The sequence below is a fragment of the Grus americana genome, chromosome 16 (genome assembly GCF_028858705.1).
Source record: "Grus americana isolate bGruAme1 chromosome 16, bGruAme1.mat, whole genome shotgun sequence".
NCBI lineage: Eukaryota > Metazoa > Chordata > Aves > Gruiformes > Gruidae > Grus > Grus americana.
The window spans coordinates 10,302,263-10,590,620 of NC_072867.1; the positions used below are offsets into that span (position 1 = coordinate 10,302,263).

At 41.2% G+C, this 288,358-nt stretch overlaps 1 protein-coding gene across 1 annotated transcript; it reads left to right on the forward strand.

The window, feature by feature from the left end:
* The first annotated feature begins 56,580 nt into the window (after positions 1 to 56,580).
* Positions 56,581 to 214,783, forward strand: GALNT9 (polypeptide N-acetylgalactosaminyltransferase 9). Its single transcript, XM_054844821.1, has 11 exons — positions 56,581 to 57,186; positions 87,264 to 87,444; positions 111,183 to 111,349; positions 113,497 to 113,671; positions 125,529 to 125,726; positions 135,344 to 135,461; positions 190,730 to 190,915; positions 194,372 to 194,509; positions 197,183 to 197,278; positions 205,349 to 205,516; positions 206,274 to 214,783. Exons 1-11 carry the CDS (start codon positions 56,946 to 56,948, stop codon positions 206,418 to 206,420), a joined length of 1,815 nt encoding a protein of 604 aa, XP_054700796.1. The 5' UTR covers positions 56,581 to 56,945; the 3' UTR covers positions 206,421 to 214,783.
* The last annotated feature ends 73,575 nt before the right edge of the window (positions 214,784 to 288,358 follow it).

Sequence of the window (288,358 nt, forward strand, 5' to 3'; positions counted from 1 at the left end):
ATGAAGTGGCTAATACGTGCTTGCAAACCAGAAATGCTAATTATTAGAAATGTGATTATCATTTGTTTTAGAAAATTAATTAGAAACATAAATTAGTGCTTTTATATCATGATTCATTTAAAAGAAATGTTTATTCTGAGTGTAGTTTTGTCTAATTTTACTCAATGCAGTTCCAAAATCAGTTAGAAGCTTTGTTTGCAAGCTCAGTGTTGTAAGAGTGAGACTGAAATTCTTGTGTGAATGACATACTTCTCTCTCCCTTTTTGGGTTTAAAACTCCCTACGTACACATTTAACAAAATGAAGGCTTAATAACTTTCTTTTCTCTCTTTAAGTGTACTAGTTAAGTCACATTAGTCTGTTCTCCACCTGCAACACTGCAGGTGCATGCTTAATCACAAAACTGTTAAATCCAATATTATTTGCAGTGTGTGCTTTTATAAACAGGTACTTTTCCCTTTCAAAGTAAAAAGATGCTTGATTATTCAGAAAGTGGAGGTCTCTCTTCTGGACATTGCGTAGTGCAGCTGCTCCAGGTTAAAGAAACCTGAGATTTGCAGATTAGCTTCCCTGTGGAGGAGACAACAGAGAATCAGTACATTAAATGCATTTCTCTTTATTTACATACCTATGCCAGTGCTGGAACAGAGGCCATCACAAAGTGAGTACTCTGATAATTCTACCTTCCAGAAATGCTACCCTGAAAGCTAATGACACCTTCCTGGGAAGCTTCCCTAGCCTAAAAATTGCTTACAGATTTAGAGACGATAGGAAAAAATCTCCAGAAAGCAAACTCTGCTAACCACCACTGATTTTCTTCATGGGTGACTGCTGAACAAAACTTAAAATTAACAGCTCTCTTCAAAGATTTAAGCCTAACTCTTGTGTTAGGAAAGCAGTTTGAAACGTTATGTGTAATTAATAATAAAACAATTTGTTGACTTCTGTCTTAACACTACATTAACGTTAACAAAACTTGCTCAGCTTTAGACCTAGTAAGAATTGCAACTCTTTTGTGTTTGACAGGAACATAACTGATTGCAACACAGTGTTTGGCATGATATTCTTGGGTGTTTATGGCTGCACCTACGCTACTGTTTTAAGTTGGATCAGGAACATACTTTTGAAGTAAATCTCCCTATCATTCCCACATACTGTACTTTAATTCACACAGAAGTGAATTGGAAGACACGCTCCAACCGCTAATGAGTGTTCAGTCTGTGGGGATCAGTGTAGAGCTTAACCTGAAGTAATCAGTGGTGAAGTGTAGACAGCAAAGCCAGGCAGCCTTCAGCCTTTATTAGTTCAGACGCACCTCTGTCCCACAACCTTAGAAACATGGCTTGTCCACCAAAAGGCTGCTTCTCCTGAGGATAAGAGACAGCCGGGTTCTCAGTGGTGGTGTAGAGAATCCCCTTCAACCACTAGTAATTCCTTTATGTTGGTAGATGGTAGTAAACTGACCCTGAGTGATGTGAGATCTAGGTTAGGAAAAGACTTCTCTTAGCAGTAGTTATCCCTTGTGCCATATCTCAATCCCTCTTGCTTCCTTCCTTTGAAAATGTCTGGGACTGCCTTTCTTCTTCTACTTGTATATTTCTAATACCTGCTAAAATCAATGCCTCTAAGGAAGGATTCATTTTCTTCAATGCAGTAGGGTACAGCTCTGCCATCCAAAACTCTGGGTTGGCAAAACAAAACCAAAGCTGAAATATTCCCTCCTACTGCTCCTCTAAATCCCTGTTGATCTGTAGGGGACTGGGGAAGAGAATTGCTCCCTTCAAAGACAGGAACATTCAGATGAAGAAATTTTAAAACTGCACGTTTGTTTCAAATGGATCCTATTTAGCTTGACAGTAAAAGAGCCACAGGGCTGAATTTTATTACACATTTGTGCAACAGGCATTAAATGTTTCATGTTAAGAATATATTAAATTGTTTTAAAAAAAGAAACACACAGCCACATTCAGAAAGAACAGATACAGAAAATAAGTAGCATTCCTCTGAGATTTTTGTGCATTTAAAACCTGAAGATCGGAAAAAGAAAGTACTGAAGATAATACAGAGGATTTCATCACCTCTCCTGTCCTAGCTACCTCTGTGTGGGTTTTTTAATGGTTGGGTTTGTTTTTTTTTTTTTTTCTTGGGTGTTTTTGTGGGGGGGGGTTTTGGGTGTTTTTGCCAGTTCTGAAAAGCACTTGGCTAACTTCAGAGGTGTCAATAATCCCATCATTACTTCAGCTTTTGGTCATGGACTTGCTGGACCAAGGCCTTCATGAAAAGTCAGGCCCAAGCTAATGCTTTCAGACTGGTGTGAAAATCAATTTGGGGCCTCTGTCCTGAAGAACCAAATCTTCCCTTCTTTCTTTTTGTGGCCTCTTTGATTTGGATATCCTCACGCATTCTTGCTCAGTAAAGGTGAGAATTCTGCCTGTTGATCTCCATGGGGCTGTTTGCAGAGAGAGCAGCTACTGGGCACAAGTGAAATGATGGAAATGGACCTAACTGAGCAAAGATCTTGAAAAAATGTGCAGTGTTATAGCTCCTTGATTTCAGTTTGAATTAAAGGAATTTTTTCACTGCAGGTGAATGTAGCATTCGTGCACCCTTAATTTTGAAAGCAAAAATATTTCTACTGAATGTAGGGGCAGTTTTCTTGCTGTAGTCTTCACTGTAGTAACATCAACACTGTATTGGGGTCCTCTTGTGTTTGCCACTGATATGTGGTTTCAAGGTTGGATTGTTTGGAGCTTTTTGCTTCATATCCTCTTGTAATAGCAAAGAAATACTTTCTTCAACACTGAAGTAATATGAGTGTGTTCTGACCTGGGGAGTCGTAGTAAGGCAGATACACAGATTGCTAATTGCGCTGCCTATAATCATCTCCATTTCATAGGAACTTATACCCTGCATTCTTCTGCTCCATCTGGCATTATGCGCGCATTCTTTCATTTCTGCTTCTGCCTTTTAGCCACACAGCATTAACTGTGTTATAGATGCCAGGGTGGAAAAATGCTATCCTTGGAAACACGTGGGGGGGATTAGCAAAGAGTAAATGACTGGTATTAATCATGCTACAATTAGATTTCCTTGGTGAGACTTGGTATGTCTTTGGGTGACCAGGCTAACAAACTGCCAACTTCTTGTCATCGACAAGCTCTGTGCTGATTAGTATCCACTTTTCTCAATAAGAGTTTCCTTTTTCAGCATGTTAGAGGAGTAATCCAGGTAAAGGGATACTATCTTGTGTGCTTTATATTGGTGTGATCTAACCCTCGTGGACTAATGGCTCCTTTACTGGCAAAGACAGCGGAACTGGAGCAATGCAAAGAGAGTATTGCAATCCCCTAGGACGATGTACACATCTGAGAGCATTGAACTGGGCCCCATGTGTTCAGTGGGCAAAATAAAGTGTAGGTTCATCTGTTTAATTATGTAATATATCCTAAGGCAGCATTACGACTGAGGTTGACTGCACAAAGCAAAGACCAAGGGTTTCACAAGGTCCAGCAGGAAGTGATGGCTTCCCATTCTCCAGAAGCTTTTAGCTGCAGCCAGATGCCTTTCTGAAATATAAACTTTGGGCAAATAGAAGTTCTTAGTGCAGCGTGGGAACAGTTCGGTACAACAGAAGACCCTTGCCTGTGCACAGTAGATATTTTAATCTAGTCTAAACTCTATGTACTAATAACACCAAAAGAGAAGAAAATACCTTCTAGGCCTGTAGACACAGAGTTTCCTTTGAATATCATTCCTGAAGCCCCAGCAGCACCACGTCTGAAGGGTGATTTATAATCTTAGCAGATTCTGAATCACCCAGGATGCTTTCTGCAAGTGGGAAGCCAACGTGACTCATGTTTTAGCACTGGAGGTTTCTCAGAGCAATGCTGTTTTGACAGCAGCAGTGTGGCTTTTGTGTTATCCTTCGGTTTATCAGTGGACTTATATCTTAGGTTTGTTATTAAGACTTATTTCACTGTCTGGGAAGCCCTGTCAGGTTATGACCATTTGCTCATATGAATGGCTTAAGGCCGTTGACAAATGCTGTTATCTAGAGTGGATTATTTTCAGAGGCCTTGTACATGTTCTGTCAAAGATGTGGAACTTGGCGTGGGCCATAACCAGGTATAGAGAGGTCTAAATATATTACTCCAAGCTTTATCCAGAGTAAAGATTTACCAATATAAAGATCTATATGAGCATGAAAGCTATTATAGATTTAAGGTAATGGCCTTAAAATATCTGAATAGTGTTCTTTTGTCTGATGTCCCCTCGTGGTCATTTTATATTTCCTCTTGTGCAGTAGCAAACACAGACTTCCATTCATGTTGTGGGAGCCACAGGGTCATTTAATAGCATGGTCACTGTCTTGATAAGCTTAGTCCTGATAAATGAGATAAAGTACGGGTGAAACGAGCATTACCTATGCATGATTGAGGAAGCAGGATGCAGGGAGAAGGCTAGCTAACATAATTATCACATGCAGAAGCTGCTAATTGACTTGTGATATCCAGGATTTTCATTTAGGATGTTCTGTACAAGACCTTTTTCTTTGCTATGAGAGTGCTCTTTTGAGTCGTTCTTGCTGGCTTTTTAGTGATGATGGGCACACCAAGTCTAGAAATAGCATGAGAAACATGCTTTCCACAGTTTTGCTTTGTGGCTGGACCTGGTTGTAGAATAAAAGCCATGGAAATGATTGTACCATCTTTCTGAATCTAGCAGGTAGCTAAACATCAAGTTTTAAAGCATCCCATAGGCCTTTTTTAATTTATTTTCCTTGGAACCCTGATCTACAGGATTTTTCTCTATCAGTTATAGTAATCGCTTCATGTCTTAATCATGTTTCTCCAATTCATTGTTCATGAAAACCTGCACCTGAACTTCTACATATGCACATTCTGGCTGTGTAATCCAGTGCCAGTCTAAAGCTTGAGTGCTTTATCTGAATGGGCAGAATGTTTCAGCATGCTACTTTCATTTACCTGTCCAATTCTGATGCAGAGCAAAACTGAAGAAATGCAGGTTGACAAGTAAATATGCTGCTCCTCTTCCTGAAGAGCCGTCGGCTGTGCACAGATGGCCTTAGGAGTGAGTAGGCACTTCAGGCTTCTTAATGAAAAATAAAGGAACATGCTGGTTACTGTGTGATTCATCCGTTCAGCTACACTTGTCTTTTACATGCATTTCTTATGCTTCTTAATATTATGTGGTACTTAAGAATAAGCATCTATTGCCTATTCATCCTCTTAGTCATGGCAGAATGAAAAGCAAATCTGAACTTCCTCCCTCCTCTATCACCAAGTTCATTTTGTCTTGGAATTCAGTAGAACTTGAAGGAAAGAGCTGAGTGACTTGGTCATACTGGAGCAGTAACAAATCGTACGGCATCTCCATAAGCGATAGACCGGGAGGTTTTGAAGCTGTGCATCTACTTTTAAGAATCAAGCTTAAAAATGAATTGACAGTCATGTCAGGTGGGCAGCACAGAGCTACTCGAGCAGGTGATAAAGCAGTTACAATGCAGAAGGTTCTTTTGAATTTCCCAGTATACAATTTGTGGGCAGACAGCTGAATCTGAATGTGAACTGGAAGATGCAAAGTAGTGGTGTCTGGCCAGGCTGCCATTCTCTGAGATACGCCCTAGAATTAAAGTCAGAAATTTCTTTAGCTCTTGCAGAGATGCTTGGAATATACCTTCTCAGGAATTAAACGACCAGTTGTACTTCACAGTATCACGATAATGTTTTGTCAGCAGAACTCAGCTTGAAACTGGACGCTTCTCCATCTCTGACCAAGGGATTTTGCATACTTTACAAATAAAGCCATTGGGACAAACGAAGCCAATAGGACTATGTAGCGTGTCCTGCTCCAGAAACAATAATGCAGTTCTGAAGAGCCCCTGTGGAAGCCAGCAAAGGCCGTCCTGCTGCAGCAGTTGTGGCAGTGCTCCTTCTTGCTAATCAGAAAACATGAAGAGTGCAGAAATAATTACCAGTTTCTGCTGCCTGTGAGGATGGATTTGTTTGGTGCCATGTCTCACTCTACCACTGCTTACTCACTCAGCTGCAAAAGACTCATCTTTTGTTCCCCCCGCCCTGGGATGGAAAATACTTGAATAGGACTTTTGTTTTTGCTGAAGGCCTACATGTCTTTGTCCAAACTCACAAATGTGCATTAGAAGATGAGACACAGGAGCCTGTATTTTGAGACAGATTTCAAAATTCAGGAAAATGTGCTTTACTTTACTGGAGGAATTTGTTAAGAAAGCCTAATTGTTTGCTCTGTAGCATCATTACCTTCCTCTATTTTATTGCATAAATAGTTAACAGGGGACTTTTTGTGAAGAAAATACAAGAGAAAAATATTATCGTACATTATAAAGAGTTAATCATGTATTTGCCACAGAACTGTTAATAATCTATGTTTATATGTTACTTCTTTTGGAAAGGTTTACAAAATACACGAATGCTGTGAGTTCAGCATTCCTTCCACTGCCATCTAGCATCAGTCTTGGTTCAGTGGGAAGACGACCAAATTTGAACAGAAAGGCAGCTGTACTGCACGTCACTGCTTGTTATTCGTTACTATGTGTGTTCTTACCTTACTACAGAGGCCTGCTACATGTGAAATGCTGTGAAAAGCAAGCAAAGCACATGCAAATATATTTTCTAGATGAAGTATGACATGCCACGGTAACTTCTTGAGCACTGAAGCAGAAGAATACAATAAAACACAGAAGAGAATAATTTGTTTGCTGATCCTTTGCATTGCAGTGACACACGCAGGAGTCCTGGGCCAGGAAGAGTACTGTGCAAAGTGCAGCTCAGGTACGGAATGAAAAGTCTCTTCCCTTCAAAACCCTTGCAGTCCAGCTGTCTGTGTCAGCAAGCTGGCAATGGATTGATCCTTGGTTGTATGTGGAAAGAGGTTTCGAAGTTTTCCTGGTGTTTGATTCCATCTCCCTCCATAGTACCAAGGGGTTAGTTTGCTTTATACTCTCTTGGTTGCCATTTGTTACAGACAGACTCAACATCTTCCTATCTTAATTATAGGCTTAATTAGAAGGAAAGATCAATATTTAGTATAATAAAAGCACACAGATAATTAGAATAATAAAACTCCAAAGATAATGAAAACAATTAAACTACTTTTCTGGGTGACATGAGGATATGGAATAATCTTTGGTAGATCTGGCATTTTGATTGTAGCGAAATTGTCTCTGACCTCAGAATCTGGAGTCAAATAAGAACAACAACAAAAAAAAGTAATACTAAAAATGGCAGGAACCAAGCATTTCTCTTATTCTTCTGGACTGTAAATATCTGTTCACCTGAAAAAATACTTAATTCATTGTCTTCAGGATCAGATGGTGATCATCTGCTTTTCCTTTTTGTAATGCAGACAACATAGTGTCACCCACAACCCCTTTTTGAAGACCTGTAATTTCTGGTGAGAGATCCATCTGCTACCACAAGTTAAATTTCAAAAGGCAACAGAGATCTTTTGAGTTCCTCTCTGTAGGGACCAGATACTGAATAAGTTTAATTTCTGAAGCGATTGGCAAGAAAATTGAAATGTGTCCTTTTTTTTTTTTTTGTCAAAATTTTCTTCTGTATAATAAAATAGAGCGGTTGGATTCATCTCCTACCTCCCTCTTCTCCTGTTTATACTGTGTTGCAATGATAGACTCAAGACACTGTCCTCCCTGGGCTTCTTCAGCCCTTTTCCCATTGAACCAGAGCACCATTCTGGTGCAAATCCGTGGGACCCTATGGTGATGTGGAGCATCTTAGCGTGGTTTCCATCATTAGGGCTTGGTGGCCCAGTTGTGCTTGGTTTTTCTTCCCATTGTTTCAGGCTTTTGGTTCTTGGAGTTCTCCAAATGTTTCCACTGGGTTGTGGTGGTCTTCTCACAACGTTATGCAACTCCACTCCCAGCCTAACTCTTGTTGGTTTTTAGCAGGTTGGTATTGGTTTTGGGGGGGGGGGGGTGTTTGTGTTTGAGTTGTTTTGGTATTTTTTAGAATTCATCCAGTTTTGTGAAAATAACATCAGTGTGGACATGCCGAGATGTGCTGGTAGAAAAGAAACAGTGTTATTGTTCAAACAGTGAAGGAGAAAAGCAAAGTAGTTGTTCCCTGTAAAAGCTTTTTCTGGCAAGGTCTCCTGCTGGGTTTTAGTTGGTTTTGCTGTTGTTTTTTCCTGCCCCCTCCCCCCACTGCCATTAAAGCTGATACTATCTCTTATTTATGAAAAGCTAAACTGAGGTATTTTAGTTGATGATGACAAACCATCCCTGGAACTCTGACTAGCCACTGCTGCATGTGGCTGGATGTTGGGACCTGCAAAAATAAGAGGATGATTAACTCAGATGGAGTCATAACACTGTTACCTTCATTTTGAAGTCAAGAAAGAGGAGTACTGTACAGAAATAAAAGTAAGTCAAGGAAGGCCTATAGTGCAGTCCCAGTGAAAAGGTGCTGTGTGAGCAAGGAAAGCAGAATACATTCAATAGCACAACTGTAAGAAAAGTAAAATTGATGTCTGAGTCCTACTTGGGGATGAAATGTTAACCAGGGAAAGTTGAAGCAAGAGATGTTTGTATGATTTTGTGAGAGAGCTCTTGGTCTGGGGGCAAAAGCAAAGTTTCTGTGTGGCTGCTGGTGCTGCAGAAAGATTTTTATTTATTTATTTATTTTCCCCCCATCCTCTTCTGGTTAAAAGAAACCTTCCTTTTCCCTTACAAAAAGAAGCGCTTCTTTTCAGAGAATTACTTGTGGATTTGTGACTGTGGAACAATGGATCGATACTTGTTTGCGAAAAGCTTCAGTTAAAGTGGGACAAGTGGAGATTAGCTGGATGATCTGCCGGTTGTCCATCACTATAGATTTCTCCTTGTTAGCTGGAGAGGTTTATCTTGCCCTCCCTGTTCAGAGCAGAGAAGTGATCTGAGACGAGCTGTGTGGCCCACAGGAATTAAAAATAAAAGCTGTAGGTGCCACAGAAGCAATTGGAAAGAAGGGCTTCTCTGGGGGAGCGATGTGGGCACCTTTGAACTTGTGTTTGCTCTGGACAAACTGCCCCTGCTTAAATCTCCTTTTGCATCAAAGGATGCCTGAGCAGACGCAGGGGTCATGGGGTTGGGGTGAGGTTAATCAACCTCCACTTTTCTAATTGCTGTGTAGAGGTGGCCCAAAAATATTGAAGAATGCTCCGGTCTTGTAAGGGCACTTTTTTTTTTGTTGCTGGACCCTTGGGCCCAAAACAGAGCTGGGTCTTACCTCAGCCAGTTTTGCCAAGATGCCAGCTGCCAGCTCTAGGGATTTGACAAATTGACACTTGCTGCAAATTACTGAAAGATCAACTAAAATCAGGATGGTTCCAGGTGCACACAGAGGTTTAACCTCGTGACTCAGACTGTGGGAGATAAGGTAGTATGTGATTTCCTTGGAGATTCAGAAATTCAGGTTGGAGTGAACCACATAATATTTTTAATCTGAGTTTTTAAATTCCATACAGTTAAATCATTTTTATACCAGTTGGATTTGTTCCAGTGTTTGTTTGTATTTCAATAGGGGATGGCAGGACTTTATGTGCTTTTTTCAGTGACATAGACATATTAACCAGAAGTGTCTAATTATCTTTATTGATTAACCTTATCTTATAAAGAAGTAGTCACTCACTAGAACAGTCCATATTCTGTACACTGCAGAAAGAGAAAATGATTAATTTACTCCCTGGATTGTACTGCTCTGTATGCTATGAGAGTAAGTGATGGATAAGGGACAGCCTGCGCTGTCTTGGGTCAGAACAGTAGGTCAGAGTCATTATTTACCTTTTGAATGTAGAGTGAGAATTTCCTCTTTTTTATAATCATGACCCCAATTCACTTGTTTACAGGGAGAGGTAGAACTGGACACACAGTTTTGTTCTGCCTTACATATGTACATATAGAGAGCCGCTGTTAGCGCAAGTCTGAAGTGTATGTGGAGGAAAGTAGGACCTGTGATTTCTGAGATGAATTAGAAAAGCTTGCTGTTAAAACTCCATAGAGCTTTACTGTTAGTTTCTTTCAAATCATAACTTTTAAACTGTCCTTTGCTGTGATGCCAAGAAAAATTGACCAAAGCCAGAGTGCATATTTCCTTAAATTACATTTTTTGTCAGCCAGTAATATCAATTCGTTCATCTTCTGCTACGTTTGGAGCGCTTGCTTTGGTTTGTTTTTGTAAGTCTCTAGTGCAGTAAGATCCTGATGTGTCATGAAGGATCCAAAATTCAGTTTAATGACACAATCTAACCCTTTATCCAAGTTGGTGTATGGGGGGGGTGTGTGGGTATGGTATGTGTGTAGATATGGTCTCTGTCTGTATCTGGAGATGCCTGTGTCTTACAGAAGTCAGACAGGAATGCTCATTGTGCATTGAAATTATTAGTAAATTGTTATATTTATTGCAATGGAAACGAAATGATACAAGCAATAATGCAAAAAAAATCCCAGAAGCAAAAGGAGGGTTAACCTGTGAATGCTCTTTGTCAGTGCCATGTGGGTCAAGAGAGCTATAGGCTTTACTGCATTCTTTAGTGTATTTTTTCAGCCTCCCCTTTGGTTCTGGATCTTCCTATCCAGTACGTCTAAGGGGCAGTTTCTTTTTCTGCACAACCAGGATTCTCCTCTAGGCGCTCCCTATTCTCATGTTTCATTCTGCCTTTTGTGTTCTTGGTTTTTGTCCTAGAGACAGTCTTATTCATGTTTGAGTCTTGAATGGAATTATCTTCTTATTTTGTTATTCTGACTGCTTTACACATTAAGAAGGGCTTCCTCTTCTCTAGTCCACCAAACCAAGCCCCTCCACTGCAATAATCATATCCTTCTCCTGCTGTCATCTCTCTCCTATTTCTGAATCACTATTCCCTTCCACTGTAGCAGTAAGGGAGCTGATGTACTGCAACCACTGTTACTATAAATACTACATTCACCTTCACTGGGTTTGTGCTCTCCCTGTCTCTGTCTGTAATCACTCATGTACTTCCAAAGGAAGTCTAGTGTCCCTTGCTGCCTGGCAAAATTGGTCCCCATTGCTCTCCGGGTGTTCCCATAGCATCCCAAATCATCCTGAGAGATACAGAATATGTTCACACCCATCTTTCTGGAGAGGCTGGATGAAACCATCTTGCGATCAGTCAGATATTTCTTGCTATTGGTAAGACAAATGTAATGGAGTCAATTTTGCCTTTGAATTGTTTCACTTTTATTATACCACACACAATACACTGACATGTTGACCCATGTCATACTTCTTTTTAAAAATCCAGAGATTTCGTGTGACATGTTGTCGTGGCTTAGGCCCAGCCGGTAGCTGGGTGCCACGCGGCCGCTCACTCACCCCTCCCCCAGCGGGATGGGAGAGGAGAAGTGTAACAAAAGGCTTGGGTCGAGATAAGGACAGGGAGAGATCACTCACTAATTACCGTCACGAGCAAAACAGACTGAATGTAGAGAGGAGACTCATCTAATTTATTACTAGGCAAAAGAGAGTAGAGCAATGAGAAAATACAATCAAGTCTTAAAACAACTCCCCCCACCCCTCCCATCTTCCCGGGCTCAACTTCGCTCCCGGCTTCAGCCTCCGCCCCCCTCAGCGGCACAAGGGGGCGGGGAATGGGGGTTGCGGTCAGTTCAGCACACGTTGTCTCTGCCGCTTCTTCCTCCTCAGGGGGAGGACTCCTCTCAACATTCCCCTGCTCCAACATGGAGTCTCTCCCACGGGCTACAGTCCTTCACGAACCGCTCCAGCGCAGTCTCTCCCACAGGGTGCAGACCTTCAGGAGCAGACTGCTCCAGCGTGGGGTCCCTCCCACAGGGTGCAGACCTTCAGGAGCACACTGCTCCAGCGTGGGGTCTCTCCCACAGGGTCACAAGTCCTGCCAGCAAACCTGCCCTGGCGTGGGCTCCCCTCTTCACGGGTCCACAGGTCCTGCCCGGACTTGCTCCAGCGTGGGCTTCCCATGGGCCACAGCCTCCTTCAGGCGTCCCCACCTGCTCCGGCGTGGGGTCCTCCACGGGCTGCAGGTGGAATCTCTACACCCCCTCATCCTTCCTCCATGGGCTGCAGGGGACAGCCTGCCTCACCATGGCCTTCACCACGGGCTGCAGGGGGATCTTTGCTCTGGTGTCTGGAGCACCTCCTGCCCCTCCTTCCTCACTGACCTTGGTGTGTGCAGAGTTTCTTACATCTTCTCACTCCTCTCTCCGCTTGCGAAAGCTTTTTTTTTTTTTTTTAACTCTTTTGTTTTCCTTCTTAAATATGTTATCACAGAGGCGCTGATTGGCTTGGCCTTGGCCAGGGGCGGATCCATCTTGGAGCCAGCTGGCATTGGCTCTATCAGACACAGTGGAAGCTTCTAGCAGCTTCTCACAGAAGCCACCCCTGTAGCCCCTCCTGCTACCAAAACCTTGCTACGCAAAACCCAACACACATGTCCTTCTCAAAATCACTTGTTTTTTCACTGGTCCAAACAGCGTGATTAAATGTTCCAGGTTATGTGTTATAGCCTGAATGGTGCCTTTCCCACCTATTTCATCAGATATACTGAACAACACTGGTTGGCTTTGCAATATACCATTTACTCCTGGGGGTGAAATCTCTAAGTAATGCTCCCACGTGTGTTTATATTATAGCCCAACTGACATAAGAGTATGCCATGAGTGTGATACATGCTGTGCTGTTTGTGCTGGCTGCAGTTTGTACATGATCACCACTACAAATGGGTGCTCTCAGCTATTGCATGGAACCTGAGCAAGCTGAGCAGGCAAAACCTACAATGTCTAGTAAAACATGATGTAACAAGCTGTTGGTTTTTTGAGGATGCTGCTCAGTAGTGATTTTCCATATTTTGGACATGATCAGGGAGTCGCATGTCCTCATAGCACACATGATGTCTGCTTAGCAACTTTTGTCTGTTGTCCAGAGTACCCTTTTTGTCTCTAAAGGACGTGAACTCAGTGCTTAAAAAATAAATCTCCTCCTCCTTGATGTATTCCTGACTTTTATGATTTCTGACATGGAGTCCAATTCATGCATTTCTTATTTCATTTTTGCATTACATTTATTTCAATAGAATTACAGAAGATCATGAGATTGAATGATAAAGTGATAAACAGGCATTTGTATTTATCACAGATCCTGCATGTAACAATTTTTCTGTAAGTCAAATCTTGTTTGCACTACTAACGTGAGTAGTAGCACTCGTGACCAAAGAATAGTAGGAATTTCCCATCTATGGAGAGAAATGCTAACCTGACCAGCATGACTAATAGCGTATTCTGTTGATTTTGAGTCTTTTGATTATAAAGGGCAGCTGGGGTTTTTTCTCCAGTCATTGAGAGAGTGAGTTTTTTAGGTTTCACCTTCTGTTTTCCAAATTTAACCCACAACATTTATTCTACTTGATTGTATCACACAGTATAAAGTAAACTTGTGCTAGATTAAAAGCCATTTTATAGAGTTTACACTTTGCTAGTTTTATAGACTAGCATAAAACATAAAGGTATCTTGGGATTTTTTGTTCCTCTGCAAGAAATTGAAGATGTTTTTCTAGCTGCTTGAAAATAGAATGCCAGAATGTGCATTAGTAGAAGATAACCATTTTGATCATGTTAATGCTACTCTGTGGGGCAAATTCTGCCTCATGAGGGCAACCTTAAATTTTTGTACTATTGGAATAATTATGTTCAATTACAATTTGTAATCCAGGGCTTAATTTAATCCATGGATAAAACATGTGCTTTGTCTTCATCTTCACTACCCAGCTGTTAAATGGAACAGAAGGGAAACATTTATCGCTGAGAAAATTTGTTTTTGAAAAGTTCGTGTTACAGCTTTGCTTTCATCAAGTTCTGTAAATCAAGGATATATGTTTCATTTGTGGACCTTTTCACGAGTTTGGTTAATCAACACGCACAGAAAGCTTTACTGTCTCTCTATTATTCCGAAGGCTGGTGCTCTCAAAGGCTTTCAGGATGGGGAGGTGCCTTGTGCAGGCTTTCTACTTTATCCTCAGTCTCTCGGGCTCAGGCTGACCTAAGTTTCCGTCGCAGCTGATGCTGTTTCCTGAGGCAGTTGGCCTTAGGAAAGGTACAGTGCGGAAATGTCATGCTGAAAGCTACTCATGTGGAGAGATACAATTAGAAAAGTACTTATCTTTGGAGGAGATGTGAGACCTGGAAGGGTGCGAGTTTTGTGACTATGTTTCAGGGTAGCCCGTGAGTAGCATTTACTAGGTGGAAATTGCTAAGTTGTCTCTAAAATAACTAAGTGTGGTTCCAGAGCTACGAGGGCGTGTTTGGGAAAAGGCACCACCATGTAGTGTCCTTATTGTGTCCCTAATAAAGATTAAGTCTTGGGTGTGGGGCTAGACTGTGACAAACAGCGGTTTGAGTTCCTCCTGTGGCCAGGTATGACCTGCTGTCCTTTGTGAATTCTGCAGTCAAGCTTGATAACCTTCTGCAGTTTTTCTATTACACGGGACAAAGCATCACTATTGAGTTTTACAGCTTGATGAATTTTATTTGTTTTTTCACAAAATCAGCAGAAGGGGAAAAAAATCACAAATCATTGCACGGAACTATGCAAAATTTTCAAACAATGAGAGTTTTGCACTTATCTCTGAAATTTTAAAAAGCATGTGTGTTGGACCATCCTATTGCTAATATTTTTTTCTCTGGAAACATCATTGTTGAAAACAAATGATTGCTAGTTTGACCAATTGCTATGTGGAAAATCAAACTGTCATGAGCTTTTGCCTGTGCTTTTCATTTGATGAGGGAAACATTAACACATAGCAGTTGCTCTGGCTGAACGGGCTGAAGTAGACATTATTGAATACAGCCACGCTGTATGGTGTTTTCGTCCAGTGATCCTGCAGAGATCATCCTGAAGTCAAAGCAGTCAACTCTGCTCGTGAAATCAAGTCAGCATGAGCTTTGTTTCTCAGAAATCTCAAAACCATTTCAATTAGGAGAGGCTTTGCGCTGCTAACAATCACATGGACCAGCCTGACATTTTATTGCCTGGGAAAGCATGGGTAAGGCTGATTTTAGCTAGCACTTCACTGGGTAAGGAGAAACCTTTTCTCTACTTCACACTGAGCTGACATATAAATATATCAGGTATTCTTCCGGAGTGAACGGCTACAGCAAAAAGAATTTTCTGCATCCTTCTAGACTGTAGACCCACTTTTGATGTGGATTGAAAGACAAATAAAAGAGGAAAAACCTTTCCAAACTATAAATTAATGGATCAAATATTTCTAAATGAAATTGGAACGGCATCTGTGGTTTTATTATCTTTTGCCATACAGGGCTGTCTTTGAAAGGGGAAAAAGCTTAGTGAAAAGTAATTTCAGAGCCTCGACTGCTTTTTGATTACAATTTGGGATTACTGTTTTAATCACCGCTTATCAAGTAATACCACAAACCTCAGAGCATGACCATCTTTCTCAGGGGAAGCCAGATTTAAAAGCCAATTTTCAGCAATCTCTCCTCTTTCTCTCAAACTCATCTTAACAAATATGGAGGGATAATAATCTGTGATATTACAAGAGACCTTAAGCAATGCCTGAAACTCTGTGCTCTCAGATTTCTTCTGAGTTTTCTTTATTGTTGCAGAAGTATTATTGTTCAGCAGAAACACCAGCATATGTCTAAGCAAGCTCTTGTTTCAAGGTAGCTTCCATTTGAGTGCACGATTTTGAGCGTGCTCCCCCTTTCCCAGGCAGATAACAGATTTTACACATGCAAACTTGTCTAGATACAACTGCGTGCACGTGTTCAGGGGAGGTCTGAAATGTATATCTTGTGTTTGAATGCAAATGGCTGCTGCAAAATGGCTTCATGCACAAGCTAAAGCTCTTGCACACATGTGCATAAGCTAGCAGATATAGCCTTGGCAGATACTGGAGTTAAAAGATGGATTTTAACTCAAAGTTACTGATATTGCATTTTTTTTTCCACTGTGGGAGCTGGGGACCAGCCCTGTGTCTGAAGAAGGGTGAGAGAAGAGGGAGCCCTTGGTTTCTGCAGTGCATCGGAGAGCATGACCAGTTGTTTGCAAGGGGAAAGACCCCTGTTAAACAAATTTTAAAGTGTGGTGCTCCATAAGGAGATAAAGTGGCCAAGATCAACCCTGGACGTTTTCCTTGGCTTTGCTTTGGTGCTGCTGCTGTAGGATACCTGGTGCATGTTAGTTCCTTCAGATAAATATTGCTGCTCTTTAAAAGTGAAGACAAAGCCTTCCTCTTTCCTCCAAAGAGCTTGCATCTAATGAAAGTAATCGGTCTGATTCTGACCACAATTAACTTTTGTTTGAATTATTCAAATCCTGCTCAATAATGCTAGGGATGGAGGAGGCCTATTAGATCATTACATTTCTTCTCTGTAAAAAGCAGGATGTAACCTGATGGGAGATGATATATCTTTTATCAAAGTGATACTCTGAGTGATCTTAGCCAAAAGGCTTAAAAGATGCCATTGCCTGCTAAGGGGACCCCAGAGCTAGCTCTATTCAAGAGCTAATTTACATGTGGTACGTGAGCCTGTAGACAGTGCTTCAAGTGCATATACTACAGCAGTGTTCCTGTGAAAGCTTGTGCAGGAACATTGATAAACAAAACAATACTCTTTTTTTTCTTTTTTTTTTTTTTCTTTTTTTTCTGATTGTATGAAGAGAGTTTTGAATGAGGCATTAAGTAGTGCTAATGAACTGATAAATGTCTGAAAGAGGAGCAGGTGAACTGGTGTATATCCAGCTTCCTGGAGAAACAGAGAGCTCCTCACTACTATTGCAAGTGCCCATATTTTACCTACAAGTGACAAGCATGCAAAGAACTGCATTAGATAGATTTTCACTGAAGTAAATCTCAATGAAGACCAAGCGCATGAGACAGATTTACAAAGATCAGTCCTATCTCTTAACTTTCCAGTTAGCACCCATCATTAACACTGTTGATACTTGCTAAGATGCTGCCTGGTGGAAACATGATATGACAAGATCATCACCGATGAGAGAGGTTCATCCTCTGAGCAGCTTTTCTTTCTGTTCAAATTTGTGTTTGGAAGTTCTCTACTAGCTAGGTGGGCAGAGGATGATAAATCCAAAAGACTGCTGCTGGAGTAGAACCTCATCTGTCTACATTGTAAACTGCTTTCCATCTCTCTGGAGTAGGCAAAACCCCTTAAAAAACCCAAATCAAAGCTATTTTTTAGGTAGCCTGGTAAGGGAGATACAGTAGCACAGAAGACAGATGGCAGATGACTTGGTTTGGTGTTGCGTGGTGTAGAATCACTGGATGAGGTGAATGCTTTAGAAAAAGAGATGTGTTTGAGCAACTAAAATTTGGATGCCTGCTGACCTTGGCTGCTGAAAAAGCTAGGTGATGCAGCCTCACAATCCATAATGCAGGAGTGTTAATGTTTCCCTCTGAGAATTCAGAATGCTGGTGCTCTGGCCTGGTGAGGAGTTTGGAGGGACTGGGTTGAATTCATAGCCTTCTGCATTGTCTAAACCCTAGAGGAGAAGACCGTTTTAGGGGACACCATTTAAGTGATACACATGCACACATGGCATGGTTTGCCTTCCGTCTGCTGAAATGCATGTCGTCCATCTGTTATCCCTCTGTTCTTAGAGCAGTTGGGCTGCTGATCAAGGGATCGTGCCTAGCTGGTCAAAATCGCAGTAATTGCAGTTCACTCCCTGATCTGCTCTTCATATAGATGGCTATAAAGAGGGTGGGGAACTGGCACTGTTAGATGGGCCATGTTGTTGATTGTGTAAATAAGTTTCACAGTAGAGTTTGGTTTGAAAATTGCCGAATGATTCTGGTTTCTTACACACATGTAGGGCTAAAAACAGTTGCACCTGTGTAAGTAATGGTTTAACTTGTATCAAAATTTTTCCTGAATTGGTTTCTTTGGTGATTGCCTTAATTTCAGACATGGATGAGAGGAAGATGTTTGTACTGATTTGATTAAGCCTGGCAGCTGTCTCTCTCACTGGAAGGGATGCTCACAGAATATTTCTCATCCTCCTTGTCTGAGATACCACAGTGTCATTACAGAGAGCTTTCTCATTTTTTCCTTAAGGACATTAAGCTGTGTGATGTTGTGGGGTTCAGTTTTCAACAGCAAGTTGAAAGCACGACAAGAAAGACTGTGGGAATGCTTGTGAATGCAACCAGGGTAGAATGCTCTTCCTGCATGTGATCTCAAAATCTAATTGTTCCATGAGTCAGAGTAAAAACAGTTTAAAGAAAAAACCAAAACAAATGAAGCACAAAATACACTTTCAAAAGGCAGTGAAACCTTTTACCTATGGATCCTCAGACACAACACAGTCATAGTAAGGCTGGCTCAGCATTACAGTCTGGAAGTCCTGAGTTTGTCTGTGTGGTAGCCTACTGTGATGTCTCAGATATGGGGAGCCAAGCATTTCTGTCCCTGCTCATTTCTGCTTGCAGAATTAACAACATCTTCATCTGCTCGTTCTGCCAGCCTGAATTAATGTGCCAGTCTGCTCTTAAAAAAAAAAAAGAAAAGAAAAAAGGAAAAAACCATCCACCTCGCTAACAAAATACATCAATGCCAGCAGCCCCTACACATGAATGAACCTCAATAAGCAAACCACTGTGCATGGGTGGCAGAGGAGGAGAAAAACAAGAAATTGATAAAGAAATGTATTTCACTTTCAGGCTTCTAAGATGTTGGCTTAAAAACAACAGGGAGAGAAAATAAACCCAGTCATTTTTTTAAAATCATGAAAAATACACTGACAATGGCTGCCAAGCTTAAGTAGTTTGTTGGGTTTTTTTGCCCACAGCTGTAGACAGAGGGCCTAAGGCTGGGAGCCATTTTCAGTTATGCTCTGGAGCTCCATTCCTGTTCCTTAAACATGAATTGATCTTAATCTGTCTCAAAGCACGATTCCAGAACCTCTTACTACTTGTAGCGTTCTGCTAAGGTATTGGGTAGGTTGGGTTAAACTCCTTCATTTAAGTCAGCTGCAGGAAAAGGTCATGCACATGTGGTCGTCTAAAATTCCAAAGCAAAAATGCTTGGAAATTCAGACGCTCTGCTAGTAATTATGGACTCTTAAGAGGACAAGCTGAGTGGAGGCTCATTTTCAGTTAGAAAAGCTTGAGTACAACAACTTTTTCCAATGGTTATCTGTCCCAGAAGGATCTCAAGAGCTCCAGACCCAAACCCCTCTCGGCCAACAGACAGGTTGGATGAGTCAAGGTAGAGGAGTTCCCTCTGGAGGAACAGCAGAGTCGATGTGCACTCAAGTGAAGACAGTCAAGAGACAGTCTTGATACTGACCTGAAGCTTCCTAACAACAATGTAGTGCCTTAGGACAGAGACAATTCAGGTGGCAGATTAACTCAAAGTGCTGGGACATGAGATGTATTTTAGCGTGCACTTCATGGGGACAGAACACGTTCACTATCAGAAAAAAAAAATTGGAGGTAGAGGGTTTAGATTATGTTAATACCAATTCTGGCAGAAGCAACCTTAAAAAGATTGGTTAATCTTGCTGCAGACTATTTTGTGTTCAACATGAACACAGCATTTTATGAAACAGGAGCACTGCCAGCTTGACTTAAAAAGGGGATTATTATCAAGTCTAGGTTTTCACCAGAAGAGTGGGGGAAAAAAAAATCTCAATACCTTTGGTTACAACGATTCTGGAAGTCGAAATGTGCCATAAGACACAAGCCTGTTCTGTGTCCTGGTCAGGAAAGTGGGCCCAGGAAAACATATCTTCATGTACGCTTGTCTCTGCAAGTACTGGTGCACATATGGATTTCCCTGTAGTATCTGCGCACTTCCCTACTCTTTCACACTGTCCCTCAGAGGTCAGATATTCACGTTTTTCTATAATGCAGGTGATACACTGAGACAGAAAGTCCAAGGGCCAAATACTTAAAACTGTTAACTTGTCTCCAGATCCTAGTCTGTTAGTTGGCTGATTTTGGAAGTGCCAAACTCCCAATTGCAGGTGTCCATTTGCATCTTCAGAGGTCTGAATACTGCTTTGGACCTACTCCTAGGTGATTTGTCCAGATCACAGCATTAGTTTATTGCCTGTGGGAGTCTCAAATGTGAGACTGGAAATGCCAGCATTATAGATGTCCAGGGATAAGGTAGTGCCATGGGGAGGTGGCAAGGGAGGGAGGAACAGTATGTCAGAGGACTCATTCACATCTTTCTTCCATTTCTTGATGAAGAATGATGTCTATCATATGCTACTGCCTTGCCCTGTACAGACAGAGGCTTTCTGGACCTCCCTCAGTTGTGGTCATCCCTTGTAGTATCAGAAAATTAGAACAAGGGGGTTTTGCCATGGCTATCTAGTGTATTGCTCACCAACACCATGTTTGATTTATTATGCAGTGTAGGTTTTTCCCCATGCATCTGTAGAAAGCATGGAATAAATGACAGACTGAGTGAAATCATATCTCCCAAGCCTCTTCTGAAAACTTAATTAAACCCACAGGGTCTTGTTTGGGGGTAGAAAAACAGCAGGATGTGAAGTTGTGAAGACCAGTAGATAAATTATTGGTGCTCCTTGCTATTTCACTGTGCTAGTAGTGATGTGGAAAAAAAAAATCCAAATCTATTCTTTCTGCCTGACCATTTTATTATTAGCAGCTTCTCTGTGTTTTATCCATGACTTCCTGTTGAAGGAAACTGCGCTGGGGAAAAGAGAGTTTTTAAAGGTTGGGCTTAAGCTCATAAATATACAGGGAGCTTCTCCACTGAGCCTGAAATTTGTTGCTCCTATTTTTCATCCGGTATATCTCATCACACAAGCTGAACTAGAGACTTGTGGATGTGGCTTGGAACATAACGCAACTATATGCAAGCTGCCTGGTGGTTGCAGGGGCTATAGGAGGACTGTGCAAGTACAAGGACAGAATCTAGTGGCCTCTGTAGTAAAGCAGAACATGCACAAACAATTAGCTGGAAAATGTAAGGCCTTCCTTAATCATTATCCCAGTGTTTGGTAACTTTCTGTTCCAGTGAATTGTATTTTATCCTTCCAGTGCTCTATTGAAGTAGGAGCTCGTGAATGTTTCCCAGGTGAAGTGATGTGGTTAAGGTCACACGGGAAGTCTGTGTCAGGGCAGGGATCTGAACTGTTTTTCCATTGGGTTGGCAATAATGGATGGGGCTGAATGAGAAGTATGTGCTCTTGCCAGATCCAGACAGCAAGCAGAATGCAGGAACAGCACGTATATAATGAGTAAGAGAGTTGCCCGAGCTCCTGACAGCCACAGGAAAGGCTGAAATTTATATCCTGTGCCTGCCCTTCCTGTTTCTTCAGTGGTGGCAAAGTCTGGAAATTAATGGTACCTGAAGCTGACTCAGTGATATTGGTAGTCTTCGCCTCTTCTGTGAGACGAGTGATATGCATTAGCCTTAAAAAACAGTGAAAAAGGGGAAATGCCAATACAGAAGTCCTTCACACCAGCATCCATGCCTGGAGGCCGTGGCTATGCAGGGCTGGCTAAAGTCACTTGTGGGGCAAGGGAGTAGCTTCAGAAGCACATAGGTTGGCACAGGAGGGATTACAGATGGAGACAGGATTCCCGGGCGCTTTGCGGCTGGGCACAGAGCCCTCTGGCTGGTTACCTTTAATCTGCCAGTATGAAGCAGAGGAGTGCCTAGGAGGAAGGGGCACAACTTCTGCTTCTGTGTAGGAGCAGCCAGATGGATTTAGAAGACATCGAACTCTTTCCTTTAGAGTCTTGTTGATCCACCTTGCTTAATCCTGCCCTCATATAGGCAGATGTTAATGGAAGGACACTGTGGCTTGGCCTTTTTGGAGACTGGTTACTAAATAAGATGGTTAGATTCAGTCTAAGTAATTGCTGAGTTTTCTTCTGCTTAATGAAACTGAAGAAGAGGAAACTTCATAGCTTCTGTTTTATGTGTAAAAAAAATTCTCCCCACATTTCTCTTTAGGGCCTTTCCTTTTAATGTTGTAAGTACAAGTGGGGAACATGCAGTTCTTACTGCTGCCACATGGAAATGAATAATGGTTTTGGGCAAAAACCAAACTCCGTTTCCAGAAGGCTGCTCTTTTCTGCCCATTCATCTATGCGATGTGTAAAATGAACCCAAAGTACACTGGCAGGAAAAAAGGGCTGTTTAGTACTCAGAGCATCAAAGACATTTAACAACATTGTCTTCACCTAGGAACCAAATTATTTCTTCAAGAACTGTACAGAGAACACTTTGCTTTCAGTTTACAGCATGGTTTGTTGGAACATACTGCAGTGGTGAGTGTCCTGTGGCAGGATCGCTGAATCTATACCAATAAAGGCTCTGAATATCTTCTTGCAAATTTGCCTTGTCAGTTGGTGTGTTGGAGATTTAAATCAGGAGATGTACTTCCTGATGCTTTTCCTCCAGTGTTGTTAGTGTTTCTGGAGGATTAATGTTCTACAAGACAGGAGATTAAGAGCTAGGAGTCCTGCTGTTTAAGCAGTAGATGTCCTTCAGACTATGGTGTGACCTTCATTGAGTAAACTAGTTAATTCATGTCTCAGTTTCCACTTTTTAAATTGGGGTAACCCCCTCTCTTTCTTAGACCTTTTCTCCAGCCTGAATAGGCTGCAAATTCTCAGTTCCACAAACAGGAATTACAGGGCTTTAGTGTCTTTGAGTGAAGCCAGGACTTACAAGGGCTGATCTGTAATAGCCACAAGTGCACTTCATACAAATATGAGGACAAAACTTTGTGTTTTACCAGGATTGAAAAAGTAGTGGAGTGTCCCCTGAAGTTCTGTGCCTTCCTTTGGAGAGTAGAACATTTGATTGTCTCATTTCTAATTTCATCTATTTAATCTTTGGCCTTTTGCTGATATTGCTAATGATAACAGAACTGAATTCACCAACTCATTCCAAATTTGCCAGCAGACTAATGACAACCAAGCTGTTGTCAAAGGTCTGTTCCTTGGTTGTTCTTTTTGACTCTTTCTGGTTTGCTTCGGCTCAGGTCTTATGGAGGGGAAAAACTTTGCACCGTGCTCTACTGTTCCCATTAGTGAGAACTGGAATTCTCCATTACATAGTTTCTTAAGCCACCTGGCCTCAACGTTTCATGTTGTGTGTGATTCATGCTTTCATCTGTACTGCAGAGCAGCAAGCAAACATCTCTGTCTAGTAGCTCATTACACGAGGGAGACACGTTCTTCTGTGACAGGGTTAGGAGTTGGAATGACAGTTCAGGAACCAGCTAGAGCTCGGATGGGAAATGAGAAGAAAGCCCCAAATGTTCACGGGAATGTCTGCTGCTTCTCTTATGCTGGTGAACCAATAGGATAACGCTGGGTACTGTTTCTTTAATGCCACTGGCTTCACTCATTCCTGGAGATAGGAGGTATGTGTTCATTTCAATTGATAAAAGAAAAATCATACCCAAAGGCTAGTTTCATCACGACGTTTAGAAGCAGAAAATAGGTCTAGTAAGTTAGTCTCTTAAAAGAAAAAGAAAAGGGAATCATGCCAAATCTAATTAAATGTGTGTGGGGGGGTTGTTTTGTTGTGGAATTTTTTGTTTGTTTTGTGGGGCGGTTTGTTTTTTGGTTTTTGTTTTTTTAAATTCATCCCCTCATTAAATTTTGGAGCAATTTTGTTAATGGCACAATAGCCGGCATGTGCTCATGCTGCCTCTCATCTGATAGAGCGAGGTGTGCAGCATGAGCATATGCAAAGAGAACATGCACAATCCACTGGGGACACAGAGGTTTCCACAGCAATTTTGTAGAAATCCCTAACAAATACATTGTTAGGTTGGTTTATTCCTTCTCTTTCCTGCTGTGTAAAGTATTTGATATTCAAATTAAAATGGTGCTTGTTTAGGACAATTCAGTTATAGAATAAGCCTGGTAATTGGTGCCCGTGGGACTGTTTACACTCTGCTTGGTGTAATCCACTTATGGAAAATTAATGAAAGGCGATTTCCTCCTCCATTGTAGCTATTTTAATATGTACACTATGTTGTTTCCTCTTCCAGCTGAAGCTTCACATGGTTATTTGGGAACAAAAGCTCCAACAAACTAACATGCTCCCTGCAGAGGTCCTTAGGGTTATGGGTGGCTTTGGCGATGCAGAGGTTGCGTGTGAGCCCCGCAGCGCTGTGACTCAGAAACACCCTCTGAACTACGAGCCATTCTTGCTCCGGGGAGGACCAGGAGGAGTAGTTTGCTACCAATTTATATCCCTCCACAACACTTCCCAGCGGCAGCTGAGCTGACCTGGGGGTTTGTCCGGCAGACAGATGTGAGCTGCCCGCCTGTCCTCTCCAGAGCACAGCACCAGTCTGCACCTGAATGTTCAAGTGCTTCCTCCCTGCCCCAGCTCTGGGGAACCAGCTGAGGGAGGAGAGACTGCCTTTTCTCGATAAGCACGTGGTCTGAGTCTGAATCTCGACTGCGCTAACTACAGTTTATTTTTCAGCTTCCTCAACTAGCTGCATGAGTCCCTTTAGTAATATTTGAGGAGAAGGTAGGGGGTGAAAAGAAAGGGGTCGTTATGCACCTGCACAGTCCATGACATATACAGCATTTAGTGTGATGGGATGCCAGTACCACTTTTTACGTACTTGTAAAGACATTACTTGTCCTGCAGATTGAAGGCAGGAAACCACTCAAATGCCTGAATCAAGCTTGAGCTAAGGCATTGCTGTCACTGGGCATGGATTTCCTATGTTCTGTTTTGTCAGGTGAGGGGAGAAAAGAAAAAGCCAGTATTGTTCCTTTCCTCAGGAACATTTTCTAGTTGTTTCACAGGGAGCTGACTGTAAGTGCAGGCTGTGCGTGAAAAACGAAGCATTTCAGTAAGTAACTGTTCAATTTTGCAAACGCTGCTAATGCACAGTTTTGGGCTGTGGGAGCCCTGAGTCAATACGGCCAAAGCAAAGAGCTCCAGTTCCAGAGCAAATAGCAGCAGCAGAATTGGGAATACTGAGAGTAGAAGTAGCATCATTTTGTTATTCACAGTGGCTACAGAAAAATTCACTGAGGAAATGTCAAATGCAGAGAGCTGGAGGTCAAAGAAGAGAACAAAATCAAGGTGATCCTAGAGAAATTACCAAACTGCTTTGCCTGAAAGAAAGTGAAATGAAATCATTGTCTCTTACCTCAGTAATAAAGCATCAGGGGTAACATAGAGGAAATATGCTCAGTTTGACCTAGTCCTATTACCTAGATACCATCTCTTCCCTGTCTTACCCCAGATTCCCTTCCCTCCTTCAGGCAGTGGACAGGCTATATTTTCTTTATCACTTCTAAGAAATACCTTTTCTCTTTCTGTGCTCAGTCATGCTTCCTATCTAGACTGTCACTCCTTTGAATCAAAAATACTGTAGCCTTCTCTCCCTCTGTCCTTAAAATCTGCATAATTCTCCCTGACCCAGACACAATTACAAATGCTGAAATCATCTTTCTGATTCTCACTTTGCCTGTTCTCCTGTCCCCTTCAAGTGGGGACCTACCATTTCTCAAGTCTCTGCTGCTTGACATCACCTTTGGAAATCCAAATATTTCTGCTTCTTTTTTCTTTGTGTGTGGAGCACATCTCTAGACTGAGGCACCTGCTTTTTCAGCCCATCTTGAGATCTTTCTTTTCCATGCTTCTGCTAAGAAATGTCTTAGGTAAGGTCAGGTTGACCAACAGAGGTAGGGGGGGAGGGGGAGCATTGTCCTTTTTCTGTCTCCCTTCATCATCTCCCAGGTTTATTTGCATCCATGAATAAATAGCAGGGGGCAAACTCTCCCTAGATATTGATGTTGAAAACATGGCAAAATGTGTTATTGATCAGGCATCATTCTCTGTATGGTCTACTAACATGGTAACACTTATTTCGGAAATGCATTGTTTGCTGGATAGGGTCATTGTCAGTGTGGCCACAGCTGCTGTGTTTTTTGCAAGTTCAGAGCCCAGGGTACCGGCAGCAAATGCTTTGCTCAGCTGTTGTTTTACCCAGCTCAGCAACATCTCACACCTGTTCTGCAAACCATGCAATAAACCTCACCTGCACAGTGCTGTGTCTTGACTATTAAAAGCTTGATGTATTGCACACAAGGTCCAACTCATAACGGCCTGCGTTCCACAGCTCATTTAGTATTGTTCTGAGGAGCATCTGTCTTAGCTACTGGCAGCGCGATCTTTGAAAACAAGCTTCATTTTGCATCTCTGTCCTTTGGAAGATTTACAATCTACAAATAATGATGATAGGTGAACTTGTGTCCTAGGGAATGGTATGGAGGCAATGAGCTTGAGAGATGGACAACTCTGGGGTCATTTGGGCATCCTCACTGGCATTATCAAATAGAGATGGATCAGATTCACTCTGCCTCACCACTCACTTCCTGGCAAGAGCTGAACCTCTCTGTTAACGCAGCATTTTCCAAACGCTGGGCCATCTACAAGATGCCCTCAGAGATGAGCTGGAGGAGAAAGAAGAAAGCTTTTGAAGGCTTTTATTCAGTTACAGTTGAAGGGAGTTGGGAGGAAAAGGTGGATGTTTCGGGAAAAATTTCCTCAACAGTTGCTTGAATGTCATTGAGAGGGACTGGCGGTTATCTCCAGGTGATTGGCATCTCCCACTCTGGGTTGAAGGAGACTATCTGTTCATATTAACATATCTCTTATCCTTTTGTCACTTTTGAAGTCCCTGTGGACTTATTTTGCTTTAGGCATGATGAACTTTATTATAATTTCATTTGAAGAAAACGATGAAAGGGGCTTGCTTGAGAAGTGTCATGTTTTCTCAGGACTCCTGAGTTCAATGACCAAGACCTCCAGTTGTCTTTTAACAAGCCCATCTTGTTTTTTTAATGTATTAAATTCTCTTTGTGGATACTAGATGTAAATGGTAAATATTCATTAGCTGGGGGAGATGTGTTGCTTTTCTTGCCTTGTAGCAACCTGGTTGTAGAAGGCAGAGTCCAGTCTGTGGTCTACTGCATGACCTGAGCAATGTTTTGTAAATGGGGAATTGTCTAAACAGGGTGTGAAGCTCCAATCCATCCTTGGTGAAGTTGGTGGAAGCCTGCCATTGAATGTGGTGGGAGATGGGCAGTAACTTGCTATATATTGGGTCTTATGATATGAATGCAAGGGCAGGAGCACAGAATGGTTTTGTTAGAATGGATTTGGTTAGCTCTGATTCTGGGAACTACTCAGATGAGTAGTCGTGGTGAAATAGTATTCTGTGCAAGGAGCTCTCCTTAAAATTAAATGGAATCAGTATATGAGGAAGGTGAGGATATTTGGCTCTATGCCACAGTTCTTCTAAGCAAGTAAAATGAAAGGAAGCAAAAAACTTCTCATAGTGAGTAGTGCATCTCTGTTCCCTGAATGTTATCTGCAAGTTATTGGGAATAAAAGAGAGCAAAAAACCAAGAGTACCTGAAAATCACTCCTCTGTCTGTAAAACTTATGACAGATACTTTTCATTTAATTCATTCAGGAAATCAATATGTCTTACAGAATCATTTGACTGTGGTTGGCAGTGAAATGATAAATATACATGAAAACAGAATTGGATTAATAATTTTTGACAGCTAATATAATGCAGCTGTTGCTGAATGATATTAACAAGAGAAGGCATGTTAAGTCCCAATGTCAGAGTAAGGCTAGGTGGTTATAATGTCTGAATAAATTTCATGCTGTGACTGAAGACTCTCGATGGCAGATGGAGATCGACAATATAAAGTTCCATTAAAAAGTCCTTTGCTTTGCTAATTCTTGACTCTTTTTACCAGTCAGTAGTCTGCTCATCGATCTTGGCTGACTGAAATAGAATTTCCCCATTCTGTCTGCCTGAGCCAATAGATTTCATTTGCAATATACTGACTTGTGAAATAGTGGGAAACTTCACCCTCCTGAGATCAGCATCCCAAAGAAGGCTGTCGTCACCTGGGCAGGGCAGCATCTGTCTTCTAGCTTGCTTCTTTCCCAAGTGAGACTGAGATTTTTTAGATTTCTTTCTTCAAGGTTTACAAAATGATTGTAAATGCATATAAAAGACAAAATGTCCTTTGTGAAGGACATCAGATCAGGCTTTTTGCAGTTCTCTTCCAGTTCTTCTGGTTTCTTCTTCTGTCATTTTCTTTTTTTGTGCTACCCCCACAGCACAGTTTTCTCTCAGTTCTCACTTGCGTGGGGAATTTTTCTCCCCACGTAATGCAAAGCAGCCAGAACCCACTTAAACTGCCAGCGGATTCCACCTGAAAAAGGGTATTACATGTGCCGTTTCTTGCAAAAGACAGAGGCTGAGATAATCTCATGTTCTTGTTATTCATTGGAGGCTGAGATCAGAAAATACCTGTATATGGCTTCCACGGGGCCATGACTTCTTTCTTGGTTTGGCTGTTTGCCCCTATCTCTCCTATTGTGATATTTTAAGTACTAGCAACAACTCGATCCTTGAAGATGCTGAATATACCAACATCATTTCAGCAAAGCATTTAAACAGGCGTTACCTTAGAGTATGGGAATAGTTCCCATGGGGACTGTACTTCTAACCACGTGCTGACTTGCCTTTGGCTGAAGTGCTAATTGTTCGGTGGCTGAACAGATCTGGCAGAAGTCACCCCTTGCTCTTACTCGTACCAGAAACTTCCCCCTTGTCGCACCTGGATGGTGTTTGCATGCAAGTTTAGTGAATGGTGTTAAGTTAAGCAGTAGGTTTTGTGGGTGGCAGATTTCATTTAGGGTATCTTTTACTTCTCTACTTGCAATGAACATTCTTTATATACTAGTGAACTAAAAGATGTAATTTTAAAGGGAAATTAAGGAGGAATAGCAGTTTTTAGTAGGATTGTAGAAGTGCAGAGATAGTAGGTCTCACACCTGGGAAAAACAAAATCAACTATTTCAATCACTGAAGGGAAAATAGGAATTAAGACCATATGGGCCAAGTATTTCTCCTTTACAGCAATGTAAATCTGGAGGCACTGACGGTGATTAATTTGATGTCTGTGACTTCAATGCATGTTGAGCCCTGTCCAGGTAGATGTTAAATAGAAATAAGGCTATTTTATAGATGATGGAGGTAGCTGAAGCTCCAAGGTCTACTTCTTCTGCCAGGGTAGAAATCAGGACATCTTGTATAAATTCTTATCCGACCTTTGCAAAGGGTTGCAGTGTAAGAGCTGTTCTGCAGAGGAAGAGGAAGCCAAAAAAAGTCTTGCCTTCTCAAAGCCATGTGGTAAAACATTTTAAACACTGATTTGATCTAGTGAATTAAACAATGCTTGAGTAAGCGTTGAAAGACTAAGACACAAGGAAATAGCCAGACTTTTTGCTACATAGCTGCTCTGCAGCTCTGTGCGTCACCAAGGCTTAGGCACATTCCCTGTAGCAGAGAAAGCTGTGTCTCAACTTGAGTGGTGCTCTGTATAGGTTTCTGCTTCCATCTCAGTAGAGGTAGGTCATGTGGGATTTTTTACTTGAGGAGTTTCTTAAGGAAAAAAATCCTCCCCAACTTTCTCCAAGCCATCATACTCCAGCCCACAGACTCTCTCATGAGTGTCTGGTAGTGAAAGTACTGTAAATGGAAATCAAATTTCCAGCCATTTTGCAGCACTTTGGGACATAAGGAGGCGGATGAGCATATGACATGATTATTGTCCTTCCTTGAACATGGAATCTCATCTTTAAAAGGAAAATATATTACTTTAATAGCATATTTTTAGTTTTCCTTGGAATCCCTCCAGACAAATTTAAGTCTCACCAGTTGTTCAGAGGGACTGAACAACTTGGAGACCAGCTGCCGTGCATTTCAATACGTATTGGCATTTGCTCTGTTAGCTGTTAACTTAATCATGAAATCACTTATTTTCGCTAGCAGAAGCTTTTTGTCTGAAGGCTCCATATCTCAGCCAGCATCTGCTTCCCCCTGCAAGACGACGATATTGTTAAGTGAGAAAATGGACAATACGTACAGTGACGAGGGGAAAATGCACTGACAGAAAGTGGCCCCAAAACTGGTGTGAGTTAATGTGATTTACCAGAGTTTTAGCACCTCTCTAATGGGAGGCCTGGAGGAACCAATGGGCATTCTTCTGTAGAAGGTCCTGTCTACCTCCAGCAGAAAGACAGTATCTCAGTGAAGAACCTCCTCTAAAACTGCCATCTCATGAGTGTTTTTGTTAGCTATAGTTGTCTTCTAAAGGCTGAGAATTGCTGTAAACGATGAAGTTACTGGGACTTAGAAAAGGATCTGGTTCAATACTTTTTATAACAGCAAGAAATGGTTAACATGGGGAGAGACTGGAATTAACTGAATTGTTCAGCCATAGCTCATCTACTGTTCTGTCATGAAACCATCAGGGCTGCCATTTTATTACTCAGCCAGGACTAGGAAAAATATTGTAGTGAGACAGAGTAGATAAAGTGGCAAGGAAAATAAAAGGTAGTACTGGAATTATACAACTCTTATTATAGCTTGTTTCAAAGATTATTTTAATTTAATTGATCAATTAGATAAAATTATATACTAGTGTGCTGCTGGCACAGGCCCAAATGGGTGCTACCAGCATTTGTAATGTCCATCGTATCAGCCACAGATATCTTTAAAGTGATTTACTTGATGGAAAAAATGTTTTTAATTAGAGCGTTACATGTTATCTTTACAAGTTTATTAAACTAGCAGTTGGAATGGTGGCTTGATAATGTCCCTTTAAGAAATATTCTGCCAAGTGTGCAACCCATAGATCTTGAGATAGACAAATTTTGACTAGCTTTACAGCTTCACATATCAACTTTTACAGTGATTAGAAATAAAACTGTATCAGGAGATTAACCTCCATACCCAGGTTTAATTTCCATCAGTTAGAAATTGTTTTGGTTCTAATATGTTGTTGTTTTCCCCTTCTTCTTGTTATATTCATCTTTATTCTTTCAACACTTATCAGCAATTTCAGCATAATTTGGTCATGCTAGGCTTTAAATAACATAGTATTTAAAAATAAATAAAGCTTTTGTTCACAGTTCTCTAATCTGAACAGATCCTCAGCTTCTTTTAATAAGTTAGTAGCCTCTTCCTTTCACTGCTTCCCACTTCTGAGTGATCTTGGTACTCTGCACTACTAAAATATGGAATATTTTGTGATACTGCTCTTGTACAGAAATGGCATCTTTCAGTGTGATTTCAAAACTTTTCTGAATAAAACTTCAGCAGTCCTTTGTATTGAGCAGACATCATCACCATAAAAACTAGTTAAATTAAATGAAATGTTTTCAGAAAGTATCTGGTTTTGTCTGGGGATATTTTATCTTTTATTCACAGGAAACAGCCCAAACTCTCTTTTTACCCAGCTTTTATTGTCACCTTCTTTGGCTTTTGTGTCTAATAAATGCTAGTGTTTTGTAAATGTACGTTTGACAAGAAAGGAAAAGGCTTTGTTCAACTTCCCCACAAGAAAGAAAAAAAAATGTGTCAAATCCTAGTTCCGACAGTTGTGCTGAAGCACAGAAGTAAGGCACTTGGCTTAAGTAGCACAAAATGTGTGATAAACACAGATAAACATGGACCTCTCTGCTCTGTTTGACGTCAGCCAAAGCCTAGCCAGACTTTGCTTCCTGAACGAGTAGTCAGAAGAGGAGGTTATGTGCTAAGCGCTGGATGGCTGAAATACTTCTGGAACCTGATGTCTTCCTTGGCCTTTAACTCTACGTGCTGCATCGGCATGTTCCCAGGAATACAGAAGATGAATATTTTCTGGTAACTATTTGGAAGCATTCAGCTGAGTAATAGGGTAGATATTCTATGCAGGAACTCATTTAGTCTGCTTCTGTGTTTCTAGTGTATACTATAATAAGATGAGTTCCTAGCCAGACACTCAGGACAAATGATGTTTGATTTCCCCCTCCACCACGTACTTCTGGTGGTTGTTTGCACCTGTGTAGAGTGGATGCAAATTGCTGTAGAGGGATTCTGCCACTTGCATTTGTTTTATATACGTTGCTATGAATATGGTGGGGAGAATTGCTGAAGTGGAGCAAGGTGAGTGCTTGCTTTTTCCAGTCTTACGCACGTTGTGTGCTGCAAGCAGATCTGTAATATGCAACCATGGGCCTTCTTGGTTTGTAACAAACACTCAGGGAACCTGTGCAAATGTTACAACCCACCCTCCATCACAGGGCAGTCCAAACTCCATCCTAAGACATCAGGGTTGCAAATCCCTGAGCCCGTCCATCTTGATTTTGAGTGTTTTTACACCCAGCTTGTGCAGGGTAAAGGAAGGGACTGCAAAAGACAGATGGGGGCTCATCAAGCAGTGAGCTGATGGTCTTGTTCTTTCAGCAGGAGATTGAAAGATGAGATGTATGCACACTACTAGTTTCTTTAGGGCACAAATGTAGATTTGTTCCTAGCCTGTGCAGTTTTCATTGTTCTTCAGGGGGAATGAGACGGATTGAGGACAAGAACCTGAGGATGAAGAAGTTGTTTCTAGCAGTTGCGTGTTGTTCTACATTTGCTGTGTGGTATTGTAAAATAGACTAGGGAAGGCATTTGCAAATAGGAAACTGAGATGGGGAGAAAACTAAATGAGATGTCTATGTTTGTTCTGCAAGTCCATAGCAGATGCAGAAATCAGTTTTTATGGATCATGTAGTTTAACCAGCTTTCTCTGTTTTAATGCTAATGAATAGCCAGGCTGTGACCAGGTTCTGCAGAACAGCCTGCAGTAAGGCCTGTTGTACTCTTTTTATTGGTGCGTTACTGCTCCATCTCTGTCTCGTGCTTCCCCCGAGCAGGAATATAACCTGGGAGGTGCAGAAGTTGACTCCACGTGAGCAGACTGTACCTAGCTAAGAGCCGCAGTGGAGTGGTGAGGCAGGAGCTGCATCTGAGTCAGCTTCCTTCCTCAGGCACCTCAGTTAGTGCCAGTCCTACGCAGGGCACTGAGCAAAGGCTCAGGCCAGGTCACGATTAACCACGAGGTGAGTGTCCCTTTTCATTAAATTTGATGCTTGCTAAAGACTCCAGGCAAAGCATGAAATATGCTGAGACCATGGAAAAAGAAAACACACAAACCCCCCCTCATGTCCATCTCTAAAATGATATGAGTAGTATATCTGATTTATGAAAAATGTATAAATGTGATTTGGGAACAGCTTGCGCTTTCACACTAAATAAAAGGAGAAGACAGAAGAGGGAACTCAAATGTCTGTGAGCATACTCATGTATACAAATGACTGTCATAAATCTTTTTGCATGATTGCTTTGCTTTGTGGCATCTCTTTGGGGAGTTCTGCAGGGGAAAAAGTCCTACGGTTTGGGAAACTGGAAAAAAAATTGCAAAAGAAAATGGATTTGCTGATATAATTATGCAATTCATGTAGAACATATTTGGTCTGCTAATCAGAACGGAAGGGAAAAGCCTAGACAGTGCTGTTGGTTTAAGAGAATTGAATTAAAAGACCAAACATCCTGGGTGAGACTGCTGCAGCCCTCAGGAGGCAGGCCTAGCTCTGAAGGGTGCTGGAGAGAGTCCTGCAAACCCTGCTAGTGTCTCATGACTGAGGAAGGAAAATGCTTTATTCTTGCAAGATGGGCTGAGGAGAAAACAAATTCCTCAGCTGGTATAAATCTGCCTTGACATTGGTGTTCATTCACATTACCTGCAGATTTGGTCCACAGCATCCTCAGTCTGGGTTTAAAGTCACTCCTGATTGTGGTCTAGCTCTGTCAGCCGGGAGCTCAGGGTAGGATGCAGAGGTCCCCAGATGAACCCTGGGGAGTTCATCTCCCACGGGGATTATTGTTGTCATGGCCAGACTGGATCCTGTACCCAAGCAAACGCTCCTCTGTGACTGTGTAACAGCTCTGCCTTGCTCAAAGCATTGTTCCCCTTTGTCTTTTTAGGTTGGGTGGTGGGTGATTCTTGGTTATCCTTTTGATGTGCAAAGTGGGAGTGAATGAATCAGATCATTCAGAAAGATGGCCGAGAGGGGAAACCAGTGGAAAGACAATGGAAAAGGAACAGCTGAGCTGTTTGAGCCCCTGTAATGTGGTCTGTAGTGTTGTGCTTTTCCAGGAAAGCTGCATCCTCTGCAGGGGGGGAAGTCTTGCACTCCAGACCCACGCTAAGGAAGTGTGACTGGCAGCTCTGTGGCTTGTTCCTGCCTCTCTTTTCGTGTGGTCCTGATGTTGGTCTGAGCTGCACGTCCCACTGTTGCTCACAAATAATCTTGCTGGAGCCCAGGGCATACCTAAGAAGTACTTCTGGAATTAATAGTTGGCAGAGGAATTCTTGTTAATTAGCTAGGCTTTTGCAGCATGCTTGTGGAATAGTTAAATAATATATAAAAATAATATTAATAGTTATAAATAATATTAATAGTTAAATAACGATTAAGGCTGCAATAAAGTATCTCCGGAAAGGATATTTGGATAGTAAGGAAAGATTTACTTTGATGGTATTGAGGACTTTTTGCAGACCATGGTGAAAGTGATTTTGTTTTCTGAGCAAAGGTATGCACATACGCTAGAACAGCTCAGAGCAACGCTCGTGATGGTGCCCTCGTGCCTGTCCTGAAATGACCATAAATGATGCCAGCGAGTTCAATCAAGCTGATCTTTCCTGCTCTTCCTAACATCAGCCATCTGGCTCCGCAGCCTTTGTGTTGTGCATGACCAGCCAGCTGGCCATCTGCACATCTCAGCTTCCAGACCCCTAAGCCTCCCTTGGACAACAGCCGCCTTTGGGGCTTGAAGAGCTGCTCAGACTTCCATGAAGGTGTAACTCCAGAGAAACTCTTTCCATCATATTCAGTGAAAAGAGCAGTAACCACATGGAAAGGCCATCACCTTTTCTTTCTGTCGTTGAAGCGTGATGCAAAAAGGAATAAAAGCAAAGATTATAGTAAAGTTGCTGTTAGTATGGGGGAGCAAAGTCCTCAGCTGCTATATGCTGCTGTGATTTTTTTTTTTTAAGGAGCTAAGCTTGCCTTACTTACGCTAAAAGCAAAATAATTGTCTTTGATAGAAATTTCTTCCATTCAGTTGAAAGCCTCTGAATTTTGAAAGTCACTAGAGACTCCCTTTCACCCTCCTTCCCAGAATTTTTGAAGAAACCAGAGATTCATGCTAAAATAGGAACCACCGAAGCCTATTCTAGGGTCTACTCATCCTGTGCTCAGTTCCTCCATTCAAAGCATTTGTTTAGTCAGACAGCTCCCAGCAGAGGCAAGCTTTGTCTGACATCCGTTAGCACGGGCGAAAAGTGCCGCCTTGGCTCACCTACCAAGGCATTTGCCTGAAACTTTAAATTCTCTTGTAAGTCCCAACTACAACTAGGAAGGCTGTCTCCTCTTCACCTCTCTGGCAAGGGAGCACAATCTCAGCCTGAAGGACATGACTAAGGTCAAGGTAGTGGCAGGCTACCTGTAAGCAGCCATTGCTTCTGGGGAGCATTATTTTGGCCCAGGGGCTTGTGCTAAAGGGAGAGTACTGTGTCCCAGTGCTTGGTGGAACCAAGTAACAGAGAAAGGAGGGGATGTATCTTGCTGTAAAAGCCTTTCTGCACGCTTTTGAAATAATCTTTGATAACTCAGAGAAAGGTGCAGCTGCGCCTTTCATTGAACAGCAATGAGGATGGTAAAAACTGCTTACCCCTACTTACGCAGGCTTTTCTTTTACATTAATAGCCATCCCTCTCCCTGGCTGGGCTGCCAGGGACTCGCTTAATTCGTGTGCTCAGCAGACTAGCAGGATGGAAACCGTGCCACTAGCAGTTCTTGCTGCTGTCATCCAATTTTCCATGGGGTGTGTAACATTAGTAACTGGATGCAGCAGGATTTGGTGGGTTATTTCCCTCTGCTGGAAATATGTCTAATCTGCCTTTTTCTCAGGCCTCCATTTTTATCGGAAGACAGCTCTGCTGGAGTTTCCCAGTCCCAGGTTAATAGGATAGATTAGCATTTTATTACTATGATTACCTTATTGTTCTTTGTGCAACGCTGACCATGAATGTGAAGTGCTGCGTAAACATAAAGAAGACACAAGCCTATTCGTAAAAACAATCTTTATATTATAACGAGTCTGATCCTGCAGGCACTCGGGAGGCAGCGTGCTTGTTCCCACTCGCCTTCGCAGACTGTTCTGGGGAGCACGGGTGTTTGTACTAACTTTCTATGACAAAATGCCTGCTATGTGGCTCTTCAAAGGTAGATGCAGCATAATTAGGAAGGGAATTTAAAAGGTTTCAGCAGGAATTTTTCTAAAGCTTCTGAGTCATTAAGGAGTAAGTACCAAAGCAGCTCAGTGACTTTTGTGCTCTTGAGGCCAATGCATGCTTCTGAAATCCCAGTCATTTCTGCTTGGGGTCTGATCCAGTCACTGTTGCTACACTGCTTGCAGAGCGCACTGGTCTCTGCCCTGGGTGTTCTGTTTTAACCTTGCTAGCCTGCATGGGCTCTGGAGGACGGCTTCGCTGTCCTGCGCTCCTTGGGATGAACCACAGTGTACCTTTAAGTCTTATTTCTTGCAAGACAGGTTTGGAATTCCTTGTCCTAGTGCTGTGACTTATGCTGTGAGAGGTGACACCTTGCAGCACAAAAGGTATTATTTGAAAGAGCAACAAAAAAATCTGCCCCGAGTTGTTCACCTGGTCACTGGCAAAGAAAGCAAATGCCCTTGCACGTTCAGGGAGCTCACAGTCGGAACTGTCATCAAGTCGCACCTCCAGAGCCCTTGAATGAAAGCCCAAAGGTGTCAGTTCAGCTGCCAAGCCCACTAAAATGTCTGAGGTATGTATCTAGGGAGTAGGAAATACTAATTGCCTCCTGCTACAGGGAAGCTTGTATTTGAATAATAATGTTAATATATTCCATCAACTGAAAACAGGAGTCTCGTGCACGAGAGCTGTCCATTTCCCCATTCATCCCTTGACAGGGATGAGAAACAGCCACAAGCAGGTTTTGCTGCTGTCATCCAACTTTTCATGCAGTATGTAACATTACTAACTGGATACATCAGGATGTTCTTCTAGTGGGCAGGGTTGGGAAGCATTGCGGACTTGATGCATCTTCAGCCTTAGGCTTTGTCTGTGAGCATCTGACTACATGAGGCATCATACGTAAGAGCCATCGTGAGTCACAGCTCTTTGTCCAGCTGGGAGCCTAAAGATGGTGCTTTTTTTGTTTTAAACCTTGAGTACAAAATTGGTTTTTTGGGTTTTTTTTGTTGTTGTTGTTGTTTGAAAGAAGGTTGCCTAAAGCTGATTTCCTTTGTCTATGTATATGCTCACTACCATGGCCTATGGCTTCCCCTTCTGGGGTTTCTGTTATCTCTTCCTAAAATTACTGGCCAAGGCAATAGCTCAACGGCAGATACTACTTTCTCAGCAGTTTGAAGCACTGACTTAAGAGTCTTAACTATGGAGTTAAGAGCCTGGTTATATCAGGCATGACTATGCTTTGGTTTCTTAGCATAATATAAATCAAATTTTACCTAGTAAGCTATGAGGCATTAAGATCTCATTAAGGATGAACTCTTTACCCTGCTGAAGCCCATAATGGCATTTGTGTTGTTTCTCAGCTTGTGAATCATCCTGTGATGATACTGCTGGCTCTGCTGTAGACTGGATAGAGGCAGCTCCAAACAGTAACTGGATGCTTGAAACTTTCATCTCCTGACCTTGCTGCCCTCTGCTCTTCTCAGAGGGGAGCTGAAGGAGCCAACCAGCACCAAAAAAAAAAAAAATTAAAAAAAAAAATATCATCTTACTGTTATTTTAAAAACAACCATCCTTTATTAGCATGCAGACTGTGTGTCACAGACCATTTCCATCTCAAGCAATGATTTTCAGACCTCTTTAGAGCTAAGAGTGTGAGTCGGGAAACGTACCAAACGTAGAGCCATTGGACCTATTGCCCATTGGATTTACTTCCATCTGTGCACAGAAAGTGCAGAATCCACCCAGGAAAAATAGCAGAGTTTTGCACAGGTTTAAACGACTGCAGAGTGCCAGGGTGAAGAGAATATGGCCCCATATTTCTCTATGGAAGACAAGTAGTTCAGAAAATAGGAATATGATGTGGTCCGTGTTTTTACTTTGCTAAGCCCAGGGGCCTTGTGATGTTGGTTTGGGAGATTGATACTTTCTTTACAGTTCTCTTCCTCCAGGAATATTGTGGGTTGGGAAGAAAAAACCTGCCAGAGAAAAGACTATGCAGCAGATAATACTGCAGCTGTTGATCACTGATATAAGTGTGTTTGATTTATTTTTTTTTTTACTAGGTAAAATAATGGTTCTTTTCCTCTAACCAAAGAGATTTGTCTTTTCACTCAACTTCCAGCCTCCCAATCAGAGTCTTTTCCCTCTGGTTTTTCTTCTTTTTTTTTTTTCTTCTTCTTCCCTCTTCTCCTTTATGTGCAATCAACAACAACAAACCAGGTCTACAGCAGTTTGATGTTTATAAAGTGGTCCAATCATAGCTTCACTTCTGGGCAGGAGTAAATAAATTTATCAAGCAATTGATGCTTTTGCGCTGCTGTTATGATAAATGTTGCCATCAATTATACCAGTGTGCTCAGACTGCAAGGAGCAGAACTAACTGAACATTGCTGCCTGATAGGAATGACAACAAGACAATATGTGTTGCCTCTCTTTATGCTTTGTATTTGTAAACACAGCTCTCCAATTATACTAATTTGTTTGTTTGGATTAGGCAATAGATTAAGAAATTTTTTTAGTTAACACTGGAGCATAACATGCATTAATATTTTGGCAAACCTGACATAATTCTCTGTGTTGGGCCGGAATCAGCCGCGCGGCGAGTGTAGGCTTATTAACTTTGAAGTTGCACCAGCTCCGTGCCGGTGGAGCATGCTGAAAGAGCAACCACTCATCTGGCTGGGACCTCAACTTAGTGCAGCACGGAAGGTGATCCACACATCACCTACTGAGTGCAGGACAAGGATGGTGTATGTAGCATTTGAGAATCACCTGCTTCCCCAACTGATTGTGGATTCCTCTGGGGAAAAATGGTACCAGTCCCAATACTGAAAGTGTTTGCTCATCGTTGTGTTTTGAGGAGGTTGTAGAGGTGGTAGTTTTTAGGAGATTTTCTCTTGTTTCAGCTAAGGACTGGCAATAATAAGGTAGCAACTGCCTTTTGTTTGATTTCTACATTGGACTCAGTGCCCTCACTCTTTTGTTCCTGCGTGGTGTTTATCACAGTCCTTGCGTGATGTGATTACAAAAGATTCGTTAGAGAAGTGGAAACCAAACTAGCAGATAGCACACTGTAAAACCTGAAGCATATTTAACGTTATTTAAGACATCCTTTCTTTGATCACAAACTGTGAAGAAGGAGAAGCATTGCATGAATTGAAGGAAATTAATTAATTCAACAGAGAGAGTTCCATTTCTTCCTTCAAAATTAATAAACAGCTAGCAGCTTTTCAGAATTGGACATTGTCACTAAAATACCTGGAAACGAGTGCACCTTACAGCTCAAAGTAGAAGTAAACGTACAACATCCGCTTCTCTTGGTCAAGAGTTCACATGATAGCACGTTTGCTTTACACTTGGAATTTTAAAATTCAAGAAGCATGTATGGACCCCATATAAATGGCTGATGAAGAATTCATCTGGTGTTGAATTTGTATTCTAGATTTCTAGATTACTTGCATGCAGCAATCAAAGCCAGAACAGAGTTCTGTCTATGCTGTGCCATCACAAGAGCTTTACTTGCCATGTCTGCTGTCTTCCTTACCTCATTTATTTGCTGTTCTGATGCTACGGTGGGGTAGCATTTGCTCTTTTTGTTTACGTGGGAAGAGAGAGGAGCCATGCCCAGTCCTCCTTTAGTGGATGCTACTGGCATGAATTTCAGACCTGTCTGCAGGTAGGATTTGGGTCAACAAATAGGTGATTCTTAGCATAGGACCAAAATCAAACTTCCCTTTCTGTCTGCCCCTCTGTCTCTGAGAGGAGACTGAACATAAATGACAATCTGGTCTATGTAAGTAGCTGATGTTGTTTGTGCTATTCTTGGGGGGGGAGGGGAAGGAACAAAAAAATTGCAAATTTTTAAGTTACACTAGTAAGTGTGAGGCCAGGGGTCGACCCGGCCGTGCAACTATGTCAGGACAGCTTTGAGTAGGGCCAGAAATCCCCATGTGTACGAGACTGTTGCAGACATGAGGAGTTCGTGCAGCTGGTTCTCTGTGGGATCAGCCCGCTGTTCTGATCCAGCCAGAATCAGTGGTGACTTGCAGAAAGCTCTACGAGAAAATGAGTGCAAGTTTTCAAACTGAGAGTGTGATCCTCTGCATTTCACATATCACACGTTCCCCAGTTTACTGGAATTGGTAGAGGGTCTGGTTCATTATAGTGCAGCATGGGTCATAGTCACTGAAGCATAAACTGGAAAAACACAATATGCAACATCCTTATTAAACACAGAGCATGGTCTGCAATCTGAAAGAAGGAAGGCTGGACCCTATAATCTACTCTGCGGAGAACAATTGTGCAAGGATTTATAAATGACATTTACAAATGATCGGGGGAATGCTGTGCTAATAGCATCCAGACAAAAAACTCACTGGAAGATAAGAAATGGGTTTTAGTCCTCATAGCAGTTCATTGTCTACGGCAAAAGGATTTTGTCTTTTTAGCGTTTCTTCCAAGTACTCATCTGCCTCCTTATCAAGAACTCAGGCTTTAATCTAGTGGAGTTCTGAGTTTCCAAAGAAGGTGCTTTTTGTGTTTGCAAGTTGAATGCTGGTTGTGGGCATCATTTGCTCTGTTGTCCTGCTGGCTACTTCTTTATCTGCTGTAACACATGTAATGAATGCAATTATGTCAGGATAAAGTAAGTGTCTGATTTACAGCCTCTGCTAAAGAAGCCGTACAAGCGTCCTCGTGCTGCCCCAGGCTGAAGGTCTGCCCTCTGGATGGGGTAGGCACGGTGCTTTCCCTAGGTGGGACTGATGGGCAGCAAGCCAGTGAAGGTCTTGACTGGTTTTTCAGATTAGAAAAGCCCACCTTATACTTTCATGGGCTTCTGTGTGAATAGAAAGTGCTGGGATTTTGTAATCAGAGCCAATATGGAGAAGGATTTTCTGATTTCTGGCCATCCCAGATGTTGCAATGATGGATTTTGGGGTTCAGAAATGAAACAAGAAGTGCAAGAATTTTGCATCCTCCTTACTCTCCACCTTCTCCAAATATGATTAAGGGAAAAGCTTTGATAAGCATTGAATGTTGAAATTAAGTTCAAAATTGCTTTGTCTATTCTGTATAAAAGTCAGTTTTGCTATCTCTAGAAGTGCTGAAGTACTTTTTCAATTTTTATTTTTTTTTAATTGAAAAGACCTTGCACTGTCCCCTGTTCTGGGCTCCTACATATTTAGCTGCTTTGGGGAACAAGGATTGTATTCATGAGTCACTTGCACCTTCTAATATTCCACTTCTTATTTTGTGCAGTGTTTGTAGAATGCTGTGAACTAACTAGTCTGCTATTCATCTAATTGTAATTAGCCACAGTGGTGACACGTGAAAAATACAGACATCAGTCAATCTGATTTTGAAGAGAATTCTATTTTCTTGAGTGAATTATCTGTTGAGCCAGTGAGCGACACTGATTGCTGGTGCTACACTGGCGCTACAGCAAATTGCCCTGCCATGGACTTACAGAGAGATGTTGCTTCCCAGACCGGTGCCTCAAATGACACCCCCCCCCCCCCCCCAGCCTCCCTTTTTTTTCCCCCCCTAACTAACAGCTTCAGAAATTCTCAAAATAGAGCTGCATATCAATGCTATTCAACTGGAGAGGAAAACTTTGCTATAAATACAAGCACAAATAACAGAGGCACAGAGTACCTTGAAGAAGGACCCTGTAAAGCGTTCTTGGCTGAGACACCAGGAATATCGCAGGGCCTTTGCGTTTCCAGGGAAGCTATTTTAAGTTATTCTGGAAGAAGCCAGTGTGATTTCGTACTTCCTTTTCCATCTTGCGTGACTTCTTGTAAACAGGCACATCTTAAATACAGATAATTGGGTGAAGAGGGAAGAAAATAGTGTCTCTCTATATACAAGTAATTGCTGTCACCTCTAGGTACTTCTGAGACAGGTAACAAGCTTTGTTCTGAAATTGCTCTGCAGCTGTGCTTTGTGCTTGCCCGGAGGAGTGGTGTTTTACATTTCCCTTCCACAGCTTTCAGGAGCAATACCAAGTAGGCTGCTGAGTTGAATCTCCGGGCTTGACCTCTGTATTTGGACGCCTCAGTTTTCAGCTGCTTGTTGCAGGCAGGATGCCCTTGGTGTACGTGTGCCACCCCTAATATTAGTAGCTTTGGTGAATGGGGGCTGATTTGCCTCATCCTCACCTGAGGTTGCGGGTGTGTTAGAGGTGTATTTTTCTTTTCGATGTGTAATGTAGCTTTAAGCCTACTGTCCAGTGAATTATGGCAGTACCTGGTACATCAACTAAACAGATTTATTCTTCACCCAGCTTTCTGCTCTGGCCGTTGCTGGCAGTGCATTTAGACAGCTTGACAGCGAGGAACCAAACAAAGGAAACAACCTTTTAAGCACAGGGAAACAAGGTCCCATACTGTGGCTAGTTGTGAGCTGTTCTGCAAGGGGAGCCACGCAGGTAAAGAAAAAGCTGTTTTGAATTTCAGACTGATTATAAATGACAAGTTATCAGGGAGCATACAGAAGGACCTACTGTACATTTCATAACACCAATACCCTTTGTTAGACTACAGACAAAAGTAGGCTTTGACTTGAGACTACAGGAGAATACAAGATGAGAGTCTATAAGATGGAACATATTGATCTTCCCTTTATCTTTTCAAAGCATTACTCTATTGTCAAGGGTTCCTATTTTTGTATAGTGCGATGTCCCTATCTTCTCATACTTTGTGCATTTCAGTGCACCTTTTTTAGGGAAATACTACATTAATGTTTTATGTAATTACTTTTTTAAAACTAAATATTTTTGAGTAATGAAACAAATATATTTGCAAACAAACAAGTTATCTCTGAAATGAGATAGTGAAAATGGATTGGGTCGGTTCCTAGCCTGGAAGCACACAGCTTCATCTTCTTCACTGAAGATATATTGATTTATATGAACTAAACATCTTTTTCTCTAAGCCCCAAATCAGAGTGGGTTATTTTGAAGTATGCTCTCTCCTATAAACCCTAAAAAGGGAAGATTTTAGTAGGGAGTCTGGACATAAACAAATAACTGATTTTGTTGTTGTTGTTTATTTGTTGACGAAATCAAAACACTGGTGAAGAATGGAAAGATGTGAAAATTTTGGAACAATAACCCTCTTAAAGTTTATTTGAAAAAATCCTATTAACAGTTGCAATAAATGCTTTTGTTCCATTTTTGGGTGTCTAAATGGTGTTTTCAATGAATGAAATCATCTCCCAGGTTAGCCAAGCCCCGTATCCCCATGCGTCTTGAGCACAGAGTGCTGTTGAGTCATTGCCACGTTCTGACAACAGATGAATGTACCACTAGTGAATTTCCAGGAAATAAGGGCTGACTAATGCTTTCTAATAAAATATAGTGCTGTAATATGGTAAAACACACACAACCATTATTCAAGGTGCAAACCTTAAGAAAAAACTCTTTGTTTTCAGTGAGGAAACAATTGAATCTGTCCCAAAGCAGGTTCTTAATCCACAGCTGCTATAAATCAAAGAAGAAAAGAATTAAGTTTCAATTGACTTTCCTGACTTCAAGCATCAAACAAGAACCACTTGAAAGATGGAGGGAATTTTGCAATCTAAAATTCAAATGCATCGCACTCACTAACCTCACCAGATTGCTTTTGAGGGTGCTGTAGGTCTCCAGCGCTCTGAGAGCCCGTTTGCAGAGGCAGGTAGCCCAGCTGGGAGATTACAGCTGTGTTAGCTGGGCTAGACTGAGCAGAAATGAACAAAAAAAAAAAAAAAAAAGGACTTGCAAGCACACAAATGTTGAATGATTCCTTGTTCTTTACAAGTTTTGCTTCCCAAAATGAGAAGTTATCAGGATTGAAACTATTCAGACTGTCACAGATGTGACAATGGGACACATTTATTCATCTGAAGACTAAGGGAATATATTAGAAGTGCAAGACCACAGTTTTGGAGGGTTTTCTTTTCTGATGTTAACCTTTTCTTTGAACTCACTACAGAACGTTTATATTTCTTTTCTAATCGTGTAAGTTGCTTCATGAAAGTAAGAATAAATGGAGTGCCACAAGCTTTTTGTCTGAAAATTTTTCACAGGTTTTAAAGCAACCTAATAAATAACTATATTTCTTTCTTCTCTTCAACAAGGAAGAGTTCGGGCTTTGCATCTCTAAACCCCTTCTTCTTTTGAAGAGCAGTAGAGAATTCAAAGGTCCACAGGCCTGTCTGAAGTTGTGTAATTTGATTTTGCTCTATTTTTCACTTTGATGGAAATGGGAATTTGCTGTCAAATCTGGCAAAACTGAGATGAGTGTTTTGTAAAGTCTGTGTAGGTTTTTACAGCCGGTTCTACTGTTTGTTTTCTGGAATTTCAGTGCTGCTTTAAAATATCACCTGTTACAGTCTTTGTTATTTTGATGGACCATTCTAGATGGTAGTAGAGTTAACATACTGGTATTTCTGTTACGTTCCAATTCCATTTCCAACCTGTGCTATCAGAGGAACACATAGCAAGAGAAAAATTCCCATTCTGTCTTGCCTCCAGTACAATCCTTCTTTCAACTTTTCTATAAATCTATGTGAAAGTGATATAGATTCATTTGGGTGTCCTTGCTTGAAAGGCTGGAGCACATTTTCGTTTTGGTATGATGATATGGAAAGTTTACTGTGTTCAGAAATTGCCTTTCTCCCACTGAAGTCAGCGGACAAATGCTTGGGGCTGTATCCTGAGCTGTTGGAAACTGGTGCAGCTCCATTTACAGCTGTAGGATCAGGCCATGGTGTGAAAACAAATGCTAGAGGCATTTCAAAAAGACATGAGCCTTGGGATTTATTTGTGAATATCAATATTAATATTAAATTAAGTAAAAATGAAAAAGAGAAGAAATTATATGAAAGAGCAAAAGAACTGCAATAAACAAACAAAACATTACTTTTTAATTGGGTTGTGCTTTTTCTAATTCCCTTTTCTAATCCAGTGTAAGCAGCTGGCTTGTGACAATATATTCCCAAAAGAATAAGCAATTTTCCTCTAACATGCCAAATTGTGTCCATTCATGGCAGTGTTTAGTGTCTTGTTGGCTATCAGATATAGATTTTTATTCATTGAAATTCCCTGCACCCCAAATCTCCCAAATTCCCATTAGGATAAGAACTTTTATAGAGCTGAATTATCTATTGTAGGATTTACTATGATTTAGAGAAGTGGATAGAAAGGCATTACAGTACTTCTCTTGCTATTTAAAGACAATATCAGATTTGCTACTATGTACCACAACTTGGAGAGAGAGATTTCAGAGCAGAAAAAGTGGATAAAACGTTTACTCTTGCCAGTTGTAACTTGCTGCAAGTTCTTAAGGCTTTCTTATCCTGTGGCTACGGGACTTTAATACATTCTTTGGTAAGGAGATTTCCCAAGGTGGAGCCCTGCCTTTTGGTGTTATTCAATAGCATCGCTAGATTTCAGGCTGGGATTTAATACTGATATTGCACTGCACCCCAAGCATTGTTTCAATGGTGCGTGGGTCTCCAGTGGGTTAGGATACACTGATAGCAGCAGATCTTTTATTAACAACATCTGCCTTTTCTTCTGACCTGAAGGTGATATTCCAAAAGTTACAAAGCAGTAAGGACTTACAGTTGTAGCTAAGGCTCTTTACAATTTTTTTGAGGTGGTGAATGCTGGAGTCTACCAAGACTACTTCTCTCAAACAAATTGCCTGTGATAAGTGAGTAAATGAGATGATTTCTCATGGTAAAAATAAAAAAAAGAAGTAATTAGGGGAAAAAAAATCACCCCAAATCTTGTTTCTGAGGCTTTGCAGTAATAAAATCCACAAACAATGTCACAACTCAAATGTTATTCAGAGGGGGGTTTTTTTGGTCTACTGTGCATGCCTCTCTTTGCTAAGCTTACAAATATGTGAAACTGTTGTGGATCACATCTGTAGAACCCAGCTTTCATCTTCAATGGCCAGAGGCTATGTGTGTAGCCCTGGATATTGCTTAGTCTGTTGGCCGGGAGACCAGGCATTTCTGAATTGACAGCTCCTTACACGACAGTCCAGTTGTGCCCAGAGAAATGTGAGTCTGTTACTGCTCCAAGTTAAGTAGTTTTATCCTGCCATAATCCCTGGAAGTCCCTGGTTCAGTTACTCACATCAGCCCAGAAAACCCTCGTGCGAGCAAGCTTTGCACGGGTTCTCTCTTGTCAGCTGCACTGAAAGAACAATTTTTCTTTCTGGTTGCCCCCTATGCTGCAAGTTCAGGCAATTGTGCAACTGAGGAACAAAGTGATGGAAGATGTGGCTTAGAACTGTTGTGTGTGCCACAGAAATTGCACTTTATTTGAGATGAGTTTGGAGTATGGTTATCTTAGTATTGTCCTTGTAGTTGTCTGCAGTGTGCTTTGGAAAGCTAGGAGGGTGTAAAAGAGCATGTATTCACTCATTCTCATGCAGATTTTCCTTAAAATGAAGATTTTACCTGACAAAGGTCAGACTCGGTACTGCTTGTTCAGTTTCATGTTTGAATTTACGCTGATGCTATGCACAATTAGTGGCAATTACATGAATTTACATTTTCAAGGCAGAGGATTTTCTCAGCACTAAATCTGGTCTTTATATCCAGCTCTTCCAATTACATTAGTATTATAGCGTTACGTGGCAGTATTCACTTACCTAATTTTAGAGTAGGCTATTTTAAGAGCAATCTGATGTATTCATTTATGTCATCGATAGAGTGGATGTTATAAAGATGCGCTATTCTTATCGCTGCTGCACATTATTATTTGTCTTGTCTCTGTATTATGTGTAAGATGGAAGCATCTCACTGTCCCAGTCACGATCAGGGTCCCGTTGTAGATAAATGCTGCACTGAAGCATTGAGAACAAAAAGTTTGGGAAAGTGCCATGTGAGAAAAGGGGGACTGTAAGATACAGACTGGAGGATTCATCAACAGAATTAATTTGATAGTAATCAGTAGTTGTGTCTGTGACCATTTAAAGCTAATGGTAAGATCTGTTTTGTGAATATTACTTGTGGCTCTACTACCAGATTAAATTACAAGTTTTTACTTTAAGCCTTTTTTTACCCTCTGTTCCAAAACTGACCTGTGCGGCCATGTGTTTGAAATGACAGCTCTGGAAAAGGTATGCCCATTCTGAAGGCTTCCTAAATATTATTTCTTCAAACCAAACCTGCAGAACATTTGCCTGCACAGGCACTTAACTTCACGTACCTCCAGTTAGCCAGGTAAATTGGCATTATTGTCTGTATTGAGCTCTGGATCTTTAAGATGATGTATTACTTGTGGGTCTGTTTTTATAGTGTAGGGAATGTTGTCACTCCTAGAAATACATTATTCGTCCTGTGCCATTCTGTCTTTTTTTTGGCTCACATGGGAAAGCATCCCATGCCAAATCCTCTGAGGTCCTTCTTTGCGATACCACAGAAGTTCCCTATCCATATACTGACCACAAAAGCTTCAGTTATTTTACAGATGCATCAGATGAATTTGAGATTTATATTAACTTTCTTTTATTCTTAATTTTCTGTCCAGTCTGCCCTAGACTCTATTGATAAGTCCATTAGATTCTGCTGTTTTAACCTGCCTGCCTCTAGTTTCCTCTTGCCCTAATCCAATTCATGCTATGGTTTCCTCTTTCCTGTGTTCAAGAAGTCGCAGTATTCCGTGTGACAGACAATTACTGTTTCAAGAGAATTCCCCTAACCTTTTGTCAAAAGTTGAATAACCTCAGTCTATCACCTGAGCTATCCTTTAGTATTTGCTCTGACAGAGTACGGTACTAATTGTGTTGAACAAAGCATGCTAACAAGCAGTAGTGCTTGCTCAATGTGACGCTGTCTCTGTTCAACGGGAACCGAAATCCCTGTGTTTTAAGGCAGTGTAGGTCCATGGTAACCTCTGTCCAGGCGTATCCTCCCAGGGGCCGTGTGCCTGAGGGATGGAAGGGAATAACCAGCACTAACAAAAGCTTTGCTCAGCACCAGGCAGCCTATTCACTGCTTGTTGCTGATCTTCTGTTTATGTAAATCAAAAGCAGCTCAATAGATATTAAAGGATTTAATGTCAGGAAGTTTTTGTGAACTGATACAATTGGACACGTGTTGGATATAATATATAGTAATAAATAATGTAAAGAAAACGGCAGACCTGATCCTTTCCATTTCATGTTTCCTTTGTATAGGTGGAATATAATCTGTCCTTCATGGCTGGTATTAATGTCTGTACTTGGGAAAATCAAGCCACTGACATAAAATATCTCCCTGTATTTAGTATCAAAAGCAGTAAGTGTTCTGTATCTGCAGTTATGTATCGTGATGAGGTGGCTACAGGCTTATGCAGTCTGAAATGCTTGCGAGCTTGGCCAGAGGCTTTCATGCTGCAGTCTCACTGTAGAGAGTTTTGGTGAGAAATACTTTTCCCTCAAAATAAGTAAATATATAAATAAATGAAGCTCTTCAACTTCATAGCCCACAGCAAGATTAATTAAGAGGGAAAAATGCTTAATCTATCTGCTCACCATAGAATTAATGAATAACAGACAATGTCTTCCCAGCATCTACAGCTAAAAAGGGTTACGAGTATCTGTGCACGTCATACATGTCTGTCTACCTGCAGCTCCCCTCACCATGTTGCTCTTTTAGTGCCTTGTCACACATCTGTTGGTTTTCCATGTTTTTCTTGTTTTGGATTTTTATTTGGTTTAAGTTGCATATGGTCTCTAAATTGATTGAGATGAAAATTAATAAAAGCAAATTCTGCCACTTCCCTTATGGCAAGCTGTCCCAAATTTTCAGATGGAGAAAGTGAAAACGAGGAAGGTTGTGTGGTCTGGAACAGGAAACAGAATAATGGTTCTTTAAACATTTGCATAGTCCAATATAGTCTGAAGTGTTCTTTTCCTACAGACTGGCTCATTTTCAAGTGTGTTTTAAGGGGCTGGGGCGGCGGGGGGCGGGGAGGAAGACTCCAAAGCTGTTAAATGGGACTTTGTCCTTTACTGGGAATATTTGGGAAATCAACTCAACTAGATGAGTTTGGTTTTCTCATCCTACTTCCATCTGTTAAGGCTTCTCACTGGCATAGTTTTTAGGATGGAATTTTACCATACATCAGCTTTTATCTTATTTTTTTAAGATTGTATTTTAAAAATACATCGAAGAATTTAATGCTAGAAATGATTTAGTTTCTATTTAAATATTCTGAACATCTCTGTTAAAGGCAGATACAAACTGTACTAAATGTTCTTTATTACTCACACATGCGCTGGCCCTGTGAAAAACATATATCAGAGGCAGCAGTGATTCTTCAGATTTGCCCAGTGACAAGCCACCGTATAGCTAGTCTTTGCTAAAAATGTCAATGTCAACTTTATTTGCCAAAACATGTTTTCTTCTTTCAAGCTGCCAGTTGTTGTTTCAAAATAAATGGAATCTAAAAATCTCATTATTTTTATTGTTTAAAGCCAGCATTGGGTGCAGCTCTGGGGGTCAGAAGGTAACAATACTAATTTACCCCTGTGCTGCGGCACTTAGAATATTTAATCTCTTATGACTTTGACATGATGACTGGCTGTGTTTCTTAATTTTGTTGTGAAGATTTTGCTAGAGGGCCATACATCTCTTAATAATGTGCATCAAGACAGAGACAAGTAAGTAATGAATATTGTATGAGGCTCTTTTCCTACAAGTGGATCAACCTGGGCAAATACTTACAGAAGTCCACAAGCCTGTACCTCATGGCAGAATTGGGACTGTTACTATGATGGCAAAAGATTATTGTACCCTACTGAATTAAGTGCAATTCCAGTAGCAAAATATTTTTAGCTATTCTAAGCCAGTGATAATGTTCGGCTTTTTCTTAGGCTTTCAGCTGTATTGGACAGGGAGCAACATCCTTCCAGCTTTTCAGTGCCAGTGAAAGTGTTACGTTCAACAGCTACGTGAGAAAGCCCACTGCTTTTTGCCAGTCCTTTCAGTAAACAGACTTCTACCTAAAAGCACAGCTGTATTAAAAACATGCCTTAGTATAAAACTTGATCTCTACAGTGTTTTCTGCCTAAGAAAATATTTGATTAAAGCCTAATAAAAGAGCTGACTGCAAATTCTGTTACCATAAGGTTGGCTCTTTAAAAGTAAAGGTGGAAATGAGACAAATGGATTCCAAGGAGGAACTTAGGGTCATAGTCCATAGACGTCAACTGACAGAGCCAAAGATTGATTTGTTCCTGGGATTAGGAATACCATTCATGAACCATTTTTTAAAAAAAACCAGTACATCAAACAGCAGTGTCTGCTTTAAAGGCTATACAGAGTATGAGAGCAGAGGCAGTGACTGCAGCAGAAGAGGGAACACAGGGAACCAGAAGACGATATTGGTCAGTATGAAAAGCAGAAGCCTCAGCACGCAAACAGCCTAGCCATTGTTTAGGTTTTGTAAGTTTTCTTGCAGTAGGAACAAGTAAAGATGGATATAACGAGGTAATTTCTGAATCTGTAATAGCTAGATATTAAATTACATTTATACATCTCTTGCATATTTATTTTCTCTACTAGAACTCTCATAAAGATAGAAGCTGTCCTTGAAAACTTTCCAGAATTTATTTCCACTGTGTGAGTCTCTCTCTATCTTATCACAGTACCTCTAAAATTCCTTACAGCAAGTTATGATGTTATCAAAAACATCAGTCTGCAGCCTGGGATCCCAGTGCAGCAGCTGTCAGGCAGGTTCCAACCACCTTCCCTTTCTGAGGCGCAGATGGACTGAGCCTTCCATCTGTGGGACATGGGGTCCTCAAGTATTTTTTTTCTGTTGTTGCATGGAGTAAATCTGAGACCATGCAAATAAACTTTGATCATGGTGAATGATGATGATCTTCTCTTAGCAAACAAGCGCCTATTCTGAAATTAGTAGAAGATAATAATAGAAAATGGATAGAGGACTATGCAGTTGGATTTTAAAAAAGTAGGAGCTCAACTCATTCTTATTAAAATTGGTGAGAGCTGTAGTATTTATAAATTAGAACTTTGTAAAATGTAAGCATGTGGATTGAATATTTTAGTCTTGGCAGTTATTTATATTCTATTTTTACAATGACAGGTTTATTGGATTTTTTAATGCGTGTTTGGATAATTGTTGGGTTTTATCTGGAGGCTGTTTACTGCAGTGTGGTCATCAGCACAATATCACAAGCATGAAAGCAGCAGGTCTGCCTGCAGTTGTGCTGTGTGTTATAAATCCTCTCTGCAGAGTCAACCTGTAGTTTTAATACAATACGAGGAATATCCCATATATTGGTGCATCTTTGTATCGCAGCAATAGGTGCAGTCCATACATTTGAAGAACTGTCACATGTGCAAGTAAGAGTTGCTGCAATTTTAGAAGGAAGCGTCCCAAAATTCCATTTAGGAAACTTCTGTGTAACCTTAATGAGTGACTAATACTGCCAAAATTAAAAGGATATATGTATCTATCTATGTATTTTCTGAAATATGTTCAGATTTATAGGCATCTCATTTGATTTAGAAACATCCTTAAGATGAAGTTAAAGTTCAGCACTTCCAGGCTAATCTCGTGAATATTTAATCCCTGTGTTGTGCCTACCGCTTTGAGTAGGTCTGCTGGTTATGAATGAGTGTCTCTTGCACACTGTAATTGTGACCCTACTAATAAAAACTTATGGCATCAGGTCTGTAATAAGTATAGCAGAGAGGTCATCTTATTAAAGTAAACACATTCATCTTGGTTGAAGCCACAGCACACTGTGGTGTCATTCTGCTCTAGGTAGACATTGATTACGTTCAGGGCTATCCAGTCACCATATACCTTTACAGTCTGAACCACCACTAAATGTTCCCAGCATAGAATCACTGCATGGAAGTCCCCCACAGCTTTCGGGTTTCTGGCCTTTATAATGCAGTGAGGTGAATACAAAGTTGGGGATTCCTCTCGCTGCCTTACCTGGCCACAGTACTTCTATGCTAGTAATAACGGGCATTTGGTCAACTGTGAACATGCTCCAAAGCCTCTACATCAACATGAGCAGACTGGCAGTTTTTGAAGCCTTTGGGACCTGGCAGCATCTTGTTGCAAGAGGAATTATTTGGCTATTGGCCTTCTTGTGTCTCTATAATACTAGCTTGCCATCTTCTCCAAAGCTGCAGCAGAAAAGATAAGAGGCTGGTTGGAAACATCTCAAGTATGAGACAGTTGAGGCTTCCTTATTTATTTCTCTCCTAACTTGCTAGCTGATTGTGCAAAAAAACTTCATGCAAACATCGTGTTTGTTCAAATCTGTTCTTGCAGAGATGGTAGGAAGGGGTCTGCACAAATACTAAATTGCAGTTATTTGATGACTGCAATACCTCTTTGCAACAGGATGAGGGCCTCAGTTCTGTATGTCTGGGTAATTTAACAGTGATCTAAGACTTTGCTGTCTGGTTTTGTTGCTGTTTTCTTCTAAATAAGTACTACTTAAAGTAGAAAAATATTAGACTATATTAAAAATCTAAGTGATGGTCTAGTAAATGCAGTTGGGATTTCATTAGGAAAATGGTAGGTGATGTTAGTTTTCATGAATAACTACAGCTGGCATCTACAATTGCACATCATCACTGGCATAATATTTTGTCTGTGGTTTGGTTTTTTCTTTAAAGCTAGTGTTCAAATACTTTAAACATCAAAGTCATCTCTTCCACACATTATTCATTCTTGCAAATGTCTCATATCGTGCAGTAGAACGATCAGAAAGGTATGTCTCTTTAGATATGATAAATCAATCTTGTGTCCTTTTGGAAAAGTGGCTAGGAATGATTTTATGGTTATTAACTTGAATTTAATTTTTTTTTTCCAACCTAAGCTTTTTCAAATTCAAAAAAACCTTCAAGCAACTTTTCAGTCACCCTTTCCTCTTCTCACGTCTCCCCAAAAGTAAAATCCTATTTTGTTTCATCAGCAGGTCAGTTATTGATTATCTGATTACCCACCATACCTGGGACTGTACAACAGAAGGCATGGTGATTCCAAGGGTTCTGCTATACAGATGGTACTTTGTAGGTCTGACATGGTCTTTTTTTAATAACTTTTTCTGACTGCTTTTAGGGAGAACTTGAACTTGGGAAGTGTCCAGATGATGATGAGTATCTTGATCATATTCAGTTGCTGCACAACCTACAGTTTTCACTAGCTAGTGTAAAAAAAAAAAAAAAAAATCTAGTTCCTCAGTATTGGTTGAGCTCCACATGAACTGGGGTTGGGCTGACTTGGAGTCTGTTGCCTTGACTAGTTGCATGATGGGCTCTGTGAATAATGGCTATAAGACATTTACTAAAGGTTCTTTTCAAAATCTTTTAGTTCAGTGTTGTTTGAAGTGAAATTTACTGTTTCTGACCTCAGTAGCTAAGCAGAACAGGACTGTAAATGCAGAAACAGCTGAAGTTTTCTTCTATATCAACATCTTTGTGCCAAGATGGAGTGTTCTGCAGTCACCAAGAGTCAACAGAAGCAGATAACTGTTGCAAGATCAACATTGTACAAGACCAAGCACAGTTTCAGGGAGAGCCACAGACAATAGCAAGGTTTGGGGTTTTATGCCATCATCATTGCAGCCTTAGCTATTTGACAGTCCAGTAGTAGCTCAGAAGTGCCCCAAGGCAATAAACCATCTTTACTACATTAGGGGAGATGCCCCTGACAGATGGCTATTTTAGAGTGCTGACTGTTTTCTGAGTCTTTACCTCTGGCTACTTAACATCATCTTCATCTTCAGCCAGCTGTCCTTCATCCAGGTACTTATTCTGGCTGAGCACAGTGATAGCAGAGAGATGTAAAGGGTGTGATCAGCTATAGGCTGTAATTTGAATACACAGTATCTTGGTGTTTCTTTCTAGCAGCTTCCTAACCCATCTTGGAAGATATGAGTGAAAACATGAGCCCTATGGAGATGAGTAGGAGTAAAAATCAATAAGTGAGAGAGTAATATCAATGAGAGATAGTAATAGTACGAGACAGAGAGAAAAACTGAATTTGTGATTTGGAATGGGATCCCGGCATTGCCTTTGGCTTGTTCCGTTGATTTGGAACAAGTTACCAATGTCTTCCCATGTTCCCCACTTGTAAGATGGGTCAGCAATCAGAGCTGACTGGTTTCAACAAAAGCATTTTCACTGAAGTCCAGATGTTGCATATATTGATTTTGATCTAGTTTTCTTTTGGCAATATAAACCTTTCTGAAGGAAGAAAATTTGGAGCCTGATCCTTTTGGGCAGGAAACAGTGGCTTCAGCTCAATGCTGTTTGCGTGATAATATTTCAAAGCTTTTTGGTTTTGTTCCAATGCAAAAAGAAAACACATTTTCTGACCTTGAAATTTTTCCAAAAATGCTACTGCCATCCTTCAGTCAGCTCTAATAGTATATCTTTTGTAACTTGCTTTGAGATTTCTGAATGAACAGTGATCTATAAGAGCTAGCTATTATTTGGATTGTGTTAGGTAAGGTTTCAGCCATATAAGCATGTTCTCATATTCCTCTCTACACATTGTAGACTATTTTAAGCTGACCATTTAAGAACATTTACTTAGCAAAAGGAAACAACTCTTTGACCCAGATCAATCATGGATGAAATCACGTCTTTGAAAGAGCCCATTTAAAACTGCAGTTATGCAAAAAAACCAACCAACCAACCAACCAAAAAACCCAAAAAACCAACCATCAAAATTTGGTAAACTCGCTGAGACAGTCAAAGGTGTTTTACAACTCTTGGGACAAGCTATACTCTCGTGTCAGAATCCAAACTGAATTCTTGTGGCCAGCTTGTGAACTTGAAGTTTATAATGATCTAACAGATTCTTAACCATATCGAGACCAGCAGGTGTTGCTATAATATATTAAATGCTGTGGAGACATTTAATAAGCTACACTTAAGCATTAGTTCAATATGTTTTTTTAAACCAAATTGGTATTTTCTAGGAAAACATAATGCTATGACAGACTTGCAATAAAAATACTACTAAAATAATCAAAACACTGGAAAATTGCAGGTTCTGAGCTTCTGTTGAGCTGAGAGTTTTACTACTACTTCAGTGAAAGAACATCTGACCCTGCATTTAGGCATTATTTGTGTTTAAGAAGGAAGTGTGCTGTAGGAAGTAACCCAATCCTATACATATTTCTATAGAGACATTGCCTATTTGCAAGATATGAGACTGCAGAAACCTGTGGCATCTTTTGCCAGAGATAAGATTAGATTATGGTGAAACTCTAGTCTAGGCTTGTTCTGCACTGCTGATCCATCCAACGCAGATTTCATTAGTGATCCCCAAAAGACAAGGGGAGAATCGCTCTAAGACAGAAGCGCATGTCTTCTCAAAGAAACTGCACCCTCCAGGGCCTTGCAGAAGGGGAGCAACAGGAAGGTCAGAAGTAAGACAGCAGTGGAGGGTTTATACCTCGGGAAACCCTGAGCAGGCCTTGCCAAGTTATCACAAGTTCAGGGAGGTTATAACTTTTGCTGGATTTTGAGCTTGGCAGCTCCTGAAATCAAGAAGGAAGGATGAAAGTAAAAAAATTCCCACAACCAGGTTTATATTACCACATGCAACCCTCTGAGCAAGATGGTATACAGAGAGGGGCCACTGTGAGCATGAATGGAGAAGCTGCTAGCTGAAAGGGATTATCTAATGTCCATAGGTATCAAGCTTAGAGATGTTCGTAATTCTTTAGCAGTCACTGGATGTGTGCTTGAAGTGTAAGGGCCTAGGCTGCTTTTTCCACCAGCATATGCTTGGCAAGAACTTCTCTTGCATGTGCACGTGGTCCCAGCCATATCCCTTCCACATAGGATCACTAGCCACTGTTGTACTTCAGCTGCTGGGAAACCCGCGGAGCAAAGTGCGTTAGCAGCTCGCTCTCTTGCTGAGAGCATGTGAACTTGTTTCAGCTTCTTTGCAGCGGTGAGGCGGGTGGGGCATCATCTCACCTTCAGGGACTGCACCCGTAGGCAAGGACAATCTTCATCCTGTCCATTCTCGGGAACTGCCTCTAGCGATGCTTGGGCAGGATAAGGGCCCTCTAGGTGGGCAATGAAGAGAAAATGGCCATTGGTGTCTTCCGTGGGAGAGAGGCACGCAACTCCCACGGCTCGTTCACCCATCCGTCGCGCTAAAATCCAGCGGCGAGTGCCGGGGCTGCACCGCGGGGCCCGGGGGCGGGCGGCGGACCCCGGCAGGGCCGGGATGCGGGGCGGGGAGCCGCGGGCGGGGCGGCGCGGCACGGCACGGCGGCTCCACCGTGTGCATGTAGATGAGATTCCCCCGGAGCACGTCACTCCGCACCGGCGCTCTGCGTTTGGGGCGGCGGAGAGCGAGGGCGGGCGAGCGGGAGCCGCCGAAGGGAGGAGAGGCGGCGGCGGCTCCTCCGCAGCCAGCAGCGGCTCGGCTCCGCGCCCCGCGCTCCCTGCGCGGCCCCTCCCGCTCCATGCAGCCCAGCCCGCCGCGGCGCGGCCCCCGCAGGGCGAAGGCGGGCGCCGGGCGGGGAGCGGCGCGGCGGTGCTGAAGGACAGCTCCGCTCCGCTCCGCGCCCCTCCGCTCCGCTCCGCGCCCCTCCGCTCCGCTCCGCGCCCCGGGCGCGCCGGGTGGCCGCGAGGCCGCCGCGCCTTGATGTGCCCCCCGCCACCGCGCCGGCGGCTCCCATGGCGGTGGCACGGAAAATCAAAACTTTGTTGACGGTGAACATCTTGGTCTTCGTGGGCATCATCCTCTTCTCCGTCTACTGCAGGATCCAGGACCGCTCCCAGGAGCTGGTGCAGATCGTCCGGAGCGCGGACCGCCGGGCCAGGAGCCGCGGCGCCAAGGTGGGCAGCCTGGCTGACAGGGAGTCCATCCTGCAGCGCCTGGACCACCTGGAGGAAGTGGTCTACAACCAGCTAAATGGTACGGAGGGCTGGGAGGGGATGCAGCGCCGGTCCCCTGGTGCCCTGTGTCCTGGGAGGGTGGTGCAGATTGGGGAAGAGCACCCCAGTGTCCTCCCGCTGGGGAGGGAAGCTGGGGCACCATATGCACCGACCCCGCTGCTGAAGTGCTGAAAATGAAGGGACAGAGGTGGCTGCAGGGTTTTGCTGTAGGGATTTGTTGAGCCCCTCCTTCATCCCCACCAGCTCTCGGTCCAAAGTCAGAACCCCCTCAATAGATACAAAGTTAAGGAGGCTGCAGAGTTCATGGGTTTAAGGACTGATGGAAGTCCCTACAAACTGTACCAGGTTTTATAGTTTGCCTGGATATATTAGCTCTGCATGGGTAGGTGTTTGTATAGCAAATACACTGCTAGGATATAGCTGGAAGTCATGCACTTCATCTCAGAACTAGTTTAAAAACATTCTACTGAGTTCTTACACTGTGTACTTTTAATGGTCTATTTAAACACAGCACCCATATGTTTCCTTAATGACTTTGCCATTTAAATTTGACATTATCTTTGGTGAGGGGGGGAAGCATCCACCGCTTCTTTTTATGATATTCCATTCTAATTCATCAGCCTTGAAAAATCTTGGTAGGTAAGCAAAGAACACTTCCAAGGTAGTTAGAACAGGCTAAGCCATAAAAGTTGTTATAGGACAACTAACGTTTCATATAGCAACTAATTCTTCAAAACAAGTGCATTTGTATTTGTATAGATTTATAAAGTTTTAAATGTGGAACATCAAAGAAATAAGTGTGTGATTAAATATATCGGTGCTTTGGACAAGAAGAGGCTGAAGGAGTGAACTTTTACATGAAATTATAGTATAAATGTAACAGTGTCTAGCACCAAATAAAACTTTCAGTGTAAATATGTTTAAGTATACCAAATGTGCTTCTAGGCTGCTTGTGAAAATCTTACTCGTAACGTTGATTTAACAAAGGCAACAGTAGTCTCAAAATGCAGACAAATAGGAGGGTTAGGATAAAGTATATTTCCTATTACTACTTTCTGAATGACCGTATAAATCTAGGTAGGTTAGACTCTTATGGTAATACGCGGTCTATGCCAGCAAGTGTTACAGAACAGGCATCCCTTTACGCACTCGTCTGTATAAATGGGGAAGAGAGAAGGGGAATGTGGAGTGTGGGTGTTAGTCACAAAAACACACATTCATGAATTAGAGGGAAAGTGTCAACAGCTGTGTTTCCTAACCGCATTTTGGAGCAGTTTTGAAGAATGTAGGATTTAAGAGGGAAATCCCCCTCACAAATTCAACAAAGCCATAGAGTTTCCAAACTAAATTAGATTAGTCTCTGGGCTATATCATAGCTATATTGTACCTCAATTGAATGGGGTTTTTTTGGCCCAAATTGATTTGTTCTTGGTGTTGTTCATAGGTGATACTTTGGGTAGGCTTTTACCCGCTCTGGGTTCATCTCAGCTTAGCATCCCTTGGAGAATCAGCAGGAGTCCTTAACGTACTAGGCAGGCACCATTGCGTGTAATGACTGTGGCTTCACAGTAAACAGGAAGTAATCTGTGAAGTATTTGGGGGACTTTCTTCTTCTTCTTCTTCTTTAATAGTTTGTCGGATATGGAAATTCAGTGAAATTACTTGAATTGAAATGTTGTGTTGCTTCTTCAGGTCATGATAAACACTGTAGGCAGTTTCTTCTTGAAAGTTCTTACACGGGAAGATACAGAAGGTTTTCCAAGCCCAGCTGTTCAAGTTTCCTATTCATTTCCCTTTCATTTCCCTTTTCTCTGACATGGTTTGGTTTGTTATTACACAGCGGTACTTTAACATGGATTAATTATTTCATCATCATTGTGAAAAGATACTTTGTCACTTTCTTCTTCTCCCCGCCCCCCCCCCCCCCCCCCCCCCGGTCTCGTGGCAACAAAACCAAAAAGTCCTAAAAAAATTAGGACGTGCCCCACTGAAATCATCAGAGTTGCATCACTGTAAGTGAAATCAGAATCAAGCATCTGTGTTTGGGTTTAGCTCACTGGTATTCTGTTTTTAATATCATGACTCATTACTTATGCCATTAATGGGCATGATGCTGCTCTGGCAGCATTGAGATTCCAGGGAGCCTGTCTGTGACAATGCTCTACCGTGTCTCACGGAAGGACTGGCATTACACGAGCACTCTGTCTGCTCTGGAGCTGTGCAGTTTCATCCTATTGCCAGGCAAGGTTTCCCAGACATTATCCTGTATACGGCTTTACCACAAGGTTAGAGAGCCATCTGAGGCCTCCTTAGATGTTACTTTTTAATGAGGTGGGTCAAAGTCACTTTTATAGGGAGAGACAGACATGGGTACAGATTTTATTCATACGGAATGTGAATTCCTTGCATACCCAGAACTCCTGCAAGCACCAGGAGTTTGAGTCCAGCTCGACATTGTTGTTACAGTAGGTCTGTCCAGATCAGTACTTCAGTTTTCTACTCTTGGTTCTTTCTATTTTGAGATCAGCAAATTTAGAGCCACCTATTAAGTATCTTATATTTTTGGTAATAAAGTCTCAGTGTTCTTTTATTTCATTTTTCTCTTCTATTTGGATTAGTCCTAAACCGGTAAGACTTTACCTGGATTTTGTAGGGACTCTGTTGAAGATCCAGTATAATAGAAAGACACTTCTGTGAGAGACCAGCCCTGCAGCTGCAGCCATACAGAATTTTGTTTCTGTCAGGCTTATTTGTTTTCATGTAATCAGAGAAATGTTATTTGAAAGTGTACCTTCTGCAAGGAAAAATAAACACAAGCAGTAACGTTACAAGTGTATCAAGAGGCAACCTAAAACTGATCACTAGAGAGCTCATTAACTTTTCAGTCTGAATAAAACCTGTGCATACAATGCCTGTGGAGGTGTGTGTACAACTCGGAGGACCATGCATGAAAGTCAGTAGAAAGCTGGTCCTTGCAGTTGTCTTTGGCAGAACAAGAATTTTTAGAATAGAATGAATGAGAATTGCCATGATTCCCTGCAGAGTCGTGCAGACATACACCCAAACAATAGTTTTGAGTTGGCTCGTGCTTTGGATTTCTATCAACTTAGAAAAATGGTATTTCTGAAAGCTTTCTTTACACTCAGCTGCTGCTGCCTTTTGGTGGAAGTAAATGAACGGAGCGTGCAAAGGGAAAGGAGAGCAATGAAACATGTCTGTGGAATTTCCTTGGTGAAACTTTATATTATGTCTTAATATTTGACTTTGGGTATAACTTTTATTTTGAAAAACTGAGTTAGTCTAGATCTAGTTCATCAATCTATTTTTTTTTTTCATTTTTTACTATGCTGTTTCTATTGATGAATATGATTTATTGTCAGTCAACACAGAACTAATGCCAGATAGACTTAGTAGCAATTCATGAAATGGCATGATGATAACACCTTGGTATTTTCTTCCTTTGCCTCTATTTTTTGTAAAGAGGAAAAAATAAAAAAAGATGTAATTGACTGAATTTTTCTCCTAATCAGTTTTGCATCTGAGTCTGTTGCTAATGATTTACCATAGAGGATAAAGAATTTTTGATGCCCCGACTACAGCATAACCTTTCATGCCAAAAGCAATTGAAGGGTCAGACTACAATTTCACTGTAATTGCCTTTTTCCCTTTCCACTGTCTCTTTCCAGTAATACACAACAATCAATACAGCATGTAATTAGATTTCATTCAATCTGCAAAGATTAAGAGAGTTTTCATCTTCTCATTATGTATGCGCACATCATGTCTTCCTACCCGTGTCTTCTACATTAGACCTCTTTGACCTGTTCTATTGCGGACGTGGAGGGCTAAGTTTGTAGTATTCCCTTGGATTTGGCAGATCATCATTCTTTACACATCATAATTTGATTTTGCTCTCTTTGGGAAGATTAAATACAATAGCACTTTCCAGTATGATAAATGGGTTTTATATTGCATATGCATTTCATGGAGGAGGCTGGGGGAAAAAAGTGGACAATTCATGTAATTGCAGCACACAGGCTTAAAATGATGGAAATAGCAGGTCCTAGGTGCATAGGACTGATTCATCCAGACTGTGACTCCTGATTTTTAGAGTGTACTGGAAGCAAAGTGATTGCATTTAAAATTCAGCCTGGCAATCTGCATACTTAAAAGGTACAGCAGTATTTTTAAAAGGACAGTTTATTCTTCATAGGCTTGGGGCTGGTTGAAAATAGTTCCAAATTTCCATATCAAAAGTAAGGGTCGGGAACAGGCTGCAAATGAATCGTGTGAATGTCCACATCAGATTTGTCAAAAATAAGCTTTTACAGCTGGCAACATTCAGTTCCTTTGTAGAAAAGAGAGGTAAAACCACGTGTGCATGGGGTAAGATTAAATGTGACTGCCAGCCTTGAGTTAATGACACTGCACCTTCTCATACCCACACACAGATTCTTATGTTATAATATTTCTGTTTAATTTGGTTATGGTCCGATACTAGCATTCATCTGACAAAATTAGCACATAATTATCTCAAAAGTATCAATGTATTTGTGGGGACTGCTCTCAGCCATGTGCTTTCCTTGTACTGGTGAGAGGCGTCTTCGTGTCATCTTGTGTTGAGGATTTTTTTAAGAAACGCTAGGTTGGGCTTAGTGAAGGCAGGAGTGAAAAACACCAACTACGTTTCCTTTTTCTTTTATTTTTAAGTTAGGCTGCAGTTTATCTGTTTACCACATAGCATGTAACAAGTATGTTCAGTTGTTCTGGATCAGTTACTCAAGCTTAGGTAAGAAAACTGTTAGAGGCCTGACCTGCTGTATTGCCAAGTGATGGTCAAGTCCAAAAGACTGGTTTCCACTTCCCATTGGCCTTAGCTACGTTAGTCTTGGTTTGTGTAGCTGAGAAAATTAATAATCGGTGATTTCAGGAAGGCCAAGGCTTTATTTCCCAAAATCAGGGAAGAAAACATCATGAGCCAATATTTCAATAGCCCCTGTAAAAATAGAATATTCAAAATAGTATTACCCTGTTCAGGCACTTTAAGAAGAAAAGGCCTAAATGTTTGGTAGAAAAAAGAGGGTAAATCTCTTTAGTGAAATGGGCAAAATTGCATTCAACTTTTCAAAATATTGGCAAATACAAAAAATATATCTCCATTCCAGCAGCAGATCAGTGTTTTTAAAGTCTCTCCCTGTACTCTCTGTTTCATATACTAGTAACTATTTTTTTATGTAATGTTTCTGCTTTTTGCATTTGTAGCTGGGAAGAAAGCTTATTTTGACAGAAAAATCATGTGGTAATTTTATCATTGACTCATTTATTTCTGTAGAACTTGAATCATTTGTACTATAAGGGATTGAAAGCAATGTTTGCAGAGGTGGAAAGAAAATCTTTGACTGATGTAGGGTTTGTTGCCTTTTGGAAGTATTACAGTTCAGTTTCTTTCCATTTCTTTGTAGATGTGGCTGGAGTTGGAAAAGCAAATATGGGTTTGTCATCTTTCTAGTGAGGAGCTGCAGTGTGGTTGTTGCACATCTATAACCACCATACAGGTTTAGAGGATTAGCAGACCCGGCTTTAGCTTAATATTCTTGATAGTGGGAGGTAGGGTTGTTTTTTGAGTTTAGGGTTTTTTTCGTTTATTTGATTTTTTTAAGTAAGTAAAGGCAGGTAGTAGTTAAACCAAGAGCATCATATAAGAATGCAGTTACAGCCCCTGAGTGCATGGCTGTTCTCCAAGGAAATAATAAGATTTATGAAAGGAAGGAAAAGAAATGAGTCATGTTTAACAAATCTTGTTTTTATTAATGCCCCTCTCTAACCTTACTAATGGGTACTCAATCTGTCTTTCTCAGTATACTTGGCATACTTTTTTATTATTATTATTTGTGGGGTTTCACTTGGTAGTCATTTCCATCACTTATTTTAAACTAACAAACTGAAAGGGGGAAAAAAAAAAAAAGAAAAGAAAAAGAGCCTGTGATGTTCTGGAGAACAGGAAGGAAGAAAGCCAATGACAGCAGAGCGGCTTCCAACCTTGTTGTAGTCCTATTGATCAAAACTGTCCTCTGAAATAAGAGAACTTTTGCTTCTGAGAATGAAAACCAGATAGAGATCCTCCCACTGACCCAAAGTCATCTTCTCCTGAGAGCACAGAGCTAAAGCAGCCAAGTGCTAATTGGATGTGTGTATGACTTGTATGTGCTTTTCCTAAAGCCCATAGCTATGGTGCCATGGAAATGGATGTGGATATTCGAAAGCCTTGTAGGTGGAGGCAAAACCCATTTCAAGGACAGCACGGCTGATGCAAACAGATTAAAAAATGTCTTTCTACCCTATGGTTTTTATCCTTTCAGGTGTTCTGGAATATCCAGGTTTCCCATGCAGTTTTGGAGACAAGCTACAGTGCGACTGACGCTTGCTGGTTACTCGGCAAGTCCTGTAGGACATAAAAAGAGCATAAAAATTACCTGTAGCAAGGCTATCTCCTGAGTCAAGTTTTGCTTGACTTATGAAACAGAAGGGAGTAATCAGGGAGCAGCATGATGCAACTTGGTCTCAGGTCTTCTCATTTAGCTGGGGTTACTTTGAGTTTAAAAGCATGGTAGTACTGCTGAGGATGAAGGTGACAATCCTGGTTCTATAATTTGTTTCTCAGTCCAATCTGCTAGGTTTTCAAGTTATTATTAGCAAACTCTCCAGTACACTGAAGCGTATGGAATTTCACCTGTGAAGATAGCTTCAAAGCTTGGTAGGCTTTGTCTTTTCAGTGTTGGCTTACTTCTAATTTCTGTTCTGTCTTCTTTCGTTGTCCACAGTACCCACACTGGTAGCGTACAAGAGTGTGGTATGGATAATCTGTACAACTTCTCTGGCCTTGTTTTTTTGAACTCTGAAGCAGTAGGAAAGGGCCTTCATTTGCATCAACAAGAGGTCCTTTAAAACAGAGAGAATTGAGGGTGGGATTCCTATTTGTGGTGAAATGGTCCTTTCTTCAAATTGAGCTTCACTAGCTGGCTTGCTGAAGTGATGTCACACCTGTGATCTGGTGTAGATCTAAATGGCACGAGCTGTGTGTGTTTATGCAAGTCTGTAGATGTCCAGAGAAGTGGTATTTTGGAGCTGAGTTCTGCTTTCTTATCCCTCTCTTTGACATTCTCCTCCCATGGTGAGGGAAGTGGACTTGTACTTCTGTGGTTCTTTGCACTAGCTTTTTATTCCACATGGTTTAGCTAAATTGGACTTATTGCTATGTGTTGAAAGACAGTGCAGTAGCACTTTCTCTGGGAAATCCAGTGGATCATCCAGAGGAGCTCTCACACCAGTTTCCCACCCCCCTTACTGCATTTCTCAGGCCATTCAATTTCTGAATAATTGTGTATGTTTGTTTGTTTATGCCTCTCATGTCATCTTTCTGAAATGTGCGTTGAGAGGGCTCACTTCAATGACTATAGACAAGTCTGTTGGTCTTGTAGTAAGAGGAAGAAATGGGTGTCCTCGGGATAAAGGGAACTGCTTGCTGTTTGCCATCAGGCTAAGCTGCTCTGTGTGTGTTCTGCCCAGTCTTGCAAAGCTGTCTTGCGAAGCAAATGTGGCTACCACCCTCTCCCGTTATTTTACTTGGATGACTTGTTCAGAGGGATCTGCTCTCAAGCCAAGGATGAGCCTAGGACTATGAATTGTTTTGTGTCCTCAGTGAGGGGAGACCTTAGTGAAATGATGCAGTAGAAGAGGGCCAGTTCTGGGAATCTCTGACAAATGGCAAAAGGTCTAATATAGATTTATTTATTTTTTTTCCAAGTATGTCCTTGATTACTGGCTTTGGAGGAGAGTCCAAGGGCAGTTGCAGAGTAGATAGCTGAGGAGACAATAGACTGATTCTGCTTTGTCATCATGACCAATGTGGATGCCTAGTTTTCTCAGGGGCTAAAGAGTTGTCTAAGTAAATGAGCAAAACATTTTTTGAAAAGGTGAGACTATAGATTTCTGAATATTTTAAGCCTTGCGCCACCTCCTAAGGAGCCGTTCTCTAGAAGCCCTGCCACCACAGTCTGATTTATACTTTTAATACTTGAGCTGTAATTTGCATGTCATCCTGGGAGAATGGGCAATGATTAAGAAAACTAAACCAAGGAAAAGATTTTTGAAACAGCTTCTCTAAGCACTGCTACTTAAAAACAGTTCTGTCGGGCAAAGATATTTGGTGTCAGAATACTACAGGAGAGGGTTACCTATTTCACAGCATCATTTGGAAATCCCATCTAAATAACCCAACCTCAGTGGATCAAATATGCCTAAAATATAAAGGAACATGTTGGGCCTTTGGGTTCTTTAGTGCATCTGCTTCAGTCTTAACCTCCTGGGTTAAATGTTACAGCAAATGCCCGAGAGGCTGCTGTAATGCCAGTATCTCCTTTGGGTTGAATAGCTGCTGTGAAATAGTTACAGCACTGGCAAAAGCCATGCTATCCCCCAACAGATCCCTGATGCCTCCTTCCTCTCTGCAAGGCCAAGACATGTCTGTGGAAAGAACCTGCTGATGTAAAGGCTTTTGTTATGTGTGTGCCACCGGACTCTGCTCCAGGAGGACAATTCCTTGGCTGTAGAAACCACTGCTTTCCCCTCTTCAGGCAATTAGCTGCAGCAGGAAGGAGAGGAGAAAACGTGACCCTGTGTAGGCAAAAGGCAGCCACGGAACTTAATTATCTACCTTCTACTTACATTTCAGAGCTACTTATACAGGCAATCCAGTTGCCTTTACTGGAGTACTCAGGAGAATAAGTGTTCACTAGTGCGAGGGTCTCTCACGCTTCATAAGGCATGACTCAAGCCAGGTTTGCTAGTGTTACATTTGAATCATGGCTTGGTACAAGCAGCATAAAAGGTCTCCCAACTAGTCTTTAATGTCTGATAAACTGATCAGGGAAGAAAATGGATCCCGCGAGGTCTGTCTCTTCTGTGAAGCTCTTTAAATATTCAGATACTGTGAAACACAAATACTACCTACAGAGTAGTAGGGTTGTGTTAGACTATGCAGAGACACCTGTGAGGGGTATCCTCTGTCACAGACTTCATAGACTCAGGAAGCACAGAGCTGGTCCCTGTGGGATCACCAGTGTGTTACTAGTTTTTGTTCCTGGGGACAACTGTTAAAAACCATGTCTGTGATATAGTTAGCAATCCTGTTCAGGTAAAAATTTGACACTGCTTTCAAAGCAAACCACAGATCCTGCCAACCCCTGTTCTGCTGTCAGCGGTGCATCATGTGGACAGCGACAGATATTGCTGGTTGGATGGGGTAACTTGCTCAAATAGGTTTTTATGCCTGCAGCAGTGATCCAAATTCTCCTCAGCTCACCCATGCACTTAGTTCTGCTGAAGTCAGTTGCCTAAATTCATCCGTGTTATTGATCCAGAAGCATCAGCACAGCCAGTAGTTATCAGCATAGTAACTCCAGTAGTAAATTTGGCCAAACGAAGGTACTTCTGCCACAGGTTGAACAGTATATTGGCTAGATATGATGATGTATATGTAGTACAAATGACAAATTCATGCTGTGTCCCTGTACTACTTTATTGTGGTTGAGAACAGGATCCTTCCTCCTTGAAGGATTTGAAGTGATTCCCCTTTCTAGTATAGATCTTGAGAATTTTGTGTTTCTACCTCTTACCCCGGAAAGGAGTCTTTGATTGGTTCTGTGTTTGTGCTGTTTGGGTCCAGTTTGCATTTTGCAAAAAGAAGTACACAGACCAGGAGGTCAGATTAGCAGCCTTATCGTGGCTGTATTCCTCCTGGTATCTGAGCAAGCTTTGTTCAGAGATTGATTTATCTGTTTCCACAACACTGCACAGTACTATCTACCTACCACAGAGAAAAACCGAGTCCTCTTCTCGCACCCTGTCCATTACGTATGCTGCTGGACACAACCCCCCGTGCCTCAGCTGCTGCCTGTGCTGCTTCATCCTTCAGCCAGTGCCTGCATGGTAGAAGCTCTTCACTTTAGACTTCTCCTCAAGATTGAATAAGTATTTTTAGCGTGCATATGCAATTAAATGTGTATGGGTTATCTGCATCCGAGCTGAATGCTTTAACCACTAGTATGTTGTTTAAAAAATAAAAACAAAAGGAGGATCATATAACTTTCCCTTTCCTTCAGGTGAAGAATAAGACTTGTGCTGCATTCTTTAGACCTGTGGGTCTTATGTGGGCAAATGTTTTCAGACTTTAAAGCAAAGATAAGACTTTTCATTCCCACCTTTTCAGCATCCTCTGCTGACTAGCCCTATCCCAAACCTCAGCCAGAGGTTTGATCTAGCCCTGGAGGGAGACCAGTTCCTTGCTGCAAGCACTCAGCTTGAACCCCAGATACTAGCACCTAGGAGTTATCCTCAGTGCATTAGAGCACTTTGGAATGCATCAAAAACTGGAACTTGTGCAAAGTCTCCAATTCCTGTTTTCCTCAGCCCAGACTAGCATCCTAGTCAAGGTACTGCCGTACCATTCCCAAAGCAAAAGGGGCTTTGTTGCACAGGAGCTCATTTTTCTTGGAAGGTATCCACCATGACAGCTGGAAAGCCCTCTCCTGCAATGCTGGAGAAGTTTGCTTCTCATTTTGTCTCTGTGGCGTTTTTGGTGGGGTGATAGGGTTAATTGGTTGTTTTTCATCTGGATTCTTTATGCTGGTTTTGTATTTTATTTGGCAATGGGGCCTCACTGCCCTTTTAGAAATTGAATTTATTTTTTCTACAGCTCTCATATGCCTCTAGGATGTGAAGCTTTTGTAAATAAAAATGTATTTTTTGTTACATTAACTCATTTTCAAGCAAGCCTGTGTTGTAGAAAAGATTGGCGGCATTCTTTCCTGTGCATACTGAACTGAAGGCAGTGATAAGTCTAAAAATATCCCCAATTGAAATAGCATTGTATAACCCAAAGGTTAGTCTTCCTCGGGAATAAAATTTGCAGTTGCTTTATAGGTTCCTTGTAAGGCAGATTTCTAGTTATCCAGCCCTGTGTAAAGTGAGGCTACTGGTAGCTGCACAGTTTTGCACCTGCAAAACTCAATCCCATTGGTGACTTCCCACAAGCACAAACTTGCTGGTGAAAGACGCTGATACCCGTTGTGCTGGTATCAGCTGCCCAACGAGGCTTACGTATCCCTGTGGTGTTCGTGTTGCAAGCACTGGACTGGCGGTGCTGAGCAGGGACTAGGTACTGTTCACACCTCTAATAGGAAAAACAGATTTTGCTGCACAAAGCTGTTAATCCTCAAACATGATGATAGGTTGCAGGTGGCTCCATGTAGCAGATGGGAGTGGAGTATGAGGTAAGAGCGAGCTGACCATGTTCAAGTTATTAAACAACCTAATGCTAAGCTGCCTAACTGCTGAAATAGTTGGCACTTACAACTTACGCAAGCAATGAGTGGGTTTGGTTTGGAAAACTGGGTGAGCGGTTTAGGTGTTAGCCTGTGTTAACCTTGGGATGGGAAACCGCATTTTGGTAGTTCTGTTACATAATTTCTGTGTCACATGGAGAACCCCCTGAATCCAGGTCTGTGGATTTAGGCTTCTGACATCCAGCACTGTCTCAGGGGTGTGGGCAGCCAATGCTCCACTGGAGCCTGCTTGTGTATTTCTTCCTGGTGACCAGTCTTTTCTTCCACTTTTTAGTGACCTTTTGCATCTGCTAGAGGTTGCAGCTCTCTCAACGCTTGAAGAATGCCTTTTGTTTATTCATTGCTATTATTGTAGGGAGCAGTGAAAAGATTTGCAGGTGTTAATTAGAAATTTCCTGCCTGTCTTCAATTTAATATTTGGCCAACTCACTTGATACATCCTTCCTGGGATACTGCTTTAGGTGTAGACCTGAACGTGTCAGCACCTGCACTGAACACTTTGCTCTCAGCTACTCCAGCTTTGAATACACAAAACCAATAACCTTTGATTTTTAGACCTGTGCCAGCCTGATCCTCCTCCTGAAACAGATCCATCTGGCTCAATGCATTTTCATTCAACAGAAAATTAATTCTGGAACGGAAGTGGCTTTTATAATGCTAGTATCCAGTGGGGTTATATGTAAAATCTTCTGTTTTCGGAAAGAGTCAGCTTGGGATGGTTCCCATATTCACAGCCATGTTCCCATTTCAGATGTACAAAACCCTAAGCCAGGCTGCAGAGAGCCCTCTTAGATGAGGTCAGGGAATTAAAAATTTCTTCTGTGATTCATTCTGAACCTGATCTGCCTAATAACTGGATTCTTTGTCTCCCTCTTACTGTCACACATTAAAAAGTTCACAAAGTGAAGATTTTTTAAGTCTTCCTTGCACAGTAAGAAGAGTGAGCAGAAAATATGCGGAAATGAAGGAGAAATATTCATGAGAGAACAAAGACATGGCCTAACTTTGAAGCTGGGATGGTGCAGCCTGGCATGCCAATGGACACAGGCTGAGCGATGCAGCCCTCGGAGCAGGCGTTGATCATTGCAGAGGGCATTTTTGCATACGTTACAGGACTACTTGTTTAGGCATCTCTCAGCCTTTGATCATACTGACAAAAGCTGGGGAACAAATACCGCTGTCTTACAGACACAGTGGAGGCTGTGGAAGAATGAGACCACTGAAATACTTTGTAAAATTCTTATTAGAGTTGCTTAGAGTCAATGAAGTTAGCATGGGATTAGTGGACTGGAATAAGGGTAAAGCCCGTAACATGGTTTGACAATTCATGTTAATGTAGATTGTTGATAACTATTCTGGACCAGAATTTCAAGTGATGAGAGCCGTCTCTTACATAGCCTACTTATGGCACTGTAGTAGCAAGACCAGAATTGGGCCCAAAGGACAGAACAGCTAATGCAAGATCAACGCCAATTAGACATGACTAGGCGATGCTTTGTGTGATGGTAGGCTGAGATAGCCTCTGCACTATCAGAAAACAAAACTAGATATTCCTGGATAGAAATTTATTTTAGGAAAAGTCGTCAGTGTGTGATCTTTTGTTTTTGTCCCTGAACTGGAGGAAGATGCCTGTAATCTGTTTGATGGGTGATATAGCATGCCCATGGCGTCTCTATGCTAGATGCGAGTGTCTCAGCATACAGTTGTGAAACTAGAGGTTGATTATTTTTAAAAGTATTTTGACAGATACTGAACGGACAAATTCCCTGGGTTGTTGTTGTGGTTTTTTGGGGGGGTTGTTTGTTTGTTTGTTTTTAAAAGGTTTTATTTGATACTCTGCTGATGAGGCTGTGTGGATTTGGGATCATACCTTGCTTTATATTCCTTTCAAAGGTGGGGAGGGAAAAGCACCCCTACTATAAACAAAATTAATTCCTTAACAAATGCCAGGGGAAACAGGCAGAGTTGCATGGAGTCGTGTGTCCTGCTGTCATGGTGCCTCACCTCTCAGTCTGTGTCTCTCCCTTCCTAAGGGAAGAAGTGCTAATTTAGTGAGGCAGGCATTTCCATGTGAATTTTCCTTAACATGGTATCTTTACAGGGAAACTGGTTTTAAATGGGGTCACAGACATACCTCATTATTTCATTAGGAATCTCCTAACCTGTGACCAAAACCACGACGTTTTAGCACTTAACCTGGTTCTCAAGATTGCCGCTAAGACTTGACAAGAAGCGTGTGTAAGCTCACGGAAACAGGAGCAGCTTCAGTGTTAGCTTTTGAGAAAATATTTAGAGTTGCCGAAATATGAGACGCAGGCTTAGGAGACCTGGGCTTCATTTCCAGGCGTGCCTTTCCTTTGCTCTGTAGCTGGGGTGCCAGCTCATCTCTCTGCTCTTTTCCTCCCCCCCCCCCCCCCCCCCTTATCTGTGTCCTCTATTTAAGTGAGGAGATCTGAGTCCAGACTAGTCTGTGCAGTGTCTTACCTCGTGATATTGTTAATCAATGGTATAAATAACAGCCAGACATCCAACAGACCTAGACATCCAGTAATTACCACAATTAATCCTAAAAATAAGTATTTAGTTCCTTCAGCAGCAAAAGCAAGAAAGCTCACTTTCTTGTGGGTTGGTATCCTAAAGGTGAATTCTTGGGTAGTCTCTAATAGCTCCGAGAGGTCTCCTATATTTGATCTTTCACTGAACCTGTTCTCTCAGTAGGAACATTTTAATGCCACTTTCTTCCCAGATGTCGACTTTTGTGACACTTGCAGAAATGTAATTTTTGGAGACCTCTGACTGTCTGCCAAGCTTTGGCTGAAATTAGACACAGTCCTCAAAATTTAACGAGCAGGGGTGAGGGGAGGGTATGAGAGAGGGAAGCAGACTGGTCAACAAATTCAGACAGCATGACCCTGCAAACTGATTTTTCTTAGCAAACCAAGCTAAAAATCGTATCGGTGACAAATGGGATTTTTACTCATTTAAACACAAACATGAAAATCAAGTTCTTAGCTTTTAAAGGAACCCGACTCAGATTTCACATTGAATTCCTCTGCTTGCTCTGTTAATTGCTGATGTTAACACAAGCATTTTTTCTTGCTTTCCTGCTTACTTCAGTTAATAACTACGGCAGCATGAAATTTCCCTGACACTACACCAGTACTGCAGGAGAGCCTCCTTTATTTTCAGCTTCCTAAAATAGCAGGTTTGGGTCCCACTAGTTTGTCTCATTACCTTTCAGTAGTGACTGACTGATTAAACTATATGAGGAGCAGAAAATGATCCCTGCTGCTCATCTCGTCAGCTACCCCTCATGGCCCAGGAGGCTCAGCAGTGGCTTTCTCTGGGACCATTTGGTGCTGGAAAGCTGTTTCTGTTTATGGGAAATGTGGGTCTGACCTGGAGTTTAAACGCGACCGGATAGCATGGCTGCTTTGTGTCCTTGAGGAGTGATGAGTCCAAGACATAAGCTCAGACCTCATTTTTCTGACATTCAAATTCTGGTTCTTACCCGTCTCTTCACTGAAGGATCTTCTTCTCCTGTATAAAGGCACCTTCTGTCACTGTCTTCGCTTCTCTCTTTACTGTGTAATTTAACACCTCATAATGTAGTCATAAGTACAAACCTGAGACACATCAGGGGACAAGAACATTCATTCTTTTATGGAATTTCTACGGAAAGGAAAGCTTGAAGAAAAATTGAGTCTCTGAAAACTTGAATTTCTTTTTACATTGCCTTGGTGGAAAGCAGATAAGCACTATTGCAGTCAGTGGTCTTAGGAAGGTAAATTGGAGAAGTCTGAGCTGCAATTTCGAAAACTCAGCCAATGTCTTTATGTATGATCAGAATTCTTTATGTGTGATAGAGTTAAACATGCTCTGTAGGTGGGTCAAAATAGCATGTCGTTCCAAAATGCACCCCGCCTTTGTCAAACAAAGCTTGCTTTGTCTTGCGGTGAGTTTGTCAGGGTCTAAACTAGCCGTAGGTCACAATCAATTCGTAAAAATACCAACATGCGATGAAGCCAATCTTGTAATTATGAATTCAGGTGTTATAGCAGTGCTGGTTTTTAAAGTGCCTGTAACAGTGGATCGTAGCTTTCCTGCTCCTGGAAGTCTAAGTCAATTTATCTTTATATCAGCAATAAACCAGAAAGGGCAGAAATCAAAGTAAGCAATGTTTTTATTACCACTTTTAAATAAAACATTGTGCCAATATTTTTTCCCTAACATTATATCTCTATTTTCTCAAATTTATTGACAATTGCTGTTTATCCTCATTTCTCCTTTCTTTTGCAAAACTATCTCATCGTTTGATTTACTTCTTCCAGAGAATGTGGTACCTAATTCTTTTTATTTTTCCCTGATAAATCCCTGTTTAATTGTATGTTTTAAGCTATCTATGCAACATTGTGTCTTTCATTTCTAAATAGGCTTTCTTTTATGAATTTCAAGAGGGAACACTTCTCTCTAGAGCCAAAACCAAATCCTGGCTCAACATTTCCTTAAACAATAGCAAGACACTTCAGAAACAATTATGATTCTCAGCACTGTGGACTACTCCTCCTCCTCCTCTGTGAGCAGGAGAGAATCAGACCTTCAGTTGTGGTGCATCCTCTGATAGATCTGCTGTAAATGTGGCTGCCAATTTATCTCACCGATTAGGACTCTCTGCATAGAAACTTTCTTTAACCACTGTAGCTTCAAAACTGCCATAAATTGTTGATTTGTAAGCATTTTGGTTCAGATGCTGGATTTTGGGCTGTATTTTTTTTGCTGTTTCAAATGTGTCCTGTGTTTGGTTTTGAACTGACTTGTCCTGCTGGTAGAAAATTAAATCATATGCCTATTAAGAGGTTGATGGAAGGAGGCACTGCAGCCTGGCATTGACAGGCAAGGCACAGCTGTACTCTATGTTGACACGAGATATGAAAATAAAGTGAAGGGAGGAAAAGCAGAGACACAAGTTCTATCTCAAACCAAATTTCCGAGCCAAACTCTGAGAGGTGTCAAAGATGCGCCTGAAAAAGCAGCACACAAACACAGTTCAAGAAAAATACACATATCTACAGATGTAAAATAGCCAGTCTGTCAGGAAAATGAGTATGTTTTTGAAGCCAGCCATCAATAGTGCTGTGTAATGATGCAAAAGAAAAGTATGTCACCTTTAAAGAGCCCATAAGGCAATATCACACTGGAAGGAAAATGGAGGAATCAAGGTGCTCTCTGGCTCCTGTCAAAACTGGTGTCCAAATCAACTGGTTTTCAAGTGTGGCCCCTTGAAGAGATCCGATGGAAGTATTTGAAATCTCATGTCCTCAATGGCCACTGTTCTCTTCTATTCCCAAGGAGAAATGCCTGATGATAAGATTGAGAGGGAGCAGATAAAGAACAGCACTGCGCTGACAAAAGTGGGGACCTTTTCAGATCATTTGATTCTCTCATGGCCAACCAAGACACGAGACAGTCACTCTTGGAGAACAGTGGACATAGCCAGCATGTCTGTAGGTGTTATGTTGTCTCTTTGTTGTGGTTGCATTGCCAGACGTGGACTTGGTGACTAATTTCACAGCTGTCGAAAATCAAGATCCTACTTTCAAGCACGATGTGATTTTTAAGTTCCAGCAGCTACCACGGCTGTCGTCCTCGGCTGTGTAAAATGAGTTGAACAACCGGGAGCTTTTCAGTCATACAAATGGCAAGTGTTGTATGCGACTTTGTTATTGGGAAAGCTGCCTGTGTGATTATGTTAGTATAATTTAATAGCAGGCTGTTTAGGTAAATGAGCAGGGAGGCATATGAATGTCTGCAAATAATGTGGAGCATGATTGCAAAATGATGCTGCAGGAGATGGGCTTGTCTGGCCCTTGTCGAGAGCTCACCAAACACCCTTGAGCAGGCAGAGAAGAGTCTTCCGTTGTCTTGGACACAATCCCTCTGAGACAGAGAAGAGTCCCAAGGGTGCTTGACTGAAACCTGGGCTGAAAGGAAGTAATTTGGCAGGCTCGGCAATGTCAGATGTGATACAGCTGTTGGTTAGGTTAGACTTTAATATCAACGCAATAGAGTCTAGAGTAGTACAAGCCTGCATAGGACCTGAAGTTAGATAGATATGATTTTTTTTTTAGATTGCTTGTATTTAAAGATAATTTCTTCCTTATGGAACCTAACCCTGTGGGATTTACTGCTGTAGTTGAGCTGGTCTGAGAATAGGCCAGTCAGGGATTTCTCATCCAGAATTGCATCAGAAACGAAAGGGGTATTTTTAACAGTTAGAGACATGCAGTCACCTTCGTAGGTGCAAGAAAATGTCATTGTATCCAACAGCATCTTTTCAGCTGTGGACTCTGCCCTGTCAGACCTTGGGTCAGAACTCCCTTCCTGCAACGGTCCGCTGCTTCCCTTCCCTACCTCTGACTCACACAAGCAAACTCCTTGTGTTTCAAAAGATCTCTTCCTCGTTTATGAAATGAAAACCCTTTAACTTGGCTTGGAGCAGCTGGTTTCTGAATCTAATTAAACAGCCCCAAAGTTTTAGCTCTTGCACCTTGGGAGCTTTTCAAGGAGAACTCCCTTTCCCTTTCTCTAGAATGGCTCTGTTATCATTTTAGTGATCACTTTCCCCAGGAGTTCTCACCTCTGTTTCCCTGGAAAAATTAAAGAAAATCTAATATATTGATACAGATGATCCATTTCATGTGAGTCAGTGACACTCTGACCGTGACAGTACCAGAGAATTCATTGCTGCAGGAGACCATTGAATCCACTATTAGTGGCTGGGCTTTTAAATGGCACTGGGTAGTTTTAAGCCCTATTTCTACCTGTCCGAGTTAAGATAATGAGGGTAATCTAATATTATGCTTCAGGGCTTTAGTTACCTGCCTATGGGGTTCAGAAGGGAACTCTGCTTCCAGGGACTGTGCAGAGTTTAATTGGCCAAGTGCTCTATGATTTGTGTTTCGTTTCCTCTGAAGCCTCAGGTGTTGGCTACTGCCAGAGACCAGATAACAAACTGATGACACTCAGATTTTTGTCTCCTTTTAATATCAGTGGGCTGCTGGGCAGTTACACCAACGTTTCAGCTCCCCATCTCCCAACTCCAGATTTATGCCATCATCAGAGGAGGAGTTTTCTGGCTTTCCTCCAAAGCCCTGAAGAGAAAAATCCATTTTATATGTTTCACCAGCATAAGCCACAAGTCGGCTGGGATTTTAAAACTTCTAGAAGAATCTTGGCATCTGTTATTTAAAGAAAACAAACTGATCTTTCTCTGTGAATGATCTTTTTGATCATTAAAATTAAAATAAAAATCAGAATCGCACATATATAATGTAGAATTGTGCATATGGGGTAGATGCTTTTTTTTTCCCCATCAAAATTTAAGTTTAAAAATGTGTCACACAGATCTCCATTGTTTTAAGGATCCCTGCTCTTTAGGAAATGGATTTTGCTTACATGAAGGCTCTGACAAAACTCTGGCATCTTTTTATTATCTATAGGCTTGGGATCAGTGTTCTACCTCATAAATGGGGTTTTATCTTCATCGCCAGTGGTCTGTGTAGTTCCTATTTTTTGGTCCTTCCAATCGTCAATCTGTTTATCTGCTCCTGAATTATCTGTTGTAATTAGAATACATTTTCTCATCTCAAGGGGAAACCAGCTCCAAATGAGTATTCTACAAAAGCAATTACTTTTGATATTAGATATCTGTACATAAAAACACAGTATTTCTTCCAATTAAAAAGCACTAATGAATTTTGTGTCTAGAGAGGGAGTAGCCTACGCAATGCTACTGTTTCTGCTAAGCCAATGAACAAAAAATTAGGCATGTAAAAGGGCTGATGCAGCCAGCAGTGGCATGTGTGAAATACCTTTGAATAGTAGGTCAGGGAGAGAAAATGGCTCTGCGAGGACATATGCTCCTTTTTTTCCCCAACAGGCCTATTGTATGCACGGATGGACTTGGTCATTCTCCACATTTGTGCCAAGACCATTAACAGAGTTTTTCCTACTACGTTTGTCTCCTACACCTGGCCCTTCATTATGCATTTTTCTTTGTATTTCTTCAGATATTCCTCTCCTCTTCCCCGAAGTCTTAGGTCATGCACGAGGAATCTTGCGTTTGGCATGGAACAGCTTTACCAGAGATCTCCATGTGAGCTCCTTCCCTCTATAGACACAGGAGGAGTTCTGCTGACCTTCTCAGCAGGAAACCTGTCTTACATATATCAGAACTGCCACCTTTCATCATCTCAAAATAACCTGAATGAGTAGGGAGCTTTTATTACAAGCTTTTCTACAAAGGAATCATTTGAGAAACATCTTGATCATGCTATTTTGGAGAAGACTATAAATCCTGTCCCTAGGTTACTTTCCCATAGGAATCCTCTCCTTTTCATCCTCAAGCAGCCATCTGTGTCTGGGGGACACATTGCGATAGAACCTGTTCAATGGGGTAGAAAAGAAGATCCTCCAGTGGGCTATGAAACAACATGTTTTCTTGCTGTTATGACAAGGATGAAATCCACAGAACACTGTTGACTGCAACCTCTGCCTCTCTTACTGATCCATGTTGCCTTGTTGTCTTCTTTCCTGATTGTCTTTCTGCATCTGTTTCTTGTCTTCAGTATTGATAGAGAGCTCTTTGGGGTAGAAACTGTCTTTCTGGGCTTGTGTAGCGTCTGCTACAATGGTGTTCTGAATCTGGACTACGTGTTATGAAAACACTAAGAAAAAAAGCTGTTGTGGGCAAATCCTGTCCCGGTAGGGCTTACTATAAAGGGTTTAAGGATTAATAGATCAATATGGTAGGGGCAGAGTGTGTAGGATGGAAAAAGGGTCAGCTTCTAGCCCAGATGCTGATAACAGCCCTGGGCATTTTTATGGCATTTTCCATCTACTGTACTTTGAGCACTTGACAGATATTCCTAGGTTGTGCCTCTGAGTGCTCTCTGCAACCAGGAAATGTCCCCATTTTAAAAAAGAAGAAAAAACATAGGGCAAAGCACCATAAGGGGGTGGATATTAGTCCTCTTGCCAGATAATTTATCCTAATCTACATTATTTCCAAGGCTCCTGATTCTGCATTCTGTCTGCCTGACTAGCTTCTCTGGGCAGAAAAGGAACAGCCCTCCTACAGACAGAGCCGCCAAATCGCTTCATCCCTTCACCACTGTTCAGCAGCCTTCTCACAGATAAATGTCTGCAGGACTGTCAGTCATCTGTGGATGAAGGTTGAGAGGCTCCCACTTGAACAGATAGACAGAAGGGTCTGGAGATGAGGTCAAGGTAAAAAAACATTGCACCACCTAGTTTCTAGAGCCAAAAAAGTTGCACATTAAGTGCTTCAGCTTTACAAGTTATTGTACTTTTTTCCTTTTCAAACCATCAGCTGCAGAATACTGTTTGTCTTCTCCCTGGTATATCTTCAGAGATAGTTGGGGCTGATACTGGATACTAGGGGACATAAATCTTTCAAGCAAGGATGCAGCAAACTTGATTACAACTATAAAAAATAGGACTGTATTTTGGATTTCAGATAAATGGAAGTGCTGGAGTCTTTTAGATTGGATGGGGTTTTGTTTGTTCCTGTCTTTGCAGTGAGTTGGAGCCTGTGTCCCTGTGGAGTGCGATTTGGTGAATGTTTCTGTATGTAAAACTAAATCTCATCCACATACAGCGTTCCTTCTAGCTCAGAAAGTAAGCCCCTTTGATATGGACAAAATTCAGATCAGTTCCCTGGGCAGCAAATCTTATATATTATGTAGGCTTACTGCAGGGTGGTGGCAGGAGAAACTGATTTGGGATATGGGAAGTTGGGATATGCAGAAATTAAAGGCCAGGCTCTGTTTAACATTTAGATTGAATCATGAACCAGACACTAGTGACTCCTCATGCTGCATACTACTGTTTGCAAAGTTGACTGAAATAGTGTCACATAGTGAAATAGTTTCAAATAAGGTGTTTGGGTGGTTTTTTTTTTCTTGTGTGTTTGGTGTTTGGTTTGTTGGTTTTGTGGGGTTTTTTTTCCTGGATATTGTTGATCCTTGTGCTTGCAACTGCAAAATGCTTTTACTTTTCCAGGTTTAATTTTGGTGCACTAAGCTGTTAATGCATTCAGCAAGTTTATGCTTGTGGGACAAACCAATTTTTTTATATCCTTCCAGGCAAAATCAGAGCGCCACTCTTCAGCTACAGTCATTTCTTCATTAACCATAGTTTGTGCAGTATTTACAGGGGTCAATGAAAGAGGCAGATACCTGGTTTTGGCAAATTTTTGCATGGAATCCTTTGGCAAAAATGAAGCATACAGCATAGGAGATGGAGGAAAAAAGAAAGCATAGGCTGTGAAACTTGCTCAGCATTTTGGCAGAAACAGGGTGGTATCATAGGGTGGAGAAGGGAGAAATACCATTCTACATGTGATGCCATATGATACTACTCTGCACTGTTAGGTCCTGCTGATATCACAGGGAGCCAGTGGGCAGAAGATGCTTCAGGTTCTGCCAGAGTAGGCCTGCATTAGAAACTGAGGGAGGATGCTTTTTAATTCCCAAATTAATCACAACAGGATAAGAATTCAGGCAGTTGCTGGTTTTGGTTTCTGGCTCCACCACCACATCTTGTGCAATCCTGGGGAGTTCCTTAACCTTTCAGCAGATCATTTCTGGCCAAAGGTGGGTAGGATGACCCTTTCCAACCTCAAGGGGCATTGGGTGTCCTACGAGATTTCAGTGACAGTTGCAGTAGAGCACCAAGTACCGTAACTCTCTGTATAGCGGGGGCTGCTTCATATTCAGTAGCCCAGTGAAAGGACGTGGGAACCAGTACAAGCTAGTGCAAAAGCATTATCCTGGAGCACTTCAACAGCTAAAGTATCCAAGGTAGAAGGGTTTTGTTTAATTCTGAAAAGAGAGATCTTTCTCTGATACTGAATCTCAAGCCCAAAATCTGCTTGGAATGTAGTGAATAACTTGGGTGCTTTTTATCCAGAGATTTCAATACATTTTGTACAAGCAGTCGCTGCTGCCATTTTGTTGCCTCTGTATGTCTCTTCTTTGTCAAACCATCTGCCTAGTGGGACTCATCAGCTCAGTTTGGAATTGAGACAAATCTCATGGCACCTTTTCTCTTGGCTGTAGCAACTGTGCCCCGTAGGGACATCTCCCCAGGATGTCTCCTCTAGCACCCGGTCTGGGCACCGCACTGAACCGAGCAGGCGATCAGAGCATCCCTGGGCTGTGCTAGGCGTGTACGAGCGGCAAGGCACTGTTCATGCAATTCAGCCTCTTTCTGATGTAAACACGTTACTTAAGGAAACTTGTTCCTCTTAGTTATTTTTAGGGATCACTAAAACGGAGCTATAAACAGCAAGACAACTTATGAGCTGAGACCTTTTGCTTAGTGTTGAACAGCTCGCTCATATTGCTCTTTCTTCCTCCTCCTCCAGCCAGCTGCTTTTCTTGTGCATCTGCTTCACTCTAACATGCACTGTTACCTCCTGAAGGAGGAAGACCAATTTTTTCCTCTGTGCCTTCAGATACGCCAGTCAGTGAGGCTGTAACCTTCATCTGAAGTTTCGAGTTGAAACAGAACAAGATTACGAAATTAGCACGATACAGTAGTTCAAGATAGAAACATTAGGGCTGATTCATTAGATGCAACTATTTAATAGCTGCTTCCAGACGGGTAGTTTTGTATAGAACTAGCTTAAAAAAATGTTGTAAGCTGAGTCTTGTTTTAGCTATGTTACTGAACCTATTCTAGAGTCTATGAACCTTTTTCTCTTCTTTCAAAAATATAACTGGCAATGCTAAAAGTCACCTTCGTCAATCTATGCAGAGTTGCTATTGCCCCTGAATTATTTTTTTTTTTTTCCCCCTTGGTTAAACTAGGACCTAAAGATTTTTATTGTCTTACAAGGTATGCAGGGATGTTTTCAACAGAGAGATCAGAATTGGAAAAGGAAGGAAACAACTGTTTTGCTGATGAGTTTTATGTTTCCCATTTAAAAGAGAGAGACTTGTTTCAGGAGTCGCAGGTAAAACTGCTGGGTGACTGTGCCAGGTTTTTTAGAAGGAAATGTTTTATTCCCTCCTTTTAAGGTGCTAGGAACCAGAATACTTCTGTGTAGTTATTTGAGAGTGCAGATGGTCTAAGCATAGGTAAAGCTCAAAAGTTTGCTTTGGGGCCCTGCTCAACCTAAGATTGGCTCGGGGTAGCAAGGGCATTTCAGAGATTTTGCAGCAGTTCTGTCAGTGCTTACTGAATCTGGTGGCATTGGTGATGGAGCTGGCCTCGTGGTTGTGCCCAGCATCCCTGGAACCACCTGGGCAGACTTGTGATGAAAGAAGTGGGAGCAGAGCCACAGCTGCTGAAGGGGAGGTGACCTTGCCAGCAGTGGCAGGAAGGCGAGGAGAAGGCTAAGAACAGGCCTGTGCTATTGTGAACGTGGGTGTATAATTATTTTCAACTGCTTATTTGTATTTTGAATTGGCAAAAGGTTAATTATGTCTGAGAACCTTGGCTGAACCTGATTTACAGCTGCCTGTAATTGTGTTGCAAATAAAAAAAAAAAAAGACACTAAAATAATCACAGATGTAGTTTGATCTTGCTTTGCCACAGTTTCTCACATCAATCTCTTTAGTAATTTTCCCATTGTGACAGGGTTTATGGTGAAAAATAGAAGGTCTCTTTTCTTCCTAGAAAATGATGCATCTTGTAGAGTAATTAATCTGGTTAAGAAACTAAGACCAGTTAATTCTGCTTTCCATTCTCCCAGCAATTTCTGTCTTACACAGAAATCTCTGCAGTAAGAGCAATAAATTTGAAATGAATGACAGACACTAATTATTTGTGACCTCATTGTCATCTGTGGTGTTGAACTGGGTATGACTGATCCCAGTGTATGGGCTGTAGATCTTTTTAGTCTAAAAATTTAAAGAAAAGACAGCTTTAAAAATAGCAGCTCGCTGGGCATTGCCACTGTTGTTCTGTCTCTCCTCTCTCTGTCCATCACCATTTCAGAGCTGGCAGCATGATTTCAGTCCTTCGCTCTGAGACAAGCCACAGGGTTACGCTATCAGCAATGCTGCTGTACCCTGCCCACAATGGCTTCACAAGCCATGGAAAAATGGGTGAAATGGGTGCTAGTGAGACCCATGGGTAGGTAACTCAAAGATAAGAGGAAGATCTGGAAGTCTGCAGCAAGCTTTAAAAGAAGACGACAGAAAAGCTCTCTCATCTGATCTGCCTTGGTTAAAACCCAGATATATGCTGGAAGTCAAACCAGAAGCACTTCTCCATCTGTCTTTTTTAGCTTTTATACTGCTCCCCATCACTGTAGGACCTGAACACCCAGCATATAGAATCAATAGCAATTGTGTGTCTGCTGAGCAGCAGTGTTTCCAGAAACGTATGCCTTTCCCTCTTGTTCCAGTAGGCAAGACCTGCAGGAATGAATTCTCCTGTGGGCTGTCCCTGGGTTTTTGCTGAGCAAAAAACATCCAAGACGTAAGGTACAAATAACTTGTTCTTTGCTGACTGTCTTTGGCAGCCCACCTATGCATCCTGTGGGAGCACTGCTGTAGAGTGTTCTGCTCCTCCATGTCCGCCCAGGCATTGTTCCCATGTCTGGCATGCTGGAAGGCCTCTGATGAGAAGGTTCTGCTCGGTGGTCCCAGACTGCAGGGCACCGCTTGGGTGAGGACACAGTGTACGTGCTGAAATGTGGGTCTTGTTCACCAGCAGCCTCTGCCTCAGCCAAACCTGAGGACACTGTGTGCCATCTGCTCTCTCTTGATTCCATCTCTTAAGACCAACATTTTTGAGAAGATGCTGCTGAACTGGCACCCCTTTTCTGGTTTGGTGTGGGTTTTGGTTTTTTTTGGTTTTGGTTGTTTTTTTTTTTCAGAAAAGGCTGACCAGCGCAGATAACTGTGGATTTGAGGGTTAGCGGAGTTATGATCTTGACTTAGGTAGTCATGGGGCAAAGCACTCTCTGAGAGTTAGTCAGACATATGATGACTCTTTCTTAGAACAAGATCAGATTAGCAGCATGAAGAGCTAGAATATCAGATTTATGAAAAAGGTATATGAAATAATTGCCATTTATGCATGGTTTGGAAGGCTATCTAACTACTCTCATAAGAAAAAATAGCAAAGTGCTTGATGCTTCCTATGGGTTGAAAGTTTCATTTCCCTGTTACTTGTTCCATAAAGATGCAAGTGTTTTGTTCTGTGAACTGCAAGAGCACGTAGTATAAAGAGTAAAGTTTTCAACTGCTGGAATTAAATTGTTGCTTAAAGTCAAATAAGCACACTACATGAAGTCATCTTCAATCTGCTTTGATGTAACATCAGAATCCAGCCCAGATAATTCCAAATGACCAGCAAATGAATTTCCACACTGCAGTCTTTCAAGGAGATAGGCTTTATGAAGTGTCTAGTTTTCTGGATTCTTTAACTTCTAAAGTGCCCAATTTGACTCCCTTTTAATAAGGCCTGCTTTTTTTGAGGGAACTGCTGACTTTTCTCTGAAACTGAGCCCCCCTTTAAGATGCCGTATATTGGGCAACTAAAGCAGAGGCGTGCAGCATCACTGCTTGCTATTAGTGTCTTTTAAGGCTAAGACTGTATCATGCAGGAATATTTGGCTGCTGTGTTTTTCCTTTTGGGTGGGGAGATTTTTAGAGTCTCAGACATGTAATTTCTGTAATTACTTGAGCAACCACTGGTTGTCAGGCCAGGGATGGCAACATTAGGCCCTTCTGTTCTAATTTCTTCAAGGGAAGTAATATTAAATACTAAAGCTAGTCAAAGTGTCAAATAGCCTCTCATCCTAAATTGGAACAAAAGGGAAAAATATTACAATTTCCTTCAAAATGAAGCTCCCTACAATATTTTCAGAAATATTTAATGTATATTGAAGTCTTCACTTAGGTAAAAGAATTTCTGTTGTTTGAAATCACTAACTGCAACACAACTCTTGAAGAGTTTTAGTCATGTTTCAACAGAAACTATGACTGTCTCATTCTCCACTTTTCTTACAGAAAATTGTTTCATTAGAACAAGCAAATAGTCCTTCTTAAATACCCCAAATATCACGATATCACATTTTTTGCTTACAGCTTCCTGCTTTGCATGACCCAGTTGGAGACATGATTATATCAATTCCTAACTGTGAGCCTCCCTTGTGCTAGTTTCTCCCTGTCCCTGCAGAATGCAGAAGTATAATACCAGCTGCAGGTTGATCACTTGATGCCAACCCAGTTGCTTTATGATGATTGCTGCAAGCAAGAATGGAAGGTTCTCAGACATTTTTGAACCAGTTTTAGTGGAAGAAAGATTCATAAAGTTTCAAAGAAAAGTGAGCAATAAAGAAGAGCTGTTTGTGATGTATGAAGTAAATCTGTTCAGTTTTTAGGGGCAAGAATACTGTTTTTCAAGAGATCACATTGGGCTAATGTTAGTCATTCAGAGTACGAACTTTTGGTGTGTTTGTAGATTAATAGCAAACTGTAGGCATCATAATATTTGTAATAATTAAGATAGAACCGGTCAGGATTGCACTAGAGAATGACAACCAGTGTCATAAGTTCTATCCAGACTCAGCACGCTCAGTTGTGTCTCTTAGTAAGCAGCAATTCAACACATTTGGATTTGTCTCAGTGCATTGCTACCAGTGTGAGTCAGCAGGAAATTTTGACTCATCAGCTAGATCCTGTTGTCCAGAAGTTTGAACAGCAGAGGCACATCTCTATTTTTCCATTTACCTGAAAATGCAGCTGGGCAGAGATGCATGTGGCCAGCCTAAGATCACGAGAAAGACTCTTACCCCCTCTACTTCTGCACAGAGGAGGAGCGTGGCTGAAACAAGTATGCAAAAACTTTCTAAATGCTTCTGCATATACCTGAACAGTTTCATGAATTCAAGAATAATATGAGACATGAATGAAAACTATATAGGTATTTGAAATTATTATAATAATCTTTGGAAACTTCTAGCTTACTTTTTGTAGTTGTTGCATCAGGTCCAAATTCTCTAGAATTTAGTGGCTTGTGCTGGTAACTCCTTGTGATTTTTTGGGGGGGGTTTATTTTTAGCAGAAAGGTGATGAGCAGAAATAGGCACTCTGCCATCCTACTGGGGCTCAAGTCAGTGCAGCTGAAGTAATTTCTTGCATTCTCCTTGTGCAGTCTGAGACAGGACATGAGCACTTTCCTACTTGTCTTCTGGGTTAGGTACATACCTGACTGAAGGAAAACATGTCTGGGAGAGGAAGACAACATAGCTGGCCTGGGAGGAAGAGTAGTCGTTAAACAGTGGGAGGGCTCTGGTTTACGTTACCCAAAGTTGGGGGATCATCAAAGGTGGTCCAAGATCCTAGTTCGGCAATGTGCCTGACTGAAGGAGAAAGCTGTCTACCAATACCACGTTCCCTTGCCTCGAGCATATCTTTCATTTTTCCAAGCATTTTGTTTCATTTACAGCTTTGAAGAAGTTCATTATTGATTAAGCATCAGTATCAATTCCAGTAGCTCTGTACTTTGGTCTTTTCTCTCTGTGTCCCATTAATACAATACCCTAGAAAATATGCTGTTTTGAAGCTTTATCTTTCTACTTTCCCCTCATGGGTGCGTGGCCTGTGGGGTTTCTGCTCATACCTCTGTTCAATCTCCCTTGCTAGTGAGACCTGGAGTTCATCTCCCACACACACCTATAATGAGACCACGGCTTCATGAGCCTCTTGTTTTCCCTTCTTTTCAACAACTCACTAGGCTTGAATGCTTGGAGCTGTTTGAATTTTTCAAAAGCTTGGCTATGCCAAGAATGTTTTTCTGTAGGGTGTCCTTTTTTCCTTCTTCATCCCTCCCCGCTCCTGCTAAGACCCATGATTCATTCTGAGACGGTTGAGCATTTCAGTGCATGATGATGAGGAGCATGAAGACATCAAAGACACAAGTATGAGCAAGGTCTGTCCTGACTTGGGATCACTGATTGCAGTACAAGGCAATGTCTGAAATTCAGTACCAAAATTCCTGAGTACTGCAGGTACTTGGTTCTTTAATGTTCAGACAGACTATTTGTAGTGTTGCACTTAACCTTAGCACAGGATTTTCCCATAAGCAGTACAGTAGAAAATGCTAACTTTACTCTTTCAGACCACTAACGAACCACTGTCTCTCTGTTCTGTCCTGTAATTAAGCAGAGATGATGATGGAGCTGTAACAAGTGAGGACAGTGTTAGCAATGAGGTGCAAGAGACATTCCTTCATGAGGCACTAAACTGTCCCAGACCTTACTGTGACTTGGAGAAGCCAGTCTCAGCTTTGTACTGCCTTGCATGTTTGTTACTAGCAAATGTTGACAGTTTCTTTCTGTCTTTCTCTTAATTGTTTAGTTGAAATAATGACATTTTCCTCTTGAAAAATTCTTAATTTGAAAAATCTTGAGCAGGTCAAACTCTAATTGTTTTGCTCTGCATTGTAGATGATTTGGAGGATATTTGCACATTTCTGTATGATATTGCCAAGACAATTATAAATAAATTTTTTGCTTACAATGACTTGTTGATAGTGAGCCTAGGAGATAGGAAAAGCTTTGACATCAAACACAGCATATTTGAGGAGCTTGTTTATAAGAATTCGGCACCAAGTTAAATGCCTGTTGCTATGGTTCTTGGCGATGTGATCATATGGGCATTTTTTTATGTCGTTTTAGTTTTGGTTTACATGTATTTTTGAGTTGACCAGTAATATACCAGTGAATGAAACCTATAAATGCATTGTTGACTGGCTACTGTCTCAGCAGTAACCAAGTGGGGCTAATCGTTTTAGCTCAAGTGTGTCCAAACTTTCTGATCCTGTGGGATCAGATGGGCGTATAGAGCTATCTTACGTAATATATATATTTCATTTGTCAGAGATCTGAAGGATCTGCAGTAATTCCCAGGTGAGACAGGGTGTCAGCTGCCTAATAGTTTTAGCACATCTTTGTGCTGGAATAGGCTGGGTGAGGTGTGCAGTTGAGTCCAAATGACCCATCTATTGACTCACATAGTGAAATCAGTTTTACTCCGTATTTCCTACCCAGCAGCAGCTGGTGACCAGTCACATAGCTGTATTCCCAGTGTGGGAACCAAACCTGAACCATTCAAATGCTGCAGAGGGTCCTAGAGCCACAGAGCAGATGCCTCAGCTCCAACACTTATTCCAGAACTGACATTAACATGGAGTTAAACCGGCAGATCTACATGTGGTAGAAATTCAATATATCTCCCTTAAAATGAATGGAGCTATAATGCGCTATACTGGGAAAGGGCCTGGCCTCCAGTTCTTAAGAGGAAAATTTATCTTAATTATCTTAAGGATAATTAGGTATTTTGGAATGTTTGGAAACAAGATTCCTGTATCCAGGGATTTATGCATGAAAAAGGAGAAATCATGAAAGCTACCAATTGATTCTTTATAGTTTGCTCCTTAATAATTATGCACTGATACTACAAGATGCGTTGATATGGACTGTGATTTGAAAAGCTAAGGATAATTTCCACAGAGCCATGAAGGTTTCAGAACTGAGTCTCATGAGAGTTCAGATCTTGTTGATCTGAAAACATTCTGTGGTCACAGAAGAGGTTAGATCCATTTCCTTTGTATTAATAATCGGATTTTTTTTTTTTCTTTTTCATTTAGGTCTTGCAAAGCCCATGGGATTAGTTGAAGGTCCAGGAGGCCTGGGCCAGGGGGGAATGGCTGCTACCCTGAGAGATGACAGCCATGAATCAGAGACTAAGTATGAAGAATATGGTTACAATGCCCAGCTCAGTGACAGGATATCATTGGACAGGTCCATCCCTGACTACAGACCAAAAAAGTAAGTTGAATTCCTTATTATTAATAAGAGTAAGTGATTGATTGTTGTTCTGTTCACCCGTGGTGGCATTCTTCTCTTCACATCCCTTCCTGGTTAGAGTATGACAGCACTTAGTCATACATATACTCCTGAGTTTAGTGAAAATTAAAAAGACCAACTGCCATCTCAAGCGTGAAATGTCATGTTAAATGCATAGCTAATTCTGTGAGTAATGCATTAATATGCATATTCAAGGCCTCAGATCAAAAACTACACCTGGATATTGGTGCTTATTGGGTTTGGTTCACTTAGAGAAAGCCAGGTAGGGCCAGCTGAGCCCACCATCAGAGGTGGGAGCCTTAGGCTGTGCTTCTTGTAGTCATGTGTAATGGAAGGTGGGTCAGTGACAACAAACTCTTCGTAGGTATTGGTCGCTTAAAAATACAACAACATCAAATCAACTGCCTTTTCTTTAATTGCATTTGATGTTCTTAGAATTGTTTAGTCAGGGTTTACAGTGTGCTGAAACACGGACTAAGTGTACTCCGTCGGGATCCTACAATTACAATGAGATTTTTTTTTTGTCTTTGGAATGTGTGCTTATTTTTATTCTAGTGTTATAGTCTTCACATGCCTGTGCTATGTTTGACATTGCAATTATATGTTTAATATTTGCATTGATTTATTATATTTTGTATTAAATATCTTTCAAATCTTTCATATTTATGGAGTTATGTATCTTCCAGATGAGACATCCACACTGTCATCCTACGAATGACAATCAGTAATGTCTTAATGCAGAGGAGATCAGCAGCGATGCCTAGTTACTCTCAGGAGACAGAATTGAAAAGAATACTTAATTAATTTCTAATAATAATCTTCTGGTTTAAAAGACCCACTGGGGCTCCTAGGCAGAACTAAAAGTTAAATAAAAAAGTATCCTATTAAGTGGCGAGAAAAGTTCAGCCAAGCAAAACAGCTATGCTCTGTGAGTAGATTGCAATTGAATTAGGATTTTAGTCAGTTCGAGCTGCCAAAAACAAAAATCCAGCAAAACAAAACTTCAGCTTAACTACAAATTTCATTAGCTGTGTTACATATTAATCTAATCTCAGAAGTATTAACTCAGCATTTTTCTCAGACACTTGCTATATAAACGAAAACCTAGAAGAAGTAGCAAAGAGAAGAAGATCTACTGCTCTGATATCACATCTGATGCAAGTATACTGACTTGTCCAATGGTCTTATCTCTCCATCTCTCTTGATATATCATAAAAATCCATCATGGAATTATTCTGGGGAAAAAGTAGTCTATGGTTATGCAAATATTTGAGTTGTGCATCAGATCTGGTCCAAAGACCCTTAAAATCTGTGTGGAGTTTTTCAAATGAATGTCAGTAAGGTTCGACCTGGCCTGTTAGCTGCTGCGGTCAGGTGGATAATAAATGAGAATGCTCTACTAGGAAATACAATAGCAAAGGTTGCAGAGCTCGAATCTAGCTCAGCGGCTGTCAGAAGCATGAGAGCATTTGCAATGCAGTGATGTTTCACTTCAGGTTATACTCTTCCACAGTTTTACCTGGAAGCTTTGATGAGTCATTCAGATAAGCTTTTTGATGTGCTCATTTTGGGAATTTCATAAGGCCCTGCTGCATGATTAATGTCTGAGTTACTGGGAGAACTGCCTTGCTTGTGGTGGTTTGACACTTTTGAGGTGGTTCTAGTTAGGTCTAGATGTTGAAACGCTTATCTCTAGATACAAATCACAGGAAAACCCTTCAGATTGAATTTGCTATGAAAAAATGAAAGTGTGGAGAAGGTAGAAGCTCATATTATTTGAAGAGTTTTATCCACTTATATCAAAGGAGCTTTGGCTGCCATTTGGTTGCCATTTTCTATTAGAAATTTCTGGTCTCCTCATGAGCAGCATTTTTTGTCTCTGACCCCTTCAAATACACAGCTACTCATATACAATCTTTCTTGGGAGGTCTCACTCTCTCTGAGAGGCATTTTTCACTCTGTACCCTATCAACCTCTTCTTATCCATCATGTAGGACCACATCTGCTTACCTAACAGATGATAGTCGGGCGTCATAACCATAAGGCAAAGCTGAGCTTGACTTTCTGTTTGGGTTAGACACTCTGCTGTAATTATGTATTGGAGAGAACTAAGTCTCCAGATCTTTGAGATAGGCTTTGGGAAAACCACTCTTGTTTTCTCCAGCTTTGTGTGCTGACTTGCCCAATGGTCTCATCTCTCTGTCTCTTGATAATAGCTCTCATCGCTGAGCCTGTCTCAATCTATCATAGAATCACAGAATGGTTTGGGTTGGAAGGGACCTTAAAGCCCATCTAGTTCCAACCCCCCTGCTGCGGGCAGGGACACCCTCCGCTAGACCAGGTTGCCCAAAGCCTCATCCAACCTGGCCTTGAGCACTTCCAGGGATGGGGCATCCACAACCTCTCTGGGCAACCTGTTCCAGGGCCTCACCACTCCAACAGTAAAGAATTTCTTTCTAACATCTAATCTAAATCGACCCTCCCTCTACTTGTGATTTATATTCGTGTCATTCCCAGAACTTTTCGTTTTTAAAAAGGGAGGAGTTTTCATTTTTAAATTGAGAAGCAAGGTAGAATTAATGTACAAAGTCCATGGCCAGTCCATGAATAAAAACACCTATCTGGATTCACATTCCCAAAGTATTAAACCATACTTTCTCCCCATTCTGGCTTCCATTTAAAATGTGCAGATCTACATATTTGCACACACCAGTAGGTATTAAAGGTATGAACCAGGAGAATTTATACTCAAATCTGCATTGCATAGACACAACTTATGAAAGTAAATATGATTTTGCTATGCAAATGTGGGATGTGTAATATTCAAGGCTTAGTTGTCTTTTAAAATAAATTTGATCAGAAATATTATCCTTTAGTTAATTTTATCTTTGAACTTCCTCATTATTTTTGTTCAGTGTCTTTTTCTGGTAAAATAAGCCTTTTATTCCATCTACTAGCATAGCTTCAGTAAACATTGAGCAGTTTAATTGCTTTTCAAGAGGTATTTTCATCCCCACACAGCAAATTAAAAAAAATATGTTACACTGAAGAGGTGTACAGCGTGACCATGAAGGTTCCTAAATTGGAGTCACCTCCATGTCCTTCCACTGCAGTAAAGTCTGCAAGCCTGGGTGGGTAGTCGTGCTCTCGAGATGCTTTTCCCATGCACTCGCATTGCGTTCTGCTTTCCTACCTGCTGCTGCCAGTGCAGATACTCCTTTCTTTAACTCAGAAGCCTTTTCTTTACGACAGGAGTCGCTAAGTCAGTACAGGAGACAAGAGCAGATTTTGTGCATGTTGTGTTTGTGTGCCAAATCGAAGCAATGACAGTAAATAACTTGCTTGCGATTACAATTCACACAATAATTACAAAATTATAGTTTGATCCTAACGTGGTGTAATAAGTATGTCTCAAATTTTTCTTCGGTGATATTGTACCTCCCACAGCTTGAATGCTTGCCCTGTCTCTGTGTTGAAAGCAGACAACCCTGGGGAAACAGTTCAAAAACATACTGTGAATTGATATTTCAAGCTATGTTTAGTTTCAAGAGACATGTAATATAGAGAAGTTGCAATTTTGTTTTATAAAACAATGCAAAGCCTCCCTAACGGTTTGTAAGTTTATTCAGTGTGACCTTGAACGTTACCTTCATTTCTTGTTGGATTTCACCTAAATCGTATGGGCTGATTTTACAGTTGATCTTTCCGTAATGTATTATATGTCTTAATGGTGACTTTTGCCTTGAAGCAGCTGAGTACTCTGAGAAGATGCAAGGACTGAGAAGTGGGAATGAAATGCTTTTGAGATCAACGTCAAGCACAATACTCAGGATTCATTATGGTTGATTGATGAGTATTTAGAAGTGTTCGGCTAATCATCCTAGTATTGGACTGACATGAGATTTTGCTTCATGCACTCAGTGGAAAGTGGTCGATATCTTGTTGTCTGTTAAAATACATGAAAATAACTCCAAAATAGTGGTCTGGTTAGTACTGACTAAGTATCTAAATTCTGAAGTTTTTATTATGTATGAAATCTACATTAATGCCAAAAGAATTTTGCAGGATTATTTTTGTTACAAGGGAATTCATAATGCTTGTTATGGAATTATTTTCATCCCCTGTCATACAGGCACATATCAAACTTGAAAAACATTTCTCAAATTAAGAGCAAGCCACAAGAAGGGGCAAGGAAAGTAGCACAGGTCTCTGCATGTCGCTGCTGCAGCCCCGTCTTTGCTCCCCAGTGCGCTGAAGTTTTTCAAGGGCTATATCACTGTGGAAAATATATTGCAGAGAGCTCGGTATATTTAATGTCCTGATCTCTCTTCCCAGCAGTTAAAGTATTAGCAGGACTTTCTAGCCCTCACTAACATACCCTATTTCCTCTGTGCAATGGAAAAAAAAGAAGCTTCTCTTGTAAGGAACAGGTTATTTTTCCTTTGGAAGCACACGGCTAAGCTAGAACTTGCTCTGTGGTTCTCTAGGAAGAGTGTTATTTAATGGTGAAATATTATTGGACTGATTTCCATTTCTGTTCTTCCATATTCAAAATGAGTGTTGTGATTACATCAACCTGAGTACTTAGTAGAGATCAATCAAGTGTTGGCCAATGACCCTTACATATATGCATGAGAACGCATAAGCACGTGTATTTGTATCAGTTATCTCTACCAATACATATAGATGTAGAATAGTCTTGAATCCTACCCATGGGAATGCCGTGAAATCTGCTGGGCTGTGTGCATGCCTTTCTTACCATAACTGTCAAAGGACCGGTGTTTGACTGAGTAACCAAAAATAGATCTGGAGCCACACAGCTGAGATTTTCATAAAGATCCTGCACTTTCCAGCACAAGTGCCCAGAGTCAGCCACCTAAACCCCTGCGTAGACATTTGTCTGCAAGTGGTTTAATTTGTTAGGGGTTCTGAGAGTAGAGAAGGAGAGCAGGTTTAGCTGGGACATGCTGTATTGCTACAATAGACTTCAGGAACAGCAGCAGATGTCCATCTGCCATTTTGGGGGAATAACAGCCTTCACTGCTGCCAGCTGTAGCACAAAATATAAGTCTGCGCTCCAGGAACAAAGGATCAGACTCAATCCTTCCCAATCATGCATGAAGACAGAGGTGCTATGGCCCCATATGACAGTAGATTTTGACTTTATCGAAGATGAAGAATGCAGAAAAAGTCAAAACCTTAGGGAATTTCATTTAAAGGCGAGGGAAAGGCTTTAAAACTTACGGAAGTTGTTTGTTTTACAATGTGGCATCCTGGAAAATTGGGAAGTGTCAACTAACCAGATGCTTTCAACCGCAAGCATCGTCTCTCAGGATAACGTCAATTCCCCTGTTCTTTCTTGTGCACAGGCTGGATCGCAAGGGGTTGAATTAAACAGGTTGAACACCTGTAAATCTGGCATTTTCTAACTTTCTATCACTTGACTTTGCAACTTAAATAACTTCTAGGGTTTCTTTACATGCAGGACACGTCCACACGTATGCACACATGCACTTGTCAAAACCACTTGCTGTGATGCATTATGCATACTTTTGAGAAAAGTTAATATGATCCCGGAGCTTCCATAATGGCTAAATTGGCTTTTACAAGAAATTGTCGCCGCTTTGTGAGGATCTTTAATTTAACTGATCTTTTTTGTGCAACTTGATGCCAAGTGCATTGTGGCAGTTCAGTGATAACAATAATACTAATATATGGATTCAGTCCGCTGGCTCTATCGGCCAAAGAAGATATTTCTTTGTGTTACGGTCATGGATGTTTGTATTGAGAAAATTCAGCCTTAAAGAACAGACTTATTGATGGTGAGGCAACTCAAGTCTTTAGCCATAAAAAGCAGAGGAATCTAGGTCTCGAGGAAATTACTTTCATTTATTCAGTTCTTTTATAGAGGCGAGCATTTTCGTTGCTTGCTGTAGACGTTTCACAATAGCAAAGGAATTGCATCTCTAGGGCTCTGAAGTGTAATTAATGGTTCATTCCACTCTATACCTAAGGAAAAGCTTTTTTAATTACCTATCAAAAAGGATTCTGGAATTGATCAAATAGTGCTATCAAGGGGGCAGACTTGGTAAATAGACCTCTGATTTGTTCATTCAAGGGTTTAATAACAGTAGTATGAGGCCAGTAACTAGAAAGCAGCCTTTCTGTCCTTCAGCGGCCGGTGAGCTCAAGCCTTTTGAGAAGGCAAGGAGCTCGCCTTTAATTTTGACCCTTTCTTTTGGCGGTAGAGCTCTGTGGACTCACTGTGATTTTTTTGAGGCACCAGGCAGCAGTTATCTCGAGCCAAATCATACATGCGTTTGCAAGTTCTCTGTTGTGAGAGGACGATCAGTGGTCTGGTAGAACGGACCCTGCCCGAGGCTGTCGGAGCAGGCAGCTCCTCTGCCCGTCTGTGTTGGATGTCCCTGCAGGAGCAGGGCAGCAAGGCAGATGGCTTTCAAAGAGCATCAGCTTTTGGATCAGTGGATTGGAGAGGGCTAGACCTGGTGTTATTTGATTTTCTCCACCTCTGCAGCTTGCTCTGCCTCATGACCCACTTTTCAAATCCTCTGGGGACACTGGGTGTTCTTTGCACTGCTTAGAAAAATGACACAAGAATCTCCAAACTGAAACAGACCCTCAGGAATCTTCCCAGGTTAAGCAGAGTGCGATGTAATGGACCCTTTCACAAGGAACATTTGAACTGGAACAGATCCGCTGCTGTTCAGGAACCAGAATTTCTGATGAGCATAAAATGGCAACTAAAAAAAACCCAAAACAAACCCTAAAAATATTTTCTGTCAGGCTGAACATCTGTGAAATGATTATTTAAACAAAATGTTTAGACCAATGAAACATTTAGTTTCGCATGAAAAAATTAGTTTTAAAATAATGAATTTTCTATCAGTAGCTTCTACAGATACTTTCAGGTTAATGTCAGGTCACAGTAAGGTGAAGCATTAGTTAAAATTTAGTGTTTCATGTTTTTCAGCTGACAGTGTTTCACAATCACAGTACAGGCACAATATTTTGATTTCAATTAAGCTTATTTTTTAATAGGAAACTTTTTTTTTTGCACCCACTCTCAATAAATCTAAAAATCCCTGCTAAAAATCAGAAAAACCCATTATGACCACTCTGATCGTACATATGACATAAGTTAAAGCAGAGAGAAGGAAAAAGACAGAAAATGGAGCAGGCAGAATTACATCTGGGCAACAGATTGGGATTGTTTATTGGAAGGAAATTGAGTAAGAGATGAAACTAACTGAGGGGTTTTAATTAAATCCCAAATCAATATCCAGATGTGGATTTTGCACAGTGCAAAGGGGGCGCATGTGTACACGTGCTCTCTGGGACTTTAGTTCTCAACCAGCTTTGCCCAGTTACACAGGCTGGACGCTTTCCTTGGGATGTGAATCCCCTGCAAATAGCGCAGGCGCCTTTGCGCACCCACTATCTGTATGCACAATCGGTGATACAGCTTCATAGAGACATACTCGAGTTTGAGCTGGCTTCCTGTCTCGCCCAAGAGCAGAAGGAAATGGCGTGGACTGAGTAAGTCCCTGTGCCGCTTCCTCTGCCGAGAGCTGGACTCTGACCAGCTACTGCACAGTGTTTAGTGGTGTAATTCTGACTCAGCCCACTTGGGATATCAGTTGACAACCTAAATTTGATCATACTGCTGCCTCTGGGTCAGTTGAGCTTATTTGTGCATCCCTGTGTATGCCAAAGGCTTATCACTGCATTTTGGGGAAGTGTTTCCTATTTGGCTGTAAAGGACTCAGACTGGAACTGTGTAAAGCCCACAAAGGAGGGGAAAAATCACCTGCTCCTTTGGCTAGGAAGGATCCTAGGTACCACCAGCCAGCCCCCGTGCTTTACACCCCCATGCTCTGTATTTGCACTGTACCTCTGTAGTTGTCACTGAGATCCGTAGTTATGACTTGACCCTGTTTATGAAGGTACTGTAGGTCTTCAACCAGCTTCTGCTGGAGCTCTGCTCGCTTTGCATAAATAATGATATATTAATTGGAATGTGGGCTCAAATATTTGTCTCCAAATTCCCAGATCACCATTATGTCTTTGAATATTTTATTAGTTATACAATGTTAAATTTTTCCAATGAGAAGACTGACTGAGGAACAGATTAACACTGTGACCGTATTTCCCAATAATAATAAAAATTATTGAGAAACTTTCCAACCAGTTTTTGAGGCCATCTGATCATCAGGAAGGTTCTCAGACTGCTTCCGCTTGATCAGCAGCAGTAGGGCATGACCATGAGGTAGGACCATGAGACTGCCTAGGTTGCACTACAGCAATACTCCGCCTTCTGCTCTGTTGTACATAGGGGTTGGTGACCCCACTGGCTTTGGGTAGATGGTACCAGAGTTTTTTACAGGACACGGTTCCTAAGCAGAGGCTCCCCGTGAGATGGACTCCATGCTGTCTCCATAGTAGCAGTGCTGGACACGTGGCAATATCTCACAGTTATTTCTGATATTTGATAGTTTTCTCCGGCTTTTCCCATTAGATATGTTATTGATTCCCTTTTGTTTAGTGCTAGCTAGGCTTTCCAATTAAGTAGTGACTTTAATTATACCACAAAGCATATAACATAGATCTTGATTATTAACACTGACTCATGGGATAATAAAAGGAGGACTAGCAAGGCTAAATTAAACAGAATCATAAAAATGAACAACCTTTTCCAAAAACCCACCTTATGTTCAAATGCAGTAATTTTCCTCTTGTTACATTTTTGCAGTGTCTTTGTGTATATTAATTGTTGAAGACAAGTTCTGCATGAGTGTCAGCCCTAATAAATGTAGATTTAGTGAAGGCTGAATTTGATTAACTAGGGAGCATGAAAAATAACTGATTGCAATGTTGTGTTTAAATGCAGTAAGACTGGAAGCCATTCCCTGCAGTTTATCTGCACCAGAACATACTCTGGAATACATGAATAGTTTACCTAAGGTGGGTTGCATAACATTGACTGAAAATTAGACATCTAATTTAAGGTGATCAACTTGGCTGCCTTTATAATTAATGGAGAAGAAGAAGACATGGTAGCATTGCTTAAGATATATAGTGTGTAGTGTCCTCTGGAAATCTCTTCCTCAGGAACCTAGGAGAGCCAGCTTGAATAGGATTTCAGGTGAATCCAATCAATAATGTTAAATGCTCCAAGGCATTTAACAGAAAGGAGGGAATTTCTGTATTAACAACACATGTTGAAGAATGACCTGCCAGCATGGGCAGTCGGGTAGGGTCCCCACCCAGCAGCTATGGAGGCAAAACTGTGGATGCAGCTGGGAGGAAAAGAAAAAATGATCAAAAAGCTGGTTTGTATCCCTCAATTTTTCTTACAGATCATAAGACTAAATGTGTCACGTGTGATCTGTACGTTTAAAAGTGCCTTAAACATGGTTGCTTTTTTTAAAAAAAAGTGTGCTTTAGAGACTGTAGTAATTTTCTGAACTTGAAAACAGAGCACCACAGTATTTTTGTAGCAGAAGGAGTATTTCCTCCTTAAGAGCAGTGGTGGGGTGCTGTCTTTAAATTGTGTATGCTATTCTTTCACAGGTAAGTCTATATCTGTAGTACAGAAGCACTAGTGAGATCCAGCCATGACCTGCAGCTGTGTGTTGGCATTTTAAAGTTCCTTTCACTTCCCTCCCCTGGGCCCGTGGCTGATTGTGCCCGCTATCATTTCCAGGGAGAAAAGGGTATTCCTGTAAATTTCTGAACTGTCATGTTATGTTACACTCCATGATACCACATTACAGGATAAAAAGAAGTAACAGAACAAGTCAGGCAATGAATTCAGGGCGGTATTTCATTTCCTTTTATGTTCCCTTACATGTATCTCTGTTACACTACACCTGATACCCTTCTTACGGCTTTGAAGGAATTCTTCTTATAGGTTGAGATGACGTTCCCCTTTTCTGTCTTAAAATGTGCATGCAAATTTAGTTCTGCTAACAATGTGAGACATGTATTATCTCCAAACGCCTTCCTGGTGTAACTTTGAAAATTACCTAGTTTTGCTTCCTATTTTATTTGGATAGGTTTCATAGTATAAGAAAGTCAAGGTTTCAGGTCAAATAACATAAAGGGTTTTTAGTTGTTGTTGTTTGTGTCTTTGTGATAAAAACATGAACAGGCCAAAATGTCAGACAATTTACTCTTCTGTCTGAAATAAAACTGAATTGTGAACTCCAAGTTGATGCAGTGTTTCATTTTAATAGTGTCAGTTCTTGCTTGTTTTGCCCGTGTCTCCTGTTTTGAGTGAATTTAGTGCTAATAAAAGTGAGACACTCTTAAAACTAGCCAGAGCCAGAAGTACCTGACAGTTGCAGACTAGCAAATGTAAGCTCCCTGTCTTGGTTAGCTTGATCTAGATGCTTTCCAGGGTTTTGTTTCTCTGTATCAGCACTTACCAGTTAAGTTGTTCGATAGTTTTATGATGTTGAAGTATGGGGCCTCTATTTTCTGTTCCTCTGGCTTTCTGAAAAATTCTTGGCTTCTGTTTTATTGCTTCTAAACCTTCTGCTGTGGTCTCGAAAACAAACCATTGTCAAACCAGGTCACCTGGTCAGATGCAACTTTGAGGGAGGCCCAAGGACAGTTGCTTCCCATGCAGTCTGTGCACTCTTTTCCCTAAATTTCTACCAAACCAACTGGCTGTTTTAACAAGAAATCGTTGTAGAGCTGAGTATGTGCAATTTTGGCCTGCATCCTTTTGGCCACAGAAATCCTGCAGCATCTGAATGTTCCCGCCTGCAGACTTCTCTTGAGGTATGGTGCAAGCCCTGAGGAGCAGGAGCTCCAGGCCTGTGCCTTGATGGCTCCTTCGTAAAGCCAGCACCAGGCTGATCATTGTTGTCTCTATTTCTTGGCTGTCCAGGCACATTTAAATAACCTTTGTGAAACAAGCATCATGCAGTACGTGTTACTAAGCCTCAGCTATCCAAGGTGGTGGAAAACCCGTCTCCACATATGGTAGAAGGAGATCAGGGTGTAAAATGTGGTGTAAAATCAGATTCCTGATCTCTGTGGTTCTTGATGATTCTGTGTACTGAGAGGAATAGTCTTGTGAGCACTGGGGAAAATCAACTGGGAAATTTCATTTTTCACACAAAACTTGTGATGGGGCTTTTCAGTAGCTGAAGTGTTGTAAAGGCAGGATCACTGGGGAAATGCACGGCACGCTCTGTGTTTCTGGTATTTATTTTTTTTCATTCAGTGTGCAAGTAAATACTCTGTCCTAGAAAGACAAGTAGCCTAAGTCTATAATTAATGAATATTTGAGGCAAAGTTACTCTTTGCAAAGAAACTTGGTATGGGCTGCAATTTCTTAGGTTAAGAATGTTCTGTACATTACTGTGACCACCTCTGGTGTATAGATGAGCATATACATGAAAATAATACTTGGAAAATACTCCAAATCAGTGTTTCTTATCTCCCCTCCCCAGAAAGCAAGCTGGAACGCCCTTGCTTAGCAGAAGGTTAACACTAGTGACGGAAGGGAAGGCAATATTATTTTCTGTTTTCTGTAGAGGATTATAATATAGCTGATACATTGTGTAGGGATCGCTTAAGCAATGACAAGAAGCCATTCAATGGAGCAGAACAGCAGAGCTGGCTACCCAGCACAAAGACCCATCTCTCCTTATATGTCTGAATTAAACAGCGAAAATGAGGACAATTGTTAGGCAGACATCGGGCAAAATCCAAATCCCCTAGGTCTGAGAAGTGCACCTACAATTTGTGGTGGTGGTGGTGGTGGTGTGGCAGAATTTATCAGTGAGGCATGAGGCAGCTTTAAATTACAGGAGATTTCATCTCTGCATATTGCTTATGCACAAAGCTCCCTCTCAGCCTCTAGAAATGAAGCCCTCTGGAGTTGCATTTTACCTGTGTGAGATGCCTTCAGGTTGTCAAATAGTTCCTTAATTAGTTTATTTTCTTCTTTGCTCCAAGGGATGAGTATATTATTTATTCTGTGCTCTCAGACTTTTGTTAGTCTGCATTTATGTATTTTGTCTGCAGAATGACCTAGCACTGGGCTAGCCTCTAGGGTAGTATGAAACACACCTCGGTGGCAGAGACGGTAGTTCAGACTTGACTAATGGTAGAATATTAATAGCAGCAATAATAATTAAAACAGTGCACTAAAATACCCTTGGGTGCTGTTGCTAAGTTAGGCTGTACCCCTAAAATTCCAGAGGAAAGGCATAAATTTTAGTTATTTCCATCTACAAAGTGAACAGTTGTTTCATTCAGCAACTGGAGTAAGCTTTCATCCCCTCCGTGGATGTTTCATTAGGACACAGCTCTCCCAGAGGGTCATGGTGCAGTTTACATTAAACTCAAGATAAAAATGACATTGAAGCTTTGCTCCTATATTTTCTACACTGCCTGAAAACAAATGCATGACCTACAGCTAGTTCATTGGCTTATTGCCTTGGCGTTATTAACCCACGTGTACCCAAGAGGCAGGGAATTTGTGATCTGCTTGCTCATAGAGGAGCGCTCAACTCCTTTGCCTGACAGATCTGGGAATCTCTGGAAGCAGTGGGGGGAAAGTTTCTCTAAGTACAGGTTTGAGCAAATAGTCCAGATGAAACAGGTCGAATGTGTCTGTCTATAGATGAGGGATGAAGAAGGGCATGGTTGTGAACACAGCTTCAGTCTGCTGAGCAGACACTTAATGGGAATAATCTGTTCCCCCAGTGCAGAGCACTCACTTCCAGGTTTCTTTCTGATGGCAAATTAATTTCAGTCTGCAAACACTGAGGATGTGACTTCAAAATGTCTATGGGCAAGTAGGAAAAAACACCAGGCAACACAGAGTGAAAAAGGAAATGGGTTCTCAGCCGGCAGGTTTGGGCAGGAGCAGTGCAGGAATGGTGAGGTGCTACGATGGCCATAGCTTCTCAGAGGCAGGAAAAGACTGCTGTGTGTCCTTGGCTCGCTCAAATTCACAATCTTACTTAAATACGTTGCCTGGTCTAGGACACGTGCCTAATTTCTGTCAACCTGAGTGAAGAGTAAGCATGTGCTGACCTGTTTTTCTGAATTAGGGTAAGAGCTTATTAAAAAAAAAAATCCCCATACGTTGAAGTGTTTTGCTGTTATGAAGCATGCCCTAGATATTAGCTTTGTGCTAGACAGCAAAAGTGGCTGGATTTTAAAAAAATGTTTTTATTTCTAAATGTAACCAAAATTAAATTAAAATGCAAGAGTTTTCTGAAGTGCCCAAAATAATTAGAAGGTAAGAAACTGTTGTTAACATTTAACTTCTAAATGCATGAAATTGTTGAATACTGTGCTGTTCACCTCTAGCTAGCCTTTAATTTAAACAAAAGCTATAAAAGTGCAATTAGGCTCCAGTCCAATGAATATGTTCCTAGTTTTAAGTGTATGAGTAACCCCAGTGAAGTTAAGACATGCTTAACTGCTTTACTTGAATAGGATATTTAATAAAGTAGTTATAATACACAAAGAACGATCCTGCAAGTACCGCTGGGAAAGATGTAAAGAGGAGTAAAGTCCCATCTGCACTTCAGGATCTGACTCTGCTCTTAGGTTTTCACAAAGCTGGTTTTGCCCGATGATTTATCCTGTGGGGTCCTGATCCAAAGTCTGTTGAGATCTTTGGATGTGCCCTGTCACCTGTGGTTAAAGAGGCTTAGTTTGGCGGGCAGTTTCCTACCCCTGTCTACCAAGGGAAATACATACGGCGCATGGACCTTCATTTGTCCTCTCTGCTTGACTCGGAGACATGCCTTTTTATAAACACACTGCTACTACCACCAACCTCTCTGCTAGATCCCATATAAAGCATCTAAACACCATGGATTTAATACTCCCATTTTCAGTGCTAAATCAATGTTCTTTATGCATTTGTTCTTGGAACACTGCTCTATTTGAACTATAATTCTTCCCACATACCATAAACTTGGTCTGTTTTTACTCTGATAGAAACTGATCATTTAAAGCAAGAGGAAAAACCCTGTGACTACTGTTTCAACATTTCAAGGCCATTGCTGGTTAGTCAAATCAGGTTACGCATCACCTCAGCACGCCAAGTGCTGTGATTACCGGGAAAGCATTGCCTTTCCGGGCTCCAACCAGCCTTGCGGCTGCTGGGACAAGGCGAAATGAAGAGCTTCTCACTATGGTTTTGGCAGGCGGTGAGGGGATGGGTTTACTCGATTTATGACTGACCTCCCATTTGGTTGTTTACTCCTCCGACCATCCTGTATTTGTACACAGGTAGAAAGAAACATTCTGCTGCATAACTGGATTTGACCAGAGATGAAAGCTGGTCTCCTGTGAAATATACTGGAGCCCATTAAAGAAAGGATTGTTTGCCAAACATTGTTGTATGTCCTCCCGAGACCATAAAAAACATTGTTAGCTGAAGTAATAGTGGAAAATTATTGCATTCCTCTATCCTCCTCCTTACCACCACACTGCAATGTGACAGCAAACCTGTAATGAAATCTGTGAAGAGCTCTGCAGCAGTTACCTTGAAAACTTTTTTATTGCCCTACATTTCTAGATTACACTGTGATACTCAGCCTCTGTCCAGCACCAACAGCACCAGCTGAGGGATTGAGATAGTCAAAATTAAACAAAAGTACTTTGAATTTTTAATACTAAATACTTGCAGTAAATTTTTTAATAGTCAAGGATAACTTTCGGTATTTACATATTATTATCTGAATAACAAATAGCTTCAAGGGTACAGCAAGCTGTTCTGTGCAAATGGAAAATGGTGAGATTACTCTTATACATTATTTATTGAAAATTATTCCTTTGATTTCATCCACTCCTCTATTTTTTCCTTATGTCTGGCATGGACTTGGAGTGCAATGGGAGAGACATTATAGAGAAGGTAGTATTTTAACAGACGTAGTACACTTTTGGATATCTGGGCTGTTATCTTCTCACTCCCTGCAGACATGCTGGGATTAATTCTTCCTTTGCCATAAGGATTCTTTTTTGGGATCTTGATGCATCACTTTGAGCGGAAGAGTACTTCTTAATGGGAAATCTGCTAGAAATCCCTGTTGGAAATGCAGCTAAATAGCTGACTTCACATTGCTAGCTGGAGAGTAATGATCCTTGGTGGCAGGAACAAGAAGTGGTGCCACGGGGTAGCAGCCAATTTTGTGAATGCAACCTCGAAAACATTTTTTGGCTTCTTGAATGGCTCTTTGTGAACCTTTCCTATTTGAAATATGAGGTCTTAGTTTTGGTGAAGCACTGAGATGAGAGTATATTCTCTCTCCTCCATAGTTCCATATGCATAGTTCCCAGAATTAAGTTTCAAAAAATTGCACAAAAGGTAGTGTTTTCGGAATATATTTTGCTGGTTACAACTTGGAATCAAAGCACTGCTATTGTGAACTGGCAACATGCCTTTAGTTCTGCTTTTATTTAGTATTACTTCATTGGTTTCACTGATGTCTATATTTCACTTAGCTTCAAGTTCAAAGAGCTCTCCAATCTTAAAGCAGAATTTTGCAAGACCACCTTCATGTTTAATTTTTTAAAGACAACTCCTGTCTGGTTTCTACTTTTAAAGGATGCAAGCTAAAAATCCAATTGGAACAGGGACCAGGATCTTTCAGAAATCTTGAGAATCACTTGACAAATCTAAATAAGGCATTAGTATTTAATCACCTAAAATTCAGCAGAATACATGTCACTTTGAATTGAGTTGGGCTCTTCCTTAAATTTAAAGTGCAGCACCATTAAAAATAAAGCCACATGGGGGATACATTTTCTTTGGGGATTTTTGAAAAGCATTTGAAAGCAGATTTCAGCTTCTCCATTAATTTCCAATCAGTCTAATGCTTTGTGATGCATCATGCATACAGCCACAGGCAGATCTGAACGGGCACACTAGGGGATAGAGTGGAAATTTCTTACAGATGGTATTTCAAAACACATTAGTGACTCAAGTTACCAAAAAAAGGCAAATATTTTTTACTACAGAAGGATCTGAGCATGAGCTTTTAGCCATTTGTCATGTTAATAAAGGGACTTGTTTTAAAAGTGATTTAACTAGTTTTAGCATTTTTATATGTATAAATCAATATGAGTATTAGACATGATGGCATGTTTCTGGTATTGTTTGCCTGAGGAGAGGCAGAAATAGCTCACTGAAATATATGGCCTCTTATTTTATGTGTGTGGCAGCTACTTTTGAAGAGTCTAATAATCCTAAATGTAAGGGTTAATATTCTTGACAAGTGGGGCCATCTTCATGTTGCATATGTTAACTATGCATATATATTGTGTTATCAGCCACTGATTCACAGTTCTCAAGGCTTTCTACCATGCACATAAAATAATTTGTCATAGAGAAGGGAGGAATTAAGCCAAACAGAGCAGCAAACATCTTAAAAACCCAAAAGACACAAACATGTGTCGGGTATTTTGTGCAGAGATATTAGTCCCAGTTGTACTGGTCTGGAATTTAAAAAGAAAGGAAAACAGACAAAAATGAATGTCTGGTTCCCAGGAAACACTTGTCCCACGTGTACTATTGCAGCTTCATGGGGAGCTTTAACCTACCTGTGAAGCTGCCTGTGTCCCAGCTTCAAAGGGGTCTCTCCTTGGTGGAAGTATTACAGGACAGAAATTCCTGTAAAGTTGGTCTTTGCTGCAGGAAACAGGACAGAGAGAATTCTAAGGTATAGAAGATGTTTATTTTAAAAAGGCTGCTGCTGTTCTTCATTCTGCAAATCCTACAGACGTGAAGTCCAATTGTTCAGCCTGGGAATGTGGGAAGTTCCCAGCAGTAGATGTGTGCTGGTAAACTCCTGGCTATTGCAATGGTCTGTTTCTGGGTGATATTAAAGGACACTTTTCCTTGATACAAGAAGTGTTTGAAATTAGCACAGAAACAAGGATTTGACCTGACTTCTTTCTGATTAATGTGGGTGATTTCTTTCTTAGACTTTTGGATGCAAAATAAGGAAAAGTGTGTCAAGGAGGCATGTGAAAAAAGCTGCTGGGAATTCTACAGTATGGAGTAATTTAAGATCTGAGTTTATTATAATCCTGAAAATGACCATCAACATCACTGTGTACCAGAAAAGCTGGAGGACAGATTATTTTCGTCGATGCCCCCTGACTCCCCTTTAACATGATGCACTGAAACACTGTGGGAGGAGGAACAGACACAGTTTGTACTCAGAAACAGTTGAGGAGGTGTCTTTATTTTAATGAATTTCTTCACGGATAACTGCTGAGGACATGGTTCATGGCGTGTGGGCAAGGGAGCAAGTCAAGTCAGGTAGAAGTTGCCAGGGAAGTTGACTATTTCCAGACAGTAAAGTCCTGACAGAGGAGAGTTTTAAATAACTCATGCTATGAAGATGATCTCTTAAGCAACAGAAAGAGCAGTCGTTTCTTCAGCATTACATTTAGTTCTTGCAAAACTGTCATTCAGTTTGTTCTTTCAAGAATCAGGTAGTAGAGCTCAAAATTGGCTTTTGTTGTTTGGCAAATACTGTCTCTGCTGAGGACCCAAAAAATGGATGGATACAGGGAGTCAGTGTTAATGCTAAATGTCCAAATACTGACAGGAGTGTTATAGTACTTGCAGGGATGAAGGGAAAACTATCCCAATTTCGTTAGCTGTCACTCAGGGGAGGAAATTCACCCACCAAATCCTTTGTTCAGCAGTGATGATGGGTTTTTTGGAGCTGCCTAGACTACCAAGCAAACAGCACCAACAAGAACTGCACTGTATCTTGTCTCTGCACTTCCCCCAATAAATTCAGAAAAGAGGAGGTGTTCATTTTTCTTTTGTATGATAAGTCAAAGTGGAGGCTGTTCCATAAAGTGACATGGACTGCAAAGAAATAGCCACAGTAAAAAGGTATCTTCTGGTATCACCAGATTTTCTAGGCTTTTCCTGAAATCAACTGTCACTTCTCTTTTTACCTTAGTTGTAAATACAGTGGGCTGCTTCTCTCAAGATATGTAGAGCATCAGTGTTCTGTACCACTGGTCCCTTGTTTGCAGTTGTGAGTATATTATATTACATGATTCTTAGGGAATGCTGTCCTTGAGCTACAAACCAGGAGGAGAAAGTAAAAGCAAGTTTTGAACTGAAAAATTTACTGGTTGGTGTTTGGGGTTTTTTTCCCCTTTGGATAGGGAGGAAAAATCCATCCTTAACAGAAAGAGAATGTTATGGCATAATACAGTTAACACGTTCTGTTGAGAAGGAGAATTAATTAGGAAGGAGTTGGAGCCCTCTGCCTGACAGATTCATGATCCATGAAGCTAATCAGTTTTGTAGCCTGTCATTGCTTTTGCTGTGGACTGGTCAGCAGCTGAATCCCATGCTGGGGAAGGAGATGTTTGCAGCTTGTCACGTTTTCATTGTTGTGCCAATGCGGAACAAGAAAGTAATGCTAGTTTATTTCTGCATCTGAAAAGTTACTATTACATCTAGCACTAGCTGCAAAGCCTTGGTGGTTTTTCTGGAGAAAGAAATCAGGCATTGAACTACCCATGAAATGTAGTGGTTTAGGTGTTGTAAATCATCTGTGCCTACGGAAGTCACAGCAGCTTTTGGGTACTAAAAGGTAACCGTATATGTAAGGCTACTCTGAGACTTTGGTTTAACTGGGTTCAAAATACACATGAACCTGGTGATGAAAGGTAGTATTTATTAGTCTTAACGAGCAAGGATTCAATAATATTTTTAATATTTATCTTTGTCCTTACATTAATCATGTACCTAACGAAGAGCTGTTCCACCCCTTTCCTCTGCTGTGGCTATAAAACACAAACAGACCATTCTGCAGCTTTCAAGCTACAGAGCATGTTGAGGTTACTCTGTGCTAGAACCGCAGAGATTTCTTCATGCCCAGCAATTTCATCAAGTTCGTGAAGGAGAGACACCCACAGTCATCTCCATCCCACTGGTTCATTGGAAAAACATATCTTGTATTAAATACTTTAAAGATTCATGAAGCGGCTTTAATTTTGTTTGCATTTCTTCCTGAAGGGTAAAGCTGTCAGAAATCTCTAAATGCATTGCCTAATCCATTTTCAAACTCAGTATATTAAGGTCTGCAAGAAAAACTCATTTTTGGAGTTGAGCAAGTATACAGACAGCAGAGAAGGCAGGAGAAAGCAGAAAAGATTTTTCTTTCCTTGGCAATGCAGTGAACTACCTACATGGCTGTAGTGTCAGTCCTTCACAAAAAAGAGTGCAAATCAAATGGACTGTAAGACCAGTTCTGATAGAGGACTTGACATCTTTCTGTTGGATCAGATACAACCAGAGTAAATATAGCTATCAAGGAATGAAGGTTCAGACAAAAGAACATTTCCTTCCCTTTATTATCTACCAGCAGGCTCATGTGCAGCCGAAAAGCTTTTGTCTTCTCATTGTCCCAGTTTCTAATTTATGACCTTTTTCATGTTAGTACTTGATTTTTTTCAAGGTTCTGGTCTGCCCACTGAAGAGCCTTCCCTGTTTTCTTATGCCTGCATAGACAGTGCTCACAGTTGGGCTCAGGGGGCTGGCTGGGAAATGGTCATTCAAGGAAACCAGTTCAATGCAAGGGAAAGAATGAGTGAAAATCATCTCCGAAGTAGAGAAAAATGATCTGACATCCAGCTCTCTGTCAAGTACAAAGGAAATACCTCTGGGTTCCCAGCCAAGCTCTGCAGTAGCCAATACAGAGCAAGAACACTCAAAGACTCTTCCCAAGACAACAGCAGAATGCCTCAGGTTTGATGCTTGGCATGTTGTACGAAAGATGCCTGAAGGGCTGTTTCATATATCAGGTCTAATCCATCCTCAGCCAGTCCATGGAAATGATTAGCCATGGCATCGTCAGCCTTTGCTTGGAATCCCTAGTCCCGAATGCATCCAGCGGTGTGTTTCTCTACAGCATACCTATCTGCCCTGGAAAGAGGCACTGCTTCTCATGCAGACCTGAAGTCCTTTGCTGGTTGTACACTGTGAGACCTGATACAGTTCATAATACTAATTTAGAATCACAGTAATATTAAATGTGAGCTATGCCTGGCCAGCTTAGACCATCGTTAGCTACCACAGAGGTCAAATGTATGCTCTAAATTCTTCCTGAACTCAGTAGTGTTAGACAGATGTTAATGAGGCCAAGATTCAGCTATCAATTACTGTAATTGTCCTCCCTTACCTGGTTGCCACAGTTCATAATGTGATCAGACCTAGCGCAGAGATGTGGAGAGCGTGGTGGTACCCAGCTCCCTTCCCTGGCAGAGTATGGGTGTAGTGCTGGTGCTGGGGGCTCCCCAAGCAGGCAGCCAAGCCTCTGCTCCCCGAGAAGGGGCTGCCTTAAACACCCAGGCACTTTACTGCACAGGGCTGCCAGAAATGGATGATTTCTTAATTTCTTACCAAAGTCCTTTTGGTTGAATCATATAAAGGTGTGCCTTGCTAGGACATACAGTTTGATGTCTTCACCTTCTGCTTGCTTTTCCTCTCAAAAGAAATAATAAAAGCAACCAGTCTCATGTTAAGCTCCTCCATTGTTTGCTCATAGGTTTCTTGCCTGATACTTTCCCTCTGTTTCCAGACTTTGGAACCATTTTCTGAGAGGCTGCCCTATGCCTTATTGAAAGTCAATGGGTTTGTTATAGCCTTACTTTTCCTGGGACTCCTCTGGAATGAACTCTCTCCTGCTGCCATGCTCCAGGGCCAAAAATCAAGGGCTGCACCAAGGAGGACTTTCACGTGCCCTCCTGACGCTCTGACCTTCTCAACCTTGCATGCAGGCGCAAGCAACTGACTGTTCCATTGCAATGCTCTCCGTCTGCTGTCAGCGTTCCTGCCAACAACAAAGCTGCAAAGGCGTTGTAAGGTGACAGTGGGCACGGTTGTGCTTTGATGGTAGAGCATCTTTGCGTGTGACTTGCTAATGTCACTATTTGGCTCAGAGTGTCAACTGCTGGTTAGAGTTTCTTGGAATGAAGGAAGTATTAACTGTAAATTGCTGCAGCTGGTATCTAATTACAGAATACATTGGGAAGCACTTGGGCAATAATCCAACAAAGCACTTAAGCACCCACTGATTTTTAAGGAAAGGCCCCTTGACTGGGATTGCTCGTGCTCTCAGACATCATCAGAAGTGTTTGTTAGTGGACCAGTATTTTCTCCTGACTACCTCAGCACATCCATCTCATTTTCTGAAGTGACTTAAGGAGTTGGGAGTTCAAGGTTGACTGGAAGCCTGCAGGAAATAAACTCCTAAATCACTGCTGTACTTTGAAAAGTCTACTCAGCTGGACAGCTTCTTTTGCTGTTCTTCATCCTTGCTGTAATAAATAAAACTATGACAGCTTTTAAACTACTGCTAAATTCTGAGGTTTGCCTTTGCCCATCTAGATGTTCCTGTTGCAGCGGGATTACCCATGATATGCTAATATGTAATGGTTGGAGTGCTCTTTGCAAATGCAGACATAATGCATAACTGTATCCTGTTAACAGAGAAAGGGGACAACTGAATGACTTAACCCAGGTGGGATAACGAATTCAAAACAGCCTTTTATCTAAAGCAGTCCATGATGCCCCACAATGTACGTAATCCTTGGGAACCACAGCAGGCAAACTCTTGTGAACCAGTGAGATCATGGAGTCACACTTAGGATAATAATACACTGATTTGATATGATGAAGAACAAATAAGTCAAAAGTGGAGGTTATGGTTTAGGTATGCTGGTTTGAAAACTTGAATTAGAAGTACTGATTTTCTCAGAATGTAAGTGGGAGGATGGAGGAAAAGCGCTGGGGTTAGTCCTACTCAGCCTTTCAGTCTGGACTGGGACACATGTCTCGGTGCCCAGGTGTTTCAGTGGTTCCCTGTGTTTTCCTAGGCAGAATACTTTGGTCCTTCCATGCATGCTTCTGCTTCCCACATTTGTGTTCACTCTACCTTTCCTTTGATTGCTCATCCCTTTACGTTGCAAATGCTGCTTTGACTGCCCTCTCATTCTCACTGCACTTCCTCCTCCTTTTCCTCCTCTGCTACAGCCTCCTTGCTGTCTCCAGACTTTGGCTACATGGTTTCTTAGCTTCTTTCCTGCAAGCTCTGAGTGCTGATGCAGGACCCCACCAGGATGCATGGCCTAGGGTGGGCTCCCTCCTCTGCCTCGCCTCCACCAGCAATGCACCCACTCCTTGGGTACCTGTCCGATTTACTGAGGTGCAGTTTGCCATGTCCTGCTGATACAAGTGAGCCTCTGAAGCAAATCACTGTCAGATCAAAGATGTCCCTCATCAAGGGAAATCTTGCAAGGTCCATGTTTTTAGCTGATGGCTCTTTCCTATTAGTGAAGTATTCCTGATGGACTTCTTTGATATATTGGTGTGGTCAAGAGGAAAATCACATTCAAAGAGAAATTCAAAAAGGAGGCTGTGTCAGAGCATTCATACCTCCTGTAGATCTCTGTCCTTGTTCCAGGTTTATTTTTAGATTGTGTAAGAATGCTGCTTAGCCAGAAGTTTTACACAGTAGTCCTCTGTATGGCACAGGCCACCAGCAAGCTGCTAGTAAGTAGCTATAGTAACACTGTAATCAATGACAAGTACTCAGGGTTCTCAGCAAATAGTGCTGGGATGAGTAGGAATTACGAATAATTGCACTTTACTAGAATTCATAACTGATTTCCAGAGGTTACCCAACAGTCAAGCGTTTGTCGCCCTCCCCGTCCCCATGACTGCTGATAGTGGGGAAAAAAAGTGATTGTTATGCTAAAGGAATGAGGAGAGAGGTCAGAAAGTTTGATAAGAGCAGGAAAAGTCATTTCCTGTGATATCATTAGCAGTATCTTAGAGAGCAGGTTCAGTAATTGCTATGGTAATTCTGAATGGCTTTTGACTGTAAGAACACGTAGGTAATTTTTTAAAGTTAGCATCTTTGTAGTGGGAGAGAATTCCACTAAAATAAGGCAGTATGGTGTTACAGAGGGGCATGGGCTGGGGGCTTGGGAAGCAGAGGCTCTGCTCTGTGCTGCATGACTTCTCCAGGCCTCGTGCTTTCTTCTCAAAATGGTCTATGGTAAAATATATGCATCAGTGAGCAAGCACAAAAGGAAATCTCAGGATGTAGCTGCCTACCAAGGTGATGTCTCAGATGGAGCAGATCTGTTTTGCAAATATTTCATCAAGCGCATGCCTGTACAACAAACGTCATGCATTTCTTATTCCTGCACAAACTGCAAAATCAGAAAGGATGGCAAGTGCTCTTTGTATGGGTAAACACAAAATTTGCTTGAGTGGGTCCTGAGGTCTAATTATGAGTTAACAGCAGACCTCCTGATGGTTCCCCTGGGAGCACAGACTATTGTATTGTGGGCCTTCTCCAGGTTGTTTCTGAGCAAAGTCATTGATATTTCTTTGGTTTTCAAGAGATGCTTTTAACTTTCTAGAGGATGAGAGCCACTACAAGTCTGTGTGCATGCAGGTACACTTTGATTTTCACTGAGTTGATGGAAAGTTTGCTGCTCTTAGCTACGTTACTTCTTTTGAGCTTTTTTTGTTTGAGGTTAGAAAGAACAAAGCCTGCAAGTCCCTGTATGCTGGAGAGCAATGAGGAGAGGACACTCTTCAGTGTATTTTACCTCCCAGTGGGTTTTAATTCTTTCTTTCTTCTCCCCAGGTGCAAACAGATGACCTACCCAGATGACCTGCCCCAGATCTCTGTGGTCTTTATATTTGTAAACGAGGCGCTCTCTGTCATCCTGCGCTCTGTGCACAGCGTTGTGAATCACACCCCATCGCACTTGCTCAAGGAGATCATTCTGGTGGACGACAACAGTGACAATGGTGACCATACGTAACTTTTCTTCTAAGTATTTTATCCGGTGTGGTTAATGGACATGACATGTAAATGAAAGGGAGTTTGGTCACTACTACCTGAAATGCTTTTTTTTTTTAAATGTTGGAATGAAACAGTATTGAGTCATTCTGCATTTAAACAGCTGGGAGAGGAAGGTCACACATGTAACCACTGATTTATGGCTAATAAGCTAGATCGTAAGTTGGTATAAATTAGCATACCTCTATTGAAGTCAGTAGAATTTACAAGAGTTTGTGTTTGTTGATGAGAGGGTTGATTGAGCCACTTGCACAAAGCTGAGAGTAAATATTAACTATGTGTATAATAAATAAACATTATGTGGATAAACCCTGATGATTTCACTGAAATCCTCACAGGATGAATGACAATTGTATAGGCAATCTTAATATAGAAATGACACTTTTCTCCAAATTTCCAGTTCCAGAGAAATATCGTATTTAATAGACTAAAAGTTTAAATTCTGCTTCCGAGGAAAAGAGGGGCTACAGATTCTCCTTCAAGCTAGTTTCTACTCTTTTACATGGCAGCACACACTGCTTCTTCATGATTTAAGTGTTGAAAATATCAGATTTTGAGTCTGGTTTTTTGTTGGGTTTTTTTTTTTTTTTTTGAGGTAGGGAGTAAATTAGACTATAGGAATGAAACAGAATGGCCACAAAGCACGTGCAGCTTTCATGTCATCTGGTTCATTAGTGTAAGCATAACACTTCTGTTGCAGCAATCAAAACTCAAAATATTGGTGAGCATACAGGGTGCTATTGATCAACATGTTTCAGAGGACGGTTGGGTTTGAAGAACTTTTAGGATACAGGTGACTAACAGTGTTGTTGTGTTTTAAGTTGTAATACTTTAGACTTCTAGAACTGTTGCAGCTTCTCAAATCATATTTGATAAAATAAAGCTTAAGTTTAGCATTTTCTCCACAGATCAACAGCTTTAATTCTTTCAGTTTTAAGTTGCTGTTCCTCTTCAGGATCCCTGAGGAGAGAAAAGGGTTGAGAGAACAAAACACTAAAACAAAAATAAGTTCCAAAACCTATAGATTTAAGAAACCTTTTGTCCAATTCTGCTTTCAGTTACAGCAGTGTAACCTGTGGAGTAATTATGTGAGATTGCAGAATGTTTGAGTAAATGTAATACAGAGGAGAACTGGACTCATTGTTTCTCAGTGAACTCTTATATGGCTTTTCTCTGTCATTCTTCTAGATAACGGGAGATTTATCAGGTCTTTGATTCCAGTGATAATGATTCTACTGTGTAATATAGATCAGAAGAATGAGGCTTCTAATGTCCTGGAAGCTTCTACTAGTTTTCCTAATAGATATATTTGAGTAAAAGCCTCATTATGAATAAGTTGCAGTGTAAATGAATTACCAAACTAGATTGATTTAAAAAAATACAGAGACCATTTTGGTAATTTGCCAGTTTATAAGCCTATTGAAATGAAGCTGAATAAAGGAGTGAATGAGTTCTGCTCCATCTGTGGTTGAATGCCTGAAAAGGAACAAAAGAGAAGTCATCTGTCTAAAATCTTCAATATTCATTTAGTTCAATGGGGAAGAAGCCTGGCATTGAGGAATCTTAATTATATTTAAGGGAAAACCCTTAAAATTAAGGGAAATTAATTCTGATCTGAATTAGGTCTTGACCCTAAATCCATTGAGGTTATTTTTCAAACTCTTACTGAATAGCATAAATCAGAACAAAAAGTCACCAGTCTCCCATGTTACACTGCTGTAAGGTCAGAATTGCTCCTCCAGCGGCCAGTTGTAACCTAATGCAAATCATCAGAGAATTAGAACAGTAATTATTTAAAAATATTGAGACAGACTACCTCTTCAAAACAATACTCAGATCCATCAGGCCATATTAAATCCGTGCAAGTCTAACAGTAACTGCTCTGATGTGCGGAGAATTTCTTTGAGCTGATACCCCTGGAACTGATCCACGCCACAGCTGAGGTGCTTGGTGTTTGTATCTGTGAGACTGACGAAGAGTTTAGGAATATTTAAGGATTTCTTTCCCTTTCTGTTGCAGAATGAATCAAAGTAAAAGACAACATTGCAGGCCTTTTCTCATTCTGAATATTTGTGGGGGTTTTTTTGTCCTGCAGTTGAGCTAAAATTTAATCTGGACCAGTATGTCAATAAACGATACCCAGGTCTGGTGAAAATAGTGCGCAATAACAAACGAGAAGGACTGATTCGAGCCAGAATCCAAGGCTGGAAGGCAGCAACCTCTCCTGTCGTCGGATTCTTTGACGCTCACGTTGAATTCAACATTGGCTGGTAAGTTGTTGGCAATGCCCACAGGGCGAGCGGTTCTGTTACGCTGTGCCTCAAAGGCTGTGAAAGAGATTTGCTCAGCAGCAGGGAAGCTGAAAAACTGTAGGGATGAGACGGCTGTAGGCTGGTGTTATCACATTAGCAATTACTCTTGAATAATATTCTTGATTATTGCAACATTGCCGACAATCTTCTGCAATGGCTGCAAGATCCATAAAAAAGCTGTTGTGCCTGCTCTAGTACAGCTCAGTGGAGACAGAAGTAATTTAAACCGCCATGAATACGAAACCTCCAAAGCAGTCAAATGGGGAGGCACCATTAAGGAGGCTCTGGGCTGGAGGCAGATGCATGCTTTCAAGTACTTCTTTTAAATCTCCTTCTCATTTTCTATCATTTCTTCTTAGAAACTTGAATGCCAATCTGATTTCCTCATAAATTTTCTTGCATTTACATTTGAGGGAAACATTGAATTATTTCCTGCATTTTTAATGGGGCTTGAAATTAGCGCGCCTTTCCTCATCCCCTTTGTTTTGCAAGGGAGCAGTATTGACTGTGGCAAGCACAGTTTTGGGCTTAATGGGCCAGATCTGCAGTTGGTGTAAATCTTTGTAGCACTACTTCGTGGCCAATATTTGGCATTACTGGAAGTCGGGACTGAAGGAACTGATAGGTACAGTCAGCTGAAAAAGGGCTGCTGGGACCTTCAGTATGTAAAACGTGTATTTTCCAAAGATAGTCTGGTATTTGATAATGATGATGCAGGGTTATGGTGGAGCTGATTATGCTCTGCAGTTCTGGGAGATATCCCCAAATTAAAACTAAAAATAGTTGAACTTGCAACCAGAGAGGAAACTCAATTGCAAAGGAGTGGAGTGTTTATTTTTATATGTTCCTGAATATCTTTATAAAATGGAAGATGCAATAAAATAAGTCTCTGGTTTATGCTCACCCCATTTTTTTCCCCAGGACTATGGAAGACTATAATAGCAGTTGTAGTAATTCTCTTGAAGCTTAAGAGCTGGTTTAATTTATTAATTTACTTTTAAAGCAACTAGATCTTTCAAATCACTACAAATGTTCATGTAGGGTAATATCAGCTACTGGACAGAACTGAGGGCTGGGGAGAGCTCTGGGTGCTGTCTCCAGTGCTTGTCCTGCCCAAGCTACAGTTTTCTGAGCCTTGCAGAGAGTTTTGTTACCACTTCTCTAAAGGACATTGAGATCTCACTTATGTACTCTACCCAGAGAAGCTAGGCAACGGTGTCAGTCAGCAGGAAAAGGTTTTGTGGTTGCTTTTGGGTTTGTCTGGGATTTTTATAACCTTACTGCTTTGCATTGATGTCAGAAGGGGTTGAAATCAGCATGGCAAGAATCTAGACTACTCAGTAATTGAGAGAGTGTGTATATCTGAGATAAAAAGTGTTTGCATTTGCTGCATCCTCCCTGGTGTACTCTCCTTTCAACAAGTGCCTTTAAGTCTCAGGAATACTGCTGAGCCAGTCTGTGCAGCTGCTTTGAGACCACTTGGCTTCTGGAGTAGCCGCAGAGGATGAATGAGAATAGCAAACGTGCACCAGAAGCATCACGTATCCCTTTGTTTCAGAGCCACACGTGGAGGCTCAGAGTGTTCCCTTCTGGTGCTTCTCCTGTTGTTCCCCTCAATCTTTGGGCTGCTGACAGCCATCTCAAACCTTGTTCTATCTGTTTCCTCCTAGTTTTAATTCTGTCCACCTGTGCACATGCGGTTGCCTGTCATCTCAATTTTCATCTCATCTTCTTTTACTAGGAGGGACTGGAAGTCCTTCCATCTGGACTGCTTTATTTTTTCCCACCAGGTTAACATCACCCTACTCCATAACCCTATAAACTTGGTAGTCACACGGGAGTATCGTATTAAACTACTACTGTTCTATTCTCCTACTAAGTCTCATCTTGCACAAATACTTCCCCCCCCGCCCCTTTTTCAATGTATATTCATGTATTCAGAGGCCACATGGATTGCTCCCACTCAAGACTGTCTATAGATTATTTGTGAGGCAATTAAAAAGAAGCCAATTCCTTTACCACAGAAAAGAGCATTAGCTTTCTATTTGGTTTGTGTTCCATCTGAAAGTCAAGCACCTGCAGTGCAATTTTAGTCTTCCAATCTATGGCTGCTTTACCTGCCTAATCAGTTGGCAGATTAATTCATAAAGAATCAGAAAAGGACTTCATCACTTTCTCATGAAATATGCAGCACTCTGACAACAAAAAACCTTTTCCTTAAACAATAGTTGCCCCATTTATAGGCGAGCTTTTGCCTCATATCGCACTACAGCATTTTACAGGCTCTCACAGCGTTACTCTCCAGGGACACTTCTTCTAAACTAAAATACAATCTGGAGGGATATAAAAAAATACTCTACAACCTGGCAGGTCAAATTAACTATTGAATTATTTATTTTGCTGTGCTTAATTGCTGCTTTTTTCCTTCTCAGGTGTTGAAATGTATTAGTGCAGAGCAGAGATTTTCTACTGACCTGTTCCCCTTAAGGCTTTTGGTGGTGTGAGTCAATACTGCTGCCGTGAGAGCAAAAGTGGAGAGGACTAGCTGAAAGGGAAGCCATTACTATTAATTCTCAAATGGAATTTTAAATTAAATTTACACAATAATGTATGTGTACAGTTCATATGTAAAATTCTACCTGTCCTGCAGTAGAACCTTGTCAATTTTTAATGGTTGCTTAATGTCAATAGGGGTCAGCATCTAGAGTCAGCAACCCAGCAGAACCAATAGGTGTGAAAAGCTCCTGTACATTCCTCTCTGAGGGTATATTCTAGCTTGTATAATTCAGTTTTCCCTTCAGTCCTCTGAAGATTTCACCATTCTTGCTCTTTTGTATTAGGTCCACCCACTGTGCGTTAAGCAACACACAGTAACACTGACTACAGACCATTGCATCCTGGCTGCTAATTGTGTTGCAGAAGATGTAAAGCATTATATAGACTCCTCTCTTTGAGAGATGGGAAAGAATAACATGACAAGGAGAAGAGAACTTCGCTACATTATAAGTGGGAGCAGGAAAGAGAGATAGCGGAGATGGGGTGTTAATTCTCTGGGTGAGAAAAAGGACACATTCAGTAAAGGAGAGCAGAAATCAGTAAGTGAAAGGCAGAGACCACAATATATTAGTAGCCGTAAAGAAGGTGCTAGGAGCCATAAAAGAAGACATAATGATAGAGTATTATACTGGTATTCTATCTTAGGAATTGCTTTTGCTCCTATCACAGAGGTAGTACTGGAACACTGAATGGAGTTATGCAGTACTGTAGTAATTAAAATTTTGCCGGACAAAGGGGGAGTATCAATAAGGAAGCAGTGGAGTAAGAGGATTTCATCAAAAGATTTCAATATACCAGAGAGAGCGAGCCAGCCAGCCTGACAGGAGAAAGAGGACCTGAAATATAAGCCGAGTATCCATCAGACTGTGCCACACAGAGCCCATCATTATGGATTATCCCTGAAGTTGGCAGTGTTTTAAACATATAGAAAACTGGCATTTTAAAGAACTAAGAAGAAGAGCTAAAGATCAAGATCCCCAGGTCTATGGATAATACGCTGCAGATGCTATTTTATACTGTAGTATGTAGCGCAATTTGCTATGTTGGCTGTAAGCAGTGGATTCTCGAGAAAGTGTGTAAAGGAGAAAGGAACTTGATTTCCTCCTAATCTTCTGCTGGCTTTGGTTATCCCAAGTACAGAGGCATGGTTAATGCTTTTGTAAGGCAAAGCCACAAGGTCTTGGATCGCCTGAAAATTCCCTCGTTAATACTTTCATGCAGTGTACTGGCAGCCAAACTCTACCAGCAGGTAAACTCCCAGTTTCCTCTGTTCAAGCTCAGGTGGCTCTTTGGGGACCTGGCAAGGTCCAGGTGGTTCTTTCCTTCTAGTGAGAGAAGTGCTGAAGGTGAGAGTGAAATTACATTTGCAGCCCTCCGCTCTGGAGGGTTCACACCTATCACTCCTGCTCAGGACATGGTTCATTGCAGCATCCCTGGTACCACGCCGAGTTTGACCTGGGAAGTTTTTTTTATGCAAAGGAAAGGACATGTGTTTATTAAAGGACTTTTTTCTCATCCAAAGCCTCTACCATCACTTAGGATTAATTTGGTAAGTTAATAGAATACATGTTCTAGATAGGAGAAATGAACTAATATTATCTGAGTGAAGAGGGAAGCGTGCAACATGAGACATGTGGGCCTTTCAGATTCATGAGACAGTGCCAGCTTGCATACAGAGGACATGCCAAAAAGCAACTTCAACTATTCATCTACCTAAACAACCTAGAGTGTTCATTGAAGCATCTTCATTGCTTTTCAGTGGTGCAGAAAAGAGCTATTCAGATTTGGCAGCCAAAGAGCTGATCTTTAACTCTCCAGCATTCGTTCATGCCGCGTTCGCTCCACTCTGGCTGGGGGCTGCAGGTCTGAAACCTCCCCGGGCACACAGGAGTGCTGATAGAGATGTCAGGTAGAACAGATGGGGAATTTCTCTCTCCTCTTAGAGACTGAGGAAAGGAGTATGAATTTTTTTTTTTTTTTTTTTTTGGTTCTCTGAACACTTATTTACAGGAAAGGCATTCTGCATGAAATATTCCTCAGTTGGTCTCAGTGAAGAATTATGTGTGTCAGTAGATCTGCTTCTCTGCATCTGATAAATGTGTATTGTCAGTGAAATGTGAGGTAGTGTATAAAATCACATGCAAAATAAGCTTTCCATTTACACAGATCTTTTTCTTACATTTCTGTGTTAAGTTTTTACTTCATGGTACCTGACAGTGGTACGGTCAGAGTAAAGTATGGTGTTAAACCTTCTAAGCCATAAAATCTAGCAGATGAGACCTTGCTGTCTTTCATTTATGCCTTACAAAGACTCTTCATTAAGTACTTGCAAGAAAAAAAAAAAAAGTTCTGATTTGTGAAAGGGGGGAAAAAAGGTTGGATTTTTCAATGTTAGCTCTTCATTTTTTACTGGAATAAGAATTAGAATGGTGATGGTAAAGAGGAAAAAAAGGCACATTTATTTCAAAAGAACCCAGAGGTGAAGGTATCTGGGTACCCAGTTGGGATGGGGCAGAATTTGAGAGAGACATTCCCAATGCAATTCTTGTCATTTAGGAAAGGATTTACTTTTGGACAAACTCAGAAAAAGTGACATTTGGAGGGGCGGTGGGTAAAAAGGGAGTTATTGACAAATGCCTAGTACAATCAGTCCATTTAAGAACTGAAAAGTATTGTGGGTCCGCTCCTCAGATGATGCATGTTAGCAAAGCATCCCTGAAGTTGTGAAGTCCATTGCAGTAGAAGAGTTGGACAGCAGATGATCTGGCCTGCGGCGTGCATGTGGTTTCTCTTAGATCGCATACGTTTATTCCGATGTTGTGCCTTTTTAAAAGTCTGCTTGAAGTCAGCAGGTGTTTTTACATATTTAAAAAGGTGAATTATATAATCATGTGTGCTGAGGAGCTCATTACTAACTTGTTTTTATCTGTTTTTTATCTGGAAGAAGCTGTTCTTTTTAGTGTTGTGAAAAACCAGACTTCCCCATTGGCATGAAGTCTCCGGCAATCTGATAAGGATGTAAAACAGCACAAAATTTTTGTTTGCTGTGGTTTCCCATGGGGTTTTAGCTGCTCTGAATTGGCCCAATATTACAGAATGCATATATGTTCAGTGATAGACTTACAATGGGACTAGAGAAGCCTGTGTGATCACAGTATCACCCCTGCCTTTGCTCTCAATCTTCTTACAGGCTTATTCTATACTCCGGGTTAAATTCTGCCTTCCAGCTCTTTTCCTAACTCTAATATTTATCTTGAGAGCACTTATTCTTTGAGGCTTACAGTACTGGCATTGCTGGAGCTCCCACTGAAGTCGTCATGGGTGCTCAACACCTTGGAAAATCCAGCGTTAATCCAGAAATTGCCCCACTGGTAGGCAAAAGCCTTAAACGCATGAAATGCATGTGCTATGTTTAGCAATATGCTCAACAGTCTTTGACAAATCGACTCATCCTTTTGTTGTGAATTTGCTCCTGATTAGAGATTCCTTCCCCAAATTCCCAAGAGAGTTTCTGTAAGGAGTCGTCACCTGCTGTGGATGTTCCTCCCAGCACGTCCTTGTGCCTGTCATGGGGCAGTGATGTGCTTTGTGGAGTTTCAACCAAGCACTGTCAATCACAGGGCTGAGTCCTGGGAATGAGACTTCAGCAGTGTGTTACTAGATGTCTGGGACTGCATCAGAGAAATAAAACCCAGGTGAAAATACCCTTTAGCCTAGTGGAGTCCATAAGAGAACTAAATTTACTGTCCTTTCTCTTCTGGCTTTAACCATTCACCAGCAATCTATTGAGAGAGAGAGGAGGACACTGACAAATACATATTTTTAGAGAGAATAGAAGGGTGGAACTTCTTATGTCACTCAAATTGCACTCCAAATTGTCTGCTTGTTTTTTATTAGGTGGAAAAAAGGACTGGATGATATGAAGCACTGTCTTTAAAGCTGAATCTTTTGATTATATTTAGTTTACTGAAATCCATCACGTCTATGAATATGCCTGAGAGAATTTTTTCTCTCACTCCAGTAAATAACTTGCTAACAATATATGCTACTCTGTGCCCATAAAGTACGTTGACTCAGATACGAACTAGGAACCTAATATTTTTGCATCTGTGAAAAATAGAGGTGAATCTCAAAATTCACATCTGGCTTATGTACCTAATCAGGCAGGGCTGAATCCTGCCTCACTGCCAGCAGTGGCCATGTGGAAAGGAAATACTCAGACAACATATTGCAGCTCATCAGCATAGCATGTTAAACATACTTGGACTTCAGCAACCTCTTCCACTCCATCCTTTTAGTCCCAGGAGCTGCCAGAAGCACTTGACTTCTGCAGATGCACAGTGGAAAAAACAAGACAAGGGAACAAAAACCAAAAACAGGGAAAGAACACTGGTGTCTATAAAGAGGATGAGTAAATCTACATAATAATGTAGCAGCTTAAAATTAGGAAAAAAAATTAGAAATTACTAGGAAAGATTTAATTATAATCCTTTCAAAAACCTGAAGCAATTAGACAAAGCCAGAATTACCAGCAAAGTTGACAAAGGATTTGATGAATGTGTAGCTCAGCTTACAGAGACAAAGACACTGTGTAAGTCTGTTGAGCCTAATAGAGCTACTCCGAGGCTGGGCTTTGCTAGCAATTACTAGCAATAAAACCCCCCTCCTATTTCATGGATTACCTAAGACAAGCAATGTAAACACAGTCCATTGCCCAGCCCTGTTCAAGCTTATAGTCCTTCTTCATTGGCCATTACCTTGGGATCTTGGCAGGCGGAAAAAACAGCACGAGCAGTGTCGGTGGTGCAGAAGGCATTGGTGGAATCTGGGATTTGAATGTTCCTGTAGATCATACTGAGATGAGCTAGGGCTTGGCGTCTGAATACCCCATTGCTATTTCTGCTGTCCCTGATTGGGCAGGACAAGCTGTGAAATCTCACAGGTGTACAATGTTTAATTAAAGGGCACTCCATTCTGAGTCAGCTCTGCACTGGAGTTTCTCTTTCCATCTGTGACTCGGAGCCTCCTCTCTTACCTGTGGGTGTGAACATATTTTGGAAGTTTGATAAATGTGCAGCCTGTTCAGATCCAGAACCTTTCCAATGCCCACATCCTGCAGGAATGTGGTTTCCACACATGTGGATACAGACAGAGGAAGAAAGTGACCTCCACTGGGGGGATCAAGAAAATGAAGTTCCAGGAGTTGCTTTCATACCAATTCAATCTACAACCTTGGCATGGCATTTTACTTCATCTGTAACCTGAGGGTAGAGATAGCAACACTTGCTGGAGTAGTAGTATCTTCAACATTTGCATTTCTTGAGTGCAGAAGACTGAAACAGAACTTCCATCACGTGAGCAGCTTTCAGATGTCTCAGATTTCGTGAAAGTTCAAAATCTGAGATTTCAAATTAATAGATTGATAGAGATTAATGAAATTTCATCATGTATTTTGATCCAACTGTTGAATCACACTCCAGAGATCCCTCTTTGTGCCATTCAGATGCAAAGCACCAAGTCAGGAGGTAATAAATGTAAGCCATGCAACTGGAGAAACACAGGAATTCAGTCAACTGTAGAGTGACGGGAGTAGTTTGGTGATGGCTGGTGTGACAGCAGCACCAGAGCTGGGAATAGATTGTTCTTCTTGTTATGAAAAAAATGAGGACTCAGATTAGCATTTCCAAGGCTCAAGTATGAAATAAACACAATCACAAATATGTTTGAGGGCTGAAAATCAGAGTGACTGTTAAATATTTTCTTCACATTTTTTCTCTAACCATTATTGGGGATTCACTTCAACAGTCCAATTTTAAACTGCCTTGCAAAGTAGCAGGCTAAATTCCCTTTATATTCAAAATAGGGTCCTCTGGAACATTATTAATCTCACCTATTTTCAGTGTCTACATTATTATGAGAAGCATCTTAATATAAAAGTGCCAGCCTCTGCCTCTCTGCTGAGAATGAAAGTTTGAGGCAATTACCTTGGATGTGGGGGGTCTATTGCAGACATCTGACATTAAGGGAGAAGAATTCCTTCTCTCTTTCAGCTTTTTCATTACACGATCTCAATCTACCCTTCAAAGTAAAATACTTGCAAAATGAGCACCCAAGGAGGAACTGTAGAAGGAACATGGGAACTTCAGGGTAGTTTTGAGTGTGATGGTTAAATGGTCTTGCTTTATATCAACATAAACATCCCAATAATTGAGGACTTGAGGATTTGGTGACCAAAGAACTCTAATCAAGAGAGATAAAAATAGTTTTAGAAAGTCCCAGTCTTTCCTTGCTTGTCAAAGACCTCTTTCCAGAATGAGATGGTAGTGAATGATGGAATTTGATTCTTACGAAGGAAACCCATTGACAGATTTCTGCTTCAGCAGGCATGCAGTCAGTTTTCCTGCTTTGCAGGGCAGATCTGGAAATCGGGCCCAAACATAATAAATTTGTGCATGCTATGGGAGTCACTGGTTGTGAGTGTGTCCTGTGATGTGCACCAGATCTCACTGGAGGGTGTGACCCTCTGCTCTGTGACTTCCCCGCTGCACCAAATTTGTTGAAGCAATGCCCAAAGGCTTCGGGAGTGGGCCACCTCCCAGGGTGGTGTTTGGTTTGCAAGGGAACTCAGAGTCAGTTTTGTGATGAGGCTTCTGCTGCAAGTGCTCTGCATGGACAGTGACCGGTTCCAAGGCAATTTTTTTTCTCCACAACTGCAAAGAGGAGGATTCTTCTTCCAGTCAAACAGCCAGTGGCCTCTCATTACTGACATCTATACGTGGTGTTTGGCATTTTGAAAACCTTTGTTTCAGAGGCCAGAAGGGAGCGGGAGAGCCTCCTGCTGATATTATGCACAGGGATTACCACAGCCATGCGTGGAGGCACCTGATTCGTGACAGGAGAGGGGTGTCTGGCTGACATCTCTGTGGTTCTGCTGTATTTTCTTGTGCTGCTTCTAGGCTGATAAGCAGAGATAATGTTATGGAAAGAACAGAGCAGATTCATCTTTTCTGCAATCTTCCCTGCTTTATTGCAGTTGCAAGTTTTTCTGCCGTCCACCCACTAGTTTTTAAAACAGTTAATCTCATAAGCATAATCTCGTATTAATAACAGAAGTGGCTTATCCTGATTTGGTAGGTCACATTGGCTTTTTATGTGAGTGCATGAGTGTGGCCTAACGACCATACGAATTGGCATTCTGAATTATGTACTGCACTGTCCTGAATCTCTCTCAGTTGTTTCTTGCCTCTCCCACAGAAAAAAAAAAAAAAAATCCTTTGAGTCTGGGGTGCAGTTCTTTAAATGCCATGCAGAAAAAAAAAAAAAGGGAAAAAGAAGCAACATATGATCCTGCTGAGTAAGGAAATATTTTAAAGCCAAAAAGGTACTTAACAACCTGAGCTGAAATCGCTGTACCTCCTCTGGGCTGATGCACTTTCATGCTTCTGTGGAGGCCTTTGGTACCTTGCAGGACTGGGCTTTGACAATGGAAATACTGCACCAAAAATTGCAGGTGGCAGGCAGTAGTAAAAGAGACCTCAGGCCATTCCAGTCATGGGGGATGCATTGATTTATTCCCAGAATAAATCTAGTAGAGTAACAAAACAATACATGTTGCATATGAGATGAACATCTCTGTCATAACCTTCCTCGCCAGGGGGAATTTCTGCAGCTTGCGATGTCATTCTTCTCTTCCCACCATGCTTGTCTTTTATTAAGACTTCCATGCTCTGTGTTATTGGCATCCAGCTGATAAATTCAAATGTCGTTTTTCTAGAGGAATCCAAATAAAACTAGTTTAACTTTCTGAGTTCTCTCCAAATGAAATGCTGTGACACCTTGTCTTTTTGTCAGTTATGCTGTTATTTTACATTGTTTTGTGATGGTTTATTTGCAGTAAGTAGCTCATCATTAATACTCATGGGTTTCACCGAATCTGTCTCTTTTTACTGATGTGGGAGAGGTAAAAAGAAGGGAAAGCAAGCACTACACGTCCTTATGTAAGCAATATGGAGTCTGTGTACATAAAAGACAAATATGCTGGCCATATTCAAGTACAGAGAACATGCTGTCTTCTTGCAGAAGAGACCAGAAAATTAATGATAGTTCAGATTGAGGCAGTGAAGATTGAAAATGGAGGTTGAATTAATTTCATAATGTGGCCATTTCTGTTGGCCTACACAAGAAAATACACGATAACAAACTAAACATAAGATAACAAACAAAATATAAGGTAACAATCTTGAAACCAGAAAGGAACAATTGCCTTTTAACGAACAACAAAAGAATAATGAGAAAAGATCAGGGTTCAAATCCTGCTACCTCTGTGAATCGCAGCAAACCACCATTCCCTTAAAGACACGTGTGAGAGCTCTGCAAAATCTTCAAAGCTTATTTCAAGAGGAAACACATTTACAAAGGAGTGAACCGGTGGCTGTTTCTAATACTGCTTTGAGAAGTGCTTTCCACCCTTCTGTAAGTCTGCTCCCTCTTTGGAGCAGTTTGTCTGTAAATTCATAGCAACTTCAGACTACCTTGGTCAGAAATGAATGTTTGCACTGAAGCTTTTTACTTTACTGAAACACTTTGGGATGTAGCTTCTGTTGAAAGCACATTGATGTTTTAAAGGCTTTTGAAATGATGGCACATTTCCTGCAGCTCGCTGCTTTTGCACCATCTGGCAATTGAAATCTTCTCATCACCAAAGAGGTTTTAGAAGGCGTAATGCAGCCACACTTGTCATTCAAACTAGATCCGATGGGGTCAGTCCTTAGGAAACAAGATTAAAACCTTTGAGTAACCTTCAGATTCATTCAGTCCTGGTGTGTGTTTTGTTCTTTAGGCCTTGTCAGCAAGAGCAGGTATTTAATCGCTACCAGGCATCCTGGTGGTGTAGCCATTAGGGGTCCATTTAGTTACTCTTGGTGACAGTGTCTCTCCACACTTGCCCATTGCAAAATGAAATTATGGTCTCCAGGCCTCAGAAAAAGTGTTTGGTAAAATTTTGTGCTGTTAAACTCTGGTACAGCCTCATAAAGGCAATAATTCACGTGCTGTTGCTACGTGAAGTATTCCCACCAGGCCCCAGCCTCTTCAGTGTGCGGCAGTGACCTGTATTCGATCCCGCGACGCCATGTTACGGGCTGCCATCTCGCTGGGTTACTGCTCGCAGGATTAGGGAACTTGGTTTTATCAGGCTGCAAAGCGGGACCTGGGATTACTGGGTGGCTGTAAAGCATTTTGCTGTTTTTATTGTTCTCAGGGTGGAACCTGCACTTACCCGGATCAAAGAAGATCGAAAGCGGATCATCTTACCAGCAATTGACAATATCAAGTACAACACTTTTGAAGTGCAGCAATACGCCAATGCAGCCCACGGCTATAACTGGGGCCTCTGGTGCATGTACATAATCCCACCGCAGGACTGGCTCGATAAAGGGGATGAGTCAGCTCCCATCAGGTAAATCTCCCGTGTGCTGTCATTTTTATACCAGCAATGTTTCCATCTCAGCTGCCTGCTGAGGGTGAATTTAAGCGAAGCAAGGCTATGGGCTTTGTGCAGGGATAGCAAAATGAAACCGAAGAAACCAGACGGCTGTACAGAGCTGTGGGTGCATGTGTCGCATCTCGGAGCTGCACCACAATGTACGTGGAAGCACAGCTGCTCTAGTTGTGAATGTGTGGTTCAAGTTGGCATTGTGGCCCTTAATAGGACAGCATGATCTTCTTCATCTGTGCTCTTATTTTCCAGTGGACTCTGGGATGAGTAATAAGCCAGTGAAACATTGTGTGTATGAGAAATGAAGGTATTTTGTATGGGATTAAAAAGAGGCTGGCTTCACTTTTGTTCTGTAGGCAGCACTCTTGGCCATCAGCCCAAACCAGAGCTTCCCAGCAGCACTAGTAGGAGATGTGTTAGCCTTGCCTTGCCTTGCCGGAGAGTTGCTCTTTTTTTGGAGAACTTTGCACGTGTTCTGAGTTTTCCCACTGGGTGAATTTTAAAATGAAACTGGACTGCATAGTCAGAGTGTCATTCTATTTTTCTCTATAAAGGAACATTTTACCTTATAGAAATGGAATTTTTGAAGGAAATACTGTTTCAGGAATTGTGATAGTGTTTTTGAGAATTGTTACAGTGGGAAAACAGGAACTGATAAGAAAGGAGCTTGCTTTCCCCTTCATTTGAAAATTTGTATCTCCTAGCATTTCATCTCCAGTGCAGATGCTTGTCTAACAGCTCCTCTGAGATGTTCTGTGTTGGGTGAAAGTCCTATTGTTAGCAACTATTGAAATAAATACTTAAAAATATGAAGCCCAGGTATGCACTTTAGGTTGCTCTGCCCTATTTTTTGAGATTTCTTAGGAAGGACACAAATTCCCACCTTAGAGTCATCTTCATTTTGATGTATATCAGCTTCATCCTAAAGTAAGCTAAAACTCTATTGTATGGTCCCAGTGTAGGCTCTGGCAGAGAAGCTAACGTACTTCCCTTCCAGTGTAGAGCTTGAGTTGTCAGATCCTGAGAAGTCCATCCAAGCGCTTCAAACAACATACCCAGCTGAAAGGATCCAAGCGGTCTTTTGGAAGTGAAGGGACACAGATGAACTGTTCACATTTCAAAGGGATTGGTTGGATGGGGCCATCTCACAGGATCCATCCCTCATTCACAGAGTAATATTTCAATCCATATTTGAGCAAGTGTTGCAAGTGGCACTTAGGTTGATTCTCATGCCCTACGACTGCAAAACAGAGCTGTACAGTAACGTTAACCTTATTTATCACAGGACAGCACAGTCCTTCATCACTAACCCTTTGCTCAGCTTGAAACCTCAATAAGCAGGAAAGTAATTACTTAGGAAATCAGTTTTCCTGGATTACATGCCCTGCTCTCCTCACATTGTTTTAAAAGTGCAGGTGTTTCATATCTATTTCACTCAGCCCTGAGAAATAGTTTATTGATGAATGAAAATTAATCAGCCAAAGCTTTCATTCCTGAAACCAGGGTTTCAGTCTTTTATTCCTGAAAGGTTTTGCACACTTCATTACTCCGAGTTTATATGTGAAATCACTGTATTAATTTTCATATGAGTTGTCCTAGTATTTGAGGATCTTCTGTTCTGGAGACAATGATCACATATCAGATAAGACTGAACTCAGAGGTTAAACCTCAGCAAGTTCCTTAGACATGATTTTCAGTGGTAGTAACTCATGCACTCCCTAAAGTGTGGAAACTGCATCTGCAAAACGCTTCTGGAAGTTCAACTACAGATCTTTTTAATAGAGAATAAGGACGCTCATCCCTGTAATACTGGGATAAGAGGGTTTTTTCAGCAATACAGGGCCTGATTTACCATGGGCTTTCCTCAGGTTTGTGTTCAAGCTCTTGCCAGGGTTATACTGACACTGAGTTGGACTGAGAGAAGCGAATAAGGTCCAAACTCAAGCACTGAGTAGTGTTGAAATCTGATGCACATCAGTAGCTGGCTTCTGAGAGCAGTGATTTTATTCTGAACCCGAGTGAAGAAACCTTCCAATTCAACAGTGCATAAACTGCCCAGAGACAGATGAGACAGGCAGCGTAAGGAGGAGAGCACTCAAACCTCACTGCCAAATACCAGGAACACTGAGGTGTTGTGATTGCATAAGTATCTCTCCTGCAAATTATGAATCACATGCCCTAAAATGCAGAGACATCAACGTCAAACCATGAACGCTTACCTGTCTCCCTGGGAACACGTGCTTTGAATGCAGTGATCTAGGAGAGCAGAGCATCCACTTTATAGCCACCCTGCACTGATTTCTGATGGGCCTCCGAAGCAGTAGCACCTGGATGCTAAAGCATTTGGCTGTACTGTTGCGTTATGCCTGGCCATAGAGATACAATGTAATTTTGTGGCTTTTAAGTGATATGCCAGTGTAATTATGATAATGGCAAGAATGAACGTGTGAGTGTTATTGATGAAAAGATCAGGAAGTCTGTACTTAAAATTGAGATTTGAAAGCACCCATGATGGGAATTTACTAGCTGTAAAAAATTTAAGGTTTACTTTCAAAAGGAAGGGAAAATCAGACTAGTGAGCAAACTTTTTCAAAAATCTCTGTTGGTTTGGTATAGACTTTGGTTTTGTAACCAGCTTTCCACAGCGTGTACTGCAACTGTGATTTCTGTTTCAGCCCAGTTTGCCAGGCACGCAAGCTGGTCCACATTGATGGTGTTTGGATCCGTGTGTCTGTTCAGTGCGTTCATAAGATTGCGGGACTGTTCATCAGCCTGAAAACTGCAAGTTTCTTTAGTCCTTGCTGACACTGTCCCTCTTACGGATTCCTTTGACACTGTCTTCAGCAAATAGCGGGTTTGTTTTGTGTCTCTGTGTGTGTTTTGTAAAAGAAAAGGCTAATAACTAACAAGCCCATGACTGATTTTGTGGTTGGTGTGCCTGAATACTTCCTCCCACATCTCCAAAGGGATTAAAGATTTTCAGTGTTAAAAAAATGCATACCCTGGTGTCAGTGAGGATCAGAGCCCTGGCATTTCTGATGTTTGCATTGTATGAATAAATATCATCGATTTGCAGAATTGGGTGAGACATTTAGAAAGTAGAGTCCAATTCCTGTTTTCTTCTGGGATTACACAACAGATGTGCTTACTTCTGTGCTCAGAAGTTTTCTATTTGAAGCCTGATCCTCTGCTTTCCTGAACACTAACAGTGGTGTGATCCTACTCAGAGCCTTGCTGGGAAGGAGCAGGAACTGTCCCTCAAGTCAGTGGGGCACCATATAGGCAGTCATGTCAAATACATGCCATAAAATATCAGATCAGCTGTTGTGGTCCAAGTAACAAAGGGGATGTGGCCTTGAAGTGCAAACAAAGGTGAAGAAATAGCAAGAACAAAGTGTCGGATTTTGTAAAGATTTCTGATACAGTTTAAAGACAGTTTGGGGTTTTTTTTCCACGTTAATACTCTGAAAATCAGAACAATTGATGTTCCCTGAATCGGCTTCAACAGGCAATCCATTTTGCATGTTTGACATTTGAGATGTAAGATGTCTTTAACGTGAAGATTTAAATGCAGATTGTTATTTTGACACGCTGTGTCTGTCACATCATTTTCCATTTGTGTTCCTGAGAACACACTGCCCAAAAACGTCCTTATCATCTGGCAACAAACTGTGTAACAAAGGATCCCATTTCAGAGGGTTTCTGATGAATTTGACTACGTATTGCAGCAAGCTGGGGGCATTCTGTATGCAGACGATCGTACTGGTTTTTGGAACAGCTAGGAAGGCGTCTGGTATCCTGAGCTCTGGCTCTGGCTTGTCTTCCCTCACCCGCCATGGTTATGATGGACTGCCCTGTGTTTGATTTCTTGATCAGCAGCCGCTAACGTTAGAGTCATTAGTCAGCCTCACCCAGCCAAGCGCTGCACAGCTTTCCATTCTGTCTTCCTCCAGCAGCAGCGGTGCGTTTCATTGTTGCATATGTTTGCACTTATTGCTTCAATACGCCATAGCTTGCTACCAGTAGGAATGTGTATGTACCCGCACTGACTCAGCCGCTCCAGAAAGCACGTGTGTCCCGCTCGTGTATAAAAATTAGTGTCTGACGTGCCCACAGTGAAGTGGTTTGTGCTGCTTACTTTAGGCTGGGAGTGTGCGTACCCGTCTTACGTGCAAGCCAGGCCCCGTGCTGGTCTGTCATAGCGATGGCGATGCAGCCACGTTGGGTCTTCGCGGCTCTGGGAAAAATCCGTCCATGTGCATGGGCTTAGCTGTGAAGTCTTTCAGGATAAACCATGCTGTCCTGTAATAGTAAAACTGGTGGCTGTTTATTGATTGATTATGGCCATCTTTTCAGTTGCTTCTTCACAGGAGCCCATAACAGACCAATTTCTTTTTTATTTGTCCAATTTCTGACAGGTATCCTGCCTGTTCCAAAAAATATACTTCCACGGGGCATCAGAGAGTTATTCTACATCCCTATGGCCCTGCCTTTCCCAGCCAAGCATTCTGGGTTGCTTTTTTTCACATGCTATAGTTCTCCAAAGGCGTTAACAAACCTTCCCATCATTAAGCTTGTCAGTTTGTTTTCCTGTAGCTCCTGAGCAGCAAATCTGTCCTTGAGTTCTGTTCTCACGGCCTGGTGTGACTCAGTCTTGCAGAAGACATGAGTTGTGAGAAAAATAAATGCTTGTGAAGGTACCGTGCAGGTTTCCCCACTTATCCGTCAGGCCAGGGGTGAGGTGCCGCTCAGGAACCTGAACCAAAGAAACGTTCTGCCAGGAAAGGTGGAAAACTCAAAGATACGATGTGCGAGGTGTCAGTTGAATCTCTTTCTCTCTCTCCTTATCCCTGCATATATATGTTTATGTTTATACATTTATTTATAGTTATATTTGTGTTTGTATTTCTGTATTTGTGTGTGAGTGATTGTAGGTCAGTTATCCTGGAAATTAGACTTGTTGCGTGCTCTGAAAACTGTTTCGAATGTGACCTGATTGCATGTATACTGACCTTAGGGGAGGGGGAGAAAGATGCGTAAGGGAGAGGAAGCCTTATCATCTCACGTGCAGTATGTCAATCCAATCCTCATCTGTTTCTCCTTCACTTGCTCTTGACGAAGCCCCCCTTCAGCTGGCTGTAAAGGGAGGGAGGGGGATGCACCTGGCTGGAGAGAAGGCTGTCAGCGCCTGCTGGAGTTTTGCCGACAGAGCCGTGCTCCTGGAGATCCTGCTAAAATGAAATAGTCGTGACTCAGACCTACAGCAAGCGGCTTTCATGTCGGGCCAACGTGTCCTCTGTTTGTGGTACCCCACCCCATAGCAGGCACTGCCCTCTTCCATCCGGTGCCTCTCCTCCCTCGTAGCCACCCGCGCTGTACCTGCGGCAGCAGCAGGCGAGGAGGGAGGGAGCGTTTACCACCACGAAGTGCTGCTCTCTGCTTCCTCCCTTTCCCCAGGGTATTACCCAGAGTAACGTCTCTCTCATATCTCCTTTGCTCCAGCCACGCCATCAGGTAATTTCCGCAAATTGACTGTGCTGTATCTTTCTCCAGTGCAGAATCAATACTATTCTGTGCTGCTTTTTAAGGTTTTAGCTGCAAAAGCCATTTTGCTGTGTTTCCCACATTATCCTTTGAGTGCTGCTGTTGATTACAATTAATGCTTATAACATCCTCAGTTGTGTCAAAGAATATTCCACAGATCAATTAAGTTTCCCAACACCTTTGAGATGTTGGTAAAAAATAGTACACCTCTAATTGCTGTTTTGTGATACCTTCCTTCTAAAAATGTCACTGTTTTACTAGAAAGTTCATGACTTAAGGAAAATGGTGCTTTTATATAAAGCAGGTGTGGTTTAGGTTAATGTATTTTATTCTGAAGCTGTGAAGTGCTAAGGGCGTGCACCTTCTCATTTGCTGCCCCTTGGCTAGTGAGCAGTGTTTGAGATGTGCAAACACAGTTGCTTTTGCTCATATATCCACGTCTGACTTTCAAGGGAAGTCTTTGCTGCGCCGTACCAAAAGTGGTAGATATACTGGAGTTTTTCAGGTACTGAAAAGACCCAGTGATGACAGCCAAGCGAGGGTCTCATGTGTTTGGGGGGGCAGGTTTTTTTAAAAGTGTTTGCAATATGTTAATATAACCCTGTAGTCCAGTATAAAATTATCTTACTATATGATTAAAGCACTTTTAGAAGTGAATCTTAGGCTTTCAAGCTGCTGAAGCAGTTCTCAGACTTTTACCCAGTATTATTATATGTGCTTCACAGATGGAGAAACAGAGGCAGAGGGAGGTGACTCACTGAAGAGCAGATGAATGACAGGGCTGGGAATAGAGTCAGGGTCCCCCGGCTCGCAGCACTGTTACCAGCTCACTGGGCTGTGCAATCGCATTACACTTAGTTTACAGTTGGGTCAGTCAAAGCACAGGGAAGTTAAGGGCCTGGGCTTGATGAGGACTGAGTGCCCAAAACTCTGGTTGAAGCTGATGGAATTGTTGAACATGCAGTATGCAGAAAATTCAACATTGTGCATCGTAGGCAAGTTCTTCCATCGCGTCAGGATGTCGCCAGTGCAGAGCCACAGGCTTCTCAGATCAGCTTCTGGGGTTGCGCCCATGGTGCTGAGCAGAAGAGCAGTGGCTGCAGGCAGCTAAATTCAGGTAGAGAAAGGCACTGACAGTGGCAGGTTTTGACTGGCTTCTCTGAAAAGCTGGATGTGGTTCCTTCTGCCATTGCACTGCTATATTTGGTTGTTCCTGAAAACTTTTTTTTTTTCTTAATAAGCCATGAAGGCTTGTGGAGTCTGTATTTGAATATATCTAATGAGAAGAAATAAAACCTAGAAGAGAGAGAGGGAGTTTCTAAGGCAGACCTCAGTGGCATTCCTCTGTGAGGATTATGTAGTTGCATCTAAAATGTATTTCCCACCCCCGTTCAATTAACAAGTCAGTGTTTTAATGGACAGAGCCGACAGCTGCAAAAATCCATCCCCCAGAGAGAGAGATTCCAGCACCTGAGACCAGTCTGCAAAGACTAGAGGTACCATTCCTCGATAGGAAGGAAGGAGAAATGTCCTCATGGGAGCATCCTACCACTGTAAGGAGCTGCCTCCAGAGGATTTTTTGGAGGGGCTGGAAAGAGAATGAGTCTAAGCCCAAACTAGCAGCTCAGTTTTGCAAAGCAGTGATGCTCTAGCCTTCATCCAATGAAGCCTGTGTTTAGCTTTAAATACATAAAAAGGGAAGTGAAGACAGTGGCTTGTGTTTCTTCTCCCCACCTCCTTCCCTTTTTTATCATGGTTAATGCTTAAGAAATACCTAAACATTCCCTCAAAGGCTTATTTTATTTCAGAGCTACTGAATTCCCTTTCCTTGGCCATGTCCTTCTTTTATTTCAGTTTCTAGATCAAATTTATTCCTCGGTAGCCTAAAAATGTGGTTTTCAGTGATACAGGATGTGACAGTGGGATGTATGTAGGATATGTCTGGTCCTCTGTGCAGGAGAGCTCTAAGCATTTTTAGGCAGGTCTGTCTTGAGGCATGGCTCTAGGAACTATATGCAGGAAGATGTATTTTACCAAGTAACTTGAATTTATAAATACCATCTATCTTGCAAAGATCCTGGGGTATAAGTATATGAATCAACAGAAGATGGACATGTCCAGCCAGGAGTACCCAGGACCATGCAAGGTTTTCGTAGAGCTCTGAGACCACTTCTAACTAGAGACTGATTCAACAGAAAGTCTTCACAAACAGCAGCACCAAACAGCGAAGTGCTGGAATTTCTTGCACGCACAAAAGGGGGACTGTGGGGCGTGGGAGAGGTCTAAGCCCTGAGGGTGAGGGAGGTGACCCTGCTGCACTTTGTTTGTAGGGTTTGTGGTATCTGGCCTCAGTTTCCTCCAGCCTTTGTGACTGAATGGGTGCAGAGATCTGGCTGAGAGCCCCACTTCAGTCCAAAGTCATTTGTTGAAAGCCAGATGTTTGCCTTGTAAACGCCATTGAATCTTGTCCCCCCAGCTCATGATCCAGGGAATGCATCTCACTCTGTAAGAGTGGAACGTGAGAGTTAATCAAGCTATTTCAACTTCTTTGTCAGAAATGGTGCCGATCAAATGTGTTTCTATCAACAGCTGCCTTTTTCAATTATGCAGAGAAAACATGAGAGGGATAGTGTGCACTGACTGCAGTATAGGCTTGTAATGATCTGAGAGGTTGCAATGGCTTTCAAACAGAAAAAGAGCAAGGGAGGGATGCTGAAGCGGTACCAGTAATGTGAGTGCTACAGCAGAGTCCATTACAGATCAGTAACAGCAGCGCTTCAGCAAATGAACCTTTTCAAGGGTACCAAATATTTCCTGCCACAGGTTGGACTGTGTTCTGCAATGTTGGCATATGCATTAGGCCCAGGAGCAAAGAATTATTTTATCTAACTGTATCTTGGCTGTCTGTTTGAAGCCTTTTTAACCTCCTGCTGTAGGAACGGTGAACTGCTGATGAGAAAAAGGACCTGATGTGATAACACTGTTCCAGCAGCCACCTGCTGCTACCGGTGGGATCCACCAATACATGGGTAAAAAATGTGTTCATTTTCCCAGCCAGGGCAGTTTTTCACATGTCTATGGAACTACCTCATGAATATGTTTCTTAGATGTCATGGGCAAATACCTCGTGAATAGCTTTTTGTACAAGTTAAGGAAACATGCAGGTATCTGGGACAAGAGCGACTTCATACTGACAGTATAATATTAGTCCATTACAAAGGTGACTTCCTAAAATAGGTTTTAGACCTTTTCCATCATCTTTGTTTCTATATGGCATTTTCAAGGTGTACATACATAAGCTTGGGCCATAGAGCATTCTCTATTCTATTAGAAAATAGAAAATTGGCATAAACTAGAATTTTCCTGTCTTTTTTACAATAGCACTGTTAGGAATGATGTTGTATCTGCCAGATGGTCCAAAATTGCCTCCCTTTCAATGGAAGAGGGAGCACAGCTCATTCTTCTAGGTCAGCTCCAAAAGTGTTCAGTTTCTCAAATGATTTTGTAGCTTCCCTGATTCAGCAGTGTGGTCTGTCGGGATCCCACTAAAATGGGGGAGGCTGTCAATGTGCACTTAATTTTAATATGTGGGTAAGGGGACTCATTTCTGACAAAGCTTATGGGGGGGGGGTTGTGTGTATTAATCTTCAAATAAAGTGTTGTCTAGTTCTTGTGCTACTCTGTATGGTGGTGAACTTCAGCTCCAGCACAGAGGTTATGTCTATAAAACAGAGGAAAACCAGCCTGATGCTTCACTTACATGCATGGAGTACTTGACTTCACATCTTGTGTCTGTCTCACAGACAGCTAGTCCAAGTCTGTCCGGCAGTGTGCTAGTTATTTGAGTCGCTCTGGTCCCACAAGGTCCTCCGACCATTGGGGGATCAAGTGCAACGTGATTGCACACTAATAGATAAATTTAAAATGTAAATTTGAAGACTAAGAACTATTTTGTCTGTTTAAATTTGTTACGAGGTAGGTTCTGTAGTAGCTAATAACTGACTTAATTTTTTTGCTTTAATTTCTCTATGCAGGACACCAGCCATGATTGGATGCTCATTTGTAGTGGACCGAGAGTATTTTGGTGAGATTGGCTTGCTTGACCCTGGCATGGAGGTCTATGGAGGAGAAAACATTGAATTAGGCATGAGGGTGAGTAACAAAGAAGAGACTTTGTGCCATGTCCATTTGCAAAGAAAGACGGGGAGCCTGTGGCCCAACAGAATTGCTGTCTGACTGATAGGCTATTACGCTGAAGTAATTGATATTGCAACACTATCTGGAACTGACAGTCCCAGTAAATGAACGTTCCTGGCCTTACTGGCCTTGAGAGAACTGATAAAAGTCAGAGATACGGTTTATTCGTTCATTCTGTCAGCGTCTGAACGCAATGAGACAGGTTTTCCCTTTTCCCAGTAGCTCTGCTTGTGCAAACAGCTACACTAACAGCCTTCATGTGCTCGGTGTGCCTAGGTGGTGGTGTCTGCTTGTGGTCTAGCAGATGCAGTACCAACAGAAAACTAAGGCCACGCTGGTAGAAGTCAGTCGTAATGTTCTACTTACCAGGCGTGATGCATGCTGTGGTATTTTAAAACTTCAAAGGTCCTCTTAATAGAATAAGGACTACAGGGTCCAGGTATTCGATCCTGTTGGACAGGTCAGTGCAAAGTGTGGACAGATGACTGGAACAGCATCAGGCTACCCTATGCTTCTGGATCTATAGGAGGTTTGATACTTGTGATCCTTTGCCCTTGTTTTCAAGGTGGTGCTTGCCAGCAAGTCCTTCTGAAGTCCAAGGAACATGTCTTTGCTTAGCACTTGAAAATTAGGCCACTTAATGTTGCATGAACACAGTCTCCTCATTATAAAGCTGACTGTTTAATTATTTTCCCCTTACTCTTTATTCCCTGCTTCATAGTAACATGTCCCTGGTGCATGTAATGTGCTCATTAAAGCATATATTCTGCTCGTGGTGAAACACTGAACATCACATTAGTCCATTCCTTATCTGACTCTCTTTTTCTAAAATGGCTACAAACTCCTTCACACCAGTGGGCTGAGGAAGAAGGTCATTGCAGAAAGAGTTTATTTTCACATATGGGTGTGTATTTATTATTCCAGCATCGCAAGAGGGATAGGGTTTGTAATGGGACTGTGTGAATATACTGCTTATACTTTAAGGTTCAGAATTCACATAGGGGACAGAAAAACTGCTACCACAAATCATCCAATTTTCCTTAAGAGGGTCAGGCTATTACCAGGATTGTGTGAGCTTTCCTTTATCATTGTGCAGGGCTTTGAGCTGTTTGAAACTTTTTCCACATGGCTGCTCGCAGAATAGATTGAACACTCCGGCAAAACTCTGGCGTAGCTGATGAATAAGCCTCCTAAGAAATCTGAAAGCTGTCGCTCTTCCTTAGACGAGAAGAACTTGCTGAGTACGATTAGGGCTCCTGGTAAACAGAGGCAAAGGTTTTAATAGGATTATGAAATGGCACTTGCTTGAAGAGATGAGGATTTGAAGTGAGCGAGGACAGGTTTTCAGGGGTAGGAAACCTGTTCAAGTCTGCAGAAACGTAGGATCTAGAAACCAGCTCTCATTCTTTGGGTTGGGGGTTTGTTGGGGATTTTTTTGGTTTGGTTTTTTTTTTGCCCTATAAAGAATAATTAACCCTACTGTTCAAAAAAGGTTTCATGAAAGTACGGGAGTATGAGTGAGTTCATTCTGAAATAAGCTGTATGTCCATAGCACGGATCTGTTGCTCTACGTTTTCAGCCTGGCTCTAGCACAGTAAGTATTATACAGTGTCTGCCTCCTAATTTGCAAGTCCTATGCGTGATCCCCTCCTGCGTGTCTTTCAGAGCTGTCAGAAACTAGCAGCATGAAAATGCACAGGAACCTTCTCCCTTCTCCCTAGGATATTTATAAAATCACTGTGAATTTACAAAGTTGGGGGTTTTTTTTAACTCGAAATTGCAAAACATCATGCCTTTCCCAAGGCCTGGTGCACTGACCCACGCAGGGATCTTTGGCATATCCCCTACACCTGCACCGAGGGATGCTGTTGCCCGTGTGTGACTCTGCTGGTGTGCAGCAATGAAAGACAGGAAAGGGAAGGAATAAATGAATGAAAGAGTAAAGAGCAAGAAATAATATAATAAGAAATAATAAAGTGGTGGCAAAGTAGTGGCACGCGTTTGGCTGAAAACAGTCCCTATTTAAAATAGCTGTAACAATAATCCTTTAAACTTTTTTGCAAACTATTATCATGTTACTGCTAAAAGGGAAAGGGATTAGGCTCGGAGTGTCTGAATGAGATTACATTGCATCTAATGAACCTTCATTTAAATTGTTTTAATAAAGTGAAATAGGAAAAGTCAGTGAAACTAATGAGCTGATTTGGGATAACACTGTTTGATAACCCAGCTAATCCCCCTTAAATCTATTGTTTATTAAAAAATCATCATCTTGGGTATTCCAGTATTGGCTTTTCCCTTTTCTAAATTCCATAGATGGAAATATTTAAATAATTAACCTAAGCGATTTTCTGTATTGAGTAAGCAGTGCATAAACTGGCTGGGGCTACCACTGGGGCTATTGAAAATATTAAGGCTCTGCAGCTAGTTTTTAAACTCGTATTATTTTTTGTGTAAACTTCATACTGGTTAGAGCTGTGGCACTCCCCTAATGGGGTAGCTTTGCAGTGAAGCCAATGTCTGTTTGCCAAGGTAGGGAGATTCTGGTTTGGTTGAGAAAAAACACCAGCTGTTCTGGGAAATAAAAGGGAGATGGACATGATTGCGGGCTTGTGATAGTAAGGAAATAGATGGGCACTTATGTAATGTCATCTTGTACTATATTTTTCAAAGATGACAGTTTCACCGCAAGATGGATAAGTACAGCACTGAATTCTGTTATGGACAAAGGGTGCTATTCTCTTAGTGTTCACCAAGCAGCTACTGAAGCTGATGGGAATTGTCTGTGAGCACCTAAAAGCTGATTTTGGCCAGGAATTTACAAAGTCAAATCGTGGCTGACTCCTGCGTGGATGAGGAGCCCTTCACAAGCACAGGCAACGTGGCTTGTTAGCTGCAGTCAGGCAAGCACCACGCCACTGCTCTGCCTCCTCATATCCACGTGGATCCAGTGAGCGGTAGGTAGCCCTGCTTTCATTTCAGCTGTGGTTCAGCTGTCCTCTTCCCACCCTGGAGGCAGAGACAAAGAAAAACAATGGTACTCTCTCCTGAAGCAAAGCTGTGGGTGTGTCTGTGGCTGAAGAAGACACCCTAAACTCAGGGTGTATCGTGTTCATCTTTGCTGCTCCCGGACATCAAATGGTCTCTCTGACCTGTAGTACAGCGAGATCTCCCAACAGTAAGAGAAATTCAAGCAGTGCTTGAATGTAGAGGGAGACAGGGATCCCTTTAAGTGAGGGTCCCAAATTATGACCCTGTAAGAAACTGCGTGGTTTGCAAGCGCCATCTAAGTTCCCTTCCTGGTGGGAGCTACAGACACACTTAATTATTTAGAAAGGGATCATATAAACATTAAAAGCCTGGTTTATGATTTGACCTAATAGAAGCAGTTTATGATGCATCTTTTTATAGCGAGTCATTCATCATTGTACTAAGGATCTCTCTCTTCCTCCGGTGCTCCAGTGATAAGGTGAATGAATTGCTCTCCTTTTTATTTTGTACCCATCAACTGTAATGGTGAGTGGGAAGAGATCAAGCATTTATTTTAAGGGATGCCCTAGTACAAATTAAATCCTGCTTCCCCCATTAAGAATCCAAACAAATTAAATAAAAAATAGGTTGTCACATTGACAACTGGAAGCAAAACTTTTTCTCTTTTATGGCCAGTATTTATATTCTCTCTCTATATATGGCCATACTACTTCTTTTTCAATAGCACTGTAATATACCTCAAAGGAGGGAATCTGTATCACTTGATGGATTCTTAGAGGCGCTAACTCAAAGATTTGGAAAAAAACGCCAAACACTCACCCAGCCCCTCAAACTAATGACTTACCCAATTTGAGATAGCTTAAAAAAACGTACTGCTTAGGAGGTCCTGGCCAAGAGAAATCAATTAGACATGTCCCTAGGTACCAGTGTGACAAATTAACTCTGTGGTGGATTCAAGCGATGGCTTAGCTCTCCAGCAGAGCTTAGCTGGATGCTCAGGTTTTGGTTGGGACCTCAGCTCGTACAGGTGTGTCACAGGTCACTCTGGCCAGTTTTGGCAGCTGGCAACGGCATGGTTCTGGGAACACGTGGTTCATCAGGATTGAAAAGAATTGCCTGAAACCAGGATAAAACCTCCGATCATTTGCGCTCTCTGCTCTTGTGATGACTTCGCTAATGGTGGCCAAGCTGCCTCGCTGAAATCAAGCGTGGGTTATGTATGTAGAAATGCAGTCCCACCTCGGGGCTCTGCAGAAAGACTGTGTGTGCTGTAAAAAAATCATGATGCAGATTCACTGAAATCTCTTTACAAGGAAATAAAACTCGTTACCTAACAGACTTTCATACACGAGCAAATCATTATACTTTCTAAACTTACGCTATATGGTCCAGCTTTACCTTCTTTAAAAACAGATGAACTACATTTTCTTTGAACAGAAATGCTAATGGTAGATTGTTGAGTAGTGAATTCTTGACCTGATTTTATTACCTTCAGCTAAGGAGATTTAGATTCCTTTGAGCAGTCAGTGTTTTAAACGCAGATTCTAGGCTGGTATGCTGTAATAAAAATGCCACAAGGTTTATGTATGGCAAACTTTAATTCTGAATTCTGGACAATGCTTTTTACCCTGCATGATTCATGAGGCCAGACCCCTAGTCTTAGAGCTAAGTAGGAACCCCATTCTGGAGAGTTTCTCAAAATTTCAGGGTTTTTTCCCCACATGCTGTGGTAAAATACAAGTGAAAATTGTACAAAAATACAGGTTAATCAAAATGTCTTATTGCGGTAAATCCAAAAATACTTCATTTTTATTTTGACCTTTCCCAAGCTGTAATTTTTAGCATAAATTAATTCAGTTTCAAATGAAAAGTTTTTTTTAAAAAAGCCTTTCAGTTTGAAGACATTTAATCACTTAAATGATGTTAACAAAAATTCACAATTGCTGGCATCTGAAAATGTAGTACGCTCTGTCCTTAGACATGTCTATTCACAGTGGATTGTGATAAATCAGCATTTTCAACATGAAGTTAAATGCTATTAAAATGTTTCTGACCAATTCTACACTGAACTCTGCACTGCCTAAGCAAAATCCTAATAAGTGATGTAATCTACCGTTACTGGAAGTTATTCTGTTGCATAGGTTGCAAAGATCTCCGTGATAAATTTCCTGGGCTTCACCCTCCAGATTAGCCATGTAAGTAAAGGTGTCCTCTTTTCCATCTCCAGTTTAATTTAACATTTTTATAGGCATCTCCTAAGGTAAAAGAATGTTAAGCTTGTAAAGTCAAGCGTTAAGAAATCATGAAAGGATTGAATTCATGGTGCCTGGATTACATTAATTTGCAACTCCTTTCCCCCTTCAAAATAGGGATTGAAATAGTCTGTTCCGTGGTGATGTGCATATATGATGAGCCAGGTCCTCTGCCTGTCTGAATGTTCAGCATCTCTTAATTCCAGTGGAGTTTCATTGATTCAAACAGGATGAGATTAGGCTTGACATTTGTATGAAGCAGTAATGCATTCTGTCTGGAAAAAGAGACAGACTTAGTTGTAAGTGGAGACGCTCATGCAGGCATTAACTCCCAGGCTGCTGAACCCTGGAGTGTCCAAAGTCACCACGAGTCACCGCTGCCCCCCTTGCAAAGTGCGCAACTGCCCGTCCCAAGGGGCTACGCGGGGCGATAATTGCATTAACGGCTTGGAGAAAGCTGTTAGCAGCCCTGGTTACTCTGGTGCTGGCTCCGTGGCTGTATCCTCCCACTAACCGGTGCCCGTGCCTCCGTGCAGCGAACCAAAGAGATGCAGTGCTGTCAGCAAACAAGAAAACCATGAAAAAGCAGATGAAGAGGGCAGGCTGAATTCCAGCGTGACAACCAGAGCCTGGTGCCAGATTTCAAATGGCTGACATCAACCACGTTTCAAACCAGAGGATTTTCCATGTAAATGGTCTTCCCACACAAGAAAGAGAGGAATGTGAAAACAGTGTAAAGCAAAGCCAAACAGCTAAAAGATGGCCCTTGGCTCATTCCAACTAAGTTAGAGTACTTGGGGTTTTCACCTACCTGATCGTTTATATAATTTTAATTGTATTCTAAATGGCATGCACGATCTTGTTTCTGGGGAGATAATCCAACTCCCTACCTGTCTGCAATTTTTTTGAACCACAGTGTGCTTTTTTTTCTTTTTTTTTTCTTTTTATTAAATTGAAGATAACTGTAACCTTGAATGGAAAACAATGTTTTCATCAGAACATAGCACAATGGTGCTCTAGCATGAAATTGCCAGCAAACTACAGGACTAGAGCTTGTGAATACCGTTAAAAACACTCTCTAAAGTGGGAGCATTGGAAATAGCTCAGAAAAGAGCATCTGGCCATTTGGCTTCAATATCACATCATGCTCCATCGAGTGTAACATTTTATGTTACAAACTCTTTCATGTACTAGGACATTATAAAAGCACAAAGCTGGAAATTCAGAAAGAGATCAACAGCAAAAGAACTGAGGGAAGAAAATGCTTCTTTAGTCTTTGCTGCCTTCTTCTCAGCCACTTCCTTGCAGGTTTAATCTAAATCTAACACAGGTTCCTCTGCAGTGGCAAGTGTGAACTGAATGAGAGAGAGAGAGGAAGACTGCAGAGGAGTATGCTAATTGTGTTGAGATTGAAATAGGTTTCGCTTGCCTAATGATGTGACTGAACCCAAAGCCTAGAGATGAGCTACAGCTGGTCAGAAACTTTCTGGTACAACATATTTTCTATTGCAAAATAACAACTCGTCCAAAACTTCAAATGTTCTGTAGAACTCTACATTTTGATGCTGATTACTGAACGCCTGGCTTGGGCTGTCGTGTACCCAGAGGTGCCCAGCTGTCAGTCCTTAGCTGCGTGCCCAGTACACCTAGCAAAAGGTTTCTTTGAGTTTTTTGGAACCATTTTGAATCTCTTTCAGAACTCTTAAAAAATACATATATATTAGTGCTGTGGAAAACAGTCTTTCCACTCAAAAAATTAAATGCAAAAGTGTTTCAGGATACCAGCTGTTCCCAGAGCAGGGAGATGCTCATTTTCCAATTGACCTTTTGATGAGCTGCCCAGGTGGCTCTTGTTTTTCTGGGGACGAGAGGTTTAATCTGACCCTCTGGGAAGCACAGAGGGCTCTTAGGATGGCAGGAATCCTTTCAGCCTGAGCTTCTGCAGTTGGAGCAAAGCCTTGGTTTGGGCTAGCATCCTGTGTGGAGGTCCCTGACCCAGATCAGCAGCCCAGGTGAGTCCTGGGGTGTGAGACCCACAGCCCAAACTGCTCTCCTTGGCTCTGGCCAGGGCTCCTGTGTGTGACTGTGTTGCTGGGAGGGTTTTCCCAGGCGCTGTTCTCCAGGCAAACCATCTCACTTGGGAGAATGTACTTCAGCCTTAGAGGTGAGCTGTCAGATTTATAGGATTCTCCAGTCCCGAGTGCAGCATCTGGAGATGGGATTGTAGGCACTGAAATGTATAAATTATCATTTGTCGCCGAGGTGTTACCCTTGTTGGAAAATTCAAGTCACCGTTATTTATGACGTTAAAGACAGGCAAATAAATCCCTGCCGCTGGGGAGCGGAAGCATTCCTGTCACGTGAGCGTGAGGAAAACAGAGCTGGTCTTTGAGCTGTGGGTTTGGAGGTGGAGAGTGCTGTGGGGTTTTGGGTTGTTTGGTTTTAATTCTGCCTGGAAAACTCGGGGGGGTAATAGGACATTTTTTTACTGTATCTTTTGCAGTCTGCTAAAGAAATGCCTGACTGACTAATAATTATCCTTGCAATAGTGTTGCCTAAATAAAGCAAAGCATGTCGAGCTGACTTGTGTGACAGATACGTCTGAGCTGAGGAGCAGGGAAGGAATAATGCATGTACCTGTGTTGTTGAATAAAGGTTTGCTTCTTGGTGCCAAAAAGTTATATCGTTATCTGCACTGTGTGTAACACATGAGAAATTTTTAATGCAAATATTGGTTTCAATGGCCTGTGTAGTGTAAGGGGAATATTCCTAACAGCGAAGCCCCTGGACGGAGTGGCTGTGTTCTAGAGCAGGTCAAGCACTTGACTGGGGAATATTTGCCAGCTGCATGATCTTGAGGAGTCTGTTTCCTCCCTTTCCTCTTCAGTTTGCCCATCTGCAAATGGTAGTGATAATATTCACTGTATCGCAGGCAAAACAGTACAGGGAATGGTAAAATTGTCATCTCTGGAGTGGCAGAAAATGTCCCCTGAAAGGAGTGCACATGAGCTCTTATTTGTTTTGCAGTTAACATTCCAGAAAGGCACTATTGGCCGCTGCAGGAAGGTGGCAGGGAGAGACAGTTTCTCCCCCCGAGAGCTTGCGGGGGAACGAGATCGGCACAGAAGGGACGGAACGGGGCACAGAGCAGGGCAACCCATCCCTGTTCAGCTGAGTGCAGCCAGAAAATACACGGGTGTGAGTGTCCGTGGGCACGACGGCAGTCTTTGTCACGGAGACAAAATGGTAGAGCAGATGAGAAGTTCATCTGTTGCCACCTAATCTTCCTCCTGCAAGTAAAACCTAAAATATTTTCCCAAGCTCGCCTCAATTTTATGATCTCTTCCTTTTTGGTGCTCTTGGCAGTGAGCATTTGCTTGCAGTCGTGTCGTAGGAGAACACCAGTCATCAATTGTCCAAAAAAATAAATTGCTCATCCTGCAGAGGTATATCATTTCCTTCAACTCAGTGTCCTTTAAAAGCTTTGGGGGAATGTTTCATGACAGTATTTTGGGACATGATGTGTACAGTAATGTACCTTTAGATCATATTGGCTGCCAGGAATTGGGAACTTGATGACGCCGATTTGTCACCTTTGTTCTGTACTGGTTTTCATCATTACAATGGAACTGAATTCCTGCTTTGTTCCTGCACAAACAAATTAAGTCATTTCAGTATGGAAGGAAGGAAATGAAAAAATATTCCAATAAAATATTTAAAGACTCCCTTAAAGAGTTCCCAGATCCTCTCTCTCAAATTTTGTTTCCTACATAGGAAAAATAAGGAAACAGGTTGGCTGAAATGCTTTATTAGCATGCTTATTGCAGTTTCACTGCCTGCACACTGCAGCTGGTATAGATCCACACAGACAAATTACCCTTGCATCCTCATATGTCATTGTTTCTCTTCCATGAACATCAAATTAGATTGCATGGCAATGTTAGACATATATATATATAACGTGCCCAAATGCATTGGTCAAATGCCAATTGCTTTCCATCGGTAACTTTCTTCCAACATAATGCAAAAGTGTTAGCTATTTAAAAGAAAGGAAAAACAAACACAAAATGGCATATCTGTCATTTCTATTTGTATTGTAGGCTTGGAAAAGGCAGATCTCACTGAAAAATCATATTTAATATGACATACAGAATTTATAGCATGAGAAGTGCAGTCAAGGAGAACCCAGAGAAGCATCAAAAATACATCTGCAACATCTGTGTTAGGTGCAACTGCGTATTACATATTCAAGTGTTTTGACTGTAATAAAATAATCTATTTGCATGTTTCAGTAAAACTGTAGCTGCATATTTCTACCTAAAATGCCACTTAGATATCTTCTGTGTATCTAATAGCATGTCATTTACACAAATATCTTCCTATCAGCAGAAAAACAAACAATTCAATAACTTCGAAGCACGTCACACCCATAATCCCTAGCAAACTCTGGGGGAGCAGGTAAATAAGTATGCCTCCATTGAACCAAGGGGAAACTGAGGCAGGAGGCTCTAAAAATGTCCTCACGGGACATCTGAGAGTCATTTGATGGCAGAGCCCAGGTTAGAACTATTATAAATAGACTTTATTGTATTTCCCTACTAATTGCTCTGATTCAAACCCTGAAATGATTACTGGAGGTTACAGCACATGCACGCGTTAGAGGAACTGTACTTAAAATTCCTATGTTCCTTTAGGGCACGGCTGAGTGAGGAGAGGACAAGGATGATGGACTTCAAAAGGAATAAGGAAGTTCTAAAGCCCGTTCCTGTGAAGGAGTGTGAGAGCACATTCAAAGCAATTCTCTTGAGATCTGTTTTTTCTGTTCCTGTTTCCAGCTGATCTTGCCATGTTGTGCTGGCAGGTACCTCGTGGGTGGCAGAGTTTCTGATGTCCCTTCTGCGTTGCCCTTTGTGGCTGGATCAGCAGCCGCTGTCTCTGTTCCCGCCTCGGGGAGGGAAGGTGGTGGTATTTTCTGTCTCCTCCTTTGCCTCCCCTTGACCCGCCGTGAGTGGTCCACGTGGGGCCAGCCTGGCAGCAGTCTGCTGAGGACAACCCAGGGTGTCCAACTCGTGCTGCTGCAGACAGACATATGTCACGTTCCTCCTTCACTCCTTTCCCTCACCCTTTTTACCCCTCAGCAAAAAAATCCCTGGACTCCTGAACAGCCGTACAGCCGGAACGTGCGGGTACAGGCTGCAGCGGTGCACGTGCTGGTGGGTCCGTGACCGCTGCGTTGTTAATGGTGCCGTTTTCCCTGGTCCCCTACCCCTCTGTCTGTGGTTCAGCCTTTTGTGCTCGTGGTCCAGGCGTTTGTGGCCCTGACGTTGTGCCTTTAGCCCGGAGGCACTGATCTGCCAGACCCAGTGAGCCTCAGAGAGCTGCTGACAAGTTCAGCTCCAGTTAGCTGCAGTCCAAGGTCAAATGGGACTTTAAAATATGAATAAATGTCAGGGTTTGCTGGCACATCGATCTCAGTCTTTTTGATTACTGCCAGATCGCATGAATAAATTAGCCTTGACAGGTGCGATAAATTGTATAGACTACTGATCTCAAACAGTAAATGTTAAAGAAGGACGTGGGAGGCGTGGAGGGGAAAATACCCTCTGCAGATGCCTGTATTAAATGAGGTGAGTTTGATACAGTGCTTCGGGGGTGATCTTCAGGCAGGAGGAGGCCTTTTGTTCATTTGAGATTCTGCGCCAAGCTGGGGCACGTCTCCTACTGAAGTATTGATTTCCTTTGTCAGAAGGAGTTTTGGTTAGCATGCGTTACGAAGCAAGAGAGCTTCAGCTGCCTTTTCCACCGGCTGCCCGGCCCGTCCAGGGTGGCTTGGTCTCAGGCCTTCTGGTTCCCAAGAGTGGATGTAGACGAACAGGTCTCTAACTAAAACAAAACAAAAAAGCAGAGGGTATTGGAAGTAGCTCTCCGTGTGCTGTAATAATATACTGACCACTGTCAAGCCATGATTTGTTTGCATGGCAGATATTTGCTTTGCAGGGACTTTTTACTTGGAAACCAACAGAGATGTTCAGAGAAACTCACATGATTTACAGGACATGCTTTCTTCTCTTTGATTTCCTGTATAACGCACCTGAGATTCTTTGTTTCCCTTCTATGCATAAATACTAGCAATATCAATCACTGTGTTTGGGGTTTTTTTAATGAGGAATTGTTCTCTTTTGTTGATTGCTAAATGAGCATGTGAAAAGAATTTGAGAATAGGTTGTTTTTTCCGATACCACTTTATGTCTAAGATCTTTCAGTTTTCTTAAATCTAAAATCAAATATTACAATGCTCTCCAATATAAGACTTATCAGAAAGTCAGACGTTTTGTCACAAACATGTAGACTTATTCTTTTCCATGCATTGTTATGCCCTTAATTAAGCATGCCCTCTTTCTGCAGCATCATACACACATTCTGTCTCCCCATCTTGATAACTCATCTGTGCGTTTTGATATATAAGTCTGTGTATACATAGTTATATGTATGTAGAGGTTATGGACTAGTGCTTATTTTGGGCTGTTCATCCTCTCGGCTTCTATGAAATAGTTTGATTTATGCTGAAACACTAAACTTCATAGTACGGTTATGCAAAACCGCACAATTTCAAATACAGAAGCAGGTTTTTTTTCTCCAAAAGCAGGAATGTATGGAAGTGCTATATTTTGTAGCAAAAGAATTAGAGAGAGGAGCTTTGTTTTGGCTTCAATCGACTTTGCAAAATGAAAGCAGAACAGAGTCTTTACATTAGATGGATTTAAATTTTCATTGTGAATGTTCTGCATAGCTCCAATTGTCTTAACTATAAATAAATGATCATCACTTTTGCACGTATATTGTGCCACTAATATATATAATCAATAGCATGTGTATAATGCAAAAGAGACTATTATAAATCTGTTGTTTATATGCCAAACTCTTTGGCTAATGTGATGAACTGATACACCCTCAATGTATGCGCAGTGTTAGAATGGAAGGGGTTACAAAAAAGGGTTTTTACTTATAAAGAAATGCCTTTATTTATGTATAAATATGGTAATGTAGACAGCGGTTGAGAGAGAAGGCTAGGAAAGAGAAAGGGCCTTCCTTGTTAAAAGAGCTTCACCAGATGGATGGTATCCATCGTGCACCGTGTGTGTGGTCGGGGTGTTAAGAACAGCGGTGAGAAAAAGAAGATAAAATGGGGTGTGTTGACAGAAAGGAGGGTCAGCCACAGTGCTGAGTGGTAAGAAGCAAATTGCCTAATAAGAAGGATTTTGAGAATGGTATAGAAGCTCTCGAAAGATTAGCCAATGCAGGCAGGTGGCTCCAAGCCTCAAAATGTGTGCTTTTCTGATTACTGGTATTATAGAAAAATGTTTACAAAGCAGTTGGGAAGAGGATGAAGATTACATTCTGAGGGCCAGGGAAGTATTGTGCTAGACTTAGGAACCAGGCAAAGAAGCTGTTAAAGTAAATAGATAAAAGTGTTAGTATTTCTAGAATTGAGGCTGCTTGAACACATGCCGGATGAAATGAGGGATTTACTCGTAAGGGTCAAAGCATCTTCAATCTAAAAGGCTGCGCAGATTATTAAGGGTATTTTTTTGCATGCCTACAGAAGCGCTTTTCGGTATTTCTGCTCAAAAAGGCCATAGTTTTCAGATTTTATAAACATTAAATCTCAAGTGGTAAACCTTTAAAGCTTCAGAGCAAGCCAAAAGATGAATCCTCAGGGACTTTATTTTGTGCCATACAACATACTATTGTGAGAATGGATTCACATGATAAATTACAGCTGCGTGATCAGAATATATTGCACTGCTCTGCTCCCTCCTCAGTAATCCACCTGTCCAACCAAAATGCTACTTTCTTGGTAAATTTAAATTTCACTTACATTTAATTTTTGCCTTGTAAAACATTTTACCAATTGTTCTGTGGCACTGGGAGGAGGCTGGGACTTCTTGCAAGCTTTATTCTTTACTACAATCCAAACCAAATAACTCACCTTTTTAGCACTGATAAATTCTTTAAAGCATCCACAAAAATAATATATCCTTATCCTCATTGCCAATGCCTTTTTTTTTTTTTGCTCTTTTATAGTAAGTATAAAGAGATCAGAATTTATTACTTCAGAAAAGGCACCCCTGTCTGAAAAAGAAAAAAAAAAGTCTCCATCAAATGAACAACCAGACCAGGAAATTTTTCTCTCAGCTTGCGTACTATCTTACCCTGTACAGAAACTTGATCACTGAAACATTGTCTTCCTATACAACAGAGACATTAGCAATTCATGCATATCTGTTAGGTACGTGATGATCCTCTATGGATTTTTATTAAAATATCACCTTCAGTAACTAATTCCTCTAAAGACCTGGATCTAATTGTATTGGCTATTAAATATGTTTTATGCAGTCAGGTGTCAGCTCTCTAATAGACACGTGCAAAACCTCTGTCAGCTGTTCATTCTTAAAGATCTAGTTTGACCTACCAACTAGAATTGGTTATCATATGGTATGTCTTGAAACTAGATTCCAAATTCCCCAGGCAAAATGCCCTTAAGTAGGGACAACACCCCCAGAAAACAAAATGTGGGAATGGAAATTCAGAAAGCACATCAGGGTGTTGTATCCTCAGCTTCTCACGCATTTTTGCTTCTAGAGTCACGCTGAGGTATTCTCCTTTGGGTTGCAGCAGAAGTAGAAAGTGCATTTTAGAAAGCAGAATTTGGACGCAGATTTGTCGTCCTGCCCTCAGCAGCAGCTCTTTGCGTTGTATGCGCTTTCATTTACACAGGTTATTCATGGTTGTCTTCAGCAGGAAGCACAGCAAAAATAATCGCTAAGGGATATGTGGTTCATTTTTCTTGTTCCTCATTAATCCGTATTCAGTATCTCTTCAGGAGGATATAGTGATGTGCAAATGTGGTATAAGTTACTTTCCCTTTCCATTCCCTCTGCCTGTTTTAATTAAGCATAGCCTGTTGTCCATCTTACTGAAGCAACATTTTCTGTCATGTCAAATGTCAAAGGCAATTTCTACATGAAAAAAATAGCAAATTCTAGCACTTATTAAGATGTTTCTTAGACCTTCACACAAAACTCTTTCATTCTGCATACCTTGCAGGGCACTGATCTCTTTTCTTATTATTTTTTGCTTTTTTTAGCAAAGAAAGCAGGTAGGGAAGGATAGTGCAATCTAGCATTTTAAGTTTAAAATTCAGCAATGAGTCAAGACACAGATAAAGTAAGAAATTGAGGTGAATGTGACAGCAAGAGAAAGGAGGAGTGATGATACAGTGATCTGAGTGAATTGTATCTCAAAAGGTTCCTGTAATCTTTTCCTTAGCCTTTTGATTAGCCAAAATGGGGAAAAACCCTCCTTCAGTGGCGTTAGCTGAATGTCCTCACCCTCTTAGATATGCAGAAAGTGCTAGTGATATAGCAAAACAAAAACCCTTAAATAGCAAACTGGGATCCATGAGCCTGCTAGAGACTGCATGATAAATCTCTCAACCTGCTGCACGTTGACCTCCTTAAATTGTGATATACGTGGAGTGCCCAACCCAGTCTGAAAGATGTTTATGCCTTCCCGGTGCGTGGGGTGAGGGTGGGATGGATTTCTGCTTGAAGTGAAGAGGCACAGCAGCCGCTGATTTTAATTTACTGTAGATCTGAATGGCACTTGTTTTCAAAACAACTCTGGTAAATCTGGTGCTGTTTTGCACTTATTACCACATTAATAAAGATCTGCCATACTAACCCTCTCCCTCTCATGCCTTAATTTTTGCTTCTTAATTTTTTCTGCTTCTATCACTGTGAGGGCTCCACGTAATATTTCCTCATTAACATAGACTTATTAGGTTTTCAATAAAGACTATTTCTATCCTTTTTTTTCCCCCCTGCTGCTGGTATCCCCTGCCCAAAGCAGGTAGTGAAGGGCATGAAGAGTCCGGGTGTGAATGGCTGACTGTTAACCACATCCCTATTTATCTCTAGATGCTTTCACAACAGTCTCTGGGGTAAAGAACAGATCCACTGTCAGTTCTGCCTTAGTGTTCCGACGTACAGAACCAAATCAGGAGTAAGGAAAGTGTAAATGTAACCGTGCTGGTTGTACGTCAGGCCCCAGAGTGAGAACCGTGCAAACAAGATGCAGAGGGAAGTACGTGTTTGACTTTGTTCAGTTTTCAACCCTGGAAGGCGGGTGTAGAATGCAAGGAGCACTCAATGCATCTCCTCCAGGGCACTCTTTGGTGTTTGGTCATCTTTTGCATTCTGTGCGTGGAGCTGGCAGCAGAGGAAGTGTTTTATGGGGATAGTGGAGATGAGCTGCTACTCCAGGGTGTGAGACAAATTGACAGGACCAAATCATCCTGAGCTGTGCAGGGGGGAGGTTGAAAATCCAGATAATTTTTCTGCCTTGGTTCAGCTTTTCTTCGTAATTCCTTTCTTTCTGGTGAGTCTTTAGACCTTTTCTCCACCATCTGTTTTCTGCTCTTGCCAATATGTCTTATTCTTTTTCATTGCTCTCCTATTCCTCCACCTTACCTGGCTCAAGTCCACCAGACCTTAATGTTCCACACTCTCATCTAGCTGTGCCAGTGACTTACGAGCTCAGTGCTGCTGTGGACACTAGACCTCTTAAGTACCTAAGCAACTCCCAGGAAAGCTCATAAATGTCTTTCACAATGGATGTTCAAAGTAAGGGAAGCATTAGAGGTTTTGTTGCTTAAGAGAAGCCTAGGCTAGATGAGAAGGAGAAAACCTATTACTCCGGGTAGAAAAAAAAAGTGTTTTTAATAGCAAGAACTATTAACCAGGGGTCCCCTCTGTGACATGAAATGATAATATAAAGGAAATGTTTTAGTTTGAACAGAAATTAATTCAGTGGAAAAGTAGAAAAGGCTTATGTTTTGTAGGAAACTTAGCCTTCGAGCTTTCTTTTGACTTCATCTCTGTAGCAAGATGATGGAGTAAAGACTTCTAGAGATGCTATGCATTTGAAGTTTGCAACAGTTACCTCAGGAATTGAACCCGCAGGTGGATGCACATAAAATCAGATTAATGGGTCAAAGGCAGGCGAGACTCAGATGCATATAGAGAAGTCTCTGAAATCCTCAACGTCTTGAGAAGTAATCCTGTTCAGAGATTTGTCTACTGTATCTCTTACTCCTCTGTTACCTCTTGCCTAATTGACTCTTCTACTTCTTTGGTCTCTTTTTCTCTGTGTGGTCACTTGTTTTCAGTGCTCCCTTCTTTCTTTTCATTCATTTATCCCCTTAGGGATTTGGACAAAGTCGCTAGAAATGTCATGCTAATGAGAATCACACGTTGCCTTTCACCAGTCTGATGAAAATAGACCTTGAGGCACCACACTACACAAGGATCAGATTGCTTAATGTGGACACAGTTTTAGTATAAAAACAATTGTAGGACATAGAAGTGGAACAAAAAAACAATATTTAAAATTTATACAGTGCCCTTATCTGTATCCATAAATCCTGGATATTTATGGGCTAGATGGGTCCCTCTTCATTACAGCCACATTGTTTAGGGATGGTCTTAATGCTAATAACTGCTCGATATTACAGACAGGTTGGTTAATGTGCATGTTTCAGCTTATGTGCGTGAGTATTCCCAGACTAGTCAGGTTTTTTTTGCAATAACTTGTCTGTGGTGTCATCAAGCTGTGGGTGATGCTAAGTGTGCCAACTTAGATTTTTTTTTGATCCAGTCAGTCTTTTCTCTAACTTTGTACTGAAACATCAAAGTTGTGTTTTCGGTTTTGTGGTGGTTGGTGGTTTGGTTTTTGGGTTTGTTTGTTTGGGTTCTTTGTTTTTAAATGTATTTTATTTTATTAAGCAATCACTTAGGAGTTTGTATTGGTTTGCACCAGTAAAATATTACAGAAGAGTGCCTTAGGGACCAGTTCCCGTGGGTGTTCAATGTAATGGGCTTTGAACACCTTAACAAATAGATGTGCACAGAGTGATTGCCTGCATGCAAAGCTGTGTTTTCACTGAGTGGTCATGTTTGTGGTTCATTGAGTGAGTCCATGCACACACTGTGATACTGCTGACATTCAATAGTTCTCATTTCTCTGTGTAGAAGAGTTTCATCCAGTTGATCAAGGAGTGGGTGCAGTTCTGTATGACTTTGGCTGTTATCACACTGCTTAATAATTAGTCACAGTCATATGTTAAGAATAAATGGCCAGAAACCTAATTATCAGCATTACAGGAATTGGTGAAAATGCTGCTCAATTTATGAATGACTCGTAAATTGGAAAATAGCCCAATCCTTTCTAAATGATTGGTATCATCAGCCTGGGACACACTGTCTAATATTTGCAGCTGTCCTTTTATTTCCTGTGTATTTAAAAGGTGACTCTCTTGGGAGTCCATCTTAATGGACCTTGGTTTCCAGAGAACATAAGCCTTGCATTTTGGGGGGAACTTAACTCTCTGTCATCTTGGCTGCCCAACAATAGGAGCACTCTGTCACCAGTGTTTTAGTGATTGACAGTCAGTAAGGCACTCCAGAGTGACAACTTAATATTTTTCTAGGTATCCTTTAGCTAGGTTTGAGTGACATCCATGTATTGGCTTTTGATGCCAAACACTCCCAAAAGTCATTTATAAGACTCTGTCTACGTTTCAGACTAGTGCAAGATGAAGCATTAGATGTCATTAACCATGATAACATGGTATGTAGATTTCCAGTCCAAATTTTAGACTCATGTAGTGTACATTCTGCTATATGTGGGCATCAGGAACCAAGGAGCCTGATAAATTGCTGTTGGGGTTCATTTTCAGAGTAGTGTCTAGCAATGTAGCTGGGCAATTCCCATTAATATTAATAGGAATTTAGCAGATAAATCTCCTTGAATAACTTTTAGAAAATTTACCCTTAATGTGCCTTACATTTCAATAGGCTGAGCTGTGTTTTGAAATTCCATTTGAGAAGGGTAATGTGATAGATATAATAACGAGGGATATGCAAAAACCAGTAGGATGCATATTTCTACATGACACTGGAAGCTTACGGTACTTTTAAATCAGAGCATCCTAGAATACTATTAATGAAATCCCCTTTAACCTTAAGGGGTAATTTTTTCTAAGTGATCCACAGGGGATTTGGCTGTTAAATTTCCATTAACAGTAATGGGATTCACAATATTACAAAGCAAGTTCACCACTAGCCATGCTGAAATTCTACCCCCTGCGGCAATTAATCATGCCCATTGGGCTCATTAATGGAAATATGAAGCAAATTATCTGGCTAATCATGATATGTGATCAATTGGCTCTCCTGCAATAATTGATTGCTGGCTAGTTAAAGCCAACCCACGGTTTTAGAATTTTATAGCTAAGCGATGAAAGATGGGGTATCCCTGTCATTGTTGTAAATGCCAAGGCACCTGCAGCTCACAGATAGCAAACAGCAGGTGCTCTTGTACTTTTCTGTCTTCCCTCTCCTGGTGGAACGTTTTTCCAGTTTCCCTCTGACTCACATCCCTCATATCAGGTCCTGCGGGTTCTCCGCACAAGGAGCGTTCTTCCCCCATTGCCTTTGCCGGGGTGTCGCTGGTGTCCTGCTGGGGTTCTGCATTTTCTCATTCTACCCAAGCCAGGGACTTTGTGTTTGCTTACCTCCCCCCCTTCTCTTCTGGGAATCTGCATTTTCAAGCTGTGTTATGAAAATGGATAAGCTGGTCCGAATGGTGTGGTTGTGCTGGAATGTCTTTGCAGCAGCCTTGGCTCTGTCCTTTAACCTATTCTTCTGCTACCAGACAGCGTAGACTCATTTACCCCATTTTGCTTGAACTGTTTTGCAAGGAGCATTCCCTGAGGCTGTGGGCTGGCTGGATGTAGCATGCCAAGGTCATCCCTCAAATTGCTGGAAAGAGTCCCACCACTTTAGTGTATCAGCTAGAGTTCACTCCTCACTGTTGCTCTACTTAAATGTTAAAGACAGGAAGCTACAAAGCTAACCCTGCTTTGGGTGGGGGTTTTTTGGGGTTTGGGTTTTTTGTTTGTTTGTTTTTGTGGGTTTTGTTTTTTGTTTTTCTGTTGGGGGGTTTTTAATGCTTGGTTAAATCTAAGCCACTTAATCAATTGGTTTGGGGGCTTTTTTTCTCAACGGCATTCTGTAAAGGCTTAACGTACCACCAAAATGCAGCCTTAGTTAGTCTGCAAACTCAACTTTTCAGGATATTCTTTGATGTACGTTAGAGTATTATGGTTAAGCTAACTGGCAAACATGCATATCCAGGAGTGCCATGCAAAATCAATAGCACTTCTTCAGGCAGAACACTAATTTATAGCCACGCTGCGTGACTGTGTCGTTTTCCTAATGAATTCTCCAGTGTGCAGAGGTGCACTAAACAACAAAGATAAATACTGGTGTGCGGAGGAGCATAATACAGATTTATAGCCTTAACAGAACACAGAGTACAGATGTTTTGCATATAACCAAGATTGGTTTATGAGCTTTTGCAAGCAGGGGGATCTGTATTCTAACTAAGGACTGTTTTTCAATGGAATTCAAAATGAATAAAGCAACAGGAAACTTTTTTTGAAATACATTTTGGCACCTTCCAAACAGCAGTGTCTTCTGTGTACCCCGCTACGTGTTTTCAGCTCTTCTTGAGAGCTGTCTGATGGCATAGGTTGGGCATGGAAAAGGGAGAATCCTCAAGATGACCTGAGCAGCTCTGAAGCAGAGAGGTCATTGAAAATTAGACTCTTATAAGAGCACTTTAGGCAATTTTTAGAATCCCTCCCAGAATGTATATTAAGTTATCCAGGCACCGACATATTGAATAGCTTTTCATTGCCCTACTCTGTCATTTGGTATGGAAACATTTAGTGCCTTGTTATTAATTTTTATATATTCAGAAGCCTATTTCTGCAGAAATCTTGATTTTATTTTTTTTCTTTCTTACTGGGGAAAATAAAACAAACTGCTTCTATTATGCTATGTTTCCATGGGGAACCTTACTAATGTACATAATATACAACAGCTGATGGCAAGTGATGATAAGTTGCTTATACCACTGGGAGCTCTGGAATGAGTGCTTTACAAAGCCGGGTAAGTAATGAAAGTCCATAAACAAGACACTCCACGGAGCAGCAGAGTGACAGAATTTTGGCTCCAAGCTTGAGGCTGTTTGGCTGCTATTGGAAATCTATATAACATGCCTTCCCTCCCGGCATCTGCTACTTTGAGAAGGTTCAGGTCATTACAATAACAAATTTCAACTCAGCGTGATTGCGGTCTGTTCGATGGATGGCCTTACTGGAGCATCTTGCAACTTGGTCCCACGCTAGTGGGTGCTGCAAGACCTCCGTGGTCACTTGTCACTCCCTGACTCTAGGCAGGGTACATGTACTGATTTGTGGTTAATGCAGGTGATCTTTGTAGCCTTTCTGATCAATCCAACCTAATTAAAGGAGTAATTCTCTAGTTTTAGGGCCAATTTACCTTTCTAAGATGGTGTGAATGCCTGCAGCTCAACTGATAATGAGTTAACATCTTAGAGCCAATTAAGTGAAAATGAATCAGTAGAGCCCATTAGACTTGATAAAGTTCAATAAGAGATGGAGCAGGCAAATTTTTCCTTGTTAGAAACTCTGGTGTTTTATGGAAAGTTAAAAAACTCGCAGCAGCTTCTCACACCAGAATGTCAGGCTCTGCGTTCCTGAAAGCAGCCCGTCTCCTTTAGTTTCAGCCAGTGTACTGATGGTTTCCTAAAACAGAGCTGTACTTCTTAGAGGTTAGGGATTCAGAACAGCCTATATGTAATATTTTTCTGGATGTTATTTAGTGAATGTTCTTGCAGATCAGGCCTCATCTGTGAAAGGATTCTATTAATAAAACCAGCTGTGGAACAGGAAGACAGAATGATGTTATTAGTAACTGCAAAACCCTTTCAAAGCACTATTCATCATCCAAATAATTTACTAAATGGTTTCTGAGAAAAACTATTAATTAACTGGCAAGAATGAGCCACATTAACATTTGTTTATCGCGCTATGTCTGTTGGCCTTGTGGGCTTGGACAAGAAGAGAAATTATTTGAAGAAACGCAGAGGCGCAAATTTTAGCTGTCCCCTCCATGGACAGAATATCGCAATTACTCACACTGTGAAAGCTGATTTGGATTAAGGCCAGATGTGAAAGTGCAGTGCTGTAGCTGTTTGAGACTCAGTTCTGCCCTCCTGCTGTCCCAGCTGCTTCCCACTCCACCGAGCAGAAAGCCTTCCAGCACCACTCCTCTCTTCCACACCAAGAGCAGAGGTGGGCCCTGCTGCGCTGGTACGTTGATGCTGGACAAACGGGCTTCTCCCTGAAGGGCCACGGGCTCTGCAAGCAAAGGCACACCATCATTCATGGGTGTCAAGTACTTCTGGTTTTGTCATACCCGGTACGCAGATTTATTCCTGCCTGGAATCATCATAAGTGTCCTGGCTTATGTTGCACGTGCCTTGCAGTAGCTTTAGGAAGCCATTCCTGATAGACTTGTGTGATATCCTCCTGCTGCATCCCTTCCTCTCCTGACATTTAAGCTAACAGAACTGTATTTGATAGCCCGGTGTCAGAAATGAGCATCTCGACAACCTCTCCTTACAACAGAAATTCTTTTGCTCCCCAGGCCTGAGTCACAGCACAGCTTTCCCTTAAGACTGGTGAGAAGTTTTCTTTTCCACAGTACTGAGAGGTCCAGTGAGAAACAGTTCAATGGTCATATTTTAATTAGATATTCAATACTGTGCAAATCAATTTGACGAGAAGGAAGAAAATATTGTCAGTGTATTTAAAATATTTGATTTTCTTCTGAAATGGGACAGATTTGAAGCATCGATTCTTTCTATAATTTAGGTTTTCTCTACTGAAAAGTGCATTTCAATAATCACTATGATATGGGGGGAAAAAAATCAGTTTTTTACAATCTCTGCTTCATTCACATGTAACTGTGTTTCCATCCCATCTTGGCTTCCGTGTGCAGATCATTAGGGTTTGTTTGCTCAAAGGTAGTTTGACATATGCTGATATTGGAGGAAACACATTGACATTGTAGGCAAAATGTCACGTAAGACATAAGACCCTGTAACAAAGCTTTTATATAAATCAGAGCAACTAACGGCAGCCATCAGTGTTCACTGTATGCATCGGCTGACTCTGTGTCACAAGGGTTTTGCTCCTACTAGTAGCAGAGACAGGAAGGGGAGGTTTTTACTGGGTGGACTTATGTGCCCTTGCAAGGCAAGCAAATGTGAAGCTGCATGAGATGAACGCAGTTAAAGGCTGAAGCAAAAGGTTCTGTTAAGAATGACCAGAAAAGAATAACATGATGTTAGCAATCAGTCCCCAAATATTTACAAAATAATGCCCATGCAGTGCAGCTGACATCTCAACCTTGAAACCAGAGGAAGCTGAGGTAGGATCCTTTTCCTGCCTGTTGGCATCCATCAGTGCGTCCTCCCAGCTCCCTTTCCTCTCTAGCAGAAAGAAAATGCATCTCATTTCCCTTTAGTCTGAAGCCATGGCAGCAGGGTTGCAAAGACGTGTGTATCGGAGGCCAGTATTTGGCACAAAGCATTGTGTGTTTAGTTTGTTCTGCTGTATATGTAAAGCCTTGATTTGTTCTTGCATCCAGGTCATCACTGGAACAAGATGAAGCAACTTGCTTTTCAGTTTCCCATTTGAAGCGAGGGAATAAAGAAGGAAAAGTATCTTGTGTTTACCTGAATACTAAAAAACCTGAGCACACAGTGGCAGCCTTTGTTACCGTAACTCAGCCAGTTTAGAGAGGGTTAGTAAGGCTGTGGGTGAGTTGGAAAAGGCTGTCCAGCACATCACTGTTAGCATATAATATAAACCTAAGGCTCAGTCCACTGAATCTTTTAATGTGAGATATCCACAAAGTCATTAGATGGGTTTTCGCAGCACGTGCTGTGTGATCTGCACTGTTCTTTTGTCACAAAGGGAAAAAAATAATTCAGATATGTGAACAGAGCCGGTAATCACAAGTGTCTTATGCTTCCTTGTCATGTGCAAATGGGAGAAGACAGCTATACAAGTGATGAGCTTATTAAATAGATCTATGAAATTAGTTTCAATGACGAGATCTAAATCAGAAACCTAATGGTGTGTTAGTTTACAGGTTAATTTTTCATTAATAGATTATACAAACCTTGTAAGCAGGTGTTGTGGGCAACAGTTCCAGCCTAGTTGGTCTGCTTAGGTGCATGACCCACTTTCAGGACATCTAGGCAGCAATGATCAGTGTTGCAGTCACGTTTGCAGAGTTGTGGGGTTTTTTATTTTATTTTTTTTAACACATCCTGGATGAGGTGCAGTATGTTGGTAAAGTACAAAACAGTTTTATATGCACGTGTTCCGAGTGTCCTTAGTGAAGTCGTTTTCCTTCTCATCTTTTGTCTCGATATGTTTACCAACTCTGGTTTTAGATTGCTTCTCCAAACCAACATAAATGCATTTCACTGTTCACAGTGTTTCACTTGAGTGTTTCAAAAAGGTAGCAGTAAACTATTTACTCATGTCAACACTGAAGACTAAATCACTTCTATCAGTTGCATGTCTGTGACAAATTTCAAAGTGTTTTCAGAATCTGACACATCCTTTCAGTGAAGATGTTAAAGAAAATAATGTCTTGCTGATTTGATCCAGAAAGACTGAATCAATTCAGTGTGAAGTTCGCACGTCTGTGCAAAGTGGCCCAAGATTGCTAAGCCAAGATCTTCAACGTAAAGCCACTTACACCTGAATTAGAGCTTTCATAGTAGTCCAGTGTGTTTATTTAATTACATGCATTCACTTTGATACCTTTTAATTAACCAATTTAATTATCTTTGTGTTGACAAGCCCTAAAATATCTGGATCAAAAGGAAAAGTGTTAGATTGTGTCCTGCACCACTAAAACCCTTAAGTGGATTTTCTGTGGTGTTTGGGCCACGTGGTGGGAGTGAATTGGGCTCAGTGACTTTCGTCCGTGGATAAATTTATATACCAGACATCACGAGGACATCTGAGGGCTCTAGAGTATTGGTCTGGTAGCGAAGAACAACACAGCTTTTCCAGAATGAAGAATTTACATAATAAAGACTTGAAAAATTTTTATTATTCTTATCTCTCTTTCTCTCATGTATCCTAGGCTATTTCTTCTCATTCTGCTTTTTGGCAACCTCAGGCTTTCTTAAAACCTTTTAAGCATCTGTGAGAGTAAGAAATATGTTAGCTAAACCTCTGGAGACAAGCTTCCATCTAGCATGAGAATCAACTTGAAGTTCTGGACTATAAATTTTATTCTTGCCATTAGAGCTGAGAACCCTCAGCTGAAGATGGACCAAGAAAGAATAACATTCAGACTTGTGAAGAATGACCTCTGATTTACAGTGGTGACACAAAACTAAGTATTGAGTTATCAGCACATTCATCACTAGTTTTAGTGCAGTATCTCAAGATAACTCTTTTTTTTTTTTTTTTTAATGGTGTTACTGCCTGGTTTTTGTGAAGCAATGTAGTGTTTCTTTTTCATGCACCTCAACTACCACTTTGTGCAATTTGTTACCCATCACTCCCATCAGGCTTTTCTTTATCTGCCCTGTGTAAACCTGCTGATACTGCATTTTTTTAATTCTTGAGATATGTCCTAAACCTCAGTTATGGCCAGTGATAAAGGGATTATGCCTGATTCTCAGTTGAGAGATGAGCGTGGCTTCCTTGAAATTGGTAATGAGATGCCAGTCCACACCAGTTCAAGGTATAAACTAGGAAACTGTACTAGATCCAGATTCATGTTCCACTTAAATTTTGTTTATTTTTTCAAATGTGTTAAAAAGCAGTGTCAAATGTTTCTGCCTTAGCAAGTTGAAAGCTGTTGACGTTTTTTCCAGACGTAGTCCTTTTAGAACTCTAATCCTGAAGAAAGCTGAAAGGTGCCAGACTAGCTATTTCTGTATTCATGTACCAGTGAATCAGAACAGCTTGAATTTAGTGCTGGGTTTTTGCATAGCTTGGGAATGCCTCATGCCGTTGGAACTCATGCTTGATGCACGTGCTTTGCGCCTTCACCTGCTCAGATGACAAATCTGTCTAGTTCATACGTTGCAACTGCTGAGATGAGAAATAAGGTTTTGTAATATTAATTTTTTTCCCCCCATCTGCCTATTCTTTCTCATACTCTTACCTTGAGATTACCCGAACGGCATCTTTCATGTTGCCGACTTGTGGTTTTTATTTTCGGATTAAGCCTCCTGTTCAGAGTGACCGCCCTTTTGCTTTTTAAGGACCAGATACGCAGTAGGTTTTGTGAAGGGCTAGGTGGCCCGGTGCAGGAGCTGGGCTGGGGCGCTGCAACCACATCAGTTCCCAGGTCTATGGCTCAAGGAGAAAATTAGCTATTCAGAAGAAAATAAAGTCCTTACAACTTCCATCGAGATGCCAGGAGGCTTTCTGTTTTCCAGGGTCAACTTGCCAGAAGGGGCAGGCTTCTTGATCCTGCTTTATTTTGCAGGGTCTAGTAACAGCAGTATGGGACCGTATGGACACAAGAAAAGCCATCACAGTTAAAAACTTGTATTAAAGTAGATATTGGGGACGAATTAAGAGATGACAAGGGAAGAGGAGTGGGTATTTGGAGACTGAGAAGCCACTTCAAAGGAAAATGACTTCAAGAAAGAGAATCTGAAGCCACAACATCAAATTTTTTCGGTGTCCCTGCATTATTCCTCTGCCTTTTGGAACATCCTCAAGTATTACAGCAGTTGAAACTGCTGGAGGGGAACAGCATGAAAAATAATAGAAAAATAATCTCTTTATAAGAAGTGGGGGCTAATACCCCGAGGCATCTTGACAACAAACAAATAACAAATCCCTTACATAAAAGAGAGGTACTCAAATAAGGCAGCCTGCCTGCATGACACCAAAGCCTGCTGAACAAAGCTTCTCTTGTAAGCCCTGCCCACTTGCTTGCAGTAGATAAATACCACTAAACCTTTCCAAAAGAAGCTTAAAAAAAAAAAACCAACACAAAACCCAACAAACCACAAACAAAAAAAAAAAAATCCCTGAACCTGCAATCTTGGCTCCTTGCCCTGTCGAATGCCCAAGACGTATTTTGGCGTGCAGCCAGTAGAGACAATTCAGAAGAAAAGTGAAGGCCAGGTCCTCTGCTAATGTAAATCTGTCTGACTTGATTGCTAGCTCAAAAAAATCAAATGGAGTGGAAACAATAAAGTAATTTTAATATTAGATGCCATCCTGGCCTGCGGTTTAGTGCCCCCCTCTTTCTCCCCTCGTCCCCAAGCACATGTGCAGTCACACACATCTGTTTCTTTATAATGCTAGGTGTGCATCCGACTTAAGGAAAGATCAGTAAAAGGGATGAAATATTCCAGATGATGCTCAGTGACCTGGATGTCCAAACCCCATTGAATTTCTGCTCGGAAATTTCGCTGGTGAAACTCTGACTGCGGTTCTGGCAGATCCTCCCTGCGAGGAGTTTGCAGTACTGTAGCACACCTCAAACTTCGTTTCATACTTGTGCTGCTGCTTTCGGTGAGGCGTTCGTTCAATTGGCATAATCTGGAAGTTAGCACTGTGGCAATTCCCCTCAAACAAAAACTTTGTGGAAGGATGCTGAGTTGCCTATACATAAATATGCCCTAAAATTATACACGTGTATGTAATTTCAGTGTTTTGTTTCCAAATATATATAGCCACACATTATTTTAATGAGTGACAGCAAAACATGCTCTCAAAATTTAAATGGTCTGTCATAGCACCTGCAGCCTGCTTGCCTTCTTGATGATTCACATGCAGTAATAACAGTATTCACACAGAAAAATAACAGTAAAAAAAATTATTTGAAAAAAATCCTTTATATTAACATTTCCTTGCCAGTTTCTCTGGGTAGGAGAACGCAGGGCTTCGTGTGTACATTGTTTTTTCTTTAAATAGCTCAGAGAGGCTTTGGAAAGTGCACCAAACCGTGTTCCCTAGATGTCAGTCAGACGTTTGAGCAGACCCAAACTTTTTCTGAATCTCTGGGGCCTTGCCATCAGCACAACTTAGTCTAAGCTGGGTACCACTTATGAAATAAGTTGTATTCAGTCCTTAGAGGTGCTAACTTAGATGTTGTATGATTATCCAGGGCTAAAAAAAAGAAGAAAAGCAGGTAGCTATTACTGTGTTTAGGAAGGCAAATGAGATTATAAACACAACCGAAAATGTAAGTGGAAACTCCTCACATCAAAGTCTTCAATCACAATTCAGGCCCCAATTCAGCAAAGTCCTGAAGTACCTCCTTAGTGTGGAGCATTGCGTAAGTCCCCTCGATGTCAACGGGAATTGAGTGCCTGGGTGAAATTAAGCACGTGCTTAAGGGCTTCGCTGCCTGGAGATGAATGCAGGCATGCTGCGAGGCATCCTGTCTTAGTTGCAAAATGAATGCCTAAAACCAAATAGTGAGTGACACTTGAAAAATGTAGCACTGTTCTTCACAAAGACACCAGAAAAAAGTTTGTGAGAAAGCAGCAGGGAAGCATTCGAACCATCGTGGTCCTCCACTGAAAATGAAGGATACAGCAACTAGGAAGGGGAGGCTGCTTGGGGGGCAGGAAGAAATACCGAATCCATTCTTCAAATTAGGAGGTGGTATTAAACAGGAACACCAGCTCCACTGCTGTCTCTTTCCTTAGATAAAAACTGAGCTCTCGGGGAAGTTCCAGACTTTGTTTCATTTATTTTCTCCACTTGTCTGTGAGGACAGCGAGTACTTCGAGGTAGGACCTGGTATTCTTTCAGTGTGTTTACAGTGCAACGATGCCCTCGTGTGATGCTGTACTGCCAGGAGTGATGGTGTGAACAGTCAGGCACCTCCTGAGAAGTGGAACAATTACAGCTTGTGTTTTTCAACGTGACTGAAATCACCAAACGCTGCCTCTGGCTTGTTTCTTCTGAATGACTGGAGGAGATGCAAGAGCCCTGTCCAAACAGTAATGGATCGTGTTAAGCTGGGTGGGTCACGCTACCCATCCTCTGACTTAGTGGTGCTGGCTTTCTTAGGAGCTCGCCTAAGATGAGAAAGGTCACAATCATTTTAAGGAAGAGGTTCATGAGAGATATCTCCTTACATTACGGAAGCATGCCTGAGAAACAGGGGTTTTAATATTTGATTCTCATCTGATGCTGTTGGAACTGCTGAACAGTAAGGAGGATGCTGACAAGTCAATCAGATTTGTCCTCTGAAGAATTTCACAACAGCTGGATTTTTTTTTTTTTTCTAATGTAACATTATCTTTCAGTAGATGGGCTGAGCAGGGCTGCGTTTTGATTTCTGTCAGGCAAAACCCCTTGTCAGTTTGTGGCACTTATCTCCAAGTAGCATTTTCTTGCTCTGTTTTCTTTAAAAGATGAAGTTCTTTTTTGAGGCATCAGAGTACTTCACCCACATTGCTACAGCCACTCCTTGCGGAGTTTGTCGCTGTTCTCTTCTGAAGCATTCTGCAGGTCATATTGGAGTAATAAGAAAATTGGGTTGTTCCTAGGCTTTTCAGCCACTATTTTTGTTTCAAATTCGTATGCGTTGTCTTTATGGAGCGCTAGGCAGAGCCAGCAGACTGGCTTCCCATCCACGTTGTGTTTACTTTTGCGTTGTAATGTCACGCTGTAAAGCCAAGATGTGTGACTGAATGAAAAGAGATGTTATCTGCTGGGATCTTTCCTTGTAAGTGCCAGGTACAAAGTAGTGTGGGTCCAAGACCGGATTTCCAAAGCACTACAGGGAAAGAAGGAAATAGCAGTAGTAAAACAGATAGGGAATCATGTATGTGATAGCTGAAGCCACAGAAAGAATATGGGTTTTTTAGTTGATGTGCACAGGAAAAGTAGGAAGTTTTTGTATGCAGAGAACTTTCTTCAGGGTTTTTTTTTTTTTTTAATGCTTAAACCATCATGGTTACAACATCACTACGGCATAATTTTATAGCGAGGTGAAACTTGGTTTATATCATTCAGCTAAAGAAAATGAAAAAGACATTTTCTATGAAATTCTACAGCCTAGGGCTGCTTCTAAAGAATGTAAATAGAAATATCAGATCTTGTTTTTCTGAATCCATTGCGTATTTATTTGAGTTTGGAAGAACAGCTTGTAGGAACACCAGTACCATGGCATGGCATGACTGAAGTACAGAATGTGGTCACCAGAGAAGGCGGCACGTGGTAAGAAGTGTCAGTGTCCCCGTGACAGTGGGGTTGAGCAGGCTTCTTAGCAGCAAGCGGTGACATGTGGTCTGATGTCCAATGCTGTCATCCCTGCAACTGCTAATTGCACTCAACAGGCTTACTAACCACTACCTGTCAATGCCAAAAACTCGTTTGGCAGAAACGTGATTGCCACATTGATGTTTTCTTGTGTTAAAAGCACTGTAAGGCTTTCAGAAAAAGAAAAATAGAGTGGTGTCATGTAAGTACTCTATCTTCAGTACCTTTTGATCCTCACTTTAAAATTTCATAACTGACAAATGCTGCACGCATTTTCAGCAAATACAGTATATTGTTCTTAGAAGGGCTTTTATCACTTTAAAGCCGTGATGTTTCTCTCGTTTTTTGTCCTCTTTTCTTTCACTTTCACAAAGCAGATGCTTTATGTTTATAGATTCAGTTTCTGTATTTCAGCTGATGAAAATGTATTTTGGTTTTTTTTGTCTGAGTGCAATAGTTGCCTGAAAGTGTGCCAGTGCTACTAATCACCCCACTAATGGGACAGCCAAGTGCTTCCAGTCCTTCTGTGTTTGTAGGTACGCTTTCCCACACCAACAGATGGGCCAGCATAATGCAACTTGGAGCAAACTGTGTGTGCTTGAACCTACCCCAGGTGCTGGTGTTACCCAGGGGACCACCTAGCAACTGGGGGGCTAAATGCTTTGGGTCTCTCCAGGGTTGCAAAGAGGCAAGGGAAGCTGATGACTAAATGATTTCTCCTCCAAACTCCAGCAAATTTCGTCTTTTGTACCCACTTGAGAGTCAAATTTTGCTCTCCCGGAACTTGATGCCACTTTTCATTTTGATACAGGGAAGGACTGAGAAGCAGTGCTGTAGGACATTAACCAAGGGGGAAGGTCAGGGAGGCTCACCCTGATGCTGACCTGGACCTCAGCCTGTTCTGTGGCTGAAGACGGCTGAAAATTATGAAAGCCATATACACCGTAATGTTCACTGTATATAAATGGTTTAAATTGCAGTCCTTGAAGATCAGACACTTAAAGAAATACAATCTACTTCATTCTTGCTGCAGATATTATCCATCGCTGACATAAAATACTGGTTTGTCCTAATATGTGTTTTGTTCAAATTGCTGGGAGTAGTAACCATTTCATAGAGTGGCACTTCAGTTAAGGCAGAATGATATTTAATACCATGTGCCCTTATACTTATCCATCTAACAAAAGGCAGTGGTTACAACATGACGTGCTGCATAGCATGGTGAAGTATGCAGTAGCGGAAAGAGAGGCACCGTGCTCTTGGCCATCATCTTCTTGCTGTTACTAAACTGGGAAATGACTGCAGGTGGCTAAGAAGTGATGCGTTCATTGATTGTCTTTGAGTAGTCCTAAATTGGCCATCTGCAAACTGAGGCACCTCAATAATCAGTGATGTTTGGAGGACCCTTACTCTAAGTCAACACCAAGTTCTGCCTACTTATCTGGAAGCACACTGTCAGTATTTTAAAACATCAGCACAGATGTTCTAAAAACAAAAAAGCGAGGTATTTAGCTTCTGTATATTTTTTCAGCTCCTGGTTCTCCTGTGTTTTTAACAGAAGGCAATTTTATTATCTGCCCTTTACATGTGAGTACACTGAGGTGTGAGGTGTCTCATTTGAATACTCTGCTGTTGGCAGAACCAAGGATTCAAGCCAGCTCTCCTTCTCAGACTTATAAAAATGCCCTACCCACAAGGTTATGCTGTCTTCTTACATATGTATATTATTCATAGTTAATACCCATGAAATCAGTACTTGAATTTTCCACGGTCTCTTTATCATCCCAAGACATGTTTTTTTCAGCTTCCTGCTTTAGAAAACACATTTTATTTTGACTTCTCTCATAGTTTCTATTAGAAGTAGTCATGGTTTGATATTAATGTTTGCAGTGCTTTTGACACAGTCTGAAGCATGAATATCTGAAACCAACTCTGCTTTGTATATTTTGTCAGCAGTTTAATGTAATTTCTCTTGCTGAGCAAGTGAATTTGTTCAGAATACAAAACGACTGTAAATTCTTTTAAAAACTGCCTCCTGTGTAGCAACTTGTAGATGTTGTGAAATACCAGAGAAGTGAGACAAGACAGGGTTGGGGTTTTTTTCCATTTGTTGATTAGTACAGTTTTTTCTAACTAAGCCTACTTTTGCTAAGCTCAACATTTTGGACAAAATTGTTCAAAACATATCGCATTTATCAAACATTGTTTGATTTTTTTTTTCCCCTTTTGTTGTTGGGTGGCTTTTGTTGGGTTTTTTTTCCTCTGGTCAGATTCAGAATCTCCTTCACTGATTAAATGCCATTTCTGAATAACAAATTAACCGTGTTAGCTACATAGAGAACTCAGAATTCATCAAAACAAAAGATGAAGACTGTTACTCGTCATTCGAAATTATGTAATCACAGCTATGCTAAGTTGTGTTTTGATTAAGTAGAAGATGATTACAGAGATCCATCTCGCAAAGAAGTAATAGCATCCAGGGCAAGCGCAGACTTAATTTCATCCCAATATAACAAAGGTTTCTGAGCACAGTTTTTCAGTTCCCACCGACGCGGGGGAAATGCTTAAAACTGTGTATGCATTTAAGGATATTACAGATTATCGCCTGAAGGAGCACGCACAGCTCCATGCTACTGGAAGAATCAAGCAGGTAGGCTGATATTTTCTGTTGAGATGGACTTCCCATTTCAGTCATAGGGCCACAGGCATGTGGTTTATTCACCTAGCTTGTTATACACTGCCATAATTAGCATGATTTTCCACACTGCACGTTCATGATAATATTCACAATAGCCCTGAAATGAGTAGAAATAATAAAAATATCTGTAGCATGTGGAGTTCTCCATGGGTACAAATGCTGTGCAAAGGTTCACCCATCGGTTTCTTCATTTTTCTTTTGCAACTGGAGAAATGGATGATGGAGCAGGATGTGGACAGGAGGGGAGATGTGCAAGTTTTGTTACCGTGGTATACAACACAGGCTTCTGATACTCAACCAAGACTGAGTATCTCAGGGCCATAAATTGGTTTCTTCCAGTTGTGGTATCCACAGCTGGAGTGAAGAACTGGGGCTGGCATCTTCCAGTTTGTTTTAGATAACAGATCTCATGGACTGACGTTTGCATTTGTCTTTTGAATGTGGTTAGAGGTTAGAGTCGAAGCAGCTTTCTATCCAGAATGAGGTCACTCAGAGGTCCCTACTGGTCATTATAAAAATAAGGGCTTTTTCTTCAAAGCCTGAAGGTGTCAGTTAAATTGAGAAACTGTGAAATGGAGTTAAAATCTATTATCTGTACTGTTGCTCTGACAGTACAGTATCATCCTCTACAATATAACTTCTCTGTAAGAAAAAAATAGTGTAAAATTTCATTTTGAAGCTCATTTTATTTCAGATAAGTTTAGCAATGTGAAGCCTCTCACTAAAAAGCTGAGGACATCGTCTAAACTACTCTAAACGTCCATAAGAAACTGCAGAAAAATACTTCTAGTTTTGTTAGCAATGGGTTTTAGTTGGGGTTTTTTTGGGTTTTTTTTGCATATGCTGAAAACACAGAGGATTAGTGGGTCCAGTTGTGATGACAAATCAGTTGAGAGGAGAGGAGCACCTCTGTAGTACACAAAAGCTGTTCTTGTGGCCTTTAGGCTGGTATGGTTTCATACTAACTTCACTCAAGTGAATGACTTCATTGTAAATTTACAACAGCCAAGCTGAAAGTACAGTTTAGTCTTGTTGCATGAAAGGTATCAGAGGAAAGAAGAGAAGGAAATAGAGGATATAAACTGTATGCCAATGATGCATTGTAGGCACGCTTCCTGCAAAGCATCAAAAGGGAAGCGTTAAGCACTTAGGCAGCTTTAAATGTAGAGAGGCACTGACGATTGAAGCATGGGCACTTTCACAGGCAAGGAAGCCTTTTACCCTCTGTGGCTCTTGAAGTTCTCTTGCAAATATTCCTTATGGTTTTGTGAAGAGAGACAAATTGTTACAGTGCATCAGTCTAGGTGCATAATGGAAAATTTTACTTGCACAAAAGACTCTCGTAATTCACTTATGGCTGGGGTACTTGTGAATTACTGGGCTTTCAGATGTGAGAAATAACACGCATAAGTCATTGCTACTGTTGTGACCCATCCTTTTTTCATTCACGTACACAGTTTTTCTTCCTTACCCTTCTAGCTAAAGCGTATTATAATTATTTGATTAGATCTGTTACAAGCTGCTCTGAGGAGCAGTTCTCCAAACTGAAGTTACGTTTTCAAGAACGCTGATTTCAGCTGGGGGGGTGGCTTATGCTACTCAGTTAAAATGAAATCCAAAAATCGTCTCTCTGCAGAATTTCAGAAGTCAACATCTGAGTGCTCCAAAAAGTTCTTGCAAAATTAACTCCCATTTTCACACATCAGCGCTTTCAGGCTTCAGCTGAACTCAAAAGGTGAGAGACTGTTTCCGTGCTTTTTCCAGCCTCACTGTTCTGAGGAAGAGCAGTCTGTGCCTTCGGGAAGTTCATCCAAACCAAACTTGTCAGTTGGACAGTTACAGGAGCTCTGCTTGCCTTTTTGACTTTCCCTCCTTACCTGCATTAGTACACTTCGGTACGTTACGTCTGGTGTGAAAAGGATTAGTAATTTGTCAGTGATGGACCCATTGCTATGGCTTTGCCAAATCTGGCTGGGCAATCAAATTGTACTGGTTGGTTTTGTGAGGTCTCTGGTGTCCACCCTAGGTGTTGGCACCTACGTGCTCACAGTCATGGAGCTCTTCTCCCTCAAGTGTCTTTGGCTTGATTTTGTTGCCAAGAGGCGCTGCTTAGAAATATGCCACTTTCTTCATTAAGTTTATTAGGTATTAAATTCTTTTATTTGGTATAAAATTGGTTTAGAGCATTACATTCCAGGGTACTGTAGCTCTAAAGATTTCAGTGGCAGTTCATCAGATTCATGGAAAATTAGAGGCAGCAAGACTTCCTAGGTTATCAGAAAAAAAGAAAACCCACCCACACTGTATGTGCTGCCTGAGGTGATGACTGCTAATGAGATAAGTGTGATGTACAGTTCTGTTATGAAAATTGCATAAGTAGGAAAGATAGCAGGTTCTTCAGTAGGTCTTCTCATGGGTGTTTTCAGAAGCACTTTTACTTGTTCAACTTGGAGTTACAAGGAGTTTTTAAACTCCAGTTAACACCGGAGAACCACTACAAGTGAGAAGGAGCGACAGTCTAAGCAGGTTGAGGTATTGGCGGTGAATTGTTAACAAGCCAAAAACTTACAAGGCACTTAAACAGGCATTTAATTTTAGCTGTGTGAGTGGTCCTGCTATAGGCAATGGAATAACACGGAGCGGTATAGTTAGGCAAGCGGTCAAGTGCTTGGCTGGATCTGGAACTACAGGCAATTGCAGATTGCATTTCTGCCCTCAGTAATGCCATTCTGCATCAGCAGCGAAGGCAAGAAGTGATTTCCTGATGATCTTAAAGGATATAAAAGAGACGATTTCTAGTAGCACAGTGTTCTTTATGTCAGCAGACAAAGGCGAAATGCAATCTAATGGTCAAAAATGGAAAGTAGTTTGGAAGTAAGGTCCAAGCTGAGATACAAGGGTACAAGGAATGTCTGAGGGTCTGCTTCTGCGGCGGCTGGGGAGCTGCCTGTGAGCAAGTATTGCTGAGGCTCACAGATGTCCCAGAGGCCGCACTCAGAGCTCCACAGTGCGGGAAGCAAGGGTACCTGGAGGATGCCTTGGGGCTGCCCTCCAGAGACACCGCAGGATTCCTCGGCATCCTGTGCGGTCCCCCTGCCAGGGGCTGGGAGAGGGCTTTGCTCTCCTGTTTTTGGGAGCCACTCACTTCACCTGGCCTCTTCCCAGTAACTGTGCTGCTTTGCTTTTTTTTCGCTTTTTTTTTTTTTTTTTTTACTTGGCATCATATGATGACTGTCCTCAAGGGCTAGCTTAAAAATAAAGTTTCCACTTTCTATTTGAGGAAGACATTTATAGAACATTTGCTTCTGAGGTGTTATCACATAGTGTGCTCAGTTCTGGCCATGGTGCCTATTTAGTAGTAGCTGTTGCTTGCTGCCTACTCTTGAGTTTATTAATATAAAACCATGACTGTACCGCTCTCAAGTGCATTAAGTTTGTTCTGCTTGATAACTTCTGCTTTACTGTACATCCTTAGTGGTTACAAGCAGAGGAAGACGTCGTTCTATTGTGTCTTGGATTACCAGAATGTGATGCACTATGCCTTCAATGTTTTTCCCCTTGTGAAGGAGTTATTAATCTCCATCCATATCTCTTGCTCTGTGGTTATAATAATCATAGCCTGAGAAATTTAAGGAAAGAAATATTGTCTGAAGAAATTCTAATTCTGCATCAAAGGGTTATTGGGCAGGATTGAGCCCAGTCTAGGAAGCTTGCCTGATTAATTTTTAATACATAAAAATTATATGTCATTTATAAAAATTGGAAAAGTAGAATTTGCTGATTGTCAGACTTTCTTTTGAGGCATGGTATTTTGTGGCTCCACAATACTTTGTAAATTTGATATGCAAGGTTAAATCCCCAAACTTCTATCAGGCTTCTTCGATTAAACTGACTAATGGAGGGCCAAGATGCTGACCCAGCAGCTTACACAGATAGCTCTATAATTTCTGATTCAGTTTTTTGGTAAGTTTTAGAAGATGCTTAGCCTCACAACCAAAAAACCTTTTAGTAGAGAATTTGCCACAGTAAGCCAGTAAGCTGTTCAGTATTTAATTATCTTTGTTGTTTAAAGAAACCAATTTATTCTGAAGTCAGAATTTCTCTAGCATTAGCTACCAATTATTAGATTTCATTATGTCTTTTTCAGCTACATTAAAGAGCTAGGATCAGGAATTTCTCCCCATGCAGCTAGTTATCAAACTGTCTCTTGGACTTCTCTCAGAAAATAGCTTGGGCTTCTTAAGTCTCACTGTATGGCATATTTTTGAGATTTAAAAACACGCTCATGCTATTTAGAAGGAACGCTAGTGAAATGCAGTGAATTGTCAGAGGAGAAGTACTTTCTCTTGGTCCGTTTGCACAAACTTTGTTCCAGCTGAAGTTTGAACACTTTGACAAGTGCAAACATGGGACGGATTTCCCTGCAGAATTTTCTAGTGATCTCTGGCTACCACCTTTAGATGCTCCACTCGGTCGTGTCGCCCGTCGGTGCGTATGAATGCAGGTAGACATCGAATGTATATGACATGTTCTCTCAAGGGAGCAGATGGTGCTACCGAGCCCTCCCCAAGGCATTTTGACATGAATCATTGCAGATATTGGGAGAGAGCGTTTAGACATCTTTAAGAATGGTGTCTTTATATTCTCAGAACTTGTATGTATCTGTCAGCACGTGAATTTATTAGCCTGTTTTCTGGGGACCATCAGTAATCACTGACTCTAATCAGGAAGGAGAATCCCAGTTAAACTGCGCTGGGGGGGAAAATTGAGACAGAATTTCTTAATTGGAAGGCAATGATTCATTGCATTTGTCTTATTCCACACAGACTATTTATTTGATTTGGCTTCTCTGAATTTGCCTGGTCTCTCGCTAGACCCCGTTCCTCAGCAGCCCGTCTGTGTGCGGCTCTGGGGACCCCAGGGGCTCCCCGGGGCAGCTCGCGGAGAGGCTGTACGTTCGCTGGAGCCCTGTCCTTGCTCACGCGTCCTGGTTCACCTGGGGCTGCCGGTGTTTCTCAGCTCTTGATTCCTGTCAGAGCACCAGGGAGGATTTCTCTTCAAAATAATAAAGGTGAGAAAAACTAGATTGAACACAAATTTTGAAATATTGAGCAGAACTGATGTTTCCTGACCAGAAATCCTGCAGAGGTCTGCTAATGAGTAAAAACTCTCTGCCTGTTCTGTGCAGAGCCCATAGACTGACCGTAGCCGGTTGTGTTAGGATAATCTGTCAGCTAAGGCACTAGCCCAAAAATTGGAAAACCAGAGTTCATTTCTGTGTCTGCCATAGGTTCAGATGTGACTTAGAATAAGACATGTTATTTCCCTATATTCAAGTTTTGTTCTATGGCAGATGGGAGGAAATATTTCCTTCTGTCCATGTCCATCTTTCAGAGGATCTCTAAAATGCTCCTGGTATTTTAATATGTGCATGTGTAGCATCTGGATGTGATTGAAACTTCCGTAACTGCTGTCACATTAACAGCCGCGGTACTCCTCATTTAAGAAACTGAACTTCACCCTTTAACAGGTCCATGCCAACATAAATTACAGTCAGGCGTTTTGTTTCCAGCAAAGGTAGGTAAAAAATATATTGCCTCCTCTTTGTCTTCATCCTGAAGCAGAGACTACCATTCCCTTAAACCTCAGCTGCGTATGTAGTCTTCCCAAATCTGTCAAAATTATACGGAGTTTCAGCTCCTATTAAGTGTTTAAACTAGACTATATAATTTTGAATTATGATCTACCCATACTACAGGGCATTTGCCTGACCAGCTCAAGCAGTGGTATTCTTTTGGGGATGGGGGAATATGGAGGGCAGAGGGAATGAACCAGGACTGGCACAAACACCTCTGGGATAAGGTCTTCACCTGGCCCAGCCGAGAGAAACCACGTAGCCTGCAGTTTAGTCTCATCAATGGGACACAAGCAGCCACAAAGCCCTTTCTCCTGCAGTGTTACAGGGTACTGGAACAATTTTTTTTAAACAGAGCATCCTTCCTGTAATAATGGAATTGCTCAGCATAGCTCAGAGCAGAGGCTGTGACCAGAGCTGGTTGGCAGAAGGTGGCAAGTGACAGGAGAAATGGGGAAAAGAAATAGTTGTTGCCATCACCTGACAAAGCAGATGATAAGGCTGGAATTCCTCTGAAAACGCGAGTGGTAGAAGCAGCAGAGCATGTAAACATTGACACAGGGCAACAAGGCAGGGTTCCGATACAGTGGACACTGTAGTTAAGAGCTAGTGAAGAAATCCCTGGGGGCCTTGTCTGTGGTTATTGCTTTTGTCTTATTTCATCTCTGTCGAGGTATTACGCTGCTTGTGACAGCCTGGCTCTGAGAGAAGATGGAAAGAGATTATTTAGAGACAACGGGACAGACAAGTGGATTGTATTCTGTGTTACTCACAGCAAAGATGCTCCAGGGCAAAATTAAATGAACTGAAAGTCCAGAAAAGTGCCTTCAGAAAAATGATGTAGAGCTATATTTTTTTCAAATTTTCTTATAGATAAGAAGCAAAGCAATGCAGCCCCTGTAATTGTTTTCTTATCCATCCCATTTTATCAGAAAAGGGGTTTTTTGTTTGTTTGTTTTAAACAAAGAATTGTATTTAGGTTGAAAAAGAAAAGTGAGAAAGACTCTTGATTATTTCTTTGGCAGCCCAAAATGTTTACAACAAAGGCTCCACAAATAAATAGTTAGATAAAACCTGGAGCTCAGTAAATGAAGAGCACTTGTGACCCAGCAGAGATAAAACACATCAGCCATGTGATGAAAGAATTACTTAATCCTGTGGCACTGTCCCTTTCAGTTCTTGGGAATTCAGACTTTAATGAAGCAAAGTAGTATTTAATGACTACTACCATTCTCCAGAAATAAAAATTGGTGGAATAACAGAGGGATTGTTTTTATTTATTTATTTTAGCCAAGCTGTAGTTGAAGTGTATCTTTTGGAGTAAAACTGTAACGCCTGTCTGGGAACATAAAATGCCATAGGTCATTAAGTAAACTGTATTTTTTCTAATGCAATACTTTTCTGGTCACATCTGACATCCTTTTGAGGTCAGTTTTGTGCTGATACCTGTATTTCATGACTGTGCTATATTCAGCTGGCTCTGACTTGCTCTGTAAGACACGAGTCAGGCGGTGCCGTGTTTGTGAGTGCACATTTGCACTGTCATCACTTTCAACATCTAGCCGTATGTGAAATGCCGAGGGGCCAAAAGCTGTGGTGGGCCAGGGAAGGATAAATAAGGGCAGGACTGAGGGGGAGGGACGAGCACGCTGTATGAGCAAGTCGTCGAAGTGTTCTCTGAAATCCTCATCTAGCATACCCCTTCCGTGCGAAGAAGCTCACGAAGACAATGAGTTTAAGAACAGACTCATCGAGAGGTGGCAGGAAAAACAACCATTTTCATTTCCTAGCTGATGAAATCAGAAGACTGTTCTCCCTGCTCACAGTGGGTGTCTGCACATCGCTCTCAGGTGTCAGGATGAAAGTCCTTGCATAAGCGCAAGGAAGGATGATAGCAAACATTTCCAACCACTGCTGAGCTGTGTCTTAGAGTTGTCTCCACGGACAGGGACGGAGCGGCTGCTGATTCCCAGTGTGACAGGTGTCACCACGCGGGTCGGCATGAGGCTGGCTGACACAGGGAAGCAGAACAAGACATGAATTTAGGTGAAATTCTGTTAGCTGTAGATTACCTTTCTCTTTGGCTTAGCACGACGTGGTAAATCCTAGGTGGACAACATAGACTTGGCTCAAAGTACGGGCTTTCTTCTACATACTTTGTTTTCAAGACCGTCTCTAATTAAATGAAAAATCTGCTCGCAGCAGAAATTTGGTGTTTAGGTTCCCAGCCTACCAGTGAAGAATTATGATGAATTACTTAAGGAAGCCATAACAAGGCAAAAGATAAATGTCAGTATTTTCTTTGTAATCAACTAATGATCTTAGTCTATAATGGGACAGTAATTTTCCAAACTATTTTTTTGAAAAAAGAATACAGATTTGGCAAAAAAAAAAACCCAAAACTGAATTCACCTGTTGAGAAAGGAGAATCCATTAATTTTTTTAAATTACATTCTCAAAAAAGGATATTTTCAGATGTTGTTGAAACAAAATATTTTGCTTGATCTGAAATGAACTTTCTTTCCATATTTTGAGTTGTCAAACACCTTGAAATGCCAAGCACATTTTTGGTTCAATTTGAAACCATATCTGTATACATATATATTTAACTTCTAGAAATCTCTTGCAAACAAAGAACATCCTTATTTGCTCAGCACTTTAATAATACAGGACACTATCTTCCCAATAAGCTGAAGCTAATATTTACAGTGTTCAATTGTGAGGACACTTTTAGCTCTTGGGAAAAATACTACCAAATGTGTATCTGTATTTTCACATTCTCATCCTAGATGGAATGTGTCCTATCCAGTTTAAGGAATAAAAACATGCCTAGCAAACTCTTCTATATGTCACCATCAATACCTTTCTGTTGGTTTCATTATACAACAGAACAACAAAAAAAAATTCTCCAAATGAAAGAATTTGTCAACTAAAGCAAGCCTTAGTCTAAATCTTTGTAACTGGGAATAACTGGTCCTGAAGAAATGAAAAGAGCCAGTACAAGACTGTGTCTGGTGATACACCTCACTTCAAATTTCCCTGGAGAGGCAACAAATCTCGAAATGTGACAGCCTACTTTGCAGTCCTAGGATTTGGAGATTCTTTAGGGAGTTGTCCATCAAAATCGCAAACAGCCTTTTTCTTTTGTGTTTTACTCCAATTGCATCCCTTTACCAGCTCCTTAGGTGAGGTACTAAGCAACCTGTCCATGTAAAATAGCTTAGTTTGTCAGTCACGTCACAGCCTGTGATTAATGTTGTTATCTGTCCATTAATAGTAGCAATAAAGCATTCAAGCAGAGCGAATGACTAGAACGTAATAGCACTTTCTTCTGTTAAAGTTCCTCTTCTCTGCCTCTGTGTCTTTCCTCTAAGGTATCCAAAAATTGTTCCCAATGTGAACTGTGCTTTACTCAGACAGGTGAAGTCACTGTGTGTTGTAACAGACTCACCAGGGGATTTTTGCATTTTACGAGTTCTTCTTGCAACTCGGGTAGCTGCTGAGGGTGGCCGTGCCTGGGCAAAAGGGCAGGGTAACTTCAGAGACTTGTTTTGGTGTTGGACTCAGTCTAGATCAGTTCTGACTTTCTCCTTACCAGGTAGCTTATTCCAGTTGTTTATGGGGAACTCTCCTCCTCCAGCACCTTCCTGTAGCACTGGTTGTGTTTTCCCAGGGAGGAGAATCTTAATCGCGGGTTTGTCGTGTGAAATAAATAAGCATTCCCAGTGAAAGTCACGGGCACGCACATCTGCATCGTATGTTTATTAAGGATTTGGCACTTACTGTATAAAACAAGATGTCATCTGAATTCAATAATCGTGTTGGTTTTGTGAGCAGGTGCTTATTCCCACCAGATGACCGTGTCCAGTATAAGCAGGTGATAATTTTTTTTTTCCCCCAATATGAATTGCCTGTTTAGGTTGCTGATCTGATTTAGAATGAGTGTGTGGGAAAGGATGTCTGGAATTACTATAATGATTTGTTAGTATTTCTGCTAGCGAGCTATTTCTTTTTCTTATTGATTACCTCTGTTTTATTAATTATCCTCCTAGAGATCAGTTTTCAGTATAAATTCTATCTCCAGCTTGAGTTCTGCTAATCAGAGAATGCTTTAATTTAGCGTCACTAGACTGGCTGGTTTCTGTACTTATGAGAGATGGGTTCACACTATTCCTTACAGCAGTATTATCTCTGCCGTACGCGTAAAGCACTAAGACTTAGTGAGATTTATAGAACTATTGAGAATGAGCTATCAGGTATATCTCCTGGATGATAATACTCATCGTTCTGTGTTCGTACAACCGCTCCCTTGGGAAGGTCACAGAGGAGGAACAAGACAGAATTAATGCTTTGAAAAACAAGAGTGCACCCCACACCATCAATACCTCTGCAGGTCACAGCTGCCAAACGTGAATTTCAAGAGTGCTCCCGAGAGATGGAAACTGTGACAGCTCCCCGAGTGCTGAACATCCAGCGCCAGAACCCAGTGAGCTGTTTCTGCTCAGTTCTGCCATTTTTTCCAGCTACACTTGTCTCGCTTTCTTTCCTTTTCCCCGTCGGCACCGCCCCGGAGGCGGTTATGTAGCAAGGCTGTGGAAAACTCACGCTTCTCGTCCACGTAGCATCCTTAGAGGTCCTGGTGAAAGAACATCTCTGCTGGTAAGGCTTCTCCACTGCCTAAATGCGTCAGGTGCCAGCGCTTGAACAAATCGAATCTTCTGTACACCAGCCAACTGCCAAACACGCCTCGTCTATGGGAGCTTTATAACGGGACCTCTGAGCTCTGTGACTGTCCGCGGCATTGCTTGGTACCCCTGATACTGAGTCCTTGTGACTTCTCGTAGCCATGTTCAAAGCTGAATTCAAGCTGAGACACCAGATGTCTTCATGGTCTAAAATGTTAGTAATTAATCTGAGTTTGTAGTGTTTCTGCATTATAAGAAGCTTTTACTTTAATAGCCCTTTTTTTTTTTTTTTTTGAAAGTGTTATTCTAAGTAGATCAGCATGCTAAAATTTGCATTGTAAAAGATTGTTTTGGAACAAAGGAGGATCTAATGAGCATATAGTAAATCCCTTGGCTCTGCAGCAGAGTCACAATAAGCATAATAGCTCTTGCTGAATGAATCCCTTGCAGTCTAAAAGCTTTTTTCTTTAAAATCAAATGGCAACCCTGCAGGATTTAGTGCAGACAATATGCAAAGATCATTTAAGGAGCTGTTGTGGAAAGAGAAAACAAATGAGGACGACTCCACTTAGGGTCCTTTGAAAAGACCCTTTGTGATCACTTCATTAGACAGTCTGTTTCAATATTTTCTTATTCAAGGATGACTTTATTCTAATGGAAGCATCAGTAAATTCCACTCTTTATTCTTCCTCCCTGTGGTCTCTCCTAAAATGCCAGGAAGCATTTTATCATTTTTCAGCCTTCTTACTGAAGGTTGAACACACAGTAAGTATTTCTTTAGAAAAAGACTAAAAGCGTGAACTAATGGTATTACACAAGAAAGCTGAGAACTCACTTTGGGAGAAAAAGAACCAAAAGAGAGTTGAAGAACTTTTGCCTTTTACTTTCATCCTGGCTCAGCTTAGGTAACAGTTGAAGGGAGACGCTGTCAGAGGTTCTGCCTAGTGTTAGGCTAATGCGTTTGCCTGCCTGTTAGAAAAGGTGCCTTTGAGTCACACGCTTGCTGTCTGCCCTTTCTGCAAAGTTAGAAGTAGTTTATCTCCCAGACATACTAGAATAGGCACCCTAAATAGCATGAAAACCATTTAATTTGCCATTTTGAAGAATGAAACTACTAATGGGCCAAAGGCATATAATGACTAAGTGCCAGTTACTATTTTTAGGTTAGACTTTCCAATAGGAAGTCAAAGGTTTAGAAAGCCATGCTACAAGTAGCAGCATGGTTAATAGATTAAATGCCGCTCAGTTTGTTCAGAAAATGATCAAGTAGCGGAGTGATTGAGGAATATATTGACATATATTAGCGTAAATTGAGACAGCAATGACAAGCGTGGTCAATGCAGTTATTTTATAAGTGATGTTTTTTAGAAAGTGACCCAGTTCTGTTCTCTGTGAGTTAGTTTTATACTCTTCAAGAGACTTTTATGCAAGTGTCGTGTGAACGCCTACACGTGTCAAGCAAGGCATCCCTACTCTGACCTTCAGTATTCTTGCTAATCTTCTCCTGGCATCTGACAGCGTGCTTCAACCTGCTGCTATGCGCAGCTGGTCCAGACTTGAGCCTCTTTTAAGTAGTGTCCAAGCGAGCACTGGACTATTGGAGTTAGTACGCTGGTTCTTCTGAATTGACTACTCAGCATTATTTCGTGGTTTGGTGCAGGTTAGTGAAGCTCAGAGTCTGGCAAAACAGGTATTTTCCTAAGAACTTAAATGCTGCAGGAGCTCAGCTGCAGATTTTCTAATGTAAGCTTAATGTATATATGTCTTTATCCCTTGCTGAGACCTGAATTTAGAGGGAGATTTTCTCTGTGGTCTTTTGGGATAAGTGAGAAGAAACAACCTAAAACAATCACATGAACAAGAAGTGAGGGACAAGGATGACAGGCTGGTCTTTAATGCCGTTTTGTGTAACCCATGTGGTTTGTATTTTTCCAAGGCCAATTTGTTGAATTTTAACAGTTACAGTACAAACAGTGTCTGTGCTGACAGATTTGCAGAAATGACTGACAGTGGTTCTATTGATTTGGGGAAAAGTTGAGTAAATTTGTAAGAAGGCAGAAAATTATTCTCATCAGATGCGTTCTTAAAGAATATGTTATGAGGAGCATCTGCCTGGGACAATTACCAAACTAAATTAGAGATTCCAAATTGCATTTACTTTATGCAAGGAAAAATGATTGGGGCTTGCAAAAACCAACATATCTGGTATTAGACCAGGAGAAGATATCTGCAGCCTCTTTCAGACTTGAGGAGAATTCAGAGGAAGTAGAGGCATTATCTCTAGTCTATGAAGTTTAAGGGTATGCCTCAAAGCAATCTCTTTTCTGTGCCTGTCATTTACATGACAGGAGTTGTTAACATCTCCTGGAGTGTTCTGAGGTGACAACATTCATTCATTTGCTAAGAAAAACAAGGTTTTTGAAAATGAAAAACTTGCCCTTAGATAAGGTGTCCTTCCTCCCTATTCCCATTCCTCAGTGCTTCCTCTCCTGTCAAACCCTGATGCCATCCCTAAGCAATGATGCCAGTGAGGTGGAGGGTAGATAAACAGTGCTTATCTGCACGTAAGGTCAGCAATACAGAACGTACCAATGTTGCTGGACACCACGCCTGTGACATTTCCTGCTTCGCTATACCAGTTAAGCTGCCATCTCCCAAAATTCTGGGAGCTGCTGTCCCCTTCATGGTACACTGCTGCAGCTGGATCCATCAGGATCAGCGAAGTCGCTGGAAAATTCCCGCTGGCACCCCTCTCTGGCAGCTACCCCGGAGCAGGTGGGCATCCAGGGGACCTGTGCTGGCAGCAGTAGATGTCAGGATCGCCAGCAGCAGCCATGTGAATCCTAGGAGCTCAGGTCTGGGATTGAGGAGCAGGCTCCAGACCCCAGTGATGGAAGTCTGGTATCTGCATAAGCTCTCCTAACACTTGTTTGAGTACAAACCTGGATGCATTTTGCCATCGTTTCGGCCTCGTGCTTAACTCCTGCTCTTCTCTGCTTGGCTGTGAAGCCTTCTCACCAGCTCCTCAGGGAACAGTCCTGTCAGAGCAGCTGTTCTTTGACCAGTATCACTGCAGTTATAGATGAACTTTCCTAGCGGCAAACAAGAATTGCTGAACCACCTTGGTTTGGGGTGATATTTTAGTCTTTGCCATACCAGTTAAAGCAGATTTGAAATCTGTTTTTTTTTTTTTTTTTGCCATTTCCATCCTCCCCCCACCAAGACATTTCAGAGAGTCAGGAATTTTCCTTGCAGAAGGGAATTCTACTTCACACAAAATCCTCAGCTTCTTCCCTAGACATGCTTTTTACAAAGGTGCAATATTATTTGTAAAAATTGTGCCAAATATGAGTGTATGGAGATCGGATTAGTGGTTAAAGTATATGGGACATTTTTAATATAATTTTAAATTGTATCTTCTCCCTCCCATAGCAGCTAGTCTATTAATTTGTCAGACTCAGTTCTTTACACACAAAGTTTATCTTTACAGCAAGATAGCAGTTGCTGAGTGCGAGTTTCTCTAGAACATGTTTCAATTTCTTCATGCTTATCTATTTTCTTCTGTAAGAGGGTTAACCGAAGGGTTTTATCTTCTCGCTATTGTCACATCTGAGATCTTGGCTGGTTTGAGGTTCTGTGTAACCTCTAAGAAATCTGTGAAGCACAACCTCTAAATATGCTACTGAAAGCCACCAGAGAAATTTAAAAAACGTGCATCAGTTGAGTGTCTCATTGCAAGAACATTACAGCCCCATTGCCTTTTTTCTCTGAAAGCAATTCATCTGTGAATATTAGAAAACCCTGAGGGAACAAAACTAAGACGTCAAACCCCAATAAAGTCTAACAAATTTTAAAGGCTAATCAAGTATCTTTGAAAGAAATTTTGTACTTTCCTACAAAGAAAAAGTGCCATTTTCAATCTGCCGTGAAACCTCACATTAGATGACTACAAGAGGATCTAACACACCCTTGAAATATCTCCTAATAGTTTTGGGAAAAGCAGCTAGCTTCCAAGTATTCATCACTGGGACAACTGAAATAATAATAATAAAGAGAGGTAATACTAGTGCCAAACATATACTAATGACTTGTATGACTTGTATGTGTCTGGTCTGTCCTCCATATCTGTGTTCTGGCTTCAGATTAAGCTCGTGTTGCATGAGGCAAGAAAAAACCACGAGGAGAACCCCAGGTGGAATTCAACCCTCCAAAATCAACAGTCCACGAATGCTGCTGCATGTTCCCAGCCTTTCAGGGCAGCAAGAGCAGGGGGGGGCTAGGTGTTTACACATCTATATGAATAAGACTATCATAGTGACTGAATTAGCTTTTATGTGTGAGGTTTTGTCACATCCCCTATATATGCTATTAGCAGATTATCTATAAACTGGCGTTAGCAGGACTTGAAACCAAAAAGGCAGGGATTGTAATAGAGGCAATGTCATGATCAGTCCAGCGAGGACCCTTTTGGGTCCTGCAATTTGCAAGTATCAGTCAGAAGTTTATCCTGAAATATTTGACAAAACATGTAATCTGTGGATCTTGATGCAATTTCTTCCTTTTTTTCAATTCTTTTTTTTTGGCAGCTAAAAGTCTCTCTGATGTAAGCTGTTTTGTCCCACCATGAAAGATTTTTGCTCTGTAAGTGCACCATTAAATAGCACAGACTATTTTGAGAACCGAGAGTTGGGACTTTTTTAAACCATAATTATGACTGTCTTTAAAGATGATGATAAAAATGTAGCTGATGAACAAAATGAGACCATGTGATTAATTTGTCCATATGACGTGTTTGATTATGACAGCTCCCTAGTTTGTAACAGCTTCCTATGTGAAATGAAAAACAGCACTTTAGCACATCTGATTAAATATCACTCTCTAGTCAGCACTGAGAATACGTGGAAGAAAGAGTATCCATGAAACCCCATTAGAAAAAAGGAAAATGTCAGGCTATAAATTACGTTGAAAAATCAATTTTCAGTGAACTATGTAAATTGTCAATATCAGAGATGCAAGAACCATAAGTGTGCTATACTAGTGCTAATTTTTTGTTTCTAGCGTGGGCACTAGAAGAGTTGCCACATCCATTCAAGGACTGGAGGATAACTAGGGAGCTCCTGTGTTTCAGATGGAAAAAGATCTTATTGTCACGGTTCAAAGTTACTTTGCAGAATCCCTTCTGATTTAGACCTTGTTGGTCTGACTGGAAAGAGAGGCTGAAACTACAGCCATCGCCTTCCTACGCGTGTTTGTAATGTTAAGGGTTATCTTTGTTTGACTTCATCAGAGTAGGAGTTTCCCCGTAACTTTGCTGTGCACATGGATTTTATTTTACACGGTGGTGTTAAAGGAGCTGAGAAGGGCCCAGCGGTACCTGCTGCTGTGAATTTACTACCTGGGCTGTGCATCCTCCTGCCCTTTGGGTATTGCAACTTTTGCCAGAAAGTACTGTGACTATTTTCACCTTGAGGAACCACAATTAATCACTCCGTCAGATCCCCTCGCTGGGATGGTCTGTCGCAGTGATTTAAGGCATCTTTATCTCCAGGCCACGTGCGCTCTGAGAAGGGCTGTGAGCCCACCAGCCTCCTTAAAGCTTGATGGACAGGTTTTTGAGGATTTTCCTGCCGATAAATTAAAACAAAAATATTTCTGTGGAAAAGGCTAGGCTTTAGCAAAATTTCTAAATGAGAACAAACAACTTTTTTTAATGTTGTCAAAAGATTGCGTTTTGCTATTTTTGCAGCGAAGGTTTGGTTTTTCAGTTTAAACTGACATTTCAGATTGAACTGTGCTTATATTAAAAAAAGCTTTTAACACCAAACAGATCTTCTGTAAGTCATCAGTGGTTCAGTTTAAGAAAAACATTTTGGGGTAGTTTTTTGGGGGGAAGGAAGACAGGGGTGACAAAGAGCCTGTGTTTCAACTAGTGAAAACATTTAAGATTTATGTTATTCTTGACAATTTAGGTCAGCAAAAATTCTGAAATGTGGAAATTCTTTCATGATAGGAAAATCCTTTCCAGTCCTGCCGTAGGGGTGTGTGTGGGTAGTCTAGAAGACATCTGGTTTTGGTAGGCTTTGCTTTGAAAATTGAAGAAAACCTGAGATCTCTGACTTTTAAGAATTCCCACACTGGGATATCATAAAACAGGGATATCTGAGCTGCTTTGAAAACTCCTCCATCTCTTCTGTTGGCTTCATACAGAAAAGAAAGTCTGAAATCTGAAAGGCTACTTCTATGAAGTGCTGCTCACGTGGAGTTCAGAACTGTTTCTATAAAACATCAGAGTCCGGTTCTAGCTTAAGGTTTTTGTTTCAGGATGTGCTGAGCATCCACCTCCGGAGTGCTGCCTCTGGCAGAAGCCATCGCAGAAACGTCAGTCACGTGCTTTGCTGGGCACGTTACAAAGGAGCGGACCCTGCTGCCGAGCCGATTCTTTCAATTTTCTTACTACTGGAAGATGTGGGCAGTGATTGTTCCTTTCAGCAAAGGACCACTGAAATGTCCACAAGTTCTTGGAACCAGATAAAGCGCAAAGCTGCCACAACACAAATGCAAGTCGTACAGTAATAGTCCCTTCTGGTACCATCTCCAGAGAGCTTGCTAACTATGAAAAATCAGCTCAGAGTCTCAGATTATTGCACATTTCATTAATTGCTTGATTTTCTATATTGCTGGAGAGCAGGACTAATCCCAGCTCTCTTTTGGAAAAACGAGCCAATGTTTACTCAGCTAGTGTTAAAGGAGGTGGAGGCCAGCGGGTTGCAAATGCCTGGTTCACTGTGGGCTGGAGTTGCTTTGGCGTCTGTAACCTCGCGGTGTTCAGACTGATGGGCAGAACCGGAGTGTCCATTAAAAGGGGCTGTGAAATTGGTAGCAAAGGGTAATTGCTTGGAAGCAAATCCCCCCCCACGCTGAAGTCTCCGTTCTACTGTTACATCGTCTTGGGTACATCATCTCTCCAGCTGCTTGAATCAAAGGTGTATCTGATGGAAAAAATACTTGCAACAGAGAGTCTGAAGCTTTTATTTTTCAATCTCGCTGAGCACCGAGGTGTTTAAACTGCAAAATTCACAGCAGGATACAAACTTCTTAAGGATCATGATCTTTCTTTCCAGTCTCAGTTTTCCAGGTTATGAGAGTTAACTGTCTCCTGAGTTGTGCCTTCAAACCAATGCCATTTTTATTTGTACCTACTGATTTTGCTTTTACTGAGATAATTTGTACCAAATTAAATAACCATGTACGGTCGGCTTGGCGTACGAAATAATGTCATACATAAACTTGTGAAGCTATATGCTTGTGGTTTTTGACTGAAACAATGAATAATCTCCAGTATTAGTTACTTGTAGCCTGCAGGCACCCCTCTCTCCTGACACTCCTAAAAGCATGCGTAAGAATGGCCACAAAATATCGGAATTTTATCGCCGTTTTTTGGCACGAATCATTTCACTCGTTAAGTCAGTAAACATGTATTTTCAAACAACGGAACAGCTGAAGGTAACGTGGGGTGCCTTTCAGTTTACAGAGCAGTAGGTCCATGGAGAGTGAAGAGCCCTCCCCGCAATCAGTGCGAGCACCCCGGGAGCTGCAGGTGCCCTGCTGCACGTGGCTCGCCTGAGTAGCAAATCCCATCACGGTTTGGAGCTCTGACATTCACTCAGCGGGGCATGACGCTATTGGAAATAGGTCTCACCTGCAGAGCTGGAGGCCACGTCAGCAATGTTCTGTATATATATTGCCAGAACTTAGGAACCGATTAGCCCGGCAGTCCAGCCAGCTCTACATCCTGCTTCAGGGGTGACCAGGCTTCTTGTTTGACCTTTTTGGTTGATGGAATTTTACGTTTTACTTCGCCTCACCTCCCTTCCTCATTCCCAAAATACCTAAATTTTGGTTAAAAGTGTTGGTTTCTTTTTTGTTTCCTCTTTTTTTGTATGTTTCCTCTTTTTTGTTGTTGTTTGAAACTGTACTTCCTATTTAGGACACTAATAATTTAATTTAAAAAATGACAGTTGTTTTTTGAGACTTTTTCTGGATTTTTTTTTCTTGGGAAACCACGATTTTTTAAAAATCCTATTAAAAGTGATAGTTTGGACCTTCAGCAACAAATACTTGTGGGAAAACGTACTTCCTCAGAAATTTTCTTCTTGTTTGGCAAGAGTTAAAGCATAGCCTTTTATTAGCCTTTTAAAATCATGTACCCAACCTGCATTCAGAGAACGTTGCTGATGCACAGTTTAGGTCATGGTAGACAAGACATTGTCTCAACTTGGTTTTTCTTTGATGCACAGAATACGATGTCCGATTGACTACTGTATAATTAATGGTAAACACTTTTCTGTAGGACAGCCATATCTCAGGTGTACAGGAATAGCTAATAATTAGTGCCAGTAAATCATTGTAGCACAAACCACGAACGTTATCATTCAGTTTGTAATTTACCCCTGATGTGGGTACTTGTTCTTCTTAATACTTAATATGTCTGTTTATAGAAAAGTTGATTGAGATAATTAGCAGTAAAAATGCTAAGGTAACACAGCTATGGTAACATTTATATTGCTATCAATTTTGTTTATAGCAGCCTAAAGAGCAATACTGAAATTAGAAATTAACTACAATTAGCAAATAAATTGAGTGTCTCTTGGAATTACTTGATCATGTCTTAAAACGTTGCGCAGTGTGACGCTCGTGGAGGCAAAGCCGAGTCCCTGGGCTGTAGCAGCTGCACTGAGTCGAGGAGCACGCAAAGCAGAAGCCTGTTAGCTTCTCCGCTGTTGCTGCTTATCAGCTGGAGCCACTTCTGTGCCCAGCCCAGGGCATCTTTTGGGTCTGTATCCACCTCATCTTCCGTGGTAACCCTCTGCTGTTGCCCCACAACGCAGGTGTGATGAGTGCACGCTGTGATGCCAGACACAAAGTTTACTGTGGGGGATTTGCCTCTTTTTTGGGGAAGAGAAGGCCAAGTGCGCTTTTCAGTGATGTGCAACCTTGTCGGAGCAGCTCAGAGAGACCGTTCAACTTCAACGTTCTCAGTAAATGAACCTTGAAACACACATTTAACGTTGGCAACTCAGTGTGAGAGGAATAACTTGAGTTGGAAATGTGGTGTTATCCCAAAAGATGACTCTTAGATATGGAAGTTGGTTTCATCTGCCTGAAAAGTGTCAGTTTGGAGGGACTTGGGCATCCTTTTATGCTCACAGGTAGAAATAATTTACTTTCCATAGTAAAGCACTTTAAGAACTCTGCTTGATAAATACTATACAGATGCACGTAATTATTTTTCTGACGTAATTTCATAGTTAGATGTGGAAAGAAATAGGTTGTTTACTACTGTTAAAATGGGTGATTATATACAGTTTTGAGGATGAAAAGAGGAGGAGAATCAACCAGTTTCAGAGGCAACCACTGACTTGCCCCACTTTCTCATCTGTTTCATGCAGTAAAACGTCCCTTGTTCTTTTATCCTTTGTTGTATTTCAGAGACTTCTTGTAGTTAGAAGCAGACAGGCAATGATTTTCTGAATCATGCGTGTCTTTCAATTCTGTGTGCAGCGGGGAGAAGGTGCTGCTAACCCTCCCCATCCTCTGGATTCAGACACAAGCCTTGAGTTTTCATCTAAATCTCACATGACTGCTCTTAACTACTGGGATCCTGTCCAGTTTTGGGTGCACATACTTGGCTGTACTACTGAAAGTCTTTCATTTTGTGTAAGTTTAATCATTGGGCTGGAAAGGGAGAGGACAAGAGCTTCACTCTGTACTTAGCAGTGTGAGAGGGTGTGGGGATACAGAGTCGTGTCCGTGCTCCGTTGAACAGCAACTAATCCTCATGAAGTGAAACAGCAGACCTTGTCTGACCTAAAAAAGAAATAGTTGAGCAGCTGTGGCATTTATCTGGGATACGGAGAAATGGTGGCGCGATGATGTACGCCTGGTGATGCACAACTATCTAACTGCCTCCTCGCCCCGTATGCTGTACATCCAGTTCTCTTTCTCTGGGATTGGGAATCCCATCCTTATCCTGGGAAACATCCCCCAATGGTGTTAAAAGTTATGTATTCCCAGAAAAAAGAAGTCATCTGGGGTAAATTAGCAATTTCATAGGAAGTAAAATTTCCTTGAATATTTCCTGGCTGTTTCCTTCCTTCCCCCTCTTCAGCAGACTTTGTCTCTTTAACGAGCAAAATGGGGCTGAGAGGTAGGGGAAAGAATCCTAGAATCCTCAACTGGTTTGGGTTGGAAGGGACCTCAAAGCCCATCTAGTTCCAACCCCCCTGCCATGGGCAGGGACACCCTCCACTAGACCAGGTTGCCCAAAGCCCCATCCAACCTGGCCTTGAACACTGCCAGGGATGGGGCATCCACAGCTCCTCTGGGCAACCTGTGCCAGGGCCTCACCACTCCAACAGTGAAGAATGTTTTTCCTTATATCTAATCTGCGTGACTGAATGTAAATGTAAAGTAATGCAGACGACTGCAGATGGGGCGGTCACGCCACAGTGCAAATTCACGCTGACTGCTGAGCACCGATGATCCTGGCTGACAGGGTGAGCAGTATCTGGCCTGAGGCTGCTGCTGCCTTTTTTTGTTGTGTTTTCTTCAAAGGCAGGTGTCTGAGTTCCCTGTGGATTTCATCTGGGGAGAATTTATCGCTGATAAATAACTGTTTGTGTTGAATTTACAGATGAGCTAAACTGTTTCCTTTAATGTTGCCGTTTAGTACCTTTTTCTTTTCAGGTTTGCATGAGCACTGGTATTTGAAGGAAATAAATCTGTCGCTCAGATAATGTATTTGCCCTTGGTACCAAAATATATAAATAAAAATTACAAGGTCATTAGCCATATCAAGAGAAAGAAAAATGTGCCGTGCATTAAATAGCTGACTTCCAGGGTGGGTTGGGCAAATAGCAGTATGCTAAAGTGTACTGCTCGTTTCCCCTTCTGATCATGAAAATCAATTAATTCCTTTCTGGTTTTTTGTAGCACTTTCCCTTTGCAGTGGAAATCCTCAGCATATGTCAGTCCAAATTTATGAGCAGTGTGTTTTTCAGTGTATTTCATTTTATCAAATGCAAATTCTAGTGGCCAGTGATTTACTACAGAACTGCGTGGAAGGCAGCAAATAAATATTGCCTAACAAAGTATTTTAAAAAAAAAAAAAAGCCAAACTGGAGAGGATTTTATCTGCCACTTCCAAGCAATTTCTCTTTGTCCCTGAGAAGGCAGGTTAGGTGGAGAACTGCCCCAGTACTGTTCTGGAGCACGTCTGGTCCAGAAATGAGCCCTTATGCTCAGTAAAAGGCAGCCTTGGAAGCAATGGATTATTGCTTATAGTTTAATATCTCTTATTTCAGCTAGGCTACAGTACTAAGCTCAGACCTGAGGGAACTGAAATGCATAAGCTTTGCTCACCCTGCATCATTGCTAATCTCGCTGATTCAAAGAGACAAGTCCTCTTTGTTTCCCGCCACGGAGTTCAGACAGTAAATAATCAACAGGAAAAAACGGCCCGGTGCGGGTACGGTGGTGTCTGGGAAGGCTGGGTGATACCGTCCCCACTCGGTCCCTTTTATCCATCTTCATCAACTCAGGGGTAGAGAGATAAGCGGTCATTTATTGGTTCTTATGTCCCCAGGCTGCAGGTGAGGGCATACAGAATAGTTGCACCAGAGGTTTCTCCTTTCCTCTCTGCCTGGCAGGTGCACTGGGTGAGGAACGCATTTGCTGTGCTCACATCCACTCCCAAGTGTGGCAGTAACCTCTGTTGCTAAATAGACCCACGTTTTGGTTAATGACCAGATTCACCAAGCATCCTGTGCTAAGACTTTTGTCTTATGCTCAGCTCAAATTTCCATGGTACGTTCTGTACCAGGTAAGTGAGCGCGTGTTTCTTACTGAAGGTAGGGCGAAGCATGGTTGTGAAGGGCAATCAGTGAAGCCTGCAGGGGCTAGATTAGAAAAAGAAAAGAATAATTAACTGACTCACAATCAAAGTCTCAGTTTCCATAATAAGAAAATAAGCGTGTTTCCATGCTTTTTATTCTGTTGGTATTGTGCATGTGGGTAATTTGTTTCCTTTTCTTTCCCAAAGGTAATGTTCAAATCCCAGCACAAAGGGCTCTGGCGTGGAATAGGGCATCTGAGATGCTTAGGTATACTAAATGTGTATCGGATTTTTCTGGCAGTCACATTTCAGCTATTAAAAGTTTGTTAGTTGATTTGGAGAGCTGATAACAGGAACCCACACCTGTACAGCTCCAAACACAGGCAGTTGATACAACTGATTTTTGCTGAAGTTTCAGTAACGAGCACTAGGTTAAAGTAGTCCCTATGATTGAGGTTACCACCTTATAATTTGTCTTCTGCCTAATGGTTTCAAGAACAGTGATATTATGGGGAAGGACTTGGATATTTATGGCACCTAAACTTCTGTACGTAACACAGCCAGCTGCATTCACCTTGGACTAATCTAGAGTCAATGTGAAGAGGGTGGGGTTTCACCCCCAGAGCAGGTAAATCGAGAGATCGTTCTGAATTGTTCGATAGTACCCATCTCCACCTAGGCAACACTCTACATACAGCGTCTGAAAAGAAGCAGTTGTATCACCTTAAAAAGAAAAAGAAAAAAAATTTAAAAATAAAAATAATGTAACTGGTTTTTTTCCTCCAACTCTCCCAGGTCTGGCAGTGCGGAGGAAGCATGGAGGTCTTGCCCTGTTCTCGCGTGGCACATATTGAACGCACAAAGAAACCCTACAACAACGACATTGATTACTATGCAAAGCGCAACGCCCTGCGGGCCGCTGAGGTCTGGATGGATGACTTCAAGTCTCATGTTTACATGGCGTGGAACATCCCCATGGCAGTAAGTATGGGTCACGCACTCTTCTGAACAGAAACGTGGATGGCTGCTCCTCGTTAGCTCTTTGAGGTGAAGAATATTACTACAACTGTGTGAAGTGGGCTAAGCTTAGGGGGAAGAGTGCTCTCATGCTGCTGCGTGCTCAATACGGAGAGTTCTGCCATATAACTTGCTTCCTCGGTGTAAGTTTTGTTGTGCGCTCAGGAGCAGTGACACAGATTTATAATTTAACTAGAGCACGATGTTTCAGGTTTATCTGCTTCCTCAGAAGAAGTCATTAATTTGGGATGCCATTAAACTTTGAGGTGTTCATATGCTACCATGGTGAGGACTACAGAAACGTCCATAAATAAATATCATCCTTCATCATGAGACTCAGTAGACCTCACCAGCATAAAAACAAAGTATGTGATAAAAGAGTCGCACATTAACTAGCTTTATTGTCTACAGACTGAGAGTTTCTATGTGGACACCTTCTGGTTTTTACTGTGCATACGAATTGTAGATGGCACGTGGGGACCTCTAGGAATCCATGTAATATAAATATTAGATAAACTGTAGGTTCAATTTATCACTTTATTCTGTAAGTATATCGCATGCTACATCTCCACTGAGCATAATTCTTCGAGAGAAGAGATGTATGTTATATCCCACTCAGGTGGAAGCTGACTGCTGCTGTATCCTTTAGTGGTATTTGCATCCAAATTATTCATGTGAAGGAGCACAGGGAGAGCAGCTGAAGGGAAGCATACTCCGTTCTGTAGGTAATGATGGTTTAGTTAACCCTTAGGTGGGGGGTTTGTTCAAAGCTGAGTGAAGTAAATGGAAACAGGAATGTTTCATTTATATGCCAACCCAGCAGTGTCTTTGTGAATATTCAGATATGACCTAGAGTCCATCAAAGTCACAGAAGTCTTGTCTAAATCATTGGATTTAGTCTGTGTCCTAAATACCTACTTGTACTTGGCACCTAGGTAATGCATCAAACCCCATTTTTGTTCATTCCTGTTGTTGTTTTGAAAATACATATACCTAAAGGAGCAATGTTTCATTCTTCTCCATGTGATGTCTGAATAGGTCAGATGTTCACACGTGTCCAAATTTGCTGTTCAGTATTGGACATTCTGTGCAACGTTGAAAGTTAGGTCTCTATGAAGATCTGTTTTGGTGACTTCTTTTGGCAGGAGCGGTAATTGCAGAGAATTATTTTGCCCTAACAAGGCAATACTGCATAAATTCTTTCCCATACAAGATTTCCATGACAGTAGGAAGAAGACAAAGCAGCGTCCATCTAAGTTTTTAGGGGCGTTTTGGCTCTGTCTGCATCCATTTGATAAAATGGTAAGTTTCAAATTGGAGAGGAAAAAGAAGTAACCTTGGTAACTTGTTTGCTTGATGCCTTCTGCAAATGAATTCTGAGAAAAGACAAGACATTTAAGTAAGCGTTTACAGCAAAACGTGATTTCCTTTAATCTTTCTGAGATTACTTATTGATGTAGTTTTCTACACTGAGCTATACAGCAGTGCTTTAAAAAAAAAAATAAAAGGGGGACACACATCTACATCAAGAGACATAAAATCAGCATAAGTACTGAATGTTAAAATTTTCTTTCCATAAAATAAATTGATTGATAAAATGTGCATCATAAAAGTAACCCCATTAGCTCTCAGGAAGAGGAAACTAGTGTTAGTGTTCCCAGTTATTCCACTGTAGTATTCCATCGAGATGACTAAGAAGAACTGTACTGCTATAAGCCATAAGAAAACACTTCTGCAGGGGAACTAGAAACCTTACTGCCTAGTTAAGAAGAATATGTCCACATACCTGCAGATGATGACTGCAGCTAGTACAGAAGTAAGCACAACGTTTTCACAGCTGCTCAATTTGCTGCTCGTGTGGTCTGTAGAAATGGCACTGCAAACAGGGCACTGTGTTGCCTCATTTTAGAACAGGGAAGAAAGAAGGCAAGTAAAATATACGTGTTCTTCCGTACTAAACCCCCTCCAAATTAACCCTTTCATAACTCACACCATCTTTTTTCACAACTCGCTCCCAAGTTATCGAGGATCTGTGCATAATGTGTATCCTGTTCAGTGGATGATCTTTGGACACGTTTGCAAGATCATACTCCTGTAACGTTCACCAGGGGGTCAGCACAGCTTTCATACAATCAGAGAACACCAGGCTGGAAGGGACCTCAAAGATCATCTGGTCCAACCTTTCAAGCATTTAGTAAATACCAAATATTTGGTATGCCCCTCGTAGTGATCTATTCCTTTTAGTGATAAAGGAATCTTACATTGAATGATTTATTGTACTGAGGGCCTCCGAGAATTGCTCTCCTTCCATGTAGCCTGAAGTAGTACGTAAATTAACATTCATTTGAATGGATGCTGCATAGAGAGCTCGTGACAAAGTATGCATCGGCAAGCAGCAGTGAGCACAGCAAACTCTATGTGGCAAATAGAAAAACCTGTTCAGTATCACACTTGCATTCTCTCCTGAAAATTAGGCATCTGTTGGGGATTCTAATAAACCCTGAGCTAAGATTTGCTGCTGTCTTGTAACCCTGCATTAGACATCATTTGTAAAACATACGGAAATTTTTCTGGAGGTAATGTACAAGGCACTTAAGACAGATCCATGCAAAACTCCCCAGTTTCAGTCTATTTGATTCATAGAGTGTCAGAAAAGATTTTTAGATGAGGTAACTCGTACTGTCTTAATGTTGCACTGTGATGATTTATACCGGTTCAAATCAACAGACGCTAGCTCAGGACTTGGCATTTTTTAAATGGCTGGGTTTGATCATATTGATCTGATTCTTCCAGCCTGTGTTTTTCATGGGAGTTGTATTCAAACATGAATTAAATTCTGAAGTAGAATTATAAAGAAGGTTTGGAGTTTAACTGCATTTTATGGCTCAAGTCTGCAAATGAGCTCCAGTTCCAGTAAAAACTGAATGCTGGTCTATGCAAATGTTTAATGGAGCTTAATGACTTTTTGAGCAGCTCTGCTTTGAAGTTTTAACAGGTCTGTTCTGATCTCATTTACATTAGGGAATACCCAAGGCTGTCACTAGAGTAAACCATGATCAAGCTGCCATATCTTAGATCAGAATTATCGCCTAAATTCCTACTGAGTCTGAAAGCAAAGGAGTTCAGGTTTAATTGCAAACATTTAGAATTGCTGTAAGTAACAACATTCTTATTGTATTCTTATTATTTTGATTTATGTTTGTTTTTCCTTGTTCGTTATCCTTCTTTTTCCACTGACTTTCATTAATATTTATTGTCTGCTCTCAACAGCAGCTGTTTGATGAGCTGCTAGTTACAAAAGAGAAAGAAGAGAGGGAAATACAGCTTGGTATACAAAATGAAATCCAATTTGGTTTCAGTAAAGAAAACAACCATAAAGTCAATGCAGTGAGATTCCTTTGTTCTTTTTCTGCTTTGTAGAACCCTGGAGTTGACTTTGGAGACGTTTCTGAAAGAATAGCTCTACGACAGCGACTGCAGTGCCGGAGTTTCAAGTGGTACTTGGAGAACGTCTATCCTGAAATGAGGGTTTATAATAATACAGTCACTTATGGAGAGGTACTATATGTCTTTGAAAATACATCTGCATTAGAGCGGTCCTTTCATCTTAGTGGTGGGTATCAGGATGTACGGAGCAATTTGAAGTCAGCACAGTAGTAGCAACAGAAATGCTCTCCCATACTTTTAATCAACACTAAGAAGTGTGGCTTTGAGAAGCACTGTCCCTCTCGGTGGATGTTAGATGAAATCATTCTCACTAACGATGATAAGCAACCTCCTTGGCTTTCTTTTAAAACCGAGAAGCTCTGAGAACATGATTTTGAGGTAATCGTTCTCCCAAATCGGATGCCACAGACATCATCAAGAAAACATCAGCAGTCAAGAGAGGTAAAATAATTACAGTTAATGAAAACAGTTGAGTTTGCTCAATTGTTTGTAGGTAAAGAACATCCCTTTTTGGGCTTTGCCAAACTATTTGAAGGGTTACATTTGCTTTATTAATTCATCTTTGCAATCCTCCTTGTTCAGGATAAAAAGCAACATAACCTTGTTGAGATTATGAGGTGAGGCTACCATTTGGTAGGTCTTTATTTCATCATGAAAAAGTCATTAGAGGAAAAACAATTTTGCTGCTTTGTGCTCAGATTCTGTATTTTCATTTCCACTTGTGTACCAGTATTGAGTAAGACCTTGGAACACCTACTCTGAGATAGCTGAGTGGATAGGTTACTTAACCCTAATAAAATGCTGGATCCAAACGTGTTAGAAATGTGTAGACGTTTTGGTTCATCTCAGCTGTCTGCATCATTTCTTTCTCTTCTGTGACCCTATCAAATCTCCCACATATGCTTGACCCCAATCTTTAAAGAAGCCAAACGTGCCTTCTGTGACTCTCTAAATCTGTATCACGTGCCTGTAATGTGAGGACAGCTATCACTTATGACTGTGAACTGCGGCGAAGTTCTAGGAGCTCTCCTGCTGCGTAATGTTTTTAAGATTCTGTTTTAATTGTCTACATGAACTACAATTAAATCCAAAGCCCATATATTTTCACACAAGACAACTAAATGGACGTTCTTCCTTTTTGTTCCATTTGATTGACTTCATATAAAAATAAGTCAGGCGCTTCAGATATTGATACAAAGTGCAAGTTTTATTGCGTAATATCACTTTGCATCCTAATATAACTATCCCTGGCAGTAGAGTGAGGAAAGACATTTAGTAAATTCAACAGGAGCTATTAGTAACTGTCAGCTCTGAGAAGGCTGTTAACTGCGAAGAACATCGGCAGTACTGCCAATGTTGTGTCAATTATACCAGACGGTTAGCAAGCTGGGCTCTAAAAAGGAGTTTGTTTCTGTTGAGTGGTCATATAGAAGGTTCTTGAGTCAAACAGGAAGTTTAGTGATGCAAGTATCTAATTCATTAAAATTTATAATAAAAAGGAGCCACACAAGCTATTTAGCTAGTATAAACTGGCATAGTTCCCTTTCAGTCTTACATGCCCATAATGAAAAAACTAGAGGCTTCATCCTAAATGACATCAAGCTTGTTATTAAATACTTTCTCTTCTGGTTATTTTCCTGAAGGAAAAGATGTCTGGATTTTAGTGAGTTTAAAGGAAAATAAATGTATTGAGTAGATGTGAAACAGATTGAAACAGTAGTAAAAATATATTTCCTAGTGACTCAATTCACATTTTTTAAAGCTGTGTCATAAAGCTGTCTTCATCTTCTTTAGCCTTTATAGCATCAAAGTCATAAAATAAACCTCCTGAAATTTAACTGTTGGTGAGCCCCCTTATCTGATCAGATTCCCTGTTATGCTCGTACACTATAATATGGATTATTTAATGATTTTTACCAACACCTCATGCAGCAGCTATTTCTATATTATGGAGGTGGCCAGAACAAACACTTCATAGTCTAATCCAAAACTGACCTGTGGACGGTTTCACAATGTCCATCTAAATAACTTCTTAAGATACCTGTAAGATTTTTCTGTGTCCAAAATGTGTGTACTACTACTAGCCTGAAGAGAAAGAAAGTCCTGAGGTTTCACAAGAGCTCCAGCCCAGTTTTATAGACTTGCAAATTCTTCTTGTCTGGGGTGGCACCTGGATTTTTACTTTGTTGGATCTCTGAACCCACACTTTAAATATATTGAAAGCCTTCCAACACTGTTCATCACTGCTGTATCCTTTCACAATGATGTGCTTTACGTCACTTCTGTACATAACCATATACTGTATTCTCAATTCAAATATTTTCTTCATGTGCTTTTTTCTTTATATTTAAGCAATAGGAGCAAACAAAAGGGTGCCACATCCAACACCAGTCCCGGGTAGTTCCTACGCAGTTTGGTGAAGTCACATTCTCAACATATAGGGTCAAAATTTGTATTTTACACAAGGATAATTTGGAGCAGAATTTTCTTGGTTTTCTTAGAGTGAATTTTATGGAGTTTCGATCCTTGAGTAATTGCTGAAAATATAACTCTGACCCAAGGTCTATAAAGACAGTAGGTTGTCTAAATAATGTCTTTTCCTGGAGCAAATTCACTGCTGGCATCCTGTCATATCTGGAGAACAAGCACGTGTTTCTCAGAGAAGAACAGTTTTACATGCTGGTTGTTTCAATAGCTGTAGTGCAGCTAAGATTTAGCTAGATGGGACTTGCATCGTACAGGATAATTTCTAATACATCTGTTTTCTTTCTGATCCGGTTATAGGTGCGTAACAGCAAAGCTAGTGGCTACTGCTTAGATCAGGGAGCTGAAGAGGATGACAAAGCAATCCTTTATCCATGCCATGGAATGTCCTCTCAGGTAAATGGTTAAAATCCCATAATTAAGGAGAAACCTTTAACTTAAAGAATTTTCAGAAGAATCAAGAAGTAATTTGGTGCATTTGAGTTTAGCAGTATATTCCTGAGTTGCAAAGGAAAATCCCTGGCTTTACTCCGGTCTTTTTGGGTGCCCTTTCCAAGATTGTTCAGCACGTGAATCTGTACATTGAAGATGCTGTTTAGGAAAACAGAAGAATCATAGGAAAACAGAAGAATCATGATAATTTGTTTTAACAGCAGAGAGATCCACCGAAGACTAATGAATTTTAGAAAGTTTGTGTGAGTGAGCAGCTCTTTTCATTATGACTTGACTTACTGTAGGGATAGTACCTCTTCAAATTCACTGGTCATTGGTCCAGTAGGCTCCTATGCAGAAATGATTTAGCAAGCTGCTGATGTGATTCCCCAAGTAGGCAAAAAGTTAAGCACATATTTAACATCAACTTCAAAGGGATTTGAAAATAACTTTTAAGTTAATAGTTTTCTAAAAAAGAAGGTTTCTTTTTTTGTCAATCCCTGTGCATATTATTATTTTCTTGCAGATCACTGAATGTTTTAAAATGACATTTCTTCTTTCCGTGCTCGTAGTGATGTTACTTTTTTTTAAATACAAGTTGGATATTATTTAAATCCAGGACTTGAGCTTCTTCTGAAATGTAATTCTAGTTTCTTTTGAAGTACCATCTGAATCAAAACTACGTTAATGAACTTTCTCATGCGTAAATAAACTCTGACCTTATCACAGACTTAACAATTATCTGAGATTCAGTCATACATATATTGATTTGGAGTCCTGGCTCGTACATCACTGTGGAGGCATAACAAGAGTTGCAAAATATAAATACTGCCTGTTGTGCTTAATTGCAAGCTGGTGAAGAGTCATAACTTATTAGAGCAAAGTGAGATAGACAGTAATTCCCCCTGACAAAATGTCCACCTTTGGCAGGATCATTATGGAACATTTGACTGACACTTTCCTAGTAGAGGCGGAAGGAACAGCCTTTGAGTAAGGTAACAAAGCAGTGTTGCTTAATTAGATGTAAATGAGCTTTTCAAGAAGACTCTAGTTAGGGATGTCAAGGCACTCAGAGTTCAGTCTCTTGCCCTATTCTAATTCTGATGAGAAAGTTGCAAATTTAAGTCCCTCCAGGAAGTCCCTTTGCAACATCTGATCTCCTATCATCGTGCTAACATTGAGAAGAATAATGAAATAAATGGTTCTGACTGTAATTTATTTTGCAGTTTAAGTTCTAAACCTACTTGTTTGCTTCCATGACTCCTGTTTCATAGAATGTGCTTTGACTTCCAGAAGACGACGATAGCTGAGGGCATACTGTGAATTTATTTGAAAGAAAGTACGATGTGCCCGGCTTCTCCTGACTAACTCTTGTAAATTTGGGGGCATAAAGCAGCTCACGTCTCAGCATCCAGCTCTGACCATTTTTTTCCATTAAGGAACAGGTTGTTTTCCTTTTAGTAAGATGTAAATACGTTACCTAGTAGATGATGCCTTTTGAATTGTGGGCCCTAGACTAGACACTGGGCAGCTCTTCTCAGGTGCAGATAACAAACCACAAAGTATTCACTGCTGAAGAAGATGGGTAGTGACCAGTTAAATCTCTTCTGGCGCGCTTCTACTACAGGTCTTCAGTATCCTGTCTACGTGAATTTTCTGGAAAAGCCTGAAAAGCTGTTTTTAGACTTTACATTACAGCCAGAAGCTAGAGCCCCTTTGTTACTAGCACCGTATAAATGCATAAAAAGAGAAAGTCACTCTTCTCAAACCCTTAAAATCCAAAGCATCCCCTATGTGTGAGAATTATAAAAGTACAGGAAGGAAAAACTTAATCTACCAAATCATCCTGCAGCACTTTCCGTTTCCCTTTTTTTTCCTTAAAAAAAAAAAAAGTTTTCCTTCTGTAAGAAACACGAAAAAGAAGGCAGAGGTGATGTTTTATCTAAGTTGAGTATTTCACAGATAAGCATGGGTTGGAGCCACTCAAATGCAGCCAAGTTAATTAATGATTACACAGCTGGAAAACTTCTATCATCTCACCACAATTTACAAAATTAATTCAGTATGAGAACCACAGCTGCACAAACCTAATCAAGGATATTCAAGCACATAGCATGAAAGGTGTTGACAGCAAGCGTTTTAATATATTAAATAAACATTTTTGAAGCCCTTCTTCTAATCAGCCTGGGTGAGCATAGTTGGCTGTTATGTTTAGCTTTCAGTTTCTGACATTTTTCATCTCAAGCGTAGGGCATCAAAATACCCCTACTGCGTTGAGGTTTGGTTAGTTGTACGTGCCTACTGAATAGAAATGAATATAAATGTGGAACTCATTTACACCAGTTAGGTTATCACTGGTGCTTGATGCGTCCTACCGGTGTGAAAGCCTCTCGCTATTCAGCTACAGTCTTGTTTGTTTTTCATACTCTTCAATTCTGACAAGCAAATTACCAGTGATTTTACTATACACACGGTTCCACTGAAACCAACAGAAGTCAGTCAACTGTTTAAAGAAAGCTGAGTTAGGAATAAGATTACTGTTCATCTACGATAAAATGTTCTTTTCTTCTACTTCTTTCCCTTCTATTTCCCTTGCATATTGCACACCTCTGAATGGTGGTGTCCTGCATTACCAGTGAGAAACAAAACCACTCCGCCGTTACTGCTCCATGAAAAAAATGCCTTTCCCTATGCGTATTCTCAAGCTCAGTTTTTACCATGATAAATTGCATCTTTTCAATGACGTCAGCTTTTAAATCTTTTTATTCAAACAGGGACAGGCTCTTTTATGGATGCTCTGGAATGCATCTAGCCTGAATTTACATCAATTTAGCTTAATGAATTTGACTCAGGCTAAGTCAATGTAAGCTAACAGTTTATATATCCATTTATATATCCAATATCCAGACAAGGTTTTGCAGCAATCTAAGTTGATTTCAAAACTCGCCTTACAGGAAAATAGTGCCCTTTTATGTGTGTTCTTTGGATCCAAAGTTTGAGTCTAACCCCTTTCAGGGGAAAACCACTGGGAGAGCAATGGGAAACAGTCCAGGGCTAGAGAAAATTCAGAAGCAAAGGAATATATAGGGCATCTTGAACTCCCTTGTCTCTGCATGTGGCTTGGCTTGTACAATCACCTGTAAAGCCTATGGGTTCTACAGTACTGCCTAAAACAAATTTACCAAATGGGGTGGGGGGAACACACCCTACCCCCCCCCCCCAAAAAAAAAAAAAAAAAAATTGGAATGTGTTGTTCTGGAAGCTTCTTAGGTTGTAGGACAGGCAGCTTTTGAACCATCTGAGAGGAGTTATACAGCCTCAGTGGAAATATTCACCTTCTCAGAGTCTGTCTTGGATGCTGTGATGTGGAGCTGGTTATAGGGTATGTGAAAGAGGAGGAGAACTTAATAAAAGGGCACCTGGGATAGAACGGCCTGTCCTGGTGGACAGCCTCCTCCTCTGCCCTTCTCTCTTCCCTTTGACTCCGAGAGGAGGAGGCAACATCTGTGAACCTGAGCGCTCCCTTGGCTTTGAGATCAAGCAGAAAGGGAGATCTCAACGTTCAGATTCCTGGAGCTCGCAGCTCCAGAAACAGATGGAATAAGAGGAGATGAAAGGCTTTACTTAAACTGCTGCTTGAGAGCAGATATTTAACATTTTGCTTGGTAGAGCTATGGCTTTCCAAAGCGGCACGCTGGGTAACAGGTCGGATTGCTTCGAGCAGGGTGGATGAAAAGGCAGTTTCTTCACTTGCAGGAAGCGGTGGGTGAGATTCTGTAACAAACCTGGAAGTTTGGTAACTTGTGATCTGTTTGTCTTGTGGTGACAAGTATTCTGGAGACTCTACGGTATTTCAGATTCCTGTACAGGTCACTGTTTCAGTTTCTCTGTCAGCTTACATAGCTGACATGGCTTAACCTGCAGGGCTGAAGGATCGTTGAAGATTTCCTTTTGCTTGGAGAACAAGAGTGAGAGAGAGGGGTTAAATGTAGTGTGGAAAGCTACCAGAGCAGTCTGTGTAACTGTTTCCTACGGAAAAATTACCTGTTGTTATTTTGTGCTTTTTTCCACTTGACTAGAAATTAGCAGGAATGGATTTTCTGAAGTCAAATCCTTCAGTTAAAAGGTGGCATTTACTTATCACGTTGATGCTTCTGGGGGATCGCTTTCCATAAGCAGCATCACTTGCTATTTTTGAACCAGATATGGTGGCTTTGATAAACCACCTTTGACATCTTTTCCATTCAGCTCAGAATTCTGAATGTTGAAGGGAAAACTATCCTATGTTGTCATAGGTGCAGAAGATAGTATCAGGATTAGATCTTGGAGTATTTAATACAGCACTTAGCTTCACTGTCGTTTATGTGGATCCTTCAGCTCTTCTCAGATACAAGAGAAAAACCAAGTGAAGGTCCATCCTCATGTGATGTATAAAACTGCATTTCTGTTCTGCAGGTTGCAATGGGAGTATGTGGATAGCTTAGGCTCTCAGCCCATTAAGACTTGCACAGACTTTTTTTTTTATGAATGGGATTGAATATTCATTAATAAAGGGGACTGTCATTTCATTCTGGCTGGCTGGCACTGGGAATGGATTTGGCGTGATGTATGATGCCCACGGTTCTAATGCAGATTCAGAGGTTATTTCTTTTTCAGTATGGTAGTGGCACTTAAGATCAAATTTGAACACAGCAGGTGTAATTTTCACTATTTCATAGAGTCTGTAGCCCAGTTCCCACTTTCTAGTCTACAGTAATAAGCAACTTATTTTAACACTGATTTTATTTTCACAGTTTATGTTGTCTCTAGGAAGATATGATATGAAGTCTTTGGAGGGAAATGTTATTAATCATATAGTAGTTTCTTGAACCTGAATTTCTGGTCTGATTTTGCAGAAGCAGGTACTAAAGCTTTATTATGTAATATGGTCTGAACTGAGATAATTATTTGTCAGTGGTTTTTTTAGATTTTTTTTTTTTTTAGGATAAGCCCAAGTTTTTATGACTGTCGGAACTCTTGGCACAAAGTAAAGATTCAGGAAAATTAAGCCCATGATGTTCCCTTTGTCTCATCATTGTATAGATAGCAGCTTCCTGCACCAAGCCCTCTCTGACTGTTGAGCTGTCACACAACTGCCACTTTCAGTACTGGAGAGTTTATAATAAAATTACTGTATCTTCCACTTCTAAGGCCTAAGCAGAAATGGTACTTTGTGCTTTGACAGGCTTCTGTATAACAATGTCTTTCCCAAGTATATGGCTACTGAGGTGCAGAGCACATGCAATTCTGGCTGTTGAGATTCTAAAGACAAAGACTATTTTAGACCAGTTTAATATTGGTACAGAAAATGCTGCTCATCTTAAACCACAGGGAAAATTGATCCTGTACTAGAGAGCAGGTAGCCCATTACAGACAGTGGTTCTGATTATCTAGATAAGGCAAAGCCACCCAGGTTGCTGGGTGGTATTTTGAGACCTGGAGAGATACAACAAAGACTGCAAGATGAACACATTTCCCAGTCAGTGTAAGGTTCAGCCATGCCTGCAGTTCATTTGAACTCTGCCGAGTACCCGTTCGATATTAAAAGCGTGAAATACACAGCCAAGCTTTACTTAAAAAAAAAAATAATAAAAAATTGTGAGGGGTTTTTTCCCCTTTAACAGTGCCTCCACAGTGATATTGTTTGTACCAAGGAGCATCCCCATGTGGTTATCCCTCTGCTTTCTCTCATGTAGGCTCTGTTCTAACTCTGTGCTTCACGTGGTTGCTCTGAACAGAAGTGGCAGGTGGGAAAATGAACACAGCCTTTGTCAAAGGGCATCTGGTCTGGGAGCGAGCAGACTATGCTCTTTTTCCCACCAGCAAGATATGATTATTCCCAGCATGATTCTTCTGAGGTTAATAAGGATGGCTGTAGGAAGCTAGGCTCTAATTCAAGTTTTTTTGATTGACTCTTAATGATATCTCATGCACTGGTCAGTAGCATCCAATAAATGGCAGGCACCTCTGACCTTCCTTCCCTTTCTCGTTAAGTAATTTCAGCCATGTCACAGCAGTGAGACCAGACAGGCAGTGAATTTCCTGGGTGATGACTGCATTTCTTAGGTGGCTCTGATCATCAGCCTGCAGCATCCTGCCTCGCGGCACACCAGCCACGTAGCTGACTCCCCTTTGCAGTCTTTCGGCACCTGGGTGCTGCACTTCACTACTTGTAGGGTGAGAAGGGCAAAGTATTGTGCTGGCGTAATGACTGGATTCAAACACAGAAGAAGGGAGAAGTAGATACATCTGATTTGATGTTTCGGCCTGCTGCCAAATTAACATCGTGCATTTTTGCTTTAATGTGCTTTGAAATGTCCCTCAATAGGCTCTCCCTCAACTATCTAGAAAGGAGCAGTAATTAAGGGGATTACTTATTAATTTTTGCAACTTAGAAATGAGGACTCCGTCACTATCGTCATTATCTCAGTGCAATGTGACAGAAAGTGAGCTGACAGAGCCCCTTTTCCCTCTAAATGAGCATCCTAAAACCACCCTTAAGGCTTTCAGGCTTTATTAGAATACAGATTGAAAGAAACTGTAGCAGAGAAAAATGAGATCTGCAAGAGGCAGAGTAAAGAGTTTGAACTCAACCTTCCTTCATCAAGACTGTCATCCAGCAGTTCTTCAGCGGCTTCTTGGATTGCACGAAACTTTTCAAGGTCCCTAGTGCATCCCTAGGAAAAGCTTTTTTTTTTTTTTTCCCTCAGGGATTTTTTTTTTTTCTCCCTCCAGTGCCTTGGGATGTGGGTTTATGTGCGCTGCCTGCTCTCCCAGGAGTCCGCGCGCTCGGCGCTGGCTGCGTCCCTTCCCGCGCATGCTGTGCGGGAGGTCGTGCTGTGCCGGTGCGCTCATAGCGCCTGGAGAAGGAGCGGTGTCACCCTCCTCTCTGACCCAAACGTAGCAGCGCGAGAAGGCAAACGGGCAGCGACCCTCTGCTTACAGCAAAAGGCTGCTGGGAACAGAGCAAAACAGTTCTCTGCCATCAGACATTTGCATTGGGACAATTGGTCCTGATCGACAAGAGCCATCTATGCATGTTCTTTGTCTTTAAATATTTTCCCTTGCTCCAATATTAATGAAATAAAATATATTCTGGCACGCTGAGATTACAAGAGACCAATTTTTTTTATTTTTTTTTTTTTACCTCACCTTCTACATACAGATTTATTTTTCTTGAGGGCTATTTTACTGTGAATGACTTGAGGCAAGTGAAATCATCACTTAAAATAGAAGATTAAAAAAAAATTACACTCCTGTAAAAATTAACATGAATGATTGTGCCTGCTTAAGATATTTTATATGAAAAAAATCTCTAAAATAATAAATGGCCCTTACCTGAAGCCTCTAATTACAGCCGGTAGCATTTACCACATCACTAAATTGCAGAACAGTTAAGCCTCACACAATACTGAAATATCAGAGTGCGAATCTTTATTATGTAGGCCTGAAGCATATGTTAGAAAATTTGCTGTTATTTCCCTCACAATTTCTTCCCCCCCCCCCCCCCCCCCATATTTTTGGAGACTGTTGCATGGTTGGATTTTTTTCCGTAACAATTATTTACAAAAACTAATTAGACTTGTTGCTATCAATAGCCTCTAACAGAGCTCTTAAGAACAAACTGCATGGCAAATTGACATCGTGTCCTTGTTAAATCAATTCCTGCTGAGTGGGTGTGATTTACATATTGATTATTTCACTTTCCTGATTGCCCTTTTGCAGTGAAATAGTGGGTAGGGAATGGTGGGGAGCAGAAGTGTGAGAGAAGGGAATATTGTGTCCTACGAGAGACCCCGTGTTGGTAAAACAAGGTTCTTGAGCTTTGCCCGTAGCAGCGTGTGCCAGACCGGGAAGGTCCCCACAGGCAGCAGGAGAAGGACTGCTCACCAGCCCTTGGGGCAGGGAGGGCAGCCGCAGCTCGGCTTTGTGTCCCATCGCTGGGGTTAAAGACTTCCTTCCCTTCCCTTCCCTTCTCTTCCCTTCCTTCTCCAGCTTGTCCGCTACAGCTCTGAAGGTGTCCTGCAGCTGGGGCCGCTGGGCTCCACCGCCTTTCTGCCCGACTCCAAATGCCTGGTGGATGACGGGAAGGGCAGGACGCCGACTCTGAAGAAGTGCGAAGATGTCCTGAGGCCAGCACAGAGGTTCTGGGATTTCACGCAGGTACAGAGGAGCTCAGGGAGCCTTGCAGAGATAAATTGGAGAGGAATGTTGCGCTAGAGGATATCTAATGGAAAATAAGGAGGTCTCCAGAGGACTAGTCAAGGAATCCACCCTTATGTCTTCTAGAAATAGCCAGATATGTTTTCCGTAGGTCATGTGCTATCCAGGAATTTTTACATTATTACTCGGAATTTTTGGATATGCTTCCTAGGAGTTTTTACTTATGCTTTCTCAAAGTCCTCCTTACGCTTTCTTGGAATATGCTCATTTTCTGCAGTGATTGTCAAGTACATGCTTGTAATTTTTTTTTTTTTTTTTTTTTTTAGTGTCTAGGCATTTTTGCGTCTAGAACTTTTCTAGAATCTTTCTAAGAATTTTTAGATTTGGAGTTTTCAATTAAGTTTTAGTACTTTCGAAGGCGTTCTTACAGCTTCTGGGATCTCCTATGCCTTGAGGTCTGCAGGGATTCTCTAGTGCTTTTTAGAGATTTCTCTAGTGATTTCTGGGGAATTTTCTAGCCATTTCTAAATCTAGAATTATCCAGGAATTGTTTTGGCACTTTGTATGGATTGTTGAGCTTCTCCTAGGAATTTCTAGCACTTTCTAGGGACTTTTATCACTTGATATATACATAATTTTGCAGGCATTTTATAGTGCTTTCTAGGGATTTACAGATCTACCACTATTTTTCTTCTAGTATTTTCACCTTTTCTATTCCTTCTTCTAATCCTTCTTTTCTCTTCCCCCCCCCCTTCAGAATGGTCCAATCATCAGCAGAGACACTGGCCGTTGTTTAGAAGTGGAAATGTCAAAGGATGCAAATTTTGGGCTCAGATTAGTTGTTCAAAGGTGCTCGGGGCAGAAATGGATGATTAGAAACTGGATAAAACATGGTCGACATTGACTGCTGGGGCTGAGAAGCTTCCTCTCCTGCCGTTGTCCATTGCTCGGTGTGCCATATCTTGCAAGGCATTTGTCTTAAAGCAAATTAGTTTCAACAGGACTTGGCTCTCAAGTCCTCCACAGTTGGGCATTCAAAGGCAAAAAAAGAATGAAGAAAAGAAAAGCAGACACATACATGCCCTATATGACTCGTCCTTGCTCCAATAATGACCTGGGAAGCTTAACAAGAGTTTTCTGTTGATTTGGAAATCTTGTGACGATCAGAACACAACAGAAAAGTGGGTTCCTTAAGCTCTCCTAGAGGAATTAATAGATGGATGTTTCTATGACGAGCTGAAAGGAGAGATCCCAATACTGCCTCATAAAGAGAGTCCTCTGATGGGTAGCTTTTTAGCTTTAAGTTATTGACTGGTGCACAACTCTATGGTGAATAATCATGTGCCTTTTTTATTGTACTTGGTATAAAAGGGAACTGGAAAAATCCTGCCTTTTCAGCATGTCTGGTTCATTGTACTAAACAAGAAGATCTGTAAATAACACTGGAAATATATGATAAATTTCAAGGTTGATTGTTTAGGAGTCTCTATTTCTAGAAAGAGACTGTTCTGCAAATGTTTACAGGTGGTTCTCAACCTTCAAGCTGCTAAAAAGAAGCATTTTAGAGACCTCTTCTAGTTAGACACAGGTAAATGCTGAATAGATAAAATAGACCCATGCTCCATTTTATTGCCACATTTCACGTTTGTTGGCTGTAAAGGCATCACACCATAGCACTTGCATATTTAACTCTTCCGAGGCAGTAAACGTCCTAGTAGGTGGATGAATTTCGAGAGGCCTCGGTTGGCCCCCAAGCCCAGAGTACGTAAGTGCAAGGGTCCCATCCTGCAGCGCTGTGCGTGCAGGTGCACTGTCGTGTTGTTCCAGAAACTGCCTGACAGGTGGATGCTCATCACTTCTGAAAAATAAGTTGACTGAGTTAGGTGCCATCTGTGGAATTTAACAACTGGAATCTTCCATTTTGTTACCCATCCTGTGAAAATGTCAAATGTGAGCAACTATGCTTTGTGAGCACTGTCCACACAAATTTCCAGTATTTGAAAAACAAACGAAAACCTAGTGATAAGAGGACAAATTAGAGCAAGAATGAACTAGGCAGCATATATAAGTAATGCTACGCTGAAATACAAATATTTTACTGTAGTTGACCTGTTGGCAGCGTCTTTGTGAACCTGAATTTAATAATGTATCCAGTGGCTCATGCAGTATCTGTGCACAGGTAGCCAGAGCAATGACGAGGCCTTATCCAAAAGGCTGTCAAAGTTGATGACCACTGTCAACATCAGCAAGCTTTGGATGTGGGTCCATGGCAGACAGCTTTTCGTTACAGAAGGTTCAGTCACGCTGAAGGAGAGACAGAGACGTTATCTGTTAACGTCACTGTTTAATATTTTATAGTAATTAAAAAAAAATGTTTTGTTTTGTTTTACTGGGCCAGGAAAATAGGTAATTGCAGACACTGCGGTACTATGAATCTTGGTGATCTGTTTCTTGAAGAGCTTTTGCCATTCCTATTTCAAGGCATGCTGAACAAAATTAAATGGAAACAAAGTTAATTTTTCAAGGGCATGATATGTAATAAAATATTTACTTTTAACATGCAAAATCCATCAGTTCTTTTCAACTCTTGGTTGGTATCCAGAGAGCATATCACTATATTTTGCCCCAATTTTATTTTGAAATGAAGTGTGTAAGATGTAATACAAAGCAAATTCTCCTGAAGTTTTTCTGTGGCTCACAGCTGATCTTTATTTGTGTTACGTGGATCGGGTTATGCATGAATATATATATATATAAAAGAATAATCATGGGTGAGATTCTAAATATAAAAAAATGCTTAAAATTCCATGTTTATGGTTAGTTGAACACGACCTCTTGAACAGTGTAATAAGACCTGCAGGGAGAGGTAGCATCTTTAATAAAGCAAGCAATACAGTAAAAAATCATGGACAAGCTCAGTATTCAAGCCTTCCTGCAGGTCTTAATCAGGTAGGAAGCTTCAGGCTAAATATAGATTGTGAACAGTTGCCCTGCATTTAACCTCCTTATGCTAACCTATTAGCCAATTTAAAAGGATAGTTACCATCTATGGAGCAGGTGGTGAACGCTTTGTAGAGGAGTTCTATTTGTAAGTGACTTTTCATCTTCTCTCCAGATACAATTTAAAAGGGAGAAATTGTATGAAAGCTGTGTTCTTCTTTTGTTTACCCTGATGGAGTTTTAGTCCGTGAAATATTTGGCCGAGGGAGACAAGGCGGCAAAAGAAGGGAAAGACGGTTTGACCAGGTGAGCTTTTTGGAGAGTGAAGGCGCAGGTCATTCACACCATTTGTAGTCTTTCCAATTAATAATTGCTGACTATTTTATATGAAGATGGCTGGAAGTTGAAACTAATTATCTATCAGTGACTACTAAATGCCTAACTATTAGAGTATAAAGTTACTGTACTCAATAGAAGCAAATATGCCATGTGCTTTTTTTCTTTTTCTTTTTCTTTTTTTTTCTTTGTCTTGAATTGCCAATCTACACTTGATCCTTGGTTAGCAATGGGGCAGCAAGCCTTTCAAATCCTGGGTAAATGAAAAAGGAAGGCTGAATATTTGGAGGAACACCAGGTTTTAAACTTACCATCCTACAAGCAGTGTTGCATTTGTGGTTTAGGAGCTTTGAAGCTGAGAAGCCCAGATAGATAAAATCATAGAATCTTAAGGTTGGAAAAGACCTCGAAGATCATCAAGTCCAACCGCCAACCCAACACCACCATGTCTACTAAATCATGTCCTGAAGTACCACATCTACATGTTTTTTGAACACCTCCAGGGATGGTGACTCTACCACCTCTCTGGGCAGCCTGTTCCAATGCCTGACCACTCTTTTGGTTAAGAAATTTTTCCTAATATCTAATCTAAATCTCCCCTGGTGCAACTTGAGGCCATTTCCTCTTGTCCTTTTGCTAGTTACTTGGGAGAAGAGGCCTATACCCATCTCACTGCAACCTCCTTTGAGGTAGTTGTAGAGAGCGATAAGGTCTCCCCTCAGCCTCCTCTTCTCCAGATCTGCATTTACAGGCAAAGATTTCAAGCAAGCGTGACAACCCTTCATCATGACACCACCATAACGAATGTGAATTGGTTGTCTTCAGAATTTGGCTACTGCATGTTTTCAGTGGCCAGTGCAAAGCACTTCAATGTGGTCAGTCTTGGCAAGCTTTAGGCATGGAGGCCACAGGCTGCAAAAGACTTGCAGGAACCAGACTTGCAATACAAGAAGGAAACGGATTTCTGTGACAGTTAAATGGCTCTGAGATTTACAGTATAACATAAAAGAGTTCAAATAACTCTTAAAGGTGGAGTTGGTATTTTCTTTGATTGTCTTTTTTTTTTTTTTTAAGATTTACTGAAACAATTTCTTATATTTGAAAAATACATCCGATGAATTCTTCTTACTTTAGTCTTTATTTGTCTGAACCGCTGTTTTGGTTGTGGTATCAACATGGTGACTCTGCATGTGAGAGAGAGGGTCTTAAATATTCTCTCATAGAAGGAATAATAATTAAAAAAGCCTGGAGTGTTTTCTGTTTTAACCAAAGTCTATGGGTCTCTTGTCAGTATTTCACCCTTTAGTATAATCTGAAGTCCTGCTTAACGTTGTTTTGAATTTTCAGTCTTGTTTCCCGCAGTTCAGATATTATGAAAGGTATTTAATATAGTGTAACATGCCTTGCAGAGAAAACTCAGATCAGAATCTTCAACTGCTATTTTGATATAAGAGATTATGGAGTTAAATACTAGGACAGAAGAATAAAAGGTGAGAAGGAACATCACTGCTGTCAAAAGCAAACCAGTAAAAAAATACTTTTGTAAGCATGTCAAGAACTCTTAAAATTAGTTTGAGTCCTGTGCGGGGGAAAAAAAGCCCTGTCTCCTTTAAGAGCTATAAACTATTTTCAAAGTTGAATTTATTCTTGGCTTGATTAAAGCCATTTGTTTCTCAGTCAAAATTGTCCTCTAGCTTTACTGGCTCACTGTTTCCTGAAGCATGCTAACCTCCAGTAGAAAGCAACCAAGAGAAAGGAGAGCTAACGCAGGTGGTGTTGAAGGACCCAATGGATTTCCACTGCAATTACAAAAAGATCTATGTTGTCCTCATCCCTGAGGCATGAGAACTCTTCAGTACTGTCCCGCAACCAAAAAGCTGGTTCCACAGAAGTGATCTAAGACAAAAATATGGAAACAAACAACAGTTCTTCATACGTATTCTGAAAGTGTTGAACAATCTAACCCATTTTGATGAATAATTTGGGGCTTGGCGCATCTGAAGGTCAGGCCTTCGCAGTTCTTTGGAAACTGTTTACGTTTCTTTTCATCAGCATGTTCCTTTTTAAAATCTGTGGTCTAGTAGATGAAAACCTCACTTGCCGTGTGACAAGGGGTGTAATCTATCTGACACAGGACAGCTGAAATTTTAAGTACTTAAGCCAGAGCTAATAAGATTTAATGAAATAGCACCAGTCCTAATCTGTTCTTTAGATCAATTACAGAGCATGTAATTCCTTCAGTATCCAGGATTCATTTGAAATGGTTCATTAACAGCCATACTAAAGCACATTATGGCCTGTTTAGGGACCCAATGTGTTGGGTTGTAAGAACAACTTTAATAGGAGTTGGAGTTCAGAGAGTGTTTGGCATATTATTATTCAGTTAGGAAACAAAATACCTTTGATGTTTTTATGAAAGGCTTTGGGAGGAAGAACAACTGTCAGAATTCACTTAATTGAAAATGTTTCTAGCAATGATGTTCTGTTTTTTGACTGCTGCTATTTTGACTTTCTGCTGCTTGCTGCTAATCAAAGTTGATCGTGCGGTCATGCTACAGACAAAAGGGTATTGCAAATTAGAGGGACTAGCTAACAAGCTGGATAGAAACCAAGGAATCGTCATATCTTCACATGTCTCTAGATCTGGATGCTCCCAAACTAAATTTAATATTTATGTTCTCTCTGGTAAGAAGCTCAAACTTAACACATTTTTGTGTTGTTTCATCAGGAATATACCTATTCAAGAGACCACTGTAGTGTGTACCTCTAAATTGTATTTTTGAAGATACAATTTGATTTTTTTGTGTGTGCGACATTAGTGGACTTAATGTGAGAGCTGTCATTACTGAATGCATGGAAAATACATTAATTGGCACCATGATCCTCTGCAGTACGTGCACCATGCATTTATAGCTTCCTGTGTGGTAACAAGGATATTCTTGAAAAACTAATGCACCGAGTGAGTTCTGCTAGAGGTGGAATCTGCTTACTGAGTGAACTAAGGGAGCTCAAGGAGTAAACACTGAAATTATATAGTTAATAATTCTCAGTGAATCTGGCACAGAGCACATCAATATTTACATCTTCTAATTAAATATGTTTTTTAGCTTCAGGTTCTCTTAATAATGTCCCTATTTTACTCTGATAGCTGTTGAAAATACCTTGTCCCTATAAAGATCTGGGATGCTTATGCCATGTGAAGACTTTAGCTGTGTCTTTACAATGCCCCAGCCATCAAAGGCATTAGCAAAAGAGATTTACAGTGGCTTCTTTAGTACATTGTAATGGGTTTTAGAGTGGTTTCAGAAAATACATCGACTTATATTACAAAAGAGTTAATGATATGTAATTAAAGTATTGAGTTCATTGGTTGCAGTAAGTAAAAACAATGTTTTCTTTGCCCAAAAATATCTACTTATAAATACCCCAGTGAAGTGATATATGGCAACCTGATTTTGAAGAACAGAATTTCTGAATCAAGGGCATTCTTCAAAGACGTACAGAAGCACTTATTACTTTTCATAGGGTTACAGTTTTCTATTGGCCATCAACAAGTATTGCCCAGTTTTCAAACTCTTTGTATTAAATTTAATTTAAGAAAATAATGCAGCAATTGGAAGGCAAGTTGTGACTGCAAATTATTTTTCATTGTGGCGCATCATCAAATCAATTTGTATTTACACTTGAAAAGTTAATAAATTACTATGCATTTTACTGCTGACATGAGCTGCATTTTTTATTACTGTACATTTAGACACCTTGTACTTAAAATTCAAAGTTGTTGCACAAAGAAAAACTAGAAAAGCAAGGTACATTTGAAAATTTAAATTGCACATAATCTGTTCTGAAAGGTAGTCAGCCCATTTTTGAGATGAGCACCGCACACCGCAGCAGATCACAAGCTGTTCTGTGCATGTCAGATTCCGATTGCATTGTGACTGTGGGACCTGAGGGAAGGCTTGTCTTCCTGTCCCCGTACAAAGACATACTTGCGTAATGCTTGCAGGTACTGATCCACACAGCAACACAAACGCTGTTCTTGTGTGGTCCCGCGGGACTAGTAAGTGCTCCACAAGAAGCATTCAAACATAGATTAAAAAAATTCCCATAAAAATTTCTGACCTTGCAATCACCATCCCTGGAATCATTGAACCATGGGGGAAAATATGCCATCGAACCACAGACAGGAAGCTGATGATGAAAGTGTTCTCCTTCTCGGAGTTTCGCACTGGAGCTATGTTTTAGCAATTCAAATGTGTAAGAGCACAATTGATCTGTCATTGAAGTGTTACTGTTCTGAAGAACACTCCCGCAACCAAAGAAACAGAACAGCTTCCCCTTCCCAAATTGCCTCGTTAATACAAAGGACTATAGGATATCCCACACCCTGTGACCTCACCTATATCAACAGAGAGGCCAGACTGGCAGATGATATAAAACGTCATTGCTGTGCTGCAGCCAAGGAAGTTGTGGGATCTATTGTAATTTACACCATCTATAGACCAGGTCTGTTGCAACTGATGATATTGCTATTGACTGGATTTTTTTTTTTTTGCCCCACTTCCAAAGTCACTTTTATCTGCCCAAAGGCAATAGAAAGGGATATGAAGTGCTTATGAACTCCCGACTATACTGTCATACTTCTACCAGAAGTCTATGTGGCCCAGCACCTCATCATTGAAAACAGTCAATAATTGATGTTTAGAAGAATGAAATAGGAGACAGGGAAAGCACAGAATGATCCTTTCATCATGTATCTCCCCCTACTTTCAAAAGGTAAGGACTTCCCAAGCCAGAGGCTATACACACCAACCCAACCATTAGATTTAATAACTACTGTGGGCCTACGTGTATCTAATCCACTTATACCTCTGGAAGTCACAACATCCTGTGGTAATAAATAGCACAATTCCTGCGAGTCAGTATCTCTGCTCTTCATTCCATAGGATGCCCTGTAGTTCTCTTATGGTGAAAAGCTGTGAATAACTGCTGCCAACTCTTTTCTAAAACCCTTCTTAGTTTGACCTCTGTTATCCTCTTTTAAAATATATTTCAGAACTGATTGAATGTCACGCTATTTTGGTATCGCTAGCAAACAACTTCGTAAAAGCGCGAGCAAATGCTCTGTGTCATGTATTGGATTGGGTGATAGCGTGGCGAGAACTGATCGGGTTCTTGAACTGCTCAGCAGTACAAAACATATGTTACTGGTTTTAACATTGATTTTTAGATCTCAGCCAGCCTGTTTATCCTCTGTTAATGTGTATGCACAAAGTTTGCAATTTGTGGTCAAATTGCACAGAACATCTAAAAAAGGATCTGACACCTTCTTGCATTCTGCTAACAAGAATTCCCTGCCCTGCTCCTCCTGCTAGGAGCCTGCAGGGCCCACCCATGGGTTATAGTTGCGTGACTGGGCTGGACATGTCTCTGTGCTCCTGCCTCTCTTGCTCACCTCTGCTTCAGCTGAATTAACTGGGTGAGACCTGAGTGCACAAGGTATTTCTTCCCTGACTTCTACAAGGACGGTGACTGCACAAGTCGAAGAGCAGCTGTTAAGCGATCCCCTGGTTTATCCGGAGCAGGTAGGGTTGGCTGTAGTCTTCAGGTGGGCAACACTACAGTCGGCCTCAGGAGGAATAGCCTGACACAGCCTTGGCAAGTTCAGCTCCATCTCCAGGATCAGTCTTTTTTAGGGTGAGGTATTTCTTTGTAAATCCACGTCGAGGACTCTCTGCAGAAACGCTGCTCTGTTGCTAGCTGAGGTATTCTGTGGACTTAATTTCCTATTATAATCAAGCCAGCATTTCTTGGAAAGAGAAGTGTCACCTTTAAAGGTACCATATGCTTGCTAAAATGAATGTTCTGTGAATAATATCCAACAAAATTAGGTTCATGTAAATATTTTGTCAGCAATTCTGCATCTGACATTTGTACTACAGAAGTTATCCTGTCTCAAATTTTTCAGTGTGAAGAATGTATATCATGACTGTAGCCACCCCTCTTCTTTTTTTGATCAATAAATCTTCATGAATCAACTGTGAATCATGTATATGTGCCTATAACCAAGCACTAAGTGGCAGTGAGGATGATTCTTCGACCTATACATCACTTGGTCATTTTTTTGTTTTGTTTTGACTATCTGTAGTTACTGTAATACAGCTGACCACCTGTGTGTGTTAGACCTGTCTGCATCCTGACTGGTTATCTGGAATTTAGAACAACAAAATGAGGTATTTTCTTGTCTGTAATGTTGAGGTAAAAGCAAACACACACACAAAAACCCCTCTTTATGCTAGAATTTATGCAATATTCCTAACCTGTGAACGAATCCAAGAACTCATTTTGGTGCCTAAAACCACCTATACGCCAACACACCAGCAAACAAAACTCATCCCATTTCATGCAAATTTAGCGCAACATTTTTCTGGACTGTGTTCTTCTTATCATGAGCTCACTCTTTATTGCTTAATCATATTTTCTGACTTTCCCTTTAGGCTGTTGCCACCTTCCTCCATCATCTTATTTCCCTAATGTAATTGTATAAATTATTTTTTTTCAGATGTCTTACTAATATAGATGACCTGCATTGGAAAAAGGAGCCTTTCTAATTAACAAAAATAATTCTGCTGTTTACAGAACTTAGGGGTAAAGGTGAAACCACCAAAGGGCTGTGACATTCATTAGACCAGGTACACAATTTTTGAGAGTCTATTGTTTGTTTTAGAAAAGCCAAGCAGAACTTTCTAACGGCCCTTACCTTGCTGACAACGGAGCAAGATACCACCCCCCCTTGGGTGGGCCCAGCTGGCACAAAAAGTTCTTGAAGAAAAGATTGTGGTTTAGTGTTGTAACTTGATGATAAGGGGAGGGCAAGGCCTATCGGGATTTCCTTGACCTGGAAAAGTGGGAATTAAACGTGAGAGACTGAGCTGCAGTGTCCAATCTGGAAAGCAGGAACCGACATACAGCAAGTCACTAAGTGATCAGGCCCTGGCTTCTTTACATGAACTCAGCTTTGATAAAGAGATTTCAATCAGGATTCAGGAAATATTTTTCTGCTTTTCTAGTTTATTACAGTGAAATGTGTCTAATCTGTTGACAGAGCTCCAAAACACACACGGGTCGGTGCCCGTGGTGTGTTAGCAGTGAAACATTTGCCAAAAGCTATTGAAATTCTCAATGTACTTCAAGTGCTGGCATTCTGTGCAGAAAATGGTGCCACCTATCAGCAAGAAGGAGGAAATTAAACAGCAAAATGATCCATTTAAACTGAAGAAACTGCTATTTTCATTGCAAGGCTGATGGTTTTGTATTAAAAAGCAATTAGCAAGATGTTCAGCCTGTTCAGGATGATTCTGGGTAAATGAGGGGATGACCTGGCTGGTCATGCTCGTGCTGAGAGGAGGGCTGGGCTGGGCAAACGCTGGCTCTTCTCGTCTGGCTAGCCAAAGGGCACTGAGTTACGAGGAGAGAATCTGCATCAAGGGTGAAAAATGCAAGTCAAGCAGATCGGCTGAGCTCCAACTCACTAAAGGTAAGTAGTTACATATTTTTGATAATCTAAACCTAAATAACTTTGGATTCAGCTTCTCTCTTTTTATGTGGTATAGGTCATTTTGAGTCACCCTTGAGAGCAGAGTGTAGGCTCATTAAGTGACACAGGTATTTTGAAAATGTTTTTCCTTCTTTGGAAAGGTACATTTTGAATGATTCTGTTGGAGTTTTTAAAATATTCCCAATACATCCTAGGATGTCCAAGCCATGTGTTTCACTCACAGTCTCAAGCTATCATAATACTGAGGCCCAGGATACTGCATTGTGCCGCCTCCTTTTTCTGAACAGAAATGAAGTTCAAAGCTTCAGCGGGCTCCTGAGGGGCAGTGAGGGATTTATGCTGTGTTCAGCCTTATCAGAAAAAAGTCAGGACACTTTTCATCTCTTAGGAGCCTGCTTTATGTTTTGATCCTGGAGCCAAAGCTCCTTTCTTAAGTCTGAAACAGTTACACAGACCCTTTTTGCTGTCCATCAGGCCAGAGTGACGTAAGGCTGTTCTTCTTTTTTATACCAGTGCTTCACTGGGTGTAGTAGAAGGGGACTCTGTGTAACTATCAGACCTATTTAAAACCTCATAATTCTAAGGTTTTTGAAGCACTTTCTTAACTTCTTTGCCTGAGCACAAGGCAGAACAATGGACTTTCAGGTTTGGGGTTTTTTTATCTCTTTTCCTTTTGAAATGCATTGATAAATGTGGCCAAAAATTTAGTCTGAGGTAAACGTCCACAGCTCCACCATGTCTCACGTTCTTTCGTACACCAGCAGAGGATTCATCTCAAACAAGTAGAAAAATGCTGGCTGCTCAGAAAAACAAGGCTCCTAATTAGTTGATTTGTGCCAGGCCTAAGCCCTTCATGGAAATTTGGAGGTCTAATGTGTTTATTGCGCTCACAAGGACCAGAAGGTATCAAGCAAACTTGGCAACTCACAGCACCGAGGAAAAAGATAAAATACAGGTTTTAGGATTTGTTTTGTTATTGTAAGCATAAGAATCAAAGAACTGTTGAAGTGACAAGCATATAAAGTAAGCTAGTGCTCATAATTTCTCTTTTGAAACGTACACTCCAGTTCCTTCAAGCATTTCATAGTGAGAATTAAAATCTCAAGAGTGAGGCACAAAAGTAAGCTATCAGAAGCCTATCACAGTATCTGCAGAAATTTCTGAGTACTGATGTGACTCTCATTGTTATAGATCTGAAAGTGTCACAGACACTAATGAACCTGTTCCTGCAATTTCTTCGTATCTTCCCCCTCACAAAGAGGGGAACTGCAGTACAGGGAGGATAAGGTCTGAATTTATCCTAGCTGGTTTTAAGCACTTAACTGAGGAGCACGTCAGGCTGTTCATCACTCATGGCTTTGTCTGGAAGGAACAGAGGCCCCTTGAGCAAATAGCTCTTTTCTTTTTCCTCTTTCCTTCTACCTTTCTCTCCAAAATTTGCGTTCAGGGTCTAAAGCCACCAAGGCAAAAAGCCTGGCTGAAGTCAGTAACAAAACAGAGGGGTGAATATCGTGTGTGTCTTGAATGAAGCAATGACAAGACGTGCTTCCTCCTTTATTCATCCATGCAGGTAAAAGCGGCTCATGATCTTCAGGGGAGTTGTTGGATTTAATGCTGAGCAGATACAGTTGAGCTATGGGGAAATGAGATGTGATTAAATGCAGCATGGTGGGTGACAGTGTGCCCCCTCAGACCCACGATTAAGCGTAATGGTAACTTGCTGGCCTCCAGAACAGCTACTCCACATTTACACAGTATATTTATCTCAGGTCACTTCTACTTCAGTGGGGGTGGTGTTTGAGTAGCATGTTACCAAATCCCTTCAAATCCTCCTCCAAAGATCAGTGTCATCTAGGGAGAGTGGGGTTTTCAGGAGCAGCTTCAGTTTTATCTTGAGGTGGAAGTCAGCAGATGCTTCTTTGGATGCTGGTTCTAAATCAGTTTTTATGATTCTATTTCTGCCATCATTACTCCAGATTTCCAGTCTTGCTTTTCACCATCCACAGCAGTTTCTCTGTCATACAATAAACTCAAATCACACTCTTGATATCCAGGCCTCCAATCTGAACTGCTCAAGCTAAAAACTTCACAAAAGAAAGCAGATTAGCACTGGAATTTAAACAAAGGAGAGGAAAAAAAAAAAAAAACCAAGCAGGGAGGTTTCCAGATCTACCTAGTAATTTATTTTTCTATCCCTGTAAGCATGCAGCTCTTACAGGTAAGAAGATATATCTAAGTCCATGCTGCTGAACATGGAAAAAGTTTGTCCTCAAGAGGCTCTGTGCACTGAGATGACTGTTTTATGGAAAGACATGGGGAAGGAGCTGAACTGTAAAAATATATGTTATTTTGTCATCTGGAGAGAGGCAATTTTCCCACCTCAAATTCTCCTTCTGCTTTCTCTTCATACTTTCCCTGTTTCTACTGCATGCTGAGCTTGGCTGAGCTCGTGTCCTGCTTCTTTGTGGGTTCTGAACAGGGGCAACGAGCTCTCCTGGAGGTGAAAGTGAGCTGGTGGACAGTGCGGGGTGTGACGCACACTATATATTCCACAGGGGAAAAGGCTCAAGGGAATATACACATGGAGTGGGCCCCAAGGTGTTTTAGTCAATGTAATTGGAAAGAATACTGGATATGAGTAGTAGAACTAGAGGCATATAAGGGCTGAATTTTCCATGGGCTTTATGCTGTACTGTACGTATTACTAAGAGACATTCTGAAAAATCCTCCTCCTCCTCTTATTAATGTGCTGATGAAATCTGATTCCAACATAAGGATCTGATTTACCCTGTGTGTATATAGCAGTGTGACATACATCATAGAGCTTTCATGTCACAAGTGTATAGGAGCCTAACAGTAAAAGAGCATCAGCACCAGCATCAGCAGTGGAAAAGGAGAAGAGTGAGTGGATTTTAAACTATTTTCAATGTCTTTTTATGATCTACACCTCCACCACCTCTCTCTCTCCCCCTCCCTCCTTCCTTCCCTTCCCCAAGGTGAGAATCATGCTGCCAGAACTAAGAAGTACTGTTCTAGTGATGTTTTGTTGTACCTTATCACATAAAACAAATGTTTTCCAAAAGCTTTCTTACATGAAGGCAATGAAGTAACTCTAATCTCCAATGTGTAGCCCACGCTTACAGAAGGGCAAAGAGGACTCACTTTGGCTTGGATGGCATTTATGGTCTGCAAGCAGCTCATGGATAGGAAAAAGCAGCATGCTGTTCTCTGTAGGGTGTACAATCTGAAACAATTTTATCAGAACTGCTAGATAGAAATCTTAATAAGCTGGAGTTAAACAACTGTGTGTTTTTATCTTGGAGGCAAAAAAAATAAAAGAAATAGTACATTTAAAATTCACCATATGCACAGTAACTTGCAGTAGTAATTAAATTCTCACAACATCCTTTCACAGTACCAGGCAGAGCATATTGGCTTAGGTTGACCTGGTTGTCGAGTGTGAACCAAAATGATTTCTAACAGCAATCAAATACATTTTGAAACATGCTCATAAAAATGCTAGCTCAGAGGCTCAAAGCAATAATGATTCATGTATTAGCAAATGAACCTGTTCTCTGCAAGCTAGCCCCTGAAAGGTAATAAGGGATCAGTCCAAGGAAAGAAAGAAGTGTATTTATTAAGATGCTGAGAGGTAATATTTTGTGATGGGAGGTTGGGGTGACATCTATTCAACATCAGTGGAGTAGCTATGGATTGAGGCGTTGGACTGGACTCTGGAAGCCAGGCTCTGTCATGGATGCTTTTATCAGATCTATATCCACCGAGGGATTTAGGTAATGTAATAGCCAGAAGTCCTTCTGGTCCCTGGGTGGTACCCAAGGTAGGCTCGTTACTCCATGTACGAGCAAGGCTGGGATGTAGAGCAGGTGAGAAGAGCTACCCTCTATCTCCTGTGCTGTGAGGATGCCTGCTGGCTGAACCGCTCAGGTGAGGCAGGAAAGGCTTGTGTCCAAGTCCTAGCAGTTTTTAGATAAGTAACAAATCTACCTTCTACTACGACTGCTGGATATGTCCAAAACCAGACTCTGAAGTGATTGTAAATTAAAAAAACCCCAAACCCACAAACAAAAAAAATATCCCCAGGAGCCTAACAACATGAGCAGTGGCCAGACACCTCCTTTCTTTCTTGTTTTGACCATGAAATGGGGTCAGATGCTCCCTCCTGTTGTGTCCCCCCTGGCATGCTCCTTGTGCTGGTCCTGGTGCTCAGGTAGGGCCCCTGGGACTGGCACGCCGATGCCGGTGAGCTGCAGAGACATGGCCCCTGGGCCTGGCTCTGCCATCGTTTGTTCCTCTGCTCTCAGGCAGGGTGGAAACTGTAAGGACATGGGAGCAAGCAGCATGGAGAGACAATCAGCGAGGACTTGGGTATTTTATGGGAGCAGGAAAATCTCCTTAAATAAATATCTGTACAGAATCCCCACTCTGCAAATTGGAGATTATAGTCCATTTTATCCCACTGGTTTTAATTTGTTGCCAGAGGCCACTCAGCTAACTGGCATTTAGTGAATCAAGGGATGAAGGGGACGACAATACAGCTTGCAGACTTCAGAGAGCTGTGACCTTTCCAAGCACAATATATAAAATCTGCTGATCTCGCTTACAAGCGACCAAATCTGGGTGCCGCAGGCAGAAACCAGCAACTCCGTCACTGCCGCCATCTGCAAAATCAATACCTCAGTGAACCCGGCTGCTGCCGTCTGCCTGCCCTGGCACAGTGGGGGAGGCTGAAAAGCAGGGGTGTACCTCAGGGTGTGGGGGGGCACAGTTTGAACCCTGCTCTGAGGGGCACAAGCCCTCAGAAACCAGGCCTCCAGCAAGAGGCTGCAGGGAGCTTTCTCCTCAGAATGGAGGAGCTCTCTGTGCGGGCAGCATGGTGCTGTGCGGCCCCTGCACCCTCCGTTCTGTCCCCGGAGCAAGTACGAGCTGGCCAGGGGTAAAGCCGGCCGCCTGGTCACGGTGTCCCTGTGCGGGAAGGCCTGGTGCCCTATGGCAGGGCGGCCGCCCTCCCCGCCGTGCTGCCGCCTCAGGGGATGGAGGCCCGGAGCAGGCGGGGAAGCTCCGGAAGGGAGGGGCGGGGGTTTGGGTGAGGCTGCCCTCAGGCCTCAACGGAAACGGGAAGAAGGGTTGGTTCTGTTTTTTTTTTTCCCTGGCATACACACGCCCAAAAAGGGCAGCCTCAGTGAGTCTTTTCTTCAGGGTGGGCTGACACCTCAGCAGTGTTTCTGAGGGGAGCTGCGCTGGGAGTACCGGGGCTCCCCAGAGCTCCTGCTCACCAGGGAGAAGCCGGAAATGGCGCGGGCGGCCTTTCCCTCCCCAGGAGCAGACCTGGCACAGCAGCGGCCAGACAACTGCTTTCACACAGTCGAGGACACTTTCTGGTGAAACACCCAGCACTGTGGTGTAGGAGACAGAAAATCTGGGCAAACAGACTTCATACGTTATAATGGCTCCTAGTCTTCTCAGCGTGTGTGCTAGAGCAGTCTTAATGCACTTCATACATTGAATTCACTTTTCCAGCATGCAGATTTATTTATTTTCCTTTCTGAAGCCCGTGTGTGTCTCTGTTCATAATGCTATTTTATGCCTCGTGTAATATCCCTTTCGTTCCCCTGCAGTCACATCCATGTTCTCACAGGTGCTTTAGATGCAAAGCGATGTTTAGTCAAAGCTTCAAGAAAAAGGAAAAAAAAAATTCTTCCAAAAAAAACCCCAAAACATTCGTGATGGTTTCAGACTGCGAGACAGCAACCTGATATTGGCAGAGCCTGGAATTTTCTCACATGAGACGCTGCTGTGAGATCTGAGGCAGAGATTTAATCAGGACTAGGGGCAGCTATCAGAGCAGGCTGTCATGCCTAGAAAACCTCAAATTATGCGCTAATTATCTACCTACACTGCCAGGGAATAAATAACTAATAACTTCAGCTTACTGTGCTAAAGATAATTCTAGTTGTAACAAGTTTGCAGGCTGCAGGTTTTTTTCATGATGTGTTGGAGGTGCAATAATTAGCAGTGCTTTTGTTGGGAAGGAGTGACTGGGTGGGCTTTGAGTCCCTTGGTCCCCGGAGAAGCAGAGTCAAAGCTCAAGGCGGTCACATCAGAGGAGTGAGCGACTCTTGGCCACTGCCTAACTCCTGAAAGGGCTGTGTGATGATGCGTGGCCAGATACCTGCTTTTTTCTACTCCACTTTCTTGCTGTGCAGCATCATGTTTAATCACAGGAAAGGAAAACAGTTCCAGGGAAACAGGCTTTGTCCTCACCTTGTCCTTGCAAACGAAGGAAAATGCTGACAAGAAGATCCTTTTTGAGTCGGGGCGTTAGAAGTATTGTTCAGAGCTGTACATTTCTGGAGCTGTGATCAAACTAGATTATGCTAATGCATGTGAGTGAAAAATAATGCCAGAAAATGTTTTAAAATGGATTGATTTCTCTCTCAGACCACCTTAGAGCAATGGTCTGTAAAAAAATTAAATCCAGACATTTTGTCTCCAAAGGGCTTTCTTTTCAGAGAAGAGGGTTTGACCCTGTACCCTTCAAGTATGCTCAGTTTTTACTACCTGTGACACTAGCATCTCTCATAGCTTTAGTTATACCTTGCAGAAATACCAGGAAGAAATAAGAGGCTCTTCCTTTGTTGAAGCTAGCTGACCTTCATTGGTGTGGCTGTTGCAATTTTTAATAGCAATTCCATTTTCCATTAAAATACCATTTTCAATAGTAAAGATAGTAAAAATGGTTTTTAAAAGTTTTTTTAAAACTTGTAAAAATACCATTTTTAATTGCAATTCTCCTCCATCAAATAAAGTCAGAAGTGGCTGCCACAGTGAAGAGGAAGGAGCACAGCCCAAATCCTCTGCCTAGTTATTCCTGTTGCATTCATACACTGTGCTACCCTCCCATGTTCCCTTGTCTAACCCCGAAGCAGATCCCATCAGCTATCACCTTCCACCAAAAATGAAGGTTAATCCCAGAATGGACGTGTGGGCCCACATGAAATTAATTCTGACCTTTCGCAGTCTAAGCAGTAAGCCTTCTTGAGGGCCTGGGGGAAGGGAACAGCAGCATTATCCCCTTGGTCCTGATCACCAGAGTAGTTCTTGGTACTGGTTCACCAATCTCTCTTGGTGAGTTTATGATGATGGCAGAGTTTCATAATCAACTGTAATTGCATATTCAGTCTGAGCTTGGGAGCGCTTTGCTTTTTAATAATGCCTTCCTGTTTATAAATACACTTGAGGTACCATATTGCTGCAGAATGTTGATTTGCTTGTGTTAGTAATCACTGTCTTCTTCTGAGACTGAAAACTAAACCAAAGTCAGGATTAGCATGTCCAAAGATGATTTTTAATTAAATAATTGAGATGTCTCAGGTGAGATTAATTTAGTCTCTCATTGTCTCTTTAGCCTTAAATGGAGACTCGTTTATAAAGAATTTGAGAAGGGGATGGATATAGGTAGTTATATTGTTCCAGCTTTGAGTGGATACTGAGATTTTTTTGTTGTTGTTGTTGTTAAAGTTTGTGTTTATAGGAATTGGTCTGAGTTTTTAGCATGTCATTAAAAAGTTTTGAATCAAAGTTTTTTAAAACTGAAAAACTTACAAGCTTTTAACTTAAAAACAAAGTGAGGATGTTGAAGCTAAACATGTGAAGCTCATGGAAAGTGCAGTACTTGGTTTGGGAGCGGGGAAAAAAAAAAGGCCAGAACACCGCTAACTTAAGTCTTTCAGAACTACAGAAAGTCAGACTGGAATGTCCAACAGAAAGGACACACACCTATAAAATGCCTTTGTATCCTTGAATCTGCTTTTTTTTTTTTCCTTTGGCAGAAGCAAGCAACAGCAAAAGTTCACTTATTTGTTGGGTATGTGGAGATTTTTTTCTTGAACAAAATGCTCTTGTCAGTACTTCCACAATGAGCTGCTAGTTGTGTATATGTATGCTTTATATTTGGCTCGGAAACTTCAATGGTTGAACAGTTTGACATGGGAAGAAGTTACCACCTAGACGTTTTGAAAAATATTTTACGCAAGACCTGTAGCACCTTTCTCTTTGACCTCTAAGCACACGCTGTGCTGCCCTGAGCCCTTGTGTGACTCTAATGACGTTACTCAGCTGAGCAATCTGTATCGGTAATGGTAGTGCTACTGGTGCCCTTCAGTGACAGCAGCCTTTGGCTCCCATCGGAGTAGGTCACTTTACATTAGTCAGAATCTTATTGGTGATGGCGTACATTCAAAGATAGCAAATTTGAGAAAGGAGAAGGAGAAGGAGAAAAGAAAGCAAGCTATTATTTCAGCTGGGGTGTGCATCTTTTATTTGGTATTAAGAACAAGAATGCTAATGACAACCAAAGTACCATTGTGTTCCTGTGTACCAGAATTTGGTGGCCAAGGCAGCTGGTAGGCAGGGATTGCAAAGAGAAGATGTAGCCTTAGTTTTGCATACATGGATGATAAGCAAGGAATGAACCAAAGATACTTCAAGTACATTCTTTTTTTGCTCTTTACCTGAGCAAAGAACAAGGTGCCACTACCTTCTTATTTTCAGCAGTTCTTAGGCCTCCAACACAGGAGACAGATAAGCTGTCAGAAGTGAAACTGGAAGGCATAAACCTCAAGCCCATCATGTTGTGACTGCTGCACTTAAATGAATAGACTGCATTTAGTTGCTTGCCTGAAGACTGAGAGGAAGATGCCTTAGTTTGTCCAGCAGTAAAATATTTCCAGAGGGGCAAAATGCATTACCTGGAGTGCCTGCATCGTGCTATGCAACTGTTCTTCGTCTGGAAAGCCCAGGTTTCTGTGGATAAATCCGTTACTGAATCTGCGGCCTTACTGGAATGGTTGTTTCTGTAGGATAATTTATGCAGTCAAGGATTTTGTTGCCTTAGCTGTACAGAGTTGAGTACATGATGAATCTAAATAGCCTCCATCTCTTGCATGACAATGTAATCTCTCTCATTTCAACATCAAAGTACAGTGCTTCTCCATACCGATATGAGTGGAACAGCCACTCATCAAAATAACTTCTTGGTTTAATTAAAAGAGAGAGTGAAGCCTATACCTCATTATCTTTCTTACAGCTTTCAAAATAAGGAGCTCTTCTTTATGGGATTCTATGCAGGCCACTAAGAGTTATATGAGGTTATTTGTGCTTCGTGCGTAAATGTGGTTTGCTTCTCCTCGGGCTCAGAGGCAAAAGGCTGAAATCAGTCAGAATCGTGGAGGTGTGAGCCCGAGGGACCATGGTGTGATCAGTGTGGCCCAGCTGGCTGTACGCTGTACTAGACTTTTCTCTGCACCACTTTTATTTTTATTTTAAGCATTTGAAATGAGAGTTTGTTTGCTTGCTTCTTTTAAAAAGTAGAAAAAGTAGCAGGTTTTCCATTCTAGGAGTTCTGTGTTTGTTTTGCTCAAATACAAGGGCTGCTGGCAATAAGGGAAAGTATGAAAAGAACTGTGAAATTAATTAAATTGACACTTCAAGAAAATACCTATATTGTTGCAATCCTCAAAGCAGCAGCATAAAGCAAAGTTATGACATTTTGCCAAATGTTATTTTTTCATGAGTGAAGGAAACCGAGAGGTTTTGCTAAACTCTGAAACCCAGGGATTTGGTTTGATACAGATTTTAGGGGTAGGAGAGAGGGTTTGTTTGTCGAACTGCATGCAGCTTGGACATACTTCTCCTTTCCTGTAGCTCTCAAAGAATGAACTAAGAAAAATGGTATTTTTTTAATGAATTATCATTGAGACTTGAATTAAAACTCTGACATAGCTGGTTTGTTTGATTTCTTTTGAAAAGTACAGCACATGCTATGAAACCCATACGAATCAATTCCAGTTCTTTAAGGATCCCAGGTGTTATTAATTAGATCTGAAGGATATTTACCTCTTATAGCCTCTGTTTAGGTGTTTTTGTCTCCTTTCCTAGATCCTCCTTCCCCCTGTTTTTAATTTGGAATGATTAGCTGAAGCTGGTGAATTTTGTTAGCACCAGGAATAAATCTATCTGGATTTGAGGAGGAAGGGAAGTAGGGAAAGAATGAGAAATAGAAGGTAAATAGATTAACGTATCTAAGACTGACTGACTATTCCTAACTTGCAAGTCATGGTTTAGGTGGGCGTTTTTGTTGTTTCGGTTTGTGTGGGTTTGGTTTTTTCTTTTTTAGCACTACCTGTTGAACGTTGTTATCTTTTTGTACATAAGCATTCTTAACAGTGAAATTTTGAAGCCCATACCCTGCTCTTACTTAGGGGTAAACAGTATCTGTTGGACAAAAGTTGCTCCTGCGCAGAGGAATTAGTGCAAGAGTTCAGACCTCAAAAGCAGGGCACTAGAAGCAGATGGGTCTTAACACTGGCCTTGTGTGCAGGGGTGAATTTTGTCCATGCTTCATGTATTTGGAGAGCTGGATTTGTCCTATAAAGTAATGAGAAGAATGGCCCACATGGGAAAACATTATCGATTGCTTCCTCTGCCCGTCAGTGATAAATATTGCATGACTATCTGTTCATCCTTTGAATTAAAGGAACAATTCAATATCCATTTTGGTTTTCTACACTGTGTGCCAGTATGACAAGCTCTTTCCTAGTCTTCATGAAAAGCAAAATCCAGAGAGGTTTCTTCTGAATGCTGGATGACAAATAAGGGAGTAATGCCTTCCACAGGAAATCTCTTGTGTTTGGCCATTCTATATACTGTTATGATTTTCTTTTTAATTTGATAGTGGAGAACATTTCAGAGCCATTAATGTAGGGCATAATTTTATACCTTGAATGTGTTCTCACCATTAGGATCCCTAGGTCAGCTCCTGAAAAATGTAAGCTATGAACACTTGGAAATGTTTATTTTCTCTGCTTGCACATTTGCAAGCAAAGCTGTAAAATCCTCACCTGCGGGCGTGCTCTCTTGGAGCTTTTCAGAAATGTATTGGCAGAACAAAAGCAAAACTCATGCTTCCAAATCCCAGTTCTAAGCTGCAAGTAGTTTTTTCCCTTTAGAAAAATCTAAAGGATCTTGATGATCTCAATGAGCAAAATCAATACAATTAAAATCAGGGTGTTTTTTACTTCCCCAGAATATAGGCCAGCTACTTAATCTTAAACCAAATATTTCATTCTTCCACAACCCCCCCTCTGTAATTCCACAAATTGGTATGAATAATCCCGATTTTTATACTTAAACAATATGCCACAGAATTTCTCAATTATTTCCATACTTTGAAGCTCAAGCAGCTAAAAATATATAGGGCACTGACAGATGTTTGTCAAAACCCACCATCTCACAATTTCACTGCTTACTATGTCGTATTTGAATTGTGCTTGTAAATTTTCACCAGTGGGTCCTTTGGGCAAGGGACCTGTTTGACCTCTGGGTGCCCAGCTCTGATACCCAGCTGTGACCCCCATATATTTTCCTTTTATTCTTCCATATCCTGTGTTGCACTGCATGTTATTATGCCATTCTGGCTAGGTTCTTAATACCATCCACATTGATTTCTAGGACATAAATGTCAGACGTGGTCCGTATGTCTTTGTGATCTAGCCCTTCTCCACTTCCTCAGGTGAACGACAGACTCTCGCAACAGAGCTGGGGAGGAGCGTGATAGCAGCGCACCGTTTCTATGGTCTGTCCTTTCCCTAGGAGAGACAACAGTGATGCATGTGAATGATCAAACCTTATAGAAAGAACGTAAAGAGAGTTTAAATAGGTGTTGGTTGATGTCACGGTAGATGGCACCGTTTATACTCGCATACGGCAAATAGTTCTCACCCAGAGCCCACTGTACTTCACTGTGGTCTGTTTGCACTGGTCCAGCTGATGAGAGCTGATTTTTTTCTTGCAAATCAGCCCAAAGAGAAAGGAGTCCAAAATGTATTTAATGCATCAGTCTTCCTTTATGCAGCTCATTATAGCCGAATTTTAATAAAACAGAAATATTCAGCATTCCTTTCCCCACTATTACAAATTGGCCGCTTTGGAGGTACTGATTTACTGCAGCTGTGACTGCAGTCCCTTCTTCATGAAATACAGCAGCCGATAGAAGCTGAGCATACATTGCATTGGTATTGCTGATCTGGTTTATGGCAACCGCACACTATGTTCTAATTTCATGTCCACTCATCAGCTTTTGTTTATGCCATTAGACTGGGGCTCAAGATACGGGATCCAGTCTGAGCTCCTGTGGAAAACTACTCCGTAACCTTTGTCCGGCTACTTTTTCCCAGTGTATGTCAACAGTGAAGTGGGGAAAATGCAAATACTTTGTAAAGCAATTTCCAGACCGTGGAATAAAAATGTAAAAAAAAAAAAAAAAAACAACAAACCCAAACAAACAAACACCAAAAAAACCCCACAAAAAACCCCAACAAACTCCAACCCACATAAAATGCTGTGTTGTGCACTTCTGGAGGCTGGGGGAAAACTTATGCCATATATTCATTACACATATGTTCTTTCATTTGGTAATTAGAATACAGATATCCAGAGATAATAGCAAGGGAAAATATTTCAGCTATGTTAAATCCCAGTGTGTTGTTTGATAAGGACAAGGACTCAGCATTGCTAGATGAATTTTTAACAGCTAAATATCATTTTGGGAAATGTTAGTTGAAAGAGAGGACTGTAATATTAATCTTGGGTTCGTTGTGGATTTTTATCTTGTCAAGAATTTGTGAGGAAGAAAATATTGTACTTCCCTATTATGCCATGGAAAAATACAATATTTAGAAGCTTAAAAATAAATTTGACTTCACTTAACATAAATATTTCTTTTCTGCTGAAACTGTTTTGCAGAGTATAGCATTACTGAGCAGAACCTCTGTTCTGGTTTTTGCAGCTCTGATCTGTTCTTTGTTTTGTTTTGGAATTTTTTGTTAAGGAATTGTTCTTAAAAAAAAAAAAAGCAGCACAGGTGCTATAAAAGAATGCATTGCTCACCTTAGTGACATTTGGTATTTTTCAAAGTCTGAGGTTCATTATGTAACTCTATTTTAATTATTACTTTTGTAATTTTTAAACTATGAAGGTGCAACTGAAAGAATTTGAGGATTTTTTTTTCTGTTGGTGTTTCTTTTTGGGATGCTTGAAATGTTTCATTCCATTTTTCTTTGCAGTCCTTGTGGTATGCAGTAAATAATGGAATATTTCTGCCTTATAAAATGCTCAAGAGGTACTAGTGTTGCCAAACAGCACAATTAATTGCAAAATTTTATTGAGGAAAAAATTGGATTATTTAATTTAAATTAATGCACCTAAGGCTTGTCATACAGACCCTTGCAAAATTCAGCATAATCACTTAATGTACGAGATGTGTGTGAGACAGAGGACCTGATTATTAAGTAAGAATTTGTCTATAACTTCAAACTCTTCAACATTTTTCTGGCATACTACTTGTGTGTGACCACACCTTAGTTTGAGAAGAGATTCTTTAAGTTGTGGCTTCAAATGTCTTTGACATCAATTTAAAACTAATAAAAGAAATGGAGAGAATGTTATCCCCTGAAATGTTCTTGTGTTTCCTCATAATTGAAGGTTCTGGAGTAAACAGGCATTTAGAGGCATAAATCAAAACCTACCTTAAACCAGCAAAAATACACCAGGTGAATATCCTCTACTCTCCGTAGCCCTTTGAAAAACAGGAGGAGGGAAAAAAAAAAAAAGCTAATACATTGATTTCTGGTTCATGTATACCTATCAAGAGTGTTTTGAAGGGCTGAGCCGAAGCAATGAAGGGATACCTCTAGGATTTTTCCACTCTAAAGAATTGTATTAAATGATATATCATCATATTTAACCAAAATATGTGGAAGTGATTGTATTCAGTCTGTCACTTTGTCAGTCATTCCCAAGATTGTTATTGCAGGACACCTTTTTTTTTTTTTTTAACCTAAGCTCGACTCCAGAGAGAAAAGAAGAGAAGGAATATGAAGAACCAGAAGCAGAGAAAAACTTAGAGAAGCAAGTGAGGATTCCACATTGGACCTTGCCTTCACCTTTGGCAATAACTGGTTAGGATCCAAAATGCCTAGTTAGTGGTTGGTTAGCTGTATTTACTATTGCCATCAAGAAAGCATTTGCATTGACTGATATGTTTGTTTAAATTGCTTTAAGCAAGTGTTTAGGAAAGACTCAGACCAGGACATATGTATGGTTATTCCTCTGAGTAAGGAAACTTCGCACACTTGTTACAATGGAGAGTTGTTCCCAGTTCTCCAAACCCACACGTTGTTGTCATATGCTACGCAAGTAGTAGCATTTGGGCTGTATCCTTTCCCACTGCCACAGCAGCAGCACTTTGGACCACAAGCACACAAATTTCTGTAGCAGTACATCAAAAGCAGTCCTTGACTATTGTATTGGCTGTTGCATTTGCAGTTCTAAACAGCAAGAAGCATTTATAGTTAATAATTATATTTTATTGTAAGACTAGCAGTTACAAAGACAGACTGTTTCTCCAATACTGCCAGTGCCGTTCCATCTAGTGAGAATGTATTGCCATGGCAACCAATGGCATTAGTATTTTTTAAAAAAAGTAATTAAACTCTCTAAGTCAATTTGCCCTTACTTGTCAGATTAGGAAACAGAATGTTGTTTATTGCTTTCTACTGAAGCAATGAGGTAGCTGGGAGGGCCAGCAGGATTGAAGCTACCTGAGATACCAACTCTGCAAGCCTTTTTGTTAATCAATTATTCTTTTCCTAATACGTGGCAGGTATGGGGAGACTCAGTGATAACTTATGAATACTTGTGTTCCAACTGGATCAGTAAGGTGTTTGCTGGATGGGGACATATAGTTAAATAAAAGACTTTGCTGTGTGACTAGGTGGATATACAGAAGACCAGGATGTGTATGTGTAAGCCTGATACAAAACCCAGAATCTTTGCCAGAACTGTTAGTGGAATGAGACTGACATCCCTGATTCAAGCTCTGCTTTGCTGCTGTCAGATTTATTTACCAGCCCTCATATGCTGTAGAATATGAAATCTGTTTCCAAGGCACGGAATGCCCTAAGAAATTAATGGAGGGAAGGGACCAAGCCTGGTCAACTCTTGCAAAACACAGGGATCTGAAAAGTACCCAGTTCCCTTTTCTGTAGCATGATGCGCAAACATTGTTGGCTGCTCAGAGCATCCTGTGCTCAGAGCCAGCTTTGGGGATGCCCGGAGCATACGGACCAGCTGCAGAGCAGGATGGGAGAGAGAGGCCCATTTCATTCCTCCTTCGATTTTGCTTGATTTTCCTTAAGTCACGGTATGCTTTTCCCCATCCCTGTCAAACCACATCTTAAAAACTACAGCTGTCAGCCATCAGATCCTAAGAAGTTTATTTTAGCTACACTCCGCTTGTGCCCTTTAGCTCAAAAGAGAATGAGTCTCCAGCAGAAAAAGGAGGAAAAAGCCTCTTAAGTGTTTTCATTTTCAGCTGTGAAAAGGCTCTGCTTAAGCATCAGAGACAGAAGCAACAACCCAAGAAGCTGCAGAAAGTTTAAAGCATTCATTTTTTTATTGGTTCTGCTCTTTGCTATTCCACTGAATTAATATGAAAGAAGATGAAAAGAGATCTTTGTAGTATATTTGATATCTTGTTTTCTCTAGTACAACAGAAGAACCACACAAGTAACTTGTTTTATGTTTGGTGGCTGAAAGTGGAAACAAATTTTATTTCAGATTTGCCTGAATAAGAGATTTCAGTTTTGCCATACCAAAGTGGGTTGGAGACAAGTAGTCTTGGTTTAGAAGGAATTTTCTTATTGCTGTGATTTCTTAATATAGCACTGAACTAGCTTATTAAAAATTACAAAACCTGCTTATTTTTTTCCTTGAAGTGTAAATTTTTCCTGCTACTTAATGACTAACATTAACTTGTCCAAATTCTGTGGTATTCATGTTTTCTGTGAATATAAGTTAGGAAAAAAAGTCATATTGGCTTTGGGGAGATTGGGGGAGGAAGGGAAGAGCCTACAAATAAACCTCTGAATTCTTTGTGTTTGTATTGAGTTCCTATCATATTGTATGTCTGAAGGGTTATTTGCATGTTGCCAGCCTACGCCAGTTACTCCCTTCTCTCTTCGCGTATGCTGATAGATGATACATGTCGGGGCTCTTTCCAGTGTTTGTTGTCTTTGGACTGGTCTCAGTCCTGAGGGGCTCTCTGGGTGTCTCACTTGAAACCACTAGAAATGTGTGAAAGCATAATTAGATCGATCTACTCAATGCAGGTGCCTTTTTAATTTGCTGTTGTGAATATGGAGCATTTTCATGATGACATACCCTCTGACAAATCAGAGTTTACAAATTATCTTCAAAGCATGTGTTTGCCGGCTTCCTGCGCAGATGAGTAATGAAGCAGGAGAGTAGCCTGCCACCGCTTTTTATTTTCTTCCTTCCCTCAAAAGCCTGGTTAGCTGATAAGAAAGCAACAGGGCATTTGTCATGTGGGCTGTCGCTTCCCAAAGTGAAGAAGCTCACCTCTACATGCGCTCAAAACCTTTGGGGAGGTAGGGATGGGGGAAAGGCTCTGCAAGAGTTCCGTCATGCTTGCACTTGTAGCAAGATTGGAAGAAGGGATCTGGCACCATCAAAACATCCCTGTATATCCCTCGGCTATTAAAATGGGGAACGATATAAGAAGAAAGCAATAATGATAGGAGTCACAGATATAAAAAGACACAAATAAGAAGGAGTGAAATATAGTGTAATTTGACAGCAGTGAGGAAAATACTGAGAAATCTATCACATCTATGCTCGTGGTGTTAGGAAGGCAGAGAGAGCTGTTAGGAAGGCACAGAGCGTGAACTCGAAGTACTTTTATGCAAAGGCTACAGTAATGAATTCCAATCTTGCCTGAGAGCAATTTTTAAGATAAGTACAAAGGAGAGTTTGGAGTATTGATTTTTTTTAAAAAAGACAATAAATTGGAGTGAGTTGTTAAAAATTAGTGCTGCCTGGAACAGTTCACATTAAATCAGTGCGCAGGTAAAGAGGGGCAGGCTCAAGGGGGAGTATATCAGGATTGAATTTTGGATCTTGGAATCACTACTCAGTAGGGTCACTCCTTCCATTCAGTTCCCTTTCCCCTGCCGCCTTCGTTGTAGTAACCCCTGTGGGTAGAGCTCCAATTAATAAAACTTACCTTTATGTATGCATTATCATAATACAAAGGCTCAAGGGGCACACAATCCCTTCATGCCTGAGCAAATTTAAAACTCATGATTCTCCTGGGATGCTTGCTGGGAAATAGAGAAAGGGAATAAAGGGCATTCTAACATTTCTGCTGAATGATGTCTACTCTTTGCAAAGTGCTGTGAAGCTTGTTAGATTCTGAACATTTATGGGAACCTTATTGCTATTAGATCCTGTGAAATGACTATAACCAAGAATGCTGGTCCTTTTTGCATGGAAGATCTGCACTGCGTGTTAAATCATTTTCTTGGAAGAGCCTGGGAGAAATTAGAAGTGTGCTCGGTACAATAAGAGCAAACGATCAGAAATATTTAAATTGCCAATATCTTTTAATGGAAAATACTGTGCATGCCAGGTTTGGATGCACACTGTCCCACGTTTTATCCTTGGGACACAACTGCGTGCTAATGATTACTGTTACTAATAATTCTGCTTTCTTATTATTTGGTCTGCTGTGTGCCTAGAAGGTTTGGGTCCATCATAGCTTGTGCTGTACAGAGCATTTATAGATAGGCAGCTGCCCCAAAAACTGTTAAAATCTGTAAGGAATGTAATGACAGAGTCAGTTAAAGAGATGGGGTGAGGGGGAAGTCAATAGCCTAGTAATGCAATTATGGCAGAGTTATAATTAGTGATCAGAACACTCCAGCTTCCTAACCATTGCCAAGTGGTCTTCAGTGTGCCAAAAAGAACAACTATAAGCCAAGATTCGAACAATAACTTAGTGATGTTGGAGGATTTTTACGAGTGCACCTACCAGACATACACATTCAATGCAAGTTGTTGTCCATTAACCAGATTTAATAATGTTTTGCAGATCTGCAGTTTTCATTAGCAATCACCTTAGAGTGCTAAAGGGGAAAAAATGACAGGATGAGCACATTAAATAAAGAGATTTTTATGATTCAGCCTTCCGAATGTAAAATATAATAACTTCCAACTTCTATTTCTCCTAGAGTGAGCACAGTCAAGAGGGGCCCAAAGGTGCATTAGTCGCTTAGTCACGATGCTGAGTGCCAAGGAAATCCTTTTGTGCCAGAAAAGAGACCTGTACTCAAGCGTCACTAAATGCCTAGTTGACAAAGGCAGGTACAACAGATAGCTTGTAGTTACCTGTAGACTTTTTGATCTAAAATAAAGCCTTGCACATGAGCAAGGCATCAGTTCTTCATTTGTAATCGCAAGTTGAGTGAGATGCCAGCCACAGATTTATGCTCCAGTTTTTATTTTGTTCTATGTTTCATCCAGTTTGGTATGAATTTATTTTAAAAAGTGCCAAGTGAGAGTGTGGGGGTATTTCTTCCTGAGTTTACAACCTGACTTCATGAAAGACTTTTGTCTCAATAATTTCGGAAAAAAAAGCTTGAACAAGGTCTCCCTTCCCCATCCCAACACATTCCTAGAAAGGCAAGGTCATTCCTTAGTGACTTCATGTATGCATTTGCTTTTAGCAATACCAAGTAAATTCCCATAGGGATAAATTTAATTAAACTGACAATCTTGCTAAGTCATGTAGTTAGTAGCTAGTAGATATATAAAATGAACTCAGACTTATTTGTTCTCAGTCTTTAATCACCCAATAGTCATTCCATAATTGAATTAAAGTACTTAACCATTCTAATGCAAATTGGCTGGTTTATAGTTCTTCAATGAGTAAATTATTGCAAATCAGGTACCCATGATGTCAACATTATTCACTTGCAGTTAATTCGTCTTCATAATAATTGAGCTAATGTTTATTTATTCCAGAACTGGATGTCTTTTTATTTGTGAAGATTGAAAATTAAAAACTTCCATGGCTTCATAAAAATAAACTCTCTACTTGGTTTTCTTTTCTTTTTTTAATTAAAAAAGTAATCAGACAAGAAGAAAGAGAATCCAGGCAGGATACAGATCATACCAGCAGGCCAGCTTCCACTGCAGTTTTAATAAAGTGCAAACAAGTGAACGGTAGACAACAAGAACATTGCTAAATACCTGAGAAGGAAAATAGGAGTCCTTATCAAAGCATACAATCTGTTAAGACTCCTTTTTAATGGCTAAAAAGAATAGAAGGACTTGCCTATAAAGAGGAATTGTCCTCAATAAGAAGGCATTTTAATTGGAAAAACATGATTTATGATTTAACAGAATATTTTAGTAAACACGTGCTGCTTCAAAAATATGTTTATTTCACTTCTAAAATACTGACCAGGAAGAATGTACTAGAGGAACTGTATGCACACAAGTCTATATGCAGTAGTCAAGTCAACAACTGCACACAGCAAACACTGTGTCGTGAATCTAAAAAGTCAGAAAGGCAGGAATTAACTTCAAACAGAAGGTCAGCTTCTTTGCTAGTTAGAACAAGGTAATTGGACAAGCTACAAGTACCAGGGATTTTGATCTGAAACAGGTGAAAATGTAGCTTCTCATAATTGATGGCTAATTAATTGCAATTAGCATTTGGTAAACAGGTGCCCGTAGCCATACAAAAAGAGGGGGTGGAAGGTTGGTGCTTTTGCTGCTGCCTGTGTTTTAGGGCTGTTAAGAGCTGAGAGAAGCCTTCTGAAATTATAGAGAAAGGTAATTTCTTTTTCTTCAGTTCTTGTTGTATGTAAGACCTCTCTTGCCTTTGTCTCTCAGAAATAAACTAATATAATATGAAGTACTTCTTAGCATGAAAAAATAGAAGGTTGTGAACTGCTTTTGAGGGAACTCTGTCAGCTACTCAGAGGGGTGAATTATGGTTCTAATGTAGGCAGAGTTGTACTGATAAATGGGTTCATAAGGGCTATAACCATTTTATTTTCTTTTATGATAGCTTTGCCTAGTCTTTAGCTTTGGTTTTTTTGCTCTTTATTGGCTTGCTTTTGCAATTCTTGTTGTTAGCACCTAAATCTGCACCAAATGTTAACCTGGTGTGCTTGGTAGTGGAGTATGTATCTATAGATACATGGGGGGGGGGAAAAACAGATTCATTTTCTAAGGATTGCTAAGTCTTATAATAAAACAAGTCTAATTTGATAGAAGGCTAAGGATTGTTTTACATGATGATAGCAAAGTACAGATGCTCTTATTGCTTCATTTGAATCAAAGTCATAGGTAATTTCTGATGTGAATTTAAAGCCTCAAGTCAAAGCTAAGATACCAGGATGGGAGGTATGTGGTATTTGTGTGCTGTAGTATGCTTTAAAACTTATGTCTACTTATTGGTACTCTTTGATGCATGAATATTGTATGTGATTGTTGTCATGTGGAGCCTTTCAGAAAAAAATAGTAAGGAGTGTTGTGGATCCCAGTATCTGTTGTCTGTGTAGTGCCTTGTTTTCCCTCCCTTGCAGGCTTCAGCAAAGCTTGCCTGCGGGTTGGTGTAACTAAGAGGAGCCAGATCTGAATTTCTAAAGGAACTAAGCAGAAATTACATTCACTGTTTCTGAAATAATAGTCAGTTGAATTTCCTTGTTAGGAGGAGACAATAGCTTAACATCTTCCTTCCTCTCTGCTGTTATAGTTGCATGTTGTACCCTTCTGCGGAATGGCTTGGACAAACCAATCTGAGGCTCTAGAGCACGAGTGTGGCAGTCTGTCCGTTGGCTGACTGACGTGAGAGCACGTGGTGCTTTTTTGCTGCCTTGCTGGGATGACTCAGAATCTTCTTAGCTTGCTCTTGCTCTTTCTTGGGTGTCTGATTTCATAACAAACTCTTCCCTAACAAAATCCCTGTCATACGATTGCTCAATTATATTTGTCTGTACTAAGTCTGCAATGACTAATCCAATAGAAGCTTGGTATGGGATTTTGAATGCTTTTGCAGTTGTTAGCTGCATTTATAATACCCTTAATTTTTAACTTTCAGAATTAAAATATGTTAGTTTCTGGCACTTTTTGACAATTACAAATAAATACCTTGCACAGTGGGAGCTTAGAGCACAAAGTGGCTTACTTGAAAGAGTTTTACCCAAGGTTAGAAATTAAGGTTACCATCAAAAGCAGCTAATTGGATTGCAGGGCTTGTTTCCTGTTCAAGAAACATCAGATGTGCAAATCCTCCTGTTGTTATGCTTACCACGTAACAACAATTAAAGCTTTTACCTGAAAACACCAGACAATTGTATGCATATAAAAGGGAGAGAGGGGTGATCTTTCTTTTTTGCAGTATACCAGAGAGAAAATGATGGCTGATACCTGATTAGGGTAACAAAGGTACAGGAGCTGTAAAACTCAGCTTCTACTTTGGATATTCTAAATGAAGGGTTTAATTTGAAAATGTTACAAATCTGGCTGGACTCTAACTCTCACTAACCTCTGGCTCTTTGAGTTTCTGCTAATGAGATGCTATTTATCAAACTCTACTATGGGCTATAGTTTCTTTAAAAGGGTTCTGCTGGCAATATGATTATTTGGTTCCAAGACTGTCACCTTTGCAATCTCTGATCATAAGAATTATCCTCTTGTCAGTTGCTTTCACTTTGCAGTTAAAACATAATTTCTGTCCTGCCAATGGATGTGTTGTCTTAGCCCAGAATGCCTTAACCAACAATTCCTTTTTTATCCTATATGAGAATGAAACAGATCTTAAATCTATTACACTTCTATGATCTAAGCTGGGAATTTTCTGAAGATGCTAGTGTTTTGACTTTACTTGAAAGTATCACCAACTTGTAGAGTGGGATGATGGGAGGTGGGTGTTAAGCATCTCCCAGGAATGTGGGATATTGGTTGTTAAATATTTTCTTCTATAGTTTCAGCACATCTGTAATGTGCTGAAGATCAGTGTAGGCGTATCTTCAGCAGAAAGGTATCTTTTAAATGCTAGAGAATGAAATTCTGAACCAGCCTTATAATACCTACAGTGGGGCAAACAATCTAAGTGCTTGTAAGCCCCATTCTGCCATTCAAGCAGAAAGGTGAAGTGAGTCAATGAAGCCATGGCAGCTCTTAATGAAGAGGCTAAATTAGAGCCTGACTTGCCATTTGTGCTCCACCCTCAGGTTCCTGAGAGCTCAGCCAGGTGCCATAAGCTTGGAGTGTCACAGCTGCTGTTCCCCCCCAGGAGTGGGAAAATAGTTGGTGCGTTTTCCTGGTGTTGCAGGACCATGGTGTGTCTCTTGGTTTCACTTGTCTTTCATGCTTTATGGTGAAATAGTAGAGATCAGGGCAAGCATCAGTATTTTATAGTAAGGAAAGAGAAGCAACTACATAAAGAAAGAAGTTACTCAGTCTCTTATCACACAAGCTCATTGGCCATGGGTTTTGTCTCTGCAGCGGAGCTAGGCTGATAAATCACCATCCTTTTCATCCTTGTCAATGTAAAAAAAAAAAACCAAAACCCCACACCAAAACCAAACAAACGCAAAATCAAACTGTCTTGGGGTGGAGGGACTTGATATCTTCAAGTACCAGAGCCTGTTCTGCAGTGAATATTTCACTGTGACATTAGCACCAATGTCCCTGAAGTATTGTGTCATTTACATAGTCTGAACTCTGGGCAGACTTTTTAAAAACAAACACCACAAAATCAAAACCCCAACCTCATGCTGATCAAGCCAGAATGATTTAGTAAGCTGTTTTCTGTCACTCTTTGTTATTATCTTTCAGCTGAAGATTGTTTATGGGAGAGCTGTTTGGCTCTTTCCCTTTATGCTCAGCTAGGTAGTTTTCCCTCTCTGAAGCTATCAGTGTCATTTCTTTCCACTTCAATGATGTCACTATCTCTGCAAACTGGAATTGTTAGCACTAGCCACAAAGAGGCATGCTTCTGGAGAAACTGCTCCTCAGAGTAAAAGACAAGCTGCTGGAGTTCAGCGCAGTTTGGAAGGGAAGTAGGGCAGCTGAGGTCACAGTTGACTGCCCTTTCTGCATCGTGTCTGTAGGCAAAAATCTGCATTCAAGGGTAGCAGAGGTTTGAAACTCTTACACTGAGAAATACGTGCTTGTTGCAAGTCTTAGTATTCCTTTGCTAATTATCTTCACGCTTTCCTGAGTAATAATAGATGTGGTGCTGATGGTGGTATCAGTCACTATTTGTGACTGTAGCATAGTGTAATTGAGAATAATGATAACATAATAATAATGGTCTCATACTGCAGCTCTGTCTCTAGGCAGTGGAAGTAGGATGGTAATTCCTTGTCAGTTAATATTTTAAAAAGTTGATTGGGATCTGCAAAGGGAATGGTAGAGAATCTAGGAAAAAGGTTTAAAAACCTCCTGAAAAATCTGATACAATATGGTTAGGATGTGCCAAATATGTTTTTGGGAACAATAAAGATAGTTGTATTTAACCAAGCATTAGCATGATCTGTGAAAACAGATGTTCTCCCTGAAGGATGACGATGAAGCATTAATTACAGGTAGAGATGAGTTGAAACAAAGACTGGAAACCTGCTGCTCCTGGAGTCTCTTTTTGGTAGAGCAGATTTATTGTAGCTAGCTGTGGAGTACAAGTTCTAATGAAGATGAACCTTGAAACCAGGCAGGTAAATGTATTGTTCTATGGCCCAACATGATACATTCAATTTACATCATGTTGGAAATTAAGCTTGATTTGAATTGCAGTTGTAATGAGCAGTTTGCCCTGTGATTTCAATGGAAGCACCTGATGGCGATAACTGCCTTACAAATCCCCAGGATGTTTACCCCTATTTAGAGCAAATGACTTCCTGGACCACATCAGTTACAGCATGATGGAGGTGCAGTGTGCTTAAACGAAAATGAATAAATTCAAGTAGGTGATTAAATGTTGCTGCCTGTGGTAGCTGCAAAGCAGAAGAATTGCCTTAACTAAGAATAGGTCAATTTATGGTTGGGTTTTTCTAGTCTGAAAAAGGCAGCCAATGGAGGCAGAGAATACTTACACCTGTAAATTTAAGTGTAAGAAGTAGTGGGCAGGGGGTGTGTATAAATGAACACTGAGAAGTGGCACTCAAAGCAAACTACAAGGTTCCAGAAACCTAGGCAAGATATCACAGACTGGTTTGGGTTGGAAGGGACCTTAAAGCCCATTTAGTTCCAGCCCCCTGCTATGGGCAGGGACACCCTCCACCAGCCCAGGTTGCCCAAAGCCTCATCCAACCTGGCCTTGAACACTGCCAGGGATGGGGCATCCACAGCTCCTCTGGGCAACCTGTGCCAGGGCCTCACCACTGAAAATGTAGAAAATAAGAATTAGTATTTAAAAGCTTTTAATCTCTTTAATTAGTGTACAGTCTCAAAATCTCTCTGGTGCTGATATATTTCAGGTTTAAAACAATTGCTAATTTGCTTAATTGCATGCTTGAGCTATTATCATCTCTCTGGAAAGCATAACTGAGAGTCTGAGTTTTTTCCGTGCTGTTGTTCTACCTGGCACAGTGCTGTGATACTCGGAGAGACGTGAGCGTTATTTTGGACCTCAGAACCAGCACAGCTGTGTTAACGCACTGCTCTGCCAGTCCCGAGGCATCCTGTGGTGCGGTTATCGGACCTCGTGTAACGCTGTGCTAATGCAGATGTGTTACTTCCCTGCCACGGGGACCGTGTTTTGTGACGTAGCTGTACACGCACAAAAACCTGACTTCTTTCATTGTCTGACAACCTCATTGTTTAACAGAAAGTATATTGTTTAAAATGCATGTTAACAAAGAAATTCAGAAGCCCCTGCGAAGGAAACAAGTATATCAATTGGGTCCTGAGCAATGTGCATGTGCAGAGTCAAAACAGCGTAGAGTTCATTTTTTTCTGTTGTTAAAAAACTAATGGAAATGAAATGGAACAGAAAATGGTAATTAGAAATGAAGTTATATCTTAGAGGAAGGAGGGAAAATAAAACTGTTCTGAAAGCAGAACAGATATAGGAGGACAATAGCAGTACTTATTTCTTCTGTTATTAGTGCAGCTGGGGCAAGGGTAAAGAAGTGTAAATAAGAATAACAATAATAGCTGGTTGAGAGTCTCGACAGAATTCCATCTTAGTCTCTTAGACTTACCACAGTCATCTAATTAAGTTATTTAATATTCAAATCAAGCCAGAGTACAGAAACAGAGACGTTACACTCTAACTACCAGCAAAGTGTTAAAGCCTTTAAGAAATACAGGCATTGATCATGCGGCTGGAACTATTGGCAGAGTTGATTGCAAGGGGACAAGGGTTGTGTATTGATCAGATTATAATGAAGATTGAGAGTGAAGAAACTGGGAAAGTAATAATCTGTTCTTAAACAGACTAGGTAATTCTGGTGCGAAGGGAAGAGAATGAAATGCTGCTTAAAAGATTGCACTTTCCTGCGTTCTGGGATTCAAGACAGTTTAGTGTATCGTAATTCTTCCACTGGCACTGGAGGATGTTCATGCAGCAAGCTTTCTAGATCATACCTGTAATAACTCTAAGGGTGTTTAAAATTCTTCCAACAAAAGCGCTCTGCCTCCTCCAGGTCTGCGTGGTTCTGGTTGCAATACAAGATGCACATGAATTGCATCACCTGGCAGAACTAAACCTGAACTACCTTGCTATGGGGACCCTTCAAAGCCCTAGGAATAAGTGACCTCAACAGAGAAGCAGTGCCAGCTTTTCTTTTGATGGCAGGCATTTAGCTGAATACCAGCCTGATCTATTTTCTCAGAGAGAATTCCTTGGACTACATTCAAACAAAACTTTCTCCTGAAAAGGCAAAAACGGCTATTCTCCAGATCAGCAGCTCTGTCAGGAGACAGGTGGACTGAATCTTCCCTGCCAATAATACCAATCTATTGATTGATTCCAAGCAATCGAAAGTGGATTAATGTTATTTCAACTCAGTGGGTTTTTCATGGGAATTTCTGAGATGCACTCAACTCAGTGCTGTAGTAGCTGCCTGGTCTCTGCTTCTAGTCCATGTGTGCTCCTATTGCATCAGAGCTTACTCTTGGTACGGTTTGGAGGGAGGAAGAGTACCAATGGAACCATTCTTACCCCTCTTAACATCCCTGAGTGAGATTTTGCTGAACTTGCTTTCTGGAGACAAAAGCTGGGGAAAAAATCAAGAGTAATTTTAAATACAATTTTTAACTTGTAGTAATACAGCTTACAAATGCACATACACAGGTCTCTGAGCTACACTTGTGCGTGTGTGTGTGTTATAGTCCTTTCTCTCTTTCACGCTGCTCCTGTGCAATTGTGTACTGACTGCACCAGGTCACAGATCTACTTGAGGTGGGCTGGAATCCCTTTTTGCCAGGGACTCTTACAAGATGGCAAGATCCCAGGGGGAAATTTAGAATTGATTACAACAGGTTAAGACAAGAAGACTGAGGAAGGTAGGAAAGGAATAATTGAAGATGACAGTTGTCAGATAGAATAGTTAGCATGCCTGCACATCTGCATTGATGTACTGTGGTGTGTTTCTCAAAAGCTGACACTGCAACAATGGATTGGTCATTCCGAGAGGTAAACAATAGTCCTTGGTTGATTAGCTGTCAAGAAAACGCTGTTCTTTTCCAAAAGCTTTTGATGAGCTTTTACACTTCACAAAATAGGATTATGGAATCAGGCTTGGCTATCATCTTTAGCTTTTCCTATGGAGAAAGTTAGAGATAATCTACCTCTAAAATAGCCACGGCCCTCAGGGAACAGCATTCATACATTCATTCATTTTCTTTGCTGTTTCCTGGATAAATAAAAACCTTCATTTAAGTTGTAAACATGTTACTGCTGATAAAACTGACTTGCTTTCAGCTGACACTTCTGTGAATCTTAGAGCCGTATCTGTTGACTGTCAACCAGCTGCAGAGGTTACTTTAGTTGTGACAGCAAGTTATGCCTGATCTAGGACTGCCAGTTATGTTTTGTGAGATGTGTGACTTGGATGGAAGCAAGATAACCAGGCTTTAGATGAGACCAGCCAAAAGCTGGAACTTAATCTTTTTTAAGTAAACAAGGGTAGTTCTTCCTAGAATGTCTTGTTTCAGCGAGCAGTATTCCCTGTGGGATGAGGAGCTGCCCAGCCACGGCTCAGAAGATAGATTTACTCCCAACTCTGCCATTTCCATTGCAAATGGAGGCAGATGGTGCAATGGTGTCTCTGGACCATATGTTCTTTGTTTGCTCAATTGGTTCTTCCTTTGTCTGTTTTTGTAATTCTGCACTGGTTTCTCCACCTGCTCACTTGTGAAAGATGAATTGTCTCTTTGCTGAGTCTTGTCTGTTTTTACTTTATTTCCCCTGACCACACTTTTAAATGTCACTTTCTTGGAATTGTCAAGCAGTGACTTTTTGAGTGTTTAAGTCAAAAAGACAGGACCAAAGCAGCATATGGTATTAAGGATGGATAGTCCTTTCTGATTTCTGAATGGTACATCTCTTCACTTATGCCAGTTTAATTTCAGTGACTTTGCTGTAAGTGTTCCCACTTTGTCAGTTGTTAATGTTTCAAGTCTAACTGCTGATAGATTGAAAATAATTTATTGTAATTGTTTTGGGTGGCATTTTGCTTATCTACTGTTAGTTGGATCTGCCCAACTTGGGCATCATTAAGAAAAATCATATGTTCCATAAATATTTTTATTAAAGCTTTATTCCCCAGCTGGAAGACAGAATTACCATTCTAAGATAACTGACAGGCATAGCACTAAATCAACATTACGCTGTCAGGATACAGAGATAAAATTAGTCAAAATAGGCTGTTACTACTAAAACACTCCCTTCCATTCTATAACACAAAATACTGCATATTCCTAATAGTGTTGAGAGAGCTCTTAGACAAGTGATTTCTTTTAAAATTCCAGTTAGAGTACACTGTTGCTAATAAAGATGCCCTGTTTTATCCTGTAGCTGACAAGCAATAGAGATATAATTTATCAGTGTAATGGAAGCAAGCCCCTAAAATGGAGCAGCATGTTTCTGGTGACCTGTAAGATTCCCTAGTGCCCCCTTTATTTCTTCTCTTTTGTTATGTGATATTAATAAACTCCTGCAGTCCTGCCACAAAGCAAGTCATTGCTAATCATCCCATTGATTTAAACAGAAAAGCACATGTGAGCAGTAGCTGTGGAAGCTATGTAAAAGCAATCGGGTTACTGTGTCGGTGGCTTCTCTCCAGCACTGGTAGTACCAGCTGCTTTGGTACCTGCAGCCCTTGCAGCAGTGCAGTGACTGCAGAAATTCAGCTCCTTGCTGAGCTCTGTGTTAGAGATTGGCTGCTGGTCTGTAACAGGATCAACCATCTTTACCAGTTCTTTTAGTTGCTCTAATCACTCCTAGATTTGGACGTGGGCATTCTTCTCACTGGCATATCCTTGTTAGTGAACATGTCCTGCTACTGGTGGTATTTGATGAAGTACTTGTCTCGGTCTCGAAAACATCTCCCTTTTGGCTTTGTTCTGTGTCCTCATGCAGGCATAAAAAGGTCGTGATAGCAAACCTTTCCAAACACAGAGCTGGCTGCTACGAATGTGCTTTCTGTCTCTGCCAAGCTGTAGGCAACCAGAGGCATGAACCAGCAAAGAGAAATTGAGTAAAGCAAGTAACTGCCTGGCCATGAATCTCCTTCTCCCTTCAGTTTACTTAGGTGCATGACAGATGTTTACCTACAAAGACTTATGAGTCAGTTTAGTTAGAAAGATTTGATCTGGCATTTGAACCACGTTCAGAATTAGGAACACTTCAGAGGATAAGTTGATGAATAGACCTATTTGTTGAGCCAGGTAGGCTGAAAAGTAGTTTTAAGGTGCAGAAGCTTCAGCTAGAAGAAGGAACTACAAATGTGAGATAGAAATACCTATTTGAGCTAGAGAACAATGTTGGCACAAAACTAAATTATGTATAAACTGGCTCTGGATAAATTTAGATTGCAATTGGAAGACTTACTATTATATCATGGTATAAATTGAATGTTTCAGTTTAGCAGCTTTTTTGACAAAACTGAATTTTAGAGAAAGATGGCTGAAATCAGTTCTGTTTGCAGGACAGCTCATGTGATGCACTGAAGATCAGGCTGCTGTTCTTGCGAGCAGGTCCTCCAAAACTTGCAGAACTATCTCAAAACTCAGTGGAAGATGCTGTTAAAACCAAAATGTTAAAGAAAATCAGCTGAGATTACTGAAGATATCAATGCTGATAACATAATCAAATTATGTTTGTGTTGAGACAAACACTGCTTCCTCTGTAGTTCTGACATCTTTGAGAATTCATTGAAGTGTATTCTAGTGGACAAAAATTACATCTCTTTAAACTTACCAATCAAAACCTGATGTTTCCTGACCTTTTTTGCCCCCCCCCAGTAAAGTTTGGAAAGCACTGTTTTATTAATTTCAACCATTTCAAAGTATCTCAGTTTTGCATTTTCATATTGTTAAAACTAATATGAAATAACATCTTTCCAAATTTCCATTGTATGTTAAAATGGTCTCTCTAACCATTACAAAACTCTAACTGGAGATTTTTATGGTAAAGCAAACCTTTTCTCTGAAAAATGTCACTTTTCCACATTCTCCATATGGGGGTGTGGAGGTAGAAAATGTCAGGAAACTGCTGGGCAGCTTTCCCTACTGTCACATGAATGAAAACCAATGGAGAAAATTAACGTGGTCCTATCAGCTCTTATGCACAGAGTGCAAGGTTAGGGCAAGTATTTTCCAAAGGAGAATTCTTCACTGAGATTTGTTTTTCTAACCTTCATCCATCACCCCAAAAGACAAGGAACAAATGAAGGCTGAGATGAATATCAAAATAATGTCAAGAGGATGTTCTTGCAAAGCAATCTGAGGGAAGCTTTAATGCTTTCCGTATAGATGATGTTATATGTTGATTAATCCATATCACTTCACTCACAGATGTGCAGAAATTCCATCAGATGCTTTATTGCCTACAGAGGGAGTTGCAGTTAGAGTTCACCTGTCGTCTTTTCAAAATTTATTTAAAGAGGGAAAACAACAACACTTCCCCAAAGAGCTGCAAAAGTTGAAGCCTGTTCCGCTTTCCTTTTCATTACAGGGAGTAGTCAGTCCCCTACCAATCATTAGCGTCCTTTAAGCACAATGACATTTTCTCGTGTTTTCTTAAGAAACTTCATTTTCCAAGATACCAGACAGTGAAAGGGCTGTGGGAATGAGTGCCACTCTTGCTGGAGAAGGCATTTCCTGCAGAGCAGAAGCTGGGATGAGGGGCAAGTTTAGATGCAGGTGGGGAGGGGGGTGAACACAGAGCAGGGAAGTTTGCGGCGGGAGGGAGAATGGAAATGCAGAAGCAGCAGGAAGGAGCTTTACAATTTGGTATAGGCCTTCTGGATCACATGCTGCACTGATCAATAAAACAACACGTGCACAATTATAATGGCAGAAGACAGGCACTCAGGATAAGAATGGAGTTTGTCAGAACTGTCTGGGTTCACTTAGTGAAGAAATGATTAAGTTTGTTTTGAAGACGATTGAGGCTATCCCAGGATGATGTTCATGTTCTGTAGAATAAGAAGGTCTAAAATAGTTCTTATTTTTTGCAAAAAAAAAAGACTTGAATCCTTGATTTTTTTTTATTTTTTAACCTGTTGTGCTGCAGAGAGTAGCCCAGACACAATTTATAGGAAGTTTAGCTCCTTGAGCAGCCCAACATGGTTTTCCATTGTGCCTTTCTACAGCTGTACGCACAGATCTTGCTAGTAGAAAGTCAGATTGGGCCCTGTTAGCCCTTCCAAGGAACTGTGGGGCTATCTGAGAAGTTGCTATTGAGGATTGATGACTGGCTGAAGGAAAAAACCCCTATAAATTAATACTGCTAGCCTAAGTGTCCATAGTACGGCTGCCATGCTAAACTTGTATGCTTATTACTTTCACTACCCTCCTCATTTCTGAAACAAGTGACTTTTCTAAGAGTAACTGTCATGGAGGTGAATATGGCAGCTTCCTTTATAAGATCTTTTCAGAAGATTTGGTTTCTGTAAGGATGAGGAATCAATAAAGATATTTTATGTAGGATGAGTACCTCTGATGGTTTCCTCTAGAACAAAATGACCAGCTCATTACTGTACGATCCCATTCCAGAAAGAAATAACCACGGATGATAACACTAAAGTGAGGGAGAAACAATGCATAGTTCCCTGCACCTGCAGGTAGATAACCCGGAGAACTTGATATTTCAGAAGTAATACAAATCTTTTTCTCAGCTAAACCTTTCTCCATGCTCCTATAGCTGTTTTGTTTTGTCTCATCAGAGATACAGACATTCCTTGTAGGTAGGTAAAGGGGTTTGTTTTGTGGTTTTTTTCACAAATAACTTTCTTGCTATAGAGTCTCTAATGATGTTGAGTGGTCAAGGGCTTGATTTATATTCTGTAAGACTGCCTACCCCAAAGCTAACTTCAGAATTAAACTAATTATCATAAATGAAGAACTATAGAGCAAAGGCAAAATATCAAGTGAGAATGAACAAAGGGTAGTATGAGAAAACTGCGTGTAAATAAATGGCTTGTCACAGATAAGAATAATTTCTTCTTATTTCTTGCCAGCAGGGCAAGGAATCACTGAAGCCACAGATATTCATGTTCCTTATTCTCACCCAAGGAATTATGTGAATGTGGGTATACATATGTATGCATGCAGCTGAGTTTATAGACTGCCTTCCTATGGAAATCGGAGGATTAAACGATAGTTGCTCCAGTTGAAGTAGTGTTTGGCTGGGAATTGGTCACGCATCCAGTCTGTTTGCTTCGGTTGGGGTTGTTTCCCTTGCTCCCTCACCCTCCATCTATGAGCTCCCTTGCATCTAGCCTTTAGTTTAAATTGTAACCTCTTAAGAAAATACAAATTAGCCAGGTTGCCTGTTATAGAGCATGATGTTTCCAGGCCAAGTTGTTCACAGTGCAGTCACTCAAATGGTCTTGCTGGCACAGCTGACAGTCACTGTGCTGCGTGCAGGAGGGGAAGCAGGAATCCAGAGACAGGAGTTGCTATCACAGGCTTCATTCCTCCTGTGGTACCCCTTTCCTACAGTGCAGCATGTTTATTCCTGGTCATGAGTTATATGGCATCACGTGGATAAAAGTTGCTCTTACTTTTCATGTCTCTGCCTTATATTGCAACAGCATCAGTCCTTGTGCCGTGGATGTAGGAAAGCTGTATGTACGACACAGCGTAGCGCAGTTGTCTTCCTCTCGTTACCACACAGAGCACACTCAGAGGAAACGAGCTAATATTTCAGTCTTTGCTTTGGGTAAATCCTGAGCCCCACAATTATTTTTACTTTGTATTTTACTGAACTGGTGTCTTCTCTCCCTTTGGGACTGTGGCACCTCACGCGTGCCAAGTTATCTCCCCAAGTGCATCCTCTTCCCATCATTTCTGATGTAGCTGTGATTATGGCAGGGAAACAGGCCACAGACCCACACAGGGCTGCTCGGAGTCATGCCCTTAGTAACAGTTTAAGGCACATGCAGAAGTGCATTGCTGTCATCTAGTGATGAACAATGACAGGTTTGCCAGTTGCAAATTAATTGTATGGATCACGAGCATAGCTCATGCAGCTGTTACCGGGTTTACCAGCCAAATCTGTTATGAAAAGAGCAATAGTGAGCTCTCTAACAGATGCTTGGGTCTGGATTGTGGCCAGTCCTGCAAGAAAGCAGCCCACCAACCTCTCCTCTGCTGTGATCTTTCTGGTTGGAAAGGGGTCTACAAGAGTGCCTGGGGGAAAGGAGGGAAGAGACCTCATTGCCTCGATTCACAGCTTGGCTTTAGCACAAGCCATCAGCACTTGCGCTCCCTTAGCAGGGCTGTGGAAGGCTGCAAAAGACAGTGGGGGCTTTGGAACTGTGTACGGTAAGGCAGTGACTGTACTTAAATACCTGCCTACCACACCAGGGAATGCAGAACGTGGGCTGTTCCTCTGCTAAGTGAACAGCAGCAGTAATACCACCAACAATGTCACAGAACATTAAAAAGAATCTGTGGGAGTTATTTGTGGATGTGGCAATTGCCAGTTTGTGCCTCCATCTAGTTAGTACATCCTGACATGTGACAAAGTACTCCAGAAGAAAATTTCTTCACGTGCTAGGAAGAGGAATAACCTGTGCTGCTTCCTCCCTGCCTTAAAGCTTTTGTCCTAATGGCTAGTCACAAAAAAATTGGCTTGAGACCAGAAAGTGGAGATTTAGTGGTCCTTTGAAGCATTAGGGTCATCTACACTATTACATAACTGTCTGGTGTCCACTCCCTCCTCAACTTTCATTGATGGTTTCAGCCTTAATGAGCATCCAGTGGCCAATGAATTTCTCAGCCTAATTATATGCTGTCAGACAAAGTGTTTGCATGTAGGTTTTTAAAATTTTTTTGAATCTGCCATCTTGCAGCTCGGATTAACATTGGCTACCACCACTAGCTACAAGACTGATGTATGAAGCCTCAAATACAGAGGAGTCTCTCTTCTCCCCTGTATATCTGATTTTTGGAAATACCATTATGATGATACTATTCATGGACTCTCAGGCAAGAGCTAATCTGCTTTGGATCCGAACTGCAGGAAAACACACGGCACCTTCAGATTTATTGCGGTAAAACCTTTGTACCCTGGACATCAACAGTGCAATACAAATCACATCCAAGAGCCCTAGAAAAAGCTTCTCCTTGATTAATATTCTGATGTCTGCTGGCATTCTGTTTGACGAAGGGATTATCCTTTTGTGACTGTAGACTTATCACAGCTCTTCCTTGTCTATTAGCATCATGTCCCAAGGTGGTGGGAAGAGAACTATATCAGTTCTTTCATCTGTCCTTCTAGTGTTATTGATTACCATTTTCACAGGTGCTCTCTGAGATTTGCCTTGTGTGGAAGGTGACCCTCAAAGAAATGTGAAGAAAAAAAAACTGGTGAGATTCTAATGCTGAGCAAAGTCCTGTTTGGTCACCAGCTGCTTTTTCCTTTTTTTTGTTTTTACTTCTTGATATATCAAAGGAGAGGTTGGTGCTTTTCATGGTCCCTCCCATTCTCTGTGATCATATATAATTTTTGTGTTCACTGAGAAAATGTGGGTATCTTTCTCCTCAATTAGAAGATGTTGAGATTATGCTCTCTATGATTAGATCTAAACTGCTTAATCCATGCACCAAAAATCTTAAAAATGAGCCCTTAAAACAAGTGCTGAACGTTACTAGGGTTTAAAGACCATAGTAGTTTCTGCTTTTTGACCCATGGCTTGAATGATTGATTTGGAGTCTAGATTGCAATAAATTGTTTCTTAAGAATACTTTTTTCTTTTTGCAACCCAGTTATTGTTAAAACTTGATATAAATCTAGATACTGGCTCTATGAAATAGCTTTCAGTGCATTCTGCTGTGTTGTCCATTGTTCAATTTAAAGATACCTTACAGTTTCCTGGTTTCTTATTTTTTTTTTTTAATTTTGTAGCTGACAGTATCTCCTAACTGAGTAACTTCAACTGCACGCTAGCTTCTGGGGCTTGAGATCTATAGGTTGGGAGTGGAGACTGAAGGAGGAAATTGATTGTAGAACAGCTATATAAAAATAAATTTTAAAAAGCTGCAAACATAAATCTGTCAGAGGAGAAAATAATAATCTTCTTCCATCTTGTGTGGAATCTGATGTTCTTTATTGAAATGAACAAAATATGCTCTGCTTCAAGGTCTTCTGTTTGATAACTTATCCTCTGTATGCTGTTATCCCTTTTATCTTGTCTAAGCTTTCTTTTTATTCCCTGTTTTCCAATTTGTACATCAAGTTCTCTTGTTTGTTTAACATGAAGGTCTCAGTGTGTCCCCTTGATCATTTTTTAAATTTCCTCTGCTGCATTTTAATGGAGACAAGTACCTATCTACTGAAAATACCTTCCCTGTGATAAAATGATTTGGGGCAGTGTAAAAGGAAGGGATAGAATGTCTTGTCTAATCCACTTCTTTTTTTATCTTTAATTATTGAGTTTGAGCAAGAGAAGGTTGATATTACTTAAAATAACTGTTGCAATGACAGCCTTCTGGGGTATGTGATGAAGCAAAATATCCACAGCATACAACAAATTCTGAAAAAACAGGACAGTAGTGGTGAAGCTATGTGCCTGCCTTGAAGTGTTACAACAAATCACCAAATATAACTTCGTTCCTTCAGAGAACTCTGATGTTCTGAAACTTTTTCTACCACAGATCAAGATAATCAAGATGGAAACTTGTGCTGATTTTGAAAACTTAGTAACCAATTTTTTGAAAATGTGTTGTTTGTCAGGGCGCCCTACGGAAGCAAAAGTTTTCCATGTTTCAGAACTACTGTATTGTTTGACAAGACCCAAACATTGCCTTGAATTTTCCAATTTGAAAAATTCTATCCAAATTGCCCATTCTTTTTAAAAAATACTACAGACTAGATGGAAAAACTTATTTTTATTTGTGGTCATCTTAATATTTGACCATATTGATAATACTGGTCCATAGAAACAGGATAGGGGTTTTATTTCAGGATTCCTCTCTGTGAAAGACAATAAATATAAGGCAAAGCTTATGGCTTGTGTTTACAGAATCTCAGCTCTGTAGGAAGGACAACAGCATGCTTCCATGTGTTGTTGATTTTAATACGATATCTAGTAGGGACTCAAGTCACTAGCTATCTATCTGGAGATATGTGCTATCCACTTCAAGTTTCAGGTGTAGCTGCTTCTGAGTTCATCAGATGATAATCACACGACATTCAAGTCTATTTTTATGGTACAACAGGATTTAATGGTTCATAAGAACTTCCCTGAATTTGATGATTGTATTTTTTAAATCACCAAATGAAATAAGATCATTGCAATTGTTCGTACCCTGCATTTTTTTAAAAGATGAGCTATGTAAATTGAAATTTTTTTCATTAAAAAAAGCAAATGTTTCATTTTAATGATGGTAACTGGACTTTAAAAAAAAATTATAAGAGTTCAAATGAAAAGTAATTTTATAAAAAAGATAAAAAGGAAACTTCACAATTGGCATTCAAGGCTGACATCTGTGTCTGTACCTAGTTTCCACAAGAAGAGGTGAGGACAAAAGCTATGATAAGTCTAGAGAAAATTGGACCATCCAAGTAAATAATAGGATCAGAGGACAAAAAATTTAATACTTTGAGGTCTAGAAGGGGAGAGAACTTTTCAACTGAGACTTGAAAAGAAAGGTGGTTAAAAAAAAAGGCAAGCAGCAGCAGAGTCTTGTCCTGAAAGTTTGGTACTAACTGAAGGGTGATACTGTGGAAAGTGGAGGAGGAGTGACACAGCATGACACTCAGTGAGGAGCCCCTCCAAAGCTTCTGGAAGTAAAACAATTTCAAGCTTTGGCTCTTGGTAGAATAGGAAGCCAGTATGTGTGGTGTGATGGCTGGGTTGTGTAGGGGTGAGAAGCTAAGGCTCATTTTCTCTGGAGCACTCTTTGCAGGTGAAGTCATCTCAGGCAGCTGCTTTAATATCTACTATAAACTGCACTTCTCACTAATCAGCCTTTTCTGTCCCAGGGTACTATGTGTTTACAGAAGATGTTTAACCTTTTCAAGGTGAAAGGCAGGAAGCAGGGTGGAAGGTGTGATCTAACAATGAAGATTGATCTAGCAATGAAGATGTGCTGCCCTGGCAGATGAGAGAAAGCATCTAATAAACCTGAAACCTTTCGTTATTGTTTTCAGAAGTTTCCTGTATTGATCCCCTCTGTTTAGCAGCAGGTACCTATGCAGCATATCAGCTCTGTGGGAAGCCCTAATCAATAGCTCAGTGCAATGGCCTGACAGTTATTTACTCATCAGCTCATCAGGGTGGGGAGAGTAGATTACACTTGTCATAATTTTACTATTGACTGGCACACTGCACGATGTTTTTGTTGTTGGTGGGTTTTTTTAAAGTACCCTGTAGTGAAGATGCCTGAAGGAGGGGAGTAAAAACACAACCTTTTGTAGTGAGAGATGCTTGTAAAAGCGGAGGAGACTCAATCATGGCAAGACAAAAATCTTCAGCTGTGATAAATTACAAAGAGGAGAAGAGAGGAGCAGTGGCAGCTCAGCTCTGGGTAAAATGAAGTTCCTAATTTGCATTAATGAGATGGCCGTGACTGGAGCTGGCTATGCAAGCCAGAATCCCCTGCTGTGAGGAGTGCTCAGCCAGTCCTGCTGACTGAGGTGGGAAGAAGGGAATTTAGTTTGAAGTCAATGGTGGTGTGGCACTGATTAGCAGGCTTGTACTGACACTTGCCCTGGAAGGGCTCCACCATGGCAAAGGTACTTTAGGGAGCTTTACTAAGCAAATGGATTGCATGGAGTCCCTGATGAGGTTTACAAACTGCTGGTGACTATAAAAAAGTGAACAAGGCCACTTTTGCTTCCCAGGAGTGTCCTGCTATTACGATCGCCCAAGAGTGGATATTAAAAACTTAAAACTTCTCCTAGCTTTGGATGAATTTTTCTCACCTCAAGTGAACTTGAAAGGCCCAAGAGCTGAAGAAGAAAGCCAAATAAATTTACAAAGGAGTATATACAGTTTTTAGAAGATGAGCATAATTATCAATTAGAATAAGTTGCTAAATAATAGGTGACTTTCTCCTCTCTCCTCCAAGCCTTTGAGGCACTGCATCCTGTCTGGACAGTATTGGCTTAGATGTAAGTGAACACAAGTCATTTGGCCACTAATGGGGTAACTGAATAAAAATTTGTGCCTGTGTTCTACTAGTAATTGGACAAAATAACACCTTGTGGAATTAAACTCCATTTCTATCATGCAATTTTTCAGGGAAGCTGACAAATTTTTATTGGAATTTTGTCACTCTCTGCCCATGTAGAACTGGGGAAGGACTGGTAGATGTGCCTTCTGTGGGTGAACTTGTTCCTCATCAATTGTCAAATACAAGTGGCGATGCAGCAGCATTGCTTTCCCAGAAACAGTATGATTCCTTCATGAATTCCTGATCTGAGAAGGAAAGTTCCTACAACAGCTTTGACATTGCTGGTTCTGTGACCCAGGATTTGTCAAGAGGAACAGAACTTGATACAACTAAAACTGATAATGTGACATTTGTGAGGCTACTAACTAATGAATTTGCTCTAAACTTTGAGCTTTTGGTCTAATCCAGACTAATGATCTATAAAGTTGGAACCCCTACCTGAAGAGTCTTGTTCACCTCCGTGGCACCCTTGTGACACAAAACATGTAAGCAAGGGCCGCATCCAGTTAGAAACCCTGGGATATATGCATGTGTTTACCTGCTCCATGGAGTAGGAGCCTCATTCTTCTGCTGAGCCAGCTCAAGCAGACCTATAAACCAGGGCTGCAATTTTCTTGATTGCTTGCCAAGCTGCTGTTTTTTCAATTGCCTATAAGGGAGTGTTTTTATCATTTTGTACCTTTATGACATGAGGCATTAATATTTGAGACTGACTCTCCTTGATTTGATATGATCTTGCATTTTTTAATTTGCTTTCTATATAACTCTTCTTGGGATGAGCAAGTACATTATCTTCTAGGGAGTGACTGGAATGTTGGATCCAGACACTTCTAAATCTTTTGTGAAGCAAAGCACTCCAAGCAGCTAAAAAACTAATTTATGAGAGCCATTCAGAAAAGGAAGAGTGTCAAGAGAAGTGTTCAGCCCTTGCATTGATTTTCTGTAGCTGCTTGCGTTCTGAACTGGTGCTTATATTCGTTGCCTGAAAAACTGTCTCCTTTGCAACTCTCCTCTGAGGATGTATTTTGTATTTTTGATTATAGGCTTATAAGATCTTTTTCTCTTCTGGTTTTCATTGCCAGGAAAACCAATTTTCCCATTGTAAGAACTAAATGGCGCTAAGGTCTTTTTGTAAAGGCATTAACTACAAGTTTTACTCACTGGATATTGTGAAATATTGAGGTTGGCTGATTATTGCTTGTCTCAAAAGCAATCTTCCAAAATTAGACAGTAGGCTATATAAATGGGCAGGTTTATGGCTAAAACACTTGAAACTGACCCAGGAAAAAGCAGCTGTCAGTGGAAACTTTTCCACTAGCTTCAGTAAGCCCTAATCAGACCCCTGTAATAAAGCAGCACTTCTGAAACACACTACTTCAGGAGCAGGTGTAACTCATTTGTGGGGAACTGGATGGCAAAGATTAATAAGAAGAGTTAATCTGTGACATCTTTATACAACCACATTTGTAAAGCAGCATTGTTTCTGTTCAGAGCTATTGCATGCAGGAATTCTTGTCTATTGATGCTCTATATTCTTCTGATAGTTTAGAAAAAAAAATCCAAAGCTCTGTAGCTTCCCAAAGAGAATGTGGCTGTATTGGTGGATAGGTTAGTTTTCCAGTAAAATAAGTCCTGTGTCAGAGTACATGAGCTACTGCTCAAAGTAGTAACATAGCTATCCCAAGGTTGCTGCATTACAGCTGCAGAAATACTGGACTTGGCAAGGTCTGTGTTGATCAATTAGCACCGACTGATAAAACATTATTTCCCAGACTTGCACAGCTCCCTGCAGTGGTTTGGGCACGGCTGACTCTGTCCCAGCAGAATGCCTCCTGCATAGCCTACCCCATTTCAGGTAGCTGGGAGGTGAAGGCTGACAGTTTTTTTTTATACAAAGAGAGGCCGTGGTAACCTTTAAAATGCAGGCAACTTCAGATTTAAGCACTTAGTTGTGTTTTAGCACCTAAAATGGGGCCAAGTTTACTGGCTAGGGCTGAATTTGAATGGAGGGATATTGGTTTTGCAGGTGAGGTGTGTGGCTAGAGCTTCTGCTTGCTGGGTTTTCTAGTTTCACTGGGGCTTGGGGAAGACCACAGCATTGCACACATCTGCATGGGATAAAACACACGGAGAGGAATCCTACCAGAACGTTGTGCTAGTGAATGACAAAGAGAGACTGTGTCTAATAGCTGTGTCTATAATTTCTACTTGTCCTCCTTTAACACTTTGGAATGCAAAACATCACTCTTCTTCCTGGAGCCCATCAGGAATGTCCTGATTGACACCGCAGAATAAAAAACAAATTCTTGGACAAGTGACACCTTAGCAGTGAAGCTGAGGAGGCACAATCAGTGGTTAATAAATCATAAACCTATTTTGAGTCCTATCCTAACTATTCTTTGATCCCAAGATCATCTTGCCATGACTCATTGAAGGCACACAGAGCTTGAAAAGTAAACACAAAAGATAAGTGGAGTTAGATCTTTTTGGAGAATACGTGAAGGGAATGATTGAGAGCATGAGGTACCAAAAGGAGCAACTGCAGGGCTGACAGCAGTGTGACTCTGTTTCTGTGTGGTTTGGTCACCCTGTTTTTCAAAAACCAACAAGGTACAACAATCTCTCTTCCTACTTCCCCTTTCTATTTTTTCTGCTCTTTCCTTCTTCCTTCCAACAATTAAATGGAAATCGATGCCTGGAGCTTGCTGCTAAGCTGTTCTGCTTAGGAATGGTAACATTCACTAGTGAGAAAAGCAGCACATGAAGACAGCAGTCTTCAGCAGAAGAGTCCTTTTCATGGTGGACAGAATACTGGTCCCTGTACCACCTTCCCACTGATCATCTTTACTTGTTTTTCTTTAGTTCAGCATGACCTTTAGTTTAATTGAATAAAGTGTAATACTTTCTAGGGGAAATGTGAGCTTCGGTGCTGTAGCAAATACAATAGTTTCTCTGGGAAAGCTTCAGAATTTAAGATCATCTTTGGGAGCATCAGACAATTTAATTTTCCATGGGTTCTTTATCTCTTTTCTGGATACAAATATGAGACAGTGATTGTAAATGCTCTGGGGTAAAATCAAAGAAAATGCTTGGAAATATTAAATTAGCCAGATAATTACAGTCAACTTGTCTAGAATGCCACTGGATGCACATAATCATCTTAACATAGTCCTCTGGAGGAACAGATGATAGAATTGACTAGTGCCACAGAAGCTGGGCTAGAAGCGGTTGTGAACAAAAAGCAGCAGTGGGCCAGAGAAGACGAGTATAACGCAAGAAGGGCAAACCTCTTACCAGCAGCCAGAGTGAGCTGCTTTTGCTGGATGCGTTCACCTAAGTATGTAGGAGCTGCAAAATCTGTTTGGAGGCAGAGTGAATTAAATTAAGAATCACAGAATGGTTTGGGTTGAAAGGGACCTTAAAGCCCATCTAGTTCCAAGCCCCCTGCTGCGGGCAGGGACACCCTCCACTAGACCAGGTTGCCCAAAGCCCCATCCAACCTGGCCTTGAACACTTCCAGGGATGGGGCATCCACAACCTCTGGGCAACCTGTGCCAGGGCCTCACCACTCCAACAGTAAGGAATTTCTTTCTGACATCTAATCTAAATCGACCCTCCTTCAGCTTAAACCCATTACCCCTTGTCCCGTCACTGCACTCCCTGACAAACAGTCCCTCACCATCTTTCCTGTAGGCCCCTTCAGGTACTGGAAAGCTGCAATTAGATCTCCCCAGAGCCTTCTTTTCTCCAGGCTGAACAATCCCAACTCTCTCAGCCTGTCCTCATAGCAGAGGTGCTCCATCCCCCTGATCAGCTTCGTGGCCCTCCTCTGGACTCTCCCCAACAGCTCCATGTCTCTCCTGTACTGGGGTCCCCAGAGCTGGATGCAGTACTCCAGGTGGGGTCTCACCAGAGCGGAGCAGAGGGGCAGGATCACCTCCCTTGACCTGCTGGTCACACTTCTTTTGATGCAGCCCAGGACATGGTTGGCTTTCTGGGCTGCAGGCGCACACTGCTGGCTCATGTTGAGCTTCTCATCAATCAATACCCCCAAGTCCTTCTCCTCAGGGCTGCGGAGCCCATCTAAATGTTGCTGCAGTGCACGTATCTACTCAGAATAGCTACTGTAGTGCTAGCTCATGGGAACCTGCAGCCGTGCACTCAGCTCCACTGGTGGCAATACCTGTCAAGCTCAGTTTGAGAGAGTTCTGCCCACCTGTTTTATCCTGGGGTAAGGCATTTCTATAGCAAATGTGATCCTATTCTTAAGAACTTTTGATAAATTCCTCTTAAGTTATTTCTGTCATTTTCCCTTAAGTATTGTTATTTGAAATGGTAAATTATCATTTTCTACTAGTCAGGTGGACAAATTAATCACTCAAGAAGTTGGGTTTTCAATATTTTTTAAAAAAATCTGTCAGATGCCACAAAGCAGATAAAGACCAAGTTGCACTCTGTGTTGAGACTGTAGGAAAGGAAATATGAATGCATGTTGCTGTAACCCTTCCTTTTGCTATGGATGTACAAATCTAATGATTGCAGGGCTAAAGTGTTTGAATTGCTCCCAATCTGCTGGTGAAGTCAGGAGTTCATTTCCATGCCCTTTGAAAGTGGCAGATAAGCATGTTCACTAGAGGTCTACAACTCTGTTGCACTTATTGTTGTGTGCAGACTCTAAAGAAATTATTTCTGTTAGCCTTTTAAAGGAGAAGACATGGACAATGTAGTCAGCATGCTGATGAAATGGGTGACACTTGCTCCAAAGTTTTTTCCCTGTCTTTGCTATCATCTCTCAGCTTTAAAAAAGAGCTCAACTTTCCCAATCGGACCTTGATTTGTAACTTCTCTTCTAGACTGTCTACAACTTAGATAAAAATTGTAGTGACACACTGAGCATGGGATAGAGACTTTGGTTTTGTGAATGTGCAGTATTTAGCTGTTTCCATATGAGATTTACTACCTCAGGCAAAAATGTTTTGTTTTAAATCAGGGTTGTTCTGAGTCTTTTAGATAAATACAGTCCAAAATGAAGTTGTCTTTTAACTCAAGTTGATTTGTCCTTGCATAACCTGGAATCAGTTTGTCTAAATAGATTTGAAGAAGCCAGCACAAATGTAGGGGGTCGTGGTACCCATTTAAAGGTTTTCTTTTGGAAGCTGATGAAACCAACTGAAGAGAAGGGGGATCATTTGCCTAAGGGGGAGGACAAAGAGTTATAAGCAAAACAAAATTTTAAATAGCTGCTAAGCAATTATTTTAAAGGAAAAAGCTCATCCTTTGGAGAGCAGGATACTCCCATTTAGAATGGGGGCAAGGGGTTGCAAACAATCTGCCACTTCTGTATCTTTTGCTCTCTACGCACCAAGATGAGAGAGGCGCAGAGGCACTGGGTTATGTCAGACGAAGTGCTGTCTTTCCCCAAGCATCTGCTTCATAGGCAGAGCTTGCATTCCACATCTTCGCAGTGACGTGATGCTTCTGAAGTGTAGCTGACAGCAAGCACCACGAGAGGGCTTGTGAACGATGTCAAGCCATGGCTTAACATGAAGTTTCTTTTCTGTTTCAGTTGTAACTTCCACAGGACAAGGAATAGTTTAAGCAAAAGTTAAAATGTAGGCCCCAGAGCATGACCCTTCTGATGTTTGATGGTACAAAGGGACAAAACCCAATTAATCTTGAAGCAGTTCTTACTCAAGGACATGGACCTTCAGCAATTTTGACTGATAAGCATGAAGCGAATTAGATAAGCAGACAGTAGGGCTACAGTTTAACAGGCGATGTGCCTTTGTACCACCACAAAGGCAGCTACAGAAAAACTCTGTGGAGAGCCCTGACCATCCTAATTCCCTGAGCTCTTGAACAGCTCCAGAGCTCCAGGGAACCTATTCCCTTGCCCTCTAAACACACTTAGACGCTGCCAGAGGATGCCTGTGTGTGTCTCCAGCACCAAAGCCTCTTTCACCCTTCACACCTTTCCATTCCTAGTCCAGATCTGTAATGTTGATCCTCAGACAGGATCTTCCTTTGCCCTTGCTCCTCTCTACAGCCAAGTATGGTCAGTGACTGGTTAGCCCAGAAACTGTTGGCTTTCTTATTTACATAGCTCCCACACCTAATGGCACTAGAAAAAAAGACCCACTAGCTCTAATTCTAAATAAATGATAACCTGATACATGTGAATGGACTGAGGCTGAAAGGCAGATCCAAGTGCTGGCATTCAAGACTTTCTTTAGCTCCTGTGTTTGAGGTGGATGTAGGTCAGCACCTTGCCACTTGCTGTTATCACTGATGCCTGCCAAGGGCAAAAGCTTGCTTGCTTCTTATTGTCCTCCCGGGAACAATTTTGAATTGAATCTTGCTGGTGCCAGCGATGCTGCTGGGTAACTGAAGGATAGGGCTGAGCAGGAGTAGGATTTATTAATGGACAATTACTAGGAAGTAAAAAGTAGGGCAATCTGTTCTCATTTAGTAAAATGAAGTGTTAGGTTTGGGAATTGCAAGTGTTGAAGACGCTTTTTTTTATGCAGTTGGGAAGCAGTGGTGTAAGTAAAGCTCATGCCGAGCTCGCTAGGGGTAGGAGCTACCTGTGCTCCTGAGTTCCAGCTTCCAAGGCTGTACCTCTGGGAAGAGAAGAATGGGACTGGAATAGGAACATGGACAAAGTATGAAAGGATTAGCCCAGACCGAGACAGGTTATGAATAGGAAAACATGTCTCAAGGCCCTGCACAATACAATATTTAAGGGGAAAGCTTATTAAACTTGCCTGATAGGTCAGTGGCGAGGCACAGTGGGGGCTCATTTCACTGTCGTTATTAAAGCAGTTGAGAGAAGGGAATCAGACCTTCACTGGCAAAGAATCCTAAACCACTTTGGTCTTACTAGATAAACTGAATCTGACCTGTGAAACATTGGAGCCCTTCACGCTTCCCACAAATCCCAGAACTTGCCCACAAAGAAACACTATGTATTCAAATAGAGTCTGAATGTAGGGTTTTTCTCAATATCAAAGAGCCAACAGGGTTTTTTATTTTTTAACATAGTAAGGCCTTAAACTTAGGTACTCAGGAGACCAAATTACAGAATGGAAGCAATATGCATTCAGAAGCTTATAAAAAAGTAATTAAATAGAACTTAGATTTTTTTTAATGTAACTGGCTGGAGTTTCATATGTGCAGATGCAGAAATTGTAGTATTAGGAAAATAACTTGCAACCATATTGAGGATTTGTGCTGCACCTATTCACGTTGCTGTCTTGTTCCACAGGATTGCTTTTCATTCCTAAAACAAAATGTTATTTTTCTGCTCCTCAGGACCAGAGAAAGTGATGAAAATGAGATAGTGGAGTCCCTAGCCTACCAGCACTGGCCAAGAGAAATGTGTACCCAATTACTTATGTTTAAATGTCACTACCTTCTTGGTGCAGACCATGTGACTAATTGACATGAGGTCATATCCAACTGTGCATGAGCAAGTGTTTTCTTAGTTAAACTTTACTTAATTTTTTTTACTGCAAGAGTTTGGCATGTGTCAGAGAAACATGAAAATACATTTTTTTTATTATCTATGCTTGTTGTTGCTAAAGGATCTGTTAAAGGAATCCATAGTGTTCCCTGCTGCTTGCAATGAGTGGACAAGCAAAGAGATTAATCTCTTTAAGAAGGTACTTAAAAAGTTACAGGCTTGACAGAGTTCACATGGCAAAGAAGCCAGAGGCATCTACTTGCAGATGTTATGATATATAAAATAAATATATAAACTTGTGATTCAAGTATGGTTTTATCTGTGGACCTCAGAGAATAAAAACATGCTCAGTGGTCTTCCAGAGTCTATTCTTATATGGAGAAGCTGGATTAGCTATCAACGTAATCCACTGCAGAGCTTGGAGAGATGCTACCTGTGCAAATGCACAACCCTTTTACCTGTAACACTGATGACACAACTTGTCTTATGTTTTCAGTCACTTCAATGCTAAATCCTCCTTCAGTTCCATAGAAATCTGGTTTGATGCAATACAGATTATTAGGCTCCTGGGCAAAAAATGAAGCATTAATTGTGTTAAAATACTTCTGTCTACACTAGACTATTGTATAATTGTCTACTGTGGAGGTTCTCTGGCCTTCTTTGAAGCATCTGTTTGTGGTTGTTGATTGAGACCCCATACAGGATTAGCTTGAATGCTTGTGTAGTAAGAGATAGGAATTGCTTTTTTTTTTCCAGACCAGAACAGCGGGTGCCTTTGATTAAATGGTTTATGCGATTTAATGGTACATAATAAAATTCAGGCTGCTTTGCAAACCTCAGATCTTCTTTCTGCTTTATAGGTGTTACTACAAGAACTTTGGTAATATAAATGCCATAAGTGAGTTCAGACACAACGTTCAATTTTATTCTCTTTGTTCCTACCACTGCCCACGTATTTTTGTGTACCTTGGTCACCTTCTCTAATGTGAACAAGATCTGTGTCTGTTTCTGTACAACGTGAGGTATGTTTGCTTTTGTTGTTTCATGTCCTTTCACCTTTATGGAAATGCAAAATTACTGTCAGGTATAACACATCACAAAGTGCAAGTATCTGCTGGACTTCCCTGCCCTTCCTCTCTTGTCCCATGACTATTATTTTACCTGATTCTTTGTTTTGAATGTTTGGCTTCACAAATTGTCACAGTCAATGACCGCAAAGGAACAAAAGTCTCGCTGCTTTTTCCTCTGTGTTGTAAATAACTGTGACACCGGTGGATGAAGAGTGCTGCGAGGTTTTAGCATAATGGTTATACAAAGCATGCATGAGTACAGCAAATGTGCAGGTCAGGACACTAAAGAATCTGGCTAACACAGGCCCAGATCTTTAAAGATACTTATCTGGAACTTAACTCCTATCAGAGTGTGCAGCTTCATAGTTCATCATTGCTTTTAAGGTTTCTTGAGAGAGAAACTGTTCTTGTTTAATGTGGGAGGTGATTCACATTCAGGAATAAACCATGTCATGTAAAAATGTTTATTACTCATATTTTGTGACAGCATAAACTGATTTTAAAAAGTTAAATGAATTTTCCAGATCAAACATTACTTTTTGTATCTGAACCAGTAGAAAAATCAATCACTGTATCTGCCAGGGAAGATGTAATTTATGAACATGGACTGCAGAGTGAAAGAAAACATGATTTTAAACTATGCAAAGACCCATTTTACTAGTGCTGCCTGCTTTGTCATGGGAGATGTATCCAAAAAAGCAACTCAAGCCAAAACTCCATATGGGAGGTGAAGTTGTTACGAGAAAAGTTGTGGAAATAGGCCTCCATATGGGAGGTCAGAACCAACCCACCTTCCAGAGTGCTTTGTTTCTGGATTATCTCATGGACTGAAATCACGCAGACAGATGCTTTTAAATATGCTGAATTATCTAAGTAATTAGATCCAGTGACTTCCTTGCCCTCAGATAGGATAGCGCATGTTTGGGTTAGGTAAGGATGTGGCTCATACCAAGGTCATCCTTCCTTGCTAACACTCTGCTGTCTCCAAACCATTTTTATGGTTCTGAAATTGTGTCAATGACCAGCTTCTGTCAGGCTTGTTGCCTCATTAGGCTTCGTGACCCGTTGCCTGGGAGCAGTGCCCTGGATTGCATCCCTCTGAAAGAGAAACTGTCCCCAAGTTCTATGTTTTCTTCTCCAGGGTTCTCATTTTAAAATGCCACTGCTGTTTCTTTTTCTAAATCAAAGCACAAACTGCAGACATTTTTCCAAATTATGGAGTCAAGCCTGTCAGAAAACTCCTTGTTTTACAGGAGATAACCAGTAGTCAACCCACTGATACAGCAAGCAGAACGAGCAGGTCAAACTTCCAGCTCCATCTCTTACCTTTTACTGTACACAATTGCAATCCTTGGAGTTGTTTGAAATGAAGAGCTCCTTTGAATGCAGCATGCTATGTGCTTTCCATTATTCTTTGATATCAAACACTGAAATTTAACAAATCATTAGTCCTTAGAAGACTTTTATCATTTTGAAAGCAAAAATAAGAAAGGCTTTTTATGCGTTCTATCTCAGAAAATAGTGGATGTTTATGTACAGAAAGCCCGTCTTGCGTAAGTATTTTATAACATTGAACTACTTCAACCTGATAGACTGAAAAGTTTATTAAAGACAAATAACCCATGCACTAAATAATTCCTATCTAGTGATGAACACAGCACACACTAAGGGCTTCTGCAGTAGTTTATCTGCAACAGGAAAAATTCATGACATGAATATCTCCTGAGGGCCTTTCAGACTTCATATGGAATTTTTTTGTTTTGTTCGAGAACTATAGTTTTAGAAGAAAGTACCCACCAAAGTAATAATAGATGAACACTTACAGACTCACTGAGAGTAAATGCATAAAAAGCCAATGCTTAAAGGACAGACCTAATTTAAAGCAATCAGTATTAAGTGTTCCTTGGTAAAGGGCCAGATTTTCTAGCCCACTAAGTTCACTTATGTCATTCAAAACTTAAATTGTCCACAAATGATAGCACTAGAACTGGCTCTTAGACTAGGTGCTCACTGTGCATGTTTCAATTACCTACTTTCTCTCTTATGCCAGGGCCAGGATTGTGTGGAGCATGACTCAGACTCTTCATTACCTTCCATCTTCTTGCCACACACAGATGGCAATTAACCTTGTGCCGAGTTCAAGAGGCAGCAGTCTATTGGAGAGCACCTACTGTATCTCTTCTATGCCTAAACAAAATATGAAATGAAGCAGTTAATCTTGCCCTGCTTTAGCAGTTGGCTGGAGGTACACAACCTCATGCCTGTTGGGGATGGCTCTTTGCAACAATGGACGGGGACAGGATAGGAATTGTAATCGGGTTTTTGTTTGGTTGGGTTCTGGGTGTTTTTAAGATGATAGTAATTTTATGCTTCACATGTTTTGATGTCTGGCTGGTGTTTTGATGTCTAACACTGTATTGTGAATGACTTGAATAGTCCAGCTTCTCACAACTGGAAAATATCACCGTGTAGTACATCAGAAGCAAGAAACCATTACACCAGTCATTACCTGGATGTAATGTAAGGCTGCTTGAATATTATCTTTCTGCTGTTCCCTGACTAAGTAGATGCCTTTCTAACCAGACTCATGTGCACAATCAAAATGTTCTTGACACACTCCATCGCTGTTTTATGGATGTGATAGCTGGGACTTTGCAGAGTCTCCGAACACATGGAGGGATTTGAGCTGTATGGTATATCATCTTCTCCTTCCACCTGTTCATGCAACTGCATTCCATTTTATTTTAATTAAAACTTAGCAGGTGTTTCAAACAACAAGAATGCCAGTTTCTCAGCAAAACAAAAACTAAACTGCAACATCTTGTGCCCCTATCACCTGGCCCAGAAGGTAGTATTTCTGTCCACAGCAAAGACTACTTTGCTACATGTCTAGGAATTGGTAGATAATGGAGATTTTATTCATGACAGCTGGTTAATGCCTGATAACTAACTAACCACAACCATTAACAGAGCAGCAGAATGTTCACCTCTCTGCTGAATAGCCCCGGCAAAGCTTGTAGGCATACTGTTGGCTCTGTTAAATCACTCTTCGTCACAAACCCAAATTCATCCCTGCATCATTATTAAGCCTGATCTGAGGAATAAATAATGTAGGACACAGTGCTGGGCTTGCGAGGTCTGGGGTTGGAACTGCAAGCTTTGTGCTGTTGCACAGCATCGCATGTGACGTGAGTGTATTGAAGCACGTCGGGCCATCTGCTGCATGCGGCTCCCTTTTCTTTTCAACCAGCAACACTTGAGACAAAAGCCAAATAAAGATGGTGCTATCGGGTCCTGGGTTGCTCTAATACTCACCTGGCTCTTAAGTAAAAGGGCTCAATGCTGATGTGTTGCATGTTGACAAAAAAGCAAACAGTCCTTTTCAGTATCAGTTAGCCAGACAAGAAGAAAGATGAATAAGCTAAGAACTTTGGCTTTTGTTTCCACATCTATGTGCTCTCTATCTCTCATTTTAGGGAAACAAAACTATGTAGCACAAGTTTTACAGACAGAAAAAGCATTTTCCACCTGCTGTAGTTATAACAGCTGCTAAAAGATAATGGGGGTGGGATGTTTTTTAAAATCTTCCACCAAATGCATGAAAAGGTTCTTTAGAGGCTGCCTTTATTTAGTATTTTGTAGGTTGGCTGTATTTTTAAGGTATCCAGCAAAGTTGAGGGAAGCTTCAAGCAAGGCTAGGCATGATTTCAGAAACAGAATGGTTTTCAACTGTCCTGTTTCTTTAACCATATACACACTTGTAAAACATGGTACCTAGCCCCAGTAAGGATATTTGCATGTGAGACCACCCACTGGGATAGACGAAGAAGAATCAGTCCTAGAGATTTCTTTTCTGAGGTGTGAAGCAAATCAGTGAATTGATATTCAAATGTAACAAAAAGAACTCTTCACAGAAGTTGTTGATTCCCACTGGATCTCTGTATGCTGGAACAGGACTCTGAAACATCAACTGAAATTGATTATAAGTTGGATGCTACCTCTGCTGCTAGGGGTTCTATAATTCATGAACTCATGGAAATTCAGTTCAGATACAGCATCTGGTTCTCATGAAAGTTCTTCTATTAACCTGGTTTTCTAGTGTAGTTATTCAAAGGTCAAGTGACTTCTTCAAGGTCAAATAGAAAGAAAAATTCTTCACTCTGGTTTCTGTCCCAGAAGACTGTTTGACATAGCATGTACATCAAGGGTATTTGCCAGATCTGGTTTTTTTCCCAAAATAAGCAGTAGCAAAGCCTAGAGCATTGTGTCAGTACACCTCTGGACAGACTTGCTACTGTTCTTAATGACTGCCACTAGGGTTTAGTCATCTAATAAAGCATTCTGCAGTTTCTTCCTTTGTTGCATTTACCACACTTTTTTTAAATCCCCTATGTGAATTGTTTCAGGAAGAGGCATGGATTTAAAAAAAATGGCCACAGATTTTCTTTGGCATCTGATGCACAATAAAAGGTGTTTGCCTGTACTTATCAGTAACTACGTAAGTCAAACAGATAGCCACACATAGCTGGAGAAGAGCATTATTTGGGTCTTTGGAGCCAGACAGTACTAGCTAGTTGTTATTCATCAGCAATGATCCTAGGGTGGGATTTACATATCCAGGTATTTTTAATAAGTTTGACTTCCAACCTGATTTTGGTTTTTGAGGGCTTCATGGATCAGTTTTCTCTGTCATGATAGGACATACTTTCAGAGATTTCTCCATTCCCAACTGTGCCTTGATTCAACCAGTTCACATCTTCCTCTTAATTCTGTGTAATTACAAGTAACTTCTGGATGCACCACATGTTCCCTGTTTGGAAAAAACACATATTTTTCCAGAAACCTCATCCCCTCCTCATTTTCCTATTACTGCTGTGTGAATTTGCCTTTTCAGCCAACTGAGTCTTGCAAACTCTAGAGGCTTAGACATAAAGCCACTTGATAGAGTGGAAACCCAGGCTTATGGGACCTGAAGAGTGCTTTTCACCGGTTTTCTGACAGCAGTTGGAAGCAGTGAACAAATGCGATTGCGATGGTAGTGACAATCTGTCTTTTTCATCAACTTTGGAGAATTGTTTTGATATTGAGGTCACTTTTTCCTCTTATAAAATTCACTATATAGAGGACAAGTCCTAATACTTCATTACAAACCTGAAATTTTTGTTGTATTTCCATGAAGACCATGTAAAGCAAAAATCAACATGTCAGTGAGGAATATTGCCTGTTTACCATTTCTGAAATAACATTTTCTCGACTTACAAAGGATGAATAGTGCTTCTCGCCAACGTTTGATGTTGCTATTCCATAGCTCCTGCTATTCCATTCAATGCCTACTCATCAGCTTCTGTGGTTCCTGTTAGTGTGGCTCCTCTTTGGCTGCCAATAGGAATGATTCCCGCCTAGGTGAAGTTGATATCTAAGTTGACAAGAAGCATTAGAAAATTCAGAATTAGAGACAAGTGCATTCTTTCTAGAGGCCTAGAATGTGACAATACCAACAAACTGTATTTTTTTCCATGCAATATTAAAGAATGATAAAAGAAGGTTGTGAATTGGACACTAAAACATTGGCTTTGTAGGTACTAGAAATGTTATGCACTGGTTGACAGATTTTTCAGCTGAAAAATTATATGCTTATGTGGTCTCTCCTATTACAAGGAATAGGATGAAGAATTTCAGACAGTCCTGTGCTGAACACAATAACTTGGTCTTGGCTGTACAGCATGTGTTATAGAAGGATGAGCAGGTTTGATTTGAAGGCAATGAGATAGAGAATCAGCCGCTTTTCTTCGTAGTATGTTTCAAAGGTTAATCACCAATTCATAGTTGAGCATTCTGAAAAATGACTGCATGTTGATTCATCTATTTCCGTCTGTACAAAATCATCAGCTATTCCAAGGTTTAGATGACCTTGCAAAATATCTAAACCACAATCTTTATTTAATAATTGCATCAGTTTCACCTTTGCCTTCTCCACAAACAGTGAGACATAAAGAAAAAAAAAAGAACATTGCTACAGTATGTGTTGTGGATATGCAAGGAAGGGCTAAAAATCCTTATTTCTACTTAGGGTCTTTTTTTCTGAAGTGTATTCTGACACTGGCATTCTGATGTACTAAAACTGAACTTTGAATCACTTTCCCTTCGTGTATATATACACCCATGTATATCCAGGAAAGTGGAGTTGAAGAATGCCATTGTGATGCCCCGCCTTTCCAAGGAAAATATAACGGAAGGGATAGAAAGTAGAGACATTCGCACTGAAATAAATAGTCCTGCTTCCCTGGGAAAGAGACAGTTTCATCCAAAGTGAGGTGTTTTTACTTAGATGAGGATTCTTGCTGCTTACTTGTGTGGGGAACCCAAGCTGGTATATAGAAGAGATTTATAACTTGAAAGACGCAAGTTCAATTCATTTTCAAGGATGGTCTCTCTTAGTCTGTGTCTGCTTAGTGCTAAATGCAAAGGAACCTGTCAAAAATATCAAAATGAGAAAAAATATTTTTACTACTTGATGCACTATTCTGGTAGTAAGGGCTGAAATAAAGGGACAGGGGCTGAGCAATTTTAGTATTCCTAGTGTTTAGGGTTGTTTGGTTCTTGTAAAAGATGTCTTTTGTCTTCTTGGCTTTATTTATCCTGGTTTTGAAACCTGAATTTGAAAATCTTTTCTTCTAAAGTTGGTTATACACCTGTGTGATGTTATGCAATGAAGAAAATGAAAACATGGCTTCATTTAACTTTAGACCGAGGGCTTCAGCTTCTTTAACTGGAGACTGACTTGAGCAAGATGTAGTATACTGTAAAATAATATGCTACATGTAAGACCAGTAATTATAATACCTGGAAGCCAATGTGAAATGTTATCTGAGGGTTTTAATGGTAGAGAAGTAAAAAGCCCCACCATTTACCTGACTAGATGACAGCAGATTGAAATTCTGTTCATTAACGACTGCAGTGCTTCTTAAAATGCTCAGCATACACCTAACAAAACAACATACGTACTGGAAAGTGGTGAGCTGCAGCTACTTGGATTCAGCGAAGGTTATCTGAGCATAGAGACTGAGCCAAGACAGCCCCACTGAGAGAAGAACAAGGATTAGATTTTCATCAGAGTAAACACAGATAGCTAAGCTGTAATTCTACAGTAGAGCTGTTCTTGGCTGATCCTGTGCACACAATGTTTTATGTGTTCTAGATGATTTTTCACAAGCTGAAATGTAGGGGTTTGGGTTTTTTTTTTTTGGGGGGGGGGGGGGGAATGATGAGGATGAAGTTGTCCTAATGTTAAAGCAAAAAGAGAAACATTATGAATGACTGAATGTTCCCACAATTCAGACCTTGCAGCCAAGATTTAAAAAAAAAAAAAGAGTATGGTTGAAACACAAAGGCTTCCAGGCATATCCTTGGCTTTTTTGCTGTATTTCTTAGTCTTCAAGCTCTTTCTCAGTTTTTCCTTCCTCCAGGTTGGGTGATTCCCCTTCTTTATTCTTCTGTTATATTCAAGGTATATGCAGCTTAACTAAAAGATGTGGACTAATCAATAAGAGATAAGGGGAACTGGAGTGAAATGGTATTTTTTGAGATCTTCTGACACGGAAAAGAACTTGAATGCATTCTGTAAAGCTACTCTACAGTATGAGGTTGGTGTCCTATACCAGTGAGAAGGATGTTTAATTTTTTTTGACCTAAAAAAATCAGTCACTGACATTATTGGCATAGCTATGCTCTTCAGTGTATATATATTCAAAAGCAGTTCTGCATGGGGAAAGCATATTGTTTGATACCCTCCTTGTTCTGCTATATGTGAAGCAGAACTGTGTTTAGGATGGCTGTATCCTTCCTGATATAATGTATTGCAAAAGTGGCAAATGCAGCAGTGTGTCCTTCAAACTCAGGTTTAGGTGCCGTTCCTGGAAATCACGCTGTCTGGAGCAGTCTGCAGGCCATAAACCTGCCCAAATAGAAGATGCTTTTATATAACTCTAGGCAACCAAGTTACACATCTCAAAGTAGGCTTTGCTCATAGGAAATTAGTTGCTTCTGTGTGGGATATAGCAAATTCGGATGCACAAGATCACAGTGAACAACTTCATTCAAAATGAAATGGTATCATTTTGAGTAAAGAACAGAATTCTTTGGGGTTTTAAAGTGGCTTGGGGTGACCAGACTCTTGAGATTTGTGCAAACACCATGTGTGACCTTTAGAAAGTCACAACAAGTTGTATCATCTCCTCTTGCCCCTGAGTTTCTCAGGTTTTACATCATCTGTTACAAACCTTTCCCAATCGTTCTTGTTCAGCACAGCAGAGGTTCTGACGCGGTGCGTGTACGTGACGCCTGGGCCCACGCTGCCCTCCAACCTTGCAACAGCAATAGCAGTGAGTGCAAACCCTGTGGCCCAGGGCACCAGAAAGAATTCAGCTCTTGCAGGCATTTTTAAAAAAAAAAAAAAAAAAAAAATTTTTTTCTTCAGATTGTGCTGGGGGGAGGGAAAAGCCTGAGCAGAGCTTATGGCTGTTTGGAAGGCAGATGTTAATCAGATTACTTGATGTTGTAATAAAAGCCAGCTGTCTGGGGTGTGGCTGCCCTGCTGTGCCCTCTCCAGCTGGGATCAGATGTGGTCAGCGCTGTCGAACCTCCCTGTTGACTGCTGGTGGAAAAACCCCTTTAGCCCCAGTGTGGTAGGAGGCACCAGGGGACGTGGATTACTAAGTAGCATTAGCGTGTGGAATAGGAATCAAATTCAGAATTGAATTATTCCCTCTTCTGCTCATTACCTCTCGCTTGCGGAGAAGCAGGAGGATACATGCAAACCCTTTCCATGACTAAGCCGGCGGGCAAGAGCTATGTCATGTGCTGAAACCAGGAGTGAGCTTCTGCAAGTCTTTTGAGGCCAGATGGTGGAATTTCTTCTGTCAAAGAAGCACAAAAGACTTCCTTAATTTCAAGGATAATGCGTTTGGGACAGCTCAGTCTTCTGGACCCACAGAGCTGCGTTGTATTGAATAAAATAATGTAAATATTCCTAGAGGCAGAAGTGTTCTGCCAAGGAGCCCCCCCCAAGTTGGGACTCTCACAGACATAGTAGTACACTATTATGTAAACTACTGCTTTGTTTGACAACTGAATGGTATTAAAACTGTCTGGCAGTTTATTGCTTGGAGCAGAGAGATCCTAAGAGCAACGTTTGACATAATTTAAATTACAATGATGCTGTGTGGTATGTAAAATAACTGTCTTTGTTCAGAAAGGTGCATGCTCCTCTGGTTGCCTCCTCTCTCCCCACAATTATTTCAAACCCAGGCAAGATCTTTTCCCATAAAATTCAGCGTTGAGCAGACAGGAGGACTATTTGAGAATTTTCAAAGGAACTTGATAACAACACAAACGGCCTCCACGAAGAGCTACGTGGCAGCTGGCTTTACCTGCCTCAGGAGCAAACGTAAAGCTGTGCTCCGTGAGAGGTATGGTATGGAGGCAGCACATTAATGAAGTCTGTTAAGGGAACCTCAGCAGGAGGAGAGCGTGGCCAAAGCCAGGCGTACTGTACTGGGGTGACGGCAGGCGCTGCGTCCCCGTTCCCACATGCCTGCTGGGAGAAGGCGAAGGGCTCCTGGGGATTTGGCACGCTTGATTTTTCCCACAGCAGGTCTCCATGGTATAACTCTGGAACAGCAAGTGGAGGATCAGACCCGAGGTATTCCACTAATGGCTTCCTTCATGAGAGTGGAGGCAATTTGTAGCCAGCCCTGGTATTTTCGTATCCAGCATCCTGGTGCTAACAATGGTTCACTCGATAGCAGGACAATACAGCCCCCACAATGGCAGCCTTGTGCCAGCTCAGGGGATGCTTTTTCTTCCTAATTCATGTTAAGGATATTTGGGGTTGAGAACCAGTCACATCCTCCCCTGGACCTTAGAAACCTGGCAGTTCCTGGAGCCTCTAGAAACTGCCTGGCTCTGCATTTTCCTCAGACCATATTAATCTTTCTCTTCCACAGAACCGATGAGAAATCAGTGCAATTGTCAGGTCTAGGACCCTGGGGTGAGCTATCTAGGCCAGGCTGAATGGTGGAAGCCCCTCGGTATGTGGATAGGAAGAGAACAGGGTGTACAGCTTAGCCTGTGCTCTTACACTTCCACTGTGCAAGCTCTCTGAAAGACCTCAGAGTTGGGCCCTCGGGCCTTGTGGTTGACTCTTTACACGGGAAGGATTTCAATCTGTTGGCACAGGGTTTGTGCCAGGTTAGTTTCCTGAGCTTTGCAGCAGGAACGTTATATTTTGTTTTCAGAACACCAGCGCTGGTAGTTAATACCTAGTTAAGGTTATCTCCAGCTAGGAGAGTCTGACGGAGGCAACAGCAGTGACAAATGACTGACATGGAAAACGCTGCCCCGATCGCTCAATATGGAAATGAGAGCTCTCACCCTGAGTATCAGAAGCACGTTATCTCTGCACATACAGCATGGAGAGGATGAGAGGGGGTTTAGAGGGAAGCTTGGGGTGCACACAGTAACTGCTGAAGGAAAAGACACATCGGAGTCATGATTCAGGATTTTGCAGTTGTCTTGTTGGCCCATAGTTTGCTTTTTCTCCTCTCCTGATAGAAAGAACAGCAAAGAAAGAATGTGTTGCATCTGTGAAGCCTGGGAAAGCCTCAAGTCTAGTGCGTGAATACACTTGATGTGAGGAAGCTGTCTGTTCTCAAGAGTCTAGTTTCAGCCCTCCTGTGGGAAGAGCTGAGTTCAGGTTCTTGGTTGCTTCCCATCTAGAAGCTATGTGACTAGCAGGTTCAAAAGGGGAAACTTAGCAGCCATTTGCTTGGAAATAGCTTTATTTAAACCTCATATCTTTTGCAGAGTGCCCCAGAAGCACACAACTGTGCAACCAGGGACTGTATGAAATATTCAATCTTTCCATTCTCCTGCAGTTTTTCCTGCTTGCCTGGCATATGGAAGCACTAGATATGCTTGCCAATAAAGAACTCCCCTGGAAGAAATCATTTAACAAGGGATGAAAAAGTGATAAATGTTTTATAATCAAGATCCCATAAGCAAAAGTGAATGTGAGGCAGTTCTTATCCATCTGAGTGGGAACTGCCTGGATGTTTTAATAGTCACTTGGCACTGGATTTCTCTGGGTTTTTTGATGTGAACAGACTTCTTCTAGCAGGCTCATTTTTACAGGCATTTGTCTCTGCTGCAGCTGTTTCTGCTATAATTTACACAGATGCTATTATTCATAAGCAGTCCTGCCCCCAATATTTTTGATGTTAAAATCTTGTTGTATTCTGAATCAAAGGATCTATTTCTGCAAAGTAGAGGTAATTCATGCAGTTTCACTTATCTGCATGCTGATGCGAAGGAGCCTCATCTAATTAAAAAGCTGTTATCAAAAGTCTCTTCACCCCACAGACAGCAGATAAAGTTGGTTTACCGGCTTCGTTTCTAAACTGAGGGCTAATGAATATAATTTTACTGATGAGGGATTTCTGTATGATTCCCCATGTGAACTGCCTCTATAATCTAATGGAGGACTACCTGAGCTTGCAGTGACACTCCAGTTGTTTTTCATACTGGAGCAAGCCAGTATCTTTTAAATCAAATTGTTACTCTCTATTAATTACTGCAATGTATTTATCTGAAACATAACAACAGGAATGACAGTGCTTATTAACAGCTAGGCACCTGTAAGCGTGGTGGAAAGATCATAAGTGAGAATTGTGAGCAACCAGGGGGATATTAGTCATGTGCAGCAAGGACTTTCAGTGTCCGGGCACCTGGCTGCCAACACCAACCTCTGGCACAGCCATAGCGCTGTATCACGTCACGGTGCATCTGTGGAGGCCACGTGCCAGTGATACATCAAGGAGGCTACCACAGCAGAGACTTTAAATTAGCCTTCTCATCCAAGGATGCTGAGGGCAGGACTGATGAAGACATTTTCCTACTTACAGAAAAGCAAAAATTGAAGCAGACGTGCAGCAGCTGATGAGGGTTGTACGTGCCGGTATGCGTGTAGAGTTGTGCTCGCGTTCAGAGATGGGTTGCAGGGGAGAATGGGTTGCCTACAGAGATGCGGTAGATTTACTGCTTTGACCTTAGGAGAATGATGAAGCTGCTTTTATGCAACAATAACTAGATGAAAACTTGGCTTGGGATAGAACATCAGCAGAAATTGGAGACTTTATTTTTTCACCAGAAGAAACTTTAGGCTAGTAGAAAGACCATTCTGTGGACAGTGGGATCAAGTGCATCCTCAGCACCTTTGCCTACACCACCAAGCTGTGTGGTGTGGTCGACATGCTAGACAGAAGGGAAAAGTGTTAATTTTTGAGGAGGGAAAAAAAATCTCCATAGTGCTTCTCAGACTTACAGTGCATCACAATTTTCCTGGTGCTTCATTATTCAAACAAAGATCTGCCTAAATCTAATCATCTAACCCACCTCCTCTACTCTCTAATCAGAAAATCAGCATGGTCGCAAGCTCTTAATCTACTCCTTATTTGCTTCCCCTGGCTAATGTCCACAGAAGTTGTTACTGCTGTTGAAAAGTCAGCAGACTTATCTGAACTAGGGTTTGTTCCCTTACTACAGCTGTTAAATAGCTTGGATGAAGGAAGAAGAAAAATTATTCTCTCAGCAGTTAAATGCTGCACTGCATGGCTATTCGGTTAGGTCACAGAGACCAGAATAAGTTTTCAAAAACCAGATGGTTACAAACCTCTGTAAAATCTGCATGTGTTCAAATGTCAAAGGCAGCACCTTTTTGAAAAGTCAAATTAATTAATACCTGTGATTTTGTAGGAAATTAAATGCAGGCAGCATTCCCTTATACCTTGCTCCTGACTGGATGGCTGGAACTACAGTAATTGCCTTGTATCAGGAATGTAATTTTTCATTTTTAGCAGGTCTTGTTTAACCAGACAGGTTCTTAAATTACTGTTCATTGTCTGCTCTGTAGTGAAGCAAACCTTTCAGTACAGTTTTTCATACGTGGAAGCATGAATTCAGAAGGTGATCAACACGTACTTTGCAAAGGCACACGCTGTGCAAAGCTCGTGCAGGCTGCGTAGCTCCATCAAAGGATTGTTGTCTAGTAATAGGGGGCTGCTGTTTGTCTTTCTGACGGATCTCGGAGGAGAGGAGACCTTGAAAAACATCCCACTGTTTAACATTCTTCAAAGACATTTGAGGTTCTGTTTTGACCCATTGCTTGGGTCCATGGATAATTTTGCAATTGGGTAAAGAGGAGAGAAATCACTAATATTCACCTTTATGTTCTTGATTAATCTCTATGGGGTTTAGTTTCATTTTTTTTTTCCCCAGAACCAGGATCATTCAGCTGTTACTAATGAGGAATATTTTTCAGGGACCCACAATTATCAGGAAATAAATCCAGAGAGACTGGGGAAAGGATACACCAGGCCCAGTTCTTAAGCCAGCATAATTCCTTGGCCACAGTGGAGTTGCTTTTTTCTGAAAAGTAGTTCTTACATTTTTATTTCAGCTGAACCCAGCACTAACTGAATGTCCAGGTGTACCCAGCTTTAGGCATACAGGATTTTCAGGGGACTTTAAATGAGCTGTGGGCTGGTTTCCCTGAAGAAAGATGATTTCTTCCCCTCTTTCCAATCTGAATAAAGCCAGTGTATTTCCCTCTACCTACTTTTTATTAATTCTCCTTCCTTGATCCTTATGCTCTTTGTATCCTGTGAATAGTTTGTAGACCATGTATGTTTTTCTTTGCCATTGCTGATGTAATTCGGCTGTATAGGTAATACATTTAAAAATCCTTAATCTGTGTGCAAAAAATGTCCCCTTACTCCCTGTGCATGTTCCATGCAGGCAAGGTTGGGGTTTTTATTATTATTATTAAAGTCTAACATAATTCTCATGAAAATTTAAAAATCCGCTAATGCAGCTGACTAGTGCATGACAGATTTTCACCAAACACGCTTTATTCATTTACAGATGTTTAAAGGAACGATGTGCTAAGAGCACTGACTGATTCAATCCAGTGCTAAGCCCTCTGACAACAATGTGAATGTATAATTCTTGTGGTGAGAGCTCAGCAGAAAAGTGTTCCCATTAATATCTGGTCCCTGGCATCAGTGGGGCTTTAGAAATAGGAAACTGGCATGTTTATTCACTACCTAAATTTTTAAACAGCAAACATTTTTAAAGCACTTGCTAAAATATTTAAGCCAGGCAAATAACAAGTAGATGATGGATGACAGGGAGAATAAATGCCTTGATTTATCAAAGAAAAGGGAATTTAAGAACTTGGTGTGAATAACTTTCTAGTTAAACTGACTGGCGGTAATTCTCTAGTTGAATTGTTCGTACTAGGTTATTGAGTTTGAGAATCTTTAAAAGAGTTTCAGCCCAAGGTTATAATCTGAGCCATCCAACCCTTGCAAATGTCATTCACTAGCTGAGATTAATCTAGAAGGGTTTGCAGAGCTGTCAGCAAGTTCACCCAAAATCAGCTTCTTGGCAAGAATGGATTAAGAAGAGACTTTAATGTGCTAACACTGCAACCTACCATCTCCTTCATTTTGTGCTGGGAGTGGGAGAGAGAGGTCTGGTTTCAGGCTTGTGAACTGTCAGACTCCGAGTTTCCTATCAAAAAGGAGTTCAGAACCTCTATTGCTGATTTAAAGCTCTTCATTCACATCTTTTTTTTATTTTCCCTCTCTCTTTTCCTTTTTTACAAGAAGGAACTGTCTGAAGGGCATCCTTACCCAGAACGGATAGGAAGGAAAGAGAGAAGTAGCAGATGTACAGCTCTTATAAACAGTCACTGTTTCTTGGCGCTTATGGGCTGCCTCATTTTAACAGCTGGATAGATGTTTCTTTATCTGCAGTTGATCTCTTAACGTGGCACTTGGTTGTCACTTTTATGAACTTCAGACTTTAGATGTCGATGCATATTTTGAACAAAAGGTGGAAATTAATAAACTAAGTCAGTCCTCCTTGGAAGTTTCCAAACTTCCTAACTCTAAGTTTGTTTGCATTTCAGAGCAATAGCTTCAAGGTTTTGCTGGTGGAGGATGTTGTGGTCTTCTGAAGGCAGCATGAAATGAGCAGGGTACACCGGTTTCCCTTCTGATTTCTTATCCTGTGCTGGCTAAACTGAGAGATACGCTGGCGCTCTTCCTGCCAGCAGTAGAGCTACTAAGGAGAGAGCTGCTAGCTTGCGCTCACTTCACCTTGCAACCCTAGTGCTCACTGGGAGCACGGGGCATAGCAATTTGTTGCATCTGTGGCAGGGACTGGAAACCAGTGAGACACAAATCTGAAATGTTTTACAAACTAAACTTTCCTCTTACATTTCTCTTTGTAGCAGAGACAAGCTAGCAGATGCTAGCTTAAGAAAAACAAGTGCCTGGAATTCTCCTGGAGGGAAGGGTGTATCTATTTATCAGGAACTCCAAGGAGCAGTTGGCTGGCTGACTCTAAGCAGCACTAAAACACTGAGATTTAGCCTACTCTTTAGCACCACATTGAAGCTGATGAGGAGGAGGTTTTAGTGAATTTGGGAATAATCCAGCAAAATTCAGGTTGGTTCTTTATGCTGCAATGTCAAGCTGTGCTTGGAGTAGGTCATGAGGCTGGTGGCAAGTTAGCGATGCTCCAGGATCTAATCACAGAGCTAGTTCAGATGAGCTGTGGAAAAATTAGAAGATGATGGAAACTTTACTTCAATGATTAGGCAGAAATTTTAGTTCAAAATTAGGCAGATGACTTGATATTTTTGTGACAGAAACTGTAACATCATATGCTTATGTGAACATTCACATAAAGGTGAGGGGGATTTTTGCTTCATGCCCTTCCTTAGTCAAGTATATTTGAGAGGAGAGGATAAATGAGATATAACACAGTGTTTCTTAGGCTGTGAGCCAGCAGTTCTGTTTCTAATTGGCGAATTATATTACGAAGTGTTTGCTTTAGGTACTTGGAAAAATCTCACTATCAGAGTTATGAGCGGTCCTCTTTTGCAACAAGACCCAAATGTCAACGTGTTTGTTGCCGATCTCCCCGTAAGACATGTCTCCAGTAAACAAACAAACGGAGGAGCTCAGAAAGCAAGAGCATAACACCTGAATGGTTTAATACTTACCAGCTGTCGACCCTGAATATTGCGGGGTTATCTTTTCAAGTGCGTGACTGCACTAACCTTGCTGTGTCAGGAAACTGTGTCCCCAGTCCTGTAATGCATAAAGATGTCCTGGCAGGAGAAAGGCAATAGAGTTTCTTTGCTGAACTCCAAGCGCAGCCTGTCATTATTTATTAAAGAGCAAGCAGCTGAAAATTCAACCATTCTTGACACTTCAACCTCTCCTGCCCGTATTTGTGTATGTGGCAAACAGTCATTTGCAGAGAAAGACATCACCAGTCACTTCTGACAAAGCTGAAATACGCCATTTTTCTTATTTAGGAAGGTCATCTCTTTATTCTTATTTAAAAGGTGGGACAATGTGGTCAACTCCCCTAATGCTTGTGGGTCTCATTTCAGCATGTCTGAAAAGGAAGAGTCCCAGCAGAAATCTCGGGAGCAAGCTGTAATTAATTGAAGCAAGCAGATGGCTCCAACTTCTTGTGCCTCAGCAATGTGACAGCATCTCATGGAGGAGCTGTGACAGCATAGGACACTTGTAGGAGAGGGGGTGGGATGGAAGCTCTCGGTGTGCATCTGCAGCCGGCTCAAGCAGTGTCTTTATTCGGGCAAACGTTATCTCGCCACTCATTGAATTGTCTGTCTCAAATGGCCTTGCATAAGGGAGAGCAGTAAGGGAAGGAGAAAGAGGTGAAGTAGGATTTACATTTATACTCAAAGTGTGGAATAAGATGCAAAGTTTCAATGTCAAGCTGTATAACTGGTCCTAATTGGCTCTGTGGGTGGTTGCTCTTATTTTGGAAGAGGAATGCCTTTTCTGAATAAACCTCTCTTCTAAATGGATTAAGCTAATTCAATTAAAAGTTTAAAAATGTTGTTAAAGGATGAGCAGAGTCACATATGGAATCAGTGTCCAAAGTAACTTTTGGCATAAATACAACCTTACAAGAGTAAACAAGCAGTTTTTCTTTTGTGTTTCACATAGTCTAATTTAGTATATACATTCCTGATGTTGGAATGCTTGGTTTGATTTTGATTATTCATATATGAACTCATGTAGGAAGCATTTCTCATTCTGAGAATTTTCCAGATCTTAAAATTGCCAAGAAAAAAATCAGAATTTTCTCTCTTTTTTTTTTTTTTTTTTTCAAACAAGCAAAATTAAAAGGGTAAGAAAGAGAAGTTTGGGTCAACTAAAACATTTCTATTTTTTTGTCTCTTTCTTAGTATGAATTTAATTATTAACAGAAATAATTTAGAATGACTTTTTAAATTTAAAACCAGAATATTTTTCACAACTCTTGAACCAGTAAAATAGCAATACCAGGCCCTTCCTCATTACAAGTTTGGTCTCTAAACAGCCATTTTTTAAAAATAAAATTAAGCCAGAAAGTTCCACTCACATGCCTGAAGTGAAGTATGTAAAGCGGTGATTTGTTATGTGTGTGTCTATGCCTTAGTTTGACCATCTGAACTTCTCAGCTTCCTTACTATATACATTAATATTTACTTGTGAAACACTGTGTGATTCCCCATATGAAACACCTTTCACAAGCATTAAATCTGAGTCTCCTTTGAGACTAGAATGAAGCTAGAAATCACACCAAAATCCCTAGGTGAAGTGCTTCTGCAAGTAGCATCCTGCTTGAAGTGAATCCTAAAAATACTACACACACACACACAAAAAAAAAAACCTATTGGAAAAATAAAATTTTACTTTTAAGCTACATGGTTTAATAAGTGGAAGCATGACATCAATTGGTGCCTTACCTGAAGGGTGTGTGTATTTAAGTCAGGGCTAGCACTGTGGTTTTCAGCATAGAAATTCAAGAGTATTGTCTTTAGGAGACTAGACTCCTTGAGGATACATGAAGTGTGGCGGATGGAGAAACTTGCTGAATCTTGGATAAATTACTGAGACATTGCAGAGCTGCTGTAAATATTGTAGACCCTCATGATAGTGACAGCCAAAGGAGATGAAAAGAGACATCTACACAGAAGGGATGTAAAGTGTTTGTAAGCCTCCATCTTTTAAGGGGGAATGAATATCTATCTGCCTTCAGTTTGGGGTCCTCAGACCACAGTCCTCTAGGGAGAGTCATGGTGAAATAGGTCTACCTACGCAGCATCAGTGTCTAGAGAAGGACCCTACCGTGTTTCATTATGTACAACATTATTTATTGATGGTTCTGACTTGTCCTAGCTGTTTCCCAGGTGTCATAAGTACCATACCATAAGTATTTGCTTCTGAGGGAAAATCAGACTCTGGCCTGACTTTTATAGCTGCAGGTGACAGGGGTTGTTCAGTTTTCCCTTTAGTTATGTCCTCTGCTTTTTGCTTTTGTTTGTATGTAACAAATTTGTGACATTAGCTTTTGCCAGTTTCTCGCTAGTGTTCTGAATCCACAATTAGGACAAACCTTTTTTTTTAAAGTCTCTATGCACTGTAGTCAGCAGAGTTTTCTTTAAATCTTTATATCTTATTTAACCTCATGGGTTAAAAATTTTATTCGTTATCTAAAGTATTAATTATTTTATTTTTATCTTTAGATACTCTAGATTTTGACATGCCGGCTTTTTTGCTGCAATTTCTGGTTGTGAGGACGAGTTGCCATATGTAAGGAGCAGTTCTGCAGAGTGTCTTTTTTCTGGATAGTTCTGCACAGCTTTCACTCGGGCAAACCCCCAGACGTGGCAGGATTGGGTCTCCTATTCTGAGGATTCTGATAATTCCAGCTGAACTCTTCCATCAAAAATTCTTCCGAGTTCAGCATAAGCATAACTGATGCAGTCAAAAATAGTTCCCTACTAGCACTAAATTAATACTCATCTCTTCTGACTCAAGAAAAGATGGCTGGATGAACCTTATGTGTCCCTTGGTGCAAATATTTTCCAACTTTTTCTCCGACATATTTTCTCATCTTTGTACATGCATACGCTTTTTAAGGAAAAACTTGCTTCTGTGCAAAATAAATCTATTGATGCTTTTTCTTTGTTTCATGCCCTATCCATTTAAATTGCTCCACAGCAGTTCCTTTTCATTCACATGTGTTTATCAATTTTTAAGAATTTCCAATTACCGTATTAATTTCTAAAACTTGCAGAAGTAATGTTGCTGATAGAAGCATTATATTTACTGCATTGCTTCTAGACTACCTGAAAAACCAGTGAAAACAAGTGTGGTATTTACAAAGAGGTATCACTTTGAGTCAAGGCTGATCAAACCAAATTGTTACATGCTGACATCTTCACCATTTGAAGGAATCTAAACTAGTTCTGGCTTTGTAGCCTGAAACCTAAAGGTCGTTTCTGGGAAGGGTTAGTATCAAGTACCTGAAGGGGCACATTCTGAGTCTTCAGTATGTTCTTAACATCTCATCCATGTTCAGTGCTTGATGTTATAAAATGTTAGTATCTGAAGCCATAAGAAATTATCTGAAATTGTGGAAAACTTGACCTGCGTATACTTTTCCTTTCAAACTCTCTTTTAAAATTAAAGAAGGTAAAACCAGTTGGAACAATAATTAGCAGAACAAACACTAGTGTCCTCAGAGGGGACCTTGTCTGCCAAACTACTGACTCAAGAGAATGGTTACGGCTGAGTTCCAGCCCAGACCTCCTTCCTGCTGAGGAAAACAGACCTGACTTTGACTGGAAAATGCTGGCAGACCCTGAACTTTATCTGTGCTGGGGGGTGTTGTGCTATGATAAAGCACACCTCAGTCAAGCACAAAAACATTTAATTCAGAATCCGATGCTTAACTCTGCATCATCAATCTTCCTTCTCCGTATTAATCGCACCAAAATACATAGTTTGCATCTGTTAGTACTCCAGAGCCTGTTTGACAACCAAATGCAGCTGAAAACTCTTAATTCTTGATTTGTATTTTGATTTGGGGGGGTGTTGGTGTTGGGATTTAGGATTTATTTTTTTAACACTTGGCAGTCAACACAGCAAAGCTAGATGCTAAGAGCTGGCCTGTCCTCGACAGAAGCTTGCCCAAAACAGAAAACCAATTTGGAAGAGCAGGCTGCACTCAAGAGCTTGTTAAATAGAATTTGAGTGGATTGACAATTATTTGAGGCTGGTGCCTGTTAAAAAAGTACCCTCAGTGAGTATTTAGGAAACACTGATTTTCAATAAACAAGGAAATTATTATATATTATACAGATGCTAATGAATGGGACTTCAACTCTGTCAGAATTAGTCAAATTCATCCCTGCTGTGTAATGCCTAATGTCTTACAAAATAGTAACATCTCTGGATCCTGGTAGGTGAGAGATCAGTTGTGCAGAGCACTGCAGCCCTGCTAGTCTTACTGGAGGTGTGCTGATTTACATTAGCTGTTGATCTAGTCTTATTGCAATTAAGAAAAGGAGGGATTGATAGGTGGGAGAGCATGCAACCATGGTAGGGCTGAAGGTTCAGATCTGATCACAAAGCCAGGTAGCAAATGCATGTGTTGGCCCAATGCCAGCCTTCCCGTGGGCCTCCAGGTACCTTCATCCCGACTGTTACGTGCAATGTCACTTGGAAATTGCAAAGTTGAGCGCCATGGATGCTGACAGCACAGTTCTGCTCTGTCCTCTTTGCACCTTCTGCTCTCTTCTAGTCGAACGCCCCAGATTTTGCTGAGGTTGCAGGGCTTCGGGTCTCAGCCTTTTGTACTTGTCCGTTAGCTGGCTCATTGTTGCTGCAGCGGTGCTGGAGATGGGACTGTGTCCTGAGATTTGGACTGGGAACCATGCTGTAGGTCACCCCAGGGTGGCAAGCAGAGACTTTAGGAAGTGTCAGCTGGGGAAAGAGAGAAACAAGCTGAAGACACAGCTGAAGAGAGGGTTTGTTTAGCACCCCTACTGTTGTAGCTGATTTCCATGATTCCTCTGGCAAATGCAGAAATCCTGTGGACAATTAGGAAGCATGTGGGTGCTCTGTCACAGTGTGCCCATAAAAAAGGGGCTTTCCATAAAAAAATAAAAAAAGGTCTGGCACTCCAAGGAAGGTTTTCTCAGCTGTAAAATTCCTTCATTTCCCTTACAGTTTGCTCCCTTCCTGCTGAATTCAATGGGCAAACCAACCCCGCTGTCTTTGAGAGTTCTTGTGCTTCACTTGATGTTAAACTATAGCACTGATTTTTTTTTTTTTTTTTAGACTGAAACACTGCAGCCTTCAGAAGAGAGGAGCTCTCCGATGGCGGCTGGGGGAGGCGGGACACCCAGCTGGATGGACCCATGGTCAGCTCTTGTTTGCCAATGCCTCCCTGTTACGTGTGGCTGAGGCAGTCCTGTTTGAGAACATTAACTAGAGAAGAAATCTCATCTCTACACTGCAGGACCATGCAATGGATGAGAAAATCTAGTTATACTAAAATTCCTCTTACTGTCTCTTGACCTTTTGTGGTATCTGCTAGCTCATTTGTCTTGCAGCGCTAACAGAAATATTAGTAAGGAAGTAAAAGAAAAACTAAGACTCACAAAATTGAACACCAATTCAGATGAGGATAGCAAACTTGATTTTTCTTGCAGAGATGTCCCTTATCATTCTTTTACTCACTGAGGTAGGTGAAAACTTTTCAAACTGGGAAAACATTTTTTTTTTATTGTCTGTTGAACCCAATCAAACCATGATTCAATTAACTGGATTGAGAGAGAGAAAGGTAGATGCTAGTGAGTTATTTGTGCACCTGGCAGTGTGTGCAGAATACTAATAGTCTGGGTAATGTTCTCCAAATTCTTGATCAGGAGCAGCTGGAGCAAATTTTTTACTTTGATGAGTAGGGAAAAAGAAGAAATCTATTTCAGTGCAGCGACAGTAGTATATTTACATTACAAACACAGCAATTGCTAACCATTACTGGAATTCAGCTGCCAGAATAAAGGCAGTGGCATTCATTTAGTTTCATTTCCAATTATAAGAGATCCTGTTGGGTTTTTTTCTCTAAAATAAAAACCTTACAAACCTAGCTTAATTACAAAACTACATGGGCCACTACCCATCTTGTCTGACTGTGGAAGTGGTCATCTGTCATCCTGAGCATTTTGAACACATTCAGCTTTGGGGAGAGGAAAGGTTGTCTTTGGTCCTGTAATTATTGTAAAATTATTTTTATTTCATAGCTGAGCATGGAAACAGGCAGCCTGGTGCTGCGAGGGATAGCTATCCATGGTAAATTGAGAATATCCCTCATCCCTTTGTTCACGGTGGGAGCTGAATCTGTTGGCAAGCAGCTCCTTGACTAGAGTAAACGGTGACATTTGTTAAGTGCTTCCGAACTGGCGCTTTGTGAATTTTCAATGCACCTACCTGGCATCTGATCCAATTGTCACTGAAGCGAAGTCAGTGAGAGTCTTTCTACTAACTTCGGTGCAACAGAGAAAGTCTCCCGTGATGTGGTTTGTACAAGCAGGAAGCGGGGTAGGGGGAACGGTGTGATTTACTGGCAGTTGGGGAATTTCTTACAGCGACAGCATTGCAGGGAAGGTGAGTGAGGACATCAGTGACCTAGGACAGCAATTCAGCCTGGTCAGTACGTTGCCTGCAGCTCCCATTTTGGCAGGTGACCTGGTAATAAACATTATTCAAGGAAATTTGATGGGAACAGATGTTTTAAAAAATGAAGTGTGTTGGAATACATCCTGCTGTCAGCACAGAAGTGACTTACCAAAAGAACAAGGTAGAGCGAATCTTTGTTTTAAAGTTCTGCTCCAAAAAGGTTACTCTGAGGCTCTCCCTTTCCTTCCACACTGAGGAGCAATACCCCCAAACCCTGCCTGAGACCCCAACCCTTTGACCTACCTGCAGAGGTTTTGAGAAGCAAAGGAAGCTCTGATATTGCAATAGGCACAAGGGATAAAATCTCCTGTAAAAGGCCTAAATATCCTCTCCTCAGTTCACAGCAGGAATGAAATATTTCAACTGTGACAGAAAGCTTTTTCTTTATAAAGAAATTCTTCTCTGTGGGGGTGGTGAGGCACTGGCACAGGTTGTGGATGCCCCATCCCTGGCAGTGTTCAAGGCCAGGTTGGATGGGGCTTTGGGCAACCTGGTCTAGTGGAGGGTGTCTCTGCCCATGGCAGGGGGGTTGGAGCTAGATGGGCTTTGAGGTCCCTTCCAACCCAAACCAGTCTGGGATTCTGGGATTCTCATGTTTGTTCAGCAGAGCAATGCATGGATTGGGTTTGACTCATTAATAAACTTTTGTATGGGGTAGCTCTGTTATTTCTTCAGGCTCTTGCTACTATACAATGAAGTACATGATTGATTCTGAGCTGACATTTGCTGGTTTTAATCTGGTTTGCGTAGGTCCTTTTAAATACAAGTTACTTTAGTGCTGGAGTTGCCACTTGCTGAACACTTGGAGGGTATTGGTTATATTACAATTCTCAAGAAAAATTAATTCTATTCAGACCTAGTGCAAGCAAATTTTATTGTGCATGCAGCTGTTCAAGATTAAGTAATTATTTGATGAACCTTTGGAGGCAATGAATTTTAGATGAAGCATGTACACATTTTTATTATGCATACATTTTTTTCTTGATCAGTTTTCTCTTCATTTGGTCACTCATTTATGTGGAAGCAATGAGCAAAATCTGCATATCTCACTCTTTAGAAAGAAAATTTTGATGTACATAGCCTTACGGTTTCAGCCCACACATCCTTCAGTGCATTTTCAAAACCCACTGATCTATTACAGTCCACATAGCAACTTCAATAAACAGGTCATCTCAAAAAGATCAAGGTTAGACCCTCAGCTGGGCTCAACAGTCTTCTCTCTTTTGAGCTGTTTTTGAGCCCACCTGGAACCATTTCACCTTCAGTTGAGCAGGGATGACTTGTAGAGGATCAGGACCTAGGTCTCCTCAGGGGGTGTTCTACGTGCTTTTTTGTTGTTTAGAAAAGGTTACAAATCAAAAGTTTCCTCTCTTTGCAGGCAACTAAAAGTTCTTTCTGTTAAAACTGATTTCTGAAAACACCAAAAAAAGACAAAAGGGAGAAAAGCAATTCTGAAACGATAAGAAAAAGTGTGTGCTTTCAAGAAGAAGAGCAAGATGATTGCTTTTAAATACTTTGCGGTCCATATTACCTAAAGTACATGTACGTAAGGGGTCCAGCCTTAGGAAAGACAGCAGTAACTTTGGGTTTTAGGCCAGATGCATTCTTAAGGAGGGCACCATGATTTTGGCTCCAAATCATATAAATGACTTTTCTTGCCACCTCAAGCACTCATCTGCTCCCCCTGACTAGCCCAGAGGCTTTGTCCTGGGGCAATATGTTCTGGGACTGTTCCAGCAAAGGCTGAAGATGTCATTTTCTGGTATTTATACCAGATCCACACACTCACAGGACCATCCAGCAACACAGATTTGAACCAAATCAGGCATGGACACACACTGGCATCTCTAGCGAATTAGCCAAAATATAAGATAGGAAGCATATGTTTGTTTTCTGGTAGCTGAAGATGGTATGGGATCTCAGAAAATGGTAAAGTGCTGCAGACAGATAGTATGTGATCCAGCATAAAGCCTGCCAGTGAAATGTTAACCTGTCAACATTTTTTTTTAAAACAAATCTGAATCAGCAGAGCAAATTTATACTGGATTGGTGCTTTGTGGCTCACAGCTGCACTAGTTTTGATCTAAGTTGGATTTATTGTATCATTGAACCATGATGCGAGCGTGCAGAAGATGTGAATACAGCTCAGGGAGCAGTATTTCTGTCAGGAAAGCACACCCCTTAAGATACCTCACCCTGAAGCTGTTTGTCTCTGGCTACGACGCTTTCGAGCCTGTGTCTGTGAGCCTTTTTCCATGATTGCCTTTCCTTCAAGTCCAGCTTCCGCAGCACAGTGCCATGCTGTGGTACACAGAAATACTAGCGCGCTCTATAAAGGGTTATATAGCAAGGCAGAACAGCATGTCTATGTAGGTAAAGGTATTTATGGATAAATAAATACAGGTACAAAGCTGTATACAAGAGCTCTGGTGGTGTCTTTCACAAGAGCCTGCGTGGTGCCAGCAACATCCGGCTGTTGGTTTTCCTGGCTGTCCTTCCAAGGGGATAGCCTCTGTCCTGCTGTCCCTTGCAGGTGCACCAATGCGCGGAGGTATTCAGCTGTGCTCTGAAAAAACCTCCTCGTCCTCCCAATGCCTTGTCTGAGCCTGCGACACCCCAGAGGTGCTACCGGGAGAAAAGCGGCTGAGTTATTTGCTTGTGTGAACTCTGTTTTGCACAGGAGTGTTGGAGGAGCTGGAGTGCAGAAAGGCGTTGTGCTGCTCTGGATCTGGGTGGGTGCTGCGTCCTGCTGCAGAACCCTTGTCTCCTCACAGGAGATGACTGCTTTGAAGTTCATTTGATCAGGGCCAGTTTGTTTCTCTGCATATATTTCAGAGAAGGGGACTACAGAGTTTGCTGCTTGTCAAGTCTGTTGTCTGTGTGTATGCAAAAGCCCCAAATTTTGTTTATAGGTGGGATCTTCCAGCAAGTTTGTTTCATGAGGAGTGCTTGCACTAAAAAGCAAAATCTCCAGTGTCTTTATTT

Coding starts and splice junctions, on each gene's coding strand:
- GALNT9 (XM_054844821.1), top strand. CDS start 56,946: ATGGCGGTGGCACGGAAAATCAAAACTTTGTTGACGGTGAACATCTTG. Junction 125,727..135,343: donor GATGAGTCAGCTCCCATCAG/GTAAATCTCCCG, acceptor TTCTCTATGCAG/GACACCAGCCATGATTGGAT. Junction 190,916..194,371: donor CGTGGAACATCCCCATGGCA/GTAAGTATGGGT, acceptor TCTGCTTTGTAG/AACCCTGGAGTTGACTTTGG.